Consider the following 227,126-nt stretch of genomic DNA (forward strand, 5'->3'; position numbering starts at 1 on the left):
GTGGACCACCAGGCTAACTACACCCTATGGTGGTGGACCACCAGGCTAACTACACCCTATGGTGGTGGACCACCAGGCTAACTACACCCTATGGTGGTGGACCACCAGGCTAACTATACCCTATGGTGGTGGACCACCAGGCTAACTACACACTATAGTGGTGGACTACCAGGCTAACTACACACTATTGTGGTGGACCACCAGGCTAACTACACACTATGGTGGTGGACCACCAGGCTAACTAAACACTATGGTGGTGGACCACCAGGCTAACTACACACTATGGTGGTGGACCACCAGGCTAACTACACACTATGGTGGTGGACCACCAGGCTAACTACACACTATAGTGGTGGACCACCAGGTTAACTACACACAATAGTGGTGGACCACCAGGTTAACTACACACAATAGTGGTGGACCACCAGGCTAACTACACCCTATAGTGGTGGACCACCAGGCTAACTACACCCTATAGTGGTGGACCACCAGGTTAACTACACACTATAGTGGTGGACCACCAGGCTAACTACACCCTCTAGTGGTGGACCACCAGGCTAACTACACCCTATAGTGGTGGACCACCAGGTTAACTACACACTATAGTGGTGGACCACCAGGTTAACTACACACTATAGTGGTGGACCACCAGGTTAACTACACACTATAGTGGTGGACCACCAGGCTAACTACACACTATAGTGGTGGACCACCAGGTTAACTACACACTATAGTGGTGGACCACCAGGCTAACTACACCGTATAGTGGTGGACCACCAGGCTAACTACACCGTATAGTGGTGGACCACCAGGTTAACTACACACTATAATGGTGGACCACCAGGCTAACTACACACTATAGTGGTGGACCACCAGGTTAACTACACGCTATAGTGGTGGACCACCAGGCTAACTACACCCTATAGTGGTGGACCACCAGGCTAACTACACCCTATAGTGGTGGACCACCAGGTTAACTACACACTATAGTGGTGGACCACCAGGCTAACTACACTCTCTAGTGGTGGACCACCAGGCTAACTACACCCTATAGTGGTGGACCACCAGATTAACTACACACTATAGTGGTGGACCACCAGGTTAACTACACACTATAGTGGTGGACCACCAGGTTAACTACACACTATAGTGGTGGACCACCAGGCTAACTACACACTATAGTGGTGGACCACCAGGTTAACTACACACTATAGTGGTGGACCACCAGGCTAACTACACCGTATAGTGGTGGACCACCAGGCTAACTACACCGTATAGTGGTGGACCACCAGGTTAACTACACACTATAATGGTGGACCACCAGGCTAACTACACACTATAGTGGTGGACCACCAGGTTAACTACACGCTATAGTGGTGGACCACCAGGCTAACTGCACACTATGGTAGTGGACCACCAGGCTAACTACACACTATAGTGGTGGACCACCAGGCTAACTACACACTATAGTGGTGGACCACCAGGCTAACTACACACTATAGTAGTGGACCACCAGGTTAACTACACACTATAGTGGTGGACCACCAGGCTAACTACACACCGAGTTTCAATTCTCTCATTCAGGAGGGTCCTGTTGTTTGATTTTTCTCGGTTTGGAGGCGATGATGCTGCTACTGTGATCCAAATTGAGTACTTTGCAGGTATTGTTATTTTTTTCATGAGAAAATTTGGCCAATGCGAGTCACTTTTCGAAATTGCTCTGTGGGCTTTCCCTCGTTAAATGAAAATAGTAGTAGTCGAGTCTATAGAGAGAGGGAGACCATTAGTCTCGAGTGGCTCCTACCGGTCCACAAGTAAATAGTCTCCGTCTGGCTTCTTAGGAGACAAAGGCAGCAAAAGCTGCCTTGCCGTGCTGAGTCATCTTCTCTCTCCGTGGCGATCGTTGAGGCTCCCGGGAAAAAGCAAAAACATTTATTCTCTGTGGGCGGCAGTGGCAGCAGCATCAACAACAGCAAAAGCAGCAGAGGTGTACATCCCTGAGTTTTTTTTTGTAAAAACTAACCGCGTCCCTTTGTCGTTGCCTCGTTTGCATTCTGTCTTTCTCTCTAAACGGAATTCAATTTATTTAAAGTACATTTCGTCTCTCCGAGTGGATTTTTTATTTGTGTCACGAGGTAAAGAATCCGCACGAACAACTCGCGCTACAGCGCTGGCATTGCCCTGCATCGGGGAACGTTGTGGCCCCATGGAAGGGGATATCACAGAACTGCTTTTGAAGATGCCACCAAGTGACCGTTTTAGTCACAAATTATATGGTGATGCTGCTAATGCCGCTGCTGCTATGTTAGCAGTGGTGCACACGCACGGTTAAAACATAAACTCAACGGTGCTTGTCAAGAACACCGTGGTATTAAAAGGAAATATAAATAATCGTAGACGTTTCAGGCAGCTGCGCCGACTTCATGGCACGTAAATAAGAGAGGTGGCCAATGCAGTCTCCAGCTCTTATCGTCCACTCCGTCTCTCTGGCTTCTCTACGTGTTATGAAGAATGGCCATTACCCAAAATGTTAACCGATTATATATTTTTTGTTCTTTCAAGGCCACACTGTGTGACTGAAGAACGTACGTAGCCAACCATGACGAACGTCGGTTACACTTTTCATGCGCCACCGAGCGCACTTTCCCATGCGCCGCGCAATCATGGCACATTGTCGCACGGATGTTTTGAATTCTTGCAGCTGGAATGTTGATAAATTACGTGAAGGGCAACATTTTACTTGGGTGCATTCTTGCGCGGCCGCCGGCGACCGGGCTGAGACCCACTGCCTCACCGCAATGGCGAGCACCCAGGTTCTGATCCCAACTCGGCCTTCGTGAGGCTATAATCGTATCAGTCTATGGGTCGCCAGGCGAGTCTGTGGACCTCTCTGTGAGCGAGTCATTTTTGGCCCAGCTGAGACCGTCTGCTCGCTACACTCGAGGACCCGGTTTAATCTGTGTGGCCGGGCGGCTGAAACCCAGATTTATTACCCGGACTCGCGGTGGTGGCGGCTCGGTGCTGTGACTCCCGCAATACCAGGCCTTTGTTGTCCTTTTCCCACACTTCCGATTAGCACGGTTGGTTACGTACGGTGCGAAAGAAATTCAACACGCGTTCGGGCCACCTCCGTGCCGCTTAATTGCTCGGTGCCCAGCTCTCTCGCACCTCGAGCGGGCCCCTCGCTGCAGAAATGGACAACCACAGAGGCCCCCTGTTCGTTCGTCGGCGTCACTGGCGTTAAATTATTGAGACGGTGCTCAGCCACCCCCCTTCCCCCCTCCACCCCGATCACGGCGCTCATCGCTCCGAAAAGGCCGCCCCCACAGCTCCGCGCGGGTTGCACGGCGCACGCCTGCTTTTTTTCTATGGCGGCGCGGACGACAAGCGGTTAACAACGAAAAAAAAACGAGCGGCTAGCTGAAATTGACGCGCTTTTTTTGTCGGCGGCCCCGTTCATAATGCCAGCGAGCTGGCGTGCAAGTCCAATTTCGCGTCGGATGGCAGATTGCGGGGGGGCGCCTTCGCGTGGCTCGTTAGGGGGCTTGTAGACCCACTTAAAACGAGCCTCCAGAGCTGCAATTTTGCGCAAAACGAGAAGACATTTTAGCTTAATGGACCCGATTTCTGAGGCTTGCGGCATCGCGGCTCCATCGTGCATTCAATTACATCTTGCGGCGGATGCGCGCGGTGCGTTCTATGCGGCCATGCCTCCTCTTCGAAGCCGTGAAAAATGCCCCGCGATCTCTAATCTGACAGAAAACGAGATGCGCACCGGCTTTATGAACCACGCAGAGATGCGTTCACGTACACGGGCGAGGTGCATGTTGGAGGAATTACAAAACGACACGCTTGCGTGCGTAGTGTGTGTATGTGCGTGGAAACGTGCGAGCGGTGGTGCAGCGATTAACGTGTCTGCCCGAGTTCGAATCCCACTCACGGCCAACACCGGTGACGATTTTCTGAACCGGTGCTGGGCCTCCCTCTAGGTCGACTCAGCCTCAAATCAGTACCCGGTGTGGTGTGTATACATCGCCACTGGGGAGATGAAGGCGGCCGGGCATGGCGTGCTGGCCACCGACCCGCTCGTACGGAGGCCCGGCTGCAATAGGTGCTGCTCACTTACAGCACTCGTTTCAACAGTCTGTTAAGATTATACGCGGTGGGATCTTTGTCTGCCGTTGCACAGGAGCAGTACCAGTTCCTCTACAAGGCTGTGCTGAGCCTGGTGGCGAGCAGGGAAACCCGGAACGGATGTGCCGCACCGGACCGGAATGGAGCGGCCGTCCTGCCCGACGAACCGGACCCCGCCGAGAGCATGGAATCGCTCGTCTGAGGCGACGGAACGGAGAGGGAGGAGAGAGAGGAGAGAGAGGAGAGAGCAAGCAAGAAGGAAAAAAAACACAACTGTTGAATATTTTACCCGGGCCAATTAAAAACGTATTTATTTTTTAAACGAAACGAATCCACCTGCAGAGCGGGGAGCCGGGGTGACTGTGGAGGCGATGAGAAATGGAAGGCGGGAGGTGAAGGTGGCGTAGGAATCGTTAATTACTCGCAGTCGATCGGAGCAGGGGGGGGTGCACGGGCCCTGTTTGTTAATGGCCAGAGAGTCACCGGCACACTGGCACGAGCCGCGCTGATGTACGACCTCCACCGCCACCACTCCCGGCCCCCCTTAACTTTTACCCCCCGCCACCGCCCCCCCCCCCCCACGACTATCGGGGTGGCATCGGGAGCTCCCCCCACCCACACAGCCCCCGTCGCCTGCCCAACCACAACCAACACGTTCCGCGAGCTTAGGGAGATATATTATCTATTATAGATGACGATATTTAATATATGCTGTTCACGAGACGGGAGCTGTCGTGTGATGTTTGTTTGTTTTTTGGGAATGGAAGTTGTAGATATTTGTAGGTAAACTGCCCCCCCTCCCCCTAGCTGTAGAACTCGGCTGCCCCCCTTCTAGTCTTAGACGCGCCCCGCCCCCCCCCACCGCGGTCCGCTCTTTTCCTTTGTCTCGAACTAGCGAGCACCTCGCGTTCATTTTGCTTGACGTCACAAGACGTCGGGGACGGACACGGGGACGTTGTCGCGTTGCATCGCGGGAAAGGATGAACGCAACTAGAGAGGCACGCGTCAGAAACCGAAACAGACGTGATTGATAGTCTTGTAATAATCATCATAAACACTCTCGTAATGATAATAATAAGTCGTGACTGAAATCCCACGTAGGAAGATGAACCCATGTGGAGTCGTATACTGACCTAGGGCTTTGTTAGACGTGCGCGCGTGTTCGCGCGTTGTGTAAAGTGTGAACTCTGCTCTTCTCCTGGCTCTGTAGGGACGTCCGTGCCCACGTGCGTACCCCTGGCCCTGCCCATGTGCGTGCCTGCCCGGTAAAGCAGCTGTGCTCGGTGATGTGATGTTTGCAAACGCTATTCATATCGCTGTAGTCTCAAGGTGCGTGTGCTCAGTGTGGGCTACGGGCCATAGCTGTTGGGTTTATTTTTTATTGGAGCTGCCCACGAGACTCGCACACACGAGGTTTCCCGCACGTGCGAAAAGGGAAACGCGGTGACCGCACCATGGACATTTTGCCCACTCTGGAGGGCGGCTCGCTCAGTGGCTCGGTCAGTGGCTTGGTGGCTCGCTCAGTTGCTTGGTTCGTGGATTGGTCATTGGCTTGACCCCCCGCCCGCGTCTGCCACCCTCGTTCGTGACTGTTGGAATAGCTGAGCAGGGTCAGGGTCGATTGCCGTTGAGTCTGCGACCACAGTGGAAGTCGTGCGTGGATGGTGGTGCAGTGCTGTCTGATGGGGCGTGCAGAGAGGCGGAAGAGGAGGAGGGGGTATACTGTGGCTGCTGTTCGTCGTTCTCGCGCGTCTCCGTGTCCCGCAGTGGAAGTAGCCTGCGTCTGCGTGCGTGCGTCTGTATGTGTACGTCTGCGTGTGTACGTCTGTGTATGTATACACATTTGTGCGTGCGCGTCTGTGTGCATCTTTGTGTGTGGGGAGCGGTGTGGTTAGCGCACCACCCTACAAACCCGGCGAACCTAGTTCGATTCTCGCCCATGGCGGCTAACATCGGTGACGAATTTCTGAACTGGTCCTGGGTCTCCCCTAGGTCGACGGAGCCTGAAATGAGTACAGTACCTGGTGCGGTGTTTTAAACATCAGCACTGGTAATCGAAGGCCTCCGGATGCACATGAGGAGGTCGTGGTCGTGTGCCGTGCCGGCCTTCATAGGCGCTTGCTAACAGCACTTGCCCCAACAGTCTGTACAGGCTATATGGGGGGGGGGGGGGGTATTTGTGTATGCCTATGTCTGTGTGTGTGTATTTGTAGGTGTGTGCGTGTCCTCGTCTACGTGCACACGTATTTATATATTTATATGTGTGTGTGTACGTGTGTATGTCTACATTTGTGTGTCTGTAGGCGATTGCGTGGATACGTGTGTGTATTTATAGGTGCTCGCGAACAGCACTTGCCCCAACAGTCTGATAAGGCTATCCGGTGGGAGGGGGCAGGGATCGTATTTGTGTTAGTGTGCCCACGCGCACGTGTGCCCACGCGCACGTGTGCCCACGCGCACGTGTGCCCACGCGCACGTGTGCCCACGCGCACGTGTGCCCACGCGCACGTGTGCCCACGCGCACGTGTGCCCACGCGCACGTGTGCCCACGCGCACGTGTGCCCACGCGCACGTGTGCCCACGCGCACGTGCGCTCACGCGCACGTGCGCTCACGCGCACGTGCGCTCATGCGTTTGTGTACATGGCGAGGCCGCATCGAGGTGGCCCGGAGCCAGAGGGTTGCAGTGGAGATGAGAACTGGATCGATTCTCTGGATGCGCGTGAAATACATCACCGGATTAACGTGTATGCAATTTGATTGGTTTACAATCGGAGCCTCATCGACACGTGCTCTTTACTTTTAATTGGGATTAGCTCGCTCTCGACCGGGGCGCAGTGTAAATTATTGTTGTGCAAATTTGCTTAAAACGGTCCACTCCGTTCATATCACGCCACAGTGGAATGTTCGAGGAGGAGGAGGGGTAGGCGGCATCTCCCAGATGTCTCCCGCACGCCACTGCCGTGCGGCGTTCTTTTAAAATCAGATTTCGTTTGATTTTTTTCCTCTCTATAATAATCTGTTTTCTATTTTGCTAAAGCATTCAATTCAGGTCGGCTGTGTTTGTCTAAAGTACATAGCAAAGAAGTGATTTCCGTAGAACAGTTATGGAATGTTGCATTAATAAACAGGCCACAGACCTGGAACGGATTAGATGGAGGATGCACTCCTAACACACAAAGCGCTTGCCACAAATGCACCACAATATCTTGTTGATATCGTCAAGGAGCATCAACCATCACGCGGGCTCCGGTGGTCATCCTCGCAGCAGCGGATTTTGGCGAATCATCGAACAAAGGCGGTGGTCACCGCATTGCGCACTTTCAGATGCGCCTCTGCGGCCGTCTGGAACGCTCTTCCCTCCGATATTAGGAAGCCAGTGGAGCTATGCGCTTTTAAATCATCTAGATTGACAAACTCATTTGTTTATAACTGATTTTTGTGTTCAGTTTGTTGTCCTTCCCCCTGGACCTCCGATTATCGCGGTTGGCTACGTATGGTGCGAGAGAAGTTCAACATACGTACAACATGCATACAGAGCATAAGCCGGGCCCTCGCTCTTCATGGAATCGAGCGACGGAACTCGACCATTTCTCAAAGAAACTGTTCAGGTGCCCAACTTCCCATCGATTTAATTTCCTCCCACGCTCGGTATGAATGTTTAAAAGAAGGAAAAAAACCCAAACTGGCTCTCCGTGATCACAGAGTCCCATTAAACGCTCAGCCATGGGAATTGTGAAGGGGAAAAAAATCTATGACAATAAGCAAACTGGCATTTCGCGTAGTTGTGCCAGAGCTCTGGTGGCAGATGCGGGGCGGGGGTGGGGGCGGTGATTAACGCTGCGATAAAGCCAGAGGAGGAGGACGAGGAGCGGAGCCCCCCCCCCTCGCCACCTGCGGCCGTGGTCACCGCACGGCCACTGACCGTGTGGGCTCGCGTCGATGAGGTCGCCCACTTTAAGTGGTTCCTAATCTACTCACATCCAGCAAAACGACAATAACACCGAATGCAACAATCCTCCAAGGCCGGCAACCAAAATCGATGCTCGCTAAAGTAATTCAGCAAGTGTGCGTGGGGAGGGAGGGAGTGGTGGCGCAGTGGTTAGCGCACTGCGCTACGATTCCCGCTCACGGTCAACATCCGTGACGAATACATCTGAAACGGTTCAGGGCACTTACCGTAGGTTGATTCATCTTAAATGAGTGCCTGGTGCAATGTTTAAAACATCGCCACAAGGGAGACAAAGGCGGCCGGGTGTGGTGTTGGCCATCCACACCCCACCCCCCCCCGTGTGCCGTTCCGGTCTTCATAGGTGCTCGCTAACAGCACTTGCCCCTACAGTCTGTTAAAGCTACACGGGGGATCTTTGTCTTCGAGGGATTGGGAGGGAGCGGTGTCGCAGTGGTTAGCGCGCTGGGCTACGATCCCACTCACCATTAACGATTATCTGAACCGCTCCTGGGCTTCCCCTAGGTCGCCTCAACCTAAAACGAGTACACGGTGCGGTGTGTACAAATCAGCACTGCGGGAGACAAAGGCGGACGGGCGAGGTCTCTAACACAAACCCGACCTCTTCGTGCGACGAGCGGCGTCCTTCAAAGGCGCTCCTTAACATCACTTGCCCCAACAGTCTGAGTAGTGACACGGTGGGGGGAGGGAGGGAGGGGGGGTGTCTCTCTGCCCTTGTTTTGTGAACGTGGCCGCCGCCGAAGTGCCGTGCCGTGAGTGCGCGAAGCGGCGATTAGCCCGGGGCCTCTCGGCCGCACGCGCGTCTCTCGGGAGCAGCCGCCCTCCACTTGTGCGCGACCTGTTGACCGTTGTGTGTTCCTGATTGGTCGAGAGACGGGGTGAGTGGAGGGTGAGCCCAGGTGAGCTGAGCGCCTTCCCCACCCCGCCCCCTGCCAGATGAACTGGCCTCAGCAGCACCAGCACTGGCTTCATTCATCATCATCGGCTATGATCAATCCACTGCTGGATGAAGGCCTCCCTGGGCCGACGCCATCTCTCACAAACCTGCCGCGATGTGACAATCCACCTAGCATCGGTACGCGAGCTGATTTCATTGCTCCATCTTCCCTCGGTGGTCGTACCTCTTGGACGTGTTCCCATTCCTTGGCTACCACTCCTTCACTACCCTTGACCATCGGCCGTCGTCCTAGCCATGACGTGCGCGGCCCAAACCGGCTCACTCTGCTTCACAGTTTAAACGATTCCATGAACTTGCGCGCGTCTCTAAAGTCCGCGCGTTCTTCGTTCCATCTCTCGATGGAATTCCCAACATGCACCTCTCCAAGCTTCTTTCATTGTTTTTGTTCACCATGTTTTTGTTGCGAGTGGCCCCGTGTCGGGACCGCGTGCCCGCAGCAGGTAGCGCGCACCGATTGAAAACTCGCATTGTTTGGCACACACCTGCTGAGTCACTGTCCCGTCATTATCGTCATCATCATCATCAAGTGTGATCTTCAGCTGCGAGAAGTACATACATGGCACGTGACCCTCATGGTAAGGGGGTGGGAGGTATGGGGGGATTTCGGTGCTCGTATTCCCATACTTATCGGACTTTGGTTAGCGAGGAGCAGGAGGGGGGTTTAAGCCATTCACCCAGTGGACAGGTCAGAGCCAATTGACTTGATGTTAACAGTAAAATAAGTGCACAATTGTTACCGTTAAAATCACATCTCTCGTGCCTTATGGAGGGACCGAGTGGATAAAAAGGCATCCTGAGACCGACACTTCAACCCGCATTGTTCACATGTTAAACGAAGCCGATCCAGTAATAATAGTGTTTTTACCCTTTTTTCTGGCAACAAAACTGAAACCTTTTTTTACAAGGATTCATGTGTGCATTAACCACAATACTTGCAGTCAAAATGCAAAAAAAAAACACTGATAATATATGCATTGTCCTTGAATCTGATTGGTCCACAACTGAGACAGCTTTCTTTAGAGCCTCGTCTCAATTGGTGCTAGACCAGAGGACGCCAAAAGGCGTACAGCTCAAAGACAATGCACTATCAAAGTTGACCACAAGTATTGTGGTTAATGCAGTAACATGAATCCTTGTAAAAAAAAGGTTTCAGTTTTGCCCAAAAAAGGGGAAAAACCCTATTATATTTTGGTACTGGCAAAGGAGGTTCAATGATGAAGCCGATCCATTCCTTATCCCCTCGGCTACAGCTCTTACACAGCTACACTCAGCCTCCTCGTGTCCCTTGGCCTACGGCTCCACACGGCTACACTCAGCCTCCCCATGTCCCCTGGGCTACAACTCCTCCACACAGCTACACTCATCCTCCACGTGTCCCCTGGGCTACAACTCCTCCACACAGCTACACTCAGCCTCCACGTGTCCCCTGGGCTACAACTCCTCCACACAGCTACACTCAGCCTCCACGTGTCCCCTGGGCTACAACTCCTCCACACAGCTACACTCAGCCTCCACGTGTCCCCTGGGCTACAACTCCTCCACACAGCTTCACTCAGCCTCCACGTGTCCCCTGGGCTACAACTCCTCCACACAGCTACACTCAGCCTCCACGTGTCCCCTGGGCTACAACTCCTCCACACAGCTACACTCAGCCTCCACGTGTCCCCTGGGCTACAACTCCTCCACACATCTACATTCAGCCTCCACGTGTCCCGTCCCCTCGACTACAGCTGCTCCCCGCAAACCATTCTGCTTTATTCCTGCTCAATATCTGCAGCATCACGTCGGCTCTGCCCCGGATCGGACCCCCACTCACCCCCCCCCCCCTCATGCAGCCCTAGCCCACCTCCCCATCATTGAGTTCGCCACCCCCCTGGTGCCATCGCTTGCGGCTGGAGGCGGTGGTGGCGGTGGGGCCGCGGTTGTCTCTCGATCGCTCGAAACGAAGCCGGGCCACCTGCGGGAGGTAGCGGTCGCGCGACTCGGCGGCCTCGGGAACCACTGCTACGCGGCCCCACAGAGAACCCCCCCTCCCCAGCTCCCTTCACTCCCGCGAACAAAAAATCTATTTTTCTGTTCCCGTGTCCCCACATCTGATGTGGCAGTGGCCCCGTAAATAAAGGCAGCGAAGCAATACCTTTTAAATTTGACGAGCCAATTTTTATTTCGCTTTCTCATAACTGTAATCGGCAAGTTATTAACCTTCACCCCCCCCCCCCTCTCCGGCTGGGAGAAAACGTTATTTCGTTTTTTTTTACGCATTGCCTTAGAAAAAAAAAGAGCAATCCGCAGATGGCGGCAGCAGCGCTCCTCCCCACACCACCGGCGCAACCTTCCCCCGCAGTGGCACAGCAGCGACATCGAGGCGGCACGCGACGGAGTGGCAGTGCCACTCCTGCGCAATGTCCCTTTTAATCCGGGGGATGTGAGGGGGGGAGGGGGGCTCCGTCTCGTCCAGCGTGCGACTAAAATACCACGAGGGGAGGGGGTTGGGGGCCCCGCCGACCTCCCGCCGGAGTTTATTGGCGCTCGTCGGCTCGCGTTAACCCCCACGTGCTCGTTCCGTCTCTCGCGCGCCGTGGCCGCACGAAGCCACTCGACGGTGCCGTCGTCGCTTTTGAGATTGGAGCCGGCGGCGCCGTGGCGCGTCAGCACCGCCTCGTGCAACAGATCCCGTGTGTAGTAGTCGTAGTAGTTATGATACATAGGCGGACGTTTCGGGCAATGGCCCGTCTTTAGAGTGGAGAGATTGTCGCATAGGGATTGGTTTGTTGGCATTTTTAAGGTTGTAGGAGTTGCAGTCAAGTGCGGCTTTTACCTGCAAATAATTCAACAACAGTATTTGTTATTCTTGAAGTGTCTAAATGCAATAGCCTCTCTTGACGCTGTCTTCTTCCATCATCATCAGCCATGATCTGTCCACTGCTGGATGAAGCTGTACAAATTAATAATGGGCACTGCACCAGTATCGTTTTATTTCTCCATAATGCATGTACACATTTTATAATTTAGCTTAAACTCGGTTCATAAACACTGCATAAGTGTTGACTTTCTGAGGGTCTGTTTGACGTTACATTCATAGACAAGCTGCTGATTTGTCAATTCAAAACTTAATTGGTCAACTTTAATCCAGTGTCCCAGTTTTCTCAGGGTCCCATTGTAACGTGCGATCTCCAAATTCGATGCAAGATCTCTCTGCTCTCTCTCTCTCACTCACTTATGACCATTCGCCAAAACGTCGGCCTACCATATACAGCTAATCATTATTATTATTTAGAACCCTTTGTCAATCCACTGCTGGCTGAAAGTCTTCTTCCCCACACCGCGACGATCGTGGAGTTTGTTTGACCATACTTCACCATGCTGGTCAGTGTGGGTTTGGTGAAGTGGTGGTGAGGGTCGTCGCGAGGGGTGTATGGGGGGGGGGAGCACAGGACCGGTTGTGATTCCGCTCGCCACTTGTGTCAGCCGTGGCCGGGAATCAAACTCGGGCCGCCACGATTGTTATTGCACAGTGCGCTAACCCCTGCGCCACCGCTCCACCCGTATGACGTCAATGTGCCACTGACAACGGCCGCTTGCGTTTCGTGAACAAAAACAATAATTTGGTTTCGTTATTGTGTTAGTTCCATCGCGAAAATGCAACCGCACCGTGCACGGCTTCTCTGACCTCACGCCGTAATCAGCTCCTCTCCTCCACGGCACGAGACGCTCGCCTCCACTGCAGCAGCAGCAGCAGCGCCCTGGCACGGCACGGCTCGGTAGACGGGGGTCTGTGATGTGGGCAACCTGCCGTCCATTATCCTTCTCTCTCTTGTTCCTCTTTCTTGGAGGATTTTAAACTCAACATTTTCACGCAGCAGCAGCAGCGGTAGCAAGCGCAGTGGCTGTAAGTTATCAAGGTCAGGTTGGCACCACTGGCGAAGTTCAACTCGTGAAGGTCACAAGCCGCCTGCTGGCACCACAGGCGGCGGCTGCTGCTGCTGCTGTTACTCTTTGTTGTTGTTGGACGCCGGCGCCTGGCACGGTGCTGGCCGCGGCTTAGCTGGTGTCGGGTGTCAAGCGGGCCCCTAGCGGGTGCCACTACGCTACTCGCGCTCTTTCTCTCTCCCGAGACGCGGTGTCCGCGCGCAATAATAGCCGTGCGTCGAAGGCTCCGACTTAACAGAGGAATTAACCTAATGGTCCGGCAAGTAGCAATAAGCCACGTGCGAGTCCGCGAGCACCGCAGGGATTTCACGAGGCAGCGAGCGCCGCCGTACTTTCTCAGCTGCGAGCCAAGCCCGAGTGCTGCTGGGGTGGTGGTGGTGGTGGGAGGGGTGGGGTGCGGTTTGCGTCAATTACCACGGACGTTGGTGCGATTTCACGGAGCGTGGCTTGCTTTGTTGCCTTGGTTCCAGACCACATTGTTGGGTGGCGCGATGCGGCGAGGCACCGGTACGGACGGTGCGGGTGATCGGATAGTTCCGCGGTGACGGCGCGGTCGCGTTAGCGCGTAGGGCGGCCGAGTGGCGTGGCTCGTGTGTGGTGAGCTGCTGCTGCTGCTGGTGCCTTGTGTCTTGTTCGTCGGGAATTTTTGCCAGCGGGCCTGTAGGATCGTTGTCGTTCGTTTTACGTCTCTTACCCCCCCCCCCCCCTCACAGCACCCATCTCACCCCTCCCCCACCCACCTTACCTTCCCTCATCTCAGCCCAAACCCCAAACGTCGACTGTCGGCTCTTGCCCTTCACTGTAACGGTCGAATTGTCATTTAGAGACCGTTATTAATTCAAATGCAGATGGCAGTAACTCTGGCCGAGATGTCTCTCATTGAATCTAAAATGGCAATTCCAGCTCGGGCGTGGGGAGTGCTCTGCCGCACGCGTGCGTGCACGTGCACTGTGTCCGTGCACGTGCACGTGTGTACGTGCACTGTGTCTGCGTGCACGTGCACGTGTGTGCGTGTACGTGCACTGTGTCTGTGCACGTACACGTGTGTGCGTGCACGTGCACTGTGTCTGTGCACGTGTGTCTGTGCACGTGTGTGTGTGCACGTGCGTGCGTGCCTGCCGCGACTCTCCGTGATCCATCGCTTGGCGGGTTCAGGGGTTATTGTGGGTGATGGACTTGTATCTATCCAAGTCGACTGCTCCCAAGCGTTCTCATGGAGCCGGTCAGCATTCCCAATTTCACCGCTGTGTTCAACAATGTGTTTCGTTTTTTTTTCAAAAGCGGTCGCACGCGTTCCAGCTCAGACGGACAGACAGAGAACCCGTCGATCGCGTTCAGCGCTCGAGTAATACTTTTTTTTTAATTGGTGGTGATTTATTTTGATTGTTGGGTGATGTTCGTGGGAATCTGGCGGTGGGGGGTGTGTACCAGCCGGCCACTCCACGGCAAAAGACCCCCCCCCAACCTTGCCGAAGAAGTCTCAATTCCAGCGGGCGATTGATCCGATGAACGCGGCAGCCCCAGCCGGAGTGTCCGGCCGGAACGCTTGCGACGGCTCCGGTTCAATTATTTAAATAAACCACTCGCAGAAGAAATGTCACCCCTCCCCCCCTTCCCCTCCCCACGATGCTTTGTACTCTGTTCTTGTAGGGATATTTATTGAAGAGCTTGTAGATTTAAGACACTAAGTAAAGTGCGATATCTATTTCCCACAGGACCCCCGTCTGTCAAGTTATTTTTGTGCTACTTTGTTCTGCGAGAGTGCACACACACTGACACACACACTGACACATACACTCATCCATACCATACACACACGTGTATGGGTGAATGTATGCACATACATTATGCCCGGGTCAATGGATGTATTTCATTGTATGATGTGTCGCCTGTACGCATGCGCGTTCGTGTGTGTGTGTGCGTGTGTGTCAATGTATGCGGAGCGGTGGTGCAGCGGTTGGCGCACTGCACTACGAACTTGTTGACCTGGGTACAATTCCCGACCACTGCTAACATCAGTGCCAAGTGACATCTGAACCGGCTCTGGACCTGCCGCAAGTCGAATCATCCTCATATCAGTGCAGTATTGTGTTCGTATCAGAGAAAACAAACGCGGCCAAACATGGTGCTGACCACACCACTGCCTCATCATGCGCTGTCGTGTTAGCCTTAATAGATGCTCGCTAACTGCCCCAGGAGCCTATGTAGGCTGCACAGTGTACTTTATCTCCGTATGTAAGAATGGATGATTACACATTTCATAGTGGGGTCAAGGATACCTTTCATGATGCGTTACATCTGCCGTGCACACGGACGCATTCGTGTCTGTGTGCAGGAATGAGTGTGTGTGTATATTGATGAGTGTGTGTGTATTGATGAGTCTGTATGTATATTGATGAGTGTAAATGTAGATGAGTGTGTGAGTGTGTGCAGTGGTAGTGTAGCGGTTAGCGCGCTGTGTAACGTACCAGGCGTCCCGAGTTCGATTCCCGCTCACAGCCAACACCAGTGACGATTATCTGAACGGGTCCTGGACCTCCCCGAGGTCGACTCAGCCTCAATTGACTACCTGGTACAGTGTGTAAACATGGCCGGGCGTGGTGCTGGCCACCCACTCCCTCATGTGCCGTGCCGGCTTTTATAGGTGCTCTCTAACAGCACTTTCCCCAACAGTCTGTTTAAGCTATATGGGTGAATCTTTGTCTTGTATGTGTGCGTCAGTGTGGGCCCTTATTCGGGGCGGTGTTGTGACCTCCTGACCCAGATAAGACGAAGCTGCATCATTCTGAGACACGGTCCGTGAGTAAGAGGCGTCATGCTCCCGAGGGTGCTAAGCGGAGGTGCGGGGTGGCACGTGAAACTGAACATGAAAGCATCCCCACTCCATGTTCCTTGACTGTGAATAACCCAACCAATAACAGGGACTGCATATTCTCAGATTAACATGATTCATTGTCATACGACTACATCAACCTCCCTCTGGTCTTCGCTGACAGTGATGCCATCACCTTTACTCCCCCCTATCGAAACAGGAAGACTTCTTCACAATTCTGGCAAATCGCCTGATCAAGCTGGTTGTAATCGCCAGCGAAACATCGCACTCGAATTGTAAATAAATGTTGCAGGTTTACCTGACTGGTGGTTGGGTGTGTGGGGTGGTAGCGGGTTTAACGAAACCCCTTTATTGTGGACTTCTTGACGATGTTAATTATTGGTGAGGTTTGGTTACCCAGGAGAGCCTTACTGAGTCTCAAGACTGTTTGCAGGAGGGTCCCCCGTGTGATCCCAATTCAGCACTTTTTGCAGATAATGTTTCAGCATTGGGATAGTCTAGTCAATATCAGTTACATCGTACGTGGGGTTTTCCATTTTTTATCTATGGGAGTAAAACGTAGAAATCGGAGGAAGCCCATGGAGAATAGGGGCAGAATACACAACCTCTACAAAGACAAAGTTCCCCCGTATAGCTCAACGGGCTGTTGGGGAAAGTGCTGTTAGCGAACACCAATGAAGTCCGGCACGGCACACGAGGAGGTGGTTGGTCAGCATCAGGCTAGGGCGATGTTTATACGTCACACCAAGTAGTCATTTGAGGCTGAGTCGACTAAGGAGAGGCCCACCGAGTTCGTAGTGTAGTAACTGCTACATTACCGCTCCCCACCACCCCCACGCTCACACTCTTCAGACCACGGTGAGAACATACAAACTCCGCAAAGAAAGGCGAACGAGTCGGGAGTCGACCCGAGGGCCTTCGCGCTGCGTGGCAGCACGCGTGTCGCTGCTGCCCGCACGGCCATCACTCTGCCGCAGCCGCGGGGAACGCCCGAGGAACCGCCAGCAATGACCGCGCGCCCCGTGCTCCATGAGACACGGCTGGCTCCACACTAACACCACACTGGCTCCAGACTAACACCACACTGGCACCACACTAACACCACACTGGCTCCACACTAACACCACGCTGGCTCCACACTAACACCACACTGGCTCCACACTAACACCACGCTGGCTCCACACTAACACCACACTGGCTCCACACTAACACCACACTGGCACCACACTAACACCACACTGGCTCCACACTAACACCACACTGGCACCACACTAACACCACACTGGCTCCACACTAACACCACACTGGCACCACACTAACACCACACTGGCACCACACTAACACCACACTAACACCACACTAACACCACACTAACACCACGCTGACTCCACACTAACACCACACTAACACCACACTGGCTCCACACTAACACCACACTGGCACCACACTAACACCACACTAACACCACACTGGCACCACACTGGCACCACACTAACACCACACTAACACCACACTAACACCACACTAACACCACACTGGCTCCACACTAACACCACACTGGCACCACACTAACACCACACTGGCTCCACACTAACACCACACTGGCACCACACTAACACCACACTAACACCACACTAACACCACGCTGACTCCACACTAACACCACACTAACACCACACTAACACCACACTGGCTCCACACTAACACCACACTGGCACCACACTAACACCACACTGGCACCACACTAACACCACGCTGACTCCACACTAACACCACACTAACACCACACTGGCTCCACACTAACACCACACTGGCTCCACACTAACACCACACTAACACAACTCTGGCACCACACTAACACCACACTAACACCACACTAACACCACGCTGGCTCCACACTAACACCATACTAACACAACTCTGGCACCACACTAACACCACGCTGGCTCCACACTAACACCACACTAACACAACTCTGGCACCACACTAACACCACACTAACACCACACTAACACCACACTGGCTCCACACTAACACCACGCTGGCTCCACACTAACACCACACTAACATAACTCTGGCACCACACTAACACCACACTAACACCACACTAACACCACGCTGGCTCCACACTAACACCACACTAACACCACGCTGGCACCACACTAACACCACACTGGCTCCACACTAACACCACACTGGCTCCACACTAACACCACACTGGCTCCACTAACACCACACTAACACCACACTAACACCACACTGGCTCCACACTAACACCACACTAACACCACACTGGCTCCACACTAACACCACACTAACACCACACTAACACCACACTGGCACCACACTAACACCACACTGACACCACACTAACACCACACTGGCACCACACTAACACCACACTAACACCACACTGGCACCATACTAACACCACACTAACACCACACTAACACCACGCTGGCACCACACTAACACCACACTAACACCACACTAACACCACACTAACACCACACTGGCTCCACACTAACACCACACTGGCTCCACACTAACACCACACTAACACAACTCTGCCACCACACTAACACCACACTAACACCACACTAACACCACACTAACACCACACTGGCACCACACTAACACCACACTAACACCACACTAACACCACGCTGGCTCCACACTAACACCACACTGGCACCACACTAACACCACACTAACACCACACTGGCACCACACTAACACCACACTGGCACCACACTAACACCACACTGGCTCCACACTAACACCACACTAACACCACACTGGCTCCACACTAACACCACACTAACACCACACTGGCACCACACTAACACCACACTAACACCACACTGGCACCACACTAACACCACACTGACACCACACTAACACCACACTGGCACCACACTAACACCACACTAACACCACACTAACACCACATTGACACCATACTAACACCACACTGGCACCACACTAACACCACACTGGCACCACACTAACACCACACTGGCTCCACACTAACACCACATTGACACCACACTAACACCACACTAACACCATACTGGCTCCACACTAACACCACATTGACACCACACTAACACCACACTGGCACCACACTAACACCACACTAACACCACACTAACACCACGCTGGCACCACACTAACACCACACTGGCACCACACTAACACCACACTAACACCACACTAACACCACGCTTGCACCACACTAACACCACACTGGCACCACACTAACACCACACTAACACCACACTGGCACCACACTACCACCACACTAACACCACACTGGCACCACACTAACACCACACTGACACCACAATAATACCACACTAACACCACACTAACACCATACTGGCTCTACAATAACACCACACTAACACCACACTAACACCACACTGGCACCACACTAATACCACACTAACACCACACTAACACCACACTGGCACCACACTAACACCACACTAACACCACACTAACACCACACTAACACCACGCTGGCACCACACTGACACCACACTAACACCACACTGGCTCCACACTAACACCACACTAACACCACGCTGTGGTTACGTTCACGTCACTCCACTGCTGGATGAGCGCCTCCCCCACGCGGTGTGCGAAGCGAGGATTATTTGGCCGTCCGTCGCCGCGCTGCTGGGTGCGGGGTTGGTGGAGGTGCCGGGAGGACAGAACGGCCGTGGACTTTGCTGCACTGCCCTCTGCTGCCGGCAGCGCCGCTGTTTGGGCGCATGCGGTGGTCGCACATCCAAGCCCCGCCGAGGTTCGAGAGCTCTGCTCAGGCTCGATATGTCGTGGGTTCGATCCCGACCGTGACGTTGCCTGCTGCTGCTGTGTATTTGGAGTTTGCGGTGTCTTTTTTTCTCTCCCCGTGGTCGTGTGGATTTTTCTCCAGGTCTTCCGTTTTTTTCCCCTACACATTTAGAAATCAACATCCCGCGTTTCGACTAATTTGGCTGCAATACATTTCCACGCGGTGATAAGCCACTTCGCAGAGCTATCATTTGTGGCCATGTCGCTTCTGAAAAAGAACTGCATAGCGCAGTGGGCCTTTCCTGGTAAAGTAAACAAAAGTCGAGTTTAATAGAGCGCTGTCCGGGCTTCGACTCGACCTGGCTTCCCCGGTATGACGAAATGGAACGCATTCCGGGTGATTTGCCCCGAGAGAATGTGACAAAGGGTCACGTCGCCGTGGAGATGGAACAATAGGATCAGCTTGTCACCTGCATTTGACTCGCATATCGCTGTTTTAGCACGAATACAATCGTCGCCCCCCCCCCCTCCTCAATATCTGTGGAATGTTTCTGTAACTTAATGAATCATTTGTGCTCTGATCAGGTCTCTACGTCGTCCGCCCGAGCCAATTAAGGCTGCAGAGGATTCATCATTCGGCATTGAGTTTTAATTTGCGCAATTCTTTCCATTTGTCATGAAACGACACGGTTGGTTGTTTTTTGCGCCGATTCCTACATTTCTTCGACGATGCGATGCATTTAAAATGCCCATGACTTTCATCATTTGTGGCGAACCATTGCAGGTCACTCTTTACAAAATGCGACTCCTGCCTGCCTCGGATCTCTTGAGCTCTCTCGCCGTGTCACACAACAACATCAGCTTGGGCTTGTTTGCAGGAGCTCGCCCGGAAACATTTTCATCGCCAGACCTTTGAGGGATGGAGACGGCTTGGGGGTCGCCGTAATCCAACAGCGGATAGATTCCTGTTAGTGGTATTGATGATGGTGAGAGTTACAGCGATGTGAGAGTGGTGAGTGTAACACTCTCAACTAAAAAAAGCTAAACTCTTTTAGTTTTACCAGGTGTGGCCCACTGAGCTCTGTAGTTCTTTTGCAGAAGCGACCTGGCTATTACAAATTATACCTCAACGAAGTGGCTTGTTGCATACAAATATGTCGCAGCCAAATACTCCGAACGCGTGGTGTTGATTCTCAATGCCGAGGTGAACGAACGGAGAACCCGCAGAAAAATCAGCGTGACTCCGAGGAGAGACACGCAAACTCCAAATATACAGCAGGCGTCAGGGTCGGGTCAAACCCACGACCTTCTGCATACCTGGCGAGAGATAAACATCTCGCCACTGCGGCGACCCAAAGAGTGGCGCATTGCTTCTGAGCAACCCCAAGGCCACTGCTTCGGTCGATGTGGATGTAGCCGAGTCCCTCTGTATATTGCTGCTCACCGTGACACTGTTCTCAGTAATTCTCAGCACTAGATATTGGCAGAAGGTCGCTGTGCCACTGCCTGGAGTAAATTGTGCCAAACTCCCCCCCTCGCCCCCCTATCGCTGGCTTTTCCTTAGCATGCTGCTGAGAAAGCGCCCGGGGGGCGAAATGTTATCTCCCTCGCCTGGTATACAGGCGGTTGTGGGTTCGATGCCGACCCTGACGCCTGTATATTTGGAGTTTGCATGTTCTCCCCATGGTCGCGTGGATTTTTCTCCGGGTGCTCCGGTGTTTCCCCCCATTTTCCCTCCACGTTTAAATCTTCATCCCCCCCCCCCCCAATGCGAGCCCCTCCTCCCCACTTGGCTGGATCAGCAGCTGCCCCCCCATCCCCCCTTCTTCTTTCGCTCCCCCTTTCGTGTGTGGTTCCGTCGTGCCAGTAGGGATGACCGCCGGTTTTCTGTAACCCCCCGCGTTGCCACGAAACTTTCTTGGGCGTGTTATATCGGAAACAACAACAAAACCTTGCGTGCCAAAATGTGGGTCTGGGGTTCAACCGGAACCCCGTTGAAGCCGAGCAACATCACCTGTTGGGGGGCCCACATCGTTCCCCGACTCGAATCGCGCATGCCAAGCATCCGCTCTATTTGCGCGTCTGGTGGCTCCCTGCTAGTTGCACCTCCAAGGGACAGGTGGCCCTGACCGCCGAGGCCCCTGCGAGACCAAACAGCGAGTCGCCACTGAGCATGGTCCCGTTGTGTTCCCCACTCCCGGCAGAGACAGCCACCAGCCAGTACTCGTTCGGGTGAAGGAAAAAAAAACAACCCTCTTCGCCCTAAACTGTTGTTCGCTATTTGTGCAAACGTTCAAAGCTCACTTTGGTGCAGCACAGTGGCTAGATGTTATCTCCCTCGCCTGCTATACAGGAGGGCATGGATTCGATCCCGACCCTGACGACTGTATATTTGGAGTTTGCATGTTCTCCCCGCGGTCGCGTGGATATTTCTTCGGATCGTCCGTTTTTGTCCTCCACATTTTGCCAGGTCACTTCTGAAAAGAAACAGCTACATAGCTCAGTGGGCCCTTACCTGCGAAAACAAATTTTTGGTTTTAGTTTCGAGTGGACGAACCTCGTCTCGCGTGCTGAGAGAAGCGTGGAGATTCCCCATCACACTTTCAATCGGCGCTCGGAACGTCGCGCTGGAGCTTTGCGCTTTAACTGCGGGGCGAGAGGGCAGGTGAAGGGGGCTGTGGAGTTTGCTCGCCTTGGGTGATAGACGCTGAAAAGAGCATCAACATCACCACCACCACGGGGAGGAAGGTGCGTTGTTCATAATAAATAAATATATATAAACAAAGTGCGGTTGAAGATGTGCACCCCGGTGCTTGAACGCGTGAAAGCACCCCACCACGGGACCATTCCACTGGTGAAACTATGCCGGGCGAGGTGGATGAGTCAGCTGTAACGCACGCGGCGCGCGGCGACCCCAACGAGGTGGCTGACAGGGCCCGGCCGCTATTAGCGGGCCCCATTATAAGCGCGCGCTGACGGACACGAGCAGCGTGGCGGGGGGGGGGGGGCGCGGAAAGTAGGGGGCCCCCGAGGAACCGGCGAAAAGACTCGAACATCTCTTCCATGCTGGCAGCCCGCGGGGGCTGGAGTAGTGGGGGTTGGGGGGGTTTAATCGTTTGGTCGCGCCGATTACAGCGGACTGACAACCCCCCCCCCCCCCAGGGAAATGGAACATTCCGAGATAACTGAATTCTAACTTTTTCTGCTGTGACCGTGGTGCTGCGGACAGACAGGTGCCCTCCCCAGCCTCTGTGAGCCCATCCACACAGGTGAGTGCGCGGAGCTGTCCTCACGTCGGCTCGGATGCTAAGCGAGTCGAGGCCTCGGTGTCTCTCCCTCCTCCTTCTTAGCCAACCCATTATGGCATGGGGGGGGGGGGGTTGGGGTGGATATGAAGAAGAGAAATCGCCCGAAACGTCGACTAAAATGTATTTTGTTTTTCATTTACTGAAGTGTTATTGACGGACGTGCTGAATGTTAATCGCGCACCACTGCCAACGCAGCAGCAGATCGTCCACTCCACTCTCTGCGTGCTCCTCTCTCCACTCTGTGGTCGTTGTCTGCTCACCAACTCCTGCACCTCGCTCCACGCATTCTTCCATCTCACCCTCGGTCTCCCTGATCAACGCCTGCTGCCTTGCACCACTGCCATTTCCATAGCTCCCTCTATTCTGCGGTTACCTGTGTGAGTCTGCGGTACTCTGTGTGAGTCTGTGGGTCTCTGCGTGAGTCTGTGGGTCTCTGTGTGAGTCTGTGGGTCTCTGTGTGAGTCTGTGGGTCTCTGTGTGATTGTTTGAGTCTCTAACCTCCATAACCGTTCTCATGTCATCTTCTTTGCCTCTTCTCTACTCAAGCCCAAACCATCCACGTCTCACTTCTCTGACCACCTTCAAGACATGAGTCGTCACCCTCCTCAGAGATCACAGAATATAGATCCATCTCAGCATTCTCATCTCTGCCCCTTTGTAATAAATGTGTATTCTGTCTTCTCTCGCGGTGCCCGCGCCTCGACGCCATACATCACCGCTCGTGCTGTTACTGCTCTGTGTATATTTTGTTATCCCCACTCAGTTTTCTTGGCACACTCCTCGAAGCCTGCCTCCGTCTAAGCCATGGGTCGACAACCAATATAACAAGAATAGACTTTTCTTTTCGAGTTCTGTATTTAAAACAAAAAAAGAACCCCCAACTCCAATGGACTCGCGTGGGCGACTCGTGGGATCGTAACCAAACAGCCCCCCCCCCACGCAGGTACAGTGGTCGGCATGGCTATTGCCCAGCAAGAAATAAAGTTACACCGTCATAGAGAGCTTCTTTCATAAGGCAGCGCTAATGAGATTGGTGAGTGACATTGGTTGGTGCCAGAGCCTCGGGAACAATTTTGGTGTAAGTGGCCGCCGAAGGGATCTATGTCGAGTGGCCAAGGAGATCCGCGAAGGCTGGTAATTAAGGGGGTAGAGCATAGATCTCGCCACTGCTGTCCAGAATTACGGGAGAGGGTGCAACTGACCCCCCTCTAACCCCCCGTGCCTTGCAATCCCTTGGCCTGTATTGAATTTGTGTTGAGTGCGGACGTCAGCTTCTATATCGCTGTCGCAGCCCTTCGTGTGGAACAACAAAAACAACATTAACAGCGATGCCCTTTAAATCTTGACTTAAAGCTCTCGTGACTGCAGGAATTCATATTATTGGGTCTTTGGGTAAAGTCACGTAGATAGGTTCAAAGAGAATAACAAAAATAACAAAAACTACTCGTTTTGTGTTATTTTATATAACGATGCCCTTTAATTGACCCCCTGCAAAGCCTCGCGGCATCTCAAGGCTCCTGCTCACGAGGACATTGGCTCACATCCGGGGTGTTTGGCCAATTCCCTGGTCAATGAGAGCGTGGCCTCCTCGTGTTACAGGAGACCCGAGAAAGCCCCCACGCGCACGACGAGGCGACGGCTTCCAATGTAACAGCGCCGCACACGTGCGATCGCACCTCGCCAGGTCGCGTGCGGTGGCAGCGGGAGGCATTAATTATTCATCACAGCTATTAAAAGGACTTTCAGGTTGCAGGTCCATTCTGTTGGACCCACGTGAGGAACGCAAGAGACCAAAATGGTCCTGGGGACATTAGTCTGCCAGTAGGGGGGTGATGATTGCTGCTGATGCTGCTGTGTATGTGATCAGGTGGGGAGCGGTAATGTAGCGGTTAAACATCGCCACTGGGGAGACAAAGGCGGTCGGGCGTGGTTCTGGCCACCCACCCCGTTGTGTACCGTTCCGGCCTTCATAGATGCTCGTTAACAGTACTTGCCCCAATAGTATGTTCAGTCTATACGGGGGAGCTTTGTCTTTGATCAGGGTGGTGGGGAGTGGTGGTGCAGCGGTTAGCGCGATGCGCGACAAATCTGCCGATCCGAGTTCGATTCCCTCTCAAGGCCAACATCCATTTTTTATTATCTGAATCGGTCGTGGGCCTCTCCTAGGTCGACTTAGCCTCAAATGAGTACCTGGTGCGGTGTGTAAACATCGCCGCTGGGGAGACAAAGGCGGCCGGGCGTGGTGCTGGCAACCCACCCCTTCGTGTACCGTTCCTGCCTTCACAGGTGCTGCTCGCTAACAGCACTTGCCCCTACAGTCTGTTCAGGCTACACGGGGGATTTTTTGCCTTTGTCTTATTTAAATCCCAATTGAGTGAATTGCGGGGTAAAAAAAAAAAATCGAATTTGTCAAATCTGAGATCCGACGCCGCGACGGAGTGGCCGAGCCTTGCGGATGACGGGGAAGTTGCCACGGTGCCTGCCAGCGGCATGCGTGACCTGCCACCCAGACCCGTCGCTCGTTCTATTCCCCCTCGCGGCGCTCAGGCAGCAGGAACGGCGTGGTGCGTCGCTTAACTCATTCGGTGGCATTCATTGGGGGTAAGGATTACCGGTTCCTGATAACCGGTAACCGATTCTGAAAAGGGCTACCAGTTTGCTTGGTTATCGTTTAACTACTCTGGTCCAGAGTGCTCTGATTGACAGGTTGTATGTATGTACTGTATGTAGAACTTTTTTCGCACCGTACGTTGCCAACCGTGCTAATCGGAGACGATGATAACCCCAACCCCCCCCCCGACCCCCATGTGGCATGCGAGCACTTCTCTCGTGCAGAACCTCCCTCTGAGCGAGAGCTGACAGGTGAAGGGAACGCGGTGCCGTGCGGAGCGCAGAGGAGGGAGGGAGGCCAGGGAGCGACGCTGCTCCGCGTTCCGGGGTTCACCGGCGTCACCCACCTTTGTCTTTCTTATCTGCCTCGCAAGCCGGGTTCAATATTGATGGAGCCAAACGGCCGCGACGCAGGAGGAGGTGGCACGGGTCACCCAGGTAAACGCGCCACCACCGTGTGTCTGCCGGTCACTCTCTGTGTGCGTGCGTGGTGGTGCAGCGGTTAGCGCACCGCGCTATGAAGGGCAGCAACTCGATTTCGATTCGGCATCGGTGACGGATAATTTTAACCCGTGCTGGGCATTCCCTAGGTCGACTCAGCCTCAAATAAGTACCTGGTTTGTGCATAAACATCGCCAATCGGGAGACAAAGGCGGCCGGGCGTGGTGCTGACCACCCACAACCGCGTGTGCCATGAGGGCCTTTCGTAGGTGCTCGCTAACAGTACTTCCCCCAACGGTCTGTTAGAGGATATTCGGGGATCTGTGTATTGTGTGCGAGTGCGTGCGCGCGTGTAGCTCACGCAGGCGAGCCGAGAGCTCACTCAGCTATCGCGGGCAGTGGCTGCCTCCCCCACGGCACCGCGCTTATTAACCAAAGTTAAACACTTCACCCCTAGTTTTTTTAATCTCTATCTCGGGCACGGAACACGAAGAAGGAGGGAGGCTTTGGGGTTCACGCCGCTGCGGTGAGATCGGAACGGGCCGTCACATTCACGGGGCATGATCAAGATCCCCCCCCCCCACCCTCCAAGCTCTGTTTGCCTTCCCAAAGGGTCAGCCGCCCGTGTTCATTGTGCCGCGATGACCCCATGTGCGACCTCTTGGCAATGCGGTGTATCAGGCACGCCGGGGACGGAATGCAGAGCGCACGAGATAGCGCCCAGCTCCGCGTGGTCTCAGTGCGGAGTCGGCCCGCTCCGCGTGGTCTCAGTGCGGAGTCAGGTGGCTCAGTGGCAGAGCGAAGCTTTCGAGGTCAAATCCTGATTTGTGGGTTGACTCAGCCCATCATACTTCCGCGGTCGATAAAAGTGGTACCACTCTATGGTTGGTTGTTCATAGCAATGGGTAATTTCCACCACTGCCTCAGCGATGTGAACGGGAAACGAGAGCCGCCTCGGAGCTCATTTGAGAAAAGGAAATCACCGAGACTTTAGTTTATTTTGACCCTGTTCCATAAACTTGCTCGAGAAATAAATGCACCGCGCCACAAGGGAAACGCGGATGGCCGCTGCTGCTGCTGCCCGTGACTGCTGCCCGTGATCATCCAGCGCTGTGGTGGCAGCAGCGGTAGCGAGGGTTGATGGATCACCGCACCGCTGTTGTTGTAGTGACACTCCCCTTCCCGCGGGCGGCGAGGAGGTGCCGTACCCCTGGCTCGCCAGGAGAAGGCGGTACAGCAAGTGGGATTATCGCCATCTGCTTCCATCTGTACGGGGATAGAGCGTTTCCCCCTCGTGTAATGCCTGCGTTTTCTCCGGGTGCTAGAGTTTCCTCCCACACGAGTATAATCAACACAGCTCATCATGGATCGGCTGAAAACATTTTAACAAAGAAAAGCATCAATGCAGAGGCAGGGCTCTAGTAAAAAAAAAGAGTCATACCACTCATACGCGTGGCGCTGCTGAACAATTAAGCAAATGAGCTTGTCAATATCCATACATCAGCACTTCGTGTGACCTGTTCATTCCACGCCGCGCTCCCACGTGCTCACACGTGGAACGCGGCGGATGTCTCCGCCGTGGCAGGCGCCGCCGTGGCGCCCGAGGAGAACGGAGGTGCGGGGGAGAAGCGTCCGGAGGAGGAGGAGGAGGAGGTCGCCGGCCTTCGCCACCGCCCGCTCACCCTCGCCGTCTCGCGTCCCGTGCTCAACGTGGACGGTCTGGCGGCCCTGGCGGGGGGTGGAGGGGAAGACGACAAAGACGTGGAGCAGGAGGAGGAAGAGGATGAGAAGAAGAAGAAGAAGGGGCGAGCGCCGCTCATCTCCCGCTGCCCTCGGCCCACGCCCAGGTGATGTCCACTTGGCCGCTCGAGATGCCCTGAGCGACGGCAGTGAAACGCGAATGACAAAGTTGAGAGAGAGTGAGGGGGTGGCGGGTGGGGGGACCGGGGGGTTGGGGGGACCGGGGGGTTGGGGATGGGGGGGAGGGAATCAATCACCAGAGGTCGTGGGGCGGAAGAGAGAGGGGACGGGGAAGAAGGGGGGCCAAGAGCGTGTCTGTGTTGTTGAAGGTAACAAGTGTCCGTGCGTTGTTGAAGATGATCGAATCAGGGCACGACGTCGACGATGATGACAAATCATTATCATCGTCGTCGTATCACTTTGTGGAGAAGTCAACAGTGGTTGTCCTCATCGACGAACGCGCCGCCTGCCACAGGAATGGGGGAATTTCCATCGCTGACTCGGGTCAGTAAACGGGAGATGAAAGGTGCGATTCTGGACGCACGTTAGGCGCCTCGTGCGCGCCTGCGACGCTCTAATTGGGTCCTCGTGGGCGGGCGACGCCTCTGAACGGCCGCCAACACTTAATCGGAGCGACGCGCAAATGGGATCTCGGCGAGAGAGCCCCTCCGGGATGGTCGCGAACTCGCTGGAAATTCCCAGATATCGCTTAATTAAAACTATAAAACGTCCGTCCGTCTGCCAAAGCCGCCAAAAAATTTTGCATTCGTATTTTCTGCTCGGCGTCCTTTAAATTGAATATTTAATTAAGGTGATGTATAATGCGCTTAAGGGTAACGACTCGTGCCTGACCTGCCCGTAGGGCTGGCCCGTCCCTAACCGTGAGAGACTCCCCCCACCGTGACTCCCCGCACCGTGAGAGACTCCCCCCACCGTGACTCCCCCCACCGTGAGAGACTCCCCCCACCGTGAGAGACTCCCCCCACCGTGAGAGACTCCCCCCACCGTGACTCCCCCCCACCGTGAGAGACTCCCCCCACCGTGACTCCCCCCACCGTGACTCCCCCCACCGTGAGAGACTCCCCCCACCGTGACTCCCCCCACCGTGAGAGACTCCCCCCACCGTGAGAGACTCCCCCCACCGTGACTCCCCCCACCGTGACTCCCCCCCACCGTGAGAGACTCCCCCCACCGTGACTCCCCCCACCGTGAGAGACTCCCCCCACCGTGAGAGACTCCCCCCACCGTGACTCCCCCCACCGTGACTCCCCCCCACCGTGAGAGACTCCCCCCACCGTGACTCCCCCCCACCGTGAGAGACTCCCCCCACCGTGACTCCCCCCACCGTGAGAGACTCCCCCCACCGTGAGAGACTCCCCCCACCGTGACTCCCCCCCACCGTGAGAGACTCCCCCCCACCGTGAGAGACTCCCCCCACCGTGGGAGACTCCCCCCACCGTGACTCCCCCCCACCGTGAGAGACTCCCCCCACCGTGAGAGACTCCCCCCACCGTGACTCCCCCCACCGTGACTCCCCCCCACCGTGAGAGACTCCCCCCACCGTGACTCCCCCCACCGTGACTCCCCCCCACCGTGAGAGACTCCCCCCACCGTGAGAGTCTCCCCCCACCGTGAGAGTCTCCCCCCACCGTGAGAGACTTCCCCCACCGTGGGAGACTCCCCCCACCGTGACTCCCCCCACCGTGGGAGACTCCCCCCACCGTGACTCCCCCCACCGTGAGAGACTCCCCCCACCGTGAGAGTCTCCCCCCACCGTGAGAGACTCCCCCCACCGTGAGAGACCCCCCCACCGTGAGAGACTCCCCCCACCGTGAGAGACTCCCCCCACCGTGACTCCCCCCACCGTGACTCCCCCCCACCGTGAGAGACTCCCCCCACCGTGACTCCCCCCACCGTGACTCCCCCCCACCGTGAGAGACTCCCCCCACCGTGAGAGTCTCCCCCCACCGTGAGAGTCTCCCCCCACCGTGAGAGACTTCCCCCACCGTGGGAGACTCCCCCCACCGTGACTCCCCCCACCGTGAGAGACTCCCCCCACCGTGAGAGACTCCCCCCACCGTGACTCCCCCCACCGTGAGAGACTCCCCCCACCGTGAGAGTCTCCCCCCACCGTGAGAGACCCCCCCCACCGTGAGAGACTCCCCCCACCGTGAGAGTCTCCCCCCACCGTGAGAGTCTCCCCCCACCGTGAGAGACTTCCCCCACCGTGGGAGACTCCCCCCACCGTGACTCCCCCCACCGTGAGAGACTCCCCCCACCGTGAGAGACTCCCCCCACCGTGAGAGTCTCCCCCCACCGTGACTCCCCCCACCGTGAGAGACTTCCCCCACCGTGGGAGACTCCCCCCACCGTGACTCCCCCCACCGTGAGAGACTCCCCCCACCGTGAGAGACTCCCCCCACCGTGAGAGACTCCCCCCACCGTGAGAGTCTCCCCCCACCGTGACTCCCCCCACCGTGAGAGACTCCCCCCACCGTGAGAGACTCCCCCCACCGTGAGAGACTCCCCCCACCGTGAGAGACTTCCCCCACCGTGGGAGACTCCCCCCACCGTGACTCCCCCCACCGTGAGAGACTCCCCCCACCGTGACTCCCCCCACCGTGGGAGACTCCCCCCACCGTGACTCCCCCCACCGTGAGAGTCTCCCCCCACCGTGAGAGACTTCCCCCACCGTGGGAGACTCCCCCCACCGTGACTCCCCCCACCGTGAGAGACTCCCCCCACCGTGAGAGACTCCCCCCACCGTGAGAGTCTCCCCCCACCGTGACTCCCCCCACCGTGAGAGACTTCCCCCACCGTGGGAGACTCCCCCCACCGTGACTCCCCCCACCGTGAGAGACTCCCCCCACCGTGAGAGACTCCCCCCACCGTGAGAGACTCCCCCCACCGTGAGAGTCTCCCCCCACCGTGACTCCCCCCACCGTGAGAGACTCCCCCCACCGTGGGAGACTCCCCCCACCGTGACTCCCCCCACCGTGAGAGACTCCCCCCACCGTGAGAGACTCCCCCCACCGTGAGAGACTCCCCCCACCGTGAGAGTCTCCCCCCACCGTGAGAGACTTCCCCCACCGTGGGAGACTCCCCCCACCGTGACTCCCCCCACCGTGAGAGACTCCCCCCACCGTGAGAGACTCCCCCCACCGTGAGAGACTCCCCCCACCGTGAGAGACTCCCCCCACCGTGAGAGACGCCCTCTCTGTAGCTGGGTTGAGACTGTGTCACCACGTGGCTCTGCTGCAGGTGCTGTGGCCGGGTGGCTCGCTGCCTGCTGCCCGTGCTGGTGTGGCTGCCCCGCTACCGCCTGCGTGCCTGGCTGCCCAGCGACCTCATGTCGGGCGTGAGCACGGGCCTCGTGCAGGTGCTGCAAGGTACCCATTGTTGGCTGTGACGTGCCGATGAGTCCTGGTAAGGGTGACAGTTACACGGTTGTCCGCTTGCAGGCGGTGCGAACCCAGTGCCGGCCCTTGTTAATTAATGCCCATGGATTACCCATAAACACGACGCACCGTGTGCATCTCAGCGGACGTGAAATTTATTTTGTCAAAATTTGAAAATGTACTCTTAAACTGGAATATACAAAATCACGCATCGCCTCTGACTCGCTGTCGAACGCCCACTTGGCAGGTCGGTGATGCGTCACCATGTGCCACACAGGGACAGCTGACTTGAGGGGGTCCCCTCGGCTAAAACAGAACACTACATATAACCATTGTGATGGTGCGATGTAAGACGCTTTCAGATGCCGGGGAGTTTAATCACGCGCCCTTCACAGAGGACATGCTGGATTGTTAAGATCGTTTGTCCTGCGAAGGGTGAGGCAACACTGGGAGGGTTGCCACCTCTCCTGGTTTTTTCAGGGACAACTTTTTTTTGTTGAGGCGGCTATTATCCTGGGGGGGGGGGGGGGGGGTTGGTCAGTTGTGTAATAATAGCAACGATAACAATATCAACAATAATCCACCATTCCGGTATTGGGAGACATTCTCCTCCCCCCCTAATCTGTTCTGGGTGTTTTTGTACTGTACATGTGGCAACCCTGCTCCACTCGCAACCACGTGTCCCTAGGGAACCAAGCTGTAGGTGAAGCCCTCCTGTGGAAGATCTCATCATTATCTCCAACAATCGTCATCATGTAGCGTCATCATGCATCGTCATCATGCATCATCATGGAGCATCGTCATCTTAATCATCGTCATCATCATTATACAGAGTCCATCCACTGCTGTATGAGGGCATATCCCCACAGCGTGTGGCCCAGAAGAGTTCTTTGACTATACTTCACCACGCTGGTCAGTGCAGGTTAAAGGTGGGGAGCATAGAGGCGCCGTGCAACAGTGGGTTTGTCTGTCTGCACCGTCCCCTGCTGCTCACCACGTGGCGCTGCAGATCGCCTGTGCCACCCGGACTGCGCGCTGCGGTCATTAGCGCTGAGTAGGCGGCACGTGACTCGGAGTGTCCACAGTCCATAGCGAGACGAACAGTGCCGGATTAAGCTAGTGCGGGGCCTGTAGCATATGTTATAAAGGGGCCCTAAACATAAAAAAACACATTAATATTAAAACACAATTTTTAACTTGCATAGGAAAGTAATTGTATTTTTTTATTTGCTGTACAGCCAGATAATATGACAAATCGCTCATCTTAAACACCCAGTCGTTCATAAAAGTTGAAGGCAGTATAATATTATAGTAATAGAGCAAGTGCAGAATCACTGAACCGGAATTGATAGCTTGAAAGCATTTAGCGCGGGGCCCTTGAAAGTGCGGGGACCGTAGGTACATATGTAGCTACTTTTGCTACTCAGATAACCCGGCACTGGACACGAACAATACCGGATGCGGTGTGCCGGGCACGTACGTATTTTATGGGTCACCGACTCGTTCAGAGGCGGCTGCAATGAAGCCCCAGTGGTGGTTACAGTTCTGAGCACTCATCCAGGCTCAAGGCCTGCTTAGCCGCCGAGATCGGACGAGATCAGACGAGATCCAGGCAATGTGGACAACTGGTTCCGTCACTGAATTAAGAATGGTTCAGTCACTGAGTTTCGACTGGGTCAGTCTCTGGGTTTAGACCGGGTCAGTCACTGGGTTTAAACTGCGTAAGTCACTGGATTTAGACTGGGTTAGTCACGAGTTCAAACTTGGTCAGTCACTTGCTTCAGACTGGGTCAGTGACTCGATTTAGACTGGGTCAGTCACTGGGTTCAGACTGGGTCAGTCATTGAGTTTAGACTGCGTCAGTCACTGTGATAAAACTGGGTCATTGACTGGGTTCTGACGGGATCGGTCAATGGGTTTATTCTGGGTGAGTCACTTTGTTCAGACTGGGTCAGTCTCTGGGTTCAGACTGGGCAGTCACTGGGTTTAGACTGGGTAAGTCACGGGGGTCAGACAGGGTCAGTCACTGGGTACAGATGGGGCCAGTCACTGGGTTCAGACTGGGTCAATGACTGGGTTTAGACTGGTTCAGTCACTGGGTTTAGACTGGGTCAGTCACTGGGATTTGAGTGGGTCGGTCACTATGTTTAGACTGCGTTAGTCACTGGGTTCAGACTAGGTAAGTCAATGGGTCCAGACTGGGTCAGTCACTGGGTTTAGACTGGGTCAGTCACTGGGATTTGACTGGGTCGGTCACTATGTTTAGACTGCGTTAGTCACTGGGTTCAGACTAGGTAAGTCAATGGGTCCAGACTGGGTCAGTCACTGGGTTTAGACTGGGTCAGTCACTGGGATTTGACTGGGTCGGTCACTATGTTTAGACTGCGTTAGTCACTGGGTTCAGACTAGGTAAGTCAATGGGTCCAGACTGGGTCAGCCACTGGGTTTAGACTGGGTCAGTCACTGGGATTTGACTGGGTCGGTCACTATGTTTAGACTGCGTTAGTCACTGGGTTCAGACTAGGTAAGTCAATGGGTTCAGACTGGGTCAGTCACTGGGTTCAGACTGGGCAGTCACTGGGTTTAGACTGGGTCAGTCACTGGGTTTAGACTGGGCCAATCACTGGGTTTAGACTGGGTCAGTCACTGGGTTCAGGCTAGTCGGTCACTGAGTTCAGACTGGGTTAGTCACTGGGTTCAGACTGCGTTGGTCATTGGTTTCAGACTGGGTCAGTCACTGGGTTCAGACTGGGTTAGTCACTTTGTTCAGACGGGGTCAGTCACGGGATTCAGACTGGGTCCGTCACTTGGTTCAGATGGGGTCAGTCACTGAGTTCAGACTGGGTCAGTCACTGGGTTGAGACTGGGCCAATCACTGGGTTTAGACTGGGTCAGTCACTTTGTTCAGACGAGGTAAGTGACTGGTTTCAGATGGAGTCAGTCACTGGGTTCATACGGGGTCAGTCACTCGGTTCAAACTGCGTCAGTCAATGGGTTCAGACGGAGCAGCCACTGGCTTCAGACGGGGTCAGTCACTTTGTTCAAACGGGGTCAGTCACTGGGTTCAGACGCGGTCACCGCATGCGTGGTGCTGCTAGCAGGTGCTGTGGAATTGTGGCAATGTGCGCGGACGAAAGGGAGCCCCCGTTTACGCATGTAATGATCTCTTATCCGAGACGCGAGAAGACTTGAACGGCACCGCCCCCCCGCCTCCTCCAATGACGTGGGGCGAGGGGAGGGGGTGTAAACAAAGTGTAGATAACGCCAGCACAGACAGCAATTACCCAAGCCACGTGCTCGCTCGGGGATTGCCGGGGACTTAGCAGACACTAGATTCTCATTAACAAAAAAACTGTCTCCTGGATTTCTTCTGAAAGCCGCTCCTCCAATGTATTATTGGGCGAAAGCTACGAAAAAAAGGAAGTAGAGCTGATAATAAAATAATGAGCGCGCACGCGGGCACACAAAGCCAAAAAAATAACAACCCGAGTGATTTCATCTGCTCATACGCTCATTGATGCCTCTCGCTTTGTTTATTCACGGAGCTTTGCTCGCCGGATGGGTGGTCGCACGAGTGGATGGGTGGGTGGATGAGTGGATGAATGAGGGGGTTGGTGGGTGAGTGAGCGAGTGAGTGGGTGATTGAGCAGATAAGTGAATCGCTGAGTCGGTGAGTAAGTGAGTGAGTGGATGAGTTGGTGAGTTCTTGAGATAATGAGTGATTGGATGAGTGATTGACTGAGTGAATGGTTGAGTGAGTTAGTGAGTGGATGAGTAGGTGAGTTCTGGAGTGAATGAGTTAGAGGGTTGGTCAGTGAGCAAGTGAGTGAGTGGATGCGTGAGAGAGTGGGTGGTTAAGTGAGTTAAACGGTGGGTGCATGTGAGGTTGGTGAGTGAGCGAGCGAGCGGGTGAGTATGGATGAGTGGGTGGGTAAGTGGATGGGTGAGCGAGTGAGTGTGTGAGTGGATGAGAAGGTGAGTTCGTGAGATGATGAGTGTTTAGATGAGTGAGTGATTGAGTGAGTTAGTGAGTAGGTGAGTTCTGGAGTTTATGAGTGAGAGGGTTGGAGAGTAAGTGGTTGAGTGAGTGAAAAGTTTGGGTGGGTGGGAGGTGGGTGAGTGAACGAGCAGGTGGATGAGTGGCTGAGCAATTGAGCTTATTAATGAGTGAATAAGTGGTTGTGTCAGCGGGTGGGCAGGTGGGTGAGCGAGTGGGCGCGTGACCTAGTGCGTGAGTTACCGATCGAGTGAATGAGTGAGCTCGCCACACCGATTGACTGGCGCGTCACCGACCGAACACGTTGAGTTGCAGCAGCAGCTGGCTGCCTGGCTCGTTGTGGATAGTTATGAATAGTGTCGTGCGGGACATTCTTCTACCTCCACGGGACCGCCACCCGCTTGAGAGATGGGGAGCTGAACATTTGCCGCAGCGATTAAACACTCACGGGCCAGGATAGGAGTCTCTAAAAACCCGGGTACACCCCCCCCATCTTCCCCTTCTACCCCCCCTCCTCCCTGACTTCACCCTTAGCCCTCTCCGCGGAACAAGTTGTGAGATCACAGAGACGGACTCTTGCCTAACCGGGTAGCCACGATTTGACGACGCTTACTCATTCACGATATATATCGTTCGATATGTGCCACGAAAATCGTATCGTCAGTGTTTTCTAAATGTTCTGTCGTTGCTCATTTTGTTTAGTAAATATATGTTAGATATAATTTATATATTATAATCAATAGATTACATTTAACAAAAATACACGTGAAACAAAAACACGATTATTAAAGTTTAAATTAAATAGGTCTCATCCAGCGGGGGATTGAACTAAGCGCTGTAGATCTTATTTTTTATAGTCTTCATCACTCATTCGAAAGTCTTATTTTCCTGCATCGCAACTTAAAGTAACCCTAGATTATTGCAATCATAGTGAATATATTTTGTATGTATATAATGTTTCGTTTTACATACAATTCAACACGTTCGTCCATAATACTGCGTGGCCTTAACAAGACGGTACATATATAATAGGCAACGTTTCGGCCAATGGGCCTTCTTCACAGTAAATAGGGAGGCCAGAGGAAGACGAACGTGTGCGAGGGGACAACACTATTCCCGTGCGGTTGGAACAGATGGAGATTAGTCCACGTGCTGTACCGCCTTCTCCTAGTTAGCCCGGGTATGGATCCTCCAATTCATACTGGAATTTGAGCAAACAACAACATCAATACCATTGTGAAATACAATGGTATTGATGTTGTTATCGATATCGCGATAATCGTCGTATCTTGAAAATTGGCATCATATCGTATGGTAACATTTTATAAATCATATTGTTAAAACTGATATCGTATCTTGACAAATTATATCATATCGTGAACGTTTATATCATATTCTGAAAAAAATCGTATCATATCGTGACAAATTATATCGTATCGTGAAAAATTATACGAATGTATTGTAGACCAAGGCGGAGGCCTATTGGTAAACCTATCAAGTATAAATCAGTAAACATAATATGGAGATACAATTTTGTTTCTCTCCATGTGGACATGAAATGTGTTTCAGCCCACAGGCTTGCTGAGTCAATATTTAACGACATAATTTTGTTTTAACGGGAAAACTCTTGACGAGCTGAAACCAATTCCATCCTGACCGATACCGGGTCGTGGTGCGTGCCTTGCATCGGGTGCAAACACGCTCCACCTCATGTTCCATCAAGCACGCTCCACCTCATGTTCCATCAAGCACGCTCCACCCCATGTCCCATCAAGTACGCTCCACCCCATGTCCCATCAAGCACGCTCCACTCCATGTCCCATCAAGCACGCTCCACCCCATGTCCCATTAAACACGCTCCACCCCATGTCCCATCAAGCACGCTCCACTCCATGTCCCATCAAGCACGCTCCACCCCATGTCCCATCAAGCACACCCCACCCCATGTCCCATCAAGCACGCTCCACCCCTTGTCCCATCAAGCACGCTCCACCCCATGTCCCATAAAGCACGCTCCATCACATGTTCCATCAACCACGCTCCATCCCATGTTCCAGCAACCACGCTCCACCCCATGTCCCATCAAGCACGCTCCACTCAATGTTCCATCAAGCATGCTCCACCCCATGTCCCATCAAGCACGCTCCACTCCATGTCCCATCAAGCACGATCCACTCCATGTCCCATAAAGCACGCTCCATCCCATGTTCCATCAAGCACGCTCCACCCCATGTCCCATCAAGCACGCTCCACACCATGTTCCATCAAGCACGCTCCACACCATGTTGCATCAAGCACGCTCCACCCCATGTTGCATCAAGCACGCTCCACCCCATGTCCCATCAAGCACGCTCCACTCCATGTCCCATCAAGCACGATCCACTCCATGTCCCATAAAGCACGCTCCATCCCATGTTCTATCAAGCACGCTCCACTCCATGTTCCATCAAGCACGCTCCACCCCATGTTCCATCAAGCACGCTCCACTCCATGTTCCATCAAGCACGCTCCATCCCATGTTTCATCAAGCACGCTCCACCTCATGTTCCATCAAGCACGCTCCACCCCATGTTCCATCAAGCACGCTCCACTCCATGTTCCACCAAGCCCGCTCCATCCCACGTTCCATCAACAACACTCCACCCCATGTTCCATCAAGCACGCTCCACCCCATGTTCCAACAAGCACGCTCCACTCCATGTTCCATCAACCAGGCTCCATCCCATGTCACATCAAGTACGCGCCATCCCATGATCCATCAAGCACGCTCCACTCCATGTTCCATCAAGCATGTCCACTCCATGTTCCATCAAGCACGCTCCACCTCATGTTCCATCAAGCAGGCTCCACTCCATGTTCCATGAACCACGCTCCACCCCATGTTCCATCAAGCACGCTCCACCTCATGTTCCATCAAGCACGCTCCACCCCATGTTCCATCAAGCATGCTCCATCCCATGTTCCATCAAGCACGCTCCACTCCATGTTCCATCAAGCACGCTCCACTCCATGTTCCATCAAGCACGCTCCACTCCATGTTCCATCAAGCACGCTCCACTCCATGTTCCATCAAGCACGCTCCACTCCATGTCCCATCAAGCACGCTCCATCCCATGTCCCATCAAGCACGCTCCACCCCATGTTCCATCAACCACGCTCCACTCCATGTTCCATCAACCACACTCCATCCCATGTCCCATCAAGCACGCTCCATCCCATGTCCCATCAAACACGCTGCACTCCATGTTCCATCAGCCACGCTCCATCCCATGTCCCATGAAGCACGCTCCACCCCATGTTCCATCAAGCACGCTCCACTCCATGTTCCACCAAGCCCGCTCCATCTCACGTTCCATCAACCACACTCCACCCCATGTTCCATCAAGCACGCTCCACCCCATGTTCCAACAAGCACGCTCCACTCCATGTTCCATCAACCAGGCTCCATCCCATGTCCCATCAAGTACGCGCCATCCCATGATCCATCAACCACACTCCACCCCATATTCCACCAAGCACGCTCCACCCCATGTTCCAACAAGCACGCTCCACTCAATGTCCCATCAAGCACGCTCGACTCCATGTCCCATCAAGCACGCTCCACTCCATGTTCCATCAAGCACGCTCCACCTCATGTTCCATCAAGCACGCTCCACCCCATGTTCCATCAAGCACGCTCCACTCCATGTTCCATCAAGCACGCTCCACTCCATGTTCCATCAAACACGCTCCACCCCATGTTCCATCAACCACGCTCCACCCCATGTCCCATCAAGCACGCTCCACTCCATGTCCCATCAAACACGCTCCACCCCATGTTCCATCAACCACGCTCCACCTTATGTCCCATCAAACACGCTCCACTCCATGTCCCATCAAGCCCGCTCCATCCCACGTTCCATCAACCACACTCCACCCCATGTTCCATCAAGCATGCTCCACCCCATGTTCCATCAAGCACGCTCCACTCCATGTTCCATCAAACACGCTCCACCCCATGTCCCATCAAGCATGCTCCACTCCATGTTCCATCAAGCACGCTCCACTCCATGTCCCATCAAGCACGCTCCACTCCATGTTCCATCAAGCCGCTCCATCCCACGTTCCATCAACCACACTCCACCACATGTTCCATCAAACACGCTCCACCCCATGTTCCATCAAGCACGCTCTACTCCATTTTCCATCAACCACGCTCCATCCCATGTACCATCAAGCACGCTCCATCCCATATCCCATCAAGCACGCTCAACTCCATGTTCCATCAACCACGTTCCACCCCATGTTCCATCAACCACGCTCCACCCCATGTCCCATCAAGCACGCTCCACCCCATGTCCCATCAAGCACGCTCCACCCCATGTTGCATCAAGCACGCTCCACCCCATGTTTCATCAGGCACGCTCCACTCCATGTTCCATCAAGCACGCTCCACTCCATGTTCCATCAAGCACGCTCCACTCCATGTTCAATCAAGCACGCTCCACTCCATGTTCTATCAAACACGCTCCACCCCATGTTCCATCAACCACGCTCCACCCCATGTCCCATCAAGCACGCTCCACTCCATGTCCCATCAAACACGCTCCACCCCATGTTCCATCAACCACGCTCCACCTTATGTCCCATCAAACACGCTCCACTCCATGTCCCATCAAGCCCGCTCCATCCCACGTTCCATCAACCACACTCCACCCCATGTTCCATCAAGCATGCTCCACCCCATGTTCCATCAAGCACGCTCCACTCCATGTTCCATCAAACACGCTCCACCCCATGTCCCATCAAGCACGCTCCACTCCATTTTCCATCAACCACGCTCCATCCCATGTACCATCAAGCACGCTCCATCCCATATCCCATCAAGCACGCTCAACTCCATGTTCCATCAACCACGCTCCACCCCATGTTCCATCAACCACGCTCCACCCCATGTCCCATCAAGCACGCTCCACCCCATGTCCCATCAAGCACACTCCACCCCATGTTGCATCAAGCACGCTCCACCCCATGTTTCATCAGGCACGCTCCACTCCATGTTCCATCAAGCACGCTCCACTCCATGTTCCATCAAGCACGCTCCACTCCATGTTCAATCAAGCACGCTCCACCTCATGTTCCATCAAGCACGCTCCACTCCATGTTCCATCAAGCATGCTCCACCCCATGTTCCATCAACCACGCTCCACCCCATGTCCCATCAAGCACGCTCCACTCCATGTCCCATCAAACACGCCCCACCACATGTTCCATCAACCACGCTCCACCCCATGTCCCATCAAGCACGCTCCACTCCATGTTCCATCAAGCACGCTCCACTCCATGTCCCATCAAGCACGCTCCACTCCATGTTCCATCAAGCCCGCTCCATCCCACGTTCCATCAACCACACTCCACCCCATGTTGCATCAAGCACACTCCACTCCATGTTCCATCAAAAACGCTGCACCTCATGTTCCATCAAGCACGCTCCACTCCATGTTCCATCAAGCACTCTCCACCCCATGTTCCGTCAAGCACGCTCCACTCCATGTCCCATCAAGCACGCTCCACCCCATGTTCCATCAACCACGCTCCACTCCATGTTCCATCAACCACACTCCATCCCATGTCCCATCAAGCACGCTCCATCCCATGTCCCATCAAACACGCTGCACTCCATGTTCCATCAGCCACGCTCCATCCCATGTCCCATGAAGCACGCTCCACCCCATGTTCCATCAAGCACGCTCCACTCCATGTTCCACCAAGCCCGCTCCATCTCACGTTCCATCAACCACACTCCACCCCATGTTCCATCAAGCACGCTCCACCCCATGTTCCAACAAGCACGCTCCACTCCATGTTCCATCAACCAGGCTCCATCCCATGTCCCATCAAGTATGCGCCATCCCATGATCCATCAACCACACTCCACCCCATATTCCACCAAGCACGCTCCACCCCATGTTCCAACAAGCACGCTCCACTCAATGTCCCATCAAGCACGCTCGACTCCATGTCCCATCAAGCACGCTCCACTCCATGTTCCATCAAGCACGCTCCACCTCATGTTCCATCAAGCACGCTCCACCCCATGTTCCATCAAGCACGCTCCACTCCATGTTCCATCAAGCACGCTCCACTCCATGTTCCATCAAACACGCTCCACCCCATGTTCCATCAACCACGCTCCACCCCATGTCCCATCAAGCACGCTCCACTCCATGTCCCATCAAACACGCTCCACCCCATGTTCCATCAACCACGCTCCACCTTATGTCCCATCAAACACGCTCCACTCCATGTCCCATCAAGCCCGCTCCATCCCACGTTCCATCAACCACACTCCACCCCATGTTCCATCAAGCATGCTCCACCCCATGTTCCATCAAGCACGCTCCACTCCATGTTCCATCAAACACGCTCCACCCCATGTCCCATCAAGCACGCTCCACTCCATGTTCCATCAAGCACGCTCCACTCCATGTCCCATCAAGCACGCTCCACTCCATGTTCCATCAAGCCGCTCCATCCCACGTTCCATCAACCACACTCCACCACATGTTCCATCAAACACGCTCCACCCCATGTTCCATCAAGCACGCTCCACTCCATTTTCCATCAACCACGCTCCATCCCATGTACCATCAAGCACGCTCCATCCCATATCCCATCAAGCACGCTCAACTCCATGTTCCATCAACCACGTTCCACCCCATGTTCCATCAACCACGCTCCACCCCATGTCCCATCAAGCACGCTCCACCCCATGTCCCATCAAGCACGCTCCACCCCATGTTGCATCAAGCACGCTCCACCCCATGTTTCATCAGGCACGCTCCACTCCATGTTCCACCAAGCACGCTCCACTCCGTGTTCCATCAAGCACGCTCCACTCCATGTTCAATCAAGCACGCTCCACTCCATGTTCCATCAAACACGCTCCACCCCATGTTCCATCAACCACGCTCCACCCCATGTCCCATCAAGCACGCTCCACTCCATGTCCCATCAAACACGCTCCACCCCATGTTCCATCAACCACGCTCCACCTTATGTCCCATAAAACACGCTCCACTCCATGTCCCATCAAGCCCGCTCCATCCCACGTTCCATCAACCACACTCCACCCCATGTTCCATCAAGCATGCTCCACCCCATGTTCCATCAAGCACGCTCCACTCCATGTTCCATCAAACACGCTCCACCCCATGTCCCATCAAGCACGCTCCACTCCATTTTCCATCAACCACGCTCCATCCCATGTACCATCATGCACGCTCCATCCCATATCCCATCAAGCACGCTCAACTCCATGTTCCATCAACCACGTTCCACCCCATGTTCCATCAACCACGCTCCACCCCATGTCCCATCAAGCACGCTCCACCCCATGTCCCATCAAGCACACTCCAACCCATGTTGCATCAAGCACGCTCCACCCCATGTTTCATCAGGCACGCTCCACTCCATGTTCCATCAAGCACGCTCCACTCCATGTTCCATCAAGCACGCTCCACTCCATGTTCAATCAAGCACGCTCCACCTCATGTTCCATCAAGCACGCTCCACTCCATGTTCCATCAAGCATGCTCCACCCCATGTTCCATCAACCACGCTCCACCCCATGTCCCATCAAGCACGCTCCACTCCATGTCCCATCAAACACGCCCCACCATATGTTCCATCAACCACGCTCCACCCCATGACCCATCAAGCACGCTCCACTCCATGTTCCATCAAGCACGCTCCACTCCATGTCCCATCAAGCACGCTCCACTCCATGTTCCATCAAGCCCGCTCCATCCCACGTTCCATCAACCACACTCCACCCCATGTTGCATCAAGCACGCTCCACTCCATGTTCCATCAAAAACGCTGCACCCCATGTTCCATCAAGCACGCTCCACTCCATGTTCCATCAAGCACTCTCCACCCCATGTTCCGTCAAGCACGCTCCACTCCATGTCCCATCAAGCACGCTCCACCCCATGTTCCATCAAGCAGGCTCCACTCCATGTTCCATCAACCATGCTCCACCCCATGTTCCATCAACCACGCTCCACTCCATGTCCCATCAAGCACGCTCCACCCCATGTTCCATCAAGAAGGCTCCACTCCATGTTCCTTCAACCATGCTCCACCCCATGTTCCATCAACCACGCTCCACTCCATGTTCCATCAACCACACTCCATCCCATGTTCCATCAACCACGCTCCACCCCATGTCCCATCAAGCACGCTCCACCCCATGTCCCATCAAGCACGCTCCACCCCATGTTGCATCAAGCACGCTCCACCCCATGTTTCATCAGGCACGCTCCACTCCATGTTCCATCAAGCACGCTCCACTCCATGTTCCATCAAGCACGCTCCACTCCATGTTCAATCAAGCACGCTCTACCTCATGTTCCATCAAGCACGCTCCACTCCATGTTCCATCAAGCATGCCCCACCCCATGTTCCATCAACCACGCTCCACCCCATGTCCCATCAAGCACGCTCCACTCCATGTCCCATCAAACACGCCCCACCACATGTTCCATCAACCACGCTCCACCCCATGTCCCATCAAGCACGCTCCACTCCATGTTCCATCAAGCACGCTCCACTCCATGTCCCATCAAGCACGCTCCACTCCATGTTCCATCAAGCCCGCTCCATCCCACGTTCCATCAACCACACTCCACCCCATGTTGCATCAAGCACGCTCCACTCCATGTTCCATCAAAAACGCTGCACCCCATGTTCCATCAAGCACGCTCCACTCCATGTTCCATCAAGCACTCTCCACCCCATGTCCCATCAAGCACGCTCCACCCCATGTTCCATCAAGCAGGCTCCACTCCATGTTCCATCAACCATGCTCCACCCCATGTTCCATCAACCACGGTCCACTCCATGTCCCATCAAGCACGCTCCACCCCATGTTCCATCAAGAAGGCTCCACTCCATGTTCCTTCAACCATGCTCCACCCCATGTTCCATCAACCACGCTCCACTCCATGTTCCATCAACCATACTCCATCCCATGTCCCATCAAGCACGCTCCATCCCATGTCCCATCAAACACGCTCCACTCCATGTTCCATCAGCCACGCTCCGTCCGATGTCCCATCAAGCACGCTCGACTCCATGTTCCATCAAGCCCGCTCCATCCCACGTTCCATCAACCACACTCCACCACATGTTCCATCAAACACGCTCCACCCCATGTTCCATCAAGCACGCTCCACTCTATTTTCCATCAACCACGCTCCATCCCATGTACCATTAAGCACGCTCCATCCCATATCCCATCAAGCACGCTCAACTCCATGTTCCATCAACCACGTTCCACCCCATGTTCCATCAACCACGCTCCACCCCTTGTCCCATCAAGCACGCTCCACCCCATGTCCCATCAAGCACGCTCCACCCCATGTTGCATCAAGCCCGCTCCATCCCACGTTCCATCAACCACACTCCACCCCATGTTGCATCAAGCACGCTCCACTCCATGTTCCATCAAAAACGCTGCACCCCATGTTCCATCAAGCACGCTCCACTCCATGTTCCATCAAGCACTCTCCACCCCATGTTCCGTCACGCACGCTCCACTCCATGTCCCATCAAGCACGCTCCACCCCATGTTCCATCAAGCAGGCTCCACTCCATGTTCCATCAACCATGCTTCACCCCATGTTCCATCAACCACGCTCCACTCCATGTCCCATCAAGCACGCTCCACCCCATGTTCCATCAAGAAGGCTCCACTCCATGTTCCTTCAACCATGCTCCACCCCATGTTCCATCAACCACGCTCCACTCCATGTTCCATCAACCACACTCCATCCCATGTCCCATCAAGCACGCTCCATCCCATGTTTTATCAAACACGCTCCACTCCATGTTCCATCAGCCACGCTCCGTTCGATGTCCCATCAAGCACGCTCGACTCCATGTTCCATCAAGCCCGATCCATCCCACGTTCCATCAACCACACTCCACCACATGTTCCATCAAACACGCTCCACCCCATGTTCCATCAAGCACGCTCCACTCTATTTTCCATCAACCACGCTCCATCCCATGTACCATTAAGCACGCTCCATCCCATTTCCCATCAAGCACGCTCAACTCCATGTTCCATCAACCACGTTCCACCCCATGTTCCATCAACCACGCTCCACCCCATGTCCCATCAAGCACGCTCCACCCCATGTCCCATCAAGCACGCTCCACCCCATGTTGCATCAAGCACGCTCCACCCCATGTTTCATCAGGCACGCTCCACTCCATGTTCCATCAAGCACGCTCCACTCCATGTTCCATCAAGCACGCTCCACTCCATGTTCAATCAAGCACGCTCCACCTCATGTTCCATCAAGCACGCTCCACTCCATGTTCCATCAAGCATGCTCCACCCCATGTTCCATCAACCACGCTCCACCCCATGTCCCATCAAGCACGCTCCACTCCATGTCCCATCAAACACGCTCCACCCCATGTTCCATCAACTACGCTCCACCCCATGTCCCATCAAGCACGCTCCACTCCATGTTCCATCAAGCACGCTCCACTCCATGTCCCATCAAGCACGCTCCACTCCATGTTCCATCAAGCACGCTCCACTCCATGTTCCATCAAGCATGCTCCACTCCATGTTCCATCAAGCACTCTCCACCCCATGTTCCGTCAAGCACACTCCACTCCATGTCCCATCAAGCACGCTCCACCCCTTGTTCCATCAAGCAGGCTCCACTCCATGTTCCATCAACCATGCTCCACCCCATGTTCCATCAACCACGCTCCACTCCATGTCCCATCAAGCACGCTCCACCCCATGTTCCATCAAGAAGGCTCCACTTCATGTTCCTTCAACCATGCTCCACCCCATGTTCCATCAAGCACGCTCCACTCTATTTTCCATCAACCACGCTCCATCCCATGTACCATTAAGCACGCTCCATCCCATATCCCATCAAGCACGCTCAACTCCATGTTCCATCAACCACGTTCCACCCCATGTTCCATCAACCACGCTCAACCCCATGTCCCATCAAGCACGCTCCACCCCATGTCCCATCAAGCACGCTCCACCCCATGTTGCATCAAGCACGCTCCACCCCATGTTTCATCAGGCACGCTCCACTCCATGTTCCATCAAGCACGCTCCACTCCATGTTCCATCAAGCACGCTCCACTCCATGTTCAATCAAGCACGCTCCACCTCATGTTCCATCAAGCACGCTCCACTCCATGTTCCATCAAGCATGCTCCACCCCATGTTCCATCAACCACGCTCCACCCCATGTCCCATCAAGCACGCTCCACTCCATGTCCCATCAAACACGCTCCACCCCATGTTCCATCAACCACGCTCCACCCCATGTCCCATCAAGCACGCTCCACTCCATGTTCCATCAAGCACGCTCCACTCCATGTCCCATCAAGCACGCTCCACTCCATGTTCCATCAAGCACGCTCCACTCCATGTTCCATCAAGCATGCTCCACTCCATGTTCCATCAAGCACTCTCCACCCCATGTTCCGTCAAGCACGCTCCACTCCATGTCCCATCAAGCACGCTCCACCCCTTGTTCCATCAAGCAGGCTCCACTCCATGTTCCATCAACCATGCTCCACCCCATGTTCCATCAACCACGCTCCACTCCATGTCCCATCAAGCACGCTCCACCCCATGTTCCATCAAGAAGGCTCCACTCCATGTTCCTTCAACCATGCTCCACCCCATGTTCCATCAACCACGCTTCACTCCATGTTCCATCAACCACACTCCATCCCATGTCCCATCAAGCACGCTCCATCCCATGTCCCATCAAACACGCTCCACTCCATGTTCCATCAGCCACGCTCCATCCGATGTCCCATCAAGCACGCTCGACTCCATGTTCCATCAAGCCCGCTCCATCCGACGTTCCATCAACCACACTCCACCCCATTTTCCATCAAGCACGCTCCACCCCATGTTCCATCAAGCACGCTCCACTCCATGTTCCATCAACCACGCTCCATTCCATGTCCCATCAAGCACGCGCCATCCCATGATCCATCAAGCACGCTCCACTCCATGTTCCATCAAGCACGCTCCACCCCATGTTGCATCAAGCACGATCCACCCCATGTTTCATCAAGCACGCTCCACTCCATGTTCCATCAAGCACGCTCCACTCCATGTTCAATCAAGCACGCTCCACCTCATGTTCCATCAAGCAGGCTCCACTCCATGTTCCATCAACCATGCTTCACCCCATGTTCCATCAACCACGCTCCACTCCATGTCCCATCAAGCACGCTCCACCCCATGTTCCATCAAGAAGGCTCCACTCCATGTTCCTTCAACCATGCTCCACCCCATGTTCCATCAACCACGCTCCACTCCATGTTCCATCAACCACACTCCATCCCATGTCCCATCAAGCACGCTCCATCCCATGTTTTATCAAACACGCTCCACTCCATGTTCCATCAGCCACGCTCCGTTCGATGTCCCATCAAGCACGCTCGACTCCATGTTCCATCAAGCCCGATCCATCCCACGTTCCATCAACCACACTCCACCACATGTTCCATCAAACACGCTCCACCCCATGTTCCATCAAGCACGCTCCACTCTATTTTCCATCAACCACGCTCCATCCCATGTACCATTAAGCACGCTCCATCCCATTTCCCATCAAGCACGCTCAACTCCATGTTCCATCAACCACGTTCCACCCCATGTTCCATCAACCACGCTCCACCCCATGTCCCATCAAGCACGCTCCACCCCATGTCCCATCAAGCACGCTCCACCCCATGTTGCATCAAGCACGCTCCACCCCATGTTTCATCAGGCACGCTCCACTCCATGTTCCATCAAGCACGCTCCACTCCATGTTCCATCAAGCACGCTCCACTCCATGTTCAATCAAGCACGCTCCACCTCATGTTCCATCAAGCACGCTCCACTCCATGTTCCATCAAGCATGCTCCACCCCATGTTCCATCAACCACGCTCCACCCCATGTCCCATCAAGCACGCTCCACTCCATGTCCCATCAAACACGCTCCACCCCATGTTCCATCAACTACGCTCCACCCCATGTCCCATCAAGCACGCTCCACTCCATGTTCCATCAAGCACGCTCCACTCCATGTCCCATCAAGCACGCTCCACTCCATGTTCCATCAAGCACGCTCCACTCCATGTTCCATCAAGCATGCTCCACTCCATGTTCCATCAAGCACTCTCCACCCCATGTTCCGTCAAGCACACTCCACTCCATGTCCCATCAAGCACGCTCCACCCCTTGTTCCATCAAGCAGGCTCCACTCCATGTTCCATCAACCATGCTCCACCCCATGTTCCATCAACCACGCTCCACTCCATGTCCCATCAAGCACGCTCCACCCCATGTTCCATCAAGAAGGCTCCACTTCATGTTCCTTCAACCATGCTCCACCCCATGTTCCATCAAGCACGCTCCACTCTATTTTCCATCAACCACGCTCCATCCCATGTACCATTAAGCACGCTCCATCCCATATCCCATCAAGCACGCTCAACTCCATGTTCCATCAACCACGTTCCACCCCATGTTCCATCAACCACGCTCAACCCCATGTCCCATCAAGCACGCTCCACCCCATGTCCCATCAAGCACGCTCCACCCCATGTTGCATCAAGCACGCTCCACCCCATGTTTCATCAGGCACGCTCCACTCCATGTTCCATCAAGCACGCTCCACTCCATGTTCCATCAAGCACGCTCCACTCCATGTTCAATCAAGCACGCTCCACCTCATGTTCCATCAAGCACGCTCCACTCCATGTTCCATCAAGCATGCTCCACCCCATGTTCCATCAACCACGCTCCACCCCATGTCCCATCAAGCACGCTCCACTCCATGTCCCATCAAACACGCTCCACCCCATGTTCCATCAACCACGCTCCACCCCATGTCCCATCAAGCACGCTCCACTCCATGTTCCATCAAGCACGCTCCACTCCATGTCCCATCAAGCACGCTCCACTCCATGTTCCATCAAGCACGCTCCACTCCATGTTCCATCAAGCATGCTCCACTCCATGTTCCATCAAGCACTCTCCACCCCATGTTCCGTCAAGCACGCTCCACTCCATGTCCCATCAAGCACGCTCCACCCCTTGTTCCATCAAGCAGGCTCCACTCCATGTTCCATCAACCATGCTCCACCCCATGTTCCATCAACCACGCTCCACTCCATGTCCCATCAAGCACGCTCCACCCCATGTTCCATCAAGAAGGCTCCACTCCATGTTCCTTCAACCATGCTCCACCCCATGTTCCATCAACCACGCTTCACTCCATGTTCCATCAACCACACTCCATCCCATGTCCCATCAAGCACGCTCCATCCCATGTCCCATCAAACACGCTCCACTCCATGTTCCATCAGCCACGCTCCATCCGATGTCCCATCAAGCACGCTCGACTCCATGTTCCATCAAGCCCGCTCCATCCGACGTTCCATCAACCACACTCCACCCCATTTTCCATCAAGCACGCTCCACCCCATGTTCCATCAAGCACGCTCCACTCCATGTTCCATCAACCACGCTCCATTCCATGTCCCATCAAGCACGCGCCATCCCATGATCCATCAAGCACGCTCCACTCCATGTTCCATCAAGCACGCTCCACCCCATGTTGCATCAAGCACGATCCACCCCATGTTTCATCAAGCACGCTCCACTCCATGTTCCATCAAGCACGCTCCACTCCATGTTCAATCAAGCACGCTCCACCTCATGTTCCATCAAGCACGCTCCACTCCATGTTCCATCAAGCACGCTCAACTCCATGTTTCATCAAGCACGTTCCACCCCATGTCCCATCAACCACGCTCCACCCCATGTTCCATCAAGCACGCTCCACTCCATGTTCCATCAAGCACGCTCCACCTCATGTTTCATCAAGCACTCTCCACCCCATGTTCCATCAAGCACGCTCCACCCCATGTCCCATCAAGCACGTTCCACCCCATGTTCCATCAAGCACGCTCCACCCCATGTTCCATCAAGCACGCTCCACTCCATGTTCCATCAAGCACGCTCCACTCCATGTCCCATCAAGCACGCTCCACCCCATGTTCCATCAACCACGCTCCACCCCATGTTCCATCAACCACGCTCCACCCCATGTCCCATCAAGCACGCTCCACTCCATGTCCCATCAAACACGCTCCACCCCATGTTCCATCAACCACGCTCCACCCCATGTCCCATCAAGCACGCTCCACTCCATGTTCCATCAAGCACGCTCCACTCCATGTCCCATCAAGCACGCTCCACTCCATGTTCCATCAAGCACGCTCCACTCCATGTTCCATCAAGCATGCTCCACTCCATGTTCCATCAAGAACTCTCCACCCCATGTTCCGTCAAGCACGCTCCACTCCATGTCCCATCAAGCACGTTCCACCCCTTGTTCCATCAAGCAGGCTCCACTCCATGTTCCATCAACCATGCTCCACCCCATGTTCCATCAACCACGCTCCACTCCATGTCCCATCAAGCACGCTCCACCCCATGTTCCATCAAGAAGGCTCCACTTCATGTTCCTTCAACCATGCTCCACCCCATGTTCCATCAATCACGCTCCACTCTATTTTCCATCAACCACGCTCCATCCCATGTACCATTAAGCACGCTCCATCCCATATCCCATCAAGCACGCTCAACCCCATGTTCCATCAACCACGCTCCACCCCATGTCCCATCAAGCACGCTCCACCCCATGTCCCATCAAGCACGCTCCACCCCATGTTGCATCAAGCACGCTCCACCCCATGTTTCATCAGGCACGCTCCACTCCATGTTCCATCAAGCACGCTCCACTCCATGTTCCATCAAGCACGCTCCACTCCATGTTCAATCAAGCACGCTCCACCTCATGTTCCATCAAGCACGCTCCACTCCATGTTCCATCAAGCATGCTCCACCCCATGTTCCATCAACCACGCTCCACCCCATGTCCCATCAAGCACGCTCCACTCCATGTCCCATCAAACACGCTCCACCCCATGTTTCATCAGGCACGCTCCACTCCATGTTCCATCAAGCACGCTCCACTCCATGTTCCATCAAGCACGTTCCACCCCATGTCCCATCAACCACGCTCCACCCCATGTTCCATCAAGCACGCTCCACTCCATGTTCCATCAAGCACGCTCCACCTCATGTTTCATCAAGCACTCTCCACCCCATGTTCCATCAAGCACGCTCCACCCCATGTCCCATCAAGCACGCTCCACCCCATGTTCCATCAAGCACGCTCCACCCCATGTTCCATCAAGCACGTTCCACTCCATGTTCCATCAAGCACGCTCCACTCCATGTCCCATCAAGCACGCTCCACCCCATGTTCCATCAACCACGCTCCACCCCATGTTCCATCAACCACGCTCCACCCCATGTCCCATCAAGCACGCTCCACTCCATGTCCCATCAAACACGCTCCACCCCATGTTCCATCAACCACGCTCCACCCCATGTCCCATCAAGCACGCTCCACTCCATGTTCCATCAAGCACGCTCCACTCCATGTCCCATCAAGCACGCTCCACTCCATGTTCCATCAAGCACGCTCCACTCCATGTTCCATCAAGCATGCTCCACTCCATGTTCCATCAAGCACTCTCCACCCCATGTTCCGTCAAGCACGCTCCACTCCATGTCCCATCAAGCACGCTCCACCCCTTGTTCCATCAAGCAGGCTCCACTCCATGTTCCATCAACCATGCTCCACCCCATGTTCCATCAACCACGCTCCACTCCATGTCCCATCAAGCACGCTCCACCCCATGTTCCATCAAGAAGGCTCCACTTCATGTTCCTTCAACCATGCTCCACCCCATGTTCCATCAAGCACGCTCCACTCTATTTTCCATCAACCATGCTCCATCCCATGTACCATTAAGCACGCTCCATCCCATATCCCATCAAGCACGCTCAACTCCATGTTCCATCAACCACGTTCCACCCCATGTTCCATCAACCACGCTCCACCCCATGTCCCATCAAGCACGCTCCACCCCATGTCCCATCAAGCATGCTCCACCCCATGTTGCATCAAGCACGCTCCACCCCATGTTTCATCAGGCACGCTCCACTCCATGTTCCATCAAGCACGCTCCACTCCATGTTCCATCAAGCACGCTCCACTCCATGTTCAATCAAGCACGCTCCACCTCATGTTCCATCAAGCACGCTCCACTCCATGTTCCATCAAGCATGCTCCACCCCATGTTCCATCAACCACGCTCCACCCCATGTCCCATCAAGCACGCTCCACTCCATGTCCCATCAAACACGCTCCACCCCATGTTTCATCAGGCACGCTCCACTCCATGTTCCATCAAGCACGCTCCACTCCATGTTCCATCAAGCACGCTCCACTCCATGTCCCATCAAGCACGCTCCACTCCATGTTCCATCAAGCACGCTCCACTCCATGTTCCATCAAGCATGCTCCACTCCATGTTCCATCAAGCACTCTCCACCCCATGTTCCGTCAAGCACGCTCCACTCCATGTCCCATCAAGCACGCTCCACCCCTTGTTCCATCAAGCAGGCTCCACTCCATGTTCCATCAACCATGCTCCACCCCATGTTCCATCAACTACGCTCCACTCCATGTTCCATCAAGCACGCTCCACTCCATGTCCCATCAAGCACGCTCCACTCCATGTTCCATCAAGCACGCTCCACTCCATGTTCCATCAAGCATGCTCCACTCCATGTTCCATCAAGCATTCTCCACCCCATGTTCCGTCAAGCACGCTCCACTCCATGTCCCATCAAGCACGCTCCACCCCTTGTTCCATCAAGCAGGCTCCACTCCATGTTCCATCAACCATGCTCCACCCCATGTTCCATCAACCACGCTCCACTCCATGTCCCATCAAGCACGCTCCACCCCATGTTCCATCAAGAAGGCTGCACTTCATGTTCCTTCAACCATGCTCCACCCCATGTTCCATCAAGCACGCTCCACTCTATTTTCCATCAACCACGCTCCATCCCATGTACCATTAAGCACGCTCCATCCCATATCCCATCAAGCACGCTCAACTCCATGTTCCATCAACCACGTTCCACCCCATGTTCCATCAACCACGCTCCACCCCATGTCCCATCAAGCACGCTCCACCCCATGTCCCATCAAGCACGCTCCACCCCATGTTGCATCAAGCACGCTCCACCCCATGTTTCATCAGGCACGCTCCACTCCATGTTCCATCATGCACGCTCCACTCCATGTTCCATCAAGCACGCTCCACTCCATGTTCAATCAAGCACGCTCCACCTCATGTTCCATCAAGCACGCTCCACTCCATGTTCCATCAAGCATGCTCCACCCCATGTTCCATCAACCACGCTCCACCCCATGTCCCATCAAGCACGCTCCACTCCATGTCCCATCAAACACGCTCCACCCCATGTTCCATCAACCACGCTCCACCCCATGTCCCATCAAGCACGCTCCACTCCATGTTCCATCAAGCACGCTCCACTCCATGTCTCATCAAGCACGCTCCACTCCATGTTCCATCAAGCACGCTCCACTCCATGTTCCATCAAGCATGCTCCACTCCATGTTCCATCAAGCACTCTCCACCCCATGTTCCGTCAAGCACGCTCCACTCCATGTCCCATCAAGCACGCTCCACCCCTTGTTCCATCAAGCAGGCTCCACTCCATGTTCCATCAACCATGCTCCACCCCATGTTCCATCAACCACGCTCCACTCCATGTCCCATCAAGCACGATCCACCCCATGTTCCATCAAGAAGGCTCCACTCCATGTTCCTTCAACCATGCTCCACCCCATGTTCCATCAACCACGCTTCACTCCATGTTCCATCAACCACACTCCATCCCATGTCCCATCAAGCACGCTCCATCCCATGTCCCATCAAACACGCTCCACTCCATGTTCCATCAGCCACGCTCCATCCGATGTCCCATCAAGCACGCTCGACTCCATGTTCCATCAAGCCCGCTCCATCCCACGTTCCATCAACCACACTCCACCCCATGTTCCATCAAGCACGCTCCACCCCATGTTCCATCAAGCACGCTCCACTCCATGTTCCATCAACCACGCTCCATCCCATGTCCCATCAAGCACGCGCCATCCCATGATCCATCAAGCACGCTCCACTCCATGTTCCATCAAGCACGCTCCACCCCATGTTGCATCAAGCACGATCCACCCCATGTTTCATCAAGCACGCTCCACTCCATGTTCCATCAAGCACGCTCCACTCCATGTTCCATCAAGCACGCTCCACTCCATGTTCAATCAAGCACGCTCCACCTCATGTTCCTTCAAGCACGCTCCACTCCATGTTCCATCAAGCACGCTCCACTCCATGTTCCATCAAGCACGTTCCACCCCATGTCCCATCAACCACGCTCCACCCCATGTTTCATCAAGCACTCTCCACCCCATGTTCCATCAAGCACGCTCCACTCCATGTCCCATCAAGCACGCTCCACCCCATGTTCCATCAAGCACGCTCCACCCCATGTTCCATCAAGCACGCTCCACTCCATGTTCCATCAAGCACGCTCCACTCCATGTCCCATCAAGCACGCTCCACCCCATGTTCCATCAACCACGCTCCACCCCATGTTCCATCATCCACGCTCCACCCCATGTCCCATCAAGCACGCTCCACTCCATGTCCCATCAAACACGCTCCACCCCATGTTCCATCAACCACGCTCCACCCCATGTCCCATCAAGCACGCTCCACTCCATGTTCCATCAAGCACGCTCCACTCCATGTCCCATCAAGCACGCTCCACTCCATGTTCCATCAAGCACGCTCCACTCCATGTCCCATCAAGCACGCTCCACCCCTTGTTCCATCAAGCAGGCTCCACTCCATGTTCCATCAACCATGCTCCACCCCATGTTCCATCAACCACGCTCAACTCCATGTCCCATCAAGCACGCTCCACCCCATGTTCCATCAAGAAGGCTCCACTTCATCTTCCTTCAACCATGCTCCACCCCATGTTCCATCAAGCACGCTCCACTCTATTTTCCATCAACCACGCTCCATCCCATGTACCATTAAGCACGCTCCATCCCATATCCCATCAAGCACGCTCAACTCCATGTTCCATAAACCACGTTCCACCCCATGTTCCATCAACCACGCTCCACCCCATGTCCCATCAAGCACGCTCCACCCCATGTCCCATCAAGCACGCTCCACCCCATGTTGCATCAAGCACGCTCCACCCCATGTTTCATCAGGCACGCTCCACTCCATGTTCCATCAAGCACGCTCCAATCCATGTTCCATCAAGCACGCTCCACTCCATGTTCAATCAAGCACGCTCCACCTCATGTTCCATCAAGCACGCTCCACTCCATGTTCCATCAAGCACGCTCCACTCCATGTCCCATCAAACACGCTCCACCCCATGTTTCATCAGGCACGCTCCACTCCATGTTCCATCAAGCACGCTCCACTCCATGTTCCATCAAGCACGCTCCACTCCATGTCCCATCAAGCACGCTCCACTCCATGTTCCATCAAGCACGCTCCACTCCATGTTCCATCAAGCATGCTCCACTCCATGTTCCATCAAGCACTCTCCACCCCATGTTCCGTCAAGCACGCTCCACTCCATGTCCCATCAAGCACGCTCCACCCCTTGTTCCATCAAGCAGGCTCCACTCCATGTTCCATCAACCATGCTCCACCCCATGTTCCATCAACCACGCTCCACTCCATGTTCCATCAAGCACGCTCCACTCCATGTCCCATCAAGCACGCTCCACTCCATGTTCCATCAAGCACGCTCCACTCCATGTTCCATCAAGCATGCTCCACTCCATGTTCCATCAAGCACTCTCCACCCCATGTTCCGTCAAGCACGCTCCACTCCATGTCCCATCAAGCACGCTCCACCCCTTGTTCCATCAAGCAGGCTCCACTCCATGTTCCATCAACCATGCTCCACCCCATGTTCCATCAACCATGCTCCACTCCATGTCCCATCAAGCACGCTCCACCCCATGTTCCATCAAGAAGGCTCCACTTCATGTTCCTTCAACCATGCTCCACCCCATGTTCCATCAAGCACGCTCCACTCTATTTTCCATCAACCACGCTCCATCCCATGTACCATTAAGCACGCTCCATCCCATATCCCATCAAGCACGCTCAACTCCATGTTCCATCAACCACGTTCCACCCCATGTTCCATCAAGCACGCTCCACCCCATGTTGCATCAAGCACGCTCCACCCCATGTTTCATCAGGCACGCTCCACTCCATGTTCCATCAAGCACGCTCCACTCCATGTTCCATCAAGCACGCTCCACTCCATGTTCAATCAAGCACGCTCCACCTCATGTTCCATCAAGCACGCTCCACTCCATGTTCTATCAAGCATGCTCCACCCCATGTTCCATCAACCACGCTCCACCCCATGTCCCATCAAGCACGCTCCACTCCATGTCCCATCAAACATGCTCCACCCCATGTTCCATCAACCACGCTCCACCCCATGTCCCATCAAGCACGCTCCACTCCATGTTCCATCAAGCACGCTCCACTCCATGTCCCATCAAGCACGCTCCACTCCATGTTCCATCAAGCACGCTCCACTCCATGTTCCATCAAGCATGCTCCACTCCATGTTCCATCGAGCACTCTCCACCCCGTGTTCCGTCAAGCACGCTCCACTACATGTCCCATCAAGCACGCTCCACCCCTTGTTCCATCAAGCAGGCTCCACTCCATGTTCCATCAACCATGCTCCACCCCATGTTCCATCAACCACGCTCCACTCCATGTCCCATCAAGCACGCTCCACCCCATGTTCCATCAAGAAGGCTCCACTCCATGTTCCTTCAACCATGCTCCACCCCATGTTCCATCAACCACGCTTCACTCCATGTTCCATCAAGCACGCTCCACTCCATGTTCCATCAAGCACGCTCCACTCCATGTTCAATCAAGCACGCTCCACCTCATGTTCCATCAAGCACGCTCCACTCCATGTTCCATCAAGCATGCTCCACCCCATGTTCCATCAACCACGCTCCACCCCATGTCCCATCAAGCACGCTCCACTCCATGTCCCATCAAACATGCTCCACCCCATGTTCCATCAACCACGCTCCACCCCATGTCCCATCAAGCACGCTCCACTCCATGTTCCATCAAGCACGCTCCACTCCATGTCCCATCAAGCACGCTCCACTCCATGTTCCATCAAGCACGCTCCACTCCATGTTCCATCAAGCATGCTCCACTCCATGTTCCATCGAGCACTCTCCACCCTGTGTTCCGTCAAGCACGCTCCACTACATGTCCCATCAAGCACGCTCCACCCCTTGTTCCATCAAGCAGGCTCCACTCCATGTTCCATCAACCATGCTCCACCCCATGTTCCATCAACCACGCTCCACTCCATGTCCCATCAAGCACGCTCCACCCCATGTTCCATCAAGAAGGCTCCACTCCATGTTCCTTCAACCATGCTCCACCCCATGTTCCATCAACCACGCTTCACTCCATGTTCCATCAACCACACTCCATCCCATGTCCCATCAAGCACGCTCCATCCCATGTCCCATCAAACACGCTCCACTCCATGTTCCATCAGCCACGCTCCATCCGATGTCCCATCAAGCACGCTCGACTCCATGTTCCATCAAGCCCGCTCCATCCCACGTTCCATCAACCACACTCCACCCCATGTTCCATCAAGCACGCTCCACCCCATGTTCCATCAAGCACGCTCCACTCCATGTTCCATCAACCACGCTCCATCCCATGTCCCATCAAGCACGCACCATCCCATGATCCATCAAGCACGCTCCACTCCATGTTCCATCAAGCACGCTCCACCCCATGTTGCATCAAGCACGATCCACCCCATGTTTCATCAAGCACGCTCCACTCCATGTTCCATCAAGCACGCTCCACTCCATGTTCCATCAAGCACGCTCCACTCCATGTTCAATCAAGCACGCTCCACCTCATGTTCCATCAAGCACGCTCCACACCATGTTCCATCAAGCACGCTCCACTCCATGTTCCATCAAGCACGTTCCACCCCATGTCCCATCAACCACGCTCCACCCCATGTTCCATCAAGCACGCTCCACTCCATGTTCCATCAAGCACGCTCCACCTCATGTTTCATCAAGCACTCTCCACCCCATGTTCCATCAAGCACGCTCCACCCCATGTCCCATCAAGCACGCTCCACCCCATGTTCCATCAAGCACGCTCCACCCCATGTTCCATCAAGCACGCTCCACTCCATGTTCCATCAAGCACGCTCCACTCCATGTCCCATCAAGCACGCTCCACCCCATGTTCCATCAACCACGCTCCACTCCATGTTCCATCAACCACACTCCATCCCATGTCCCATCAAGCACGCTCCATCCCATGTCCCATCAAACACGCTGCACTCCATGTTCCATCAGCCACGCTCCATCCCATGTCCCATGAAGCACGCTCCACCCCATGTTCCATCAACCACACTCCATCCCATGTCCCATCAAGCACGCTCCATCCCATGTCCCATCAAACACGCTCCACTCCATGTTCCATCAGCCACGCTCCATCCGATGTCCCATCAAGCACGCTCGACTCCATGTTCCATCAAGCCCGCTCCATCCCACGTTCCATCAACCACACTCCACCCCATGTTCCATCAAGCACGCTCCACCCCATGTTCCATCAAGCACGCTCCACTCCATGTTCCATCAACCACGCTCCATCCCATGTCCCATCAAGCACGCACCATCCCATGATCCATCAAGCACGCTCCACTCCATGTTCCATCAAGCACGCTCCACCCCATGTTGCATCAAGCACGATCCACCCCATGTTTCATCAAGCACGCTCCACTCCATGTTCCATCAAGCACGCTCCACTCCATGTTCCATCAAGCACGCTCCACTCCATGTTCAATCAAGCACGCTCCACCTCATGTTCCATCAAGCACGCTCCACTCCATGTTCCATCAAGCACGCTCCACTCCATGTTCCATCAAGCACGTTCCACCCCATGTCCCATCAACCACGCTCCACCCCATGTTCCATCAAGCACGCTCCACTCCATGTTCCATCAAGCACGCTCCACCTCATGTTTCATCAAGCACTCTCCACCCCATGTTCCATCAAGCACGCTCCACCCCATGTCCCATCAAGCACGCTCCACCCCATGTTCCATCAAGCACGCTCCACCCCATGTTCCATCAAGCACGCTCCACTCCATGTTCCATCAACCACACTCCATCCCATGTCCCATCAAGCACGCTCCATCCCATGTCCCATCAAACACGCTGCACTCCATGTTCCATCAGCCACGCTCCATCCCATGTCCCATGAAGCACGCTCCACCCCATGTTCCATCAAGCACGCTCCACTCCATGTTCCACCAAGCCCGCTCCATTTCACGTTCCATCAACCACACTCCACCCCATGTTCCATCAAGCACGCTCCACCCCATGTTCCAACAAGCACGCTCCACTCCATGTTCCATCAACCAGGCTCCATCCCATGTCCCATCTAGTACGCGCCATCCCATGATCCATCAGCCACGCTCCACTCCATGTTCCATCAAGCACGCTCCACTCCATGTTCCATCAACCACGCTCCATCCCATGTCCCATCAAGCACGCTTCACTCCAAGTTCCATCAACCACGGTCCACCCCATGTCCCATCAAGCATGCCCCACAAATGTCCCATCAAGCACGCTCCACCCCATCTTGCATCAAGCACGCTCCACCCCATGTTTCATCAAGCACCCTCCACTCCATGTTCCATCAAGCACGCTCCACTCCATGTTCCATCAAAAACGCTCCACGCCATGTTCCATCAAGCACTCTCCAGCCCATGTTCCATCAAGCACTCTCCACCCCATGTTCCATCAAGCACGCTCCACCTCATGTTCCATCAAACACGCTCCACTCCATGTTCCATCAAGCACGCTCATTCCCATGTCCCATCAAACACGCTCCACTCCATGTTCCATCAGCCACGCTCCACTCCATGTTCCATCAAGCACGCTCCACTCCATGTTCCATCAAGCCCGCTCCATCCCACGTTCCATCAAGCACACTCCACCCCATGTTCCATCAAGCACGCTCCACCTCATGTTCCATCAAGCACGCTCCACTCCATGTTCCATCAACCACGCTCCATCCCATGTCCCATCAAGCACGCCCCACTCCAAGTTCCATCAACCACGGTCCACCCCATGTCCCATCAAGCACGCCCCACAAATGTCCCATCAAGCACGCTCCACCCCATCTTGCATCAAGCACGCTCCACCCCATGTTCCATCAAGCACGCTCCACCCCATGTTCCATCAAGCACGCTCCACCCCATGTTCCAACAAGCACGCTCCACTCCATGTTCCATCAAGCACGCTCCACTCCATGTTCCATCAAGCATGCTCCACTCCATGTTCCATCAAGCACTCTCCACCCCATGTTCCGTCAAGCACGCTCCACTCCATGTCCCATCAAGCACGCTCCACCCCTTGTTCCATCAAGCAGGCTCCACTCCATGTTCCATCAACCATGCTCCACCCCATGTTCCATCAACCACGCTCCACTCCATGTCCCATCAAGCACGCTCCACCCCATGTTCCATCAAGAAGGCTCCACTCCATGTTCCTTCAACCATGCTCCACCCCATGTTCCATCAACCACGCTTCACTCCATGTTCCATCAACCACACTCCATCCCATGTCCCATCAAGCACGCTCCATCCCATGTCCCATCAAACACGCTCCACTCCATGTTCCATCAGCCACGCTCCATCCGATGTCCCATCAAGCACGCTCGACTCCATGTTCCATCAAGCCCGCTCCATCCCACGTTCCATCAACCACACTCCACCCCATGTTCCATCAAGCACGCTCCACCCCATGTTCCATCAAGCACGCTCCACTCCATGTTCCATCAACCACGCTCCATCCCATGTCCCATCAAGCACGCACCATCCCATGATCCATCAAGCACGCTCCACTCCATGTTCCATCAAGCACGCTCCACCCCATGTTGCATCAAGCACGATCCACCCCATGTTTCATCAAGCACGCTCCACTCCATGTTCCATCAAGCACGCTCCACTCCATGTTCCATCAAGCACGCTCCACTCCATGTTCAATCAAGCACGCTCCACCTCATGTTCCATCAAGCACGCTCCACTCCATGTTCCATCAAGCACGCTCCACTCCATGTTCCATCAAGCACGTTCCACCCCATGTCCCATCAACCACGCTCCACCCCATGTTCCATCAAGCACGCTTCACTCCATGTTCCATCAAGCACGCTCCACCTCATGTTTCATCAAGCACTCTCCACCCCATGTTCCATCAAGCACGCTCCACCCCATGTCCCATCAAGCACGCTCCACCCCATGTTCCATCAAGCACGCTCCACCCCATGTTCCATAAAGCACGCTCCACTCCATGTTCCATCAAGCACGCTCCACTCCATGTCCCATCAAGCACGCTCCACCCCATGTTCCATCAACCACGCTCCACTCCATGTTCCATCAACCACACTCCATCCCATGTCCCATCAAGCACGCTCCACTCCATGTTCCACCAAGCCCGCTCCATTTCACGTTCCATCAACCACACTCCACCCCATGTTCCATCAAGCACGCTCCACCCCATGTTCCAACAAGCACGCTCCACTCCATGTTCCATCAAGCACGCTCCACTCCATGTTCCATCAAGCATGCTCCACTCCATGTTCCATCAAGCACTCTCCACCCCATGTTCCGTCAAGCACGCTCCACTCCATGTCCCATCAAGCACGCTCCACCCCTTGTTCCATCAAGCAGGCTCCACTCCATGTTCCATCAACCATGCTCCACCCCATGTTCCATCAACCACGCTCCACTCCATGTCCCATCAAGCACGCTCCACCCCATGTTCCATCAAGAAGGCTCCACTCCATGTTCCTTCAACCATGCTCCACCCCATGTTCCATCAACCACGCTTCACTCCATGTTCCATCAACCACACTCCATCCCATGTCCCATCAAGCACGCTCCATCCCATGTCCCATCAAACACGCTCCACTCCATGTTCCATCAGCCACGCTCCATCCGATGTCCCATCAAGCACGCTCGACTCCATGTTCCATCAAGCCCGCTCCATCCCACGTTCCATCAACCACACTCCACCCCATGTTCCATCAAGCACGCTCCACCCCATGTTCCATCAAGCACGCTCCACTCCATGTTCCATCAACCACGCTCCATCCCATGTCCCATCAAGCACGCACCATCCCATGATCCATCAAGCACGCTCCACTCCATGTTCCATCAAGCACGCTCCACCCCATGTTGCATCAAGCACGATCCACCCCATGTTTCATCAAGCACGCTCCACTCCATGTTCCATCAAGCACGCTCCACCTCATGTTCCATCAAGCACGCTCCACTCCATGTTCCATCAAGCACGCTCCACTCCATGTTCCATCAAGCACGTTCCACCCCATGTCCCATCAACCACGCTCCACCCCATGTTCCATCAAGCACGCTCCACTCCATGTTCCATCAAGCACGCTCCACCTCATGTTTCATCAAGCACTCTCCACCCCATGTTCCATCAAGCACGCTCCACCCCATGTCCCATCAAGCACGCTCCACCCCATGTTCCATCAAGCACGCTCCACCCCATGTTCCATAAAGCATGCTCCACTCCATGTTCCATCAAGCACGCGCCACTCCATGTCCCATCAAGCACGCTCCACCCCATGTTCCATCAACCACGCTCCACTCCATGTTCCATCAACCACACTCCATCCCATGTCCCATCAAGCACGCTCCATCCCATGTCCCATCAAACACGCTGCACTCCATGTTCCATCAGCCACGCTCCATCCCATGTCCCATGAAGCACGCTCCACCCCATGTTCCATCAAGCACGCTCCACTCCATGTTCCACCAAGCCCGCTCCATTTCACGTTCCATCAACCACACTCCACCCCATGTTCCATCAAGCACGCTCCACCCCATGTTCCATCAAGCACGCTCCACTCCATGTTCCATCAACCACGCTCCATCCCATGTCCCATCAAGCACGCACCATCCCATGATCCATCAAGCACGCTCCACTCCATGTTCCATCAAGCACGCTCCACCCCATGTTGCATCAAGCACGATCCACCCCATGTTTCATCAAGCACGCTCCACTCCATGTTCCATCAAGCACGCTCCACTCCATGTTCCATCAAGCACGCTCCACTCCATGTTCAATCAAGCACGCTCCACCTCATGTTCCATCAAGCACGCTCCACTCCATGTTCCATCAAGCACGCTCCACTCCATGTTCCATCAAGCACGTTCCACCCCATGTCCCATCAACCACGCTCCACCCCATGTTCCATCAAGCACGCTTCACTCCATGTTCCATCAAGCACGCTCCACCTCATGTTTCATCAAGCACTCTCCACCCCATGTTCCATCAAGCACGCTCCACCCCATGTCCCATCAAGCACGCTCCACCCCATGTTCCATCAAGCACGCTCCACCCCATGTTCCATAAAGCACGCTCCACTCCATGTTCCATCAAGCACGCTCCACTCCATGTCCCATCAAGCACGCTCCACCCCATGTTCCATCAACCACGCTCCACTCCATGTTCCATCAACCACACTCCATCCCATGTCCCATCAAGCACGCTCCACTCCATGTTCCACCAAGCCCGCTCCATTTCACGTTCCATCAACCACACTCCACCCCATGTTCCATCAAGCACGCTCCACCCCATGTTCCAACAAGCACGCTCCACTCCATGTTCCATCAAGCACGCTCCACTCCATGTTCCATCAAGCATGCTCCACTCCATGTTCCATCAAGCACTCTCCACCCCATGTTCCGTCAAGCACGCTCCACTCCATGTCCCATCAAGCACGCTCCACCCCTTGTTCCATCAAGCAGGCTCCACTCCATGTTCCATCAACCATGCTCCACCCCATGTTCCATCAACCACGCTCCACTTCATGTCCCATCAAGCACGCTCCACCCCATGTTCCATCAAGAAGGCTCCACTCCATGTTCCTTCAACCATGCTCCACCCCATGTTCCATCAACCACGCTTCACTCCATGTTCCATCAACCACACTCCATCCCATGTCCCATCAAGCACGCTCCATCCCATGTCCCATCAAACACGCTCCACTCCATGTTCCATCAGCCACGCTCCATCCGATGTCCCATCAAGCACGCTCGACTCCATGTTCCATCAAGCCCGCTCCATCCCACGTTCCATCAACCACACTCCACCCCATGTTCCATCAAGCACGCTCCACCCCATGTTCCATCAAGCACGCTCCACTCCATGTTCCATCAACCACGCTCCATCCCATGTCCCATCAAGCACGCACCATCCCATGATCCATCAAGCACGCTCCACTCCATGTTCCATCAAGCACGCTCCACCCCATGTTGCATCAAGCACGATCCACCCCATGTTTCATCAAGCACGCTCCACTCCATGTTCCATCAAGCACGCTCCACCTCATGTTCCATCAAGCACGCTCCACTCCATGTTCCATCAAGCACGCTCCACTCCATGTTCCATCAAGCACGTTCCACCCCATGTCCCATCAACCACGCTCCACCCCATGTTCCATCAAGCACGCTCCACTCCATGTTCCATCAAGCACGCTCCACCTCATGTTTCATCAAGCACTCTCCACCCCATGTTCCATCAAGCACGCTCCACCCCATGTCCCATCAAGCACGCTCCACCCCATGTTCCATCAAGCACGCTCCACCCCATGTTCCATAAAGCATGCTCCACTCCATGTTCCATCAAGCACGCGCCACTCCATGTCCCATCAAGCACGCTCCACCCCATGTTCCATCAACCACGCTCCACTCCATGTTCCATCAACCACACTCCATCCCATGTCCCATCAAGCACGCTCCATCCCATGTCCCATCAAACACGCTGCACTCCATGTTCCATCAGCCACGCTCCATCCCATGTCCCATGAAGCACGCTCCACCCCATGTTCCATCAAGCACGCTCCACTCCATGTTCCACCAAGCCCGCTCCATTTCACGTTCCATCAACCACACTCCACCCCATGTTCCATCAAGCACGCTCCACCCCATGTTCCAACAAGCACGCTCCACTCCATGTTCCATCAACCAGGCTCCATCCCATGTCCCATCAAGTACGCGCCATCCCATGATCCATCAGCCACGCTCCACTCCATGTTCCATCAAGCACGCTCCACTCCATGTTCCATCAACCACGCTCCATCCCATGTCCCATCAAGCACGCTCCACTCCAAGTTCCATCAACCACGGTCCACCCCATGTCCCATCAAGCACGCCCCACAAATGTCCCATCAAGCACGCTCCACCCCATCTTGCATCAAGCACGCTCCACCCCATGTTTCATCAAGCACCCTCCACTCCATGTTCCATCAAGCACGCTCCACTCCATGTTCCATCAAAAACGCTCCACGCCATGTTCCATCAAGCACTCTCCAGCCCATGTTCCATCAAGCACTCTCCACCTCATGTTCCATCAAACACGCTCCACTCCATGTTCCATCAAGCACGCTCCATCCCATGTCCCATCAAACACGCTCCACTCCATGTTCCATCAGCCACGCTCCACTCCATGTTCCATCAAGCACGCTCCACTCCATGTTCCATCAAGCCTGCTCCATCCCACGTTCCATCAAGCACACTCCACCCCATGTTCCATCAAGCACGCTCCACCTCATGTTCCATCAAGCACGCTCCACTCCATGTTCCATCAACCACGCTCCATCCCATGTCCCATCAAGCACGCTCCACTCCAAGTTCCATCAACCACGGTCCACCCCATGTCCCATCAAGCACGCCCCACAAATGTCCCATCAAGCACGCTCCACCCCATCTTGCATCAAGCACGCTCCACCCCATGTTCCATCAAGCACGCTCCACTCCATGTTCCATCAAGCCTGCTCCACTCCATGTTCCATCAAGCACGCTGCACTCCATGTTCCATCAAGCACGCTCCACTTTATGTTCCATCAAACATGCTACACCCCATGTCCCATCAAGCACGCTCCACTCCATGTTCCATCAAGCACGCTCCACCCCATGTTGCATCAAGCACGCTCCACCCCATGTTTCATCAAGCACGCTCCACCCCATGTTTCATCAAGCACGCTCCACTCCATGTTCCATCAAGAACGCTCCACTCCATGTTCAATCAAGCACGCTCCACCTCATGTTCCATCAAGCACGCTCCACTCCATGTTCCATCAAGCACGCTCCACTCCATGTTCCATCAAGCACGCTCCACTCCATGTTCCATCAAGCACGCTCCACCTCATGTTCCCTCAAGCACGCTCCATCCCATGTTCCATCAAGCACTCTCCACCCCATGTTCCGTCAAGCACGCTCCACTCCATGTTCCATCAAGCACGCTCCACTCCATGTTCCATCAAGCACTCTCCCCCCCATGTTCCTTCATGCACGCTCCACCTCATGTCCCATCAAACACGCTCCACTCCATGTTCCATCAAAAACGCTCCACCCCATGTTCCATAAAGCACTCTCCACCCCATGTTCCGTCAAGCACGCTCCACTCCATGTTCCATCAAGCACGATCCACTCCATGTTCCATCAAAAACGCTCCACCCCATGTTCCATCAAGCACTCTCCACCCCATGTTCCATCAAGCACGCTCCACTCCATGTCCCATCAAACACGCTCCACCCCATGTCCCATAAAGCATGCTCCACCTCATGTTCCATGAAGCACGCTCCACTCCATGTTCCATTAAACACGCTCCACCCCATGTCCCATCAACCACGCTCCACCTCATGTTCCATGAAGCACGCTCCACTCCATGTTCCATCAAGCACGCTCCACTCCATGTCCCATCAACCACGCTCCATCCCATGTCCGATCAAGCACGCTCCATCCCACGTCCCATCAAGCACGCTCCATCCCATGTCCGATCAACCATGCTCCATCCCACGTCCCATCAAGCACGCTCCACTCCATGTTCCATCAACCACGTTCCACCCCATGTCCCATCAACCACGCTCCACCCCATGTCCCATCAAGGACGCTCCACCCCATGTCCCATCAAGCACGCTCCACCCCATGTTGCATCAAGCACGCTCCACCCCATGTTTCATCAAGCACCCTCCACTCCATGTTCCATCAAGCACGCTCCACTCCATGTTCCATCAAAAACGCTCCACGCCATGTTCCATCAAGCACTCTCCACCCCATGTTCTATCAAGCACGCTCCACTCCATGTTCCATCAAGCACGCTCCACTCCATGTTCCATCAAAAACGCTCCACCCCATGTTCCATCAAGCACGCTCCACTCCATGTTCAATCAAGCACGCTCCACCTCATGTTCCATCAAGCATGCTCCACTCCATGTTCCATCAAGCACGCTCCACCCCATGTCCCATCAAGGACGCTCCACCCCATGTCCCATCAAGCACGCTCCACCCCATGTTGCATCAAGCACGCTCCACCCCATGTTTCATCAAGCACCCTCCACTCCATGTTCCATCAAGCACGCTCCACTCCATGTTCCATCAAAAACGCTCCACGCCATGTTCCATCAAGCACTCTCCACCCCATGTTCTATGAAGCACGCTCCACTCCATGTTCCATCAAGCACGCTCCACTCCATGTTCCATCAAAAACGCTCCACCCCATGTTCCATCAAGCACGCTCCACTCCATGTTCAATCAAGCACGCTCCACCTCATGTTCCATCAAGCATGCTCCACTCCATGTTCCATCAAGCACGCTCCACTCCATGTTCCATCAAGCATGCGCCATCCCATGATACATCAAGCACGCTCCACTCCATGTTCCATCAAGCACGCTCCACTCCATGTTCCATCAACCACGCTCCACCCCATGTCCCATCAAGCACGCTCCACCCCATGTTCCATCAAGCACGCTCCACCCCATGTTGCATCAAGCACGCTCCACCCCATGTTCCATCAAGCACGCTCCACTCCATGTTCCATCAAGCATGCTCCACTCCATGTTCCATCAAGCACGCTCCACTCCATGTTCCATCAAGGACGCTCCACCTCATGTTCCATCAAACACGCTCCACCCCATGTTCCATCAAGCACTCTCCACCCCATGTTCCATCAAGCACGCTCCACCTCATGTTCCTTCAAGTACGCTCCACTCCATGTTCCATCAACCATGTTCCATCCCATGTTCCATCAAGCATGCGCCATCCCATGATCCATCAAGCACGCTCCACTCCATGTTCCATCAAGCACTCTCCACCCCATGTTCCATCACGCACGCTCCACCTCATGTTCCATCAAACACGCTCCACTCCATGTTCCATCAAGCACGCTCCATCCCATGTCCCATCAAACACGCTCCACTCCATGTTCCATCAGCCACGCTCCACTCCATGTTCCATCAAGCACGCTCCACTCCATGTTCCATCAAGCCCGCTCCATCCCACGTTCCATCAAGCACACTCCACCCCATGTTCCATCAAGCACGCTCCACCTCATGTTCCATCAAGCATGCTCCACTCCATGTTCCATCAACCACGCTCCATCCCATGTCCCATCAAGCACGCTCCACTCCAAGTTCCATCAACCACGGTCCACCCCTTGTCCCATCAAGCATGCCCCACAAATGTCCCATCAAGCACGCTCCACCCCATCTTGCATCAAGCACACCCCACCCCATGTTCCATCAAGCACGCTCCACTGCATGTTCCATCAAGGCTGCTCCACTCCATGTTCCATCAAGCATGCTCCACTCCATGTTCCATCAAGCACGCTCCACTCCATGTTCCATCAAGCACGCTCCACCTCATATCCCATCAAGCACGCTCCACTCCATGTCCCATCAAACATGCTCCACCCCATGTCCCATTAAGCACGCTCCACTCCATGTTCCATCAAGCACGCTCCACTCCATGTCCCATCAGGCACGCTCCATTTCATGTTCCATCAAGCCCGCTCCATCTCACGTTCCCTCAACCACACTCCACCCCATGTTCCATCAAGCACGCTCCACTCCATGTTCCATCAAGCACGCTCCACTCCATGTCCCATCAGGCACGCTCCATTCCATGTTCCATAAAGCCCACTCCATCTCACGTTCCCTCAACCACACTCCACCCCATGTTCCATCAAGCACGCTCCAACCCATGTTCCATCAAGCACGCTCCACTCCATGTTCCATCAACCACGCTCCATCCCATGTCCCATCAAGCACGCTCCATCCCATGTCCCATCAAGCACGCTCCACCCCATGTTGCATCAAGCACGCTCCACCCCATGTTTCATCAAGCACGCTCCACTCCATGTTCCATCAAGCACGCTCCACTCCATGTTCAATCAAGCACGCTCCACCTCATGTTCCATCAAGCATGCTCCACTCCATGTTCCATCAAGCACGCTCCACTCCATGTTCCATCAAGCACGCTGCACCCCATGTTCCATCAAGCACGCTCCACTCCATGTTCCATCAAGCACGCTCCACCTCATGTTCCCTCAAGCACGCTCCATCCCATGTTCCATCAAGAACTCTCCACCCCATGTTCCGTCAAGCACGCTCCACTCCATGTTCCATCAAGCACGCCCCACTCCATGTTCCATCAAAAACGCTCCACCCCATGTTCCATCAAGCACTCTCCCCCCCATGTTCCATCATGCACGCTCCACCTCATGTCCCATCAAACACGCTCCACTCCATGTTCCATCAAAAACGCGCCACCCCATGTTCCATAAAGCACTCTCCACCCCATGTTCCGTCAAGCACGCTCCACTCCATGTTCCATCAAGCACGATCCACTCCATGTTCCATCAAAAACGCTCCACCCCATGTTCCATCAAGCACTCTCCACCCCATGTTCCATCAAGCACGCTCCACTCCATGTCCCATCAAACACGCTCCACCCCATGTCCCATAAAGCATGCTCCACCTCATGTTCCATGAAGCACGCTCCACTCCATGTTCCATCAAGCACGCTCCGCTTCATGTTCCATCAAGCACGCTCCACTCCATGTCCCATCAACCACGCTCCATCCCATGTCCGATCAATCACGCTCCATCCCACGTCCCATCAAGCACGCTCCATCCCATGTCCGATCAAGCACGCTCCATCCCACGTCCCATCAAGCACGTTCCACTCCATGTTCCATCAACCACGTTCCACCCCATGTCCCATCAACCACGCTCCACCCCATGTCCCATCAAGCACGCTCCACCCCATGTCCCATCAAGCACGCTCCACCCCATGTTGCATCAAGCACGCTCCACCCCATGTTTCATCAAGCACCCTCCACTCCATGTTCCATCAAGCACGCTCCACTCCATGTTCAATCAAGCACGCTCCACCTCATGTTCCATCATGCACGGTCCACTCCATGTTCCATCAAGCACGCTCCACTCCATGTCCCATCAAGCACGCTCCACTCCATGTTCCATCAAAAACGCTCCATCCCATGTTCCATCAAGCACTCTCCACCCCATGTTCTATCAAGCACGCTCCACTCCATGTTCCATCAAGCACGCTCCACTGCATGTTCCATCAAGGCTGCTCCACTCCATGTTCCATCAAGCATGCTCCACTCCATGTTCCATCAAGCACGCTCCACTCCATGTTCCATCAAGCACGCTCCACCTCATATCCCATCAAGCACGCTCCACTCCATGTCCCATCAAACATGCTCCACCCCATGTCCCATTAAGCACGCTCCACTCCATGTTCCATCAAGCACGCTCCACTCCATGTCCCATCAGGCACGCTCCATTTCATGTTCCATCAAGCCCGCTCCATCTCACGTTCCCTCAACCACACTCCACCCCATGTTCCATCAAGCACGCTCCACTCCATGTTCCATCAAGCACGCTCCACTCCATGTCCCATCAGGCACGCTCCATTCCATGTTCCATAAAGCCCACTCCATCTCACGTTCCCTCAACCACACTCCACCCCATGTTCCATCAAGCACGCTCCAACCCATGTTCCATCAAGCACGCTCCACTCCATGTTCCATCAACCACGCTCCATCCCATGTCCCATCAAGCACGCTCCATCCCATGTCCCATCAAGCACGCTCCACCCCATGTTGCATCAAGCACGCTCCACCCCATGTTTCATCAAGCACGCTCCACTCCATGTTCCATCAAGCACGCTCCACTCCATGTTCAATCAAGCACGCTCCACCTCATGTTCCATCAAGCATGCTCCACTCCATGTTCCATCAAGCACGCTCCACTCCATGTTCCATCAAGCACGCTGCACCCCATGTTCCATCAAGCACGCTCCACTCCATGTTCCATCAAGCACGCTCCACCTCATGTTCCCTCAAGCACGCTCCATCCCATGTTCCATCAAGAACTCTCCACCCCATGTTCCGTCAAGCACGCTCCACTCCATGTTCCATCAAGCACGCCCCACTCCATGTTCCATCAAAAACGCTCCACCCCATGTTCCATCAAGCACTCTCCCCCCCATGTTCCATCATGCACGCTCCACCTCATGTCCCATCAAACACGCTCCACTCCATGTTCCATCAAAAACGCTCCACCCCATGTTCCATAAAGCACTCTCCACCCCATGTTCCGTCAAGCACGCTCCACTCCATGTTCCATCAAGCACGATCCACTCCATGTTCCATCAAAAACGCTCCACCCCATGTTCCATCAAGCACTCTCCACCCCATGTTCCATCAAGCACGCTCCACTCCATGTCCCATCAAACACGCTCCACCCCATGTCCCATAAAGCATGCTCCACCTCATGTTCCATGAAGCACGCTCCACTCCATGTTCCATCAAGCACGCTCCGCTTCATGTTCCATCAAGCACGCTCCACTCCATGTCCCATCAACCACGCTCCATCCCATGTCCGATCAATCACGCTCCATCCCACGTCCCATCAAGCACGCTCCATCCCATGTCCGATCAAGCACGCTCCATCCCACGTCCCATCAAGCACGTTCCACTCCATGTTCCATCAACCACGTTCCACCCCATGCCCCATTAACCACGCTCCACCCCATGTCCCATCAAGCACGCTCCACCCCATGTCCCATCAAGCACGCTCCACCCCATGTTGCATCAAGCACGCTCCACCCCATGTTTCATCAAGCACCCTCCACTCCATGTTCCATCAAGCACGCTCCACTCCATGTTCAATCAAGCACGCTCCACCTCATGTTCCATCATGCACGGTCCACTCCATGTTCCATCAAGCACGCTCCACTCCATGTCCCATCAAGCACGCTCCACTCCATGTTCCATCAAAAACGCTCCATCCCATGTTCCATCAAGCACTCTCCACCCCATGTTCTATCAAGCACGCTCCACTCCATGTTCCATCAAGCTCGCTCCACTCCATGTTCCATCAAAAATGCTCCACCCCATGTTCCATCAAGCACTCTCCACCCCATGTTCCATCAAGCACGCTGCACCTCATGTTCCATCAAGCACGCTCCACTCCATGTTCCATCAACCATGTTCCACCCCATGTTCCATCAAGCATGCGCCATCCCATGATCCATCAAGCACGATCCACTCCATGTTCCATCAAGCACGCTCCATTCCATGTTCCATCAACCACGCTCCACCCCACGTCCCATCAAGCACGCTCCACCCCATGTTCCATCAAGCACGCTCCACCCCATGTTGCATCAAGCACGCTCCACCCCATGTTCCATCAAGCACGCTCCACTCCATGTTCCATCAAGCATGCTCCACTCCATGTTTCATCAAGCACGCTCCACTCCATGTTCCATCAAGGACGCTCCACCTCATGTTCCATCAAGCACGCTCCACTCCATGTTCCATCAACCAAGCTCCACTCCATGTTCGATCAAGCCCGCTCCACCCCATGTTCCATCAAGCACGCTCCACTCCATGTTCGATCAAGCATACTCCACCTCATGTTCCATCAAGCATGCTCCATCCCATGTTTCATCAAGCACGCTCCACTCCATGTTCCATCAACCACGCTCCATCCCATGTTCCATCAACCACGCTCCACCACATGTCCCATCAAGCACGCTCCACTCCATGTTCCATCAAGCACGCTCCACCCCATGTTCCATCAAGCACTCTCCACCCCATGTTTCATCAAGCGCGCTCCACCTCATGTTCCATCAAACACGCTCCACTCCATGTTCCATCAAGCACGTTCCATCCCATGTCCCATCAAACACGCTCCACTCCATGTTCCATCAGCCATGCTCCACTCCATGTTCCATCATTCACGCTCCACTCCATGTTCCATCAAGCCCGCTCCATCCCACGTTCCATCAAGCACACTCCACCCCATGTTCCATCAAGCACGCTCCACTCCATGTTCCATCAACCACGCTCCATCCCATGTCCCATCAAGCACGCGCCATCCCATGATCCATCAAGCATGCTCCACTCCATGTTCCATCAAGCACGCTCCACTCCATGTTCCATCAGCCATGCTCCACTCCATGTTCCATCATTCACGCTCCACTCCATGTTCCATCAAGCCCGCTCCATCCCACGTTCCATCAAGCACACTCCACCCCATGTTCCATCAAGCACGCTCCACCCCATGTTCCATCAAGCACGCTCCACTCCATGTTCCATCAACCACGCTCCATCCCATGTCCCATCAAGCACGTGCCATCCCATGATCCATCAAGCACGCTCCACTCCATGTTCCATCAAGCACGCTTCACTCCAAGTTCCATCAACCACGCTCCACCCCATGTCCCATCAAGCACGCGCCACCCATGTCCCATCAAGCACGCTCCACCCCATCTTGCATCAACCACGCTCCACCCCATGTTCCATCAAGCACGCTCCACTCCATGTTCCATCAAGCCTGCTCCACTCCATGTTCCATCAAGCACGCTCCACTCCATGTTCCATCAAGCACGCTCCACTCCATGTTCCATCAAGCACGCTCCATCTCATGTCCCATCAAGCACGCTCCACTCCATGTCCCATCAAACATTCTCCACCCCATGTCCCATCAAGCACGCTCCACTCCATGTGCCATCAAGCACGCTCCATCCCATGTCCCATCAAGCACGCTCCATCCCATGTCCCATCAAGCACGCTCCACTCCATGTTCCATCAACCACGTTCCACCCCATGTTCCATCAACCACGCTCCACCCCATGTCCCATCAAGCACGCTCCACCCCATGTCCCATCAAGCACGCTCCACCCCATGTTGCATCAAGCACGCTCCACCCCATGTTTCATCAAGCACGCTCCACTCCATGTTCCATCAAGCACGCTCCACTCCATGTTCAATCAAGCACGCTCCACCTCATGTTCCATCAAGCACGCTCCACTCCATGTTCCATCAAGCACGCTCCACTCCATGTTCCATCAAGCACGCTCCACCTCATGTTCCCTCAAGCACGCTCCATCCCATGTTCCATCAAGCACTCTCCACCCCATGCTCCGTCAAGTACGCTCCACTCCATGTTCCATCAAGCACGCTCCACTCCATGCTCCATCAAAAACGCTCCACCCCATGTTCCATCAAGCACTCTCCCCCCCATGTTCCATCATGCACCCTCCACCTCATGTCCCATCAAACACGCTCCACTCCATGTTCCATCAAAAACGCTCCACCCCATGTTCCATAAAGCACTCTCCTCCCCATGTTCCGTCAAGCACGCTCCACTCCATGTTCCATCAAGCACGATCCACTCCATGTTCCATTAAAAACGCTCCACCCCATGTTCCATCAAGCACTCTCCACCCCATGTTCCATCAAGCACGCTCCACTCCATGTCCCATCAAACACGCTCCACCCCATGTCCCATCAAGCACGCTCCACCTCATGTTCCATGAAGCACGCTCCACTCCATGTTCCATCAAGCACGCTCCACTCCATGTTCCATCAAGCACGCTCCGCTCCATGTTCCATCAAGCACGCTCCACTCCATGTTCAATCAAGCACGCTCCACCTCATGTTCCATCAAGCACGTTCTACTCCATGTTCCATAAAGCACGCTCCACCCCATGTTCCATCAAGCACCCTCCACCTCATGTTCCATTAAGCACGCTCCACTCCATGTCCCATCAACCACGCTCCACCTCATGATCCATCAAGCACGCTCCACTCCATGTTCCATCAAGCACGCTCCACTCCAAGTTCCATCAACCACGCTCCACCCCATGTCCCATCAAGCACGCTCCACCCATGTCCCATCAAGCACGCTCCACCCCATCTTGCATCAACCACGCTCCACCCCATGTTCCATCAAGCACGCTTCACTCCATGTTCCATCAAGCCTGCTCCACTCCATGTTCCATCAAGCACGCTCCACTCCATGTTCCATCAAGCACGCTCCACTCCATGTTCCATCAAGCACGCTCCATCTCATGTCCCATCAAGCACGCTCCACTCCATGTCCCATCAAACATTCTCCACCCCATGTCCCATCAAGCACGCTCCACTCCATGTTCCATCAAGCACGCTCCATCCCATGTCCCATCAAACACGCTCCATCCCATGTCCCATCAAGCACGCTCCACTCCATTTTCCATCAACCACGTTCCACCCCATGTTCCATCAACCATGTTCCACCCCATGTCCCATCAAGCACGCTCCACCCCATGTCCCATCAAGCACGCTCCACCCCATGTTGCATCAAGCACGCTCCACCCCATGTTTCATCAAGCACGCTCCACTCCATGTTCCATCAAGCACGCTCCACTCCATGTTCAATCAAGCACGCTCCACCTCATGTTCCATCAAGCACGCTCCACTCCATGTTCTATCAAGCACGCTCCACTCCATGTTCCATCAAGCACGCTCCACCTCATGTTCCCTCAAGCACGCTCCATCCCATGTTCCATCAAGCACTCTCCACCCCATGCTCCGTCAAGTACGCTCCACTCCATGTTCCATCAAGCACGCTCCACTCCATGCTCCATCAAAAACGCTCCACCCCATGTTCCATCAAGCACTCTCCCCCCCATGTTCCATCATGCACCCTCCACCTCATGTCCCATCAAACACGCTCCACTCCATGTTCCATCAAAAACGCTCCACCCCATGTTCCATAAAGCACTCTCCTCCCCATGTTCCGTCAAGCACGCTCCACTCCATGTTCCATCAAGCACGATCCACTCCATGTTCCATCAAAAACGCTCCACCCCATGTTCCATCAAGCACTCTCCACCCCATGTTCCATCAAGCACGCTCCACTCCATGTCCCATCAAACACGCTCCACCCCATGTCCCATCAAGCACGCTCCACCTCATGTTCCATGAAGCACGCTCCACTCCATGTTCCATCAAGCACGCTCCACTCCATGTTCCATCAAGCACGCTCCGCTCCATGTTCCATCAAGCACGCTCCACTCCATGTTCAATCAAGCACGCTCCACCTCATGTTCCATCAAGCACGTTCTACTCCATGTTCCATAAAGCACGCTCCACCCCATGTTCCATCAAGCACCCTCCACCTCATGTTCCATTATGCACGCTCCACTCCATGTCCCATCAACCACGCTCCACCTCATGATCCATCAAGCACGCTCCACTCCATGTTCCATCAAGCACGCTCCACTCCAAGTTCCATCAACCACGCTCCACCCCATGTCCCATCAAGCACGCTCCACCCATGTCCCATCAAGCACGCTCCACCCCATCTTGCATCAACCACGCTCCACCCCATGTTCCATCAAGCACGCTTCACTCCATGTTCCATCAAGCCTGCTCCACTCCATGTTCCATCAAGCACGCTCCACTCCATGTTCCATCAAGCACGCTCCACTCCATGTTCCATCAAGCACGCTCCATCTCATGTCCCATCAAGCACGCTCCACTCCATGTCCCATCAAACATTCTCCACCCCATGTCCCATCAAGCACGCTCCACTCCATGTTCCATCAAGCACGCTCCATCCCATGTCCCATCAAGCACGCTCCATCCCATGTCCCATCAAGCACGCTCCACTCCATTTTCCATCAACCACGTTCCACCCCATGTTCCATCAACCATGTTCCACCCCATGTCCCATCAAGCACGCTCCACCCCATGTCCCATCAAGCACGCTCCACCCCATGTTGCATCAAGCACGCTCCACCCCATGTTTCATCAAGCACGCTCCACTCCATGTTCCATCAAGCACGCTCCACTCCATGTTCAATCAAGCACGCTCCACCTCATGTTCCATCAAGCACGCTCCACTCCATGTTCTATCAAGCACGCTCCACTCCATGTTCCATCAAGCACGCTCCACCTCATGTTCCCTCAAGCACGCTCCATCCCATGTTCCATCAAGCACTCTCCACCCCATGCTCCGTCAAGCACGCTCCACTCCATGTTCCATCAAGCACGCTCCACTCCATGCTCCATCAAAAACGCTCCACCCCATGTTCCATCAAGCACTCTCCCCCCCATGTTCCATCATGCACCCTCCACCTCATGTCCCATCAAACACGCTCCACTCCATGTTCCATCAAAAACGCTCCACCCCATGTTCCATAAAGCACTCTCCTCCCCATGTTCCGTCAAGCACGCTCCACTCCATGTTCCATCAAGCACGATCCACTCCATGTTCCATCAAAAACGCTCCACCCCATGTTCCATCAAGCACTCTCCACCCCATGTTCCATCAAGCACGCTCCACTCCATGTCCCATCAAACACGCTCCACCCAATGTCCCATCAAGCACGCTCCACCTCATGTTCCATGAAGCACGCTCCACTCCATGTTCCATCAAGCACGCTCCACTCCATGTTCCATCAAGCACGCTCCGCTCCATGTTCCATCAAGCACGCTCCACTCCATGTTCCATCAAGCACGCTCCACTCCATGTTCAATCAAGCACGCTCCACCTCATGTTCCATCAAGCAAGCTCTACTCCATGTTCCATAAAGCACGCTCCACCCCATGTTCCATCAAGCACCCTCCACCTCATGTTCCATTAAGCACGCTCCACTCCATGTCCCATCAACCACGCTCCACCTCATGTTCCATCATGCACGGTCCACTCCATGTTCCATCAAGCACGCTCCACTCCATGTCCCATCAAGCACGCTCCACTCCATGTTCCATCAAAAACGCTCCATTCCATGTTCCATCAAGCACTCTCCACCCCATGTTCTATCAAGCATGCTCCACTCCATGTTCCATCAAGCACGCTCCACTCCATGTTCCATCAAAAACGCTCCACCCCATGTTCCATCAAGCACTCTCCACCCCATGTTCCATCAAGCACGCTCCACCTCATGTTCCATCAAGCACGCTCCACTCCATGTTCCATCAACCATGTTCCACCCCATGTTCCATCAAGCATGCGCCATCCCATGATCCATCAAGAACGCTCCACTCCATGTTCCATCAAGCACGCTCCATTCCATGTTCCATCAACCACGCTCCACCCCACGTCCCATCAAGCACGCTCCACCCCATGTTCCATCAAGCACGCTCCACCCCATGTTGCATCAAGCATGCTCCACCCCATGTTCCATCAAGCACGCTCCACTCCATGTTCCATCAAGCATGCTCCACTCCACGTTTCATCAAGCACGCTCCACTCCATGTTCCATCAAGGACGCTCCACCTCATGTTCCATCAAGCACGCTCCACCCCATGTTCCATCAAGCACGCTCCACTCCATGTTCGATCAAGCATACTCCACCTCATGTTCCATCAAGCATGCTCCATCCCATGTTTCATCAAGCACGCTCCACTCCATGTTCCATCAACCACGCTCCATCCCATGTTCCATCAACCACGCTCCACCCCATGTCCCATCAAGCACGCTCCACTCCATGTTCCATCAAGCACGCTCCACCCCATGTTCCATCAAGCACTCTCCACCCCATGTTCCATCAAGCACGCTCCACCTAATGTTCCATCAAACACGCTCCACTCCATGTTCCATCAAGCACGCTCCATCCCATGTCCCATCAAACGCGCTCCACTCCATGTTCCATCAGCCATGCTCCACTCCATGTTCCATTATTCACGCTCCACTCCATGTTCCATCAAGCCCGCTCCATCCCACGTTCCATCAAGCACACTCCACCCCATGTTCCATCAAGCACGCTCCACCCCATGTTCCATCAAGCACGCTCCACTCCATGTTCCATCAACCACGATCCATCCCATGTCCCATCAAGCACGCGCCATCCCATGATCCATCAAGCACGCTCCACTCCATGTTCCATCAAGCACGCTCCACTCCAAGTTCCATCAACCACGCTCCACCCCATGTCCCATCAAGCACGCTCCACCCATGTCCCATCAAGCACGCTCCACCCCATCTTGCATCAACCACGCTCCACCCCATGTTCCATCAAGCACGCTCCACTCCATGTTCCATCAAGCCTGCTCCACTCCATGTTCCATCAAGCACGCTCCACTCCATGTTCCATCAAGCACGCTCCACTCCATGTTCCATCAAGCACGCTCCATCTCATGTCCCATCAAGCCCGCTCCACTCCATGTCCCATCAAACATTCTCCACCCCATGTCCCATCAAGCACGCTCCACTCCATGTTCCATCAACCACGTTCCACCCCATGTTCCATCAACCACGCTCCACCCCATGTCCCATCAAGCACGCTCCACCCCATGTCCCATCAAGCACGCTCCACCCCATGTTGCATCAAGCACGCTCCACCCCATGTTTCATCAAGCACGCTCCACTCCATGTTCCATCAAGCACGCTCCACTCCATGTTCAATCAAGCACGCTCCACCTCATGTTCCATCAAGCACGCTCCACTCCATGTTCCATCAAGCATGCTCCACTCCATGTTCCATTAAGCACGCTCCACCTCATGTTCCCTCAAGCACGCTCCATCCCATGTTCCATCAAGCACTCTCCACCCCATGCTCCGTCAAGCACACTCCACTCCATGTTCCATCAAGCACGCTCCACTCCATGCTCCATCAAAAACGCTCCACCCCATGTTCCATCAAGCACTCTCCCCCCCATGTTCCATCATGCACCCTCCACCTCATGTCCCATCAAACACGCTCCACTCCATGTTCCATCAAAAACGCTCCACCCCATGTTCCATAAAGCACTCTCCTCCCCATGTTCCGTCAAGCACGCTCCACTCCATGTTCCATCAAGCACGATCCACTCCATGTTCCATCAAAAACGCTCCACCCCATGTTCCATCAAGCACTCTCCACCCCATGTTCCATCAAGCACGCTCCACTCCATGTCCCATCAAACACGCTCCGCCCCATGTCCCATCAAGCACGCTCCACCTCATGTTCCATGAAGCACGCTCCACTCCATGTTCCATCAAGCACGCTCCACTCCATGTTCCATCAAGCACGCTCCGCTCCATGTTCCATCAAGCACGCTCCACTCCATGTTCCATCAAGCACGCTCCACTCCATGATCAATCAAGCACGCTCCACCTCATGTTCCATCAAGCATGCTCTACTCCATGTTCCATAAAGCACGCTCCACCCCATGTTCCATCAAGCACCCTCCACCTCATGTTCCATTAAGCACGCTCCACTCCATGTCCCATCAACCACGCTCCATCCCATGTCCGATCAAGCACGCTCCATCCCACGTCCCATCAAGCACGCTCCACTCCATGTTCCATCAACCACGCTCCACCCCATGTCCCATCACGCACGCTCCACCCCATGTCCCATCAAGCACGCTCCACCCCATGTTGCATCAAGCACGCTCCACCCCATGTTCCATCAAGCACGCTCCACTCCATGTCCCATCAAGCACGCTCCACCTCATGTTCCCTCAAGCACGCTCCACTCCATGTTCCATCAAGAACGCTCCACTCCATGTTCCATCAAAAACGCTCCACCCCATGTTCCATCAAGCACTCTCCACCCCATGTTCCATCAAGCACGCTCTCCTCCATGTTCCATCAAGCACGCTCCACTCCATGTTCCATCAAAAACGCTCCACCCCATGTTCCATCAAGCACTCTCCACCCCATGTTCCATCAAGCACGCTCCACGTCATGTTCCATCAAGCACGCTCCACTCCATGTCCCATCAAGCATGCTCCATGCCATGTCCCATCAAGCACGCTCTACTCCATGTTCCATAAACCATGCTCCATCCCATGTCCCATCAAGCATGCTCCACCCCATGTTCCATCAACCACGCTCCACTCCATGTTCCATCAAGCATACTCCATCCCATGTCCCAACAAACACGCTCCACTCCATGTTCCATCAACCACGCTCCATCCCATGTCCCATCAAGCACGCTCCATCCCATGTTCCATCAAGCACGCTCCACTCCATGTTCCATCAAGCCCGCTCCATCCCATGTTCCATCAACCACACTCTACACCATGTTCCATCAAGCACCCTCCACCCCATGTTCCATCAAGCACGCTCCACTCCATGTTCCATCAAGCTCGCTCCACTCCATGTTCCATCAAGCACGCTCCACCTCATGTTCCTTGAAGCACCCTCCACTCCATGTTCCATCAAGCACGCTCCACCCCATGTTCCATCAAGCACGCTCCATCCCATGTTCCATCAAGCACGCTCCACTCCATGTTCCATGAAACACGCTCCACTCCATGTTCCATCAAGCACGCTCCACTCCATGTTCCATCAAACATGCTCCACCCCATGTTCCATCAAGCACACTCCACTCCATGTTCCATCAAGCACTCTCCACCCCATGTTCCATCAAGCACGCTCCACTCCATGTCCCATCAAGCACGCTCCACCTCATGTTCCATCAAGCACGCTCCACTCCATGTTCCATCAAGCACGCTCCACTCCATGTTCCATCAAGCACGCTCCACCTCATGTTCCCTCAAGCACGCTCCACTCCATGTTCCATCAAGAACGCTCCACTCCATGTTCCATCAAAAACGCTCCACCCCATGTTCCATCAAGCACTCTCCACCCCATGTTCCATCAAGCACGCTCTCCTCCATGTTCCATCAAGCACGCTCCACTCCATGTTCCATCAAAAACGCTCCACCCCATGTTCCATCAAGCACTCTCCACCCCATGTTCCATCAAGCACGCTCCACGTCATGTTCCATCAAGCACGCTCCACTCCATGTCCCATCAAGCACGCTCCATGCCATGTCCCATCAAGCACGCTCTACTCCATGTTCCATAAACCATGCTCCATCCCATGTCCCATCAAGCATGCTCCACCCCATGTTCCATCAACCACGCTCCACTCCATGTTCCATCAAGCATACTCCATCCCATGTCCCAACAAACACGCTCCACTCCATGTTCCATCAACCACGCTCCATCCCATGTCCCATCAAGCACGCTCCATCCCATGTTCCATCAAGCACGCTCCACTCCATGTTCCATCAAGCCCGCTCCATCCCATGTTCCATCAACCACACTCTACACCATGTTCCATCAAGCACCCTCCACCCCATGTTCCATCAAGCACGCTCCACTCCATGTTCCATCAAGCTCGCTCCACTCCATGTTCCATCAAGCACGCTCCACCTCATGTTCCTTGAAGCTCCCTCCACTCCATGTTCCATCAAGCACGCTCCAACCCATGTTCCATCAAGCACGCTCCATCCCATGTTCCATCAAGCACGCTCCACTCCATGTTCCATGAAACACGCTCCACTCCATGTTCCATCAAGCACGCTCCACTCCATGTTCCATCAAACATGCTCCACCCCATGTTCCATCAAGCACACTCCACTCCATGTTCCATCAAGCACTCTCCACCCCATGTTCCATCAAGCACGCTCCACTCCATGTCCCATCAAGCACGATCCATCCCATGTCCCATCAAACACGCTCCACTCTATGTTCCATAAACAATGCTCCATCCCATGTTCCATCAACCACGCTCCACTCCATGTCCCATCAAGCACGCTCCACCCCATGTCCCATCAAGCACGCTTCACCCCATGTCCCATCAAGCACGCTCCACCCCATGTCCCATCTAGCTGACGCTTGCTGCATTCCCCAGGATTGTTTCAATCCCGCAGCTTCCTCCTCCCCTCCCTCTCCCTCCCCTCTCTGCCCGTGCCCCCCCCCCCCAACCTCCAGGGCTCGCGTACGCCCTGCTGGCATTGGTGCCCCCCGTGAATGGCCTCTACTCGTCCTTCTACCCCCCGCTCGTCTACTGCCTGCTCGGCACGTCCCGCCACATCTCCGTGGGTGAGGGTGGACGCCCGAATTCACTCAGCCGCCAAGTCGCTCACCTCCTCGCTCGCTCAGTCATTCAGCCGCCGCTCACCACTCAGTCGCTCACCTACTCGGTCACTCAGTCGCTCACCGAACCACTCGCTCGCCTACTCAGTCGTTCACCCACCTTCTTCTCACCTCCCACTCCCACCCTCACTCACCCACGCGTCCTTACCACCTTCGACCCCTCGCTGCCACTTGTAGGCCTCTTCCCCGTGGTCAGCCTCATGGTTGGCACCGTGACCGTCCGCCTGGTCCCCGACGATGGGGGGGCAGTTGCTTTGGAGACGGGAAACGGGACCCTGGGAAACGCCACCGTGGCCACGCCGAGCGACATGGACGCGCGGCGAGTGGCAGTGGCTGCCAGCGTCACCTGCCTGGTGGGGATCATACAGGTGAGACGGGGACGCGTGGTGGGTGCATGGGGTGCACGTGCCAATAACACGTGGTAGGTGTGTGCTACAAAGACAAAGATTCCCCGTATAGCCTTAACATACTGTTGGGGCAAGTGATGTTAATGAGCATCTTATGAAGGCCGGAACGGCACACGAGCGGATGGGTGGCCAGCACCACGCCCGGCCGTCTTTGTCTCCCCAGTGGCGGTGCTTACACACCAGAACCAGGTACTCATTTGAGGCTGAGTCGACCTCAGAGAGGCCCAGGACCGTTTCAGACAATTGTCACTCACTGGTGTTGGTGGCCTTGAGCGGGAATCGAACTCGGGTCGCCGGGTTCGTAACGCAGCGCACTAACCCCTACACTACCGCTCTCCTACATGGATCTGTGTGCGTGCGTCAAACAAGAACATCCAACAGAACATCCAACAGATGTTCTTGTTTGGGCCCAGCGAGCACCCAAGATGTGTTGGGTGCGCCGATGCCAGAGCAGCGTGTTGGTGTTGACAAGTCCATCGAGTATTACTATTGTTACACATGGCTTTGCCTAAATGAATGCATGTGTGTGTGTAGGTGTATGCATGTGTGTGTGTAGGTGTATCCATGTGTCTGTGTGTGTAGGTGTATGCATGTGTGTGTAGGTGTATGCATGTGTGTGTGTAGGTGTATGCATGTGTGTGTGTAGGTGTATGCATGTGTGTGTAAGCATGTGTGTGTAAGCATGTGTGTGTGTAGCGGTTAGCGTGCTGCGCTATGAACCTGGCGACCCGGGTTCGATTCCCGCTCACGGCCAACACCAATGACGATTATCTGAACCGGTCCCGGGCCTCCCCTAGGTCGACTCAGCCTCGAATGAGTACCTAGTGCGGTGGATAAAAACATTGCCACTGGGGAGACAAAGGCGGTCGGGCGTGGTGCTGGCCACCCACCCCCTCGTGTACCGTTCCGGCCTTCATAGGTGCTCGCTAACAGCACTTGCCCCTACAGTCTGTTAAGGCTATACGGGGGATCTTTGTCTTTGTGTAGGTGTATGCATGTGTCTGTGTGTGTAGGTGTATGTGTGTGTAGGTGTATGCATTTGTGTGTGTGTAGGTGTATGCATGTGTCTGTGTGTGTAGGTGTATGCATGTGTGTGTGTGTAGGTGTATGCATGTCCGGCAAAACAACCCCCTACCTCCTCGCGGTGCCGGATGGGCAACTCTGTCGTGGACAGCGCTGTGGGGGGAGATCCAATTTTGATTGGCTCCTCCCCTCATGGCATATGTGTCCACCACAGGGGCTAAACGGGGGCTCTGGACGGGTGCGAGGGGCTGGTAACCCCTCCACCTTCAATTAATTACCACGAAACTACGAATTAAACTGAAATATGTAACAACTAAGCTTGTGCCGGAGGCCCCGGGGGGCCAGGCGTCTATGACGTCTCCTGGCCAAACCCCAATTGGCGGAGCCAGGAGATTGAATACCTACCCTCGGGGCTACTCCAGAAACAACGAAAAGCCACTACGGTTGGCCACGTGGAATGTTCGAACGCTCACTGCAGAGGAGAGGCTGCCACTCCTCTGTCGGGAGCTGGACCGGTACCGCCTGGATCTATGCGGCATTCAGGAGGTCCGGTGGACCGGCTCTGGCTCCTGCCACCATGAGGGGTGGACAGTCCTCTACTCGGGGCACCAGACTGCCAAACAACAGGGTGTGGGTCTTCTTTTGAACAAAAGAATGAAGGGGGCGTGGGAGCGTGGCGGTGAGGTGTGGGAAGCTGTAAGCCCCAGGCTACTTTGGGCTCGCCTTCCCATCAACCGGAGGCGAGGAATGGTGGTCGTGGTTACTTATGCCCCCACCGAAGATGAACATCCGTGGAGGGATGCAGGCAAAGCCGATGAGTCAGATGCCTTCTATGACCTCCTGTCACAGGTGCTGGCTAAAGTGGCCCCTCGGGATAGAGTCATCATGTTGGGTGACTTCAATGCCCGAGTTGGTCATGATACCGGCACCTGGTCTGGAGTGATTGGAGGGCATGGGCCAGATCAGCTCAATAACAACGGTAGGAGGCTGCTAGATTTTTGTGCAGCCCATGGGCTTGTAATTACCAACACGCTGTTCCGGCATCGGCGCATCCACACAACATCATGGATGCATGCCGGGTCCAAGCAAGAACATCTGCTGGACTACATAGTGACGGACCAGCGAATGCGAGCCCATGTCCTTGACACCAGGACCTACCGTGGAGCTGATCTACCCTCTGACCATCGACTAGTCATCTGTAAGATGCGCCTGCCATTCTTCCACTCCGGTGGTGGGTGTACACCCAGGACCCCATTCCAACCTAAAGTGGCCTGGTCTCAGTTATCTGATGAAAGTTGCAAGCGAGAATTTCATCATCGCTTGCGGCTGGGATTGGCATCGTCCCCGACTCCTCCTGATGTCGAGGGTAAATGGGCGAGGTTTAGGACTGTGACTCATGCAGCTGCAATGGCTGCTTTGGGTACGTGGTCCAGACCTCCCCAGACACCCTGGATGACAGAGGAGTTGTTCACGATGGTTGAGAAAAAGCGACAGGCCCACTGTCATCGGCTACAGAATCCCACGTCAGAGAATGAGGAGGCTTACCGCAGCCTTCGCTCGGAGGTTCGGAGAGCCGTGAGGCGCTGCAAGGATGGGTGGTGGTCGCGGGTTGCTGAGGAGATGGAGTCTGCCTCAGTGGCCCGTGATCACAAATCTCTATTTAACTCCATCAAAAAAGTAACCTGCAGCGCCACACCTATTACCATCATTAGGGGAAAAAACGGTGATCCAATTTCCGACCCCCAGGAACAGGTTCGCAGATTTGCTGAGCATTTCTGTGAGGTCCTGGGGGAGGGAAAATCCCTCAGCCAGGAAAACATCGTGGCACAAAGTGAGGATGACCCTGCTGAGGCTGCGGTGCCTCAAATATTGGATGAAGTCACCCCCTGTGAGTGGCTGGCTGAGGTGCCATCTGCTGAGGAAGTATTGAAGGCGATCCGGAGTCTGAGACCAGGAAAGGCAGCGGGCAGAGATGATCTCCCAAGCGAAATGCTGAGGGAGGGTGGCGTTTGTGCACAGACTGCCCTATATGACATCATAACAACAGTCTGGACCACTGGACGGGTTCCGCAGGATTGGAAGGATGCCCTGGTGGTCCCCCTTTTTAAGAAGGGGGACCGCACAGACTGTAACAACTACAGGGGCATCTCACTCCTCAGTGTGCCGGGAAAGGTCCTGGCAAGGATTATTCAGCATCGCCTTGCCAGGCACGCTGAGGAGAGGCTTGCGGAGCCCCAATGCGGTTTCAGGAAAGGGCGGTCCTGCACAGATGCCATATTTTCTGTCCGTCTGCTACAGCAGAGGTGTAGGGAATTCCAACAAGACCTACATCTCTGCTTTATTGACCTGGTCAAGGCCTATGATACCATCAGTAGGCCTGGGCTCTGGGTCGTTCTTCGTGCTTTTGGAGTACCTGACCCTCTGCTCACGATCATTAAGGACCTTCATGATGGTGAGCGGGCCCGGGTAAAACTACGTGGCCGGGAGTCAGAGCCATTCCCTGTACACCTTGGGGTGCGACAGGGATGTCCTCTGGCTCCCACATTATTTAACATCTATTTTGACCACGTAGTTCGTGAAGCCTTCAATAGCTGTACCGGGGGAATCTCCATATGGTACAGATATAATGGGAGGCTAATCGATGCCCGGGTGCGGTCAAGGGATGGCTCCCTAATGCTCAACCACGTTATGTATGCTGATGACTTGGTAATAGCTGCTCGGTCAGAGGAGGAGTTGGAGACGCTGCTGCTGAGACTGGAGCGTGCCACTAAGAGGTGGGGCCTTACCATCAGCCCCACCAAAACTAAGCACCTGCCTGGGTATTTTGTACCATCGGACACTCAACCCCCACAACTCCCAATCGGTGATGGGGCAGTTGTGGAGAGAGTGGAGAGTTTCCCATACCTGGGCAGTGTGCTTATGACTGGCTCCAGTTTAACAGCAGAGGTCTCACTCCGAATCAGTCGAGCGGCAATATCTTTTCATCGGTTGCGTAACGCTGTGTGGAAGCTACCTGGTCTGTCGCTCCGCACTAAGCTTCAGGTCTTCTCGGCCACGGTCATTCCCTCCCTTCTCTACGCTTGCGAAACGTGGACCCCCCTAATGGAACATCTTCGCCGGTTAGAAACATTTAGGCTGGCCTGCCTACGATCCATCCTGGGTTTAACCAGACTGGATTGTGTGAGGAGCTCACAAATCCTTGAAAGATCTGGGCAGGGTCCCATCGGTGAGCTCCTCCGGCAGGCAAGGCTGCGATGGCTGGGTCATGTAGCCCGCATGCCCAGCCACCGCATGCCGAAACAGCTTTTGTTTGGCCGGATTGAGGGGGCTAAGCGGGCGCGGCACGGGCTAGAGAAGAGATGGAGTGATGTGGTACAGGAGGACGTGGAGCTGAGTGGACTTGCCGATGACTGGTACCAGCGGTGTCAAGATCGGCCTCTGTGGAGGAGGCTCGTGAAGGATGCTACTGGGCAGTTGGAGGCAGTCGCCCTCCAACAACAACGGAGGGCGGAGGAGCGACGCTCACAACAACGAGCGGAGCGCCGGGTGGCTAAAGCACAGCAGGTTGGCACAGTAGGGGGCACAGGTGGTGCATCAGCCAGTCATCTCAGTCAGTCGACCCGTGGCACCTGGGTCTGCCCCGTGACCTCCTGCCAGCGGGCGTTCGACACTTCACGTGGCCTCAGGGTGCACATAGCCTGGCACAAGCATCGTGGTGACGTCACCGCCACTTAGTGGCGAATGGCGGTTGTTGTTGTTGTTGCATGTGTGTGTAGGTGTATGCATGTGTGTGTGTGTAAGCATGTGTGTGTGTAGGTGTATGCATGTGTCTGTGTGTGTAGGTGTATGCATGTGTCTGTGTGTGTAGGTGTACGTGTGTGTAGGTGTATGCATGTGTGTGTGTAGGTGTATGCATGTGTGTGTGTGTAGGTGTACGCATGTGTGTGTGTGTAGGTGTATGCATGTGTCTGGGTGTGTAGGTGTACGCATGTGTGTGTGTGTAGGTGTACGCATGTGTGTGTGTAGGTGTATGCATGTGTCTGTGTGTAGGTGTACGCATGTGTGTGTGTGTAGGTGTATGCATGTGTCTGGGTGTGTAGGTGTACGCATGTGTGTGTGTGTAGGTGTACGCATGTGTGTGTGTAGGTGTATGCATGTGTCTGTGTGTAGGTGTACGCATGTGTGTGTGTGTAGGTGTACGCATGTGTGTGTGTAGGTGTATGCGTGTGTGTTTAGGTGTATGCATGTCTGTGTGTGTAAGCATCTGCCAGTCACGTCAGCCAGTCAAACCATAACGCCTTCGTCTATCCCGTCACCTCCTGTCTGCGAGCCTGCGACGTGTCACGTGGCCCCCAGGTGCAGTTAGCCTGGCACAAGAACCATGGTGGGCGCCCCTGCCACTTTGTGACGAATAGTGGCCGTCGCACTTGCCCCAAAAGTCCGTTAAAGGCTACACACGAGGGATCTTTGTCTCTGTGTCTCTATGCCCAGCTGTGTCTGGGCGCGCTGCGTGTCGGCTTCGTCTCCATCTTCCTGTCGTCGCCGCTCGTCAGTGGCTTCATGACGGCGGCCGCGTTCCACGTCCTCGTGTCTCAGCTCAAGTACCTCTTCGGCCTCTCTGTGCCCTCATACAGCGGCCCCTTCGCCTCAATCTACGTGAGCATCTGCCAGTCAGCTCACACACACTGTTAGGGCAAGTGCTCTTAGCGAGCACCAGCGAAGGCCAGCATGGCGCACGAGAGGGTGGATGGCCAACACCACGCCCGGCCACCTTTGTCTCCCCAGTGACGATGTTTACACACACCAGGTACTCATTTAAGGCTGACTCGACCTAGGGGAGGTCCAGGACCGGTTCCGATGATCGTCATTCGCCACGAAGTGGTAGTGACGTCACCACGGGGGTTGTGCCAGACAATGTGGACTTTAAAGCCACGAGAAGTTTCGAAGGTTTACTGGCAGGAGGTCACGGGACAGACTCAGGTGTCATGGGTCGACTGAGATGAGCTGATGCAGCTGCATGAACTGTGCCTCCCTACCGTGCCAACTTGCTGTGTTTTAGCCGCCCGGCGCTCTGCTCGTTGTTGTGAGTGTTGCTCTGTTGTTGTTGGAAGGCGACTGCCTTCAACTGCCTACGAGCATCCTTCACGAGCCTCCTCCACAGAGGCCGATCTTGACACCGCTGATACCAGTCATCGGCAAGTCCACTCAGCTCCACATCCTCCTGTACCACATCACGCCATCTCTTCTCGAGCCCGTTCTGCTCGAGAATGGATGGATCATAGGCAGGCCAGCCTGAATGTTTCTAATTGGTGCAGATGTTCCATGAGCAGGGTCCACATTTTTGCAAAAATAGAAAAGGAAAGGCATAACTGTGGCCGAGAAGACCCGAAGCTTCGTGTGGAGCGACAGACCAGGTAGTATCCACACAGCATTGCGCAGCCGATAAGATAATGCCTCTCGACTGATTCAGAGTAAGACTTCTCATGTGAAACTGGAACTGATCAGAAGCACACTGCTCAGGTATGGGAACCTCTCGACTCCCTGCACAACTGCTCCACCACCAATGGGGTGCAGTGTTTGATGACGCAAAATATCGACCCACACAGCCGTGTCTCCCCGCACGTGATCACCCGCACGTGATCATCCGGGACACGTTACGGCTTTGTCAGATTATTCATGGCACGGCAGCGTCGGTTCACGCCTCTAATCCCACTCGTCCGTGCTTCCATGCAGCTGTACGCCCACGCGCCCGCCCATGCACCTGTGCATCTCCCTAGGCTATCATCGAGGTGTTCTCCCGACTGCCTCAGAGCAACGTGGCCGACGTCGTGACCTCGATCATCTGCATCGTCATCGCCGTCCTCGCCAAGGAGATTAACCAGCGCTTCGCGCGCCGACTGCCCGTGCCCATCCCGGTCGAGCTGCTCGTGGTCAGGACTCCGGCGCGAGCGTGAATCGCGCGAGCAAATTAATCACAATTAACTGCACCGCCGCGCGCGCACAGGGTCCCCGCGGGCCGAGCGCACGCACCATGCACACCGCCTACGGCTGCATGCATAATGCATAGCGAGGAGTAAAAAATAATAATCATCATCCTCCCTCCTGTGCCACACCGCCTGCCCCCATTTCGACCCCTGCCCTTTCAGGGACCCTGCTGCCCTATCTCTGACCCCTAATCCCGTGTCTGACCCTGCTCGTGCCCCCCCTGGCCTCGTCTCTGACCCCTGCATGCCTGACCCCTGACCTTGATTCTAACCGTGAGCCCTGTCTCTCACCTCTGACCCTGTATATGATGCCTGACCCTGTACACAGTTCTTGATCCTATGACCCCTTAATCTGACCACATTATATGGCCCCGACCCCGTCATATGGCCCCTGACCCAAGTGTCTGACCCCTGAACGCATTCTCTGACCGGTGACCCTTAGCTCCCCGTGACCCTGCTGCGTCTGTGTGCGTGCTCAGACTGTGGTGGCGACCGCAGTGTCATACGGAGCCGACTTGGAGGGGCGATTTGGGGTGGATGTGGTGCGCGACATCCCAAAGGGGTGCGTGCGTGCTGCTGTTTGTGGTGACACACAAAGACAACCATTCCCGCATATTACCTTTAACAGACTCTTTGGGAGGAAACCTCTGTTAGCGAGTAGCAATTAAGGCCGGGGGTGAGTGGCCAACGCCACGCCCGGCCACCTTTGTCTCCCCCAAGTTGCGGATATTTATACACCGCACCAGGTATTCATTGAAGTACTCATGTAGGGCTGAGTCGACCTATGGGAGGCCCAGGACAATATAACATATGTGCCACAGGCGGGTATGGAACTCGGGTCACCGGATTCGTAGTGCAACACGTCAACCGCAACCCGTCGCACACCTACACAGAGATATACTCACACTCACATGGCATAGATCTCCACAGCACTCATCTGCACAGTAACACATTCACACACTCATCTGCACCATGACACATTCACACACCTGCACAGCGACACATTCACACACTCACCTGCACAGCGACACATTCACACACTCACCTGCACAGTGACATGCTCACACATTCACCTGCACAGTGACACATTCACCTACTCACCTGCACAGCGACACATTCACACACTCACCTGCACAGTGAAACATTCACACACTCACCTGCACAGTGACACATTCACACACTCACCTGTACAGTGACACATTCATACACTCACCTGCACAGTGACACATTACCAGGCCTCACAAGTTTTGAGAAATCTGAAACTTAACAAAACTAGCTTAGTTTTGAGACGCCGCCCGGTTTATTTTTGGAGGTCGTTGTATTTCAGCCGAGAAGTGTCTGCAGCAGGACACGCTGCTTGGCCTGGAATATGCCCTCCAGCGACAGGTGCATCAGCGCAGTGTGGTTGTCGTCCAGCTCCCATTTGAGGATGGAAAAGTCCGACTCGACCGACGACGTGATGGCAAACACGGTCGCTAAGCCGCCGCAGAACGAGCGCAGGCGCTCAAATCGACTCGGGGCACAGGCCCAGGCGTCGCTGAAGGTCGTCTTGACGATGTGCTTGTCGATGGCGTTGCGCAGGATCGTGTCCGAGTTGTACAGCATTACCAGCTCGCGGTGCTCTGCCTCGATCTGATCGATGCTCTCCTCGGTCCAGACTTCAGAGACATGCTTTCGGTAGGGGTCAAGCGCCTCCTTCAGGAACGTGCCATGGCGCAGCTTGACCAGCTGCGCGGGCAGCACAGACGGCGCATCCTTCTCCAGGGCCTGATTGACGCCGTCCCGTTCGGCCTTGATCGACTGCAGGCCCATGACGAGCGTCATCGCGTATATGGCGACGTGCTTGAGCACATCCTTCTGGTCAGCTGCTTCCAGGCGCTCGTGGCAATCCCTCGGGAACGAGCACTAGTTCTCAATGTGCTCCACGATCGCATCGACCGGGATGTGCAGTGACTCGTAGGGCACGTAGTCGTCGTCCTTGCTGTCGTCATCGTCGTTGCGCGGCTGTATGTTCTCGATGCTAAACATGCTGATGAGCGATCCGACCAGCAGCATGTCGGGGCGCTTGTCCTTGGTGTACTCCATGATCGGGCGACGGTACGACTTGTAGAGCGTCAGCAGGCGGTCGAGATGCACCCATCGCAACGTCTTCTTTGGGCACTTGACGTTCATCTTGATCATCAGGTTGTCCTGCGCGTGCAGGTAGACTGAGTACGTGTAGGCCTGCTTGACCCAGATGCCGTCGTCAATGCCCTCGGCCGCCGCCTTCACGACAATGTCCATCTGATGCGGCATGCACCAGATGCGCAACACGTTGTTCTCGGCGCACGCGACGATGCGGGTGACGACGCCTGCATGACGGCCCGTCATTGTGTTCTCACCGTCCGACGACATGCCGATCAGCTTGGCGCGCCACTTGAGGTAGAGCGCGTCCATGAACTTGGCGATCAAGTTGAAGATGTTGACCGCGGAATGACGTTTGAACATCGGAATCGCGACGAGATGCAAGTTGACCAGCTCGCCGCGATAGCAGACTCGCACGCGCGGGTCGAAGAACGATTGGCCGCGATGCGTGCTCCCGTCGCCAGCCAACGACATGGCCAAAACGCTCTCGTCATCGAGGATGACCGCGATCTCCTACAGCGGGACGGTGACCAGGATGCGCGTGTACTGCACGACGATGGCGTCGTTGATGCCAGTGAGCTTCGCCGTCTTGGTCCGGTCCTTGGCCTTCTGGATGACCGCTGCCGTCTGTCGGGACGACAGGCCGATGTTGATGCCGAAGTAGTCCATGGCGAAGTCGAACCGCAGCACGTCCTTGATCGTCACCGTGTAGACTGCCTTGTCCTCCTCCTGAACGAACAGCTTCATCGCATTAGCCTTCTCCTTCTGCTTCTTGGCAAGCTTCTTGCGGACCGCGTCGGCTGTGTTCTCCTCGCCCTGGTCGTCGTCAATGTCGTCAAGCTGCTCGTCATCGCGAAAGAACAGGTCGCCGACAATCGTCGTTTCGACAATGGCGGCACTGATGAAGAACTGCAGTGTGTCGGTAGCCAGGTCCATGTGGTGGTGCAGCGTGTTGGTGAGCTTGACGAGCCCGTCGAAGTAGTGCTTCTTCTCCTCAACCGACAGGTCCTTGTGCTTCGTCCACGAGGACGCGTGCTGCCCCTCGTGGTGGCTGCGATGCTTGAACGCAGCGAACGGCTTCCTGAAGTACTGGATGTCGCTGCGATGTTTGCGCTCGCGCCCTGCCATGCTGACCTCCACGACGTCGCGGCCCTCGTGCAGGCAGAACTTGCACCGGACGGTCACGTCGCCATTGGCCTCCGTCGAGACGATCTCCAGCGCGTATTCCAGGGCGTGCGACTTCTGCAACGGCGTCGACTTCTTGCCCTTGCCCTTGCTCGCCATCCTCGCGCAACCTCGTTAGTTTTGAGACCGCCACTGACTTGATTTTGAGATATCCGGACTTATTTTTGGAAAAGTCTCAAATTTTATGAGGCCTGCACTTACTACACTCACCTGCACAGTGACACATTCACACACTCACCTGCACAGTGACACATTACTACACTCACCTGCACAGTGACACATTCACACACTCACCTGCACAGTGACACATTCACACACTCACCTGCACAGTGACACATTCACACACTCACCTGCACAGTGACACATTCACACACTCACCTGCACAGTGACACATTCACAAACTCACCTGCACAGTGACACATTCACACACTCACCTGCACAGTGACACATTCACACACTCACCTGCACAGTGACACATTACTACACTCACCTGCACAGTGACACATTCACACACTCACCTGCACAGTGACACATTCACACACTCACCTGCACAGTGACACATTCACACACTTACCTGCACAGTGACACATTCACAAACTCACCTGCACAGTGACACATTCATACACTCACCTGCACAGTGACACATTCACACACTCACCTGCACAGTGACACATTCACACACTCACCTGCACAGTGACACATTACTACACTCACCTGCACAGTGACACATTCACACACTCACCTGCACAGTGACACATTCACACACTCACCTGCACAGTGACACATTCACACACTTACATGTACAGTGACACATTACTACACTCACCTGCACAGTGACACATTCACACACTCACCTGCACAGTGACACATCCACACACTCACCTGCACAGGGACACATTCACACACTCACCTGCACAGTGACACATTCACACACTCACCTGCACAGTGACACATTCACCTGCACAGTGACACACTACAACACTCACCTGCACAGTGATATATTCACACACTCACCTGCACAGTGACACATTCACACACTCACCTGCACAGTGACACATTACTACACTCACCTGCACAGTGACACATTCACACACTCACCTGCATAGTGACACATTCACACACTCACCTGCACAGTGACACATTCACACACTTACCTGCACAGTGACACATTCACAAACTCACCTGCACAGTGACACATTCACACACTCACCTGCACAGTGACACATTCACACACTTACCTGCACAGTGATACATTCACATACTCACCTGCACAGTGATACATTCACACACTCACCTGCACAGTGATACATTACTACACTCACCTTCAGTGACACATTCACACACTCACCTATACAGTGACACATCAATACACTCACCAGCACAGTGACACGTTCACACACTCACCTGCACAGTGACACGTTCATACACTCACCTGCACAGTGACACGTTCATACACTCACCTGCACAGTGACACATTCACACACTCACCTGCACAGTGACACATTCACACACTCACCTGCACAGTGACACGTTCATACACTCACCTGCAGAGTGACACATTCACACACTCACCTGTACAGTGACACATTCACACACTCACCTGCACAGTGATACATTACTACACTCACCTGCACAGTGACACATTCACACACTCACCAGCACAGTGACACATTCACACACTCACCTGCACAGTGACACATTCACACACTCACCTGCACAGTGACACGTTCATACACTCAGCATCACCGTGACAAAGACAAAGGTCCCCCCTCTATCCCTAACAAACTTTTGGGGCAAGTGCTTTGAGGGGGTATTGAAGTCAGCACAATGCCCTGCCGCAACTGATGTTAGTACGCGCTGATCGCTACGCCACAACACAACACACACGCTACACACACACTACACATACACAGACGGTACAAACACACTACACACACAACACCACTCATACCACACACACACACAACACACACACTACACACACGGTATAAACACACTACACACACGGTACAAACACACTACACACGCTACACACACACTACACACGCACTACACACGCTACACACACTGTACAAACTACACACACACTACACACACGCTACACACACACTACACACACACGATACAAACACACTACACACGCTACACTACACGCGCTACACACACACTACACACACACTACACACAACACTATACACACGGTACAAACACACTACACACACGGTACAAACACACTACACACACGACACACTACACACACACTACACACACGATACAAACACACTACACAATGCTACACTACACGTGCTACACACACACAGTACAAACACACTACACAATGCTACAATACACGTGCTACACACATACAGTACACACACACTACACACACACTACACGTGCTACACACACACAGTACACACACACTACACACACACTACACGTGCTACACACACAGTACACACACACTACACACACACTACACACGCTACACACACTACACGCGGTATACACAGACGACACACACATTATACACAGACCACACACACACCACACACACACCACACACACATTAGGGGCCGTCCATAAATGACGTCACGCGATTTTGGCCGATTTTTTTATCCCTCCCCCCCCTCGTCACACGGCGTCACAAAAAGTCAGACCCCCTCAAATATGACGTCACAAAAGCTCTGCCCCCCCCCCAAACCATATTTCCATTTGGAAAATAAAACATGCCTCAAATAACTTTAATCTATTGTCATTGTAGTGCGTATTTAATGTGGCGCTGCACTCTGATGTAGGAGAAATCATTTATTAAAAAGGCGTTGGAAAGCTGAAATTTAGCATAAAATTCACTTGACAATATTCATCGTCTAACTAAAACTGCAGATGTGCAGAATATTACGTTGGAATTCTCTTAAAATTATTAAATAGTAAAAGTAATTATAACTATTTAAAAAATACTTGAAACTTTGTAGTAGAACAGAGAGTACAATTATAACAATCACATATTCATTCCACAGAATGAAAATCCCTGGTAGAATCATTATAATCAAAATGTTTAATAACAATCATTCAAAACATTTACAAAATGTATGCTTCTCCATTCTCCCATGGAGAAGAAAAATGCTCCTTCATGGAATAAATCAAAGGTGGCCTTAGTAAATTTAAATAATCAAATAGTTAATAATAAAAATTAATTAAAATGTATTTAAAGTTGCGCATTTTGATGTGACGCCACATTTCTCAAACCCCCCCTCCCCCCTCGTCACACATAGTCACAAATGTCTGATCTCCTTCCCCCCCCCCCCCCCGGTGTGTGACGTTATTTATGGACGGCCCCTTACACACATACTACACACAAACTACACACACAGTATACACACACACACGACACACAACACACACACAGTCTACACACATTAGACACACACTACACACGTGGACACGCAGTGCAGAGAGTCAGTATTGTCTCAATGTGGCTCAATGGGTTTGCTTAATCTCCGGGTTAAATAAAGGGCAGAGCACCACACACACTACGCTCACACACTACGCACACTACGCTCACACACTACGCACACACCCTCACACACAGATCCGCGAACTCTGTGTACCATGCAACGATTACATGCGGCAAGGCAGGGGCCAGACATTGACTTTTCATTTTAAACTGATGACCTCTACAATTCAATTACTGCCATGCAGAACGCCGCTGGCTCATTTGCATTCCCAGTGGCCCCCCGCGCCCCAACCCCCTCGGCCCCCCCACCAGGGATCAGCTGCCCACTGCCTTCCCGCGGCCCTCTGCCGCCCTCTCGCGGTACGAGGGCAGCAATGGATCCATTGCATCACCACCAAGGCCATGTACTCATGCTGATGCCAATGCAAATTAAACGTCGTAACCCTCCACGACCTCGACGAGCATTGTCACGACGTTCAACAAACAAAAAAGCGGGGACCGCCCTTAGCCGAGCTGCGTTCATTTTCCAGACGACCGCACCCGCAGCAATGGTTCGTCAAGAACGGGCACTGCACAGGCGCAACAGCAGTAGCAGCATCCAGGCAGGGCCGGATTCAGATTGTGTAGGCCACCTGGGCTACAGGTACTGTGAGGCCACCTGGGCTACAGCTACTGTGAGGCCACTGGGCTACAGGTACTGTGAGGCCCCCAGTAATATTTTCAAAAGGAAAACAAAGTTAAAGAAAAATATAATTTATTTTGACAAGGCTAACGACAATCAAATTCAGCATTCACCAATGAAATAACTTTTCACTTCTCTGGCACTGGCAGTGCCAGTGGGGGGGGGGGGGGGTGGCACGTGTCCCCCCCCCCCCCCCCCCCTCAATGATCCGATCTAAATCCCTCATTTCGATCGGATAATTGGGATTCATTAGTAATAAATCGGCATTTTGCGACACCCACTGCCACCGTGTAGCATATTATTAAGTGCCAGGGACTCTATGAGATGATAGGACAATAGTCTGAGTCCATAATTGGCAATAAGTAACGGCAAAGCAGTTATAAGTGACTCGCAGAATTGTGCGCAGTTGCGTATACAGTCCACGACTTCCCTTCAGGAATTCACCTTCAGCGAGCGCGATGCCGATCACACAACGCGGTTTGATTTCAACCCTCAATCGATGGCTGTGCCATCGCCGCACACGCGTCGAATAAAAAGCAAGGGACAAGTCTTTACTTACTAACAAGTCTTTACTTACAGTGAGGGAAAAAAGTATTTGATCCCCTGTTGATTTAGTACGTTTGCCCACTGACAAAGAAATTATCAGTCTATAATTTTAATGGTAGTGAGAGAGAATAACAACAACAACAAAATCCAGAAAAACGCATGTCAAAAATGTAAAAAAATGATTTACATTTTAATGAGGGAAATAAGTATTTGACCCCCTCTCAATCAGAAAGATTTCTGTCTCCCAGGTGTCTTTTATACAGGTAACGAGCTGAGATTAGGAGCACACTCTTAAAGGAAGTGCTCCTAATCTCAGCTTGTTACCTGTATAAAAGACACCTGTCCACAGAAGCAATCAATCAATCAGATTCCAAACTCTCCACCATGGCCAAGACCAAAGAGCTCTCCAAGGGTGTCAGGGACAAGATTGTAGACCTACACAAGGCTGGAATGGACTACAAGACCATTGCCAAGCAGCTTGCTGAGAAGGTGACAACAGTTGGTGCGATTATTCGCAAATGGAAGAAACACAAAAGAACTGTCAATCTCCCTCGGCCTGGGGCTCCATGCAAGATCTCACCTCGTGGAGTTGCAATGATAATGAGAACGGTGAGGAATCAGCCCAGAACTACACGGGAGGATCTTGTCAATGATCTCAAGGGAGCTGGGACCATAGTCACCAAGAAAACAATTGGTAACACACTACGCCGTGAAGAACTGAAATCCTGCAGCGCCCACAAGGTCCCCCTGCTCAAGAAAGCACATATACATGCCCATCTGAAGTTTGCCAATGAACATCTGAATGATTCAGAGGACAACTGGGTGAAAGTGTTGTGGTCAGATGAGACAAAAATAGAGCTCTTTGGCATCAACTCAACTCGCCGTGTTTGGAGGAGGAGGAATGCTGCCTATGACCCCAAGAACACCATCCCACCGTCAAACATGGAGGTGGAAATATTATGCTTTGGGGATGTTTTTCTGTCAAGGGGACAGGGCAACTTCACCGCATCAAAGGGACGATGGACGGGGCCATGTACCGTCAAATCTTGGGTAAGAACCTCCTTCCCTCAACCAGGGCATTAAAAATGGGTCGTGGATGGGTATTCCAGCATGTCACTGACCCAAAACACACGGCCAAGGCAACAAAGGAGTGGCTCAAGAAGAAGCACATTAAGGTCCTGGAGTGGCCTAGCCAGTCTCCAGACCTTAATCCCATAGCAAATCTGTGGAGGGAGCTGAAGGTTTGAGTTGCCAAACGTCAGCCTCGAAACCTTAATGACTTGGAGAAGATCTGCAAAGAGGAGTGGGACAAAATCCCTCCTGAGATGTGTGCAAACCTGGTGGCCAACTACAAGAAACGTCTGACCTCTGTGATTGCCAACAAGGGTTTTGCCACCAAGTACTAAGTCATGTTTTGCAGAGGGGTCAAATACTTATTTCCCTCATTAAAATACAAATCAATTTATAACATTTTTGACATGCGTTATTCTGGATTTTTTTTGTTGTTATTCTGTTTCTCACTGTTCAAATAAACCTACCATTAAAATTTAAAATTATTGACTGATCATTTTTTTGTCAGTGGGCAAACGTACAAAATCAGCAGGGGATCAAATACTTTTTTTTCCCTCACTGTACTAACTACTGTCATTTTTCATTGCTGGAGGGGTTGCCCCCCCCCTACCTGAAAATCCTGGCTCCGCCATTGATCTCTGGAGGCCCTCCAGCTGGCGGAGGCCCCTGGGCTGCAGCCCCTAAAGCCCCCACGCCTTAATCCGGCCCTGCATCCAGGCACCCATCATCCACCTTCCAGGAGGTCATCACCTCTCCAGGCATATTACCTGTTCAGACTCTCAGCCATTCAGGCTCTCACCTGTACAGATTATCACCTCTATAGACCATCACCCGTTCAGGCTCTCACGTGTTCTGTCTGACGTACGAGGAACTTTGATGTTGTAATTGTTGTTGGATCGGACATTCGTAACATATGCGCGCATTACAAGTTTATTGATGATGTAATTGTTATTGTATTTATTATGATTGTTTTTTTAATTGTTGTTGTGATTATTGTTGTGATTGTTCTCGCTGTGATTGTTGTTGTTTTAATGGTTGTTTTTGTCGTCCCAGGCTGGCTCCTCCGGTTATACCGGACGTGAGCCTCTTCCCCGAGATAATCGGGGATGCGTTTGCCATAGCGATCGTGGCCTTCGTGGTGCCCCTGTCACTCAGCAAGATCTTCGCACAGAAGCACGGATACGCTATCGATAGCAACCAGGTAACTGGGTACCCGTAACTAGGTCGCCTGGTTACCAGATAAATAAGTTACCTTGTAACCAGGTAGTAACCGGATATCTTGGTAACCAGATGACTTGGTAACCAGGTAACCAAGTGACCTGTTAACCAGGCAAATGTGTAACCAGATGAACTGGTAATCAGGTTTCCGAATACCCAGCTACCAGGTGACCTGGTAATCAGGTAGCCGGATAACCAGGTAACCAGGTGACCTGGTAACCTTGAACCAAATAACTGGTTAACAAGTTGACCCATTAAGGAGGTAACCAGATAAGCAGGTTACCCAATAACTGGATAACCGGGCAGCCAGCTGGCAGATGAAACAATGTGACTGGGATGTAATGAGATTTATTCGATCCGTGTAAATCACTAAATGGGGTTCCCAGACAGCCGTCTTCCATGCGTTGCATCTGGCACAGGTCATTGTGACTGCGTCTGTCTCGCTCGCCCCTCCATCATTTAACTATTTACTGATTTAACTTTGATAGCACTCCGGCTTGCCAGCTGCACTGCTACTGATGATGGTCTTGGTTGGTCATTACAATGTGGAGAGCGGTGGTGCAGTGATTGGCGCATTGTGCAACGAATCAGACTTCAGTTAGATTACCAGCCCACGGTCAACATCAGTAGCGATTATCTGAACTGGTCCTTAAATGAGTAACTGGTGCAATGTGGCAACATCAGCACTTGGGAGACAAAGGCGGCCGGGCGTGGTGCTGGCCACCCACATAAGTGCGCTGTGCCAGCGTTTTTATGTGCTTGCCCCAACCATATGTGGAGGCTACACAGGAAATATTTGCCTTTGTTTTTTGTTCATTATATATTTGGCTCTGATGCATGGTGATGATATTGATGATGTTGTTAATAATGATTTTAATGATGACGATTGTGATATTGATGTTGATAGCGTTGATGTTGATTATAACGATGCTGATAACAATGTTGATCATGATCCACAGGAGTTGCTTGCGTTCGGGTTGAGCAACATCTTCGGGTCGTTCTTCCAGACGGTCGTGGTGAGCACGTCGCTCTCCCGCTCACTCATACAGGAGAGCTCTGGCGGCAAGACACAGGTCCTGGCCACACCACCACCGCACCATGCTAACACAGCACCGCACCACACTGACACAGCACCACACCACGCTAACACATTATCGCAAAATGCTAACACAGCACCGCACCACCACCACCGCACCATGGAACAACACCACCGCACCACGCTAACACAGCACCGCACCACGCTAACACAGCACCGAACCATGCTAACACAACACCGCACCACGCTAACACAGCACCACACTAACACAGCACCACACCACACTAACACAGCACCACACCACACTAACACAGCACCACACCACGCTAACACAGCACCACACCACGCTAACACAGCACCACACCACACTAACACAGCACCACACCACGCTAAAACAGCACCACAACACACTAACACAGCACCGCACCACGCTAACACAGCCCCTCACCACACTAACACAGCACCACACCACACTAACACAGCACCACACCACACTAACACAGCACCACACCACACTAACACAGCAACACACCTCACTAACACAGCACCGCACCACGCTAACACAGCACCACACTAACACAGCACCACATCACACGAACACAGCACCACACTAACACAGCACCACACCACACTAACATAGCACCGCACCACGCTAACACAGCATCACACCACACTAACACAGCACCACACTAACACAGCACCACACCACACTAACACAGCACCACAACACACTAACACAGCACCGCACCACGCTGACACAGCACCACACCACACTAACACAGCACCACACCACACTAACACAGCAACACACAATTAACACAGCACTACACCATGCTACCACAGCACCACACTAACACAGCACCACGCCACACTAACAGAGCAACACACTAACACATCACCACACTAACACAGCAGCACACCACGCTAAAACAGCACCACACTACACTAACACAGCACCACACTAACACACCACCGCACCACACTAACACAGCACCAAACCACACTAACACAGCACCACAACACAATAACACAGCACCACACCACAATAACAAAGAACCACACCACTCTAAAACAGCACCACACCACACTATCACAGCACCACACTAACACAGCACCACAACACGCTAAAACAGCACCACACTACACTAACACATCACCCTACCACACTAACACAGCACCACACTAACACAGCACCGCACCATGCTAACACAGCACAACACCACACTAACACAGCACCACACCACACTAACACAGCACCGCACCACACTTACACCGCAACACACCACACTAACACAGCACCACACCACACTAACACAGCAACACACCACTAAAACAGCACCGCACCACGCTAACACAGCACCACACTAACACAGCACCACACTAACATAGCACCACACCGCGCTAAAACAGCACCACACTACACTAACACATCACCCTACCACACTAACACAGCACCACACTAACACAGCACCACACCACACTAACGCAGCACCACACCACACTAACACAGCACCACACCACACTAAAACAGCACCACACCACACTAACATAGCACCACATCACACTAACACAGCACCGCACAACACCACACTAACACAGCACGGCACCACGCTAACACAGCACCACACCACACTAACACAGCACCACCCCACACTAACACAGCACCGCACCACGCTTACACAGCACCACACCACACTAACATAACACCACACTACACTAACACAGCAACACACCACTAACACAGCACCGCACCACGCTAACACAGCACCACACTAACACAGCACCACACTAACACAGCACCTCACCACACTAACATAGCACCACACCACACTAACACAGCACCACACCCTGCTAACACAGCACCACACCACACTAACACAGCACCACACCACATTAACACTGCACCACACGACGCTAACATAGCACCACACCACACGAACACAGCACCGCACCACACTAACACAGCACCGCACCACACTAACACAGCAACAAACCACACTAACACAGCACCACAACACAATAACACAGCACCACACCACACTAACAAAGAACCACACCACTCTAAAACAGCACCACACCACACTATCACAGCACCACACTAACACAGCACCACAACACGCTAAAACAGCACCACACTACACTAACACATCACCCTACCACACTAACACAGCACCACACTAACACAGCACCGCACCACGCTAACACAGCACCACACCACACTAACACAGCACCACACCACACTAACACAGCACCGCACCACGCTTACACCGCAACACACCACACTAACACAGCACCACACCACACTAACACAGCAACACACCACTAAAACAGCACCGCACCACGCTAACACAGCACCACACTAACACAGCACCACACTAACATAGCACCACACCGCGCTAAAACAGCACCAGACTACACTAACACATCACCCTACCACACTAACACAGCACCACACTAACACAGCACCACACCACACTAACGCAGGACCACACCACACTAACACAGCACCACACCACACTAAAACAGCACCACACCACACTAACATAGCACCACATCACACTAACGCAGCACCGCACAACACCACACTTACACAGCACGGCACCACGCTAACACAGCACCACACCACACTAACACAGCACCACCCCACACTAACACAGCACCGCACCACGCTTACACAGCACCACACCACACTAACACAACACCACACTACACTAACACAGCAACACACCACTAACACAGCACCGCACCACGCTAACACAGCACCACACTAACACAGCACCACACTAACACAGCACCTCACCACACTAACATAGCACCACACCACACTAACACAGCACCACACCCTGCTAACACAGCACCACACCACACTAACACAGCACCGCACCACATTAACACTGCACCACACGACGCTAACATAGCACCACACCACACGAACACAGCACCGCACCACACTAACACAGCACCACACCACACTAACACTGCACCGCACCACGCTAACACAGCACCACACCACACTAACACAGCACCGCACCACAATAACACAGCACCGCACCACACTAACGCAGCACCACATCACACGAAGACAGCACCACACCACACTAACACAGCACCGCACAGCACCACACTACATTAACACAGCACCGCACCACGCTAACACAGCACCACACCACACTAACACAGCACCACACCACACTAACATAGCACCAAACCACACTAACACAACACCACACAGCACCACACCACACTAACACAGCACCACAATACACTAACACAGCACCGCACCACGCTGACACAGCACCACACCACACTAACACAGCACCACACTAACACAGCAACACACAATTAACACAGCACTGCACCATGCTACCACAGCACCACACTAACACAGCACCACACTAACACAGCAACACACTAACACAGCACCACACTAACACAGCAGCACACCACGCTAAAGCAGCACCACACTACACTAACACAGCACCACACTAACACAGCACCGCTCCACACTAACACAGCATCACACCACACTAACACATCACCACATCACACTAACACAGCACCATACTAACACAGCACCACACCACACTAACACAGCACCACACCACACTAACAAAGCACCACACCACTCTAAAACAGCACCACACCACACTATCACAGCACCACACTAACACAGCACCACACCACGCTAAAACAGCACCACACTACACTAACACAGCAGCACACTAACACAGCACCGCACCACACTAACACAGCACCACACTAACACATCACCATACCACACTAACACAGCACCACACTAACACAGCACCACACCACACTAACACAGGACCACACCACACTAACACAGCACCACACCACACTAGCACAGCACCACACCACACTAACACAGGACCAGACCACACTAACACAGCACCACACCACACTAACACAGCACCACACCACACTAACACAGCACCACACCACACGAACACAGCACCGCACCACACTAACACAGCACCGCACCACACTAACACAGCAACAAACCACACTAACACAGCACCACAACACAATAACACAGCACCACACCACACTAACAAAGAACCACACCACTCTAAAACAGCACCACACCACACTATCACAGCACCACACTTACACAGCACCACAACACGCTAAAACAGCACCACACTACACTAACACATCACCCTACCACACTAACACAGCACCACACTAACACAGCACCGCACCACGCTAACACAGCACCACACTAACACATCACCATACCACACTAACACAGCACCACACTAACACAGCACCACACCACACTAACACAGGACCACACCACACTAACACAGCACCACACCACACTAGCACAGCACCACACCACACTAACACAGGACCAGACCACACTAACACAGCACCACACCACACTAACACAGCACCACACCACACTAACACAGCACCACACCACACGAACACAGCACCGCACCACACTAACACAGCACCGCACCACACTAACACAGCAACAAACCACACTAACACAGCACCACAACACAATAACACAGCACCACACCACACTAACAAAGAACCACACCACTCTAAAACAGCACCACACCACACTATCACAGCACCACACTTACACAGCACCACAACACGCTAAAACAGCACCACACTACACTAACACATCACCCTACCACACTAACACAGCACCACACTAACACAGCACCGCACCACGCTAACACAGCACCACACCACACTAACACAGCACCACACCACACTAACACAGCACCGCACCACGCTTACACCGCAACACACCACACTAACACAGCACCACACCACACTAACACAGCAACACACCACTAAAACAGCACCGCACCACGCTAACACAGCACCACACTAACACAGCACCACACTAACATAGCACCACACCGCGCTAAAACAGCACCACACTACACTAACACATCACCCTACCACACTAACACAGCACCACACTAACACAGCACCACACCACACTAACGCAGGACCACACCACACTAACACAGCACCACACCACACTAAAACAGCACCACACCACACTAACATAGCACCACATCACACTAACACAGCACCGCACAACACCACACTTACACAGCACGGCACCACGCTAACACAGCACCACACCACACTAACACAGCACCACCCCACACTAACACAGCACCGCACCATGCTTACACAGCACCACACCACACTAACACAACACCACACTACACTAACACAGCAACACACCACTAACACAGCACCGCACCACGCTAACACAGCACCACACTAACACAGCACCACACTAACACAGCACCTCACCACACTAACATAGCACCACACCACACTAACACAGCACCACACCCTGCTAACACTGCACCACACGACGCTAACATAGCACCACACCACACGAACACAGCACCGCACCACACTAACACAGCACCACACCACACTAACACTGCACCGCACCACGCTAACACAGCACCACACCACACTAACACAGCACCGCACCACAATAACACAGCACCGCACCACACTAACGCAGCACCACATCACACGAAGACAGCACCACACCACACTAACACAGCACCGCACAGCACCACACTACATTAACACAGCACCGCACCACGCTAACACAGCACCACACCACACTAACACAGCACCACACTAACACAGCAACACACAATTAACACAGCACTGCACCATGCTACCACAGCACCACACTAACACAGCACCACACTAACATAGCACCAAACCACACTAACACAACACCACACAGCACCACACCACACTAACACAGCACCACAATACACTAACACAGCACCGCACCACGCTGACACAGCACCACACCACACTAACACAGCACCACACTAACACAGCAACACACAATTAACACAGCACTGCACCATGCTACCACAGCACCACACTAACACAGCACCACACTAACACAGCAACACACTAACACAGCACCACACTAACACAGCAGCACACCACGCTAAAGCAGCACCACACTACACTAACACAGCACCACACTAACACAGCACCGCTCCACACTAACACAGCATCACACCACACTAACACATCACCACATCACACTAACACAGCACCATACTAACACAGCACCACACCACACTAACACAGCACCACACCACACTAACAAAGCACCACACCACTCTAAAACAGCACCACACCACACTATCACAGCACCACACTAACACAGCACCACACCACGCTAAAACAGCGCCACACTACACTAACACAGCAGCACACTAACACAGCACCGCACCACACTAACACAGCACCACACTAACACATCACCATACCACACTAACACAGCACCACACTAACACAGCACCACACCACACTAACACAGGACCACACCACACTAACACAGCACCACACCACACTAGCACAGCACCACACCACACTAACACAGGACCAGACCACACTAACACAGCACCACACCACACTAACACAGCACCACACCACACTAACACAGCACCACACCACACTAACACAGCACCACACCACACTAACATAGCAACACACCACACTAACACAACACCGCACAGCACACACCACACTAACACAGGACCACACCACACTAACACAGCACCACACCACACTAACACAGCACAGCACCACCCTAACACAGCACCGCACATCGCTGACACAGCACCACACCACACTAAAACAGCACCACACTAACACAGCAACACACAATTAACACAGCACTATGCTACCATAACACCACACTAACACAGCACCACACCACACTAACATAGCAACACACCACACTAACACAACACCGCACAGCACCACACCACACTAACACAGGACCACACCACACTAACACAGCACCACACCACACTAACATAGCACCACACCACACTAACACAGCACCGCACAGCACAGCACCACAGTAACACAGCACCACACCACGCTAAAACAGCACCACACTACACTAACACATCAGCCTACCACACTAACACAGCACCACACTAACACAGGACCACACCACACTAACACAGGACCACACCACACTAACACAGCACCACACCACACTAACATAGCACCACATCACACTAACACAGCACCGCACAACACCACACTAAAACAGGAGCACACCACACTAACACAGCACCACACTAACACAGCAACACACAATTAACACAGCACTGCACCATGCTACCACAGCACCACACTAACACAGCACCACACTAACACAGCAACACACTAACACAGCACCACACTAACACAGCAGCACACCACGCTAAAGCAGCACCACACTACACTAACACAGCACCACACTAACACAGCACCGCTCCACACTAACACAGCATCACACCACACTAACACATCACCACATCACACTAACACAGCACCATACTAACACAGCACCACACCACACTAACACAGCACCACACCACACTAACAAAGCACCACACCACTCTAAAACAGCACCACACCACACTATCACAGCACCACACTAACACAGCACCACACCACGCTAAAACAGCACCACACTACACTAACACAGCAGCACACTAACACAGCACCGCACCACACTAACACAGCACCACACTAACACATCACCATACCACACTAACACAGCACCACACTAACACAGCACCACACCACACTAACACAGGACCACACCACACTAACACAGCACCACACCACACTAGCACAGCACCACACCACACTAACACAGGACCAGACCACACTAACACAGCACCACACCACACTAACACAGCACCACACCACACTAACACAGCACCACACCACACTAACACAGCACCACACCACACTAACATAGCAACACACCACACTAACACAACACCGCACAGCACACACCACACTAACACAGGACCACACCACACTAACACAGCACCACACCACACTAACACAGCACAGCACCACCCTAACACAGCACCGCACATCGCTGACACAGCACCACACCACACTAAAACAGCACCACACTAACACAGCAACACACAATTAACACAGCACTATGCTACCATAACACCACACTAACACAGCACCACACCACACTAACATAGCAACACACCACACTAACACAACACCGCACAGCACCACACCACACTAACACAGGACCACACCACACTAACACAGCACCACACCACACTAACATAGCACCACACCACACTAACACAGCACCGCACAGCACAGCACCACAGTAACACAGCACCACACCACGCTAAAACAGCACCACACTACACTAACACATCAGCCTACCACACTAACACAGCACCACACTAACACAGGACCACACCACACTAACACAGGACCACACCACACTAACACAGCACCACACCACACTAACATAGCACCACATCACACTAACACAGCACCGCACAACACCACACTAAAACAGGAGCACACCACACTAACACAGCACCACACCACACTAACACAGCACAGCACCACCCTAACACAGCACCGCACTACGCTGACACAGCACCACACCACACTAAAACAGCACCACACCACACTAACACAGCAACACACAATTAACACAGCACTGCACCATGCTACCATAGCACCACACTAACACAGCACCACACTAACACATCACCACACCACACGAACACAGCAACACACTAACACAGCACCACACTAACACAGCAGCACACCACGCTAAAACAGCACCACACTACACTAACACAGCACCACACTAACACAGCGCCGCACCACACTAACACAGCACCACACTAACACATCACCACACCACAATAACACAGCACCACACCACACTAACACAGCACCACACCACACTAACACAGCAACACACCTCACTAACACAGCACCGCACCACGCTAACACAGCACCACACTAACACAGCACCACATCACACGAACACAGCACCACACTAACACAGCACCACACCACACTAACATAGCACCGCACCACACTAACACAGCATCACACCACACTAACACAGCACCACACTAACACAGCACCACACCACACTAACACAGCACCACAACACACTAACACAGCACCGCACCACGCTGACACAGCACCACACCACACTAACACAGCACCACACCACACTAACACAGCAACACACAATTAACACAGCACTACACCATGCTACCACAGCACCACACTAACACAGCACCACGCCACACTAACAGAGCAACACACTAACACATCACCACACTAACACAGCAGCACACCACACTAACACACCACCGCACCACACTAACACAGCACCAAACCACACTAACACAGCACCACAACACAATAACACAGCACCACACCACACTAACAAAGAACCACACCACTCTAAAACAGCACCACACCACACTATCACAGCACCACACTAACACAGCACCACAACACGCTAAAACAGCACCACACTACACTAACACATCACCCTACCACACTAACACAGCACCACACTAACACAGCACCGCACCACGCTAACACAGCACCACACCACACTAACACAGCACCACACCACACTAACACAGCACCGCACCACACTTACACCGCAACACACCACACTAACACAGCACCACACCACACTAACACAGCAACACACCACTAAAACAGCACCGCACCACGCTAACACAGCACCACACTAACACAGCACCACACTAACATAGCACCACACCGCGCTAAAACAGCACCACACTACACTAACACATCACCCTACCACACTAACACAGCACCACACTAACACAGCACCACACCACACTAACGCAGCACCACACCACACTAACACAGCACCACACCACACTAAAACAGCACCACACCACACTAACATAGCACCACATCACACTAACACAGCACCGCACAACACCACACTAACACAGCACGGCACCACGCTAACACAGCACCACACCACACTAACACAGCACCACCCCACACTAACACAGCACCGCACCACGCTTACACAGCACCACACTAACACAGCACCACACTAACACAGCACCTCACCACACTAACATAGCACCACACCACACTAACACAGCACCACACCCTGCTAACACAGCACCACACCACACTAACACAGCACCGCACCACATTAACACTGCACCACACGACGCTAACATAGCACCACACCACACGAACACAGCACCGCACCACACTAACACAGCACCGCACCACACTAACACAGCACCAAACCACACTAACACAGCACCACAACACAATAACACAGCACCACACCACACTAACAAAGAACCACACCACTCTAAGACAGCACCACACCACACTATCACAGCACCACACTAACACAGCACCACAACACGCTAAAACAGCACCACACTACACTAACACATCACCCTACCACACTAACACAGCACCACACTAACACAGCACCGCACCACGCTAACACAGCACCACACCACACTAACACAGCACCACACCACACTAACACAGCACCACACCACACTAACACAGCACCACACTAACACAGCACCACACCACACTAACACAGCACCACAACACACTAACACAGCACCGCACCACGCTGACACAGCACCACACCACACTAACACAGCACCACACCACACTAACACAGCAACACACAATTAACACAGCACTACACCATGCTACCACAGCACCACACTAACACAGCACCACGCCACACTAACAGAGCAACACACTAACACATCACCACACTAACACAGCAGCACACCACACTAACACACCACCGCACCACACTAACACAGCACCAAACCACACTAACACAGCACCACAACACAATAACACAGCACCACACCACACTAACAAAGAACCACACCACTCTAAAACAGCACCACACCACACTATCACAGCACCACACTAACACAGCACCACAACACGCTAAAACAGCACCACACTACACTAACACATCACCCTACCACACTAACACAGCACCACACTAACACAGCACCGCACCACGCTAACACAGCACCACACCACACTAACACAGCACCACACCACACTAACACAGCACCGCACCACACTTACACCGCAACACACCACACTAACACAGCACCACACCACACTAACACAGCAACACACCACTAAAACAGCACCGCACCACGCTAACACAGCACCACACTAACACAGCACCACACTAACATAGCACCACACCGCGCTAAAACAGCACCACACTACACTAACACATCACCCTACCACACTAACACAGCACCACACTAACACAGCACCACACCACACTAACGCAGCACCACACCACACTAACACAGCACCACACCACACTAAAACAGCACCACACCACACTAACATAGCACCACATCACACTAACACAGCACCGCACAACACCACACTAACACAGCACGGCACCACGCTAACACAGCACCACACCACACTAACACAGCACCACCCCACACTAACACAGCACCGCACCACGCTTACACAGCACCACACCACACTAACACAACACCACACTACACTAACACAGCAACACACCACTAACACAGCACCGCACCACGCTAACACAGCACCACACTAACACAGCACCACACTAACACAGCACCTCACCACACTAACATAGCACCACACCACACTAACACAGCACCACACCCTGCTAACACAGCACCACACCACACTAACACAGCACCGCACCACATTAACACTGCACCACACGACGCTAACATAGCACCACACCACACGAACACAGCACCGCACCACACTAACACAGCACCGCACCACACTAACACAGCACCAAACCACACTAACACAGCACCACAACACAATAACACAGCACCACACCACACTAACAAAGAACCACACCACTCTAAAACAGCACCACACCACACTATCACAGCACCACACTAACACAGCACCACAACACGCTAAAACAGCACCACACTACACTAACACATCACCCTACCACACTAACACAGCACCACACTAACACAGCACCGCACCACGCTAACACAGCACCACACCACACTAACACAGCACCACACCACACTAACACAGCACCGCACCACGCTTACACCGCAACACACCACACTAACACAGCACCACACCACACTAACACAGCAACACACCACTAAAACAGCACCGCACCACGCTAACACAGCACCACACTAACACAGCACCACACTAACATAGCACCACACCGCGCTAAAACAGCACCACACTACACTAACACATCACCCTACCACACTAACACAGCACCACACTAACACAGCACCACACCACACTAACGCAGGACCACACTACACTAACACAGCACCACACCACACTAAAACAGCACCACACCACACTAACATAGCACCACATCACACTAACACAGCACCGCACAACACCACACTTACACAGCACGGCACCACGCTAACACAGCAGCACACCACACTAACACAGCACCACCCCACACTAACACAGCACCGCACCACGCTTACACAGCACCACACCACACTAACACAACACCACACTACACTAACACAGCAACACACCACTAACACAGCACCGCACCACGCTAACACAGCACCACACTAACACAGCACCACACTAACACAGCACCTCACCACACTAACATAGCACCACACCACACTAACACAGCACCACACCCTGCTAACACAGCACCACACCACACTAACACAGCACCGCACCACATTAACACTGCACCACACGACGCTAACATAGCACCACACCACACGAACACAGCACCGCACCACACTAACACAGCACCACACCACACTAACACTGCACCGCACCACGCTAACACAGCACCACACCACACTAACACAGCACCGCACCACAATAACACAGCACCGCACCACACTAACGCAGCACCACATCACACGAAGACACCACCACACCACACTAACACAGCACCGCACAGCACCACACTACATTAACACAGCACCGCACCACGCTAACACAGCACCACACCACACTAACACAGCACCACACCACACTAACATAGCACCAAACCACACTAACACAACACCACACAGCACCACACCACACTAACACAGCACCACACTAACACAGCAACACACAATTAACACAGCACTGCACCATGCTACCACAGCACCACACTAACACAGCACCACACTAACACAGCAACACACTAACACAGCACCACACTAACACAGCAGCACACCACGCTAAAGCAGCACCACACTACACTAACACAGCACCACACTAACACAGCACCGCTCCACACTAACACAGCATCACACCACACTAACACATCACCACATCACACTAACACAGCACCATACTAACACAGCACCACACCACACTAACACAGCACCACACCACACTAACAAAGCACCACACCACTCTAAAACAGCACCACACCACACTATCACAGCACCACACTAACACAGCACCACACCACGCTAAAACAGCACCACACTACACTAACACAGCAGCACACTAACACAGCACCGCACCACACTAACACAGCACCACACTAACACATCACCATACCACACTAACACAGCACCACACTAACACAGCACCACACCACACTAACACAGGACCACACCACACTAACACAGCACCACACCACACTAGCACAGCACCACACCACACTAACACAGGACCAGACCACACTAACACAGCACCACACCACACTAACACAGCACCACACCACACTAACACAGCACCACACCACACTAACACAGCACCACACCACACTAACATAGCAACACACCACACTAACACAACACCGCACAGCACACACCACACTAACATAGGACCACACCACACTAACACAGCACCACACCACACTAACACAGCACAGCACCACCCTAACACAGCACCGCACATCGCTGACACAGCACCACACCACACTAAAACAGCACCACACTAACACAGCAACACACAATTAACACAGCACTATGCTACCATAGCACCACACTAACACAGCACCACACCACACTAACATAGCAACACACCACACTAACACAACACCGCACAGCACCACACCACACTAACACAGGACCACACCACACTAACACAGCACCACACCACACTAACATAGCACCACACCACACTAACACAGCACCGCACAGCACAGCACCACACTAACACAGCACCACACCACGCTAAAACAGCACCACACTACACTAACACATCAGCCTACCACACTAACACAGCACCACACTAACACAGGACCACACCACACTAACACAGGACCACACCACACTAACACAGCACCACACCACACTAACATAGCACCACATCACACTAACACAGCACCGCACAACACCACACTAAAACAGGAGCACACCACACTAACACAGCACCACACCACACTAACACAGCACAGCACCACCCTAACACAGCACCGCACTACGCTGACACAGCACCACACCACACTAAAACAGCACCACACCACACTAACACAGCAACACACAATTAACACAGCACTGCACCATGCTACCATAGCACCACACTAACACAGCACCACACTAACACATCACCACACCACACGAACACAGCAACACACTAACACAGCACCACACTAACACAGCAGCACACCACGCTAAAACAGCACCACACTACACTAACACAGCACCACACTAACACAGCGCCGCACCACACTAACACAGCACCACACTAACACATCACCACACCACAATAACACAGCACAAAACTAACACAGCACCACACCACACTAACACAGCAACACACCACTAAAACAGCACCTCTACACGCTAACACAGCACCACACTAACACAGCACCACACTAACACAGCACCACGCAACACTAACATAGCACCACACCACACTAACACAGCACCGCACACCACAGCACCACACTAACACAGCACCACACTGCGCTAAAACAGCACCACACTACACTAACACATCACCCTATCACACTAACACAGCACCACACTAACACAGGACCACACCACACTAACACAGGACCACACCACACTAACACAGCACCACACCACACTAAAACAGCACAACACCACACTAACATAGCACCACATCACACTAACACAGCACCGCACAACACAACACTAACATAGCACCGCACCACGCTAACACAGCAGCACACCACAATAACACAGCACCACACCACACTAACACAGCACCGCACCACGCTTACACAGCACCACACCACACTAACACAGCACCACACTACACTAACACAGCAACACACAACTAACACAGCACCGCACCACGCTAACACAGCACCACACTAACACAGCACCACACTAACACAGCACCACACCACACTAACATAGCACCACACCACACTAACACAGCACCGCACAGCACCACACCACAATAACACAGCACCACTCCATGCTAACACAGCATCACACCACACTAACACAGCACCACACTAACACAGCACCGCACCACACTAACACAGCACCACACCACACGAACACAGCAACACACTAACACAGCACCACACTAACACAGCAGCACACCACGCTAAAACAGCACCACACTACACTAACACAGCACCACACTAACACAGCGCCGCACCACACTAACACAGCACCACACCACACTAACACATCACCACACCACACTAACACAGCACAAAACTAACACAGCACCACACCACACTAACTCAGCAACACACCACTAAAACAGCACCTCAACACGCTAACACAGCACCACACTAACACAGCACCACACTAACACAGCACCACGCAACACTAACATAGCACCACACCACACTAACACAGCACCGCACACCACAGCACCACACTAACACAGCACCACACTGCGCTAAAACAGCACCACACTATACTAACACATCACCCTACCACACTAACATAGCACCACACCACACTAAAACAGCACCACACCACACTAACATAGCACCACATCACACTAACACAGCACCGCACAACACCACACTAACACAGCACCGCACCACGCTAACACAGCAGCACACCACAATAACACAGCACCACACCACACTAACACAGCACCGCACCACGCTTACACAGCACCACACCACACTAACACAGCACCACACTACACTAACACAGCAACACACCACTAACACAGCACCGCACCACGCTAACACAGCACCACACTAACACAGCACCACACTAACACAGCACCACACCACACTAACATAGCACCACACCACACTAACACAGCACCGCACAGCACCACACCACAATAACACAGCACCACTCCATGCTAACACAGCATCACACCACACTAACACAGCACCACACTAACACAGCGCCGCACCACACTAACACAGCACCACACCACACTAACACATCACCACACCACACTAACACAGCACAAAACTAACACAGCACCACACCACACTAACACAGCAACACACCACTAAAACAGCACCTCAACACGCTAACACAGCACCACACTAACACAGCACCACACTAACACAGCACCACGCAACACTAACATAGCACCACACCACACTAACACAGCACCGCACAGCACAGCACCACACTAACACAGCACCACACTGCGCTAAAACAGAACCACACTACACTAACACATCACCCTACCACACTAACACAGCACCACACTAACACAGGACAACACCACACTAACACAGGACCACACCACACTAACACAGCACCACACCACACTAAAACAGCACCACACCACACTAACATAGCACCACATCACACTAACACAGCACCGCACAACACCACACTAACACAGCACCGCACCACGCTAACACAGCAGCACACCACAATAACACAGCACCACACCACACTAACACAGCACCGCACCACGCTTACACAGCACCACACCACACTAACACAGCACCACACTACACTAACACAGCAACACACCACTAACACAGCACCGCACCACGCTAACACAGCACCACACTAACACAGCACCACACCACACTAACATAGCACCACACCACACTAACACAGCACCGCACAGCACCACACCACAATAACACAGCACCACTCCATGCTAACACAGCATCACACCACACTAACACAGCACCGCACAGCACCACACCACACTAACACAGCACCACACCATGCTAACACAGCACCACACCACACTAACACAGCACCACACCACACTAACTCAGCACCGCACCACGCTGACACAGCACCACACCACTCTAACACAGCACCACACCACACTAACACAGCAACACACCACTAACACAACACCGCACCAGGCTAACACAGCACAACGCACGCTAACACAGCACCGCACCACACTTACCCAGCACCGCACCACACTAACACAGCACCGAAACCACACTAATACTGCACCACACGACGCTAACATAGCACCACACCACACTAACACAGTACCGCACCACACTAACACAGCACCGCACCACACTAACACAGCACCGCACCACACTAACACAGCACCACACCACACTAATGCAGCACCGCACCACACTAACACAGCACCGCAGCACAATAACACAGCACGACACCACACTAACATAGCACCGCACAGCACCACACCACACTAACACAGCACCGCACCACGCTAACACAGCACCACACCACACTAACACAGCAACGAACCACACTAACACAGCACCACACTACACTAACTCAGCACTGCACCACGCTAACACAGCACAACACTATGCTAACACAGCACAACACACGCTAACACAGCACCGCACCACACTAACATAGCACCACCCGACGCTAACACAGCACCACACCACACTAACACAGCACCGCACCACGCTAACACATCATCGCACCACACTAACACAGCACCGCACCACGCTAACACAGCACCACACTAACACATCACCACACCACACTAACACAGCACCGCACCATTCTAACACAGCACTAAACCACACTAACAGAGCACTACACCACGCTAAGACAGCACCACACCACACTAACATAGCACCACACCACACTAACACAGCACTACACTAACACAGCACCACACCACACTAATAAAGCACCGCACCACACTAACACAGCACAACACCACGCTAACACAGCACAACGCACGCTAACACAGCACCGTACCACACTTACCTAGCACCGCACCACACTAACACAGCACCGCACCACACTAACACAGCACCACACGACGCTAACACTGCACACACCACACTAACCCAGCACTGCACCACACTAACACAGCACCACACCAGACGAACACAGCACCGCACCACACTAATACAGCACCACACCACACAAACACAGCACCACACCACACTAACACAGCACCGCACAGCACCACACTAACACAGCACCACACCACGCTAACACAGCACCACACCACAATAACACAGCACCGCACCACACTAACACAGCACCACACCACGCTAAAACAGCACCATACCACACTATCACAGCACCACACTAACATAGCACCACACCACGCTAAAACAGCACCACACTACACTAACGCAGCACCACACAGCACCGCACCACGCTAACACAGCACCACACCACAATAACACAGCACCGCACAGCACTACACCACACTAACACAGCACCGCACCACGCTAACACAGCACCACACTAACACAGCACCACACTAACACAGCACCACACCACACTAACACAGCACCAAACTAACACAGCACCACACTAACACAGCACCACACCTCACTAACAAAGCACCACACCACGCTAAAACAGCACCATACCACACTATCACAGCACCACACTAACATAGCACCACACCACGCTAAAACAGCACTACACTACACTAATGCAGCACCACACACATCACCGCACCACACTAACACAGCACCGCACACCACAGCACCACACTAACACAGCACCACACTGCGCTAAAACAGCACCACACTATACTAACACATCACCCTACCACACTAACATAGCACCACACCACACTAAAACAGCACCACACCACACTAACATAGCACCACATCACACTAACACAGCCCCGCACAACACCACACTAACACAGCACCGCACCACGCTAACACAGCAGCACACCACAATAACACAGCACCACACCACACTAACACAGCAACACACTACACTAACACAGCAACACACCACTAACACAGCACCGCACCACGCTAACACAGAACCACACTAACACAGCACCACACTAACACAGCACCACACCACACTAACATAGCACCACACCACACTAACACAGCACCGCACAGCACCACACCACAATAACACAGCACCACTCCATGCTAACACAGCATCACACCACACTAACACAGCACCACACTAACACAGCGCCGCACCACACTAACACAGCACCACACCACACTAACACATCACCACACCACACTAACACAGCACAAAACTAACACAGCACCACACCACACTAACACAGCAACACACCACTAAAACAGCACCTCAACACGCTAACACAGCACCACACTAACACAGCACCACACTAACACAGCACCACGCAACACTAACATAGCACCACACTAACACAGCACCGCACAGCACAGCACCACACTAACACAGCACCACACTGCGCTAAAACAGAACCACACTACACTAACACATCACCCTACCACACTAACACAGCACCACACTAACACAGGACAACACCACACTAACACAGGACCACACCACACTAACACAGCACCACACCACACTAAAACAGCACCACACCACACTAACATAGCACCACATCACACTAACACAGCACCGCACAACACCACACTAACACAGCACCGCACCACGCTAACACAGCAGCACACCACAATAACACAGCACCACACCACACTAACACAGCACCGCACCACGCTTACACAGCACCACACCACACTAACACAGCACCACACTACACTAACACAGCAACACACCACTAACACAGCACCGCACCACGCTAACACAGCACCACACTAACACAGCACCACACCACACTAACATAGCACCACACCACACTAACACAGCACCGCACAGCACCACACCACAATAACACAGCACCACTCCATGCTAACACAGCATCACACCACACTAACACAGCACCGCACAGCACCACACCACACTAACACAGCACCACACCATGCTAACACAGCACCACACCACACTAACACAGCACCACACCACACTAACTCAGCACCGCACCACGCTGACACAGCACCACACCACTCTAACACAGCACCACACCACACTAACACAGCAACACACCACTAACACAACACCGCACCAGGCTAACACAGCACAACGCACGCTAACACAGCACCGCACCACACTTACCCAGCACCGCACCACACTAACACAGCACCGAAACCACACTAATACTGCACCACACGACGCTAACATAGCACCACACCACACTAACACAGTACCGCACCACACTAACACAGCACCGCACCACACTAACACAGCACCGCACCACACTAACACAGCACCACACCACACTAATGCAGCACCGCACCACACTAACACAGCACCGCAGCACAATAACACAGCACGACACCACACTAACATAGCACCGCACAGCACCACACCACACTAACACAGCACCGCACCACGCTAACACAGCACCACACCACACTAACACAGCAACGAACCACACTAACACAGCACCACACTACACTAACTCAGCACTGCACCACGCTAACACAGCACAACACTATGCTAACACAGCACAACACACGCTAACACAGCACCGCACCACACTAACATAGCACCACCCGACGCTAACACAGCACCACACCACACTAACACAGCACCGCACCACGCTAACACATCATCGCACCACACTAACACAGCACCGCACCACGCTAACACAGCACCACACTAACACATCACCACACCACACTAACACAGCACCGCACCATTCTAACACAGCACTAAACCACACTAACAGAGCACTACACCACGCTAAGACAGCACCACACCACACTAACATAGCACCACACCACACTAACACAGCACTACACTAACACAGCACCACACCACACTAATAAAGCACCGCACCACACTAACACAGCACAACACCACGCTAACACAGCACAACGCACGCTAACACAGCACCGTACCACACTTACCTAGCACCGCACCACACTAACACAGCACCGCACCACACTAACACAGCACCACACGACGCTAACACTGCACACACCACACTAACCCAGCACTGCACCACACTAACACAGCACCACACCAGACGAACACAGCACCGCACCACACTAATACAGCACCACACCACACAAACACAGCACCACACCACACTAACACAGCACCGCACAGCACCACACTAACACAGCACCACACCACGCTAACACAGCACCACACCACAATAACACAGCACCGCACCACACTAACACAGCACCACACCACGCTAAAACAGCACCATACCACACTATCACAGCACCACACTAACATAGCACCACACCACGCTAAAACAGCACCACACTACACTAACGCAGCACCACACAGCACCGCACCACGCTAACACAGCACCACACCACAATAACACAGCACCGCACAGCACTACACCACACTAACACAGCACCGCACCACGCTAACACAGCACCACACTAACACAGCACCACACTAACACAGCACCACACCACACTAACACAGCACCAAACTAACACAGCACCACACTAACACAGCACCACACCTCACTAACAAAGCACCACACCACGCTAAAACAGCACCATACCACACTATCACAGCACCACACTAACATAGCACCACACCACGCTAAAACAGCACTACACTACACTAATGCAGCACCACACACATCACCGCACCACACTACCACAGCACCACACCACACAAACACAGCACCACACCACACTAACACAGCACCACACAGCACCACACTAACACAGCACCACACCACGCTAACACAGCACCACACCACAATAACACAGCACCGCACCACACTAACACAGCACCACACTAACACAGCACCACACTAACATAGCTCCACACCACACTAACACAGTACCGCACAGCACCACACCACACTTAAACAGCACCACACCACACTAACATAGCTCCACACCACACTAACACAGCACCGCACAGCACCACACCACACTAACACAGCACCGCACCACGCTAACACAGCACCACACCACAATAACACAGCACCGCACAGCACTACACCACACTAACACAGCACCGCACCACGCTAACACAGCACCACACTAACACAGCACCACACTAACACAGCACCAAACTAACACAGAACCACACTAACACAGCAGCATACCACGGTAACACATCACCACACCACACTAACACAGCACCACACCTCACTAACAATGCACCACACCACGCTAAAACAGCACCATACCACACTATCACAGCACCACACTAACATAGCACCACGCCACGCTAAAACAGCACCACACTACACTAACGCAGCACCACACTAACACAGCACCGCACCACACTAACACAGCACCACACCACACTAACACAGCACCACACCTCACTAACGATGCACCACACCACGCTAAAACAGCTCCATACCACACTATCACAGCACCACACTAACATAGCACCACACCACGCTAAAACAGCACCACACTACACTAACGCAGCACCACACAGCACCGCACCACGCTAACACAGCACCACACCACAATAACACAGCACCGCACAGCACTACACCACACTAACACAGCACCGCACCACGCTAACACAGCACCACACTAACATAGCACCACACTAACACAGCACCACACCACACTAACACAGCACCAAACTAACACAGCACCACACTAACACAGCACCACACCTCACTAACAAAGCACCACACCACGCTAAAACAGCACCATACCACACTATCACAGCACCACACTAACATAGCACCACACCACGCTAAAACAGCACTACACTACACTAATGCAGCACCACACACATCACCGCACCACACTACCACAGCACCACACCACACAAACACAGCACCACACCACACTAACACAGCACCACACAGCACCACACTAACACAGCACCACACCACGCTAACACAGCACCACACCACAATAACACAGCACCGCACCACACTAACACAGCACCACACCACACTAACACAGCACCACACTAACATAGCTCCACACCACACTAACACAGTACCGCACAGCACCACACCACACTAAAACAGCACCACACCACACTAACATAGCTCCACACCACACTAACACAGCACCGCACAGCACCACACCACACTAACACAGCACCGCACCACGCTAACACAGCACCACACCACAATAACACAGCACCGCACAGCACTACACCACACTAACACAGCACCGCACCACGCTAACACAGCACCACACTAACACAGCACCACACTAACACAGCACCAAACTAACACAGAACCACACTAACACAGCAGCACACCACGGTAACACATCACCACACCACACTAACACAGCACCACACCTCACTAACAATGCACCACACCACGCTAAAACAGCACCATACCACACTATCACAGCACCACACTAACATAGCACCACGCCACGCTAAAACAGCACCACACTACACTAACGCAGCACCACACTAACACAGCACCGCACCACACTAACACAGCACCACACCACACTAACACATCACCACATCACACTAACACAGCACCACACCACACTAACACAGCACCACACCACACTAATACAACACCACACTAACACAGCACCACACCACACTAACATAGCACCACACCACACTAACACAGCACCGCACAGCACCACACTAACACAGCACCGCACCACGCTAACACAGCACCACACCACACTAACACAGCACCGCACCACACTAACACAGCACCGCACCACGCGGACACAGCACCACACCACACTAACACAGGACCACACCACACTAACACAGCAACACACCACTAACACAGCACCGCACCATGCTAACACAACACCACACTAACACAGCACCGCACTAACACAGCACCACACCACACTAACACAACAACAACAACCGCCATTCGCCACTAAGTGGCGGTGACGTCACCACGACGCTTGTGCCAGGCTATGTGCACCCTGAGGCCACGTGAAGTGTCGAACGCCCGCTGGCAGGAGGTCACGGGGCAGACCCAGGTGCCACGGGTCGACTGACTGAGATGACTGGCTGATGCACCACCTGTGCCCCCTACTGTGCCAACCTGCTGTGCTTTAGCCACCCGGCGCTCCGCTCGTTGTTGTGAGCTTCGCTCCTCCGCCCTCCGTTGTTGTTGGAGGGCGACTGCCTCCAACTGCCCAGTAGCGTCCTTCACGAGCCTCCTCCACAGAGGCCGATCTTGACACCGCTGGTACCAGTCATCAGCAAGTCCACTCAGCTCCACGTCCTCCTGTACCACATCACTCCATCTCTTCTCTAGCCCGTGCCGCGCCCGTTTAGCCCCCCCAATCCGGCCGAACAAAAGCTGTTGCGGCATGCGATGGCTGGGCATGTGGGCTGCATGACCCAGCCATCGCAGCCTTGCCCGCCGGAGGAGCTCACCGATGGGACCTTGCCCAGATCTTTCAAGGATTTGTGAGCTCCTCACACAATCCAGTCTGGTTAAACCCAGGATGGATCGTAGGCAGGCCAGCCTAAATATTTATAACCAGCGAAGATGTTCCATTAGGGGGGTCCACGTTTCGCAAGCGTAGAGAAGGGAGGGAATGACCATGGCCGAGAAGACCTGAAGCTTAGTGCGGAGCGACAGACCAGGTAGCTTCCACACAGCGTTATGCAACCGATGAAAAGATATTGCCGCTCGACTGATTCGGAGTGAGACCTCTGCTGTTAAACTGGAGCCAGTCATAAGTACACTGCCCAGGTATGGGAAACTCTCCACTCTCTCCACAACTGCCCCATCACCGATTGGGAGTTGTGGGGGTGGAGTGTCCGATGGTACAAAATACCCAGGCAGGTGCTTAGTTTTGGTGGGGCTGATGGTAAGGCCCCACCTCTTAGTGGCACGCTCCAGTCTCAGCAGCAGCGTCTCCAACTCCTCCTCTGACTGAGCAGCTATTACCAAATCATCAGCATACATAACGTGGTTGAGCAATAGGGTGCCATCCCTTGACCGCACCCGGGCATCGATCAGCCTCCTATTATATCTGTACCATATGGAGATTCCCCCGGTACAGCTATTGAAGGCTTCACGAACTACGTGGTCAAAATAGATGTTAAATAATGTGGGAGCCAGAGGACATCCCTGTCGCACCCCAAGGTGTACAGGGAATGGCTCTGACTCCCGGCCACGTAGTTTTACCCGGGCCCGCTAACCATCATGAATGTCCTTAATGATCGTGAGCAGAGGGTCAGATACTCCAAAAGCACGAAGAACGACCCAGAGCCCAGGCCTACTGATGGTATCATAAGCCTTGACCAGGTCAATAAAGCAGAGATGTAGGTCTTATTGGAATTCCCTACACCTCTGCTGTAGCAGACGGACAGAAAATATGGCATCTGTGCAGGACCGCCTTATCCTGAAACCGCAATGGGGCTCCGCAAGCCTCTCCTCAGCGTGCCTGGCAAGGCGATGCTGAATAATCCTTGCCAGCACCACACCACACTAACATAGCACCACACCACACTAACCCAGCACCACACTAATACAGCACCACACTAACACAGCACCCCACTAACACATCACCACACCACACTAACTCGGCACCATACCACGCTAACACAGCACTACACCACACTAACGCAGCACTGCACCACGCTAAGACAGCACCACACCACACTAACACAGCACCACACTAACACAGCACCACACCATGCTAACACAGCACCACAACACACTAACACAGCACCATACCATGCTAACACAGCACCACACCACACTAACACAGCACCACACCACACTAACACAGCACCACATCACACGAACACAGCACCACACCACACTAACACAGCACCACACCACGCTAACAGCACCACACCACGCTAACACAGCACCACACTAACACAGCACCGCACCACGCTAACACAGCACCACACCACACTAATACAGCACCACACCACACTAACACAGCACCACACCACACTAACACCTCACCGCACCATGCTAACACAGCACCAGACTAACACAGCACCACACCACACTAACACAGCATCGCACCACGCTAACACAGCACCACACCACACTAACACAGCACCACACCACAGTAACACAGCACCACACCACACTAACACAGCACCACACCACACTAACACAGCGCCACACCACACTAACACAGCACCACACGACACTAACACAGCGCCACAGCACACTAACACAGCGCCACACCACACGAACACAGCTTCCCACACCACACTAACACAGCACCGCACCACACTAACACAGCTGCACACCACACTAACACAGCACCGCACCACACTAACACAGCACCACACCACACTAACACAGCACCACACTAACACAGCACAGCACCACCGTAACATAGCACCGTACCACGCTAACACAGCACTACACCACACTAACACAGCACCGCACCATGCTAACACAGCACCACATCACACTAACACAACACCACACTAACACAGCACTGCACCACGCTAACACAGCACCACACTAACACAGCACCACACCACACTAACACAGCGCCACACCACACTAACACAGCACCACACCACAGTAACACAGCACCACACCACACTAACACAGCACCACACCACACTAACACAGCGCCACAGCACACTAACACAGGACCACACGACACTAACACAGCACCGCACCACACTAACACAGCACCACACCACACTAAAACAGCACCGCACCACACTAACACAGCACCACTCCACACTAACACCGCGCCACACCACACTAACACAGCGCCACACCACACGAACACAGCACCACACCACACTAACACAGCATTGCACCACGCTAACACAGCACCACACCACACTAACACAACACCACACTAACACAGCACCGCACCACGCTAACACAGCAGTACACCACACTAACACTGCACCGCACCATGCTAACACAGCACCACACCACACTAACACAAGACCACACTAACACAGCGCCACACCACACTAACACAGCACCACACCACAGTAACACAGCACCACACCACACTAATACAGCACCACACCACACTAACACAGCACCACACCACACTAACACAGGACCACACGACACTAACACAGCACCGCACCACACTAACACAGCACCACAACACACTAACACAGCACCGCACCACACTAACACAGCACCACACCACACTAACACCGTGCCACACCACACTAACACAGCGCCACACCACACGAACACAGCACCACACCACACTAACACAGCACCACATCACACGAACACAGCACCACACCACACTAACACAGCACCACACTAACACAGCACCGCACCACGCTAACACAGCACCGCACCACACTAATACAGCACCACACCACACTAACACAGCACCACACCACACTAACACCTCACCGCACCATGCTAACACAGCACCAGACTAACACAGCACCACACCACACTAACACAGCATCGCACCACGCTAACACAGCACCACACCACACTAACACAGCACCACACCACAGTAACACAGCACCACACCACACTAACACAGCACCACACCACACTAACACAGCGCCACACCACACTAACACAGCACCACACGACACTAACACAGCGCCACAGCACACTAACACAGCGCCACACCACACGAACACAGCTTCCCACACCACACTAACACAGCACCGCACCACACTAACACAGCTGCACACCACACTAACACAGCACCGCACCACACTAACACAGCACCACACCACACTAACACAGCACCACACTAACACAGCACAGCACCACCGTAACATAGCACCGTACCACGCTAACACAGCACTACACCACACTAACACAGCACCGCACCATGCTAACACAGCACCACATCACACTAACACAACACCACACTAACACAGCACTGCACCACGCTAACACAGCACCACACTAACACAGCATCACACCACACTAACACAGCGCCACACCACACTAACACAGCACCACACCACAGTAACACAGCACCACACCACACTAACACAGCACCACACCACACTAACACAGCGCCACACCACACTAACACAGGACCACACGACACTAACACAGCACCGCACCACACTAACACAGCACCACACCACACTAAGACAGCACCGCACCACACTAACACAGCACCACTCCACACTAACACCGCGCCACACCACACTAACACAGCGCCACACCACACGAACACAGCACCACACCACACTAACACAGCATTGCACCACGCTAACACAGCACCACACCACACTAACACAACACCACACTAACACAGCACCGCACCACGCTAACACAGCAGTACACCACACTAACACTGCACCGCACCATGCTAACACAGCACCACACCACACTAACACAAGACCACACTAACACAGCGCCACACCACTCTAACACAGCACCACACCACAGTAACACAGCACCACACCACACTAATACAGGACCACACCACACTAACACAGCGCCACACCACACTAACACAGGACCACACGACACTAACACAGCACCGCACCACACTAACACAGCACCACAACACACTAACACAGCACCGCACCACACTAACACAGCACCACACCACACTAACACCGTGCCACACCACACTAACACAGCGCCACACCACACGAACACAGCACCACACCACACTAACACAGCACCGCACCACGCTTACACAGCACCACACCACACTAACACAGCACCACACTACACTAACACAGCAACACACCACTAACACAGCACCGCACCACGCTAACACAGCACCACACTAACACAGCACCACACTAACACAGCACCACACCACACTAACATAGCACCACACCACACTAACACAGCACCGCACAGCACCACACCACAATAACACAGCACCACTCCATGCTAACACAGCATCACACCACACTAACACAGCACCACACTAACACAGCGCCGCACCACACTAACACAGCACCACACCACACTAACACATCACCACACCACACTAACACAGCACCACACTAACACAGCACCACACTAACACAGCACCACGCAACACTAACATAGCACCACACCACACTAACACAGCACCGCACAGCACAGCACCACACTAACACAGCACCACACTGCGCTAAAACAGAACCACACTACACTAACACATCACCCTACCACACTAACACAGCACCACACTAACACAGGACAACACCACACTAACACAGGACCACACCACACTAACACAGCACCACACCACACTAAAACAGCACCACACCACACTAACATAGCACCACATCACACTAACACAGCACCGCACAACACCACACTAACACAGCACCGCACCACGCTAACACAGCAGCACACCACAATAACACAGCACCACACCACACTAACACAGCACCGCACCACGCTTACACAGCACCACACCACACTAACACAGCACCACACTACACTAACACAGCAACACACCACTAACACAGCACCGCACCACGCTAACACAGCACCACACTAACACAGCACCACACCACACTAACATAGCACCACACCACACTAACACAGCACCGCACAGCACCACACCACAATAACACAGCACCACTCCATGCTAACACAGCATCACATCACACTAACACAGCACCGCACAGCACCACACCACACTAACACAGCACCACCCAATGCTAACACAGCACCACACCACACTAACACAGCACCACACCACACTAACTCAGCACCGCACCACGCTGACACAGCACCACACCACTCTAACACAGCACCACACCACACTAACACAGCAACACACCACTAACACAACACCGCACCAGGCTAACACAGCACAACGCACGCTAACACAGCACCGCACCACACTTACCCAGCACCGCACCACACTAACACAGCACCGAAACCACACTAAGACTGCACCACACGACGCTAACATAGCACCACACCACACTAACACAGGACAACACCACACTAACACAGGACCACACCACACTAACACAGCACCACACCACACTAAAACAGCACCACACCACACTAACATAGCACCACATCACACTAACACAGCACCGCACAACACCACACTAACACAGCACCGCACCACGCTAACACAGCAGCACACCACAATAACACAGCACCACACCACACTAACACAGCACCGCACCACGCTTACACAGCACCACACCACACTAACACAGCACCACACTACACTAACACAGCAACACACCACTAACACAGCACCACACCACGCTAACACAGCACCACACTAACACAGCACCACACCACACTAACATAGCACCACACCACACTAACACAGCACCGCACAGCACCACACCACAATAACACAGCACCACTCCATGCTAACACAGCATCACACCACACTAACACAGCACCGCACAGCACCACACCACACTAACACAGCACCACACCATGCTAATACAGCACCACACCACATTAACTCAGCACCGCACCACGCTGACACAGCACCACACCACTCTAACACAGCACCACACCACACTAACACAGCAACACACCACTAACACAACACCGCACCAGGCTAACACAGCACAACGCACGCTAACACAGCACCGCATTACACTTACCCAGCACCGAACCACACTAACACAGCACCGAAACCACACTAAGACTGCACCACACGACGCTAACATAGCACCACACCACACTAACACAGTACCGCACCACACTAACACAGCACCGCACCACACTAACACAGCACCGCACCACACTAACACAGCACCACACCACACTAATGCAGCACCGCACCACACTAACACAGCACCGCAGCACAATAACACAGCACGACACCACACTAACATAGCACCGCACAGCACCACACCACACTAACACAGCACCGCACCACGCTAACACAGCACCACACCACACTAACACAGCAACGAACCACACTAACACAGCACCACACTACACTAACTCAGCACTGCACCACGCAAACACAGCACAACACTATGCTAACACAGCACAACACACGCTAACACAGCACCGCACCACACTTACCCACACCGCACCACACTAACACAGCACCGCACCACACTAACATAGCACCACCCGACGCTAACACAGCACCACACCACACTAACACAGCACCGCACCACGCTAACACATCATCGCACCACACTAACACAGCACCGCACCACGCTAACACAGCACCACACTAACACATCACCACACCACACTAACACAGCACCGCACCATTCTAACACAGCACTAAACCACACTAACAGAGCACTACACCACGCTAAGACAGCACCACACCACACTAACATAGCACCACACCACACTAACACAGCACTACACTAACACAGCACCACACCACACTAATAAAGCACCGCACCACACTAACACAGCACAACACCACGCTAACACAGGACAACGCACGCTAACACAGCACCGTACCACACTTACCTAGCACCGCACCACACTAACACAGCACCGCACCACACTAACACAGCACCACACGACGCTAACACTGCACACACCACACTAACCCAGCACTGCACCACACTAACACAGCACCACACCACACGAACACAGCACCGCACCACACTAATACAGCACCACACCACACAAACACAGCACCACACCACACTAACACAGCACCGCACAGCACCACACTAACACAGCACCACACCACGCTAACACAGCACCACACCACAATAACACAGCACCGCACCACACTAACACAGCACCACACCACGCTAAAACAGCACCATACCACACTATCACAGCACCACACTAACATAGCACCACACCACGCTAAAACAGCACCACACTACACTAACGCAGCACCACACAGCACCGCACCACGCTAACACAGCACCACACCACAATAACACAGCACCGCACAGCACTACACCACACTAACACAGCACCGCACCACGCTAACACAGCACCACACTAACACAGCACCACACTAACACAGCACCACACCACACTAACACAGCACCAAACTAACACAGCACCACACTAACACAGCACCACACCTCACTAACAAAGCACCACACCACGCTAAAACAGCACCATACCACACTATCACAGCACCACACTAACATAGCACCACACCACGCTAAAACAGCACTACACTACACTAATGCAGCACCACACACATCACCGCACCACACTACCACAGCACCACACCACACAAACACAGCACCACACCACACTAACACAGCACCACACAGCACCACACTAACACAGCACCACACCACGCTAACACAGCACCACACCACAATAACACAGCACCGCACCACACTAACACAGCACCACACCACACTAACACAGCACCACACTAACATAGCTCCACACCACACTAACACAGTACCGCACAGCACCACACCACACTAAAACAGCACCACACCACACTAACATAGCTCCACACCACACTAACACAGCACCGCACAGCACCACACCACACTAACACAGCACCGCACCACGCTAACACAGCACCACACCACAATAACACAGCACCGCACAGCACTACACCACACTAACACAGCACCGCACCACGCTAACACAGCACCACACTAACACAGCACCACACTAACACAGCACCAAACTAACACAGAACCACACTAACACAGCAGCACACCACGGTAACACATCACCACACCACACTAACACAGCACCACACCTCACTAACAATGCACCACACCACGCTAAAACAGCACCATACCACACTATCACAGCACCACACTAACATAGCACCACGCCACGCTAAAACAGCACCACACTACACTAACGCAGAACCACACTAACACAGCACCGCACCACACTAACACAGCACCACACCACACTAACACAGCACCACACCTCACTAACAATGCACCACACCACGCTAAAACAGCTCCATACCACACTATCACAGCACCACACTAACATAGCACCACACCACGCTAAAACAGCACCACACTACACTAACGCAGCACCACACAGCACCGCACCACGCTAACACAGCACCACACCACAATAACACAGCACCGCACAGCACTACACCACACTAACACAGCACCGCACCACGCTAACACAGCACCACACTAACACAGCACCACACTAACACAGCACCACACCACACTAACACAGCACCACACCTCACTAACAAAGCACCACACCACGCTAAAACAGCACCATACCACACTATCACAGCACCACACTAACATAGCACCACACCACGCTAAAACAGCACTACACTACACTAATGCAGCACCACACACATCACCGCACCACACTACCACAGCACCACACCACACAAACACAGCACCACACCACACTAACACAGCACCACACAGCACCACACTAACACAGCACCACACCACGCTAACACAGCACCACACCACAATAACACAGCACCGCACCACACTAACACAGCACCACACCACACTAACACAGCACCACACTAACATAGCTCCACACCACACTAACACAGTACCGCACAGCACCACACCACACTAAAACAGCACCACACCACACTAACATAGCTCCACACCACACTAACACAGCACCGCACAGCACCACACCACACTAACACAGCACCGCACCACGCTAACACAGCACCACACCACAATAACACAGCACCGCACAGCACTACACCACACTAACACAGCACCGCACCACGCTAACACAGCACCACACTAACACAGCACCACACTAACACAGCACCAAACTAACACAGAACCACACTAACACAGCAGCACACCACGGTAACACATCACCACACCACACTAACACAGCACCACACCTCACTAACAATGCACCACACCACGCTAAAACAGCACCATACCACACTATCACAGCACCACACTAACATAGCACCACGCCACGCTAAAACAGCACCACACTACACTAACGCAGCACCACACTAACACAGCACCGCACCACACTAACACAGCACCACACCACACTAACACAGCACCACACCTCACTAACAATGCACCACACCACGCTAAAACAGCTCCATACCACACTATCACAGCACCACACTAACATAGCACCACACCACGCTAAAACAGCACCACACTACACTAACGCAGCACCACACAGCACCGCACCACGCTAACACAGCACCACACCACAATAACACAGCACCGCACAGCACTACACCACACTAACACAGCACCGCACCACGCTAACACAGCACCACACTAACACAGCACCACACTAACACAGCACCACACCACACTAACACAGCACCAAACTAACACAGCACCACACTAACACAGCACCACACCTCACTAACAAAGCACCACACCACGCTAAAACAGCACCATACCACACTATCACAGCACCACACTAACATAGCACCACACCACGCTAAAACAGCACTACACTACACTAATGCAGCACCACACACATCACCGCACCACACTACCACAGCACCACACCACACAAACACAGCACCACACCACACTAACACAGCACCACACAGCACCACACTAACACAGCACCACACCACGCTAACACAGCACCACACCACAATAACACAGCACCGCACCACACTAACACAGCACCACACCACACTAACACAGCACCACACTAACATAGCTCCACACCACACTAACACAGTACCGCACAGCACCACACCACACTAAAACAGCACCACACCACACTAACATAGCTCCACACCACACTAACACAGCACCGCACAGCACCACACCACACTAACACAGCACCGCACCACGCTAACACAGCACCACACCACAATAACACAGCACCGCACAGCACTACACCACACTAACACAGCACCGCACCACGCTAACACAGCACCACACTAACACAGCACCACACTAACACAGCACCAAACTAACACAGAACCACACTAACACAGCAGCACACCACGGTAACACATCACCACACCACACTAACACAGCACCACACCTCACTAACAATGCACCACACCACGCTAAAACAGCACCATACCACACTATCACAGCACCACACTAACATAGCACCACGCCACGCTAAAACAGCACCACACTACACTAACGCAGCACCACACTAACACAGCACCGCACCACACTAACACAGCACCACACCACACTAACACATCACCACATCACACTAACACAGCACCACACCACACTAACACAGCACCACACCACACTAATACAACACCACACTAACACAGCACCACACTACACTAACATAGCACCACACCACACTAACACAGCACCGCACAGCACCACACTAACACAGCACCGCACCACGCTAACACAGCACCACACTAACACAGCACCGCACCACACTAACACAGCACCGCACCACGCGGACACAGCACCACACCACACTAACACAGGACCACACCACACTAACACAGCAACACACCACTAACACAGCACCGCACCATGCTAACACAACACCACACTAACACAGCACCGCACTAACACAGCACCACACCACACTAACACAACAACAACAACCGCCATTCGCCACTAAGTGGCGGTGACGTCACCACGACGCTTGTGCCAGGCTATGTGCACCCTGAGGCCACGTGAAGTGTCGAACGCCCGCTGGCAGGAGGTCACGGGGCAGACCCAGGTGCCACGGGTCGACTGACTGAGATGACTGGCTGATGCACCACCTGTGCCCCCTACTGTGCCAACCTGCTGTGCTTTAGCCACCCGGCGCTCCGCTCGTTGTTGTGAGCTTCGCTCCTCCGCCCTCCGTTGTTGTTGGAGGGCGACTGCCTCCAACTGCCCAGTAGCGTCCTTCACGAGCCTCCTCCACAGAGGCCGATCTTGACACCGCTGGTACCAGTCATCAGCAAGTCCACTCCGCTCCACGTCCTCCTGTACCACATCACTCCATCTCTTCTCTAGCCCGTGCCGCGCCCGTTTAGCCCCCTCAATCCGGCCGAACAAAAGCTGTTGCGGCATGCGATGGCTGGGCATGTGGGCTGCATGACCCAGCCATCGCAGCCTTGCCCGCCGGAGGAGCTCACCGATGGGACCTTGCCCAGATCTTTCAAGGATTTGTGAGCTCCTCACACAATCCAGTCTGGTTAAACCCAGGATGGATCGTAGGCAGGCCAGCCTAAATATTTATAACCAGCGAAGATGTTCCATTAGGGGGGTCCACGTTTCGCAAGCGTAGAGAAGGGAGGGAATGACCATGGCCGAGAAGACCTGAAGCTTAGTGCGGAGCGACAGACCAGGTAGCTTCCACACAGCGTTATGCAACCGATGAAAAGATATTGTCGCTCGACTGATTCGGAGTGAGACCTCTGCTGTTAAACTGGAGCCAGTCATAAGTACACTGCCCAGGTATGGGAAACTCTCCACTCTCTCCACAACTGCCCCATCACCGATTGGGAGTTGTGGGGGTGGAGTGTCCGATGGTACAAAATACCCAGGCAGGTGCTTAGTTTTGGTGGGGCTGATGGTAAGGCCCCACCTCTTAGTGGCACGCTCCAGTCTCAGCAGCAGCGTCTCCAACTCCTCCTCTGACTGAGCAGCTATTACCAAATCATCAGCATACATAACGTGGTTGAGCAATAGGGTGCCATCCCTTGACCGCACCCGGGCATCGATCAGCCTCCTATTATATCTGTACCATATGGAGATTCCCCCGGTACAGCTATTGAAGGCTTCACGAACTACGTGGTCAAAATAGATGTTAAATAATGTGGGAGCCAGAGGACATCCCTGTCGCACCCCAAGGTGTACAGGGAATGGCTCTGACTCCCGGCCACGTAGTTTTACCCGGGCCCACTAACCATCATGAATGTCCTTAATGATCGTGAGCAGAGGGTCAGATACTCCAAAAGCACGAAGAACGACCCAGAGCCCAGGCCTACTGATGGTATCATAAGCCTTGACCAGGTCAATAAAGCAGAGATGTAGGTCTTATTGGAATTCCCTACACCTCTGCTGTAGCAGACGGACAGAAAATATGGCATCTGTGCAGGACCGCCTTATCCTGAAACCGCAATGGGGCTCCGCAAGCCTCTCCTCAGCGTGCCTGGCAAGGCGATGCTGAATAATCCTTGCCAGCACCACACCACACTAACATAGCACCACACCACACTAACCCAGCACCACACTAATACAGCACCACACTAACACAGCACCCCACTAACACATCACCACACCACACTAACTCGGCACCATACCACGCTAACACAGCACTACACCACACTAACGCAGCACTGCACCACGCTAAGACAGCACTACACCACACTAACACAGCACCACACCACACTAACACAGCACCACACCATGCTAACACAGCACCACAACACACTAACACAGCACCATACCATGCTAACACAGCACCACACCACACTAACACAGCACCACACCACACTAACACAGCACCACATCACACGAACACAGCACCACACCACACTAACACAGCACCACACCACGCTAACAGCACCACACCACGCTAACACAGCACCACACTAACACAGCACCGCACCACGCTAACACAGCACCACACCACACTAATACAGCACCACACCACACTAACACAGCACCACACCACACTAACACCTCACCGCACCATGCTAACACAGCACCAGACTAACACAGCACCACACCACACTAACACAGCATCGCACCACGCTAACACAGCACCACACCACACTAACACAGCACCACACCACAGTAACACAGCACCACACCACACTAACACAGCACCACACCACACTAACACAGCGCCACACCACACTAACACAGCACCACACGACACTAACACAGCGCCACAGCACACTAACACAGCGCCACACCACACGAACACAGCTTCCCACACCACACTAACACAGCACCGCACCACACTAACACAGCTGCACACCACACTAACACAGCACCGCACCACACTAACACAGCACCACACCACACTAACACAGCACCACACTAACACAGCACAGCACCACCGTAACATAGCACCGCACCACGCTAACACAGCACTACACCACACTAACACAGCACCGCACCATGCTAACACAGCACCACATCACACTAACACAACACCACACTAACACAGCACTGCACCACGCTAACACAGCACCACACTAACACAGCACCACACCACACTAACACAGCGCCACACCACACTAACACAGCACCACACCACAGTAACACAGCACCACACCACACTAACACAGCACCACACCACACTAACACAGCGCCACACCACACTAACACAGGACCACACGACACTAACACAGCACCGCACCACACTAACACAGCACCATACCACACTAAGACAGCACCGCACCACACTAACAGAGCACCACTCCACACTAACACCGCGCCACACCACACTAACACAGCGCCACACCACACGAACACAGCACCACACCACACTAACACAGCATTGCACCACGCTAACACAGTACCACACCACACTAACACAACACCACACTAACACAGCACCGCACCACGCTAACACAGCAGTACACCACACTAACACTGCACCGCACCATGCTAACACAGCACCACACCACACTAACACAAGACCACACTAACACAGCGCCACACCACACTAACACAGCACCACACCACAGTAACACAGCACCACACCACACTAACACAAGACCACACTAACACAGCGCCACACCACACTAACACAGGACCACACGACACTAACACAGCACCGCACCACACTAACACAGCACCACAACACACTAACACAGCACCGCACCACACTAACACAGCACCACACCACACTAACACCGTGCCACACCACACTAACACAGCGCCACACCACACGAACACAGCACCACACCACACTAACACAGCACCGCACCACACTTACACAGCACCACACCACACTAACACAGCACCACACTACACTAACACAGCAACACACCACTAACACAGCACCGCACCACGCTAACACAGCACCACACTAACACAGCACCACACTAACACAGCACCACACCACACTAACATAGCACCACACCACACTAACACAGCACCGCACAGCACCACACCACAATAACACAGCACCACTCCATGCTAACACAGCATCACACCACACTAACATAGCACCACACTAACACAGCGCCGCACCACACTAACACAGCACCACACCACACTAACACATCACCACACCACACTAACACAGCACAAAACTAACACAGCACCACACCACACTAACACAGCAACACACCACTAAAACAGCACCTCAACACGCTAACACAGCACCACACTAACACAGCACCACACTAACACAGCACCACGCAACACTAACATAGCACCACACCACACTAACACAGCACCGCACAGCACAGCACCACACTAACACAGCACCACACTGCGCTAAAACAGAACCACACTACACTAACACATCACCCTACCACACTAACACAGCACCACACTAACACAGGACAACACCACACTAACACAGGACCACACCACACTAACACAGCACCACACCACACTAAAACAGCACCACACCACACTAACATAGCACCACATCACACTAACACAGCACCGCACAACACCACACTAACACAGCACCGCACCACGCTAACACAGCAGCACACCACAATAACACAGCACCACACCACACTAACACAGCACCGCACCACGCTTACACAGCACCACACCACACTAACACAGCACCACACTACACTAACACAGCAACACACCACTAACACAGCACCGCACCACGCTAACACAGCACCACACTAACACAGCACCACACCACACTAACATAGCACCACACCACACTAACACAGCACCGCACAGCACCACACCACAATAACACAGCACCACTCCATGCTAACACAGCATCACACCACACTAACACAGCACCGCACAGCACCACACCACACTAACACAGCACCACACCATGCTAATACAGCACCACACCACACTAACTCAGCACCGCACCACGCTGACACAGCACCACACCACTCTAACACAGCACCACACCACACTAACACAGCAACACACCACTAACACAACACCGCACCAGGCTAACACAGCACAACGCACGCTAACACAGCACCGCATTACACTTACCCAGCACCGAACCACACTAACACAGCACCGAAACCACACTAAGACTGCACCACACGACGCTAACATAGCACCACACCACACTAACACAGTACCGCACCACACTAACACAGCACCGCACCACACTAACACAGCACCGCACCACACTAACACAGCACCACACCACACTAATGCAGCACCGCACCACACTAACACAGCACCGCAGCACAATAACACAGCACGACACCACACTAACATAGCACCGCACAGCACCACACCACACGAACACAGCACCGCACCACGCTAACACAGCACCACACCACACTAACACAGCAACGAACCACACTAACACAGCACCACACTACACTAACTCAGCACTGCACCACGCTAACACAGCACAACACTATGCTAACACAGCACAACACACGCTAACACAGCACCGCACCACACTTACCCACACCGCACCACACTAACACAGCACCGCACCACACTAACATAGCACCACCCGACGCTAACACAGCACCACACCACACTAACATAGCACCGCACCACGCTAACACATCATCGCACCACACTAACACAGCACCGCACCACGCTAACACAGCACCACACTAACACATCACCACACCACACTAACACAGCACCGCACCATTCTAACACAGCACTAAACCACACTAACAGAGCACTACACCACGCTAAGACAGCACCACACCACACTAACATAGCACCACAACACACTAACACAGCACTACACTAACACAGCACCACACCACACTAATAAAGCACCGCACCACACTAACACAGCACAACACCACGCTAACACAGGACAACGCACGCTAACACAGCACCGTACCACACTTACCTAGCACCGCACCACACTAACACAGCACCGCACCACACTAACACAGCACCACACGACGCTAACACTGCACACACCACACTAACCCAGCACTGCACCACACTAACACAGCACCACACCACACGAACACAGCACCGCACCACACTAATACAGCACCACACCACACAAACACAGCACCACACCACACTAACACAGCACCGCACAGCACCACACTAACACAGCACCACACCACGCTAACACAGCACCACACCACAATAACACAGCACCGCACCACACTAACACAGCACCACACCACGCTAAAACAGCACCATACCACACTATCACAGCACCACACTAACATAGCACCACACCACGCTAAAACAGCACCACACTACACTAACGCAGCACCACACAGCACCGCACCACGCTAACACAGCACCACACCACAATAACACAGCACCGCACAGCACTACACCACACTAACACAGCACCGCACCACGCTAACACAGCACCACACTAACACAGCACCACACTAACACAGCACCACACCACACTAACACAGCACCAAACTAACACAGCACCACACTAACACAGCACCACACCTCACTAACAAAGCACCACACCACGCTAAAACAGCACCATACCACACTATCACAGCACCACACTAACATAGCACCACACCACGCTAAAACAGCACTACACTACACTAATGCAGCACCACACACATCACCGCACCACACTACCACAGCACCACACCACACAAACACAGCACCACACCACACTAACACAGCACCACACAGCACCACACTAACACAGCACCACACCACGCTAACACAGCACCACACCACAATAACACAGCACCGCACCACACTAACACAGCACCACACCACACTAACACAGCACCACACTAACATAGCTCCACACCACACTAACACAGTACCGCACAGCACCACACCACACTAAAACAGCACCACACCACACTAACATAGCTCCACACCACACTAACACAGCACCGCACAGCACCACACCACACTAACACAGCACCGCACCACGCTAACACAGCACCACACCACAATAACACAGCACCGCACAGCACTACACCACACTAACACAGCACCGCACCACGCTAACACAGCACCACACTAACACAGCACCACACTAACACAGCACCAAACTAACACAGAACCACACTAACACAGCAGCACACCACGGTAACACATCACCACACCACACTAACACAGCACCACACCTCACTAACAATGCACCACACCACGCTAAAACAGCACCATACCACACTATCACAGCACCACACTAACATAGCACCACGCCACGCTAAAACAGCACCACACTACACTAACGCAGAACCACACTAACACAGCACCGCACCACACTAACACAGCACCACACCACACTAACACAGCACCACACCTCACTAACAATGCACCACACCACGCTAAAACAGCTCCATACCACACTATCACAGCACCACACTAACATAGCACCACACCACGCTAAAACAGCACCACACTACACTAACGCAGCACCACACAGCACCGCACCACGCTAACACAGCACCACACCACAATAACACAGCACCGCACAGCACTACACCACACTAACACAGCACCGCACCACGCTAACACAGCACCACACTAACACAGCACCACACTAACACAGCACCACACCACACTAACACAGCACCACACCTCACTAACAAAGCACCACACCACGCTAAAACAGCACCATACCACACTATCACAGCACCACACTAACATAGCACCACACCACGCTAAAACAGCACTACACTACACTAATGCAGCACCACACACATCACCGCACCACACTACCACAGCACCACACCACACAAACACAGCACCACACCACACTAACACAGCACCACACAGCACCACACTAACACAGCACCACACCACGCTAACACAGCACCACACCACAATAACACAGCACCGCACCACACTAACACAGCACCACACCACACTAACACAGCACCACACTAACATAGCTCCACACCACACTAACACAGTACCGCACAGCACCACACCACACTAAAACAGCACCACACCACACTAACATAGCTCCACACCACACTAACACAGCACCGCACAGCACCACACCACACTAACACAGCACCGCACCACGCTAACACAGCACCACACCACAATAACACAGCACCGCACAGCACTACACCACACTAACACAGCACCGCACCACGCTAACACAGCACCACACTAACACAGCACCACACTAACACAGCACCAAACTAACACAGAACCACACTAACACAGCAGCACACCACGGTAACACATCACCACACCACACTAACACAGCACCACACCTCACTAACAATGCACCACACCACGCTAAAACAGCACCATACCACACTATCACAGCACCACACTAACATAGCACCACGCCACGCTAAAACAGCACCACACTACACTAACGCAGCACCACACTAACACAGCACCGCACCACACTAACACAGCACCACACCACACTAACACAGCACCACACCTCACTAACAATGCACCACACCACGCTAAAACAGCTCCATACCACACTATCACAGCACCACACTAACATAGCACCACACCACGCTAAAACAGCACCACACTACACTAACGCAGCACCACACAGCACCGCACCACGCTAACACAGCACCACACCACAATAACACAGCACCGCACAGCACTACACCACACTAACACAGCACCGCACCACGCTAACACAGCACCACACTAACACAGCACCACACTAACACAGCACCACACCACACTAACACAGCACCAAACTAACACAGCACCACACTAACACAGCACCACACCTCACTAACAAAGCACCACACCACGCTAAAACAGCACCATACCACACTATCACAGCACCACACTAACATAGCACCACACCACGCTAAAACAGCACTACACTACACTAATGCAGAACCACACACATCACCGCACCACACTACCACAGCACCACACCACACAAACACAGCACCACACCACACTAACACAGCACCACACAGCACCACACTAACACAGCACCACACCACGCTAACACAGCACCACACCACAATAACACAGCACCGCACCACACTAACACAGCACCACACCACACTAACACAGCACCACACTAACATAGCTCCACACCACACTAACACAGTACCGCACAGCACCACACCACACTAAAACAGCACCACACCACACTAACATAGCTCCACACCACACTAACACAGCACCGCACAGCACCACACCACACTAACACAGCACCGCACCACGCTAACACAGCACCACACCACAATAACACAGCACCGCACAGCACTACACCACACTAACACAGCACCGCACCACGCTAACACAGCACCACACTAACACAGCACCACACTAACACAGCACCAAACTAACACAGAACCACACTAACACAGCAGCACACCACGGTAACACATCACCACACCACACTAACACAGCACCACACCTCACTAACAATGCACCACACCACGCTAAAACAGCACCATACCACACTATCACAGCACCACACTAACATAGCACCACGCCACGCTAAAACAGCACCACACTACACTAACGCAGCACCACACTAACACAGCACCGCACCACACTAACACAGCACCACACCACACTAACACATCACCACATCACACTAACACAGCACCACACCACACTAACACAGCACCACACCACACTAATACAACACCACACTAACACAGCACCACACTACACTAACATAGCACCACACCACACTAACACAGCACCGCACAGCACCACACTAACACAGCACCGCACCACGCTAACACAGCACCACACTAACACAGCACCGCACCACACTAACACAGCACCGCACCACGCGGACACAGCACCACACCACACTAACACAGGACCACACCACACTAACACAGCAACACACCACTAACACAGCACCGCACCATGCTAACACAACACCACACTAACACAGCACCGCACTAACACAGCACCACACCACACTAACACAACAACAACAACCGCCATTCGCCACTAAGTGGCGGTGACGTCACCACGACGCTTGTGCCAGGCTATGTGCACCCTGAGGCCACGTGAAGTGTCGAACGCCCGCTGGCAGGAGGTCACGGGGCAGACCCAGGTGCCACGGGTCGACTGACTGAGATGACTGGCTGATGCACCACCTGTGCCCCCTACTGTGCCAACCTGCTGTGCTTTAGCCACCCGGCGCTCCGCTCGTTGTTGTGAGCTTCGCTCCTCCGCCCTCCGTTGTTGTTGGAGGGCGACTGCCTCCAACTGCCCAGTAGCGTCCTTCACGAGCCTCCTCCACAGAGGCCGATCTTGACACCGCTGGTACCAGTCATCAGCAAGTCCACTCCGCTCCACGTCCTCCTGTACCACATCACTCCATCTCTTCTCTAGCCCGTGCCGCGCCCGTTTAGCCCCCTCAATCCGGCCGAACAAAAGCTGTTGCGGCATGCGATGGCTGGGCATGTGGGCTGCATGACCCAGCCATCGCAGCCTTGCCCGCCGGAGGAGCTCACCGATGGGACCTTGCCCAGATCTTTCAAGGATTTGTGAGCTCCTCACACAATCCAGTCTGGTTAAACCCAGGATGGATCGTAGGCAGGCCAGCCTAAATATTTATAACCAGCGAAGATGTTCCATTAGGGGGGTCCACGTTTCGCAAGCGTAGAGAAGGGAGGGAATGACCATGGCCGAGAAGACCTGAAGCTTAGTGCGGAGCGACAGACCAGGTAGCTTCCACACAGCGTTATGCAACCGATGAAAAGATATTGTCGCTCGACTGATTCGGAGTGAGACCTCTGCTGTTAAACTGGAGCCAGTCATAAGTACACTGCCCAGGTATGGGAAACTCTCCACTCTCTCCACAACTGCCCCATCACCGATTGGGAGTTGTGGGGGTGGAGTGTCCGATGGTACAAAATACCCAGGCAGGTGCTTAGTTTTGGTGGGGCTGATGGTAAGGCCCCACCTCTTAGTGGCACGCTCCAGTCTCAGCAGCAGCGTCTCCAACTCCTCCTCTGACTGAGCAGCTATTACCAAATCATCAGCATACATAACGTGGTTGAGCAATAGGGTGCCATCCCTTGACCGCACCCGGGCATCGATCAGCCTCCTATTATATCTGTACCATATGGAGATTCCCCCGGTACAGCTATTGAAGGCTTCACGAACTACGTGGTCAAAATAGATGTTAAATAATGTGGGAGCCAGAGGACATCCCTGTCGCACCCCAAGGTGTACAGGGAATGGCTCTGACTCCCGGCCACGTAGTTTTACCCGGGCCCGCTAACCATCATGAATGTCCTTAATGATCGTGAGCAGAGGGTCAGATACTCCAAAAGCACGAAGAACGACCCAGAGCCCAGGCCTACTGATGGTATCATAAGCCTTGACCAGGTCAATAAAGCAGAGATGTAGGTCTTATTGGAATTCCCTACACCTCTGCTGTAGCAGACGGACAGAAAATATGGCATCTGTGCAGGACCGCCTTATCCTGAAACCGCAATGGGGCTCCGCAAGCCTCTCCTCAGCGTGCCTGGCAAGGCGATGCTGAATAATCCTTGCCAGCACCACACCACACTAACATAGCACCACACCACACTAACCCAGCACCACACTAATACAGCACCACACTAACACAGCACCCCACTAACACATCACCACACCACACTAACTCGGCACCATACCACGCTAACACAGCACTACACCACACTAACGCAGCACTGCACCACGCTAAGACAGCACTACACCACACTAACACAGCACCACACCACACTAACACAGCACCACACCATGCTAACACAGCACCACAACACACTAACACAGCACCATACCATGCTAACACAGCACCACACCACACTAACACAGCACCACACCACACTAACACAGCACCACATCACACGAACACAGCACCACACCACACTAACACAGCACCACACCACGCTAACAGCACCACACCACGCTAACACAGCACCACACTAACACAGCACCGCACCACGCTAACACAGCACCACACCACACTAATACAGCACCACACCACACTAACACAGCACCACACCACACTAACACCTCACCGCACCATGCTAACACAGCACCAGACTAACACAGCACCACACCACACTAACACAGCATCGCACCACGCTAACACAGCACCACACCACACTAACACAGCACCACACCACAGTAACACAGCACCACACCACACTAACACAGCACCACACCACACTAACACAGCGCCACACCACACTAACACAGCACCACACGACACTAACACAGCGCCACAGCACACTAACACAGCGCCACACCACACGAACACAGCTTCCCACACCACACTAACACAGCACCGCACCACACTAACACAGCTGCACACCACACTAACACAGCACCGCACCACACTAACACAGCACCACACCACACTAACACAGCACCACACTAACACAGCACAGCACCACCGTAACATAGCACCGCACCACGCTAACACAGCACTACACCACACTAACACAGCACCGCACCATGCTAACACAGCACCACATCACACTAACACAACACCACACTAACACAGCACTGCACCACGCTAACACAGCACCACACTAACACAGCACCACACCACACTAACACAGCGCCACACCACACTAACACAGCACCACACCACAGTAACACAGCACCACACCACACTAACACAGCACCACACCACACTAACACAGCGCCACACCACACTAACACAGGACCACACGACACTAACACAGCACCGCACCACACTAACACAGCACCATACCACACTAAGACAGCACCGCACCACACTAACAGAGCACCACTCCACACTAACACCGCGCCACACCACACTAACACAGCGCCACACCACACGAACACAGCACCACACCACACTAACACAGCATTGCACCACGCTAACACAGTACCACACCACACTAACACAACACCACACTAACACAGCACCGCACCACGCTAACACAGCAGTACACCACACTAACACTGCACCGCACCATGCTAACACAGCACCACACCACACTAACACAAGACCACACTAACACAGCGCCACACCACACTAACACAGCACCACACCACAGTAACACAGCACCACACCACACTAACACAAGACCACACTAACACAGCGCCACACCACACTAACACAGGACCACACGACACTAACACAGCACCGCACCACACTAACACAGCACCACAACACACTAACACAGCACCGCACCACACTAACACAGCACCACACCACACTAACACCGTGCCACACCACACTAACACAGCGCCACACCACACGAACACAGCACCACACCACACTAACACAGCACCGCACCACACTTACACAGCACCACACCACACTAACACAGCACCACACTACACTAACACAGCAACACACCACTAACACAGCACCGCACCACGCTAACACAGCACCACACTAACACAGCACCACACTAACACAGCACCACACCACACTAACATAGCACCACACCACACTAACACAGCACCGCACAGCACCACACCACAATAACACAGCACCACTCCATGCTAACACAGCATCACACCACACTAACATAGCACCACACTAACACAGCGCCGCACCACACTAACACAGCACCACACCACACTAACACATCACCACACCACACTAACACAGCACAAAACTAACACAGCACCACACCACACTAACACAGCAACACACCACTAAAACAGCACCTCAACACGCTAACACAGCACCACACTAACACAGCACCACACTAACACAGCACCACGCAACACTAACATAGCACCACACCACACTAACACAGCACCGCACAGCACAGCACCACACTAACACAGCACCACACTGCGCTAAAACAGAACCACACTACACTAACACATCACCCTACCACACTAACACAGCACCACACTAACACAGGACAACACCACACTAACACAGGACCACACCACACTAACACAGCACCACACCACACTAAAACAGCACCACACCACACTAACATAGCACCACATCACACTAACACAGCACCGCACAACACCACACTAACACAGCACCGCACCACGCTAACACAGCAGCACACCACAATAACACAGCACCACACCACACTAACACAGCACCGCACCACGCTTACACAGCACCACACCACACTAACACAGCACCACACTACACTAACACAGCAACACACCACTAACACAGCACCGCACCACGCTAACACAGCACCACACTAACACAGCACCACACCACACTAACATAGCACCACACCACAGTAACACAGCACCGCACAGCACCACACCACAATAACACAGCACCACTCCATGCTAACACAGCATCACACCACACTAACACAGCACCGCACAGCACCACACCACACTAACACAGCACCACACCATGCTAATACAGCACCACACCACACTAACTCAGCACCGCACCACGCTGACACAGCACCACACCACTCTAACACAGCACCACACCACACTAACACAGCAACACACCACTAACACAACACCGCACCAGGCTAACACAGCACAACGCACGCTAACACAGCACCGCATTACACTTACCCAGCACCGAACCACACTAACACAGCACCGAAACCACACTAAGACTGCACCACACGACGCTAACATAGCACCACACCACACTAACACAGTACCGCACCACACTAACACAGCACCGCACCACACTAACACAGCACCGCACCACACTAACACAGCACCACACCACACTAATGCAGCACCGCACCACACTAACACAGCACCGCAGCACAATAACACAGCACGACACCACACTAACATAGCACCGCACAGCACCACACCACACGAACACAGCACCGCACCACGCTAACACAGCACCACACCACACTAACACAGCAACGAACCACACTAACACAGCACCACACTACACTAACTCAGCACTGCACCACGCTAACACAGCACAACACTATGCTAACACAGCACAACACACGCTAACACAGCACCGCACCACACTTACCCACACCGCACCACACTAACACAGCACCGCACCACACTAACATAGCACCACCCGACGCTAACACAGCACCACACCACACTAACATAGCACCGCACCACGCTAACACATCATCGCACCACACTAACACAGCACCGCACCACGCTAACACAGCACCACACTAACACATCACCACACCACACTAACACAGCACCGCACCATTCTAACACAGCACTAAACCACACTAACAGAGCACTACACCACGCTAAGACAGCACCACACCACACTAACATAGCACCACAACACACTAACACAGCACTACACTAACACAGCACCACACCACACTAATAAAGCACCGCACCACACTAACACAGCACAACACCACGCTAACACAGGACAACGCACGCTAACACAGCACCGTACCACACTTACCTAGCACCGCACCACACTAACACAGCACCGCACCACACTAACACAGCACCACACGACGCTAACACTGCACACACCACACTAACCCAGCACTGCACCACACTAACACAGCACCACACCACACGAACACAGCACCGCACCACACTAATACAGCACCACACCACACAAACACAGCACCACACCACACTAACACAGCACCGCACAGCACCACACTAACACAGCACCACACCACGCTAACACAGCACCACACCACAATAACACAGCACCGCACCACACTAACACAGCACCACACCACGCTAAAACAGCACCATACCACACTATCACAGCACCACACTAACATAGCACCACACCACGCTAAAACAGCACCACACTACACTAACGCAGCACCACACAGCACCGCACCACGCTAACACAGCACCACACCACAATAACACAGCACCGCACAGCACTACACCACACTAACACAGCACCGCACCACGCTAACACAGCACCACACTAACACAGCACCACACTAACACAGCACCACACCACACTAACACAGCACCAAACTAACACAGCACCACACTAACACAGCACCACACCTCACTAACAAAGCACCACACCACGCTAAAACAGCACCATACCACACTATCACAGCACCACACTAACATAGCACCACACCACGCTAAAACAGCACTACACTACACTAATGCAGCACCACACACATCACCGCACCACACTACCACAGCACCACACCACACAAACACAGCACCACACCACACTAACACAGCACCACACAGCACCACACTAACACAGCACCACACCACGCTAACACAGCACCACACCACAATAACACAGCACCGCTCCACACTAACACAGCACCACACCACACTAACACAGCACCACACTAACATAGCTCCACACCACACTAACACAGTACCGCACAGCACCACACCACACTAAAACAGCACCACACCACACTAACATAGCTCCACACCACACTAACACAGCACCGCACAGCACCACACCACACTAACACAGCACCGCACCACGCTAACACAGCACCACACCACAATAACACAGCACCGCACAGCACTACACCACACTAACACAGCACCGCACCACGCTAACACAGCACCACACTAACACAGCACCACACTAACACAGCACCAAACTAACACAGAAAAACACTAACACAGCAGCACACCACGGTAACACATCACCACACCACACTAACACAGCACCACACCTCACTAACAATGCACCACACCACGCTAAAACAGCACCATACCACACTATCACAGCACCACACTAACATAGCACCACGCCACGCTAAAACAGCACCACACTACACTAACGCAGCACCACACTAACACAGCACCGCACCACACTAACACAGCACCACACCACACTAACACAGCACCACACCTCACTAACAATGCACCACACCACGCTAAAACAGCTCCATACCACACTATCACAGCACCACACTAACATAGCACCACACCACGCTAAAACAGCACCACACTACACTAACGCAGCACCACACAGCACCGCACCACGCTAACACAGCACCACACCACAATAACACAGCACCGCACAGCACTACACCACACTAACACAGCACCGCACCACGCTAACACAGCACCACACTAACACAGCACCACACTAACACAGCACCACACCACACTAACACAGCACCAAACTAACACAGCACCACACTAACACAGCACCACACCTCACTAACAAAGCACCACACCACGCTAAAACAGCACCATACCACACTATCACAGCACCACACTAACATAGCACCACACCACGCTAAAACAGCACTACACTACACTAATGCAGCACCACACACATCACCGCACCACACTACCACAGCACCACACCACACAAACACAGCACCACACCACACTAACACAGCACCACACAGCACCACACTAACACAGCACCACACCACGCTAACACAGCACCACACCACAATAACACAGCACCGCACCACACTAACACAGCACCACACCACACTAACACAGCACCACACTAACATAGCTCCACACCACACTAACACAGTACCGCACAGCACCACACCACACTAAAACAGCACCACACCACACTAACATAGCTCCACACCACACTAACACAGCACCGCACAGCACCACACCACACTAACACAGCACCGCACCACGCTAACACAGCACCACACCACAATAACACAGCACCGCACAGCACTACACCACACTAACACAGCACCGCACCACGCTAACACAGCACCACACTAACACAGCACCACACTAACACAGCACCAAACTAACACAGAACCACACTAACACAGCAGCACACCACGGTAACACATCACCACACCACACTAACACAGCACCACACCTCACTAACAATGCACCACACCACGCTAAAACAGCACCATACCACACTATCACAGCACCACACTAACATAGCACCACGCCACGCTAAAACAGCACCACACTACACTAACGCAGCACCACACTAACACAGCACCGCACCACACTAACACAGCACCACACCACACTAACACAGCACCACACCTCACTAACAATGCACCACACCACGCTAAAACAGCTCCATACCACACTATCACAGCACCACACTAACATAGCACCACACCACGCTAAAACAGCACCACACTACACTAACGCAGCACCACACAGCACCGCACCACGCTAACACAGCACCACACCACAATAACACAGCACCGCACAGCACTACACCACACTAACACAGCACCGCACCACGCTAACACAGCACCACACTAACACAGCACCACACTAACACAGCACCACACCACACTAACACAGCACCAAACTAACACAGCACCACACTAACACAGCACCACACCTCACTAACAAAGCACCACACCACGCTAAAACAGCACCATACCACACTATCACAGCACCACACTAACATAGCACCACACCACGCTAAAACAGCACTACACTACACTAATGCAGCACCACACACATCACCGCACCACACTACCACAGCACCACACCACACAAACACAGCACCACACCACACTAACACAGCACCACACAGCACCACACTAACACAGCACCACACCACGCTAACACAGCACCACACCACAATAACACAGCACCGCACCACACTAACACAGCACCACACCACACTAACACAGCACCACACTAACATAGCTCCACACCACACTAACACAGTACCGCACAGCACCACACCACACTAAAACAGCACCACACCACACTAACATAGCTCCACACCACACTAACACAGCACCGCACAGCACCACACCACACTAACACAGCACCGCACCACGCTAACACAGCACCACACCACAATAACACAGCACCGCACAGCACTACACCACACTAACACAGCACCGCACCACGCTAACACAGCACCACACTAACACAGCACCACACTAACACAGCACCAAACTAACACAGAACCACACTAACACAGCAGCACACCACGGTAACACATCACCACACCACACTAACACAGCACCACACCTCACTAACAATGCACCACACCACGCTAAAACAGCACCATACCACACTATCACAGCACCACACTAACATAGCACCACGCCACGCTAAAACAGCACCACACTACACTAACGCAGCACCACACTAACACAGCACCGCACCACACTAACACAGCACCACACCACACTAACACATCACCACATCACACTAACACAGCACCACACCACACTAACACAGCACCACACCACACTAATACAACACCACACTAACACAGCACCACACCACACTAACATAGCACCACACCACACTAACACAGCACCGCACAGCACCACACTAACACAGCACCGCACCACGCTAACACAGCACCACACCACGCTAACACAGCACCACACTAACACAGCACCACACCACACTAACACAGCGCCACACCACACTAACACAGCACCACACCACAGTAACACAGCACCACACCATACTAACACAGCACCACACCACACTAACACAGCGCCACACCACACTAACACAGGACCACACGACACTAACACAGCACCGCACCACACTAACACAGCACCACACCACACTAAGACAGCACCGCACCACACTAACAGAGCACCACTCCACACTAACACCGCGCCACACCACACTAACACAGCACCGCACCACGCTAACACAGCACCACACCACACTAATACAGCACCACACCACACTAACACAGCACCACACCACACTAACACCTCACCGCACCATGCTAACACAGCACCAGACTAACACAGCACCACACCACACTAACACAGCATCGCACCACGCTAACACAGCACCACACCACACTAACACAGCACCACACCACAGTAACACAGCACCACACCACACTAACACAGCACCACACCACACTAACACAGCGCCACACCACACTAACACAGCACCACACGACACTAACACAGCGCCACAGCACACTAACACAGCGCCACACCACACGAACACAGCTTCCCACACCACACTAACACAGCACCGCACCACACTAACACAGCTGCACACCACACTAACACAGCACCGCACCACACTAACACAGCACCACACCACACTAACACAGCACCACACTAACACAGCACAGCACCACCGTAACATAGCACCGCACCACGCTAACACAGCACTACACCACACTAACACAGCACCGCACCATGCTAACACAGCACCACATCACACTAACACAACACCACACTAACACAGCACTGCACCACGCTAACACAGCACCACACTAACACAGCACCACACCACACTAACACAGCGCCACACCACACTAACACAGCACCACACCACAGTAACACAGCACCACACCACACTAACACAGCACCACACCACACTAACACAGCGCCACACCACACTAACACAGGACCACACGACACTAACACAGCACCGCACCACACTAACACAGCACCACACCACACTAAGACAGCACCGCACCACACTAACAGAGCACCACTCCACACTAACACCGCGCCACACCACACTAACACAGCGCCACACCACACGAACACAGCACCACACCACACTAACACAGCATTGCACCACGCTAACACAGTACCACACCACACTAACACAACACCACACTAACACAGCACCGCACCACGCTAACACAGCAGTACACCACACTAACACTGCACCGCACCATGCTAACACAGCACCACACCACACTAACACAAGACCACACTAACACAGCGCCACACCACACTAACACAGCACCACACCACAGTAACACAGCACCACACCACACTAACACAAGACCACACTAACACAGCGCCACACCACACTAACACAGGACCACACGACACTAACACAGCACCGCACCACACTAACACAGCACCACAACACACTAACACAGCACCGCACCACACTAACACAGCACCACACCACACTAACACCGTGCCACACCACACTAACACAGCGCCACACCACACGAACACAGCACCACACCACACTAACACAGCACCGCACCACACTTACACAGCACCACACCACACTAACACAGCACCACACTACACTAACACAGCAACACACCACTAACACAGCACCGCACCACGCTAACACAGCACCACACTAACACAGCACCACACTAACACAGCACCACACCACACTAACATAGCACCACACCACACTAACACAGCACCGCACAGCACCACACCACAATAACACAGCACCACTCCATGCTAACACAGCATCACACCACACTAACATAGCACCACACTAACACAGCGCCGCACCACACTAACACAGCACCACACCACACTAACACATCACCACACCACACTAACACAGCACAAAACTAACACAGCACCACACCACACTAACACAGCAACACACCACTAAAACAGCACCTCAACACGCTAACACAGCACCACACTAACACAGCACCACACTAACACAGCACCACGCAACACTAACATAGCACCACACCACACTAACACAGCACCGCACAGCACAGCACCACACTAACACAGCACCACACTGCGCTAAAACAGAACCACACTACACTAACACATCACCCTACCACACTAACACAGCACCACACTAACACAGGACAACACCACACTAACACAGGACCACACCACACTAACACAGCACCACACCACACTAAAACAGCACCACACCACACTAACATAGCACCACATCACACTAACACAGCACCGCACAACACCACACTAACACAGCACCGCACCACGCTAACACAGCAGCACACCACAATAACACAGCACCACACCACACTAACACAGCACCGCACCACGCTTACACAGCACCACACCACACTAACACAGCACCACACTACACTAACACAGCAACACACCACTAACACAGCACCGCACCACGCTAACACAGCACCACACTAACACAGCACCACACCACACTAACATAGCACCACACCACACTAACACAGCTCCACACCACACTAACACAGCGCCACACCACACTAACATAGCACCACACCACAATAACACAGCACCACTCCATGCTAACACAGCATCACACCACACTAACACAGCACCGCACAGCACCACACCACACTAACACAGCACCACCCAATGCTAACACAGCACCACACCACACTAACACAGCACCACACCACACTAACTCAGCACCGCACCACGCTGACACAGCACCACACCACTCTAACACAGCACCACACCACACTAACACAGCAACACACCACTAACACAACACCGCACCAGGCTAACACAGCACAACGCACGCTAACACAGCACCGCACCACACTTACCCAGCACCGCACCACACTAACACAGCACCGAAACCACACTAAGACTGCACCACACGACGCTAACATAGCACCACACCACACTAACACAGGACAACACCACACTAACACAGGACCACACCACACTAACACAGCACCACACCACACTAAAACAGCACCACACCACACTAACATAGCACCACATCACACTAACACAGCACCGCACAACACCACACTAACACAGCACCGCACCACGCTAACACAGCAGCACACCACAATAACACAGCACCACACCACACTAACACAGCACCGCACCACGCTTACACAGCACCACACCACACTAACACAGCACCACACTACACTAACACAGCAACACACCACTAACACAGCACCGCACCACGCTAACACAGCACCACACTAACACAGCACCACACCACACTAACATAGCACCACACCACACTAACACAGCACCGCACAGCACCACACCACAATAACACAGCACCACTCCATGCTAACACAGCATCACACCACACTAACACAGCACCGCACAGCACCACACCACACTAACACAGCACCACACCATGCTAATACAGCACCACACCACACTAACTCAGCACCGCACCACGCTGACACAGCACCACACCACTCTAACACAGCACCACACCACACTAACACAGCAACACACCACTAACACAACACCGCACCAGGCTAACACAGCACAACGCACGCTAACACAGCACCGCATTACACTTACCCAGCACCGAACCACACTAACACAGCACCGAAACCACACTAAGACTGCACCACACGACGCTAACATAGCACCACACCACACTAACACAGTACCGCACCACACTAACACAGCACCGCACCACACTAACACAGCACCGCACCACACTAACACAGCACCACACCACACTAATGCAGCACCGCACCACACTAACACAGCACCGCAGCACAATAACACAGCACGACACCACACTAACATAGCACCGCACAGCACCACACCACACGAACACAGCACCGCACCACGCTAACACAGCACCACACCACACTAACACAGCAACGAACCACACTAACACAGCACCACACTACACTAACTCAGCACTGCACCACGCTAACACAGCACAACACTATGCTAACACAGCACAACACACGCTAACACAGCACCGCACCACACTTACCCACACCGCACCACACTAACACAGCACCGCACCACACTAACATAGCACCACCCGACGCTAACACAGCACCTCACCACACTAACATAGCACCGCACCACGCTAACACATCATCGCACCACACTAACACAGCACCGCACCACGCTAACACAGCACCACACTAACACATCACCACACCACACTAACACAGCACCGCACCATTCTAACACAGCACTAAACCACACTAACAGAGCACTACACCACGCTAAGACAGCACCACACCACACTAACATAGCACCACAACACACTAACACAGCACTACACTAACACAGCACCACACCACACTAATAAAGCACCGCACCACACTAACACAGCACAACACCACGCTAACACAGGACAACGCACGCTAACACAGCACCGTACCACACTTACCTAGCACCGCACCACACTAACACAGCACCGCACCACACTAACACAGCACCACACGACGCTAACACTGCACACACCACACTAACCCAGCACTGCACCACACTAACACAGCACCACACCACACGAACACAGCACCGCACCACACTAATACAGCACCACACCACACAAACACAGCACCACACCACACTAACACAGCACCGCACAGCACCACACTAACACAGCACCACACCACGCTAACACAGCACCACACCACAATAACACAGCACCGCACCACACTAACACAGCACCACACCACGCTAAAACAGCACCATACCACACTATCACAGCACCACACTAACATAGCACCACACCACGCTAAAACAGCACCACACTACACTAACGCAGCACCACACAGCACCGCACCACGCTAACACAGCACCACACCACAATAACACAGCACCGCACAGCACTACACCACACTAACACAGCACCGCACCACGCTAACACTGCACCACACTAACACAGCACCACACTAACACAGCACCACACCACACTAACACAGCACCAAACTAACACAGCACCACACTAACACAGCACCACACCTCACTAACAAAGCACCACACCACGCTAAAACAGCACCATACCACACTATCACAGCACCACACTAACATAGCACCACACCACGCTAAAACAGCACTACACTACACTAATGCAGCACCACACACATCACCGCACCACACTACCACAGCACCACACCACACAAACACAGCACCACACCACACTAACACAGCACCACACAGCACCACACTAACACAGCACCACACCACGCTAACACAGCACCACACCACAATAACACAGCACCGCACCACACTAACACAGCACCACACCACACTAACACAGCACCACACTAACATAGCTCCACACCACACTAACACAGTACCGCACAGCACCACACCACACTAAAACAGCACCACACCACACTAACATAGCTCCACACCACACTAACACAGCACCGCACAGCACCACACCACACTAACACAGCACCGCACCACGCTAACACAGCACCACACCACAATAACACAGCACCGCACAGCACTACACCACACTAACACAGCACCGCACCACGCTAACACAGCACCACACTAACACAGCACCACACTAACACAGCACCAAACTAACACAGAACCACACTAACACAGCAGCACACCACGGTAACACATCACCACACCACACTAACACAGCACCACACCTCACTAACAATGCACCACACCACGCTAAAACAGCACCATACCACACTATCACAGCACCACACTAACATAGCACCACGCCACGCTAAAACAGCACCACACTACACTAACGCAGCACCACACTAACACAGCACCGCACCACACTAACACAGCACCACACCACACTAACACAGCACCACACCTCACTAACAATGCACCACACCACGCTAAAACAGCTCCATACCACACTATCACAGCACCACACTAACATAGCACCACACCACGCTAAAACAGCACCACACTACACTAACGCAGCACCACACAGCACCGCACCACGCTAACACAGCACCACACCACAATAACACAGCACCGCACAGCACTACACCACACTAACACAGCACCGCACCACGCTAACACAGCACCACACTAACACAGCACCACACTAACACAGCACCACACTAACACAGCACCAAACTAACACAGCACCACACTAACACAGCACCACACCTCACTAACAAAGCACCACACCACGCTAAAACAGCACCATACCACACTATCACAGCACCACACTAACATAGCACCACACCACGCTAAAACAGCACTACACTACACTAATGCAGCACCACACACATCACCGCACCACACTACCACAGCACCACACCACACAAACACAGCACCACACCACACTAACACAGCACCACACAGCACCACACTAACACAGCACCACACCACGCTAACACAGCACCACACCACAATAACACAGCACCGCACCACACTAACACAGCACCACACCACACTAACACAGCACCACACTAACATAGCTCCACACCACACTAACACAGTACCGCACAGCACCACACCACACTAAAACAGCACCACACCACACTAACATAGCTCCACACCACACTAACACAGCACCGCACAGCACCACACCACACTAACACAGCACCGCACCACGCTAACACAGCACCACACCACAATAACACAGCACCGCACAGCACTACACCACACTAACACAGCACCGCACCACGCTAACACAGCACCACACTAACACAGCACCACACTAACACAGCACCAAACTAACACAGAACCACACTAACACAGCAGCACACCACGGTAACACATCACCACACCACACTAACACAGCACCACACCTCACTAACAATGCACCACACCACGCTAAAACAGCACCATACCACACTATCACAGCACCACACTAACATAGCACCACGCCACGCTAAAACAGCACCACACTACACTAACGCAGCACCACACTAACACAGCACCGCACCACACTAACACAGCACCACACCACACTAACACAGCACCACACCTCACTAACAATGCACCACACCACGCTAAAACAGCTCCATACCACACTATCACAGCACCACACTAACATAGCACCACACCACGCTAAAACAGCACCACACTACACTAACGCAGCACCACACAGCACCGCACCACGCTAACACAGCACCACACCACAATAACACAGCACCGCACAGCACTACACCACACTAACACAGCACCGCACCACGCTAACACAGCACCACACTAACACAGCACCACACTAACACAGCACCACACCACACTAACACAGCACCAAACTAACACAGCACCACACTAACACAGCACCACACCTCACTAACAAAGCACCACACCACGCTAAAACAGCACCATACCACACTATCACAGCACCACACTAACATAGCACCACACCACGCTAAAACAGCACTACACTACACTAATGCAGCACCACACACATCACCGCACCACACTACCACAGCACCACACCACACAAACACAGCACCACACCACACTAACACAGCACCACACAGCACCACACTAACACAGCACCACACCACGCTAACACAGCACCACACCACAATAACACAGCACCGCACCACACTAACACAGCACCACACCACACTAACACAGCACCACACTAACATAGCTCCACACCACACTAACACAGTACCGCACAGCACCACACCACACTAAAACAGCACCACACCACACTAACATAGCTCCACACCACACTAACACAGCACCGCACAGCACCACACCACACTAACACAGCACCGCACCACGCTAACACAGCACCACACCACAATAACACAGCACCGCACAGCACTACACCACACTAACACAGCACCGCACCACGCTAACACAGCACCACACTAACACAGCACCACACTAACACAGCACCAAACTAACACAGAACCACACTAACACAGCAGCACACCACGGTAACACATCACCACACCACACTAACACAGCACCACACCTCACTAACAATGCACCACACCACGCTAAAACAGCACCATACCACACTATCACAGCACCACACTAACATAGCACCACGCCACGCTAAAACAGCACCACACTACACTAACGCAGCACCACACTAACACAGCACCGCACCACACTAACACAGCACCACACCACACTAACACATCACCACATCACACTAACACAGCACCACACCACACTAACACAGCACCACACCACACTAATACAACACCACACTAACACAGCACCACACCACACTAACATAGCACCACACCACACTAACACAGCACCGCACAGCACCACACTAACACAGCACCGCACCACGCTAACACAGCACCACACCACGCTAACACAGCACCACACTAACACAGCACCACACCACACTAACACAGCGCCACACCACACTAACACAGCACCACACCACAGTAACACAGCACCACACCACACTAACACAGCACCACACCACACTAACACAGCGCAACACCACACTAACACAGGACCACACGACACTAACACAGCACCGCACCACACTAACACAGCACCACACCACACTAAGACAGCACCGCACCACACTAACAGAGCACCACTCCACACTAACACCGCGCCACACCACACTAACACAGCGCCACACCACACGAACACAGCACCACACCACACTAACACAGCATTGCACCACGCTAACACAGCACCACACCACACTAACACAACACCACACTAACACAGCACCGCACCACGCTAACACAGCAGTACACCACACTAACACTGCACCGCACCATGCTAACACAGCACCACACCACACTAACACAAGACCACACTAACACAGCGCCACACCACACTAACACAGCACCACACCACAGTAACACAGCACCACACCACACTAATACAGCACCACACCACACTAACACAGCGCCACACCACACTAACACAGGACCACACGACACTAACACAGCACCGCACCACACTAACACAGCACCACAACACACTAACACAGCACCGCACCACACTAACACAGCACCACACCACACTAACACCGTGCCACACCACACTAACACAGCGCCACACCACACGAACACAGCACCACACCACACTAACACAGCACCGCACCACACTAACACAGCACCACACCACACTAACACAGCACCACACTAACACAGCGCCACACCACACTAACACAGCACCACACGACACTAACACAGCGCCACAGCACACTAACACAGCGCCACACCACACGGACACAGCACCACACCACACTAACACAGCACCGCAACACACTAACACAGCACCACACCACACTAACACAGCACCGCACCACACTATCACAGCACCACACCACACTAACACAGCACCACACCACACTAACACAGCAGAGCACCACCCTAACACAGCACCGCACCACGCTAACACAGCACTACACCACACTAACACAGCACCGCACCATGCTAACACAGCACCACCTCACACTAACACATCACCACACTAACACAGCACTGCACCACGCTAACACAGCACCACACCACACTAACACAGCACCACACCATACTAACACAGCGCCACACCACACTAACACAGCACCACACCACAGTCACACAGCACCACACCACACTAACACAGCACCACACCACACTAACACAGCACCGCACCACACTAACACATCACCACACCACACTAACACTGCACCGCACCACACTAACACAGCACCACACCACACTAACACAGCGCCACAACACACTAACACAGCGCCACACCACACGAACACAGCACCACACCACACTAACACAGCACCGCACCACACTAACACAGCACCACACCACACTAACACAGCACCGCACCACACTAACACAGCACCACACCACACTAACACAGCGCCACACTAACACAGCACCACACCACACTATCACAGCACCGCACCACGCTAACACAGCACGACACCACACTAACACAGCACCGCACCATGCTAACACAGCACCACACCACACTAACACAACACCACACTAACACAGCACTGCACCACGCTAACACAGCACCACACCACACTAACACAGCTCCACACCACACTAACACAGCACCGCACAGCACGACACCACACTAACACAGCACCGCACCACGCTAACACAGCACCACACCACAATAACACAGCACCGCACAGCACTACACCACACTAACACAGCACCGCACCACGCTAACACAGCACCACACTAACACAGCACCACACTAACACAGCACCAAACTAACACAGAACCACACTAACACAGCAGCACACCACGGTAACACATCACCACACCACACTAACACAGCACCACACCTCACTAACAATGCACCACACCACGCTAAAACAGCACCATACCACACTATCACAGCACCACACTAACATAGCACCACGCCACGCTAAAACAGCACCACACTACACTAACGCAGCACCACACTAACACAGCACCGCACCACACTAACACAGCACCACACCACACTAACACATCACCACATCACACTAACACAGCACCACACCACACTAACACAGCACCACACCACACTAATACAACACCACACTAACACAGCACCACACTACACTAACATAGCACCACACCACACTAACACAGCACCGCACAGCACCACACTAACACAGCACCGCACCACGCTAACACAGCACCACACTAACACAGCACCGCACCACACTAACACAGCACCGCACCACGCGGACACAGCACCACACCACACTAACACAGGACCACACCACACTAACACAGCAACACACCACTAACACAGCACCGCACCATGCTAACACAACACCACACTAACACAGCACCGCACTAACACAGCACCACACCACACTAACACAACAACAACAACCGCCATTCGCCACTAAGTGGCGGTGACGTCACCACGACGCTTGTGCCAGGCTATGTGCACCCTGAGGCCACGTGAAGTGTCGAACGCCCGCTGGCAGGAGGTCACGGGGCAGACCCAGGTGCCACGGGTCGACTGACTGAGATGACTGGCTGATGCACCACCTGTGCCCCCTACTGTGCCAACCTGCTGTGCTTTAGCCACCCGGCGCTCCGCTCGTTGTTGTGAGCTTCGCTCCTCCGCCCTCCGTTGTTGTTGGAGGGCGACTGCCTCCAACTGCCCAGTAGCGTCCTTCACGAGCCTCCTCCACAGAGGCCGATCTTGACACCGCTGGTACCAGTCATCAGCAAGTCCACTCCGCTCCACGTCCTCCTGTACCACATCACTCCATCTCTTCTCTAGCCCGTGCCGCGCCCGTTTAGCCCCCTCAATCCGGCCGAACAAAAGCTGTTGCGGCATGCGATGGCTGGGCATGTGGGCTGCATGACCCAGCCATCGCAGCCTTGCCCGCCGGAGGAGCTCACCGATGGGACCTTGCCCAGATCTTTCAAGGATTTGTGAGCTCCTCACACAATCCAGTCTGGTTAAACCCAGGATGGATCGTAGGCAGGCCAGCCTAAATATTTATAACCAGCGAAGATGTTCCATTAGGGGGGTCCACGTTTCGCAAGCGTAGAGAAGGGAGGGAATGACCATGGCCGAGAAGACCTGAAGCTTAGTGCGGAGCGACAGACCAGGTAGCTTCCACACAGCGTTATGCAACCGATGAAAAGATATTGTCGCTCGACTGATTCGGAGTGAGACCTCTGCTGTTAAACTGGAGCCAGTCATAAGCACACTGCCCAGGTATGGGAAACTCTCCACTCTCTCCACAACTGCCCCATCACCGATTGGGAGTTGTGGGGGTGGAGTGTCCGATGGTACAAAATACCCAGGCAGGTGCTTAGTTTTGGTGGGGCTGATGGTAAGGCCCCACCTCTTAGTGGCACGCTCCAGTCTCAGCAGCAGCGTCTCCAACTCCTCCTCTGACTGAGCAGCTATTACCAAATCATCAGCATACATAACGTGGTTGAGCAATAGGGTGCCATCCCTTGACCGCACCCGGGCATCGATCAGCCTCCTATTATATCTGTACCATATGGAGATTCCCCCGGTACAGCTATTGAAGGCTTCACGAACTACGTGGTCAAAATAGATGTTAAATAATGTGGGAGCCAGAGGACATCCCTGTCACACCCCAAGGTGTACAGGGAATGGCTCTGACTCCCGGCCACGTAGTTTTACCCGGGCCCGCTAACCATCATGAATGTCCTTAATGATCGTGAGCAGAGGGTCAGATACTCCAAAAGCACGAAGAACGACCCAGAGCCCAGGCCTACTGATGGTATCATAAGCCTTGACCAGGTCAATAAAGCAGAGATGTAGGTCTTATTGGAATTCCCTACACCTCTGCTGTAGCAGACGGACAGAAAATATGGCATCTGTGCAGGACCGCCTTATCCTGAAACCGCAATGGGGCTCCGCAAGCCTCTCCTCAGCGTGCCTGGCAAGGCGATGCTGAATAATCCTTGCCAGCACCACACCACACTAACATAGCACCACACCACACTAACCCAGCACCACACTAATACAGCACCACACTAACACAGCACCCCACTAACACATCACCACACCACACTAACTCGGCACCATACCACGCTAACACAGCACTACACCACACTAACGCAGCACTGCACCACGCTAAGACAGCACCACACCACACTAACACAGCACCACACCACACTAACACAGCACCACACCATGCTAACACAGCACCACAACACACTAACACAGCACCATACCATGCTAACACAGCACCACACCACACTAACACAGCACCACACCACACTAACACAGCACCACATCACACGAACACAGCACCACACCACACTAACACAGCACCACACCACGCTAACAGCACCACACCACGCTAACACAGCACCACACTAACACAGCACCGCACCACGCTAACACAGCACCACACCACACTAATACAGCACCACACCACACTAACACAGCACCACACCACACTAACACCTCACCGCACCATGCTAACACAGCACCAGACTAACACAGCACCACACTAACACAGCATCGCACCACGCTAACACAGCACCACACCACACTAACACAGCACCACACCACAGTAACACAGCACCACACCACACTAACACAGCACCACACCACACTAACACAGCGCCACACCACACTAACACAGCACCACACGACACTAACACAGCGCCACAGCACACTAACACAGCGCCACACCACACGAACACAGCTTCCCACACCACACTAACACAGCACCGCACCACACTAACACAGCTGCACACCACACTAACACAGCACCGCACCACACTAACACAGCACCACACCACACTAACACAGCACCACACTAACACAGCACAGCACCACCATAACATAGCACCGCACCACGCTAACACAGCACTACACCACACTAACACAGCACCGCACCATGCTAACACAGCACCACATCACACTAACACAACACCACACTAACACAGCACTGCACCACGCTAACACAGCACCACACTAACACAGCACCACACCACACTAACACAGCGCCACACCACACTAACACAGCACCACACCACAGTAACACAGCACCACACCACACTAACACAGCACCACACCACACTAACACAGCGCCACACCACACTAACACAGGACCACACGACACTAACACAGCACCGCACCACGCTAACACAGCACCACACCACAATAACACAGCACCGCACAGCACTACACCACACTAACACAGCACCGCACCACGCTAACACAGCACCACACTAACACAGCACCACACTAACACAGCACCAAACTAACACAGAACCACACTAACACAGCAGCACACCACGGTAACACATCACCACACCACACTAACACAGCACCACACCTCACTAACAATGCACCACACCACGCTAAAACAGCACCATACCACACTATCACAGCACCACACTAACATAGCACCACGCCACGCTAAAACAGCACCACACTACACTAACGCAGCACCACACTAACACAGCACCGCACCACACTAACACAGCACCACACCACACTAACACATCACCACATCACACTAACACAGCACCACACCACACTAACACAGCACCACACCACACTAATACAACACCACACTAACACAGCACCACACTACACTAACATAGCACCACACCACACTAACACAGCACCGCACAGCACCACACTAACACAGCACCGCACCACGCTAACACAGCACCACACTAACACAGCACCGCACCACACTAACACAGCACCGCACCACGCGGACACAGCACCACACCACACTAACACAGGACCACACCACACTAACACAGCAACACACCACTAACACAGCACCGCACCATGCTAACACAACACCACACTAACACAGCACCGCACTAACACAGCACCACACCACACTAACACAACAACAACAACCGCCATTCGCCACTAAGTGGCGGTGACGTCACCACGACGCTTGTGCCAGGCTATGTGCACCCTGAGGCCACGTGAAGTGTCGAACGCCCGCTGGCAGGAGGTCACGGGGCAGACCCAGGTGCCACGGGTCGACTGACTGAGATGACTGGCTGATGCACCACCTGTGCCCCCTACTGTGCCAACCTGCTGTGCTTTAGCCACCCGGCGCTCCGCTCGTTGTTGTGAGCTTCGCTCCTCCGCCCTCCGTTGTTGTTGGAGGGCGACTGCCTCCAACTGCCCAGTAGCGTCCTTCACGAGCCTCCTCCACAGAGGCCGATCTTGACACCGCTGGTACCAGTCATCAGCAAGTCCACTCCGCTCCACGTCCTCCTGTACCACATCACTCCATCTCTTCTCTAGCCCGTGCCGCGCCCGTTTAGCCCCCTCAATCCGGCCGAACAAAAGCTGTTGCGGCATGCGATGGCTGGGCATGTGGGCTGCATGACCCAGCCATCGCAGCCTTGCCCGCCGGAGGAGCTCACCGATGGGACCTTGCCCAGATCTTTCAAGGATTTGTGAGCTCCTCACACAATCCAGTCTGGTTAAACCCAGGATGGATCGTAGGCAGGCCAGCCTAAATATTTATAACCAGCGAAGATGTTCCATTAGGGGGGTCCACGTTTCGCAAGCGTAGAGAAGGGAGGGAATGACCATGGCCGAGAAGACCTGAAGCTTAGTGCGGAGCGACAGACCAGGTAGCTTCCACACAGCGTTATGCAACCGATGAAAAGATATTGTCGCTCGACTGATTCGGAGTGAGACCTCTGCTGTTAAACTGGAGCCAGTCATAAGCACACTGCCCAGGTATGGGAAACTCTCCACTCTCTCCACAACTGCCCCATCACCGATTGGGAGTTGTGGGGGTGGAGTGTCCGATGGTACAAAATACCCAGGCAGGTGCTTAGTTTTGGTGGGGCTGATGGTAAGGCCCCACCTCTTAGTGGCACGCTCCAGTCTCAGCAGCAGCGTCTCCAACTCCTCCTCTGACTGAGCAGCTATTACCAAATCATCAGCATACATAACGTGGTTGAGCAATAGGGTGCCATCCCTTGACCGCACCCGGGCATCGATCAGCCTCCTATTATATCTGTACCATATGGAGATTCCCCCGGTACAGCTATTGAAGGCTTCACGAACTACGTGGTCAAAATAGATGTTAAATAATGTGGGAGCCAGAGGACATCCCTGTCACACCCCAAGGTGTACAGGGAATGGCTCTGACTCCCGGCCACGTAGTTTTACCCGGGCCCGCTAACCATCATGAATGTCCTTAATGATCGTGAGCAGAGGGTCAGATACTCCAAAAGCACGAAGAACGACCCAGAGCCCAGGCCTACTGATGGTATCATAAGCCTTGACCAGGTCAATAAAGCAGAGATGTAGGTCTTATTGGAATTCCCTACACCTCTGCTGTAGCAGACGGACAGAAAATATGGCATCTGTGCAGGACCGCCTTATCCTGAAACCGCAATGGGGCTCCGCAAGCCTCTCCTCAGCGTGCCTGGCAAGGCGATGCTGAATAATCCTTGCCAGCACCACACCACACTAACATAGCACCACACCACACTAACCCAGCACCACACTAATACAGCACCACACTAACACAGCACCCCACTAACACATCACCACACCACACTAACTCGGCACCATACCACGCTAACACAGCACTACACCACACTAACGCAGCACTGCACCACGCTAAGACAGCACCACACCACACTAACACAGCACCACACCACACTAACACAGCACCACACCATGCTAACACAGCACCACAACACACTAACACAGCACCATACCATGCTAACACAGCACCACACCACACTAACACAGCACCACACCACACTAACACAGCACCACATCACACGAACACAGCACCACACCACACTAACACAGCACCACACCACGCTAACAGCACCACACCACGCTAACACAGCACCACACTAACACAGCACCGCACCACGCTAACACAGCACCACACCACACTAATACAGCACCACACCACACTAACACAGCACCACACCACACTAACACCTCACCGCACCATGCTAACACAGCACCAGACTAACACAGCACCACACTAACACAGCATCGCACCACGCTAACACAGCACCACACCACACTAACACAGCACCACACCACAGTAACACAGCACCACACCACACTAACACAGCACCACACCACACTAACACAGCGCCACACCACACTAACACAGCACCACACGACACTAACACAGCGCCACAGCACACTAACACAGCGCCACACCACACGAACACAGCTTCCCACACCACACTAACACAGCACCGCACCACACTAACACAGCTGCACACCACACTAACACAGCACCGCACCACACTAACACAGCACCACACCACACTAACACAGCACCACACTAACACAGCACAGCACCACCATAACATAGCACCGCACCACGCTAACACAGCACTACACCACACTAACACAGCACCGCACCATGCTAACACAGCACCACATCACACTAACACAACACCACACTAACACAGCACTGCACCACGCTAACACAGCACCACACTAACACAGCACCACACCACACTAACACAGCGCCACACCACACTAACACAGCACCACACCACAGTAACACAGCACCACACCACACTAACACAGCACCACACCACACTAACACAGCGCCACACCACACTAACACAGGACCACACGACACTAACACAGCACCGCACCACACTAACACAGCACCACACCACACTAAGACAGCACCGCACCACACTAACACAGCACCACACCACACTAACACAGCACCACACCACACTAACACAGCACCACACTAACACAGCACAGCACCACCATAACATAGCACCGCACCACGCTAACACAGCACTACACCACACTAACACAGCACCGCACCATGCTAACACAGCACCACATCACACTAACACAACACCACACTAACACAGCACTGCACCACGCTAACACAGCACCACACTAACACAGCACCACACCACACTAACACAGCGCCACACCACACTAACACAGCACCACACCACAGTAACACAGCACCACACCACACTAACACAGCACCACACCACACTAACACAGCGCCACACCACACTAACACAGGACCACACGACACTAACACAGCACCGCACCACACTAACACAGCACCACACCACACTAAGACAGCACCGCACCACACTAACAGAGCACCACTCCACACTAACACCGCGCCACACCACACTAACACAGCGCCACACCACACGAACACAGCACCACACCACACTAACACAGCATTGCACCACGCTAACACAGCACCACACCACACTAACACAACACCACACTAACACAGCACCGCACCACGCTAACACAGCAGTACACCACACTAACACTGCACCGCACCATGCTAACACAGCACCACACCACACTAACACAAGACCACACTAACACAGCGCCACACCACACTAACACAGCACCACACCACAGTAACACAGCACCACACCACACTAATACAGCACCACACCACACTAACACAGCGCCACACCACACTAACACAGGACCACACGACACTAACACAGCACCGCACCACACTAACACAGCACCACAACACACTAACACAGCACCGCACCACACTAACACAGCACCACACCACACTAACACCGTGCCACACCACACTAACACAGCGCCACACCACACGAACACAGCACCACACCACACTAACACAGCACCGCACCACACTAACACAGCACCACACCACACTAACACAGCACCACACTAACACAGCGCCACACCACACTAACACAGCACCACACGACACTAACACAGCGCCACAGCACACTAACACAGCGCCACACCACACGGACACAGCACCACACCACACTAACACAGCACCGCAACACACTAACACAGCACCACACCACACTAACACAGCACCGCACCACACTATCACAGCACCACACCACACTAACACAGCACCACACCACACTAACACAGCAGAGCACCACCCTAACACAGCACCGCACCACGCTAACACAGCACTACACCACACTAACACAGCACCGCACCATGCTAACACAGCACCACCTCACACTAACACATCACCACACTAACACAGCACTGCACCACGCTAACACAGCACCACACCACACTAACACAGCACCACACCATACTAACACAGCGCCACACCACACTAACACAGCACCACACCACAGTCACACAGCACCACACCACACTAACACAGCACCACACCACACTAACACAGCACCGCACCACACTAACACATCACCACACCACACTAACACTGCACTGCACCACACTAACACAGCACCACAGCACACTAACACAGCGCCACAACACACTAACACAGCGCCACACCACACGAACACAGCACCACACCACACTAACACAGCACCGCACCACACTAACACAGCACCACACCACACTAACACAGCACCGCACCACACTAACACAGCACCACACCACACTAACACAGCGCCACACTAACACAGCACCACACCACACTATCACAGCACCGCACCACGCTAACACAGCACGACACCACACTAACACAGCACCGCACCATGCTAACACAGCACCACACCACACTAACACAACACCACACTAACACAGCACTGCACCACGCTAACACAGCACCACACCACACTAACACAGCTCCACACCACACTAACACAGCGCCACACCACACTAACACAGCACCACACCACAGTAACACAGCACCACACCACACTAACACAGCACCACACCACACTAACACAGCGCCACACCACACTAACACAGGACCACACGACACTAACACAGCACCGCACCACACTAACACAGCACCACACCACACTAACACAGCACCGCACCACACTAACACAGCACCACACCACACTAACACAGCGTCACACCACACTAACACAGCACCACACCACACTATCACAGCACCGCACCACGCTAACACAGCACTACACCACACTAACACAGCACCGCACCACGCTAACACAGCACCACACCACACTAACACAACACCACACTAACACAGAACCGCACCACGCTAACACAGCACCACACCACACTAACACAGCATCACACCACGCTAACACAGCACCACACCACACTACCAAAACACCACACTAACACAGCACCGCACCACGCTAACACAACACCACACCACGCTAACACAGCACAACACCACACTAACACAGCACCACACCACACTAACACAGCAATGCACCAGGCTAACACAGCACCTCAGCACACTAACACAGCACCACACCACACTAACACAGCACCGCACCACGCTATCACAGCACCACACCACACTAACACAGCAATGCACCATGCTAACACAGCATGGCACTACACTAACACAACTCCACACTAATACAGCACCGCACCACGCTAACACAGCACCACACCACACTAACACAGCACCAAACCACACTAACACAGCACCACACCACGCTAACGCAGATCCACACCACACTAACACAGCACTACACCACACTAACACAGCACCACACCACACTAACACAGCACCACACCATGCTAACACAGCACCACACCACACTAACACAGCACCACACCACATTAACACAGCACCACACCACACTAATACAGCACCCCCACCATGCTAACACAGCACCACACCACACTAACACAGCACCACACCACACTAACACAGCACCACACCACGCTAAAACAGCACCACACCACACTAAAACAGCACCACACCACGCTAACACAGCACCACACCACACTAACACAGCACCACACCACACTAACACAGCACCACACCACACTAACACAGCACCACACCACACTAATACAGCACCACACCATGCTAACACAGCACCACACCACACTAACACAGCACCACACCACACTAACACAGCACCGCACCACGCTAAAACAGCACCACACCACACTAACACAGCACCCCACCACACTTACACAGCAACACACCACACTAACACAGCCCCGCACCACACTAACACAGCACCACACCACACTAACACTGCACCGCACCACACTAACACAGCATTACACCACACTAACACAACACCGCACCACGCTAACACAGCACCACACCACACTAATACAGCACCACACCATGCTAACACAGCACCACACCACACTAACACAGCACCACACCACACTAACACAGCACCGCACCACGCTAAAACATCACCACACCACACTAACACAGCACCACACCACGCTAACACAGCACCCCACCACACTAACCCAGCACCACACCACACTAACACAGCACCACACCACACTAACACAGCACCACACCACACTAATACAGCACCACACCATGTTAACACAGCACCACACCACACTAACACAGCACCACACCACACTAACACAGCACCGCACCACGCTAAAACAGCGCCACACCACACTAACACAGCACCACACCACGCTAACACAGCACCACACCACGCTAACACAGCACCCCACTAACACAGCACCGCACCACGCTAACACAGCACCACACCACAATAATACAGCACCACACCACACTAACACAGCACCACACTAACACAGCACCACACCATGCTAACACAGCACCAGACTAACACAGCACCACACCACACTAACACAGCACCGCACCACGCTAACACAGCACCACACCACACTAACACAGCACCACACCACATTAACACAGCACCACACCACACTAAGACAGCACCACACCACACTAACACAGCACCACACAACACTAACACAGCACCACACCACACTAACACAGCACCGCACCACACTAACACAGCACCACACCACACTAACACAGCACCACACCACACTAACACAGCACCACACCACACTAACACAGCGCCACGCCACACTAACACAGCACCACACCACACTATCACAGCACCGCTCCACGCTAACACAGCACCACACCACACTAACACAGCACCGCACCACGCTAACACAGCACCACACCACACTAACACAACACCACACTAACACAGCACTGCACCACACTAACACAGCACCACACCACACTAACACAGCACCAACCACGCTAACACAGCACCACACCACACTAACACAGCACCACACCACACTAACATAGCACCACACCCCGCTAACACAGCACCACACCACACTAACACAGCACCGCGCCACACTAACACAGCACCGCACCATGCTAACACAGCACCACACCACACTAACACAACACCACACTAACACAGCACTGCACCACGCTAACACAGCACCACACCACACTAACACAGCACCACACCATGCTAACACAGCACCACACCACACTAACACAGCACCACTCCACGCTAACACAACACCACACCACACTAACATACACCACACTAACATAGCACCACACCCCGCTAACACAGCACCACACCACACTAACACAGCACCACACCACACTAACACAGCACTGCACCATGCTAACACAGCACCACACCACACTAACACAACACCACACTAACACAGCACTGCACCACGCTAGCACAACACCACACCACACTACCACAGCACCACACCACACTAACACAGCACCGCACCATTCTAACACAGCACCACACCACACTAACACAGCACCACACTAACACACCACATCGCAACACACCAATACAGAACCACACTGCACCTACACAACACCACACCAACACCACAGCACACCACACCAGCACCGCACTGTACCAACGCACCACACTCATGGCACAGCCACACACACACCCCACAATGCACGTGTTTGTGTGTGAGACTATTGTGCTGCGGTGAGCGGGAGTGTAGCGGCGAGCACGCTGCGCTACGAACCCGGTCACCCGAGTTCGATTCCCGCTCACGGTCAACAGCAGTGCCCATTATCTGAACCGATCCGGGGCCCCCTCGAGGTAGACTCATCGACGAATATCTGAAATGGCACTGGGCCTCCCCAAAATCGCGTGGTATAATCCACCCATGCGCTCGAGGGTCGTGACAGCCTTTATAGGTGCTTGCTAACAGCACTTTCCCCAAGTCAATTGAAGTCTATACGGGGCATCTTTGTCTTTGTGTGTATTTGGGTGAAGGTGGCTGCTCTGCTTTCGTCCATCATCGTGCTCATCGTCATCCTGGCGCTGGGCTTCCTCCTGGAGCCACTGCAGACGGTATGCACCAGCATCACGGTGGCTAGAAGATGTTAACTACCTCTCCTTGTGTACAGGAGGTCGTGGGCTCGATCTCGACCCTGATGCCTGCTGTATATCTGGAGTTTGCGTGTCGCTCTTTCTCCCTGTGGTCGCGTGATTTTACTCCATGTCCTCCGGCTTTTCCCTGGACATTTTGAATCACCATCACGCGTTTAGTATATTTGTCTGCTATACATTTCCACACGATGATAAGCCATTTCTTTCAGCTATCATTTGTGGCCGGGTCGCTGAGGAAAAAAAGAGCTGCATACTCTTTGGTTCTTTTGGTAAAGTCACGTAGAAAGAAAATAAATTAAATAATAGAGTACGACGTTTCGATTGCAACACAAGCAACCGTCATCATAGATACACAGAGTGTCTATGTTGTGTGTCTCTCTCTGTGTGTCTGTGTTGTCTCTCTCTGCTTGTGCGTCTGTCTGTGTGTCTCCGTGTCTGTGTTTTGTCTCTCTCTCAAATTTAGTTCTACCTGATGACGACTGATTGTGTTGCAATCGAAACGTCGTATTCTATTGATTTAATTTATTTTATTTTACGTGACTTTACCGAAAGAACAAAAGAGTAACTCCTGCAGTCACGAAAGCTTTAAATAAAGTTTAAAGAGCTGCATAGTTCAGTGGGCCTTGCTTGGTAAATTTAAAAAGGTAAGTTTAGTTTAAAGACATGGCCTGCACAACTCACCTACTCACGGGACAACTGGCCAACCAGCTCAATCGCTCACCAACTCACTGTCCTGACGGACCACCGCGTGACTGTCTAACCGTGTGAACTGATGGATGGTTGGCTGGGTAGTTGGGTGGCTGGATGGGTGGGTAGGTGGGTGGCTGGGTTTGTGGATGGGTGGCTGGGTGGCTATGTGGCTGTGCGGCTACGTGGCTGGATGGCTGGGTGGCTACGTGGCTGGGCAGCTAGGTGGCTGGGTGGCTACGTAGCTGGATGGCTGGGTGGGTGATAGTGTGTGAGCGAGGCTGTGGGAACCCCGGGCCATACGCAACGTGACTACTTGTTTTTTTCCCCTGCTCCGTGGCGGTGCAAGGCGGTGCTGGCCTCCCTCGTGGTGGTGAACCTGAAGGGGATGTTCACCCAGGTGAAGGAGGTGCCTCGCCTGTGGCGGACGGACCGCATCGACTGCGTACGTAAGCGCGAGTGCACACGCAAGCACACGCACGCATACACGTGGAGCGGTCACATGACCCAGTGGTGCGCTGGCGCGTTATTCGCTGCATGTCGCAGGGTTTTAGCGGTTCCACCCTGGCGGCCACCCTGATCACTCCTGCAGTGTCTGCGTTGTGAGCCATAGTCGTGCTACACACCGGCCACTGCGCTCACAGTTGGACGTTAAAGGCCTCGCGGCGCCATTCGGCAAGAGTTGGGCCATTGTGTGCCCTCGTCACTGTCCACATTTTGATATATTTGAAAAGTTACACCACAAATGAATCACAGCAGCAGCAATAATCGCCCCCTCCTACTAACATTTGTCAGGAGCCTCCTGAAAAAAGTGTCATGAGACTCATGGAGCCACATTGGAGAGCTACACAGCACAACCCACATACCAGCGTGCTCACTCAGCAACCACTCACCTCCTAGCCCCATCCACCCACGCACTGGCTCATCTGTGCACTCATCCACTCAGGTACTGTACTGATCCACAAAGCCAAAGATACCCAGGCCTCATAAAATTTGAGACTTCTCAAAAATAAGTCCGGATATCTCAAAATCAAGTCAGTGGCGGTCTCAAAACTAACGAGGTTGCGCGAGGATGGCGAGCAAGGGCAATGGCAAGAAGTCGACGCCGTTGCAGAAGTCGCACGCCCTGGAATACGCGCTGGAGATCGTCTCGACGGAGGCCAATGGCGACGTGACCGTCCGGTGCAAGTTCTGCCTGCACGAGGGCCGCGACGTCGTGGAGGTCAGCATGGCGTGGCGCGAGCGCAAACATCGCAGCGACATCCAGTACTTCAGGAAGCCGTTCGCTGCGTTCAAGCATCGCAGCCACCACGAGGGGCAGCACGCGTCCTCGTGGACGAAGCACAAGGACCTGTCGGTTGAGGAGAAGAAGCACTACTTCGACGGGCTCGTCAAGCTCACCAACACGCTGCACCACCACATGGACCTGGCTACCGACACACTGCAGTTCTTCATCAGTGCCGCCATTATCGAAACGACGATTGTAGGCGACCTGTTCTTTCGCGACGACGAGCAGCTCGATGACATTGACGACGACCAGGGCGAGGAGAACGCAGCCGACGCGGTCCGCAAGAAGCTTGCCAAGAAGCAGAAGGAGAAGGCTAATGCGATGAAGCTGTTCGTTCAGGAGGAAGACAAGGCCGTCTACACAGTGACGATCAATGACGTGCTGCGGTTCGACCTCGCCATGGACTACTTCGGCATCAGCATCGGCCTGTCGTCCCGACAGATGGCGGCGGTCATCCAGAAGGCCAAGGACCGGACCAAGACGGCGAAGCTCACTGACATCAACGACGCCATCGTCGGGCAGTACACGCGCATCCTGGTCACCGTCCCGCTGTAGGAGATCGCGGTCATCCTCGATGACGAGAGCGTTTTGGCCATGTCGTTGGCTGGCGATGGGAGCACACATCGCGGCTAATCGTTCTTCGACCCGCGCGTCCGAGTCTGCTATCGCGGCGAGCTGGTAAACTTGCATCTCGTCGCGATTCCGATGTTCAAACGTCATTCCGCGGTCAACATCTTCAACTTGATCGCCAAGTTCATGGACGCGCTCTACGTCAAGTGGCGCGCCAAGCTGATCGGCATGTCGTCGGACGGCGAGAACACCATGACGGGCCGTCATGCAGGCGTCGTCACCCGCATCGTCGCGTGCGCGGAGAACAATGTGTTGCGCATCTGGTGCGCGCCGCATCAGATGGACATTGTCGTGAAGGCGGCGGCCGAGGGCATTGACGACGACATCTGGGTCAAGCAGGCCTACACGTACTCAGTCTACCTGCATGCGCAGGACAACCTGATGATCAAGATGAACGTCAAGTGCCCAAAGAAGACGCCGCGATGGGTGCATATCGGCCGCCTGCTGACGCTCTACAAGTCGTACCATCGACAGATCATGGAGTACACTAAGGACAAGCGCCCCGACATGCTGCCGACGGACCAGTGGTGGCTGATCACGTACTCGGTGTCGCCCGCCATCGACTCGATCAACGTCACGCTCGTTGAGATGCAGGCCAAGTCGCTGCTGATTGGCCAGCAGGACGCGCTCGTGCAGGCGCTGGTCGGATCGCTCATCAGCATGTTTAGCATCGAGAACATACAGCCGCGCAACGACGATGACGACAGCAAGGACGATTACTACGTGCACTACGAGTCACTGCACATCCCGGTCGATGCGATCGTGGAGCACATTGAGAACCAGTGCTCGTTCCCGAGGGATTGCTACGAGCTCCTGGAAGCAGCTGACCAGAAGGATGTGCTCAAGCACGTCGCCATCTACACGATGACGCTTGTCACGGGCCTGCAGTCGATCAAGGCCGAACGGGACGGCGTCAATCAGGCCCTGGAGAAGGATGCGCCGTCTGTGCTGCCCGCGCAGCTGGTCAAGCTGCGCCATGGCACGTTCCTGAAGGAGGCGCTCGACCCCTACCGAAAGCATGTCTCTGAAGTCTGGACCGAGGAGAGCATCGATCAGATCGAGGCGGAGCACCGCGAGCTGGTAATGCTGTACAACTCGGACACGATCCTGCGCAACGCCATCGACAAGCACATCGTCAAGACGACCTTCAACGACGCCTGGGCCTGTGCCCCGAGTCGATTTGAGCGCCTGCGCTCGTTCTGCGGCGGCTTAGCGACCGTGTTTGCCATCACGTCGTCGGTCGAGTCAGACTTTTCCATCCTCAATTGGGAGCTGGACGACAACCACACTGCGCTGGTGCACCTGTCGCTGGAGGGCATATTCCAGGCCAAGCAGCGCGTCCTGCTGCAGACGCTTCTCAGCTGAAATACAACGACCTCCAAAAACAAACCGGGCGGCGTCTCAAAACTAAGCTCGTTTTGTTAAGTTTAACACGTAGGCTTTCGCGACCAATATTATTCATAATAAAGGTTTTTGGGTTAGATCGCGTTTATTTATAAATGTGTCGTAACCCTCCACCACCCGACACGGCCAATCAACAAAAAAAAGTGTCACGTTGACAAAAGACAAATAATTCACTACTTCAGCCCACCGGTGTGTTGAAGAGTTAATCCACATTTACAGTTTGAGTACGACGTTTCGCTGGTAAATACATCCAGCATCATCGGGCAATTCGCCAGAATGGTAAAGCCCTCGCTTGCTCCCGGTTTTTATATAGAGCAGCAGAGTGACGTCATCACTTAACTCATCAGGTGCAGTGATTAGAGGCGGAGGGTGGGGTATTGTAATTATATAATCGATTAGTAATCAGTCATTGGTTATGATTAGTAATGAGTTGTAGATTAGTAATTATTTAAGTGTAATGTGTATTATTTAATAATACGCTTCCAGGCCGCACTAAGCCGGTAGCTGTCAGAGCGATTAAAGTTATTCTTGTTCCTCTCAATTTCAATGGATTCTCTAATTAGTCTTTGCCAGTAATAATTCGTTTTACACACCACTGCAACATTGTCAAAATCAATTGAGTGTCCTTGTTGACAAGCATGTTCTGCCACTGCCGACAGTTGTGTTTGAGATAATTTAATATTTCTCTGATGTTCTTTTAGTCTTACGCTGATGTTACGTCCCGTCTGCCCAATGTAGCAGCTGCCACATGAACAATTAATCCGATATACACCTTCTGTTGATAGTTCAGGTAATGCATCTTTAGTGCAAGATACTAGTTTTTGAATTTTGTGTACTGTACCAAATCTTACTGTAATGTTTTGCTTTTGCAGAACACGGGCTAATTTGTCAGTTACTCCTGAGATATATGGAATTTTTATTGTTTTAACAATCTGGTCGCTTTCAGTAGTATTGCTTTGCGATCGTGATTTGGCATTCAGTGCTCTGTTAATTTGAGCATTATTGTAGCCATTCTGTCGTAGTGCGTCTTTAACGTGTTTAATCTCTCTCACTAGACTCTCACCATCTGACACTGTTTTCGCCCGATGTACGAGCGTCTTGATAAGAGAGGATTTTTGAGCTGGATGATGATGTGATTCTGCATTCAGATAGGCATCAGTGTGCGTTTGCTTTCTGTAAACGCTGTGTGTTATTTTACCGTTTAGGCCATGTCCAAGCAAAATATCTAGGAATGGGAGTGTGTTATTCACCTCCATTTCCATGGTGAACTGGATGGCCGGGTTTTGTGCATTGAGATGATTTAGAAAATCATTAAGTGTATCTTTGCCATGTGGCCAGACAACCAAAGTGTCATCCACATACCTAAACCAAAAGGATGGTTTTAATGTGCTCGAGGCAAGTGCTCTTATTTCAAAGTTTTCCATGTACAAATTTGCTATAGCAGGGGATAAAGGAGAACCCATTGCTGCTCCTTCCTTTTGTTTAAAGAAATCCCCTCTCCATAAGAAGTAAGTGTTATTTAAACAATGGCCAGCAAGTTTCGGAATATCTTTTTTGTAAACCGGTATTCTTTACTAGTGTATCAAGTAATTTAAGCGATTCGTCCACTGGAACCTTAGTGAATAGAGAAATCACATCAAAACTTACCAGAATATCATCAGGAGTAAGTTTAATATCTTTAATCACATTCACAAGATGTTCGTTTTGTTAAGTTTCAGATTTCTCAAAACTTGTGAGGCCTGAAGATACCCCACGTAGCCTTAACAGACTGTTGGTGCAAGTGCTGGTAGCGAGCACCTACGAAGGCCGGCACGGCACACGAGGTGTGGTTGGTCAGCACCATGGCCGACCACCTTTGTCTCCCCAGTGGCGATGTTTACACACCGCACCAGGTACAGTACTCATTTGAGGCTGAGTTCAGGCATCCACCCGCTCACTCAACACGTGCTTCTCTTCACTGCCCCGTTTGCCCCCCCCCCCACCAACTTCCACCCCGCCCGCCCCGCCGGTGACGAGTGCAGCTGCTGTGGGTGGTGAGCTGCGTGATGAGCATCCTGCTCGGCCTCGACCTGGGCCTGGCCGTGGCGCTCGTCTTCGAGATCCTCACCACCGTCGCTCACTCCCTCTTGTGAGACCGGCTTCTGGTGGTGCCCGACACACCGGCGCCATGGTGCCATGGTGCCAGCTCACACTGGGCCATGGTGCCAGCTCACACTGGGTCATGGTGCCAGCTCACACTGGGGCATGGTGCCAGCTCACACTGGGCCATGGTGCCAGCTCACACTGGGCCATGGTGCCAGCTCACACTGGGCCATGGTGCCAGCTCACACTGGGGCATGGTGCCAGCTCACACTGGGGCATGGTGCCAGCTCACACTGGGGCATGGTACCAGCTCACACTGGGCCATAGTGCCAGCTCATACTGGGGCATGGTGCCAGCTCACACTGGGGCATGGTACCAACTCACACTGGGGCATGGTACCAGCTCACACTGGGCCATGATACCAACTCACACTGGGCCATGGTACCAGCTCACACTGGGCCATGGTGCCAGCTCACACTGGGCCATGGTGCCAGCTCACACTGGGCCATGATGCCAACTCACACTGGGCCATGGTGCCAGCTCACACTGGGCCATGGTGCCAGCTCACACTGGGGCATGGTGCCAGCTCACACTGGGGCATGGTGCCAGCTCACACTGGGGCATGGTGCCAGCTCACACTGGGGCATGGTGCCAGCTCACACTGGGGTATGGTGCCAGCTCACACTGGGCCATGGTGCCAGCTCACACTGGGCCATGGTGCCAGCTCACACTGGGGCATGGTACCAGCTCACACTGGGGCATGGTGCCAGCTCACACTGGGGCATGGTGCCAGCTCACACTGGGGCATGGTGCCAGCTCACACTGGGCCATGGTGCCAGCTCACACTGGGGCATGGTGGGGGTGGGGTGGGCGCGGGGGGTGGGGTGGGCGCGAGGGGTGGGGTGGACGCGGGGGGTCTTAAAGACGATCCAATGGGGTGGCAACTTCGTTTTGATGTCGTTCTGGTGCCGTTAGCAATAATGAATAATAATTTAACATTTATAAATCGCCCTTAAACAATCGTTCTCAGGTCGCTTTGCATGGAAAGGCGGAGAACAGTCAGCGACAACCACGCCAAGAAGAAGTGAGATCGGCAGTTGAAAATAACTGAATAGAGAAAGCCGTGTGAAGCAGAGACGTTTTTAGTTAAGCTTTGAAGATGTGTAAGTGTCTCGGAAGACCTGACCTCGAAGGGGCAAGGAGTTCCAGAGTTTAGGTGTCGCAAATGCAAAGGCACCGTCACCCCGAGTGCTAAGCCGAGAACGTGGGAAAGTGAGCAATGCACAATCTGACGACCTTAACGATCTTAATGGAATATTTGACTGAAGGAGGTCATGAATGTACGGAGGAGCAAGTCCATTTCCGGCACTCACCCTGGGGCGAGGGTGGCGGTACGATAGGATATTTTTCGTACTCGAAAAACAATATCGAGTCGTACATTCGTACCGTACCTTCGGAAACAAATGTTTGTGCCGTACCTTTCCAATATTCATATCGTACCGTGTACCCTAATTTCGTACCTTATATCGTACTTAAGAAACAACAAAGCTTAGGAAATAAGGGATATACGACGCTTATAACAGTATATCTAATGGCCTGATTGTTTGCTCTTGTAGAAAGGTTCTCGCTTTTTACAACACAAATGTGTGTAAAGATTTATTTTAAATTGAAGAAAAACATTTAAATCCGAAATCGCATAATTAGGAAATATTGATTTTAAAAACCCCGCGTCTTATTCTCATCCATTATCAACGGTGAGTGGCATTTTGCGAACGGAGTCTTTGCCTACCGTTTAAGTTTCTGATAACTGATGTGTTGCATTATTATAGCCGACAACAAACTGAAAACTGCATTTTACCTTTAATTTGTCGTCCTTCCCCCCGCACTGCACCTCCAATGAGCACGGTTGGCTATGTACGGTGCGAAGAAGTTCCAACGCACGTTGAAAAGATAAAGAGAAGAGAATGATTATCAGAAATCAAGAAGCTTGGCTTCTCATGAATTCATCACCTGAGTTGGTACGAAAAGTGTATGGGGGAAAAAAAATACCGTGCCGTACTTAACAACCGAACAAATCCCGTGCCGTACCACACTTCCACCCTTTCCCCGGAGAGTAGTGGGCTCGTTGATTAAAGTGGCGCCCAACGCTGTAAGAGAGAAAAAAATAACGCCTAAAGGATGACATGCACAACGATTCTGGTCAAGACGATCCATTGTCAACTTTACTCGGCCCTCACGTAGGGCCCGTTACCTGAAACGTCGTCTATTGTCCATTGTATTGTGTGGCCGCAGCGTCATTGACGAACGCGTTGGAAGTTTTTGCTGTTTGTGCTCTTGCACCGCTGCCGCTGCAACAGCAGCATCAGTAGCAGCAGCATCGCAACATCAATGTGACTCATCGCCAGGTGAAAGTTGCGTTCCTTGTTAGGAACTTACCCCCAGAAAAGAACAGAGGAAGGAATGGAAACAAAACTACGGACAAATTCATCAGCAGGGGCCTCGCCCCCCCACCCCACCCAAAAAAAAAATGGCGATTAAAAAGCAGCGCTTGACGGATGCAGCAGCATTTCTTTCGATCTCGAGTACAGGAGACGACGAGATGGACCGTGGACATCGCGAGACCGCGAGAGATGGGAAGGCATTCATCCAGTCGCGAGGGCGGTGGTGGCGGTAGGGGTGCGATCGAGCGTAGCTCCTCTCGTTGTTGTTCATGATGATGACCTGGCTACGGTGGATTGAGGGGTGCGAAAAATCACCGACCGCTTTCAGTAAAGCTGCTTTCGATCTGGCGAGCCTCTAATGGGCGCGGACATCTCTCTCTATCTCTCCCAGCAGGCTGCCGAAAGTCAATAGTTTCTTGACTCTGACGCGTTGCACGCCCATTGAATTCTCTCCCTCGACTGTAACTCGTGACACCTGCGAGCTCGCGTCAATCGCGTGCAAAGCAGGTGCGGTGACGAAACGGCGCAGCGAATTGGATTTCACTTACGGCTCGAAGTCTTAATAGCAGCGCCCGGGGTTATTAACGGGGCGACGCGTGCGGCAGGGGAGGGAGGGGGCGGGTGGTGGTGGTGCGTCGCGTGGCCTCGGGCCGTGGAAGGGGCGGTGGCACGACGGACGGCCCCCTCCGCCGCTGTGGAGATGGAGCGATGAAACCCGGTGGCTTGAGGGAAGGCCTTCAGTAGATCGATCTCATCAGAAGACGATGATGATGAGGATCCTGATGAAGACCACGCGTTGTGGATGGGGCAGCCGGTAATGATTGGAGGGGTGGGGAGAAGGGAGATGCTGACGGCTCGCCAGAGGGTGCCCCCACCCTCGCGTGGTCACCGCTGTCGTGGGGAAGACTCGGCCCACACAAGAGGAGGTTAAGGCGCAGCCCTGCAATAGCCCGTTAACGCCACTGCTGGTGGATGGGCCTCCATCAGAGGACGCTCGAGAGAAAGAGAGAGAGAGACCCTCTACTGCAGGGTAACTTGGCCTACTCTTCACGGTTGCCGAGCACAGTTGGCCCAAAGGTCCAATAATATCAAGCGGCCAGGAACAAATAGCAGCACTGTCAAACTTTGTAATAGCCACGGAGTGAAACGCGTGCCTAGAAATCGAGCGAGGTTATTGTTGTAAAAGCTGCTTGGAGAAAAGCGATGAGGGGGAGGAGGGACTTCCACAAATAAACAGGGCGAGAGAAGAAGCCGAGAGAGAGAGATGGGTGTTGTGATGGCGGTGTGGAGTGTAGAGGCGTGGGTGGGTGAGTTGTCTTGACCTGCAAGTGTGGTGGAACAGTGGTGTGACGAGACGAAAGAGCCGGCGTCTGGTAGACCTCGACTGTTTCGACAGGGGTGGAGGAATCGATGAGCGAAGTTTACGGCACGGGTAAAACCGTAGTAGCGATAGACGAGTGATAAGGAGATGACTGAGCGCCGGTGAGCATCGCTCCAGGGAGCCGTGTGGCTCGTAAAGCGCCGCGTCAGTTCTCGAATCGGCCCGGCATGGTTCGGGTCCGACTTCTCACGCACGTGGGAACGCGGCACGTGCTCGCGTAGCGCTTAGCGAGCTGCGCTATGAATCCCGACGACTCCAGTTCAAATCTCGCTCACGATCACCGCCGGTGCCAATTATCTGAACCGGTCCTGGGCCTCCCCTAGGTCGACTCAGACTCAAATGAGCACCTGGTTCGATGCGGGAGACAAAGGCGGCCGGGCGCGGTGCTGTCCATTCACCCGCTCTCGTGCCGTTGACGACCTTCAGAGGTGTTACTCGCTAACAGCACTTGCCCCAAAAGTCTGTTAAGGTGACACTGGGGTTCTTTTGTCTTTGTGTTACAGCCCAGCATGCGTCCCGCTGGGCAACATTCCCAACACGGAGATCTACAAACGCGTCGGTGTCTTCAAGCAGGTGACCTCACCGTCTCCCTCCCGTTTCCCTCCCAAGCAATGCCCGATCAGTGTTGATCTCCCTTAACATTCAATGAGGGGGTAGGGGGGGAAGGGGGTTGTTTCCGGTTCACTTCTTGATTGGAGCAAGGGCCGTTCCAATTCAATAAGTCGTTTGGAAAGTCGATGGGTACGGTTACAAATGTACACACACGTCTTTGTTGTTGTTTTTGCTACGTGTTAAAATAAAATATTTTACCCGTGTAGCGTAAGACACGGCATGGGGATTTCAATCTGTGGGAAAAGAGAAAGGCATGGGGGAAAGGGAAGCGATGCCGGGAAGGAAGCCCCCGAGACGGACAAAGAGGAGGAGGGCACGGCTTAAGATGAGCGGCGGGAAGGAGGAGAAGGAGGAGAAGGAATGACGGGGCCAAGATGTCGGGCAATGATGGGATGAGAGAAGATATAATGAAGGCGCGAGCAGCAGCGGCATCTGTTTTCACAGGGGGCAGGGAGGGATTCAGAGTGGGAGTGGCCACACATCGACCCCACGAAGCTGCTGACGGACACCAGATGATTCGCGTGCCGTGCTGGATAGACAGCAATGATAATAATACCGGAATAGTCAAACTGTGATCAAAGACCCAAAGAATATGTAATCATTTCTCCTGCCTGAAAATTGACCCCCCCCCCCCATAAGTGATACCGTCGTTTGTGTTTTGTGATCGCAGGCGACGGAAACCCCCGGAGTGAAGGTTGTCCGCTGCCCAGCGCCGCTCTACTTCGGGAACATCGAATACTTCAGAGAGAAGCTCATGGCGATCGTGAGTAACCCCCCGACCCCCCCTCCCACGATCCCTGTGACTCCGTGTCTCCGTGTCTTCGTGTCCCCGTGTCTCCGTGCCTCCGTGTCTCCGTGTCCCCATGTCCCCGTGTCCCCATTTCCCCGTGTCTCCATGTCCCCGTGTCTCCCGTGTCTCCGTGTCTCCGTGTCTCCGTGTCTCCATGTCCCCGTGTCTCCGTGTCCCCGTGCCTCCGTGTCCCCGTGCCTCCGTGTCCCCATGTCTCCATGTCTCCATGTCCCATGTCTCCGTATCTCCATGTCTCCGTGTCCCAATGTTTCTATGTCCCCGTGTCTCCGTGCTCCATATCTCCATGTCTCTGTGTCTCCATGTCTCCGTGTCCTCATTTCCCTGTGCCTCCGTGTCCCCGTGCCTCCGTGTCCCCGTGTCCCCATGTCTCCGGGTCTCCATGTCCCCGTGTCTCCGTATCTCCATGTCCCCGTGTCCCCGTGTCTCTATGTCCCCGTGTCTCCGTGTCTCCATGTCCCCGTGTCTCCGTGTCTCCATGTCCCCGTGTCTCCGTGTCTCCGTGTCTCCATGTCCCCATGTCCCCATGTCTCTATGTCCCCGTGTCTCCGTGTCTCCATGTCCCCGTGTCTCCGTGTCTCCATGTCCCCGTGTCTCCGTGTCCCTGTGTGCGTGCAGCTGGAGTTCGACCCAGCGAGGGTCGCGAGGAAGAGGGACAAAGCCCTGAAGAAGCTGAAGAAGCGGCTGAGCCGAGAGGCCGCCCTGGTGAGAGCAGCACCAGCCGCGTGAGCACACTCACACTCACCCTCACACTCACCACCACCACTCACACTCACCACCGTTCACACACAACAACAACAACCGCCATTCGCCACTAAGTGGCAGTGACGTCACCATGACGCTTATGCCAGGCTATGTGCACCCTGAGGCCACGTGAAGTGTCGAACGCCCGCTGGCAGGAGGTCACGGGGCAGACCCAGGTGCCACGGGTCGACTGACTGAGATGACTGGCTGATGCACCACCTGTGCCCCCTACTGTGCCAACCTGCTGTGCTTCAGCCACCCGGCCCTCCGCTCGTTGTTGTGAACGTCGCTCCTCCACTCTCCGTTGTTGTTGGAGGGCGACTGCCTCCAACTGCCCAGTAGCGTCCTTCACGAACCTCCTCCACAGAGGCCGATCTTGACACCGCTGGTACCAGTCATCGGCAAGTCGACTCAGCTCCACGTCCTCCTGTACCACATCACTCCATCTCTTCTCTAGCCCGTGCCGCGCCCGTTTAGCCCCCTCAATCCGGCCAAACAAAAGCTGTTTCGGCATGCGGTGGCTGGGCATGCGGGCTACATGACCCAGCCATCGCAGCCTTGCCCGCCGGAGGAGCTCACCGATGGGACCTTGCCCAGATCTTTCAAGGATTTGTGAGCTCCTCACACAATCCAGTCTGGTTAAACCCAGGATGGATCGCAGGCAGGCCAGCCTAAATGTTTATAACCGGCGAAGATGTTCCATTAGGGGGGTCCACGTTTCGCAAGCGTAGAGAAGGGAGGGAATGACCGTGGCCGAGAAGACCTGAAGCTTAGTACGGGAGCGACAGACCAGGTAGCTTCCACACAGCGTTACGCAACCGATGAAAAGATATTGATTCGGAGTGAAACCTCTGCTGTTAAACTGGAGCCAGTCATAAGCACACTGCCCAGGTATGGGAAACTCTCCACTCTCTCCACAACTGCCCCATCACCGATTGGGAGTTGTGGGGGTGGAGTGTCCGATGGTATAAAATACCCAGGCAGGTGCTTAGTTTTGGTGGGGCTGATGGTAAGGCCCCACCTCTTAGTGGCACGCTCCAGTCTCAGCAGCAGCGTCTCCAACTTCTCCTCTGAATGAGCAGCTATTACCAAATCATCAGCATACATAACGTGGTTGAGCAATACGGAGCCATCACTTGACCGCACCCGGGCATCGATCAGCCTCCCATTATATCTGTACCATATGGAGATTCCCCCGGTACAGCTATTGAAGGCTTCACGAACTACGTGGTCGAAATAGATGTTAAATAATGTGGGAGCCAGAGGACATCCCTGTCGCACCCCAAGGTGTACAGGGAATGGCTCTGGCTCCCAGCCACGTAGTTTTACCCGGGCCCGCTCACCATCATGAAGGTCCTTAATGATCGTGAGCAGAGGGTCAGGTACTCCAAAAGCATGAAGAACAACCCAGAGCCCATACCTACTGATGGTATCATAGGCCTTGACCAGGTCAATAAAGCAGAGATGTAGGTCTTGTTGGAATTCCCTACACCTCTGCTGTAGCAGACGGACAGAAAATATGGCATCTGTGCAGGCCCGCCCTTTCCTGAAACCGCATTGGGGCTCCGCAAGCCTCTCCTCAGCGTGCCTGGCAAGGCGATGTTGAATAATCCTTGCCAGGACCTTTCCCGGCACTCTGAGGAGTGAGATGCTCCTGTAGTTGTTACAGTCTCCGACCCCCAGGAGAAGGGGGACCACCAGGGCATCCTTTCAATCCTGCGGAACCCGTCCAGTGGTCCAGACTGTTGTTATGATGTCATATACGGCAGTCTGTGCACAAACGCCACCCTCCTTCAGCATTTCCCTTGGGAGATCATCTCTGCCCGCTGCCTTTCCTGGTCTCAGACTCCGGATCGCCTTCAGTACTTCCTCAACAGAAGGCACCTCAGCCAGCCACTCACAGGGGGTGACTTCTTCCAATATTTGAGGCACCGCAGCCTCAGCAGGGTCATCCTCACTTTGTGCCCCGAGGGATTTCCCTCCCCCAAGACCTCACAGAAATGCTCAGCAAATCTGCAAACCTGTTCCTGGGGGTCGGAGATTGGATCACCGTTTTTTCCCCTAATGATGGTAATAGGTGTGGCACTGCCGGTTACTTTTTTGATGGAGTTAAATCGAGATTTGTGATCACGGGCCACTGAGGCAGACTCCATCTCCTCAGTAACCCGCTACCACCACCCATCCTTGCAGCGCCTCACGGCTCTCCGAACCTCCGAGCGAAGGCTGCGGTAAGCCTCCTCATTCTCTGACGTGGGATTCTGTAGCCGATGACAGTGGGCCTGTCGCTTTTTCTCAACCATCCTGAACACCTCCTCTGTCAGCCAGGGTCTCTGGGGAGGTCTGGACCGCGTACCCAAAGCAGCCATTGCAGCTGCATGAGTCACAGTCCTAAACCTCGCCCATTTACCCTCGACATCAGGAGGAGTCGGGGACGATGCCAATCCCAGCCGCAAGCGATGATGAAATTCTTGCTTGCAACTTTCATCAGATAACTGAGACCAGGCCACTTTAGGTTGGAATGGGGTCCTGGGTGTACACCCACCACCGGAGTGGAAGAATGGCAGGCGCATCTTACAGATGACTAGTCGATGGTTAGATGGCAGATCAGCTCCACGGTAGGTCCTGGTGTCAAGGACATGGGCTCGCATCCGCTGGTCCGTCACTATGTAGTCCAGCAGATGTTCTTGCTTGGACCCGGCATGCATCCATGATGTTGTGTGGATGCGCCGATGCCGGAACAGCATGCTGGTAATTACAGGCCCATGGGCTGCACAAAAATCTAGCAGCCTCCTACCGTTGTTATTGAGCTGATCTGGCCCATGCCCTCCAATCACTCCAGACCAGGTGCTAGCATCATGAACAACTCGGTCATCATGTCACCCAACAGGATGACTCTATCCCGAGGGGCCACTTTAGCCAGCACCTGTGACAGGAGGTCATAGAAGGGGTCTGACTCATCGGCTTTGCCTGCATCCCTCCATGGATGTTCATCTTCGGTGGGGGCATAAGTAACCACGACCACCATTCATTGCCTCCGGTTGATGGGAAGGCGAGCCCAAAGTAGCCTGGGGCTTACAGCTTCCCACACCTCTCCGCCACGCTCCCACGCCCCCTTCATTCTTTTGTTCAAAAGAAGAGCCACACCCTGTTGTTTGGCAGTCTGCTGCCCCGAGTAGAGGACTGTCCACCCCTCATGGTGGCAGGAGCCAGAACCGGTCCACCGGACCTCCTGAATGCCACATAGATCCAGGTAGTACCGGTCCAGCTCCTGACAGAGGAGTGGCAGCCTCTCCTCCGCAGTGAGTGTTCGAACATTCCACGTGGCCACCCGTAGTGGTTTTTCGTTGTTTCTGGAGGAGCCCCGAGGGTAGATATTCAATCTCCTTGCTCCGCCAATTGGGGTTTGGCCAGGAGACGTCATAGACGCCTGGCCCCCCGGGGCCTCCGACACAAGCTTATTAGTTATATACTTAATTCGCGGTTTAGTGGTAATTAATTGAAGATGGAGGGGTTACCAGCCCCTCGCACCCGTCCAAAGCCCCCGTTTAGCCCCTGTGGTGGACACAGATGCCATGAGGGGAGGAGCCAATCGAATTTGGACCTCCCCCCACAGCACTGTGCACGACAGAGTTGCTCGTCATCCTCACCACTGCTCACACACACCACCGCTCACACTCACACTCACCCTCACACTCACCTTCACCACCGCTCTCCCTCACACTCACCACTGCTCACCCTCACACTCACCACCGCTCACCCACACACTCACCACCACACTCACCACCACTCACACTCACCACCACTTACACACACACACTCACCCTCACACTCACCACCGCTCACCCTCACACTCACCCTCACACTCACCCTCACCACCGCTCACACACACACTCACCACCGCTCACACTCACACTCTCCACCGCTCACCCACACACTCACCACCACTCACCTACACACTCATCACTGCTCACACTCACCACCGCTCACCCACACACTCACCACCGCTCACCCACACACTCTCCACCGCTCACTCACACACTCACCACCGCTCACACTCACCACCACTCACCCTCACACTCACCACCGCTCACCGACACACTCACCACCGCTCACCATAACACTCACCACCACTCACACTCACCACCGCTCACACTCACCACGGCTCACCCTCACACTCACCACCGCTCACCCACACACTCACTACCGCTCACACTCACCACCGCTCACACTCACCACCGCTCACCCACACACTCACCACCGCTCACACTCACCACCACTCACCCTCACACACACCACCGCTCACCCACACACTCACCACTGCTCACACTCACCACCGCTCACCCACATACTCACCACCGCTCACACTCACCACCACTCACACTCACCACCGCTCACCCACACACTCACCACCGTTCACCCTCACACTCACCACCGCTCACCCACACACTCACCACCCCTCACCATAACACTCACCACCACTCACACTCACCACCGCTCAGCCTCACACTCACCACCGCTCACCCACACACTCACTACCGCTCACACTCACACTCACCGCCGCTCACACTCACACTCACCACCGCTCACCCTCACACTCACCACCGCTCACCCACACACTCACTACCGCTCACACTCACACTCACCACCGCTCACCCTCACACTCACCACCGCTCACCCACACACTCACTACCGCTCACACTCACCACCGCTCACACTCACCACCACTCACTCTCACACTCACCACCACTCACTCTCACACTTACCACCGCTCACCCTCACACTCACCACCACTCACTCTCACACTCACCACTGCTCACCCACACACTCACCATCGCTCACCCACACACTCACCACTGCTCACCCACACACTTACCACCACTCACCTACACACTCACCACTGCTTACACTCACCACCGCTCACCCACACACTCACCACCACTCACTCACACACTCACCACCGCTCACACTCACCCTCACCACCGCTCCCACTCACCATCGCTCACTCACACACTCACCACCGCTCACACTCACCCACACCACCGCTCACCCACACACTCACCACCGCTCACCCACACACTCACCACCGCTTACATTCACACTCACCACCGCTCACCCACACACTCACCACCACTCACCTACACACTCACCACTGCTCACACTCACCATCGCTCACTCACACACTCACCACTGCTCACACTCACCCTCACCACCGCTCACCCTCACTGTCACTCACACTCGCGCTCAACCTCACTGACCCTAACCCTCCCCATCACTCACCTCACTCACCCTCAAACTCATCCCCGCTCACCCTCACGCTGACCCTCACACTCACGTCACCATATCGGGCTTAATTTCAACGAGGTTGCATCTGCAATGGCGACTCAGACAATATTTACGTACCCGGCACACCACGTCCAGTATTCATCTCGTCTTCGTCCGTGGCCACTCTTTGGGCCTCGCAGCCAATCAACACCGGCGCTCAGAACGAGGCCTTCAGCGCCAGCGACCAATCGGAGACGTCCGACGACAGCGACGGCGACGACGCGGCCGTGGGTGCCGGCGTCGAGGAGGTGAAGGTCACCAGGGAGGGGTGCGGCACCCACGAGGTCGTCGCCGCCGTGAAAACCAAACGGGCCCCGCCGACGAAGCGGGAGGTCACGGAGACGCGGGGGGCCCAGGGAACCCCGGGGCCCGATGGGGAGGGCGGCGGCGGCGGCACGGGGCCCTGGCTCCAGGCCGGGCTCGCGGTGGAGCTGGAGGGCGTGCCGAGGGTGACGGTCGACACCGTCATTCTGGACTTCTCCTCCGTCACGTACCTGGACACCGTGGCGGTCAACACCCTCACCACGGTACTCACGGTGCCACCTCACGCTGGGTGATGGTGCCACCTCACGCTGGGTCACGGTGCCACTTCACGCTGGGTCACGGTGCCACCTCAGGCTGGGTCATGGTGCCACCTCACACTGGGTCACGGTGCCACCTCAGGCTGGGTGATGGTGCCACCTCACGCTGGGTCACGGTGCCACCTCACGCTGGGTCACGGTGCCACCTCACGCTGGGTCACGGTGCCACCTCAGGCTGGGTGATGGTGCCACCTCACACTGGGTCACGGTGCCACCTCACGCTCGGTCACGGTGCCACCTCACGCTGGGTCACGGTGCCACCTCAGGCTGGGTCATGGCAAGAGGGTAAAATGTAAAGGTGTAGCCTTGCAATTCCTCGCTCACACCACTGCTGGCAGAAGGACATCCACAGCAGGGAGCTCGAGAGAGCCCCTCTGGAGGGTGCTCTTGGGTTGTTCTCCACACTGGCGGGAGGACGGAGGTTCCACTCTGGGTGTGTGGAGGTTTGTATGTTCTCTCCCCTGTTTTGCATGGGCTTTCACAGATTTTCTCCAATAGCTAAAACACCCCACATACAATGTCATTTGTGTCGGGATATATTAGCGGTAAACCGGTGCAGCATAACACACCGGTCCTCATAAAACAATCTAATATCTAACCTGAATCAGCAAATTGTATCTGTTTATCAGCCTTTAATTGACCCTGTCGCCAAGTTTGACGCGATTCAAAGGTAAATTGAGTCCACTGAGACTGAATAAACCTGAATCGAGGGACCATCCGGCCAAGTCTAGGGCACGAGGAGTAAAATGTTTCCTTTGGGACACGGAGCCAGCCAATTGTCATGATGCTGGGTTGCTGCTATACGGCAACAGACTGTGAAGCTTCGTGTTCAGCCGCTCGTATAAATATTCGTCCAGCAACTGCTCCGATATCACGAGAAACGAGTTTGACTCGCACCACCACCACCCCGCAAGGTTTTCTGACTGGCGGTTGCGAATCGTGGGAAATAAAATAATTACTGCGGATAATTTGTTTTCTTTTTTGTAATACCACGCACCACATCGGTGTGTACCGCCCAATACGTTCATTTCTCAAACCACATCACAACGCTGAAAGATGGCGCTGCGAATCACTCGTTTGGGATCACACACAGCAACACCCCGCCCCCCCCCTCCTACTGCGAACAACTCGGCAGTACTCTCCTGAAAATAATCTTGAGACTCGGTGAAATTTTCCTGGATAAACGAGCAGAATAATACAATATAACAATAATAATGTGTTCTTTAAACAACAACAAAAACGTGTCTCCTCAGATGACCGGAGATTATCAGAAGGTGGGCGTAAGCTTCCTCTTCGCTGGCTGTGACGGTGAGGGAAGCTCCCCTTCCCATCTTTTCCTCTTCTCTCCTCTTCTCTTTCCATCTTCTCGTCTCCTCCTCATGTCATCTCTTCTAATCTCATCTTCTCATATTCTCATCTTCTTCTCTCCTCGTCTCCTCTATCTCTTTCTTCTGCCCGAGCGCACCGCTCCCTCACGCGCCATGCTCACCGTCAGCACTTGTCCCAGCAGTCTGTGTGGGCTACACGGAGGGACCTTTGTCTGCGTCGTGGTGTCCGCAGACGCGGTGCTGTCGCGCCTCGAGAGGGCCGGCTTCTTCGCGGGTGCCGTGGCGCGGAGCGGATTCTTCCCGACGACGCGTGACGCGGTGCTGTGGAACGCGGCGCACGCCACCCCTCCTGTCCCGCTCTCTCCACGCGCCTCTCCTCGTGCCTCTGTGAGTCCCTTCTGCGAGTTCGGTCTCACGGCCGCCACGTTCAGCGGCAGTGTTTCCACGATTACGAGCCGCCCCAAACGCCAACGTGATTGTTTCAGAAAGGGCCCCCTGGCACGGCATGGCACATTGTGCCGTGCCAGCGTGAGGCTCCGCAAGCTCCTCCCCCTCTCGCCTCCCACCTACGTTTCTGCCGTCCCCAATCGACGTGTGGCGTATCGGGAGCCCTGCGAGAGTCAAGTCAAAAAATGGCCAGCGTGGTCGGTTCACGCCATTCTACTCGCACGAGCTGATCACGCGGGCTCCACGTCCCACAGACGGCTATAGGAAGCGGTCGATTTGTGGTCGGGGGCCGATGTCGCTGTGCGTTCACCCAGCACACGTGACCTTGCCGTTCTTCACGTGACGTCACGGGATCTTTAACGTCAACTGCAAGAGCAGTCGGCACACCCGCAGCGTTAGCCGGGGCGGCTGCGGGTTCTCAAACCACGAACTTTAGCGGCAAAGGCGCCACCGCTGCGGGCGACTCACCGGCCCCGCCGCGGTTCATGTTCGATACCTCGTCATGCGCTCGCTGCTGACAGTGCCGCGCGGCACCATTGTGTGTTGCAGGTCACGGAAGACACGCACATGTGACGGCAGGGAGCGCGTCGCGGTGCCTGCAAGACGCGTCAGGCGAAAGTAACATAGAATGTAATGTGTCACGATTTGAATACCTCTAATTTAAGGCTGCCAAATTTCTAGGAGGCTCAACTGGGACACGTGGTGGTGAGCTCGCTGCCCATCCCTCTCCCAGCACCACCCACTTTTGTGTAGCCACACCCACTCAACCACTAGCACCGCCCACACAGCAAGCGGATTTGTTCTGTCTGAAACTGGCCCTGCCCACTACTCAAGTACCTCCGTCCGTTACCAAGGTAGCTCCGCCAACTGCACAAGGACCTTTGCCAACTAATAAGGTAGCTCCGCTCATTACCAAGTTGGCTCCGCCCATTACTAAGTTAGTTCCGCCCACTATGAAGTAGCCCCGCCTACTACATAAGTAGCTCCGCCTACTATGAAAGCAGCTTCGCCCATTGCTCAGGATGCCCCACCCACTACTCAGGTAACCTGCTCATATTAGTAGAGACCGAGGATAGAAAACGTTAAACTTGTTACACCATGCAGATTTTCACAAAACATTTTTTGGAGGGGATGACGGGTACGCAACCTTCCTCAACCCACCGGGACTGTCCCGGCCAGACAGACATTTGGTGGCCTTGAAATCGTAATCCAAAGGATGGCCCCCATAATCGGGCTGCAGAATGTTTATACCTTTCAATGGAATGTAAATCGTGGAAAACAGCAATTAAATGCAATTACACGCCGCACCGGCGATGCGAGATGCACGTACTGTATTCTGAATGGAGTATGAATCACAGAGAGACCACGATGGATGCCAAATATTCACCGAGCAAAGCCTCAACGAGTCTCAAGATGAATTTCAGGAGGGTCCTGCTCGGGTCTGTCTGACTCGGCGACCCAGAGAACTATCATCCTCACCCGGCACACCACATCCACTATAGTTGTCTCGCTGTAGCTGTGGGTGACACACACGTGCCTACTCAAGTCCACCAGCAACCGTGAGAAAGGATGCCCTGGTCTCAGAGACCCTGGTGAGCCCTCGTAAGGGAACAGAGACCCCGGGAAAAACCCAGCACCGTGCTGCTGTATGCGAGGGGGGAGACACTCGGCGCATCCGTCTCCTGACCACCACTGCGCAGCCTCGCGCCTGCAACACCTGGCAAGCCCTGGCGCAGAGCGCACGTTCCAGGCTGAAGCCTGCTTTGGCTTCAGGGTACCGACGACACCTTTGTCTGCAGGCTTTGTTGGGAGATGTCAGGTCAGTGCGTGGGAGTGTAAACGATGCATCGCGTGTGATTGCTCCGTTAAACACATTGTATAGCGATGCTGCTGCTGCTGCCGCTGGTGTCGCCGCTGTGTAGACAGTGGTGCTCAAACAACAACATACCACATTCCTCAATAACACTCCAGTTTTTAAATTAAATATATAATAGGCGACGTTTCGGGCAATGCCCCTTCACTGCGCATGATGGCCATAACCTATGTATGTGCTATGCAGAAGGGCCATCGCTCGAATCGTCTATTCTGTATTGAATTAATTTTAAGGCCACAGTTGCTGACACTGGGATGTGTTCAGTTTCCCGACGGATTCGCGTGACCCTCACTAGCTACTAGGGGCGCTACTAAGCTAAAACTAAACAATTAAAATGTTACCAGGTCAGGCCAACTGCGCTATACAGCTCTTTTTCAGAAGCGACCTGGAAATTAATATTAGCCAAATACTCTAAACAAATGTTTCTAAATGTGTAGGGAAAACCCGGAGGACCCGGAGTAAAATCCACGGGGAGAGAGACATGCAATACATATACAGTCTCTACATATACAGGCTCTACATATACAATCTCTACATATACAGTCTCTATATATACAGGCTCTACATATACAATCTCTACATATACAGGCTCTACATATACAGGCATCCGCGTGTCAGGATTGAACCAACAAAGTCCTGTAGATCAGGCGAGTTGGTTAACATCTCGCCACCGTGGCGCCCAGGGAAATTCCAAATCTGAACTTAAAACAAAAACAAATTTGACTTTTATTGTAGACCCGACACGAACAAAGGGAGATGTCTCAACAAGACGCTTCTGGCGGTCCGTGTCCATCCATGAAGGGGTAAAGCAGTGGCTACTGCCGCTGCTGCCAACACGTTTGGCCAGTGTGGAATAGGAGGCAAAGTAGCCTCTGCAGAGAGGGGCTCTCCAGTGGAAGCCCATCCGCCAACAATTTCAGGCTTTGCGCCTTTGCCTTTGTAAGGGCCCGCATTGTGCCGCATGGTCTCTGCACGGCTCAGCGAGTCACCATCTGCAGGATCTGATTGGACCGCGACTCCGGGGCCCCTTATCTCGAGGTCCAGGCAGTGACCACATCCGCGCGCGTTCCCCCGCCACTTTCACAACCCCCCCGCCTCCGCCCCCACCGCTCCACATTCCGCGCGCAGTTTCCTCATCCTTCAGCGGCAGCAACTACCGACAGACGCGTCTCCAGTGCGTGTCAATAAACCCCGGGGAGCATGAAGTGAAGTCTCCTAAGGAGAGCGGTGTTTGGTATTGGGGCGGGTGCTGTCTCGGGACAGATAGAAGGGACCCGCGTGTGGACAAGGAAGAGCAATGTTGAAGAGTCCGTGCCTCGTCATTCGCGAGTCCCGGCGGACAGAGTCGCCGGTCTCTCCCACCTCGCCTGGCGCGGTGACCCGAGGAGGAGGTGGTGGGACCCCCTCAAAACGGGACCCTGAGCTCTTCCGCCGCAGGGGTCTCAACCTTCAGCTGCTGCAACTGCAGCAGCTGCAGCAGCTGCAGCAAACCTCGGTTCGGACCGGAGCCCGGGGGTGCGGGACCCCCTCGCGTCTCCACAGGAGCTCCCCACGCAACGCGGCGGCTACGCGGGACCAGCTGAGGGGCTCGGCGCGCGGAGGCGACGGTGGTGGCGGTGGCGTCTGTGCTAATGAAGATTGGGATGGTGGTGATGATGGTGATGGCGGCGGTGATGGTGGTGATGGAGATGCGCCCGTGCGCCTCACCCTCGCTCGCCTCGTGCGCCGCGTGGAGCGCGTGGTCCGCGAGGTGAGCGCCGTGCGCTGCGCCGTGGCCACCATGGAGCGCGTGGCAGGGGACCGCCAATTAGGGCCCCGGGCAGGACCCCGGACGGCACCCGAAGCGGGGCTACTCCGGCGGGACACCGAGGTGACACGGAGGATACGAGAAGCGCACGAGAGGGCGCAAGAGGCGCTACTCGAGGTGGGGTTCAGCCCGGGGCTGGTGCTCGCTGAGCGGCGAGGCGAGCGAGACCTAAACAGCTGCAGTCGCTTTGTCAATCTCACTGGCGATTAGCACGGTTGGATACGTACGGTGCGAAAAAAGTTCGACATACAAACGTGTGCAGGCTTTCTCACGCCGCCGGTCGTGACCATACTTCACCACGCGGGTCAATGTGGGTTGGTGAAAGGTGGAGGAGGTGCCGAGGTGGGAGGGGCGCAGAACCGGTTTCCGATATCAATTCCCCGCTGATTTAAGTTCAATTGTAATTCCTGTGGAGGGCTTCTCGGCCATTCCCGCCTCGCCCGTCGCCCCCACTGATGTCCACCTTCTTCACCGCCCCCCCCCCCCCAATGTGTGCGAGATTCTAATGACTCTAGTGTATGTAGGGTGTGTATGTAGGGTGTGTATGTATATATGTGGGTACTACTGGTGTGTGTAGGGTGTGTATGTATATATGTGGGTACTACTGGTGTGTGTAGGGTGTGTATGTCTATATGTGGGTACTACTGGTGTGTGTAGGGTGTGTATGTCTATATGTGGGTACTACTGGTGTATGTAGGGGGTGTATGTATATATGTGGGTACTACTGGTGTATGTAGGGTGTGTATGTATATATGTGGGTACTACTGGTGTATGTAGGGTGTGTATGTAGGGTGTGTATGTAGGGTGTGTATGTATATATGTGGGTACTACTGGTGTATGTAGGGTGTGTATGTATATATGTGGGTACTACTGGTGTATGTAGGGTGTGTATGTAGGGTGTGTATGTATATATGTGTATGTAGGGTGTGTATGTATATATGTGGGTACTACTGGTGTATGTAGGGTGTGTATGTATATATGTGTATGTAGGGTGTGTATGTAGGGTGTGCACGTAGGATGTGCATGTTTCTAGTTTCTGCCTACAAAATAAATTTATTTTGGGTGAGGGGGAGTGAAAAAAATGGTTTGAGGGGAGGCGTTCGGCAATTGCTGTCAACCTGTTGGATCAACTTTTTTACTCCCACATCGGGGGGGGAGGCGCACTTTCTGTAACTTTTTGACTCAGGCCTTCTGAAACGCTCTTAAACTTCACTTGACGGACAAGCGGAACGTCGGACTTTCATCACGGAAGCTCCGAATCTTGGGCGATAATTGAACTCGGGGGACCCTGTTCACCACGCAGTGCACGTGGACCACTGCGTCCCATCGCCCTGCTGTAAAATTCCCCTCGTCAGGCCGTGGGAGGGAGAGAGGCAGGGAGAGAGGCAGGGAGAGAGACAGGGAGGGAGGCAGGAAGGGAGGCAGGGAGGGAGAGAGACAGGGAGAGAGACAGGGAGAGACAGGGAGAGAGGCAGGGAGAGAGACAGGGAGAGAGACAGGGAGGGAGGCAGGGAGAGGGACAGGGAGAGAGACAGGGAGAGAGGCAGGGAGAGAGACAGGGAGAGAGACAGGGAGAGCGACAGGGAGAGAGACAGGGAGAGAGGCAGGGAGAGACAGGGAGAGAGGCAGGGAGAGAGAGAGACAGGGAGAGAGACAGGGAGGGAGGCAGGGAGAGAGACAGGGAGAGAGACAGGGAGAGAGGCAGGGAGGGAGAGAGACAGGGAGAGAGACAGGGAGAGACGGAGAGAGGCAGGGAGAGAGACAGGGAGAGAGACAGGGAGAGAGACAGGGAGGGAGGCAGGGAGAGAGACAGGGAGAGAGACAGGGAGAGAGGCAGGGAGAGAGACAGGGAGAGAGACAGGGAGAGAGGCAGGGAGAGAGACAGGGAGAGAGGCAGGGAGGAAGAGAGACAGGGAGAGAGACAGGGAGAGAGACAGGGAGAGAGGCAGGGAGAGAGACAGGGAGAGAGGCAGGGAGGAAGAGAGACAGGGAGAGAGACAGGGAGAGACAGGGAGAGAGGCAGGGAGAGAGACAGGGAGAGAGACAGGGAGGGAGGCAGGGAGAGACAGGGAGAGAGACAGGGAGAGAGGCAGGGAGAGAGACAGGGAGAGAGACAGGGAGAGAGGCAGGGAGAGAGACAGGGAGAGAGGCAGGGAGGGAGAGAGACAGGGAGAGAGACAGGGAGAGACAGGGAGAGAGGCAGGGAGAGAGACAGGGAGAGAGACAGGGAGAGAGACAGGGAGGGAGGCAGGGAGAGACAGGGAGAGAGACAGTGAGAGAGGCAGGGAGAGAGGCATGGAGAGAGACAGGGAGAGAGGCAGGGAGAGAGACAGGGAGAGAGGCAGGAAGGGAGGCAGGGAGGGAGGGAGACAGGGAGAGAGGCAGAGAGAGAGACAGGGAGAGAGACAGGGAGAGAGGCAGGGAGAGGCAGGGAGGGAGAGAGACAGGGAGAGAGGCAGGGAGAGAGGCAGTGAGAGAGACGGAGGGAGAGGCAGGGAGAGGCAGGGAGGGAGAGAGACAGGGAGAGAGGCAGGGAGAGAGACAGGGAGGGAGAGGCAGGGAGAGAGACAGGGAGGGAGAGGCAGGGAGGGAGAGAGACAGGGAGGGAGGCAGGGAGGGAGAGAGGGAGAGAGACAGGGAGAGAGGCAGGAAGGGAGGCAGGGAGGGAGAGAGAGAGACAGGGAGGGAGGCAGGGAGAGAGACAGGGAGAGAGGCAGAGAGACAGGGAGAGAGACAGGGAGAAAGGCAGGGAGGGAGAGAGACAGGGAGAGAGGCAGGGAGAGAGGCAGTGAGAGAGACAGGGAGGGAGAGGCAGGGAGAGAGGCAGGGAGAGAGGCAGGGAGGGAGAGAGACAGGGAGGGAGGCAGGGAGGGAGAGATGGAGGCGCGCCGTCAGGGGGCGCGCGAGCGCCGCGCGGTCCGGCGAGAGAACCGCGCTCCACTGCGGTTTGTAAAACAACAAAAACATCTCCACAACATTCATCAACGCCACCGTGTGTGACCTTAAAAGGGGAAAATATACAGCACACACGTACAGTCGTAGCAGGCGACGTTTCAGACAACGGTCCTTCATAACACACTTTAGTTGGGCGGTGGTGGCTGTGCACGCGGCTGCCTGTAAGCGAGCCCTGTGGAGGATTGGTGAATCGCCGGCACTCGGGTTGTGAACTTCCCTTCTTCCCGTGGGCGTCGAGGAGGAGCCGTCCATCGTGCCCTGGCTCGCCAGTAGAAGGCGGCACGGCAAACATTTGGACTCCCACCCGTTACATTCGCACGGGATTGAGTGTTTCCCCCGACGCAACGCGTGGGCTTCCTCTGTGCCCAATGGTTTCCTCGCACAGGTAAACACCGCTCATCAATTGACTGCTGTCATCATCACGGTCCATGGGGAGACAGCCCTGAGGTGAGCCAGTTCGCAGTTTGCCGTTTGTTTCCACTTCCCTCCGTCTTGTGCCAATATTCTCAAGTAGTGCAACACATCTTTTCGTCGTCAAGCCACTCTCTTTTAAGTTTTCCCTCTCTTCGCTGTTTCATTGACACCTTCATGTGTAGTGGACCGCAGAGCTCGGGCAATTGTTGGCGCCGGCTCCTCATCGCCCCTCTGAGTCGTTTTCTCTCTCTACGAGAGCCAGGAGCGGGTTCTGCGGTGCGCCAGTATCGCGTTACAAGTTGACATTAGTATCAATACAGTATTCTTGTTTTCTTTGCTTCTTTCGGTAAAGTCACGTAGAATGAGAATAAAATAATAAATTAATAAAATAAAATAACAATCAAATTCTCACGACGTTTCGGCCACAACACAAGTGGCCTTCATCAGGTGAAGGGACGAGACTGTCTGGAGGACAGCGCTGTAGCGAACACAGCCAAGCTCAGACCGCGACTTTTAAGCTGTGTGAGAAGATACAGAGCGCCTTGACAAAGGAATTAGCATAAAAATTAGCATTTAATTGGCGGACTGAGCATGATGAACGGTGTAGAGGGGGTGAACATGTGCAGACCGGCGAGGGGGGGAGGGGGAGTTTACATAATGATGGTGTGAAAAGGGAATTTAAGCTGCTGCGACAGTTTGGGATACCACTACTTGAAAAAATATACTGTACCATTGAAAATTAGTTTAATGTTTGGTTCGGATAATTGAGCATTTATAGCTGCGTGATTAGCTTGTGACTGGTCACAGAAATGGCTATGTTAAAGTCAAAGCCTACACATCCACAGAGGCACTTAGTACAAATCGAACAGGAGAATTTGGCATTGAAATAGCTGAGTGATTAGCTTGTGACTGGTCACAGAAATGGCTATGTTAAAGTCAAAGCCTACACATCCACAGAGGCACCTAGTACAAATTAAACAGGATAATTTAGCATTGAAATTACTGAGGGATTAGCTTGTGACTGGTCATAGAAATAACTATGTTAAAGTCAAAGCCTACATATCTACAGAGGCACCTAGTACAAATCAAACAGGAGAATTTAGCATTGAAATAACTGAGGGATTAGCTTGTGACTGGTCATATAAATAGCTATGTTAAAGTCAAAGCCTACACATCTACAGAGGCACCTAGTACATGGACGCCAAAGGGGCTGCAACAACTCGACTATCATATAGTAAACCGATGTGAAAAAACCCAAGTCTAAATTAAATCAATATAATAAATGTACTCAATATATTCTTCAATAAGCTGAGCTATTAACAGTAACTGGGTATACACTACACTATATAATGAATACCATATAGTAAACCAATAAAAAACTAAAATATAAACTACCTCAAAGTTATCAATAAACTATATATTCTCCAATCAGCTAAGCTACCAACAATAAGTCGTTATATATCACAATGCTATATTGCGAAAAAATGGGTGGATTCTTACCCTCAACTTTAGCACCACGGATAGCTACGAGCCCCGTTCAGACGGACGAGTTCATCCATGGTCGGAAAGGAGGAGGGGGAGAGAGACAGCTGCGAGGTGCTGTTATACTCCATGTTGTAAACCATACCATTAACCGTGGTGTGAAAGGTATTAAGAGTCAATGCCAGCGAAAGAGCTGCGGTCTGAAGGTCATCGTAAAATAAAATTAATTAAGAACGGAAATGGTTTAAAACATCTTTCCAATGGTTACTAAGCCAGAATCCATCTTCTCTGTTGAAATTGTATCTGTGCCTGTATATGTGAATGGCCTCATGAACGAATCTCTCATGGTAGGTTTGCAAAGAACCTCCGTCTTGGAGAATTCAATGTCATGTGAGTCCGCTGAATTATAACAGTGATCTGCCACGGCAGAGGAGTTCGTTCTACCGTGTTTCAAGTCTGCTTTATGTTCGCGGATGCGGTCCGAGATATGTCGTTTGGTTTCTCCAATGTAGCTACTACCACAGAGGCACTTTAGTTTTTAAACGCCCAGGTACTGTATGTCTGGAACAGCATCTTTTAAAGATGGAACCAGATCACGGATTTTATGTACTGTGTTGAATCGGACCTGGATCTTGTGTTTATTCAGGATTTTGGAGATCTTTTTAGTGACCCCTGCAATGTAGGGTAAGGTGATGGTTTTAAGTGGCTCCACAAGAGGATCTTTCTTCATGACTGGAGTGATGGCTTTGCGGATTGTGTAGTCGGAGTAACCATTAACCCTGAGAGCCTGGTGTACGTGCTTGAGTTCACTGGTAATGTGTGATTTAAAGCTTTCGTGACTGCAATGATTCATCTTCTTTGGTTCTTTCGGTAAAGTCACGTAGAATGATAATAAAATAATAAATTGATAAAATAAAATAACACAATAATATTCTCACGACGTTTCGGCCACAACACAAGCGGCCTTCATCAGGTGAAGGGGGCGAGACTGTCTGGTAGGACAGCGCTGGAGTGAAAGAGCCACGTTCAGATACGGCCTTTAAGCTGTCTGAGAGGAACAAAGCACCTTGACAAAGGAATTAGCATATAATTTAGCATTGAAATGGCTGAATGATTAGCTTGTGACTGGTCACAGAAATAGCTATGTTAAAAGTTAAAGCATACACACCCGCAGAGGCACCCATTGTTAAAGGAATTAGCATAGAATTTAGCATTGAAATAGCTAAGTTAAGGCATACACATCTTGACAATGGAATTAGCATAGAATTTAGCATTGAGACAGCTGAGTGATTAACTTGTACCTGCTGCAGAAATAGAGCTTGTACCTGCTGAAGAAATAGCTACGTTAAAGTCAGAGCATACACATTCACCGAGGCCCTTAGTACAAATCAAACAGGAGAATTTAGCATTGAAATAACTAGGCGAATCCAGCATTGAAACAACTGAGTGATTAGCTAGTGACTGGTCACAGAAATAACTACACATCTGAGCTATTCACAGTACTATGTAGTGAACCAATAAAAACTAAAATATAAATTATCTTCATGTTATCAATAAACTCTATATTCTCCAATCAGCTAAGCTACCAACAATAAGTCGTCAAGATGTGTATGCCTTAACTTAGCTATTTAAATGCTAAATTCTATGCTAATTCCTTTAACAATGGGTGCCTCTGCGGGTGTGTATGCTTTAACTTTTAACATAGCTATTTCTGTGACCAGTCACAAGCTAATCATTCAGCCATTTCAATGCTAAATTATATGCTAATTCCTTTGTCAAGGCGCTTTGTTCCTCTCACACAGCTTAAAGGCCGTATCTGAACGTGGCTCTTTCACTCCAGCGCTGTCCTACCAGACAGTCTCACCCCCTTCACCTGATGAAGGCCGCTTGTGTTGTGGCCGAAACGTCGTGAGAATATTATTGTGTTATTTTATTTTATCAATTTATTATTTTATTATCATTCTACGTGACTTTACCGAAAGAACCAAAGAAGATGGTAATGTGTGGTTAGAAATGCATTGGGCTCTATGGTATAGAGTCTTGATGAGGGAGTTCTTCTGGGATGGATGGTGGTGGGAATCCGGTTTCAAGTAAGCATCTGTGTGGGTAGCTTTCCTGTAGACAGAGTGGCTCATTGAACCATCATGTCTCCTTTTAATTAAGACATCCAAAAAGGGAGGTTTGCCAGCTTTTTCGACCTCCATGGTAAATCTGATGGTTGGGTGTATGGAATTGATGTGGTCGCGGAATTGGTCTAAAGCAGGCTGGCCATGTAGCCAGAAAACAAAAGTGTCATCCACGTACCTCTTCCATAAGGTCGGGCATAGAGTGGTAGTCTGGATAGCGTCAGTTTCAAATTTTTCCATTAATACGTTGGCTACAACCGGAGATAGGGGGGAGCCCATTGGGGTGCGCTCAGTTTATTTGTAGAAAGTTCCATTCCAGGTGAAGTATGTGTTGGTTAAGCAATGTCTCACCAGGGGGGGTACATCAGTATGCAGTCCTTGATGAACCAGGTCTTCAATGATAGCGATGGTGTCAGGTACCGGGACTTTGGTGAACAAGGACACCACATCAAAACTGACAAGCAGGTCGTCTGGGGACAGGGAAATGCCTTAGATTGTCGATACCAGGTGAGTAGAATTTAGTACCGCAGAGGTGGTTTTTTCCAGTGAAGGGTCGCAGTATATCAGCAAGAAAACGTGCCAGTTTATAGGTGGGGGAGTTGATAGTAGAGACGATGGGACGAAGGGGTGTATCTTATTTGTGTATCTTTGGAAGGCCATATAATCTTGGTGGTCTGGCAGCAGAGGGTTTCAATGAGAACTGTTTGGTCTGATCAATTAATGCTGTTCAATCAGAGACGATTTTGTTCGTTTTGGTAACCAGGCTGTTGGTGGAAGATCACTGTTATAAATCAGTGGGCTCACATGACATTGACTTCTCCAAGACGGAGGTTCTTTGCAAACCAACCGGATACCATGAGAGATTCGTTCATGAGGCCATTCACATATACAAGCACAGAGACAATTTCAACCGAGAAGATGGATTCTGGCTTAGTAACCATTGGAAAGATGTTTTAAACCATTTCGGTTCTTAATTAATTGTATTTTACGATGACCTTCAGACCGCAGCTCTTTCGCTGGCATTGACCCTTAATACCTCTCACACCACGGTTAATGGTATGGTTTACAACATGGAGTATAACAACGCCTCGCAGCTGTCTCTCTCCCCCTCCTCCGTTCCGACCATGGATGAACTCGTCCGTCTGAACGGGGCTCGTAGCTATCCGTGGTGCTAAAGTTGAGGGTAAGAATCCACCCATTTTTTCGCCATATAGCATTGTGATATATAACGACTTATTGTTGGTAGCTTAGCTGATTGGAGAATATATAGAGTTTATTGATAACTTTGAGGTAGTTTATATTTTAGTTTTTTATTGGTTCACTATATAGTATTCATTATATATTGTAATGTATACCCAGTTACTGTGAATAGCTCAGATGTGTAGGCCTTGACTTCAACATAGCCATTTCTGTGACCAGTCACAAGCTAATCACTCAGTTATTTCAACGCTAAATTCGCCTAGTTATTTCAATGCCAAATTCTCCTGTTTGATTTGTACTAGGTGCCTTTGTGAATGTATATGCTCTGACTTTAACATAGCTATTTCTGTGACCAGTTACAAGCTAATCACTCAGCTATTTCAATGCTAAATTCTATGCTAATTCCTTTGTCAAGGGGTGCCTCTGCGGATGTGTATGCTTTAACTTAGCTATTTCAATGCTAAATTCTAAGCTAATTCCTTTGTCAAGGGGTGCCTCTGCGGATGTGTATGCTTTAACTTTAACATAGCCATTTCTGTGACCAGTCACAAGCTAATCACTCAGCCATTTCAATGCTAAATTCTATGCTAATTCCTTTGTCAAGGCGCTTTGTTTCTTCTCACACAGCTTAAAGGTCGCGATCTGAGCGTGGCTTTTTCACTCCGGCGCTGTCCTCCAGACAGTCTCGTCCCTTCACCTGATGAAGGCCGCTTGTGTTGTGGCCGAGACGTCGTGAGAATATTGAGTTATTTTATTTGATCAATTTATTATTTTATTCTCATTCTACGTGACTTTACCGAAAGAACCAAAGAAGATTTAACATAGCTATTTCTATGACCAGTCACAAGCTAATCCCTCAGTTATTTCAATGCTAAATTCTCCTGTTTGATTTATACTAGGTGCCTCTGTGGATGTGTAGGCTTTGACTTTAACATAGTTATTTCTGTGACCAGTCAAAAGCTAATCACTCAGCTATTTCAATGCTAAATTGTCCTGTTTGATTTGTACTAGGTGCCTCTGTGGATGTGTAGGCTTTGACTTTAACATAGTCATTTCTGTGACCAGTCACAAGCTAATCACGCAGCTATTTCAATGCTAAATTATCCGAACCAAACATTAAACTAATTTTCAATGGTACAGTATATTTTTTCAAGTAGTGGTATCCCAAACTTTCGCAGCAGCTTAAATTCCCTTTTCACACCATCAATATGTAAACTCCCCCTCCCCCCTCGCCGGTCTGCACATGTTCACCCCCTCTACACCATTCATTATGCTAAGTCCGCCAATTAAATGCTAATTTTTATGCTAATTCCTTTGTCAAGGCACTCTGTTTCTTCTCACACAGCTTAAAAGTCGCGGTCTGAGCTTGGCTGTGTTCGCTACAGCGCTGTCCTCCAGACAGTCTCGTCCCTTCACCTGATGAAGGCCACTTGTGTTGTGGCCGAAACGTCGTGATAATGTTATTGTTATTTTATTTTATTAATTTATTATTTTATTCTCATTCTACGTGACTTTACCGAAAGAACCAAAGAAGATGAATCCTTGCAGTCACGAAAGCTTTAAATCAGTATTCTTGTCCGTCGCTTACGTTTATCTGGGGGTTGTATTGGTTACGACTGCATTGGGAGCCGTGTCCCGCTGCACGCAATGCACATTGGGGCCACGTGCATGCTAAAACCACTGAAGCTAGCACGGGGTTCTGGTTTATCCTATAAACCTCGTGCCCATATTTCATGTACCGTGCAGTCTTGTTGATGTTGGTTGTCAGATCCTCCGTTCTGTCAAGGGGGGTGGAGGGAGCGAGGGGCTTGATCCAATCAGCGGCTTTACGATTCGCCATAACGGTACTCTCTTAAATCACAATTTGCATGGTTTTTAAATATTTTTTTCTTTCATCAATCTCTCAATATGATCTGGCTGTTGAACGGTACCTGTGGTGCAGTTTAGTCCAAGCTGTCTCTCTCTCTCTCTGCGCTGTAGATTATAGCCATGCAAGCAGTTCAGCCTCGCTTTCTTGCACCTGCCAGAGAGTCACTTGTAGTTACTAAACATCATGCAAACGCAAGCATCAGTTCGGCGTGATGTCCAACGTTTCGCACCACGTTCCGGGCGCTTCTCAGTGAGAAACTGAATGCAGCGGCTCCCGTTCGCCCTCGATACATCTATTCAGTTCTATGCTCCCAGCACGTGCAGCAAAACGTCGGACATCATGCCAAACATACATCGATTTCAAATGACCCTCTGACTTTCTTGTCAACAGGTGATTGAATATTGTGAAAGCGATGGCACCGTGTCTTACAGAGGAGAGCGTTAACATATGTAATCAGCGTAGTATGGTTGGTGGGAGACGTGAAGAGGAATTGGATACCACACTGTGTCCTCTATAATGTATACCGATTGTTTTAGTGAGGTGCCTAAACATGGATAATGATCCTGTGAACTACACATTGATTCCTCTGCCCATGTTGATGACTTCAGACACTGAGTGTTTCGTCTCATGCATCACATTGTGTTCAACCACCACCACGCTGTAGGTCACAGCCACTAACCCACTCACCCACCCATACCGTCACCCACTCGCCTATCCACCCATCTACTCACCCACTCATCCACTTACCCATCCACCGACTCACCCTCCCTCACTCACCCACCCTCTCACTCTTCACACTGTAGGTCACAACACCGTCTCCACCTCTGCCCTCGCACTGCTCCACTTTGAAATGCATCGTCTCTGTTCCCCAAGCTCTCACAATAACAACAACCTTTCTAAATTCAAGACAGTTTAACTCATATCCATTACAACTTTAGTATTGCTCTTTGTTACTGGCCGCTTGGGGCCTTTGCTCAACAGCTGTGACTAAATACAAACGAAACACTTTTATTTGACCAAGTAAGGCTCACTGAGCTCCGTAGCGCTTTGTCAGAAGCGACCTGTCTATCACAAATGATAGCTCAACAGAGTGGCTTATCGTGTGGCAATTAACATCAGCCACCTACTCTAAACACGTGTTCCTAAATGTGGAGGGGAAAACCGGAAGACCCGGAGAAGAATCCACGCGACCACGGGGAGAGACACACAAACTCCAAATATACAGGCGTCAGGGTCGGGGTCGAACCCGCCTACTCCTGTATACCAGGCGATGGAGTAAACATCTCGCCACCGCGGCGCCCCAAAGAGTCTCCCTACGAGTCCCAGCCAACCTGAGTTCAATTCTTACCCTGGGACACGAGTGGAGCATTGCTTCTGAGCCACCCCAAGGCCACTGCTTAAGTTGATGTGGATGTAGCCGAGTTCCTCTGGGTATTGCGACAGGGTCGTGAATGAACCCACGACCTACTGTATACCCGGCGAGGTAGTTAACATCTCCTAGCCACCCTGGCGAGACATAAAATAAAATAATGGTTAACGTCCGCGCACTGCCCGGCGAGGAATATTCCGACGACTCGTCTCGTAACTGGACTCCCCCGGACTCCCGGAATGGATTCCTTGCCCCCTCTGTTCGGTCCGCGGGGGGGGGGGGGGGCTGAGTAATAACTCTACCCGGGTCACGGCGACACCAGGGCTGCTATGCAGGGGGCGTTGACAAATATCCATTCTGCTGCCACGGTCAAAGTCAACTCGTAAGGAAAGCCTTGTTTGTGCCTTACCGAAGACGATCATGACTCCTCTTTCAGGAGGGTCCTGCCACGTTTTCGCAGTATGGGGCGATGTTGCTACTGCTCCTTGTGTTCCCAATTTAGTAATTTGCCAATAATTATTCAGCATTGGGATGTTTGGCCAATTTCAATTGCACTGTGTGTTTTTTCGCCCCTAAGTAGATGCATACGACGTCTCCTTCACACATCTATCCATCCACGTACAAAAAAACACACGCAAAAGTTTTTTTTTTAAATTAGTATTATTATTATAAATCCCGTCAGCCCCAATACTTCTGGGAGTGCAGAATACCAGCGGCGTTGGTTGAACGAGAGCACAACTCTGGGCCGGTTTCGAGCATCCGCGTCTCATCAGACGAGTTGGACAGATGCGAATGGATTTCAAGATGTTGTTGGCAAGAGCACTCCAGATAATCTATGGGACCCCGTTCAACGGAAGAGGCAATGTCAAGTTGATGTAGGGTGCTGCTAAAGTTATCACGCTGCTTGCTCTCTGTCTTTCTGTGCATCTTCCCGTGCTCCCCTCTCCCCGTGCGCCCCTCTCCCCGTGCTCCCCTCTCCCCGTGCTCCCCTCTCCCCGTGCGCCCCTCTCCCCGTGCGCCCCTCTCCTCGTGCGCCCCTCTCCCCGTGCGCCCCTCTCCCCGTGCGCCCCTCTCCCCGTGCGCCCCTCTCCCCGTGCGCCCCTCTCCCCGTGCGCCCCTCTCCCCGCGTGTCCGCGTGCGAGTGTAGCTCTCTGAGACCCAGGCGCGCGTGTCCGAGGGACGGCAGCTGCTGGAGTCGCGACTCGGCGAGAAGGAGCGGCTGAGCGAGCAGCTGAGGCTCGCGCACGACTCCCTGCACGACGTGAACGCGCAGGGGGGGCAGGTGGGGCCCTGCCGGGGGGGGGGGGGGATGGTTGGGTCTATACATCTATCGGTCTGTCTATGTATCTGCCTGTCTGTGTGTCCCTGTGTGGGGACTCACAGACAGGCAGAACATTATTTGGTCCGGTCCTGGGATTCCGCTCGGTTGACTCAGCCTCAAATGAGTACCTGGTGCGATGTGTAAACATTGCCACTAGGGAGACAAAGGCGGTCGGGCGTGGTGGTGCTGGCCACCCACCCCCTCGTGTACCTTTCCGGCCTTCAAATGTGCTCGCTAACAGCACTTACCCCAACAGTCTGTTAAAGCTACAAGGGGGATCTTTGCCTCTTTTTGTCTAGCTCCTCCGGCAGGCGAGGCTGCGTTGGCTGGGTCATGTAGCCCGCATGCCCAGCAGCCGCATGCCCGAACAGCTTTTGTTCGGCTGGATAGAGGTGGCTAAACGGGCGCGGCACGGGCTGGAGAAGAGATGGATTGATGTGGCACGAGAGGATGTAGAGCTGATTTGACTTGCCAATAACTGGAACCAGCGGTGTCAAGATCACAGCAAGTTGGCACAGTAACGAGCATAGGTGGTGCATCGGCCAGTCATCTCAGTCAGTCAACCCATGGCACCTGGGTCTGTCCCGTGACCTCCTGCCAGTGGCCGTTCGACACTTCACGTGATCTTAAAGTGAACTTAGTCTGGCACAAGCGCCGTGGTGGCGTCACCGCCACTTAGTGGCGAATTACGGTAATGATAATGGTAATGATGATGGTGGCGATGATGATGGTGGTGATGATGATGGCGATGAGGATGATGGTAATGATAAATTTGGTGATGATGGTGGTGATAATGATGATGGCGATGAGGATAATGGTAATGATGGTGGTAATGATTATGGTGGTGATGATGATGGCGATGACGATAATAGCAATGATGATGATGGTGGTGATGATGCAGATGGCGATGAGGATAATGGTAATGATGATGGTGGTGGTGATGATGGTGGTAATGATGATGGTGCTGCTGATGATGATGGTGGTAATGATGGTGGTGGTGGTGATGATGGTGATGATGTGTGCAGGGTGCGTGGCTGATCGTCATCTCCATCTTCACGCTGCTTGTCTCCATGCTCCTCGCCTCCATGTGGCCGCGCATCGTTCGCGGCGGCGGCGTCTACTGAGGACACTCGGCGACGATGGCTACGATGGTGATGATGGTGATGATGACGACGATGATGGTGATGATGGTGATGATGATGACGACGATGATGGTGATGATGGTGATGATGACGACGATGATGGTGATGATGGTGATGATGAGGACGATGATGGTGATGATGGTGATGATGATGACGACGATGATGGTGATGATGACAACAATGGTGATGACGACGATGGTAATGATGACGACGATGGTGATGATAATGATGATGACAACGATGGTGATGATGGTGATGATGACAACAATGGTGATGATGACGACGATGGTAATGATGACGACGATGGTGATGATGGTAATGATGACGACGATGATGGTGATGATGGTGATGATGACCACGATGTTGATGATGATGACGGCGATGGTGATAATGATGGTGATGATGATGGTGATGATGACGACGACGATGGTGATGACGACGATGGTGATGATGATTATGGTGACAACGATGTTGATAATGATGACGATGGTGATGATGATGGTGATGATGACGACGATGGTGGTGATGATGATGACAACAATGGTGATGACGACGACGATGGTGATGATGGTGATGATGATGGTGATGATCATGATGACGATCATGATGACGACGATGATGATGATGGTGATGATGACAATAACAATGAAAGGGATAACGACTGTGAAGAAGATGGTGGTGACGGGGATGGCGATGATGTTGATGAAAGATAACGATGGGCAAGATAGGTATTGTGTAGGATTATCGTGATGAAGCTGCTGACGATGATACTGATGCAAATTACAATGATGGCGATAGCGGTGATGGTAACGATGAGATGAATTATGGATATTTAAGAAATTACGATGGTACAGGCGGCGACGATGACGACGTTGAAGGAGGGTGGAATGGAGGTGGACTATTATGTTTGTGATGATGATGGTCACGGTGGTGTCACGGTGGCGATGGTGGTTGTTCTGATGAACGTGTTCATATGATTGATTCTATACAACAACGACCATGCACTCGTTATGTGATGATGGCAGCGGCGATGATTATAGAGATGATCTGATGTCAACTGTTTGAAACGGATCATGATTAATTACCACCATGATCATCACCGCCCTGAGCGTGATGCTGACGACGAGGTAACCATTTGACTGTCACACCGGTTCAGTAATTCTGACAGCTGCCATCTCCCCGCGGGTAAAATTGGACGTTACGCGTACTAAGCGAACTGGGCGCTCCGAGTTCGATTCCCGGCCGCGGCTAACATCAGTGGCGAGTATCTGAACCAGTACCGGGCTTCCTCTACGTCGACTCAGCCTAAACTTAATATCTTGCGCGGTGTGCAAACGTCACCAATGGGGAGACAAACACGGCCGGCTGTGGTTCCTGGCCACACCGCCCCCTCGTGCGCCGTTTCGCTTGCCACCGACAGCCTGTGTAGACTACAGGGGGAACTTTGTCTTTGGAAGATATAATCACCGCACACCTTCTCGCCTCTGTCACTGCACAGAAATAGCAGCCCCCGTCACCCGGCTTTTGGGTGGAGGGGTGAACTCTGAACGCGCGGAGTCTTTTGGCCGTGACGCGGGGCGCCGCGGTGGCTGGGAGATGTTAACAACCTTGCCCGGTATTCAGGAGCTCGTGGGTTCGATCCCGACTCTGATGACGCCTGCTGAATATTTGGAGTTTGCGTGTTCTCTCTCCGTGATCGCTTGAATTTTTCTCGCGTTCCTCCGGTTGTTTTCCCCTCCGCATTTAGAATCAACGTGCGTTTTAGAGTATTTGGTTTATATAAATATCCACGTGATGAGCCAATTCGTTGAACTATCATTTATGGTAGCCACATTGCATCTTAAAAATATCTATTGAGCTCAGCGGGCCTACCTGACAAATAAATTAATAAATATAGCTCCGTTTGAGTCATCTTCACGTCTAGGTCTCGCGAGGAGTCATTGCCCACGGCACCCAGGTGATGAGGATGATGGTGGATACAGGTGATGATGATAGTAGTCATGATAGTGCTCGTCGTCTTTAATTCGTTTCATACATCGTGAAAATGTCTCTTGTTCAATTCGTTAAACATCATCAGCAGCAGCATCACCATAATCATAATCAAACTTCATCCACCATCATCAGCATCCTTCAATTTGAACATCATACAACATCATCATTCAATATCACCATTATTGCCGTTGTTATCCGTAGGATAATGGGGAGATGGGGACCAGGGCAGGGGGTCGTTTGGGTCGAGGCTTCCTCGAGTCCCCGCCGGTTCCACAAACACGCGGCTGACGCGGGGAGCCGCGTTCCCCTGCGCTGCCGTCGAGTCCGCAGGAGAGAGGCATCCTTCCTGGGGTGGTGCGGGGGGAGGGGAGCGGCAGAGGAGGGGGAGGGGAGGGGGAGAGAAGGGGGAGGGGGAGAGGAGAGGAGGGGGAGTGGAAGGGGGAGAGGAGGGGGAGGGGAGGGGGAGGAGAGGGGGGTTAGAGGAGGGGTTGCGGTGTCTCCCCACCGGCCTCGGGGGAGCCGGGACCCCTTGGCAGCTGCTGGAGCTGCCAAGGGGACCGCGCGGGGTGGGGCGAGGGGTGGATCTCGGGACCCCTCTGTGGCTCGCACGGGGCTGGGGTGGGGCAAAGGCGCGGGGGGGGGGGCGGTACGGGGGCCCCCAGCCCCTCCTCATTTACTGGAGGGGTTCATTCGTAGCGGCGTTGGTTGGGGGAGAAATTCCCACGTCGGCTGCGTCCCGATGGTCGCCGATCAACACCGCGGGCGCTGTGGCGAATCGCGTGGATGATTGGGCCATGGAAGCCCCCGAGAGCGAGCGAGAGAGAATCACTCGCTGCGCGTATCGCTACCGGCCGCGCGCTGTTCGCCTTTAAACTTTGCGAGAGCCCCGCACTTGGCGCGTGTCACATTCTAAAAGCGGCGCTGCAGTGGCCGTGCTGGACAACAGTGGAGAGTTTGTCACCGCCGCTGGCGCACGGGCGGTGGTGAAGCTGTCAATGCGGTGGTGGATGTGTAAAGTGCCCCCCCCCCCCCCAGCTAATCTATAAGAGCTCCGCCCCACTCCCCACCCCGCCCCCCGCCGAAACTTAATCCGGCCCTGGATGTTACCAGGGCCATAATCTCTCACTGAACTTTATTATCCAGATTCTTTGGGTCTATATTCTTGGTTCTTTCGGTAAAGTCACGTTGAAGGGAAACAATAAAATATATATTTTATTATTATATTTATATATTTATTTTATTATTTTATTGTTTCCCTTCAACGTAACTTTACCGAAAGAACCAAGGATATGAATCACTGCAGTCACGAAAGCTTTAAATCAAAATTCTTTGGGTCTTTCGATGAAGTCACGTAGATAGGTTCAATTTTTTCATATTTTTATTTAAAAAATTTGTAACCTTTCTACGTGACTTTTTTTTACCTATCTACGTGACTTTACCGAAAGACCCAAAGAATATTAATTCCTGCAGCCACGAAAACTTTAAGTCAAGGTCATTATCCAGGTCGCTGGTAGTGGACTGGAATAAGTGGTTCGTGACTCGTATACATATACTGGATGTTGTGTGCCGGCTGAGGAAATAAACTTCCCTGGTCGCTGACCTGGACAGACCTGGCTGAAAATTATTTGTCTGTCTTCGTGTGTCCAAATGTTTGGGTGCCATGGTAGCGAGGAGATGTTAACTACCTCGCCTGGTATACAGCAGGTTATGGGGTTCAATTCCGACCCTGATGCCTGCTGCTGTATATTTGGAATTTGTGCGTCTTTCTCTCTCCCCGTGGTCGCGTGGATTTTTCTCCGGGTCCTCCAGTTTTCCCCTCCATATTTAGAAACATCTCGCGTTCAGCGTATTCGGCTGCTCTAAATTACCACTCGATAAGTCACTTCGTTGAGCTATCGTTTGTGGTGAGGTCGCGCCTGTAAAAGATCTATGTAGCTCAATGGGCTTTACCTGGTAAAATAAATAAAGTGTCGTTTTTGTCTCTCTGGGAAAACTTGTGCAGTCAGCCTCGCCACCAGAGAACGCATCGCGACTCACGTGTCCGTGTCTGTCACTGTGTGTCTTTGTGTATCTGTCTTTATCTGTGTATGTGTCTTTGTATCTGTGTCCGATGTCTTTGCGTGGTGTCTGTCTCTCCAGGTATCTCCCTGGTGGATTATAGAACAATGCGCCCAGACACCACGGGACAGACCGCATCACGAATCCACGCTCCTGCGTCCGTACGCGTGTCTCTGTGTCTACGTGCCAGTCTATGCGTGTGTCTCTACGCCTGTGCCTCTGTCTCTGCGTGTCAATCTGTCTGTCTGGTCCACGTGTCTCCCTGGGGAGTCAATTACAGCTCGGCGACCCCACGTGTCGCCCTCGTGTCAAGCTGTGACGCTGCACCTGTTTGATATCCACGGAGGACAGCAAGGGGTTGGGTTATGGGGGGGTCCGTGGGGGGGCGGGGATGGTGTTGATGGGACACAGAAGCTTTGCTCCAGCTCTTGCTGTCAAGCCGTGCCCCGCCCCTCTTGGCCTCACACCCTCCCTCGCCTCCGCTCATCGTGCACACGTAACACACGCGCACAGATCGTGCGTCAGTCCACTGCTGGATGGTTAAGGACCTCCCCGCATCGCGATGGGGGTCGTGGGGGCTCTTAGACCAGACTGGTCAGTGCCGGTTGGTGAAGGTGCAGGAGACAAGACGTAGACGCGAGAGCATAGAAGTACAATGCAACGATGGATTTAGCTCCACACTGCCCTCCGATACAACCGCTGCTGCTCGTGTTATCGGATACGTGGTGGCCACCTGTACGAGCACAATCGAGGCTCAAGCGACTTCGCTTCCCAGATCTGACGAGAGATCAGATCTGGCGCACTCCGAGTGATTTGCTCGTTTGTACCAACGATACAAACGTTTAAACAAACTATGCCAACCCCCCGCGCCCCCAGCTATTAATATGCGACTATACATAGAGGCCCGGGTGGCGCTCTGAGGATCTCATCGACAGCGCCCGACGGTACAGTGCAGCAAGCCACAACGGCCCCAATGTCCAGCCTGAACCTCAATCGACCGGCATGCCATGTCCTCCATCTCAAAGCCTTCTTCATGCCGAGTCTTCGCCCCCAACCTCTGTTCCGTGCCACCATCCCATGTTGATATCCCTGTCTCCATTTCTGAGCATCCATCACGTGCCTCCCCATCCTGTGCCATCCATCCCGTGCCCTTCCATACTGTGCCCTTTCATTCCGTACCCTACCTCCCGTGCCCTACACCCCGTGCCCTCCCACCCCGTGCCCTCCCATCCCATGCCCTCATCCTGTTTCCTTCCATCCCGTGCATTCAATCCCGTGCCCTTTATCCCGTGCATTCAATCCCGTGCCCTTCATCCCGTGCCCTCCCATCCGGTGCATTCCATCCCGTACCCTCCCATATAGAGCCCTCCCATCCCGTGCCCTCTATCCCGTGCGTTCCATCCTGTGCCCTAATTCCTCTGTATTCAGTCTATGAATTTGGAAATGCAGCGTGCGCTCTGTTCTTTGTGTTTAAGGCCACTTTAATTTTCAAATTTCCTCTGTCGTCTCTGACTCGAATACCACCGTTGGCAGTCCCTTCCCAATACAAAACCTCCAAGCTCACCTCACTCTCACCCACGACTTGGTCCATGGCCAGATGGCTACTCCCCAGAAAATCACATCACAAAATACATCTCGAGCTCGTCAAAGACTCGGCCTCTTCCCACCGACACCCATCCCCAACCACCAACGTGGACACCAATAGTTTGTTTGTCCCTATGGCTATAAGCGATTGGAACAGGCTGCACTCGAGCCCTATATTCGAAATGTGATTCACTCAAGATTAATCACGTGGGAAACCAACCGGCATCATCCAGTCAAGAATATCTGGTGCCGAACATCGCGTGTCCACTCATCGTGCGTCCATTTATCGCGTGTCCACTCATCGTGCGCCCACCCATCGCGTGCCCACCCATCGCGTGTCTACCCATCTGGTACCCATTCATCCGGTGTTCACCCATGGGCGGTGAGGACGGTGGCTGGCTCGGCTGGATGGGTGGGAGCCGTGGTTGGGTTGGTGGCAAGGGGGGGTTCCATGAGGGGTATGTGGAGGGGGTCGTGGTTGGTCGTGGAAGCTCTGTGTGTGTGGTGGGGAGGGGGTATGGGAGAGGTGGGGGTGGGGGGGCTCTGTAATTTAACACCGAGTTCCAAAATAGCTCGGACTAAATTACCCCTTCCCTCCTCCTCCTCGTGCTGGCGGGTGCTGAGGGCTCCTGTGCTGCCGCATCACCGAGTAGAATGGTCGCGAAAAGCTGTGCGGTGAACTCTAAATTTGCTTCATTACGGAATTGCCTCTCCATGGGAAGTGTGTGGTGGGGGGAGGGGGGCCAGGGTTGGACCCCTCCCCCCACCCACCCACCAAGGAGTCTGTTCAGGGGACACCCAGGATTGAGAATCATCGAGCCACACGAGAGCATGAGGTGCGGCGATGTTGAAGAAACGGCCAATACCAGTGACGATTATCTGAAACGGTCCTGGGCCTCCCCTAGGTCGACTCAGCCTCAAATGAGTACCTGGTGTGGTGTGTAGTAAACATCGTCACTAGGGAAACAAAGGCGGCCGGGTGTGGTGTGCCATGCCGGCCTTCATAGGTGCTCGCTAACAGCACTGTTAAGGATACACGGGGGATCTTTGTCTTTGTTGAACCACGCAGGATCACGGCTTCCTTCAATTCAAACCGGGACCTGCCCGTGTCTGCGACCCGTCAACGATTTCCACACTCGGCACGCCACATCCCAGTTCACCTCCCGCTATGGCTGTGGTGGCGGCTACCAAGCCACGTGGCTTCTCCTCCAGTCCACGAGCGATCGCGAGAATGTCGCGGTTCTCTCCATATCGTCCTTCCACCTAGGGATCTCGTTTAATTGGCTCGAATTCAATGTTACCATTGCACTAAATAATCCATGATTTGTCGTATCGTTTGTATTGTCTGTCTGTTTAGTTTGTTCTTGAAACTCGGTCAGACCTCGACTGGCCATAGGGCAGCAGATCGGGAAATGCCTGGTGGCCCGGTCTGTGTGGGGTACATTGTAAATATATATAATTAAAATATTACCTATAATGTGTACGCTTCATTTCTTATTTACGCTCTTAGTGTGAATTAAGTCCCCATGTTCGGCAGCCACGAAGATTCTTCCTCATTGGCCCATTTGCTTTTTCGGACCCAGCCCCAAATGGTACCAATGAGGATCGCATGGCAATTTGGTCCGTCACTGGACTCGGTGATGCCTTGGTGGATAGATAGCACAAAGGCTTTCTTACGACTCGGCTGCCTCTTCTCTAGACCCGTACGCTGTTGCTGCTGCGGCGTCTGTGCCCAGCCGTTGTTCTCCGTGACGCGCACGCGTGTACCCGCCGTTCCGCGCAGCAGCGCCCACTGTGTGTGGGAATTAGACAGACGGATACGAGAAGATGCGCAGGTTATGAACATCGTCGTCGTCCCAACAACCGTTTAAGTGAGTGGGGACGGGCGAGACGCGTCGCTCTACGATTGGCAATGGAACCTTCGCCGAGACCTAACGACGGAGTGGCAGTCAAAGGAGGGAAACTCCACCTGGGAAGACATTGTCCACCTAGGAGGACATTGTCCACCTGGGAGGACATTGTCCACCTGGGAGAACATTGTCCACCTGGGAGGACATTGTCCACCTTGAAGGACATTGTCCACCTGGGAGGACATTGTCCACCTTGAAGGACATTGTCCACCTGGGAGGACATTATCCACCTGGAAGGACATTGTCCACCTGGGAGGGCATTGTCCACCTGGGAGATGGAGCGATGCCGTCGGCTTGCCTTGCAGGTCGCTGGGTGGATCGTCGCATTAGCGAGATTGTGAGAGATGGCGATGACGTGCTGCAAGGGGTTCACCCAGCAGTGGATAGAGCACGGCCACATCGCGTTCCACGCGCGAACCCTGCAGGAATGCAGCGTGCGTGGTCGTCCCAATTGAGCCGCCTGTGCGTGTCACTGTGTGTGCCTGTCACTGTGTGTGCCTGTCACTGTGTGTGTGTCACAGTGTGTGTCACTGTGTGTGCCTGTCACTGTGTGTGTGTCACTGTGTGTGTCTGATAGGGTAGCGGTTAGCACGCTGCGCTATGAACCTGGCGACCCGGGTTCGATTCCCGCCCAGTGACGATTATCTGAACCGGTCCCGGACGACACCTAGGTCGACTCAGCCTCAAATTAGTACCTGGTGCAGTGTGTAAACATTGCCACTCGGGAGACAAAGGTGGTCGGGCGTGGTGCTGGCCACCCACCCCCTCGTGTACCGTTACCGGCCTTCATAGGAGCTCGCTAACAGCACTTGCCCCTACAGTCTGTTAAGGCTATATGGGGGATCTTTGCTCTTTGGCGTGTCACTGTGTGTGCATGTCACTGTGTGTGTGTGTGTGTCACACACACACACAGTGACACATGTCTTGTTGGGTGACTTCAATGCCCGAGTTGGTCATGATGCTGGCACCTGGTCTGGAGTGATTGGAGGGCATGGGCCAGATCAGCTCAATAACAACAGTAGGAGGCTGCTCGATTTTTGTGCAGCCCATGGGCTTGTAATTACCAACACGCTGTTCCGGCATCGGCGCATCCACATAACATCATGGATGCATGCCGGGTCCAAGCAAGAACATCTGCTGGACTACATAGTGACGGACCAGCGGATGCGAGTCCATGTCCTTGACACCCGGACCTACCGTAGAGCTGATCTGCCCTCTGACCATCGACTAGTCATCTGTAAGATGTGCCTGCCATTCTTCCACTCCGGTGGTGGGTGTACACCCAGGACCCCATTCCAAACTAAAGTGGCCTGGTCTCAGTTATCTGATGAAAGTTGCAAGCCAGAATTTCATCATCGCTTGCGGCTGGGGTTGGCATCGTCCCCAACTTCTCCTGATGTCGAGGGTAAATGGGAGGTGTTCAGGATGGTTGAGAAAAAGCGACAGGCCCACTGTCATCGGCTACAGAATCCCACGTCAGAGAATGAGGAGGCTTACCGCAGCCTTCGCTCAGAGGTTCGGAGAGCCGTGAGGGCGCTGCAAGGATGGGTGGTGGTCGCGGGATGCTGAGGAGATGGAGTCTGCCTCAGTGGCCCGCGATCACAAATCTCTATTTAACTCCATCAAAAACGTAATCGGCAGCGCCACACCTATTACCATCATTAGGGGAAAAAACAGTAAACCAATCTCGGACCCCCAGGAACAGGTTTGCAGATTTGCCGAACATTTCTGTGAGGTCCTGGGGGAGGGAAAATCCCTCAGCCAGGAAAACATCGTGGCACAAAGTGAGGATGACCCTGCTGAGGCTGAGGTGCCTCAAATGTTGGAAGAAGTCACCGCCTGTGTGTGGCTGGCTGAAGTGCCATCTGTTGAGGAAGTACTGAGACCAGGAAAGGCAGTGGGCAGAGATTATCTCCCAAGCGAAATGCTGAGGGAGGGTGGCGTTTGTGCCCAGACTGCCCTACATGACATCATAATAACAGTCTGGACCACTGGACGGATTCCGCATGATTGGAAGGATGCCCTGGTGGTCCCCCTCTTTAAGAAGGGGGACCGCACAGACTGTAACAATTACAGGGGCATCTCATTCCTCAGTGTGCCGGGAAAGGTCCTGGCAAGGATTATTAAACATCGCCTTGCCTGGCACGCTGAGGAGAGGTATGCAGAGCCCCAATGCGGTTTCAGGAAAGGGCGGTCCTGCACAGATGCCATATTTTCTGTCCGTCTGCTACAGCAGAGGTGTAGAGAATTCCAGCAAGACCTACATCTCTGCTTTATTGACCTGGTCAAGGCCTATGATACCATCAGTAGGCCTGGGCTCTGAGTTGTTCTTCGTGCTTTTGGAGTACCTGACCCTCTGCTCACGATCATTAAGGACCTTCATGATGGTGAGCGGGCCCGGGTAAAACTACGTGGCTGGGAGTCAGAGCCATTCCCTGTACACCTTGGGGTGCGACAGGGCTGTCCTTTGGCTCCCACATTATTTAACATCTATTTTGACCACGTAGTTCGTGAAGCCTTCAATAGCTATACCGCGGGGAATCTCCATTTGGTACAGATATAATGGGAGGCTGATCGATGCCCGGGTGCGGTCAAGGGATGGCTCCCTATTGCTCAACCACGTTATGTATTCCGATGATTTGGTAATAGCTGCTCATTCAGAGGAGGAGTTGGAGACGCTGCTGCTGAGACTGGAGCGTGCCACTAAGAGATGGGGCCTTACCATCAGCCCCACCAAAACTAAGCACCTGCCTGGGTATTTTGTACCATCGGACACTCCACCCCCACAACTTCCAATCGGTGATGGGGCAGTTGTGGAGAGAGTGGAGAGTTTCCCATACCTGGGCAGTGTGCTTATGACCGGCTCCAGTTTAACAGCAGAGGTCTCACTCCGAATCAGTCGAGCGGCAATAGCTTTTCAACGGTTGCGTAACGCTGTGTGGAAGCTACCTGGTCTGTCGCTCCGCACTAAGCTTCAGGTCTTCTCGGCCACGGTCATTCCCTCCCTTCTCTACGCTTGCGAAACGTGGACCCCCCTAATGGAACATCTTCACCGGTTGGAAACATTTAGGCTAGCCTGCCTACGATCCATCCTGGGTTTAACCAGGCTGGATTGTGTGAGGAGCTCAAAAATCCTTGAAAGATCTGGGCAGAGTCCCATCGGTGAGCTCCTCCGGCAGGCAAGGCTGCGTTGGCTGGGTCATGTAGCCCGCATGCCCAGCCACCGCATGCCGAAACAGCTTTTGTTCGGCCGGATCGAGGGGGCTAAACGGGCGCGGCACGGGCTAGAGAAGAGATAGAGTGATGTGGTACAGGAGGACGTGGAGCTGAGCTGACTTGCCGATGACTGGTACCAGCGGTGTCAAGATCGGCCTCTGTGGAGGAGGCTCGTGAAGGACGCTTTTGGGCAGTTGGAGGTAGTCGCCCTCTAACAACAACGGAGGGCGGAGGAGCGACGCTCACAACAACGAGCGGAGCGCCGGGTGGCTAAAGCACAGCAGGTTGGCACAATAGGGGGCACAGGTGGTGCACCAGCCAGTCATGTCAGTCAGTCGACCCTTGGCACCTGGGTCTGCCCCGTGACCTCCTGCCCGCGGGCGTTCGACACTGCACGTGGCCTCAAGGTGCACATGGCCTGGCACAAGCGTCGTGGTGACGTCACCGCCACTTAGTGGCGAATTGCGGTTGTTGTTGTGTGTGTGTCACTGTGTGTGCGTGTCACTGTGTGTTTGCGTGTCACTGTGTGTGCGTTATACTGTGTGTGTGTCACTGGGTGTGTGTGTCACTGTGTGTGTGTCACTGTGTGTGTGCGTA

At 53.3% G+C, this 227,126-nt stretch overlaps 3 protein-coding genes across 7 annotated transcripts in view; all 3 read left to right on the plus strand.

The window, feature by feature from the left end:
• Positions 1 to 14,703, plus strand: part of LOC116949266 (receptor-type tyrosine-protein phosphatase gamma-like) — a 574,019-nt gene extending 559,316 nt beyond the window's left edge. For both annotated transcript variants that reach the window (XM_032966362.2, XM_032966363.2), the window contains exon 28: positions 4,190 to 14,703. In XM_032966362.2, the coding sequence (XP_032822253.1) occupies positions 4,190 to 4,336 (147 nt within the window). In that variant the 3' untranslated portion in view covers positions 4,337 to 14,703. The remainder of the gene's footprint in view (positions 1 to 4,189) is intronic.
• Positions 14,704 to 22,793: 8,090 nt separating this feature from the next.
• On the plus strand, positions 22,794 to 199,531 carry LOC116949463 (pendrin-like). Of its 3 annotated transcripts, none has more exons than XM_076072136.1 (21): positions 22,794 to 22,894; positions 25,769 to 25,981; positions 27,570 to 27,831; positions 30,986 to 31,113; positions 83,136 to 83,246; positions 83,478 to 83,668; positions 89,222 to 89,386; positions 90,508 to 90,660; positions 91,194 to 91,276; positions 100,833 to 100,980; positions 101,957 to 102,070; positions 178,339 to 178,416; positions 179,492 to 179,587; positions 184,486 to 184,592; positions 188,872 to 188,941; positions 189,651 to 189,743; positions 190,407 to 190,493; positions 195,995 to 196,381; positions 197,689 to 197,743; positions 197,996 to 198,150; positions 198,760 to 199,531. In XM_076072136.1, the coding sequence occupies exons 2-21, from the start codon at positions 25,933 to 25,935 to the stop codon at positions 198,781 to 198,783; spliced, it is 2,556 nt and encodes an 851-aa protein (XP_075928251.1). In that variant the 5' UTR covers positions 22,794 to 22,894; positions 25,769 to 25,932; the 3' UTR covers positions 198,784 to 199,531. The 3 variants fall into 3 exon arrangements, with proteins under 3 accessions (XP_075928251.1, XP_075928250.1, XP_075928249.1); XM_076072135.1 differs by having other exon boundaries at positions 22,798 to 22,894; positions 25,753 to 25,981; XM_076072134.1 differs by lacking the exon at positions 22,794 to 22,894 and having other exon boundaries at positions 23,048 to 25,981.
• Positions 199,532 to 199,629: 98 nt separating this feature from the next.
• On the plus strand, positions 199,630 to 217,567 carry LOC116949265 (uncharacterized). Of its 2 annotated transcripts, none has more exons than XM_032966361.2 (3): positions 199,630 to 202,007; positions 214,454 to 214,588; positions 215,653 to 217,567. In XM_032966361.2, exons 1-3 carry the CDS (start codon positions 201,381 to 201,383, stop codon positions 215,749 to 215,751), a joined length of 861 nt encoding a protein of 286 aa, XP_032822252.1. In that variant the 5' UTR covers positions 199,630 to 201,380; the 3' UTR covers positions 215,752 to 217,567. The 2 variants fall into 2 exon arrangements, with proteins under 2 accessions (XP_032822252.1, XP_075928252.1); XM_076072137.1 differs by having other exon boundaries at positions 199,630 to 201,833.
• The last annotated feature ends 9,559 nt before the right edge of the window (positions 217,568 to 227,126 follow it).

Source organism: Petromyzon marinus, chromosome 36 (assembly GCF_048934315.1).
Source record: "Petromyzon marinus isolate PM22_M1 ecotype Great Lakes invasive population chromosome 36, UKy_Petmar_22M1.pri1.0, whole genome shotgun sequence".
Lineage (NCBI taxonomy): Eukaryota > Metazoa > Chordata > Hyperoartia > Petromyzontiformes > Petromyzontidae > Petromyzon > Petromyzon marinus.

What these genes read in the sequence shown, in the direction of transcription:
- LOC116949463 (XM_076072134.1), top strand. Translation starts at nt 25,645, where the DNA reads ATGTATGTACTGTATGTAGAACTTTTTTCGCACCGTACGTTGCCAACC. An exon ending in CCTCGTGCAGGTGCTGCAAG is followed by an intron (nt 31,114 to 83,135) that starts GTACCCATTGTT and finishes CCCAACCTCCAG; the next exon opens with GGCTCGCGTACGCCCTGCTG. An exon ending in CGGTCAACACCCTCACCACG is followed by an intron (nt 196,382 to 197,688) that starts GTACTCACGGTG and finishes GTGTCTCCTCAG; the next exon opens with ATGACCGGAGATTATCAGAA.
- LOC116949265 (XM_032966361.2), top strand. Translation starts at nt 201,381, where the DNA reads ATGTTGAAGAGTCCGTGCCTCGTCATTCGCGAGTCCCGGCGGACAGAG. An exon ending in CGCAAGAGGCGCTACTCGAG is followed by an intron (nt 202,008 to 214,453) that starts GTGGGGTTCAGC and finishes GTGCGAGTGTAG; the next exon opens with CTCTCTGAGACCCAGGCGCG. An exon ending in TGAACGCGCAGGGGGGGCAG is followed by an intron (nt 214,589 to 215,652) that starts GTGGGGCCCTGC and finishes TGATGTGTGCAG; the next exon opens with GGTGCGTGGCTGATCGTCAT.